General features: G+C 40.3%; 10 protein-coding genes across 13 annotated transcripts; 5 read left to right on the top strand and 5 right to left on the bottom strand.

Moving 5' to 3' along the window:
• Positions 1 to 7,167: 7,167 nt before the first annotated feature.
• On the bottom strand, positions 7,168 to 18,616 carry LOC124287893 (transcription factor E2F5-like). 2 transcript variants are annotated; one of them, XM_046724375.1, is made up of 9 exons: positions 18,473 to 18,616; positions 16,291 to 16,400; positions 14,971 to 15,132; positions 14,428 to 14,536; positions 13,962 to 14,143; positions 13,535 to 13,680; positions 11,655 to 11,753; positions 10,886 to 10,927; positions 7,168 to 10,425 (listed from the first exon to the last, which is right to left on the bottom strand). In XM_046724375.1, exons 1-9 carry the CDS (start codon positions 18,578 to 18,580, stop codon positions 10,310 to 10,312), a joined length of 1,074 nt encoding a protein of 357 aa, XP_046580331.1. In that variant the 5' UTR covers positions 18,581 to 18,616; the 3' UTR covers positions 7,168 to 10,309. The 2 variants fall into 2 exon arrangements, 1 of the variants encoding a protein (XP_046580331.1); XR_006901334.1 differs by having other exon boundaries at positions 10,326 to 10,425; positions 13,535 to 13,658; positions 13,936 to 14,143.
• A 28-nt stretch (positions 18,617 to 18,644) lies between these two features.
• Positions 18,645 to 21,665, top strand: LOC124287892 (BTB/POZ domain-containing protein 17-like). 2 transcript variants are annotated; one of them, XM_046724374.1, is made up of 3 exons: positions 18,645 to 18,705; positions 20,021 to 21,284; positions 21,322 to 21,665. In XM_046724374.1, exons 2-3 carry the CDS (start codon positions 20,063 to 20,065, stop codon positions 21,507 to 21,509), a joined length of 1,410 nt encoding a protein of 469 aa, XP_046580330.1. In that variant the 5' UTR covers positions 18,645 to 18,705; positions 20,021 to 20,062; the 3' UTR covers positions 21,510 to 21,665. The 2 variants fall into 2 exon arrangements, with proteins under 2 accessions (XP_046580330.1, XP_046580329.1); XM_046724373.1 differs by lacking the exon at positions 18,645 to 18,705 and adding an exon at positions 18,765 to 18,908 and having other exon boundaries at positions 20,021 to 21,665.
• Positions 21,666 to 23,295: 1,630 nt separating this feature from the next.
• LOC124287888 lies at positions 23,296 to 24,351 on the top strand. The gene is made up of 2 exons (XM_046724368.1): positions 23,296 to 23,655; positions 23,733 to 24,351. Exons 1-2 carry the CDS (start codon positions 23,296 to 23,298, stop codon positions 24,045 to 24,047), a joined length of 675 nt encoding a protein of 224 aa, XP_046580324.1. The 3' UTR covers positions 24,048 to 24,351.
• A 6,970-nt stretch (positions 24,352 to 31,321) lies between these two features.
• On the top strand, positions 31,322 to 66,764 carry LOC124287887. Its single transcript, XM_046724367.1, has 21 exons — positions 31,322 to 31,399; positions 33,470 to 33,555; positions 35,217 to 35,294; positions 37,754 to 37,895; positions 38,414 to 38,674; positions 39,482 to 39,690; positions 40,229 to 40,457; positions 41,114 to 41,799; positions 42,562 to 42,624; positions 43,528 to 43,777; positions 45,083 to 45,184; positions 47,731 to 47,914; positions 48,234 to 48,427; positions 49,550 to 49,667; positions 54,396 to 54,534; positions 54,852 to 54,978; positions 55,975 to 56,125; positions 57,872 to 58,001; positions 64,699 to 64,712; positions 65,520 to 65,674; positions 66,106 to 66,764. The coding sequence occupies exons 1-21, from the start codon at positions 31,378 to 31,380 to the stop codon at positions 66,567 to 66,569; spliced, it is 3,804 nt and encodes a 1,267-aa protein (XP_046580323.1). The 5' UTR covers positions 31,322 to 31,377; the 3' UTR covers positions 66,570 to 66,764.
• A 2,918-nt stretch (positions 66,765 to 69,682) lies between these two features.
• Positions 69,683 to 78,033, bottom strand: LOC124287886. The gene is made up of 4 exons (XM_046724366.1): positions 75,542 to 78,033; positions 74,189 to 74,314; positions 71,287 to 71,465; positions 69,683 to 70,857 (listed from the first exon to the last, which is right to left on the bottom strand). The coding sequence occupies exons 1-4, from the start codon at positions 78,031 to 78,033 to the stop codon at positions 69,683 to 69,685; spliced, it is 3,972 nt and encodes a 1,323-aa protein (XP_046580322.1).
• A 295-nt stretch (positions 78,034 to 78,328) lies between these two features.
• LOC124287915 (putative protein TPRXL) lies at positions 78,329 to 81,799 on the bottom strand. The gene is made up of 2 exons (XM_046724402.1): positions 81,581 to 81,799; positions 78,329 to 79,239 (listed from the first exon to the last, which is right to left on the bottom strand). Exons 1-2 carry the CDS (start codon positions 81,612 to 81,614, stop codon positions 78,335 to 78,337), a joined length of 939 nt encoding a protein of 312 aa, XP_046580358.1. The 5' UTR covers positions 81,615 to 81,799; the 3' UTR covers positions 78,329 to 78,334.
• A 6,018-nt stretch (positions 81,800 to 87,817) lies between these two features.
• On the top strand, positions 87,818 to 104,806 carry LOC124287895 (lysine--tRNA ligase-like). Its single transcript, XM_046724378.1, is given in 16 exon segments — positions 87,818 to 87,883; positions 92,170 to 92,305; positions 93,479 to 93,641; positions 95,196 to 95,289; positions 95,707 to 95,789; positions 96,432 to 96,535; positions 96,949 to 97,074; positions 97,513 to 97,632; positions 99,014 to 99,176; positions 100,591 to 100,608; positions 100,611 to 100,763; positions 101,719 to 101,804; positions 102,471 to 102,556; positions 102,978 to 103,104; positions 103,429 to 103,572; positions 104,227 to 104,806. Coding segments are annotated over 16 exon segments (1,725 nt in total). The 5' UTR covers positions 87,818 to 87,851; the 3' UTR covers positions 104,317 to 104,806.
• A 5,770-nt stretch (positions 104,807 to 110,576) lies between these two features.
• LOC124287896 (deubiquitinase OTUD6B-like) lies at positions 110,577 to 156,686 on the bottom strand. Of its 2 annotated transcripts, none has more exons than XM_046724380.1 (10): positions 156,552 to 156,686; positions 154,856 to 155,001; positions 153,698 to 153,817; positions 128,160 to 128,297; positions 126,980 to 126,999; positions 122,008 to 122,053; positions 121,439 to 121,547; positions 116,600 to 116,661; positions 114,267 to 114,376; positions 110,577 to 111,084 (listed from the first exon to the last, which is right to left on the bottom strand). In XM_046724380.1, the coding sequence occupies exons 1-10, from the start codon at positions 156,646 to 156,648 to the stop codon at positions 110,997 to 110,999; spliced, it is 936 nt and encodes a 311-aa protein (XP_046580336.1). In that variant the 5' UTR covers positions 156,649 to 156,686; the 3' UTR covers positions 110,577 to 110,996. The 2 variants fall into 2 exon arrangements, with proteins under 2 accessions (XP_046580336.1, XP_046580335.1); XM_046724379.1 differs by lacking the exon at positions 128,160 to 128,297 and adding an exon at positions 129,237 to 129,374 and having other exon boundaries at positions 156,552 to 156,685.
• A 15-nt stretch (positions 156,687 to 156,701) lies between these two features.
• LOC124287885 (geranylgeranyl transferase type-2 subunit alpha-like) lies at positions 156,702 to 179,841 on the top strand. The gene is made up of 13 exons (XM_046724365.1): positions 156,702 to 156,806; positions 159,910 to 160,020; positions 160,583 to 160,707; positions 162,443 to 162,630; positions 164,276 to 164,473; positions 165,357 to 165,440; positions 173,470 to 173,552; positions 174,877 to 174,955; positions 175,702 to 175,751; positions 176,252 to 176,342; positions 177,197 to 177,349; positions 177,768 to 178,043; positions 179,704 to 179,841. The coding sequence occupies exons 1-13, from the start codon at positions 156,804 to 156,806 to the stop codon at positions 179,790 to 179,792; spliced, it is 1,530 nt and encodes a 509-aa protein (XP_046580321.1). The 5' UTR covers positions 156,702 to 156,803; the 3' UTR covers positions 179,793 to 179,841.
• An 11,157-nt stretch (positions 179,842 to 190,998) lies between these two features.
• LOC124287884 (sorting nexin-16-like) lies at positions 190,999 to 206,987 on the bottom strand. The gene is made up of 8 exons (XM_046724363.1): positions 206,738 to 206,987; positions 206,459 to 206,697; positions 204,187 to 204,273; positions 202,434 to 202,582; positions 201,255 to 201,324; positions 199,807 to 199,943; positions 194,106 to 194,243; positions 190,999 to 192,303 (listed from the first exon to the last, which is right to left on the bottom strand). Exons 1-8 carry the CDS (start codon positions 206,985 to 206,987, stop codon positions 192,174 to 192,176), a joined length of 1,200 nt encoding a protein of 399 aa, XP_046580319.1. The 3' UTR covers positions 190,999 to 192,173.
• Between the last annotated feature and the right edge of the window lie 15,222 nt (positions 206,988 to 222,209).

Below are 222,209 nucleotides of genomic sequence, written 5' to 3'. Positions count from 1 at the left end.
ATTTGAGAATCTGGCAGTCTGTGTTGAAAATAACCCGTCCTGGGTGGTCGGGCAGCAGGTATTTCGAACACTGGATAAACCCATGCTTGTTGTACAGGTGACTAACAGGTTCAGACTTTGGTTGATGTTTTGTCATCGAATACCAATGAGTAGATAGATGTTTGTGACTTGATTGTTCACAGACCACTGTCATGGCTGCAATATTGCTGTACAGTGTTTAACAACAAATACACACCCACAGCCTGGTGATAAACTGTGTTGTAGTGGGATTAATAACAAAACCTTGTATTGTTTATAGGACAAAGTTGTACGAAACATGCTGGAAATGTTTCAATTTTGAATCTGCATTTATATTTAATGATATTGACCTCACCCCTCCTTATTGATTCGGAACAATTGGAATACATATCTCATGTTTATTTTGGTTTTTTGACATCCGTGCTATTGATGTACTGATAAATATTTGTATATTATTACAAGTCAAAATGGTTGTCCCAATCCCTCACCCTAGTCAAAATAAATGACAACCTGTATTAATTATTATACATATCATTATATGTATGAAATATTTCTGATACTTTTGACCCCGAATTTTTTCAGGTGAAAATATCCTGCTTGCATAATTTGACTGCTGAAAATATTTTCTAAAATCTTATGCAAAACAAATTCAATATTATTCTTATCATTATTATTTTTTATTATTATTACAGGATGTCCATTATCCATCAGTATATGATAATCACATGTTTATATGTGTATAACCCACAGACAGTGAGACACTACTGACTGGCCTGCCACAGTAGACAGGAAAGTATTTAAGCTTTAACTTTTTCTTCCGAAACAAAGATAAAATACAGTCATAGGTATAATTTTAACACTTCGGTTTACAAATTTTAATCTTATTATTTGAGATATGTATTTATTTATTCATTGTATTAACTTCACATATTTTTGTGATATTTTCTATATTGATTACATGATTGTTTTCTCTGTTACTCAAAGTTCATATCCATAGCTGAAAATTTGCTGATTTGACATAAACATATACTCACTCAAAGACAACTTGTTTCTGGTAGATAGTACAATCTGTACAAATGCGTCTTGCTGTCACGAAGCAACAAATATGTAAAAAGCTATTGTTATTCTTATCAGTTTTCAGCCAAGGTTGTATTAACAATCTTTGTACATAAAAATGAAACTGGTATTGGAAGATGACAGGAAACTTGAAAACCTATTTTCACCACTATGTTTCCGTATTTTGTAAATATGCTGACAAGGTGTTTTTTTGTTGTTTCATTAATGAACCAAATATGTGGTATATTCTTTCATTTAATACAATACAAATATTTCAGATTATTTTTTTCCGTCCCGTCACGGGAATTAAAACTGCTGTAATAAAGAAAATCCGATGCAAAAATCGTTATGTGAAGGGAGTTAACTCTTGTTAGGCAAAAATGCCTTGTTTTGTTTCAGAATATATTTCCCACACTTATCATGTTTCATGGTCTGAGCACAATATACTGGTAGTTTGTTAGTGTGGATGTTACGCTGTTGGTTAACACGTGTTTCAACTCAATCAGATCATTTCCGTCCATGTAATATATGTGTGCTTTACCTTCTATAATATTGATGGTCAAACTGACTGACTGACTGACTGAGTTTGTTTTTACGCCGCTTTTAGCAATATTCTAGCAACATCACGGCAGGGGGACACCAGAAATGGGCTTCACACATTGTACCCATGTGGGGTTTCGAACCCGGGTCTTCGGCGTGACGAGACAACGCTTTAACCACTAGGCTACTAACCCACCGTTTAGTTTTACGCCGCACTCAGCAATATTCCAGCTATATGGTGGCAGTCTGTAAATAATCGAGTCTGGACCAGACAATCCAGTGATCAACCGCATGAACACCATGTAAAACATTGGTAGTAGGAAGGCGTTTCCTATTCTTGCGGTACTTACGGATATCGGCTGAAAAAAATAACGCAAACAATTCTTATCGTATGAATGCTTGTTGTTTGTAGATGAAGGGCCTTTTCCTCTATCATCTACATCTATCAGCTGCCAGATCCATCAGGTGAATTACCACGCGTGAGCCCGGTGATAAACAATGCCATCTGCCACTGAAGAAACGAGGCTTCTCCCATTCTCGCGGTATTACCAGGAATTAACGTTATTGAGTGTATGTAAGAGCAATCTTGTGGAAGGGGCCGGAGAAAGTAATGATATGTCCAAGTTGGTATAAACTCCCCAATATTCGCGACACTGCAAGATTTTGATCACTCACAGACTTGGGCCACTTCCTAGTTACCAGTCGTTGATGTAAACAACTGCTAAGTGTCGCGCATCGGCGATTTCGACAGAAAACGTGTTTACCGCGAGAATAGGAAACCCGCAAGAATAGGAGACGGACCTATACTGAATACATATCTTCCTCGGTTATAAACCTGATACCCTTCAATGAACCTGGAATACTATGTCAAACACTGTACATACTCATTATGGCATTGCAGCACTTTTGACCATCAATATTGCTCTCAAGGGCTGGGACGAGTCAAATCCCCCATTTCTGCCTGATTACCAAATTCCCCATTTCTACCTGATTACCAAATCTCCCATTTCTACCTGATTAACAATTCTCCCATTTCTACCTGATTACCAAATCCCACATTACTACCTGATTAACAATTCACCAATTTCTACCTGATTACCAAATCCCCTATAACCCATCCTACCTCAATACCTGCTTCAGGTGTCAAAAATTATATACCAATGTCTATTCGAGAAAGTGCTGACAAAAACCGTAAAGAAACGTGAATATAACGATTTGATCTTGCCTACACTGAAGCTTAGTCTTTACCCAGTTATATATTTACTCAAGTCAGAGGAACGTGCACATAAGGAAAAACAAATGACCATTATACCATGTGACTTGTCCTACTCACGGTTAGTTCGATCCAAGTACCTCAGTGACCCGTCCCAACCCAACTGTACGCCCTGTTCTGTTTGTGCAATACATCACGTTTGTCGTCCACCACCTAATGCCAGTGTGCTGCTGTCAACCCAGTGTGTGAAGTCATACAGGTTATTTCCATATTGCAATACAGTGAAACCAGTTTGCCGTGTGATCCGTCAATGATGACCCTCTCGACTGTTGACTTGCTACGTACCTCGGACATTAGACTAAAGTGAAAAAATGTTATCTTATTTTAAACAAATATATCTACAAAATAAACAATATTATCCAAATGGACCAATGCTAAATTTCAGACAATCTAAACTTGCCAAATCATTTCAGACTTTAATATATTTAAGCTAACTCAAACATGAATGTAAAATCATTGTGACTTGTACTATAATCAGAAATTTGAAACTTTTCATTTATCTTTTCATATGTATTATTGCAATATTATTTGTATTGAAGATGTTGCTGTCTCTTTCCAAAAGTTGAAGTTTAAATTTTAAATTAAATTTTAGTTTAAAAATATTTGGTTCATAAAAATCATGCAGTGCGAGTTAGTTCAGGGAACGTTGTTACCTTTCCATCTGCAGATGACTGAAAGCTGTGATGTATTTTCACATTTTTAGATGGTGGCATAATTTAACAGAACAAAATAAAAATTTAATTTACTTATGCAAGCATTTTTCAAAGTACTTTTCTGCATGAACTACTGTCTGGAGAGGGTCAGCTCGGTAAATACTTATGCTGTTAAATCTGTGATACATGTACATTATAATATAGAAACTGGTTTCTGCTTACTGGAATGAATCTGGTAATAAATTCTTTTTCTTCTGTTGATTTTGTTTAGTGTTATGATTATGATGTACCGTATTTCCGCTAATGAGCACAGAGGGTAAAGCAGCTCACTAACAATTACAGTAATTAGACCAAGAAAGCGCAAAAGTGCCAGGCTCTAAAAAGTGCCGGGTCTGGTAGTCCGTTGAAAAAATAAGCCCTGTGCGCTTATTAGAGGAAATACGGTATACAGATTCTTGACATATGAGTGAAAGTTGTGGGATGTGATATGTACAGGTGTAGATAGTGACAAGCAACATGATGAAACAGCAAGTGCTGTATATAAATGTCTTTGTGAGCCAAACCAGACCACCATGAACAGAACTAAAAAGTGTCATTTAGAAAAAGCATCATCTGTTAGTATTGTTTTGTGTGTTGAACAGCACCGTAATCAGCAGTATCCCAGCTGTTGGACCACACAAACCAGTAGATTGATCAGAGCTGTTAGGAATGATGACAGCAAAACTTACCTTTACGATAAGACTGACTGAGTTTGGTTTTACGCCGCTTTTAGCAATATTCCAGCAATATCACGGCGGGGGACACCAGAAATGGGCTTCACACATTGTACCCATGTGGGGATTCGAACCCGGGTCTTTGGCGTGATGAGACAACGCTTTAACCACTAGGCTACCCCACCGCCCCTTTACGATAATATAAGCATGGATTGCTGAAGATCAATTCTTACTTTCATTGGTGTTAAGGGCAATGACATTTTTTAAACACAAAGCCATGGTATTTGACACCATTGCTTTGATCATATGTGTGAAATTAGTTTCATGGAAACAAGAAACATATCACAAGTTTAAAACATGGGCATACTGAGGGCAACAGAAGCATCGATAAACTTTTGTCCCAAAGGGGTGAAGCTGTATTTCAACAATCTCTACTTGACTGCATTGTGGGAGTAGCACCTCCCACGTGCTCAGAGTATTGGTGTTCCTTCTGTTTCTGTTTGTAGCACACAACAGCCAATGTTTCCAGCTGCATGATTGTGGTCAGCAAATAATTGAGTTTGGACCACACAATCCAGTGATTGACATCATGAGCCTTGACCTACACAATCAGGATATGATGACACGAGTCGACCAAGTCAGTGAGTCTTACCACCTGATGTTAGTTGGCTGACTTAACAAGCATGAGCAGTAGACCAATTCTAGCACAGATCTTCACAGGGTAGCGCGCTCCTTCATAGTCTTTGTGGAAGTTGGTTGGTTTGTTGTTCAACACCGCACTCAGCAATATTCCAGCTATATGACGGCAGTCTGTAAATAATCGAGTCTGGACGAGACAATTCAGTGATCAACAGCATGAGCATTGATCTATGCATTTGGGATATGATGACGTGTCAACCCAAGTCAGCGAGCCTGACTACCCGATGTAGGTCGCCTTTTATGACAAGCATGGGTTACTGAAGACCAATTCTAACCCGGATCTTCACGGGTTCTTTGTGGAAGTGAGCCATATTGACCATGCAGTTCTTCCCATGTTATCCCCTTGAAAAACTTCCAGGAATAATAAGTAATTGGTCACAAAAAGGAACAGTAACTTAATTTGTGTAGCTTGGTGCAAACACACGACAAAACAATACACTCACAACAGTTTGAAGTTATTTATTATATTTAAATATTTTACAACAAATTTAACAATGGTCTACAGTCTGATGCATGATTGTTCTAACATGTGTCTGATACATGTGAAAAGCAGGGTATATGCTGAACAGGGACGGTAACAGTCTGCACGACCTGTTGAAGAGACTGAATAGTGTATTAAGAGCCGTTTAAACTAATTTCCATAAGGTTCTTCTCTTAATCTAGGCCAGACAAAGTAACTTTAATTTTTTCTTGTTTTAGAACCAAATTGAAATTTGTGAAAAGTTAAAAAAAAAACAAAAAAAACCAATGAACCTTTTTCAAAATCTGTGTTAACATATGTACTATCTGAAAACATTAAAGAAAATATTTAACTAACATCAAACAATAATTTCTGGAAAACAAACAAAATTTTCAGGTTAGATATTTTACATTAACCTGTTTCTTTTACATTTACCCAAACAATTAAGCCCCTGGGCCAGCAAACTGTGAAAGCAACAAGAAAATATATCTGGCTGAAGTTTGTCAAGATGAGAAGATTAATGGGGTTTCCAAATTGAATACATTGGGGACATTAAAATCGGTTGAACATTATCCACCGATGGGTTGTTACTGTAGATGGAGAGAAACGTAAGAACTGGGACACTACATGAACAACAACAAAAAGATCTTTGTCCTGACGGAACTAGCCGGACCGGTCAGGGTTGTTGGAGAAGTGCCTTAGGCCTGGGAAGTCCTTTCTATACAAAGCAGGAAGTCATTAATGAGGTCTGAACAGCTATATCCCGTACAACACAAATAGACTTCCCCTTGGACTCCTAAGGATAAGCATAGAAACCCCTATCTCATTAAACGACCAATGGGCAATATATAAAAGAGGATACCTGTCCTAACTTGAGAACTAATTTATTCTGGCTTCAGGCAAAATCAGACATACATATTTCGGATATCTGGCTCGTATCTAGATTAAAGATGCAAAATTCCCACAGCAGAAAATATCCACTGGTTGCCATAAGGATGTAAGTGTGTATTTGGTAACAGTAGCAAAGTTTGAAAACAAGTGCATGTTGTTCATAGAAACTCAAAGCTCCAAAACTACATGGATCCTATGCCTACTGGAGTATGCAAGGCACAAGTGTTCATGATGGTTAAATATTTTAAGATAAAAAAAAACAAAAACACTCAATGGTCAATCTCTTATGATGGTCATGAAATATATCAAATACTTTCACACAGAATAAATGCAGCTGGTCAGTTCTGATCCTAGATTAGACTTGAACACAGGATTCTGACCGCATTCGTATCCTTTAAGTTAACAGCAGCTTTTCTATCTGCTGAGTTTGGTGCTTCCTCTAAATCATAGTGAGTGAGTGAATATGGTTTAACGTCTTTTTTAGCAATACTCCAGCAACATCACTGCTGGGAACACCAGAAATGGGCTTCATGCATCGTACCCATGTGGGGAATCAAACCTGGGTCTTCGGCATTACGAGCGAAAGCTTTAACCACTAGGCTACCCCACCAAACTCTTAATCATAGAAGAGTGCCTCGGTAGTGTAGTGGTTAGAGCGGAAGGTCGCGGGTTCGATCCCTGACTGCATCATACCAAGAGACGTTAAAATATGGTACTAGTTGGTCCCTGCCTGGTGCTCGGCATTAATGGGTACAACAAGGACTGGTCGGGTCGGTTCGGAGTCAGTATAATGTGTCTGAGTGGGGTATTCATGCTTCACTGCGGCATGGTATCTCAGTGAGCTAGCACTATAAAACCAGTTTAAGTCTGGGCTAATACAAGCAGCCGCGCATATGCATACACATACATACACATGCATGCACGTCGTCATATGAGCGAAATATTCTCCAGCACAACGTTAAACCCAAATTCACCGCCCCCTAAATCATAGAATCTTCCATCATGTCCATACCTGTTGGACCAAGCTACATCAAGGAAGGTGATTAATTCACAATGTTAGCAGTGAGTTGGTTTAAATGCCACAATGAACCATATTCAAGTTATATCATGGTGTGTGTCATCTGGGAGTAGAAAGCTGAAGAGTGAGTGAGTGAGTTTAGTTTTACGCCGCACTCAGCAATATTCCAGCTATATGGCGGCGGTCTGTAAATAATCGAGTCTGGACCAGACAATCCAGTGATCAACAGCATGAGCATCGATCTACGCAATTGGGAACCGATGACATGTGTGAGTAATGAGAGGATATTGATCATAACACTACATGCATGTAGAAACGGTATTGACAGTAAAGTGTGATCGGTGTCGGTAGAAAACGTACAAAATACGAAAATATACAACAATGAGTGGACGTACTTAAAACAAAGCATAGATGAACATCGCGTGAACGTGCCCGAGCTATATACAGGATATACAGTCACACGTCTACTGCTTGTTGTGCACAGTCAACCAGTGAGGACAGTCCCAGAACAAAACTGTTGATTACCATCATTCAACTACAGGTTAAAATACAAACAGGGCCAACTTGGAATATTTGATCGGTTTGGCATGTTTAGAAAGAGAAATAATGAACTGTCACATAATTTATCCTTGGAAAACCACAAATCTCCCCCAACATGCCTATGGCTCCTGATTCAGGCAGTGAGAAGCAAAACACAGATCTAGACAAACATTTGATAAAACAATGACAAATTTATTTTATTTATTTAAAGCCAAAAGATTGTGGTAAACATAAATGAAGTTATGAACATTATTTTTATTTTAAAGAAAAAGAAAACAAAATCCTCCGACTACAAATCAATTTTGAAAAATTGGTTATCAAAACTGTAATAATCTAAAGTACATTTCTCTATAAAATCATCTGTATTGTATAACATTACCTTTTCATTCTGGGACTATAGATTGGAATTTCATGATATACAAATATATACACCTTCCAGTTCCTCTAATGTGCCAACCATTATCATGATAATGATTATGATAGCAGATCGTTCAACCCTTCCTTTGGTAACACTAGGATTTTTATATCAAACAATGAGAATAAATATGGTCCCACTATCACGTTGATCCTAAAAACATGTAACCCCATAAATACAGCTTACACACATTATTGTGATTATCAAATTATGATATACACTCAATGACTATACACATGAATTTGGTTACCATGGCTACCCATTGATTAATAATATTTTCCTATGTTGAACAATCATTGACTACCATCAGCTGATAAGTGGCAATTACAAACTAATCTCAACTTTTTCCATTTGAATACAGACAATATGGGAAAACAAAAACAAAATTACATTATGAAAATCTCAGATCTTCAACATGTTCAACCCATTCAAGGGACAGGAATGTTATTAATATTCATGAGATTATTTCATGATCTTTCTTTCAATAGCTTCAACACTGAATAAACATTTTACTTAAATCTGACTTCGCAACTTATCATCTATTAAACTCTGAAATACAAAGAATGCAAAATCTTTGAGAATACAACTTCTATATAAACTATGTATCAATAGGGTAACATATATAATCTATCTTTGTATAATTCCGATTTCAAAACCTTTTTCCAGAAATAAGGCTTTAGGGACAGGTCATTAATTATAGGAGTGAGTGAGTGAGTTTGGTTTTACGACGCTTTTAGCAATATTCCAGCAATATCACGACAGGGGACACCAGAAATGGGCTTCACATATTGTACCCACGTGGGGAATCGAACCCGGTCTTCAGTGTGATGAGAGAACGCTTTAACAACTAGACTACCCCACCGCACATTAATTATAGGAAGTAGGTGGTAAGATGGGTCAGAAAGAGGACTGTATGTCATGGCTTACACATCCCCAAACCCCATTTAACATTTTTGTTCCGAAACTCCACAAAAACATTTCAAATAATTACAAGTTATTTGTTACAGGAACAAAATAGAGGTTAATCTCTCATGCTCCTGTGAAGTATGATATAGCTGTGATATTTTGCGCACACTTCGCCCATAATTTCACCCACCTTCCCTCATAATATGACCAGTCCCTGACATTTATGGCATGGTAACCCTCATTTCATGACATACAACCTTAATAACATCAATGTTATTCAACAAAACTGTACAGTTACAGAGTCTGATTTGGAAAGTGATTCATATGTAAGTTCTACATAAAAAACAGACAAGCAGAGAAATGGATCACATTTTGTTATGAGTTGACCTAACCTAATCATTCATCTGAACATAACAGGTAGGAGTGTATCGAAATAGTGTACACTAAACGATACCTTCTACTGATATTCTTGAGTTTAAGTTCTTAGCAATACAACTTCATTATATTCTAACCATGCCAGCTGCAATATGTCAAGGATAACATGACACAACTAAAGGTCATGTTAGTCAGTATACATGGTTTATAAAGAACAAAGAAGTTGTTTCATGATCTAATCAATGAACTAGTCGTGGTTATAATTCCACTGTTGGCCATGCCCTGTTACTGTGGCTGCCTGTGATGCACAGGATAATCTGGCCATGCCCATCTGTCATGTCGAGCTGCTGATGCTTGTAGAGTCAACTTGTGGCATATTTGCAAGGACGATGCCTGAGCAAGACCAAACCCATTTGTGTCTGCCTGCGACAAAGCTCAAGACATACCCACTTGTCCAGTTGCTTCTGATGGATTCACCTGGCCAAATCCACTTCAGTCTTCTACTTAGAGACCACACTATGTATGCGGCCACAGCTACTTGCTTTGGTTGTCAGCGACACTAGCTTGTCTATTGTAATTCCATGAGACAGACGGAAATGTGATGATCGTCCAGCCCAAAATGCACAAGACTGATTGGTCGAGTCATCAATGCACCAATCCAATTGGCTGACATGCACGAACACAATTGGTAAGCACTATTTGCATGAGGATCTTAAAGTCTTTGAAGAAGATAGTTGCTACTGCCGATATCTTCAAATCGATAATAGCGGCACATCGAAGAGATCACAGGCTCCCTCAGTGTCATCAAGGTTGAAGTAGTAATCCCGATCACTTGGTGGCGGACTCAGGCGGAGAAGGGGAGCAAATGCTGACAAACAAAAAACTACAGTAAGCATTGGGCAAATATTTGATAAATCATTCAGCTATGTTTTCAAACATAAAAGGTTGTGATTTTCTGTTACCTTGTGTTTGAATACAGAAACCCCTAAATCCGTCATTTTTTAACAAAGCGTTTGAAACAAGGAACTTATCTTGATGCATACTGTTGAACAAAGCAAAGCCAAATACCTATACATGTATTACAGTGAGTGAGTGAGTTTAGTTTTACGCCGCATTCAGCAATATTCCAGCTATATGGCGGTGACATGTATTACAGAGATACCATTGCATGTATACAAATTTTAAAGGATTTTACAGCTACTTGAATAGTAATTCAAGCAAGTGATATCCCAAATGACACCATGGACACAAATATCACAGTGTCCATTTTATATTTTAAAACAGGAAATACAGTGCAAGATCTGAGAAAGGACAAAAAGATATCATACCTTCTGAAGTAATGAGGTCATCAATGAAAGAGCCATCAACATCTGTAAAACATCAACAGAAATTGTAATTGTCAAGAAACACAGACTGTGTACATACACCAAATAATTTTAACACAGATGTTCATATTATAAGTGTATTTCAATTAAATCAAAGCAGTACTCAACGAGTTGTAGGTGAGATTGATGTTTATATCATTTTTAGCTCTCTGTGAGTGAGTGTTGTCAGATTAATTTTCTGCGCACGCAGAGAGAGTGAGCGATATGTTTTTCACAGCGACATTAGCCATAATCTGATAATCTTATCATAACAAATAAGGAGGCGGGATAAGATTCAAGATTATTATTACTACGAATTCACATACATGTGTGTGTGTTTGGCTATTTGTGGTAGTCTGTACCAATGCCAGTTTCACACTACTAGTTCAGGCTTCAGTATTAACATGGATACAATACTCAGACACACTATACTGACTTGGAGGCAGAGTATCAACAAGTACATCGATTGGCCTGATGTGACCCTATACTTTGGGGCAAACGCTATATGCACGAGACAACCGAGGTGGTGACATGATAGGCAGTAGAGTCTGGAAGAAACAAGCTCATCCATACCACCTGGACAAGGACATGCAATCGGCAAGGTTAAACATCACCATTGGCTGATCCACATATTGGTCGTCCCTGACAACGAACTTGAGGAAGTGGTGCCTATTCTGCATCAAGTCGTGAGAACATGTTTAACAAATCTGATGAAAGATCTGAGATGTCTCACCGTAGTCGCTCCGTGAGGGGTCAAAGAGCATATCAGATGGAAGAGAGTCAAGGCCACTTGGTGTTGTTGGGAAGCTGCTTGTGGAGGTAGATGTGGAAGCTGCGAATGAAGAACACATTTAATCATGTTACGATTATCTACTGAACAATAGTGTTGCTATTACTAATGTCAACAGTCTAAGGGCTCCACACATTTAATCATGTTACTATCACGATTATCTACTGAACAATAGTGTTGCTATTACTAATGTCAACAGTCTAAGGGCTCCACACATTTAATCATGTTACTATCACGATTATCTACTGAACAATAGTGTTGCTATTACTAATGTCAACAGTCTAAGGGCTCCACACATTTAATCATGTTACTATCAACGATTATCTACTGAACAATAGTGTTGCTATTACTAATGTCAACAGTCTAAGGGCTCCACACATTTAATCATGTTACTATCACGATTATCTACTAAACAATAGTGTTGCTATTACTAATGTCAACAATCTAAGGGCTCCACACATTTAATCATGCTACGATTATCTACTGAACAATAATGTTGCTATTACTAATGTCAACAGTCTAAGGGCTCCACACATTTAATCATGTTACGATTATCTACTGAACAATAGTGTTGCTATTACTAATGTCAACAGTCTAAGGGCTCCACACATTTAATCATGTTACTATCACGACATTATCTACTGAACAATAGTGTTGCTATTACTAATGTCAACAATCTAAGGGCTCCACACACATTTAATCATCACACATTATCTACTGAACAATAGTGTTGCTATTACTAATGTCAACAGTCTAAGGGCTCCACACATTTAATCATGTTACTATCACGATTATCTACTGAACAATAGTGTTGCTATTACTAATGTCAACAGTCTAAGGGCTCCACACATTTAATCATGTTACTATCACGATTATCTACTGAACAATAGTGTTGCTATTACTAATGTCAACAGTCTAAGAGCTCCACACATTTAATCATGTTACTATCACGATTATCTACTGAACAATAGTGTTGCTATTACTAATGTCAACAGTCTAAGAGCTCCACACATTTAATCATGTTACTATCACGATTATCTACTGAACAATAGTGTTGCTATTACTAATGTCAACAGTCTAAGAGCTCCACACATTTAATCATGTTACTATCACGATTATCTACTGAACAATAGTGTTGCTATTACTAATGTCAACAGTCTAAGAGCTCCACACATTTAATCATGTTACTATCACGATTATCTACTGAACAATAGTGTTGCTATTACTAATGTCAACAGTCTTAGGGCTGCACACATTTAATCATGTTACTATCACGATTATCTACTAAACAATAGTGTTGCTATTACTAATGTCAACAGTCTAAGAGCTCCACACATTTAATCATGTTACTATCATGATTATCTACTAAACAATAGTGTTGCTATTACTAATGTCAACAGTCTTAAGGGCTCCACACATATAATTAAAATCACAGTTACATATCTCCATAAATTACCACTATACACTTAGATGAGTGAGTTGGGTCTTTATATCAATTTGAACAATATTTTAAGGTATATATCACCTGACCAACTGTGGGAAGAAAGCTTAGAGTGAAGTGTGTCAGATGTTTGACACTTTCATGAATCAAATGAGTCATGATCAGCACGAAAGTAGGTTTCTAAACAACAAGGAACAGAATCTTGCAATGATTGCCAAGGGAGGCAACTCTGATACTCTGCACTTCTAAGAAGCCTGCCAAGAGTTGTAATCCTTGAACTTCTATGAAAATGAAGTGAATTGGAATCATGCCTGCCAATATCATAATAGGCCTTATTATATTAAAAAGACTTATCATGCACAAGAATCTGACATTGTCTTACCTTGTGGAATTTGCTCCTGTGAGTTTTTCCTTGGTGACGATCGTGTTGCCATTCTGGTAATGGGGGCTGTTGTCTCTAGACTGGCCTGCTGTGTCTGCTTTAGTGGCGACTTCACTGGAGACCGCTGAAAAATGGCAACAATCCCTCTATCATCCCACTCCATTCTTCCTCATTTCTAATTCAACACTTGGAAGCAACTGTACTCAACAAGGTTGCACCTATATGGAGGCAGTCTTTAACGGAACCAGTGTTTGATACCAACAAGATAACGAAGACATGCTCAAGCTCCTGCAAAACAACTTGTTAAACAGACAAAACCAGACTTATTTCTTTCATGGCCCAGTTCTAACAAAGAGTTGACAGCAAATCTTCATATCAACATTTCTTACTGTACGACTCACCTTTCCTTGTGACCTTTGACCTGTACGTCCCCTGTGTAGTAGGGTCCACGTTTTGATTGGATGGGTTTTCAGCAGAGTCATCTTTGGGTGGTGGCACTTGCACAACGACAGGACTTGTTGAATCAGCATCTTTGTTGACAAGTAGGACATTGATAGGACCTGCGTGGCTCTTTAGATGGATCTGGTAGTTCTTCTTATACCCTGGACCCTGGACCAATGAGAAGGGAAAGTCAAGATCTGCATCAACACATCTCATGCACAGTGCTCTGTTTTAACATGCATCCTCTCACTAACTTCTAGGCTAATCTGAAAGTAATCATTAGTAAGCACCCCCTCCCCTACCCCATCAATATTAAGCCTCAATATATATGCTATTCCTTGTTAGCTTCACAACAAGTTACCCCGATAAGATATCTATAAGCATGATAAGGAGATATGTAAAGTCATATTTAACATTATAATCAAAAGTAACTGTTTCATGTTTTAACTTACAATTTCTGGAATGGGAACTTCTAGCTGTGTTCCCGATGGTGCCTGGATGGCAAGAAGCGTGTCCCCCTTGAAACACTTACACGTGTCTTCATGTGTCACAAATGCCAATCTGAAAAACAAGAGGGGCATCAGTATTTAACTTCAAACAAAAGAGTGTATTTCATTTCTTTTGGTTAACTTGTTTAAATTTCAACATGAAAAAATATATGCAATTATAAATTTTGTAAATACACTGTCAGCAACTTCCACTGTCTTTAACAATGCACTGCATAAACTAAATAAAACTTAGCCAGAGAGTAAAGATATTCACTGTTCTTGATATTACAAGCATAAGGAAACAAACTTAGCAGAACCATGTATATACTGCTCAAAAGTTGGGAAAGAATGCCCTGTAGTGATTGAACTGGGTGTTCTTAACTTGTGTTTAGAGGTATACATCATCAGCATGGTTAGGATTAGTGATTTGTTATCAAACTAAATATTTGTCAGTTTCACATTAGCTCCTCTTTCGTATTATTTTCTTTGTACCTAGGAATTACTCACCTGGTATTTGTAACTTCGTCTGTGACATTCTTTATACTCTGCTGCACCCAAAGTTTGTGCTGGTCAAGTTCCCTCTCTTGACGTTCGAGGTCGTCAATATCATTCTGTAGTGTGACAAGTCTGTCTGAGATCTCCCTGGTGTTGCATCCTGGCCCAGCACCTCTGTAAATAGATGTATGACATGAGACAAATGTTAATGGTTGAGCAAGTACCATGTTAACTGATCTGTCAGCATGATCCGGGTAGCTAAAATATTACCAGTCAGAGATGTAACAGCCTACTGTCTCTTGTACCTAAGGCATGTGTGCTGTGGTGCTAATTAATTCAATTACCATAGGAAGCCTTGTAGCTAAGGCATGTGTGCTGTGGTGCCTGGGTCAATTCATGAACATGGGTTTCTAACATGGTAAGTGTGACTAAAGCATTCCATAAAATCTCCCAAGTGTGACGGTTATTGCCAGTCATAAATAATTGGGCCTCTTTGATCCCGCACAGAGCAGCTTCCTCATGCTCTAAAATGATTAAATATTACAAACCTTGTAATCTGCAAATCTATGTGTTAATTCAGCCTAACATTACTAAGATTGATCTGTGGTCAGACAAAACATAAAAAATCATCCTGAAACATTACTCACGCTGATTACCAAGGTGTTTAAATCATGAAACTGTTTAACTGTTTAAAGTGCAAGTTACTTGAAAATGAATTACAAATGTTTAGAATCTTATTTCTTTGAAACACTATCCTTATTCTGCCATTTCTGAACACATAAAATATATTCTACTAAGTAGGCAAGATCGGATGAACAACCATCATGTATGTACTGATGACAATTTAAATGAAGTCTGGTAAAGCCTTAACATTTGACATCTAAAACTCAATACCATGTATATGCCAGGGTAGAAACATTGTTCACGAAAAACATTTTTACTGCCAAATTTATGTTAGGTGAGTGAGCTTAGTATTACGCTACTTTTACTAGTTTTAGCAATATTCCAGCAATATCACAGAGGGGGGTCACCAGAAATAGGCCTCACACATTGTACTCGTGTGGGGAATCGAAACAGGGTCTTCAGAGTGATGAGCGAATACTTTAACCATTATCACATGATTATGCTACCCGTCGGTCCGCCAAATTTATGACTTACATAATCTTCTGATGTCTTTTTCGGACCCAATGGGGATCAAACCACTAACCTTGCACTCTACAGCCAGACCCCAACCACCACAACATGGAGGTGTTCAGTAAACATGGAACAGATAGACAGACTGAACAATGTTACCATTTTCCCACATGTTCCACATTTGTTTCAACAACTTACTTCCACTGAATGCTGTTCTTGGACTTCTTTTCAATTAGCCCGATGCCTTCCAAGACATTGGTGATGTCATATATCCTCCTCTTTTGACGTACAGCTAACTGATCTGCCGCCTGAAGATAGTAAGGGAATGTCTACACACAATACTTGGTGCAAGTTGACATACTAGGTAGCAGACTGTTACCATGGATACTGTTGTCAGTCATGAACATGAAAGTAAGCATGTCAAGATGACATCTGTGTGCAACAATAATCATGCAAATGTATGCCTTCAAACTGAAGTAACATAAATGATCATGCCAGTTCTGGCATTACAAAAAATATTTTTTTAACATACTAAATTTTCAAAACCAAGGCTTGCCAGTAATCATGTTATTAGCAAGTTGATAAACATTAACTAAGGTAGTATTTTAATTGCTTATCAGCAATAGGTCATGAAGATAACTTCTAAAGCTTACAATAAAATATCTGTGTATTAATATCCATGATATCACTATACTCAAATGAAAAACACAGAAATACTCATGACAGTGTTATTGCCTTATTATTTACACACAACGTTTCTGGACTAATACTTGCCCCTACATCAGGTGAATGAAGAGGCAAGTATTAGCCCAGAAATGTCGTGTGTAAATAATAAAGAAGTTGCACATCACATATCAAGTGTGTTGTATTACCCTACCAACTTCTAAATGTCTATCAAACACAAGTATTATTGCCTTCAGTCATGTCATTGTTAATTTCTGGCGCTCACTTATGACTACTGACATGTCTCTTCCCCCCAAAAACCCCAAACAAACAACAACAACAAAAACAACCCCAAAACAACCCAAACAAAAAAACAAACAACAAAAAAACACCAGACTGGTTGATTCAATGATTGACATGAACAATGATGAAAGCAATCAAGCATAATTTGGACCTTGGGGATTTTGTTTCAGAGTAGAACAGTATTTAGTGCAAATTATGATTTCTAGTTGTAACAGTCAGTATGGAAGTACATGTAGTCTACTCAAACACGGACAAGAAGATCAAAACAACACTATAATTTACTAGCCCTGCTGACAAACAGCAGATTTTCTCACTGCTATAAGTGCTACGACTAGTAAAAGTGGGAGGACATTAATGATCTCTAGTCAGTATGAATATGATTAACATGATTAAGCATTGCAAACAACTTGTGTGACATTTCATAACATTGTGATTGAAATCAAATGTATGAGGTAAGAATTGTAACGGTATAAGTACTTACTTATACCACAAAATGCTATAAACATAATCATAATAAGATATACATTATTATATATGATGAATATGATACTCTCTTCAAATTTAAATACAAATTTTGGTCACAACATTAAACATGTCAGATTGATTTGTTTATGGTGAATCAGGTAACAGAAACAAATGCCCTTGTCACTAGTGAACAGATGAATGTATTCTAATCATCCCTACCTCTGAATCCTACCATAGATCATGTAACTATCCATTACCTCTCCATCATGCTCAAATGTTAAAAATCTACTTATTTTCAACATGCTCAAAGATTGAATGGTTTGACTTCACAACATTAACAAATTGTCTTGGATACCTTTGCATTTAAACCACAATGTTCAAATCATTGCTCTAAAATAGTACACTGTACCTAAAGTGAGATGGCTACCATACAACAAACCTTGCTTATAACCAATGTTTTGGTGAAAATGACTTTTTCGGAAAATATGTAGCAACAAAATATATACTGATTGTGCTAATGAACCGCCACCAATATGCATTCAACCGCATTCAAAACGGTCCAAAATGAAAGCAACAGGTAGCAGGTGTTATCTATGATGCGTCTCCGGTTACCCCTTGACAGTGACAGGTGCACCACGTGATTGTATTTTGAGGTCAGTAGAGCGTGAACTTTTCAAAAAAGTGGAGCATCTTTATAAATAAATAATTATTAATCTTAGCCGTTCCTCAGTTGACGAATATGTTGCTCGTTTCCAAATTTAAAACCGATTATTGTTACATGCCAACAAAGCGTGACGATAAGGAATATCTAAATTTCCGAAAGAAAACAAACTTTTCGTTTTGAGTTTGGACGGAAACAATGCAGTCACTCGTGAGTTGACATCCGTCGATACAAAATTACAGGCAATCACTGAGTTTTGTTTCGGTTTTCATTCATGCTTTAACTTACGACTTTAAGATCCAATACTCCATCCTTTGCTTCTTGAAGAAGTGATACAAATTTAGTTGTTAGCAATCCTAAACTTTTCTCATGACGACTCGGAGTGTGGTCGGCCATCGTGCTTTCAAGCGTCGCATAGCATTATGGGAAATCTCATTCCACGATGAGATATTACGTTACATCCGGGCACTCATTACATGGCTGCCTCAATCAGCTGGTCCCCAGGGAAACAATAGTAGTTGGTAAATATTCATTTGATTTGGTAAAATAACTATCTGTTTGATGTACTGAAGTAACGATCAAATGCGCTATTATTCCAATATCCAGTGACACCAAAAGAGTGACATGACTTGCTGTGGATTCCCGTAAATCAGCTGTAGCGTGTGGCAACTGTCCCAGTGTAGACTTTGTGTACGTTGTAAAGATTCCCTGTGCTGAGTTGGAGGTACACGTATTCATCAATTGAATCTTTTCTTGGTGATGTTTCCGGCTGTTCACATATGCTAACTGGAATCCTGTGAGGAAATAAATGCTTTACCAATTACCGCGAATACTTTATCTGACAAAAAGCCCCAAAACAACACAAGAATACGTGGGTTATACCCATTGGGCCTAGACGAACATTATTTATTGAGGTTCAAACATTATTGCGGGCAGCGCGGATACCTTAGCCTAGATATACTTTTCAGTCAAAATAGTTAAGTTATTATCGTCAAACTGCCTACTTATCTGTTGTGTATTGTGCCCTTGAAACATAAAATAAAAGAAACAGGATAATTTATTCAATTATCAATATGTTCTTTTAAGTAATATTAACATCTAAGTTTATAATGCATGAATGTATATGAACTTAGATGTATTTTGATATTTTAGATGTAATATGATTGTATTTTGGGCCAGTGGCCTTTATACTGAATAAATATCACATTGACATGATCATTCACAATCCTATACTACACATTACTGTGACAACACATAAATACATTTGTCACATTCCTTCACATTATCACATATACATATAACTTTGACCCTCAAGAAGACAAAGTTGGTCCTTAGCAACAACTTAGCAGATATTTCTGTGCTTACCAATATTTTATTTTCAATTTAAGTTCTACCCTGTTGTAAAGAAATTGTTTGTAGCTGACTTTATGCTTCAGTAACATCAGATTGCCACTGCTGTTGTAAAATCTCACTGAATGAGTAAATCATCTTCAGTAAATACATAATGTATTTTGTTGATAAACTATTAATGGTGCCACTTTCCATCGCTATTTCCCTTATGCTAACTTGCAAATTCAAGCTGATGATGCTAACAGATAAATTCAAGCTGCAAATACGAGTGTCATGGATTCAGTTTCCTCTTAAATTATATAGATAAAATGTTGTACAGTCTATGAACCAGTAATAATAACTCTATAAATAGTTTTTATACATATATGAATGGTTGTTTTCATGTTCTTCAGTATTGTTCAGAAATTATGCTATTACAGTCCAAAGGATATATAATTGTCTAAAGCATTTCACTAATATCTATTTCATTTGTGCCATCTCTTTCAGAAAATATCCTGATTCATTACAAGAGGATGACATAAGAAAAAAATGGCAGATAGTTTCCTGAAGGGGCAACTTGTTAACAACTCTGAAAGCACTTTGAAACGTCTGTGGTCTCTCTATCGCAACTCAACTCTCAGCGATGTGCAGCTGGTTGTGGGTGGGGCCATTTTCTCCGCCCACAAGCTTATCCTCAGTATGTGCAGTGATGTGTTCAAAACCATGTTGACTGATTTCAAATGGCCCGAAGCATTCAAGGAGCAGATAACTCTAACTGAGGATCCTGAGTGTGTCGATGTGTTTGAGGACTTCCTGGAATACATGTACACTGGGCACATCCACCTTAGTAACCAAACAGTGCTGCCTGTAATTACACTCGCAGACAAGTACAATGTGAAGGATCTCTCGGAAACCTGCATCTCCTACATGTGTGATAATCTTGATGCCGTGGGCGATAACCTACAAGTAGTCTCATGGCTACAATATGCTCGATTATGCAACTACCGAACTTTAGAAGCTAAATGTATGCAGTACCTTGAATGGAACTTTCAGAAAGTTGTCCAAAGTAGAGACTTTCTATCAATGAATGGGTCCACCTTGTTTGAGTTTCTGTCCAGTTCTGAATTAGTGGTTCACAGTGAATACAGTCTCTTTCTTCATGTTAAACGATGGTTGTTAAACAATCAAGCTCACTGCAGAAAGTGTCCACATGCACGCAGGCTTATGGTGAAAAAAATGGCTGGGTGTATACGTTTCAATATGATGACCTCAGCCCAACTGGAACTTTTGTGTCAAGATACTTTTATCCATGCATATGCAGACATCTTTGAGGAAGGATTGATGCGGGCATTTCAGTATCACTCCGTACCAGCGGATGAATACTTTGCTAAACTCGATGAAAAAGAGGGAGTTGTCTCCAGCTCCTTGCCAGATAGTGACTCATCGGTTCCTGAGAAAGTCGCCACCTCATGTCAACCATCCAGCAGACCAAGGAACTACACATGTGAAGATTGGAGCTGCCAGTTCACCCTGGAGAACTTCTCCTGTCTGGACGACTTCACAACAAGAACATTTTTCTTCTCCACACCTGTGAGTAGCTCAGCTGCAGATGATCACGCATGTTGGGATTGGCAGGTGGATCTTTATCCCAAAGGTGTCCGTTTTCCCAAAGCCATCATGATCGGAATCCTGGAGAACTATGAGATTGACCAACACGAACATCACATCACACGACTTGGCGTCATGGCCAAGTCACTCCATGGTGAGATCCGCTAATGTGGAAGTGTCCATCCTAGCCATTGCTTCAGACATCAGTGGCTCAGAGTACATCAGGAATGTTGTGAAGAAGCAGTGTATTTTTGACTTTGATGGCTGTCTTCATAATCTAGACGATATTGTTCCCTTTAATGAACTGATGGCAGCAGGATCAGTGTATCTCACGGAAGAGGACTGCAACACGTTTAAAATTCTCATCATCATCAAGCCAGTTCGATGATGATGATCAACTGCATCTGCCCATGTTTGTATAATGAGCTGGAGGTGCTTTTCTAGAGTGCAGTGTGAACTTATTCATTTCTTCTCCCTGTTATCAGTAGGATTCAGCATTTTATTTTGTTATTGCTATAAAATGCACCGTATGTTTTCAATCACATACAGTGTTGTGAAAAATTGACAAGGTTTCAGCAATGTTCCTCTATATCTTCAGGGCAGTGGGGTAGTCTAGTGGTTAAAGCGTTTGCTTGTCATGCTGACTGACTGACTGACTGACTGAGTTTTGGATTTAGGCCGCTTTTAGCAATATTCCAGCAACATCATGGCGGGGACACCAGAAATGGGCTTCACACATTGTACCCATGTGGGGATTCGAACCCGGGTCTTCGGTGACGAGCCAACGCTTTAACCACTAGGCTACCCCACCGCCCCGCTTGTCATGCCAAAGGCCTGGATTCAATTCACCACACCACATGAGTACAATGTGTGAAGCCCATTTCTGGTGTCCCCACCATGATGATATTGCTGGAATATTGCTAAAAGCAAAGTAAAACTAAACTCACTCATCATATCTTCACACATGTTCCTACATGTCATGTCTCATCTGTAACCATGGTAACACCTGAAACTAATGCAAATAATAAACCACGTGATATTCTGTTACCATAGTGACCATGTATCGTTATTTCTATGATTACTAATAACATGTGAAAAGAACGTACATAAACTGAGTTTGAAAAGTAACAGGCTACAAACATATCAGTTTAATTCTCAGGCAATTCTTACCTGTTCTAATGATTTTGTCCGGAGTGCAGGATGAATCTTTTTCTTTTCAAAATATGTGGTGCTCAGATTTAAGAATTTACATTTTATGTCTCAGAAATGATCTTAAGTGTTTCTGACATGGTGGAAGTGTTGATAAGCAAGGCTTTATTTTTTTATGATTATTTTGCTGTATAAACAATGATAAAAGCTATCATTACATCAACATTATTAAAACTGTTACTAAAACGTTTTACCCCTTGAATTTTGTTAACAAATCGGAATGCTTTTGGACATTTTGTTCAATAATGCTACATTGTATTTAAATGTTTAAGGAGAGCAGAATGTTGTTCCATGTTTTAAAAAAACGGTTCATGTTCATTAGGGGAATATTCTTTTCACAGGCAACAATATTGAATATCCATTTCCAGAGGCCAAGATAAGATGCATTATCCGGGTAAAAACGCGATAGAAAATTTCCAATTACGCATTGAAAAATAATTGTTGCGTACCAATTACGCATTTAAAATGTTAGATACGCAAAAAGTTTAAAACAAATGCGTACGGAACATATTTATAAAAATCACTTGCGTAATGAAAAAGACATCGATTGCTATCAAGTTCTACCGTTAGTATAGGACTAGTGTTGTACTGTCAGTATAGGATGAGTGATTTTTTATGAAATCATTTCCATTATATTTAAGTTGGTTTTAATTAGGTATGACATAAGGCAATACATACCTGCTTAGTATACTTACTCAATGACATAATACTTAGGTGAGTAAAATGACTGAAATATGCACGTATCTGAAAGCAGTGGGTAACGGAAAATGAAATACCCACTCAATATTCATAATACCCACTCCAAAAAAATACAGTGGGTACAGTACCCACATGAGCTAAATCTTATCTGAGCTCTGTCATTTCACCTTGATATGATCTTGATGCTGTGGGTTATAACCTACAAGTAGTCTCATGGCTACAATATGCTCGATTATGCAACTACCGAACATTAGAAGCTAAAATGTATGCAGTACCTTGAATGGAACTTTCAGAAAGTTGTCCAAAGTAGAGACTTTCTATCAATGAATGGGTCCACCTTGTTTGAGTTTCTGTCCAGTTCTGAATTAGTGGTTCACAGTGAATATAGTCTCTTTCTTCATGTTAAACGATGGTTGTTAAACAATCAAGCTCACTGCAGAAAGTGTCCACATGCATGCAGGCTTATGGTGAAAAAAAATGTCTGGGTGTATCGTTTCAATATGATGACCTCAGCCCAACTGGAACTTTTGTGTCAAGATACTTTTATCCATGCATATGCAGACATCTTTGAGGAAGGATTGATGCGGGCATTTCAGTATCACTCCGTACCAGCGGATGAATACTTTGCTAAAACTCGATGAAAAGAGGGAGTTGTCTCCAGCTCCTTGCCAGATAGTGACTCATCGGTTCCTGAGAAAGTCAGCCACCTCATGTCAACCATCCAGCAGACCAAGGAACTGCCACATGTGAAGATTGGAGCTGCCAGTTCACCCTGGAGAACTTCTCCTGTCTGGACGACTTCACAACAAGAACATTTTTCTTCTCCACACCTGTGAGTAGCTCAGCTGCAGATGATCACGCATGTTGGGATTGGCAGGTGGATCTTTATCCCAAAGGTGTCCGTTTTCCCAAAGCCATCATGATCGGAATCCTGGAGAACTATGAGATTGACCAACACGAACATCACATCACACGACTTGGCGTCATGGCCAAGTCACTCCATGGTGAGATCCGCTAATGTGGAAGTGTCCATCCTAGCCATTGCTTCAGACATCAGTGGCTCAGAGTACATCAGGAATGTTGTGAAGAAGCAGTGTATTTTTGACTTTGATGGCTGTCTTCATAATCTAGACGATATTGTTCCCTTTAATGAACTGATGGCAGCAGGATCAGTGTATCTCACGGAAGAGGACTGCAACACGTTTAAAATTCTCATCATCATCAAGCCAGTTCGATGATGTTGATCAACTGCATCTGCCCATGTTTGTATAATGAGCTGGAGGTGCTTTTCTAGAGTGCAGTGTCAACTTATTCATTTCTTCTCCCTGTTATCAGTAGGATTCAGCATTTTATTTTGTTATTGCTATAAAATGAACCTTGTGTTTTCAATCACATACAGTGTTGTGAAAAATTGCCAAGGTTTCAGCAATGTTCCTCTATATCTTCAGGGCAGTGGGGTAGTCTAGTGGTTAAAGCGTTTGCTTGTCTGATGCTGACTGACTGACTGAGTTTTGGATTTAGGCGCTTTTAGCAATATTCCAGCAACATCATGGCGGGGGGACACCAGAAATGGGCTTCACACATTGTACCCATGTGGGGATTCGAACCCGGGTCTTCGGCATGACGAGCCAACGCTTTAACCACTAGGCTACCCCACCGGCCCGCTTGTCATGCCAAAGGCCTGGATTCAATTCACCACACCACATGAGTACAATGTGTGAAGCCCATTTCTGGTGTCCCCCCACGTGATATTGCTGGAGTATTGCTATTAGCGGTGTAAAACTAAACTCACTCATCATATCTTCACACATGTTCCTACATGTCATGTCTCATCTGTAACCATGGTAACACCTGAAACTAATGCAAATTATAAACCACGTGATATTCTGTTACCATAGTGACCATGTATCGTTATTTCTATGATTACTAATAACATGTGAAAAAACCGTACATAAACTGAGTTTGAAAAGTAACAGGCTACAAACATATCAGTTTAATTCTCAGGCAATTCTTACCTGTTCCAATGATTTTTCCGGAGTGCAGGATGAATCTTTTTCTTTTCAAAATATGTGGTGCTCAGATTTAAGAATTTACATTTTATGTTTCAGAAATGATCTTAAGTGTTTCTGACATGGTGGAAGTGTTGATAAGCAAGGCTTTATTTTTTTATGATTATTTTGCTGTATAAACAATGATAAAAGCTATCATTACATCAACATTATTAAAACTGTTACTAAAACGTTTTACCCCTTGAATTTTGTTAACAACTTGAATGCTTTTGGACATTTTGTTCAATAATGCTATTTAAATGTTTAAGGAGAGCAGAATGTTGTTCCATGTTTTAAAAAAACGGTTCATGTTCATTAGGGGAATATTCTTTTCACAGGCAACAATATTGAATATCCATTTCCAGAGGCCCAGATAAGATGCGTATCCGGGTAAAATACGCATAGAAAATTTCCAATTACGCATTGAAAAAATAATTGTTGCGTACCAATTACGCATTTAAAATGTTAGATACGCAAAAAGTTTAAAACAAATGCGTACGGAACATATTTATAAAAAATCGCTCGCGTAATGAAAAAGACATCGATTGCTATCAAGTTCTACTGTTAGTATAGGACTAGTGTTGTACTGTCAGTATAGGATGAGTGATTTTTTATGAAATCATTTCCATTATATTTAAGTTGGTTTTGATTAGGTATGACATAAGGCAATACATACCTGCTTAGTAAACTTACTCAATGACATAATACTTAGGTGAGTAAAATGACTGAAATATGCACATATCTGAAAGCAGTGGGTAACGGAAAATGAAATACCCACTCAATATTCATAATACCCACTCCATAAAAATACAGTGGGTACAGTACCCACATGAGCTAAATCTTATCTGGAGCTCTGTCATTTCACCTTGATATGATAGGCCAGAATATGTTTGTTATAAACAGTCCTTCAGACATTGTTAACCAAGTTAGCTTGGTAAATTAAAAACTCATAGAAATTGAATTAACTTGGGACTTAACTAAGAATAAGGTTAGAATGAGTTTGTCACACAATATGTAATCAATACTGTGGATGCCTACTTGTATATTATAAGTTGATATCCTTTCCTTCTGCAGTTGAATTACAAGTCTAACTGATTAGCCTTTAAACTTCAGGGATCTAGGATTATTGTAGGCAGAAACACAGCACTGAATATTATGCTGTGTATAGTCAACAGGGAAATACTACGAAATATTGTTGCTAAACAGTTTCATTAGCATGTTAAACCTGTTATGATTTACATGTCTTTACTCCAGATACAATGCTGTCTCCCTAATGACACCATGTGAGGTTACATATTAAAATTCATTTTTTAATAATAAGATACCAATTCCTACTAGAAAGGTTCCGCCAACAATTACCTTGCCATGTTTCCTATGCAAATTAGAAGTTAGAGATTTCTTTGCAATCTAGTAGCCTAGTGGTTAAACCATTTTGCTTGTCACACCGAAGGCCCAGGTTCGATTCCCCACATGGGTACAATGTTTGAAGCCCATTTCTTATGTCCCGCCGGGATATTGCTGGAATATTGCTGAGAGCAGCGTAAAACCAAACTCAGTCACTCACTACGCCTATTACACTCTAAAATTAGTGGTTGCTTTGAGTTTGTTACAACCACACTGTACTAAGTTAAGACAGTATACTACTAACACAAGTTAGGAACCACCATATTCTTTCATTTTACTGCAGTATGAAGTAACCGAGTTGAGGTTTTTAGCAGCATACTAAACAAAAGGCTGTTACAAGATAATATTTTTCCATCCCAATTGTTCAAAATGTGATAGGTATGTTATTTTTATTTTTTTACTTTTTAGCAAACCTTCAAGCATCTGTGTTCATTAAATGTATAGAGTTTGATTCGCATGAAGGCTAAATCCCACCATGCAATGAATTCGAAAGAAAAGGACACTGTGAATTTTTTGTCCTTAGATACTTATAGTCTGTTTGCAGTGAAAGCGTACCGATGAATTTCACTTTAAACAAAAAGGTAAATCAAATAAAGTGAAATTAAGATTGCAAATCCTCATAATTTTACCTTGCCAATTGAACTTTTAAATCTCAGAATTTTGTTCAACTTAGGATAAAAGTTGGTTAACAAACGATTATAGTTTCACATCGCTATTATTGGTTTGTATTACAACGGGCTATGCACATTAGTTGAAACAGTGAAACAAATGCACCTGCAGTGCGTAATGAGCGTTAACCATGTTAACTTAGACTACCGTAGAAACCAACCCTTCTTGTTTTCGGGGTTTCGTTTAATGTGCATACCCCCTTGTAATACACAATTTTTTCGTCCTTAGATACTTAGGGGCCACAGAGGGATATTGAGGCTGGTGGCGGCAAAGATGTCTTATTTATGATGATGTTTATGCCTGACCCTGGCTAGGCCCTTGTTATGTTTGACCCTGCTACCTACTTCTATGGTCTACCTTCACACCAATGGCAATGTCTGGGAGAAGCCATTTTGCCATCTGAAGCAATACTCAGAACACCCTTAACCATCCCATATTCTCAGATAACATGTCGGGTGTTTTAATCATCATTTCCTCTCAGTATTTGTTGACTTGCTCTTTTGATTGTTTATATGCTGATTTTGGAAATAAAATCTAATTTGATTATGTGTTCAGTTGAAGTTTGTGGAGATTTGTCATCCAACTAGTCATCTGGTGAAACAGGTGCAGTCCTACATCCAATAGATGAGTGAGTGAGTGAGTTTGCTTTTACGCCGCTTTTAGCAATATTCCAGCAATATCACGGTGGGGGACACCAGAAATGGGTTTCACATATTGTGCCCATGTGGGGATTCGAACCCAGGTCCCCAGCGTGACAAGCGAACGCCGTAACCACTAGGCTACCCCACCAGCCCTCCAATAGATGAGAATCTGTACTCTTGAGGGACTTGAGGGTTGATGATGATAAAGATATAGGACATGGTCAGAGGGCTACATTAATACGAGGTCAATGGATTAATGTTCACTGGATATTCATTCTCAACTCCCAGGGTAGTAAACTGGTGAAGATCCTGGTTAGAATTGGTCTTCAGCAACCCATGCCTGTCCTAAGAGGCGACCAACATGATCAGGCTCACTGACTTGGTTGACAGATTGCACCGTGTCCCAGTTGCATAGTTTGATGCTCATGCTGTTGATCACTGGATTGTCTGGTCCAGACTCGATTGTTTACAGACCACTACCATATAAGCTGGGCCCCGTCTCGCATATTGCAATATAGCTTTGGCGCAAGTTAGCGCGCGCAAAGGGAGCCGGGAACCAGCTTAACTGTCATATAGCTGGAATGAGTGTGGTGTTAAACAAAAACAAACCCTTGGGAGTATACAACCCAATCTCTCTGTGATACACAACAAGGTTAACATTCTCTCTATGCACTGCCACTGTCTGAGTTTGGTTTTCAGAACGCTGCTTTTACCAATATTACAGCAACATACCAAAAGACGTTAAAATATGGTAATTTGTTGGTGGTCCTGCCTGGCACTCGGCATTAATGGGTACATCAAGGACTGGTCGGGTGTCAGATATGCTTGCCATCTCTCACCTGGGTACCAATTCCCACGTATGCTCGTTTTGCCCCAGAAAACATGCTTCAGTTTAGAGCAAGACAGAAGCCAGAGAAGCTCTGCAAGCTGCACACAGCCTTTCACACATGGTATAAGAATATAAAATAGAATGTACTGGTAATAAAAATTATGTCAGGTTTAAAAATGAGATTAGGCAGTTTTGTAACTTGTAAACTGGTCAGTATTATTAAATATTATTCAACACATACAGTTGTGTATGGAAATTACTAGAACTGCCACCTAGACCATCAGGACCATCATAGGTGTTCTGAGTGATGTGTCGGTCAGCAGGCAGTGATGTCGCTGAAATAGTAAATCACAAACTTCCAAGTGTATGGGACTTTGTGTGTAGGGAACGTGAATATCGACAGAAAGGAACATAGTCCCTAAATATGTCTTCGACTCATATAGTTGTGTTACTAGAACTGCCACATATTGCAGTAGACCATCAGGGTCCACTTGCACAAAGCGATCTTAGCGCTAAGACCATACTTAGTCTGTGTTTAGAGTATGGGAGTTACGATAATCTAGCGCTAAGATCGTTTTGTGCAAGTGGGCCCTGATGGTCTACTGCAATATGTGGCAGTTCTAGTAACATAACTATACTGGACAAAATAAGTTAGGGATATTGGTATTTTAATGATTGATATTTTATCAGTGTGGCAATGAATAAATAGATCATTATTCATAATTTCGAAATTTACATATATCCCTAACTATTTTTGTCCAGTATATATGTGAATCAGCATGGTTCGGCTTGCTTAGATTGATTCCTCAAAATGTGAAGATGAGTTATCTCATTAGACCCAGTAGTTAGGTGATACCTGACAACTGAACAAACTGTGTTTCTGTTTTCTTTGTTTTTCAAGGAAATAATTGATGTGAAGTTGGAATGTTTTAACCGTGCCCCCGCCACTTTTCCGACTCATGATTACAACAGCTGGGGTCAAGATCCGACTTAATAAAATAATATATTCTTATCGCATAGCCATACATGGACAATATGCTTATACATCTTCGTTCGTTGTTCAGTGCTGCATTCAGGAATGTGCTAGTTGTATGACGGCTTTCTGTAAACAATTTTGTCTGGACCTAACAATCGATGCCGTCATCCAAGCGAACTACCGCCTCCGTGGTGTAGTGGTTAGAGCGTCCGCCTAGCGGATTCGGACGTTCGATCCCCGACATACCAAAAGACGTGGCAAAAATATGGTACTTGTTGGTCCCTGCTTGGCGCTCGGCAACGTTGGACTTACAACGACTGGTCGGCTCGGAGTCTCTGAGTGGGGTATTCTACCATTCACTAGTGTCATCCAGCTGCAGAGAGCGAGCCCGACCACTGGATCCTGCGATCCATGGATCCTGCTATAGTTGTCTTACCACAAGCATGGTGTGCTGAAGATCAATTTGAAGACCGGACTTTCACGGGTCAATACAGTTATAAATTAAATATTGCTAAGATCGCTATTGTGCAAGTGGGCCCAGGAGAAGAGGTTTGTTGATGATTTTAAGAGGGGTCACCCATTTTGTTCTGGTGAGGGGTCATCACTGACATTTTTGTGACTGATTTGGTTTTACGCCGCATGTATTTGAAGTAGAAATATTTAGCAGTATTCCAAAATCACGTAACACTGTGTTACAATTGCCTTATGTAAGGGGACACCAGAAATGAAGGCTTCACACAGGTTTTGTGCCCATGTGGGGATTCGAACCCGGGTCTTCGGCGTGACGATTTTAAACGCTTTAACCATTATAAAGGTTTATTGTTAATATTCCCACCTCCTGATCAAGATAACATCTTTGAGGGGTCATCAATATCAGTTGTTAAAATACTGTAAATCCTTAAGACCAGGACCTTGTGTTGAATGAGGTTTGTCTTTGGAAAGTTTTACAAATTACGTCTTGAGGTATTGTGATGTAATTTGTAAAGTTTGTGGTGCTGTATTCTAAAGATAACCCAGCAACAGTCTGACGTCACAGAGCAAAGTCAATCCAGTGATCTTGCGAGTTGATTAGTATACACCTTCATGATTTTATTGAGGTGTGGAGGTAACGTTCATTGACATTTCCAGCGTCCTTCATAGTTAACTGCTTGTTGTAACCGAAAAAAATCTTCAAATCATTTCAAATATTTATATAGCAAAACATACTAACAGCTTGACAGGAAACAAAGTGTAACAGCCAACATCGATCCTAACTCAACTTATTCCCTTGGAACTTTCTAAAACAGGTCATAAAAAAATCCCTTCCCCTTGAGAAGAATTATTACGATACGACTGCTCATCCTCTATTTGTATGTGCTCTATGCATTTCGCGATGGATAATGCAGTCTTTGGTCCAACAACTTCTGTTTTTATTAGCTTTTACATTGTCTTCTTCTTCGCCTTCTTCCCACAGTATAACTGGGCCGTTTCTCCCTCCACACGTCTGCTTTAGACGTTTTGATACCATGGAAACAAAATATCGCGAGATATTATGAGATTGATAATGGGCCGTTTCAGAAAACATTCTTTGCGCTTCAACTATGTTCGTTCAGTTTAAATGCTCTATCTTTAGGTTTAACTTTTCCTAGTCATTCTGTTTGTGACGTAAAGCCATTATGATGTTCTTTGCCTACCACGCATCCCTTGCTTCTTCACATTATGACGTCATAACATTTTCGATGACATCACTTAACTACAACCCATGCTACAACAAGATGGCGGATACATGACTTCTGACAAACATGTCACTTCCCGCTGATGAAGGTATGTATTGTTGGTTAGAATGAAAATTCGGTAAGACTACAGAATACCGGATACGTTCCGCCATCTTTGAAAGCACGCGAGTTTACTTTTGGTTTGGGTTAGGGTAAGGTTTAGGGTAAGGGTAAGGTTTAGGGTAAGGGTAAGGTTTAGCGTTAGGGTGACGTGACACTAAACAATATGGCTTGCAGGTATCCGGTATTCTGTAGGTGTACCGAAAACATTCAACTCAAAGATAAATAGAAAGGTTGATTGTGGATGACGGGTATGTCTTGGTCCAATTACCTGGATAACCTGACCAAAAATAGACCATTGTGTGTTTTGCAAGTTGCCAAAGACTTAGATCTACTTGTGGAGTGAATTATGTTAATTGTTATATAAACCTGACACCTTACCTACCTTACATACCGCAGCCTGTAAACAAACAAATAAATAAATAACTGGGAAAAATCGCCGCTTGCATTTGTATGGTTTAATATGATTAAACCTCATACTTGAATTTATGGCAATTCATGAACGTAAAAGTGTACATCAAGTTCCCCAATATCGTGGAGGCCGATAAATTGTTTTGAAGGACCTGTGCATTATCCTTATCAATATGGCGGAAGGTATTCGGTGTTCAAATTGCTGGATTTGAATACACTGATTTATCCTCGAACTAAAAGAAAACATCGAACCACCCACATAGCACATGTATTTCAATAGGTTTAACCTTTGCATTTGATATTTATATTGGCGAGGAAGCTTCGCTGGTCAGGTCTTATGTGAGATCGTTTGCATGGACTGTGTTGTTAGAAATGTACGTCTGATATATTATCCACGCCTTCTAATATGATACATACTCTAAATAATTAATATGATACAGGCTCTAAATAATTCCATATATTAGAAAAAGTAGAAAGTAGAGAAAATATAGAAATAAAACAAATTATGAAAGTTTATTTTCCTCTGTAGCAAACGTTCTTATTTACAGCGCAGTTATTATTGCAATATGTAATTTGCAACTATATTGACCAGTGAAGGTCCGGTCTTAGAATTGATCTTCAGCACATCATGCTTGTTGTAAGGGACAACTATAGCAGGATCCGGTGCTCAGGCTCGCCTACTTGGATGACACATGTCATTGTATCTCAGTTGCGTAGATCGATGTCAATCACTGGATTGTTAGGTCCAGACACATATTATTTACACACCACCGTCATATAGCTGGAACATTGCAGTGCAGCACTGAACAACGAACGAAGATGTATAAGCGTATTGTCCATGCATGGCTATGCGATAAGACTATTAACTCAGATCTCAACCCCAGCTGTTGTAATCGTGACTCGGAAAAGTGCGGGGGCACGGTTAAAACATTCCAACTTGACCTCAACTGTTTCTTCGAAAAATAAAGAAAACAGAAACACAGTTTGTTCATTTGTCAGGTAACGAACTAAACCATCTTCACATTTTGTGGTATCGATTTAAACCATTTTCACCTTGACACAACACCTTTTTGAGGTATCAAACCAATCGATCCTCTATTAAATACTTCACCTTTTGAGGTATGAAAGCAAGCCGAATCATGCTGACTCACCTGGTCCCACTCGCACAAAACGATCTTAGCGCTAGATGATCGTAACTCTCATGCTCTAACATAATACACTCGCAGAACCCTCTGCGACTGATGGCGAGCGAGTGCAAGTCGGGGGGATCGTTTCGGCGAGTATTGCGAGCTTCCTAAGACCAAACGACGATCTCAGTGCGAGTGAATGCGACCGAGAGGTCGCAGTGGGGTCGCAAGCTCGGTGTAACGGTGGTAATAGCCTTAAGACGGCCTTAGCGCTATGACTGGTTTGTGCAAGTGGGCTCTGACAGATTTGACGACAGATACAAGATATGTACAGTCAGCTCTCGTTAATCCGACAATCACGTTAATCCGACAAAAAATTAGGGAACCATTTAAAACTGTGATAATAACTCTCGTTAATCCGACATTCTATGCAGAATAGCCGACAAATAATCCTAAGCGAAGACTCCCTGTCCAGTGTCTGTTCTAGAAAGCTAAACAACTAATTCTGATTCTACTTCCAGCTGAGCTCCCGTCGCTAGATGAGTTTGACTTGCTGCTAGAAGACAAGGCCTTCGTTGACCACTTCAATGTGTTCCTGTCTCTACCTGTGAGTACCTGGATGTATCTGGACATGTCAATATAGTAGGGCTGCGCAATATAACCGGTTCACCGGTTCAGACATGAAAACGATACGTATTGCGATACGCTGATCGAAAACCGGCATTTTTACTTGCATTCGGAAAACTTCGTAACACTCGGAAATCTTCGGATATTTCCTTTTTTCATTTGTGCCAAATACTATTCACATTTTTATTTTTAAACCATGAATAAAAGTTGTTATTAAAGCTTAATCAAGCATAGTGATTTTGCTGTGTATTTGCTCTATAAATCAAGCATTACCTCGATTATATGTAGTTTTTTGTGTAAAAATACTTCACGCAATATATTGCAATACATATCGCAATACATGCTTTCGCATCGCATCGCAATATATCGCAATATGAAAATTCTCTGCAATACCCGCCCCTACCATATAGCCACTGGCCAGCGGACCAGGGATGAACGAGGCCCACATCACTCTAATGATCGTACATGCAGTAGAGAGTGTTAGGTTAGGTGGCTTGGTCGATTCCATGTCGTCTTACCCTGTGGGCGATGACGTTGTTCATGATATCAATCACTGGTTAGCCACGCCCATACTTGACTATAGGGCGTGGTCATGTAGTTTTTAACATGTGCCTGACCACGGTGTACAAGAGTAAACACATTTAATAACCCCACATATATTACAGAAGTTTCTACTGTGGGAATTTCCTCAGGTATACTCAATGTTGTTTGTTGAAACCCGGGGAACATGCGTCCCAGTTATACTCAATGTTTGTTTTAGTTGTTGTTTTTTTATATTGAGACCCCATTTGGAATCCGGGGGAGAGTAGGTTACAGAACCTCGTGACTGGCATAAGTCGACTGAATGGGGATGTGATGTCACAATGTGTGACGTCATTGTCATGTATACGTAACACTGCGCCGGGATAGATGGCACCTCATACTATCAACTCGATTACCTAATGACTGCTGTATTTGGAATACTGTTGATTGGTGGTAAGATCAACTCTTTTTTTTTTCTTTTCATGAAAGAATAAAGTCTTCCATCATAACATTCGTTACATAATGACACATACAAATACATGAATATGATCATCCAATATATCAGGCTGTGACACAGTTAAACCTCCGATATATAATGGTGTATAGGGTATTTTTGCGTGTAGTGCCACATCCAACATATCATGTTTTATCAACGTGCGCAGCATGCTGTATTCAGTGTTGTATATGGCCTCATATCAGACATAGCATTTTGTATATGGGTCACAACCAACATATGTTGTATATTGCGCAACTTCCAAAATAAGTTGTATATATAATGTCATATCGCCTGATATATCATAAGTATATAGTATTACATCCCATGTCATGTTGTAAATAGCATCATATATGAACATCAACTCTTGATTGTTTTATATTTTAGTAGAGAGAATGCGTAAAACAATCTACATGTACGTTTATGACGTACTACAATTAGCGGTCCCTTTGAGTTCGTTATAACCGCATAGTTTAACTTTTTTTCTCGGAATAAATGTTAGTTTGAGATAAATCTTGTGCACACAACATATTGTATACGTGGATGCAGGTATGATGCACTGTGTTGAGGTCTCATGTAATCGTTATATGTGAAAGTATCGATGGCTATAATTTGCTTCGCTGTAGGTGTTCGGGCAACAAGCCATCTACAGCTTCAGGGAAAAAGAGTTCGAGTTCGACCCCCCAATCCGCCGTCGTCGATACGTAAGTGATTAAAACGTGCTGTGTTGTTGTTGCTGGGTTTTTTTTGTCTTAACGGTCAAATGGGCCAGAATTCTGTCCCTTTCGCCGTGCCAGGATCCGCTAAGAATTTATTGCTTTAGTTTAAGAGCAATTATATTATGTAATTGCAATGGTAAATAGCTGAAAATTCAACCGTCTATAGATAAAGAGCAGCCTTTATTGGCCACCATTGGCAGCAACTACTGCTCGGCACTGAATTGTATAAGTCGACGAAGTCGCTCTTGCGGAATTCTTCCCCACTCTTCCTGCAATGCGATGGTCACTTGTGGAAGTGTCTGAGGCGTGTTTTGACGTTGACGTACACGTCGGTCGAGTTCATCCCATAGGTGTTCTATCGGGTTTAGATCTGGGTGCCGTTCCACTAACCGATCTTAGCCCTACGCCAATCGTAAACCCCTAAAATCACAATCTTAGCGTGACGTTACGATCGGCATAGCGTTCCACTAACCAATCTTACCTAAGTCAATCGTAAAGTTAAGATTCAAAGTCTAAGTTGCTCATGACCAACTTAGGATAGCTAAAATCAATCGTAGAAAAACAAAAATGGTGGCTTTCCTATTCTATGTGAAAAATAAGAGCGAGCATTTCACCGTGAGCGTCCCCTAAAACCCCCCATGAAATGAATTTGTATATTTCTGTGATGTAAACAAACACTGCACTGAAGCCTTACAAATGTCAGGCCAGTCTGACCACTGTCGTCATGGGAACACAACCGAGCGAGTCGGTGTAACACATTTGTACAACAATATTGCAACGTCATGGTTAAGAATAGGGACAGCCGTGAAGTGAACAATGTTCTGAAACAAAAAGATACAAATATGTTTGATTTCACATGCGCTTATTTGGTGGGGGATTCTAAAGGCAGGCCGCGTGTTCTTCAAGACCACTGACAGATTCTAGATACGTTATAGAGGATGCCTCGTCACGCCTTGTTTATTCTGATTGACAAGGTTCAGGCACATAATAAAAGCTCTGACACAATTGACATTTTTAAGTCCAGACTTAAAACCTGTTCTCAGTATATTACTTATAATCTCGGCTGTAAATGCTCTCGTGTAAATTATCTGTACATAGCGCTTTGAGCATGCCCCAGGATGTGGAATAGGCGCACTATAAATATGCATTATTATTATTATATTATGCCTGATACCCAGCGTTCACACACACTTGCACCTGAAACCAAGGTGCTCACTACCCTAATATTTTGCTCTAGGTTTTTTCTCCACGTTTACGCTTGGTTGGAAAAATACCCATGAAGGCCCGGATTAGAATATTGAACTTCAATAACCCATGCTTGTCGTAAGAGGCCACTAACGGGATCGGGTGGTCAGACTCGCTGACTTGGTTGACACATGTCATCGGTTCCCAACTGCGCAGATCGATCCTCATGCTGTTGATCACTGGATTGTCTGGTCCAGACTCGATTATTTATAGCTAAGATACATAGCGTTCACTAACATGAACGCTCATGTTAGTGAACGCTATGCATCTTAATTAGCTAGATTATTTACAGACCGCCGCGATATAGCTTGACTATTGCTGAGTGCGGCGTAAATCTAAACTCACTCACTCACTCAGTTGGTTCGTAAACTACTTCCATCATTTGCTAGACTATGCAAAGGGAAATAACTCGTGCCTCGCATTCCTCTATCTCTCTAACGAAAGAGTCTCGATCTAAGCTTGGATCGGATCGTAAGATCGGGACCGGCTACGATCGGCCTAAGATCGGTTAGTGGAACGGGTGTAACTTTTAGCTAAGACGATTGTAAACTTGGCGTAACTTGCTAAGATTGATCTTAGATAAGATCGGTTAGTGGAACGGCACCCTGGTGGTATAGGGAAGACCATGGCAAGACACTGACGTTAGAATTGGCAAGGTAGCGGACCGTGACGCGTGCTGTATGTTAAGTAGCGTTGTCATGCTGGAACAACTCCCTCTGTCGGTCCATAATCGGAAGCTTGTGACGTGCAAGGACGTCGTTGGTGTACCGATTTTCTGTCAAATTCCCCTTAACCACCACTAAATCAGATCTTTGTGTGCTGGATATCTCACCCCACACCATGACACTTTCTCCACCGAATCTGTCGACCTGCCGAATGCAATTATAGGCACAAAACGTGAATTTTGCTTGTTTTTCTTAGTGACGTTTTGGCGACTATATCTTCAAACGCTTCTAAAACAAGGGGAAAAGTTACAATTGCCGCGTTTTGGCGCTGAAGCTGGTTACAATCACACAAAGAAAACACTTTGGAAAGAAATAGTATTTTGCATCGCTATGGTCACAGCTACATGAGTCCAATATTCTCAAAATCACTTATGCGTTTCTTTTTTTGAAGAGTGTACTACCAGAGTTGATCAAATGCAAGTTGACTGAGTTGACATTCACAAATATCTAATGTTTTTCCTCTGTGGTCTCCAGTTCATCCACCGACGTTCCGTGATCAACTGGTTGCGAGAGGAGCGGTTCCCCTACTTCAGGAACACCCGTTTGTACGCGGAGTACCTGCTGTGTACACGACTCCGGGAGGTCGGCTTTCACGTGCAGGATGCATACGGAAAAGGTCGAGTAGGCCACACCTAACTGATGATTTGTTTGTTACATTGTTGGATAAAAAATTATTTTGGTCGTCAAACCCTGCATGATTTAGAGTGAGTGAGTATGGTTTTACGCCGTTTTTTCAGCAATAGTCCAGCAATATCACGGCGCTGCATGATTTAGAAATACAATAGCAATACCTTAGAAAAGGTTCTTTACAAAGGCTCTCGCAGTTGTTCGTGAAAATGAGATTTAAAATGTTTAAGAGAAAATGCTTCTTGAAAAAATATTAAAGCATTAATTGGACATATTTTAGACACATTTAAAACTTGTCTTCCACACTTGCATACTTTAAGCTAATAACAATTTTAATGGCAAGGGTGCGTCTAGAAATGGGCTTCACATATTGTTCCCACATGGGAAATCAAACCCGGGTTTTCGGCATGACGAGCGAACGCTTTAACCACTACTCTACCTTATCTCCCCCTTTTTAGAAGAAAATGTAATTCTGACGCTTTTTCTGAAAGACAATCTCACTTTCAGATCAGCCGGAGACACCCGAGGTCACGCGAGTGTTCACGGTTAACCTTCTGAGTCACGTGGCCGGCACGCAGCTCTTCCGCCAGTCGATGAGCGGCACCAATGGCGAGAGAGTCTACAACTGCTGGCTGGACATTGAAATCTTGAAGCGAACCACGGACCCCATTCGTCGACGACGACAGTTTCAACGAATCAATAGGTTGTACATCGCCGACGGTGGCTCGCAGGACCTAAATGGAAACAAGAAAAATCTCGTTCTTTACGGTACCAAGTGACCAAATTACTTAAAATCAAAATAATATTCCTTCGAGATTTTAAATATAATAATACGAAAATAATATTATTTGTACCCAATTTTTGAAACAGAACTTACCACACATGTATTTACATAAACAGGGCGGCAAAATGAACGATGTATCTCAGTTGACGTTATTAAACGTTTGATTTTCCTTGAAAATATCTCAAGTCAGTGATATTCTATAAAATAAATGAAAATGTACTGGCGCTTTGGCAGCTCTTCATGATTATTCGTACATGTTTTTGTTTTTTTCAGAAATTAAACTTTGATTTCATTTTTTTAAAATTATATAACAAACACAAAGAGTGACGGAAAAACACAGTCACCAAAAAGTCGTATACTACACAACTGCTGATGGGTATCTTACACATATTAACTTTGAAAATCAATAAAGAAACATTCGGCATACATTTCACCCATGGTGGGTGTTTTCCACCAGTCTTCATTGAATCAACGTATTTTTAAACAACATTACCCACCCACAGATAATATTTCTTTAAAAGCTGTTCTTTGAATGAGTGATGTCCAAAAAATAAATACATGTATAATGAACCTTTTGAAATTTAACAACAGTCCCCTCAAATTTAAATCGCAGGAAAAACTATGTCTGTAAACTTTCTTTTGCCCTTATCCACCGTGTTATTGCTGGAGTATTGCTAAAAGCGGCGTAAAATTAAACTCACTCGCCCTTTTGCCCTTCAGATTACAGGAATGTGTTTCATTAAGGTAACCAGGTATGTCATTTGGTTTTTTAAAACAATTACTTTTTTTAGGGAAACTCAATTTTGAAATTTTGGACAAGAACATTACTGAGCTCATGGGAACGTTGTCGAGGTTGCCGTTCTCTGACGATGTGTTTTCCATTGACGCTGAGGACGCCCTAGTGGCGCTCCAAGGGCACCTCCTGGATCTACTCAAAGGTTACTGGGTCCCTCGGCACGTGCTGCACGTGCTCAACACAACCAACGTGGAAGTCCTGAAGGTGAGCAATCTAATGTAAAGTGAATGAGTGAGTCAGCTGAGTTTAACTCAGCTTAGAACACTATTTGACCAGAGGAATAGTCAGGTCTCGCAGAAGATCCTGGTTCGATTAGTAGAATGGTGAGTGAGTTTAGTTTAACGCCGCTATTCCAGCAATATCACGGCGGGGGATACCAGGAATGTACTTCACACATTGTAACCATGTGGGGAATCGAACCCGGGTCTTCGACATGACGAGCGAACGCTTGAACCATAAGGCTATATATACGCTGAATATTACAATACAGTGCGAAACCCAACTGACTCTCAGACAGAAGTAAAGAGGAACGCAGGTTGTTTTCCACTCCTTGAAACCCACGATTATGGGTATGGTGTTGTCAATCCACAAATGCTAACCAGGGATTCGGAACCATGGTCATAGGATCTTGACACGTCTACGGGGCGTAACTCCGCATATCTGGACCGAGCCAACCAGCTCGTTTGATACTGTTAAATGATTCTGACCTAGCTCTGTAGAACTACACTTAATGTTTTTTCAGCCGCTCTTCAGCAGGTGTGAAGGCGAAGATCTGAGTTTTGACGAGGTGGACAGAATGGTCAGATGTCGCAGGATGTTCCCCAAGTTTGTCCTCGCTCAACCGGAAGCTGTTCCCACGGAGGTGTTCGCGTCAGTCACAGAATGGGACGACCCCCGCCTGCCGCCACCCTCTCCCGACTTGTCCGAGCCCAGGGAAGTAAGACCTGATGATCTACTAATGCTTTGGGGAGGTGAGCATATATCGGACATGGGGAGAGGCAGTCTAGCCTGCAAAGTGACGTTATCATTTTGGCTGAGGCGAAATGTGAGTTTAAGATTATTGCATTTCCATAGCTACGTACGTAAAAAGTCCTTATAGCTGTTCCTGTACGTTTTAGTATATTCTTCTGTGTTTTTTCAAGCAGGGGATTAAAATATATTCATAAATTTAAGTTATCTGGATCCCGATTCACAAAGCATTCGTAGCGTTACGACATCGTAACTGTATACTATATCATTGGCTTACAAATGACGTAGTGCTACGAGCGTTTTGTGGATAGGGTAATAGAATTCGAAAGCTTCAGAGCTGAGCTGAAAGAGTGGTCACCTGATGAAGACATGGTGGCATTAAGCTTTTGGATTACGTACGTCTGTGTCGAACCTACGGTTGTCTCGAGTGAGTGAGTTTAGTTTTACGCCGCACTCAGCAATATTCCAGCTATATGGCGGCGGTTGTCTCGAAGTAAAAATTTGGTCCGTGCGCAATCCTTATGTCATTATTTTGCGTTGTGTCAAACCTCCGAAAACTCGAAGTATCTACACAGGTCCCTTTAGCCTCCACACAAGGCTGTTTGACTATTGTTTGTACGGTGTTTGTATGTATATTAAGTATAATGTTTGTATACAGGAGCACCTATAAAACCTCCAGAAGAGACCACCACTGAAGTCGAGAGCTACTCCGTGTCCAGACCGTGGTCAGCGGTGTCCTGGGCAGATGACGACGACGGCACTGACACCCCAGATAGTCCATGCAGGGAGTGGAACTCACCGTCACGTGGAGACGACTTCGACAACAGCACCAGGACGCCGTCAGGGTCGTCGGTGTCGAATCTGTTGCGGGAAACATCGAGCATTGAAATGTCGGACAACAGTCTCAGCCGAATGGTTCTGTCCAGTATAAACCCCAAGAAGCTGGGGAACATGTCGCTTCTCCTTAAGACCTACGTTTTAGGGCGGAGGGATTACAGGACCAACGCTCCGCGAGTGAGTAAGCGCATCCTGTGCGCGCTTGTGTCAGACAACCTCGCTGGGTACCCGTTCTTGCAGTTTCTTCAGAGGAAGAACATGACCCTCGACATCAACTACCTCAACTTCTGGGACGACGTGAGGTGTTATTTGAGGACGGATGACAAGGTTGACAGCCACGGCAACAGCAGTAAGAGGGTGATGGCGAGGAAGCTGGCGGAACGATACCTCTTGTCGTCTGATGACGAGGCTATTTTCTCAGAGGGGCTGAAAATGGCGTTGTTGGACACGCTTTCGAGTGGAGATGACGAGTCACTGTTGTTTTCTGCGCATGACATCGTTTCAAGTGTAAGTATCTCTTGTATGACAAAATGGTTGTGTGCGACCCGTGAAATCTGGGTTAGAATTGGTCATCAACAACCTATGCCTGTTGTAACAGGCGACAAACTGGGTCGGGGGGACAGACTCGCTGAGTTGGTTGACACATGTCCATTGCGTAGATCGATGCTCATGCTGCTGATCACTGGATTGTCTGGTTCAGACTCGATTATTTACAGACCGCCGCCATATAGCTGGGATATTGCTGAGTTCGGCGTTAAACAATAAACCAAAACCAAAATAAAATGGTTGTTTTATAGGAAGATGATCTCTTTTTGCGCAATATGGTCGAACTGCCGAAAATTGTTTCCGTTGGCAGTTTACGGTAGTCGTGAAAATCCTTTGCCACTCTCTTTGAACATTATTTTAGTTAACTACTTAAAACTTAAAATGATGCCGTAAAAATTAAAACTAGCGAATTCAACAAAAACAGTTATGGTGCTGACAGACCTTAGATCATTCGGGATCGGAACGCACAATCTGTGGTCCCTGTTAACTAAACGAGGCAAGTCTTTACGGCTAATTGCAACGACACTTCTGGACCACCCGTGTTCCCTATTTACTCTCAATATATTTCTTTGAAACATGTCTTTAAAATGGCACCCTCTATGAAAGTAATCCTTAGTGGTCCTTGGCTTGTTAGCACCGTTAGTGACCCTCCGTCAGGTGCGCGTGATACCAGTGCTGGAGTAAATAGATCGATCTCCAATACACCTATCTACTGTCTTTCAGAGTCTCAATATCTCATGGAAGAAGTACGCTAAGATTGACAGACGGAAGTTCGTCAGAGCAGCGGTAAGTACGAGCAGACTATGAGACTGGTTCCGAAATTTGTGACGCATAAAAAATAACCTAATATTTCTGGGTATTAGACGGGAGAAATCTACATATTATTGTTATATGATGTCAATAATGTCTAAACCGAAAAAAAGGAAACCGCGAAAAATATATTTTGAATCCTTATTAAAAAATACTTATGTGTGTATAGATTTGTATGGATTTGTGACACTCATATTTGGAACTTGGACTAATACCAGTCTAGAATGGTGACTTATTGATACCGTATGTCCTCTAATAAGCGCCGGGTCCTGTCCCCCAGAACTTTCAAGTGGGCGTTACGTCAAAGGCTTCGAAGTAACGCTCACTAACAATAATTACACCCAGTAAGCGCAGTAAACACCGGGCCTCTAAATAAGCGCCGGGTATGGAAGTCCGTTGAAAAAATAAGCGTCTGGCCACGTATTAGAGGAACTACGGTATGCACATTTGATATATAGCTGGATTGTACCCGTGAAGACCTGAGTTAGAACTGATCTTCAACAACTCATGTATGTTAGGGGCGAGAAACGGGATCGGGAGTTCAGGCTCGCTGACTTGGTTGACACGTGTCCCAATTGCGTAGATCGATGCTCATGGCTTGTCTGGCCCAGATTACTTAAAGACCGCCGTCATAAAGCTGGAAAATTGCTGGGAGCAACGTTAAACGACAAAGATATGTTTGTTTGTTGTTTAACGCAGCACTCAGGAATATTAAAGCTAAATGTCGAGTCTGGACTAGACAATCGATCTATTGGATCAATTCGGCATGTGTCAACCAAGTCAGCGAGCCTGACCACCCGACAAGCATGGGTTGCGAAAGACCAGTTGTAACCCGGATCTTCACGGGTCTCAAACATTGTTGACGCCATTCTGTTCCAGTGCGGCAAACGGTTCATGCTGTTTGTCAACAGTCTACAATCACCTGTGCCACGAGTGAGGGTTCCAACTGGAGACACAGACCCCCTGTACTTTGGGGACGCACGTCAACGTGTTCACGGTAAAGTCGACAGCGAATGCAGCTCCGACTCATCGTCCCCCGTGCCACCGTACGACAACGTCTACGTGAAACCTCTCGGGGAGGAACACAGGACAAAGGCATTGGAACAAACGGTTCTTTCCTCAGAAGACGGTGAGCGATTATCAAGTGACGACTGTATTCTTCACACACTGCTTGAGGTTAATCTGCATGTTATAATTCCATGATCCCGTTTATAATCAAGAGGGGACGTCGCTTTCTCGCCTTCAATTACGGCAGCGTGAAATCGAGAAAGCGATAGAGGCAAGGAGCGTCTTGTTCGATCGCTTTTTCGTCTCGTGTTATGGCTTTCTTTTGTCCTCGCGGCCGTAATTGAAGACCAGAAAGCGATATGAGTGAGTGAGTTTAGTTTTACGCCGCACTCAGCAATATTCCAGCTATATGGTCTGTAAATAATCGAGTCTGGACCAGATAATCCAGGGATCAACAGCATGAACATCGATCTAGGCAACTGGAATACGATAACAGGTGTGAACGAAGTCAGTGAGCCTGACCACCCGCGATATCTTTAGTCGCCTCTTACAAGTATGGGTTAGTGAAGATCAATTCTAACCCGAATCTTCACAGGTATATAAATGATGTACATTAATGCAGAAAAAAAGTAAATTAATCGATTTTCAAAGATGAACTGCCCATGGGCAGTTGCATATTATATACGATTGAAACAATAGAATCACGTAAAAGTATTCCTTAAGTGCTAACTAAGCTTTTGGATTGGGATACGATGACATGTGTCAACCCAGTCAGCGAGCTTGACCACCCGATCCCGTTAGTCGCCTCTTACGACAAGCATGGGTTACTGAAGATCAATTCTAACCCGGATCTTCACAGGTAGAAAGCGATATCCCCTCTGGGACACCATACACAACCCGTAACAAGCAATCTGTGAAGATCCGGCTTAGAGTTCATCACCAAGAACTGCACCCCATTCAGTTCCACTTAGCCTGGCGCCCCAAGTATCGGCGTTACAAGCATGGGTTACTGAAGATCAATTCTAACCCGGATCTTCCCGGGTTGTGATATTTGAATCGGACTCAAAACCGAAGCTACCCGGATCTTCCCGGGTTGTGATATTTGAATCGGACTCAAAACCGAAGCTACGGCTTCTTGTCTGGACAAGACAAACAAGTGGTTGACAGCATGAGCACCGACCTAGGTAGTTGAGATACCTTGACACCTTTAAAGCGTTCGCCCGTCACGCTGAAGACCCGGGTTCGATTCCCCACATGGGTACAATGGATGAAGCCTATTTCTGGTGTCCCCCCGCCGTGATTTTGCTGGAATATTGCTAAAAGCGGCCTAAAACCATACTCAATCCCTCAGTCGAATAATTTGGTATTGAACATTTGTCTACATGGGAAATTACATTGTGAAAGTATTTCAATCCCTCCATCACAGGTTTCATGATGTATCCCATGTGCACGGTGGCAGATCTTGTACACACCGTCAACAGCAACTTCGGCAGCCTCGACCTCGGCCCAGCCGACATCGTCAGACAAGGTAGTACTGCACCTTCCTAGTTCTCTTGTGAAATGCTTAATCCAACGATTGCGTTTATACCAACGGATACGAACGGTATATATCTGGGAAAGACATGAGTGGGTGAGTGAGTGAGTGAGTAAGTTTGGTTTAACACTTCTTTGAACAGTTTCCAGTTAAGAGAGAACATCAAAACATTACCCATGGAAACCAAATGCAAGTAGGGTAAACTAGGGTTATAACGAAGTCAAAAGGACCACTGATTTTAATGCAAGTGGAGTAAATTAGGGTTATAACGAAGTCAAAAGGACCACTGATTTTAATGCAAGTAGAGTAAACTAGGGTTATAACGACGTCAAAAGGACCACTGACTTTAATGCAAGTAGAGTAAACTAGGGTTATAACGACGTCAAAAGGACCACTGATTTTAATGCAAGTAGAGTAAACTAGGGTTATAACGACGTCAATAGGACCACTGATTTTAATGCAAGTGGAGTATACTAGGGTTATAACGAAGTCAAAAAGACCACTGATTTTAATGCAAGTAGAGTAAACTAGGGTTATAACGACGTCAAAAGGACCACTGATTTTAATGCAAGTAGAGGAAACTAGGGTTATAACGACGTCAAAAGGACCACTGACTTTAATGCAAGTAGAGAAAACACCAGGGTTATAACGACGTCAATAGGACCACTGACTTTAATGCAAGTGGAGTATACTAGGGTTATAACGACGTCAATAGGACCACTGACTTTGTGCAAGTAGAGTAAACTAGGGTTATAACGACGTCAAAGGGACCACTGACTTTATGCAAGTAGAGTAAACTAGGGTTATAACGACGTCAAAAGGACCACTGATTTTGATGCAAGTAGAGTAAACCAGGGTTATAACGACGTCAATAGGACCACTGACTTTAATGCAAGTGGAGTATACTAAGGTTATAACGACGTCAATAGGACCACTGACTTTGTGCAAGTAGAGACCGACTGACTTTAATGCAAGTAGAGTAAACTAGGGTTATAACGACGTCAAAGGGACCACTGACTTTAATGCAAGTGGAGTATACTAGGGTTATAACGACGTCAATAGGACCACTGACTTTAATGCAAGTAGAGTAAACTAGGGTTATAACGACGTCAATAGGACCACTGACTTTAATGCAAGTAGAGTATACTAGGGTTATAACGACGTCAAAAAGACCACTGACTTTAATGCAAGTAGAGTAAACCAGGGTTATAACGACGTCAAAGGGACCACTGACTTTAATGCAAGTAGAGTAAACTAGGGTTATAACGACGTCAATAGGACCACTGACTTTAATGCAAGTAGAGTAAACCAGGGTTATAACGACGTCAATAGGACCACTGACTTTAATGCAAGTAGAGTATACTAGGGTTATAACGACGTCAAAGGGACCACTGACTTTAATGCAAGTAGGGTAAACTAGGGTTATAACGACGTCAAAAAGACCACTGACTTTAATGCAAGTAGAGTAAACTAGGGTTATAACGACGTCAAAAGGACCACTGACTTTAATGCAAGTAGAGTAAACTAGGGTTATAACGACGTCAAAAGGACCACTGACTTTAATGCAAGTAGAGTAAACCAGGGTTATAACGACGTCAAAAGGACCACTGATTTTAATGCAAGTAGAGTAAACCAGGGTTATAACGACGTCAATAGGACCACTGGCTTTAATGCAAGTAGAGTAAACTAGGGTTATAACGACGTCAAAAGGACCACTGACTTTAATGCAAGTAGAGTAAACTAGGGTTATAACGACGTCAATAGGACCACTGACTTTAATGCAAGTGGAGTATACTAGGGTTATAACGAAGTCGAAAAGACCACTGGTTTTAATGCAAATAGAGTAAACTATAACGACGTCAAAAAGACCACTGACTTTAATGCAAGTAGAGTAAACTAGGGTTATAACGACGTCAAAAGGACCACTGACTTTAATGCAAGTAGAGTAAACCAGGGTTATAACGACGTCAAAAGGACCACTGGCTTTAATGCAAGTAGAGTAAACTAGGGTTATAACGACGTCAAAAGGACCACTGACTTTAATGCATTATAACCGTAGTTACTTGTACGAATTTGAACTAACATAAACAAGAAGTAGCCGGGACAATAAATCACACTTCGTTATATCCGTCAGTTCGTTATAAACCTAGTTAACGGTAACCCCATTAGTTGGAGTAAGTCTCCTCTTAGACTCGTCATAGATAATTTACCCCTTAATTCCCATGTTAAACTGCTGCATAGAACATATATCTCAGTGTTACCGCACGCACGCACGCACGCACGCACGCACGCACGCACGCACGAACTCATATATGTTCAGTACGTCGCTATATTATCTTGTTTTGTCGCCGAGGGCATTTGTGTAGCCCAATGGTTAAAGCGTTCGCTCGTCACGCCAAAGACCCGGGTTCGATTCCCCACATGGATACAATGTGTGAACTTAAGTCCATTTCTGGTGTCCCCTGCCGTGATATTGCTGGAATATTGCTTAAAACGGCGTATAATAACCTCACTCACCTTACTTCACTATCCGTTATCAGACCACCTGAGGCGTCTACTGAGTCCGGGGAAGATCGACATCAGTACCATCCAAGTGTCCAGGAAAGTCTTACTGCCTGACATCTACATCCCGACGTCCGAGATGAATGTCCATAATGGCCCGAGGGGTAACAGACTGGTCATCAGGAGGAATGGTGTGATACTCAACACGCCATTTAAACCCAGGTACATTTTACTGACCAATCAAACTTTTTCCTTCTAAATCTAGGCATTTTGAACAAACTTCTGATCAAACAGATTGACAAAGTTTAAAATTCCAGAATATCTCAAACAACAAACAAACAAAGTCAGATCACACGGTTTCAGTATTAATCGACAGGGAGAAGAAACTAGGGACCAAGTGAACTCCCACCACGTTAACGTTCAAATGCAGTGGTTCTGGTGTCCCCCGCCGTGATATTGCTGGAATATTGCTAAAAGCGGCGTAAAACTAAACTCACTCACTCACTCAAATGCAGTGGCCATCTTCCTTCGACATTTCCAGATCGTTCTTGGAGGTTCTTACCAACAGCAACCATTATGAGTACTTCAAGCGGTTCCTGGCCGCTCGGAAGGTGACGGTTCCGCTGCAGTTCTGGCGCGCCGTGGAGGACCTGAAGGAAACGGGTAACTACAAAGCCAGACAAATGAAGACCAACCACATCTTCAGGAGGTTCTTTGGCAAGCAGGTCAAGTATGGTACGTATAGCGCGTATAGGTATAATTAAACCCCGCCTAATAATGTATTTGTGTGAGCGAGTGATCGCGGTGGGGTAGACTAGTTGCTAAAGCGTTCTCTCGTCACGCCGAAGACCCGGGTTCGATTCCAAATATGGGTACAGTGTGTAGAATCCGTTTCTGGTGTCCCCCGACTAGAAATTGCTGGAATATTGCGAAAGGCGTAAAAGCTCACCTACTCACTAAAGCGTCCTCGTAATTTAACTATAATAGTTCAGGGCAAAACTGTACTTTATTACTGATACATAGGGGTTAGAGCGAACTGTATTTCTTAACATACTGACGAAATAGTATTTTAATAATAAATATATCATTACTGAAGAAAAATATTCATGGTCACTAACCTTTTTGAGTGAGTGAGTGGGAATTATACGCTGATATTGGCAGAAGCATTGACAAGGCCGTGGGCATCTAGTCCATAGGCTTAGCATAAACCTGTGCACTTTGTACGAAATGTGGCACGCAATTGGTTTGTTGCAAAACATTTCAATTTAAGACAGGACCATTCTGCCCTATAGGGAATTTAGCCACATAATTATTAAGGAATTTGCTTTCAATGTCCTCGGATTCGTAACAGCTTGTTGCAACGTTTTATATATACTATATAGAGAATACTAAACGATGTCCCGTCTAATACCATATTTATGAAACGAGTGAATGGTTTGGTATCTAACGAGCGAAAGCTCGTTAGATACCAATACCATTCACGAGTTTCATAAATGTGGTATTAGACGGGACATAGTATAGTATTTTATTTATTACTCACCAAACAATAGCAAAATAATATAGAGCAAAGTAATTCTTTCCTAAGAATTCAACAAGTGTGATGACTCTCTATCAGCTTTCCGCCAGTCAAGCAAGGTCTAATACTATTGTGACAGAGGTATGAGCATTGTGACGTCATAACTGTAAACCACTTTGACGTTTAACGTACGGCATCACGTGATGTTATTACACAATGTGTAGTAACATTGTAAAATTATTAAACAGTGATATCTTCAACGGGTGAGTAATAAAAACGGATAAATATTTAGGCGGATGATCGAACAAATACGTTCACGTACTCATTTCGGTCTATCACAGGCTCGAACCTAGACTGCAGTGACGAGGTAATCAAACAGATCCCATATATAGAAAACGTCACAGCCGGCATGATGGTGTGCGCGCAGGCTAGCATCTTCAGGATGATGGAACGGAAGTGGTAAGTTGGGAGGAGGTCGATCTGGGCATTCGTAACTACTCGTGTCATTCAGGCAAGCCGGATGGCGTCACGGAAAGAGGCGAGTAGTTACGAATGCGATCTGGGCGGAGGAACTGTAAAACTGGGTCCCGATCCACAAAGCGCTCGTAGCGCTACGACATTCGTAAGCCTATAATAAACTATAGAGTTACGACACGAACACTTTGTGGATCATAACTTATGAGAATAGATCAAACAAGATGATCATGAGAAAGCATATCGATCATATTTTCATACGATACACAAATACGGAAACATGTTGATGTAAATGTTTTACACGTACAGTAAATTACGTTTCTAACGAACATGCTTATAACGTACCGACGGATATGACGAACTGTTTGGTTTTTTTATTCACGGACACTTGCTGTATATTTTAGTCGAAATGCGTTTAACTACGGTTATCTCGAACTTCAATTAGTGTAGTTCGTTTTAAACCATAGTTTGCTGTATAATCATATGGCTAGGCTAACATCTGGTCTCTGAAATGAATATATTTTGCGCAAAATTGTTTTAAATATATATTTATTAATATAATAAAAAGGAGCCCAGAAACTGTGGTAAACTATACATGCTACGTATTCTAGACGTGCATGGAATGTCATGGGTATATTTGTTTCAGGGTCTGCATAACAAACTATCATTTGGTAAGCTCTAAACGCTGATAACACATGGTAATGTTCACCTGACATGCCACCATGATACCCTTATGTCCTCAACGTGTATTATATTTGTGTTCAATACGACTTCCTTTTAGCCATGTAGAATACCAAACACCTAAACCAGGGACGGGTTCTCATATGTTCATCTGTCGAGCAAAACTATCACCTATATGCCCTTACATGAACGTAAACGATATATCTCCCTAAAACATGCAGGTATACTTTCTTATGATCGCATTGCAGTCATTTTTAAGTCTCATTTGGATGTGGATTTTAAACCTGAAGTGAACTATGTTACTTTTGAGCATCTTGAAGTAATTATCAAATCCCAAGCTGGCATTGTCAGATGTGCCTGTGTATATCGACCACCAATTTCGAAACAAAACAAAGTGCAGCTATCGAAATTCTATGATGAGTTTGAAATAATAAACCAGGAAAGCTTACTGTTTTTGGAGACATTAACTTTCACTTCGAGGACAAGAGCAATGCAAACACAAACAAACTTGTCAACATTTTGAACTCTCTGAATCTGGAACAACTTGTGAGTATACCAACACATAAACACGGACATATCTTAGATTTGGTTATATCAAGAAACAGTGAAGATACTATTCAAGTTCTCAACATTGAAGATCTTCAAATGTCTGACCATTTTCCAGTGTTTTACTGCATTAATGCACAGTTTGAAAAATGTAAACTAAAAAAACAGTGATACAGAATTTTTTAAAAACTGGACCGCGAACATTTCAGATGTGATGTTCTAGACTCAGCCCTGAAATCTATTGATCTTGAAGATTTGGAGACATCTGCAGACATGTACAACACTGTGCTACGCAATCTTTAGGATAAACACGCACCTATTCGTGAGAAATACATTGCTGATAAACTTCCATCTCCCTGGTATAATGAAGACATTAAGCAAGAGAAAAGTCAGCGACGTAAACTATAAAAAAGGAGGAAATCAAAACTTGAAATTGACCGCCAGAGTTAACTGTATGATCCGCACAGCAACGGTGGCTTTCTACAACCAGGAGATCTTACACACCGACACTGATTCTAAAAAGCTGTTTAGAATATCCTCAAATCTCGTGAACAAAACTAAATTTCAAATTCTACCAAATTGTGGAACGGATGCCGACATAGCAGCTATTTTTGGGAGACATTTTAAGGAAAAGGTGGATAACATTCGTGTGAATCTTGAGAAGGAAAGTCCTCAAGAAAACACATTGTTTGGTCAGAAAGACCATGATGTTATTGTTATACCTTTACATGTACTGTACATGTTCTCTGAGAATGAAATTCTTGATGTCATAAAAACTATGCCTGCCAAAACCTGTGTTCTGGATCCAATACCGACTGCTCTTGTTAAAGAGTGTATGGATGTTCTCCTCCCAACCATCACTGACATTGTCAACAAGTCCCTCAAAGAGGGTACAGTTCCTACAGCATTCAAACAAGCCGTTGTCAAGCCACTTCTCAAGAACGATAATCTTGATAAAAATGAACTAAAGAACTATAGGCCTGTTTCGAACCTGTCATTCATATCAAAGGTTCTTGAGGAATGTGTCTCTCTGAGGCTACGACAACATCAAATAACAACAGTTTATATGAAAAATTACAATCTGCCTACAGATGTGGGCACAGCACGGAGACGGCTTTGATCCGAGTTACGAATGACATCGTAACTGCTGTTGATGAAGGCAAGGTGGTAATCTTGGTGCTACTAGATCTCTCATCAGCCTTTGACACTGTGGATTATAACATTCTCTTAGGAATCCTTAAACACGACCTTGGCATTACAGAGATTGCACTTGCATGGTTCAAATCTTATCTAGCCGACCGAAAACAGTCAGTGGTTGTAAACAGCTCAACATCAGACTCGTGTGATCTTAACTGTGGAGTTCCACAAGGTTCTATATTAGGTCCTGTCTTGTTTACTCTGTATACTCGATCGCTCAACAAGATTGCAGACAAGCATGGTCTACAGCAACATCAGATTGCTGATGATAATCAGATATATATCGGATTCACGATTTGGAATGCAGATACAAGTGTGATCAAGGTTGAACCATGCTGCAGTGACATCAAGCAATGGACGCTGTGTCATCTACTAAAGCCCAATCAGGACAAGACAGAGTTCATGGCAATAGGCACAAAAAAGCATCTACAACAGTGCAACGGTATTCCCCGGCTTGTCATTGGAGATTCCGTCATCACCCCATCAGCAAAATTGAAGAACTTGGGTGTACTGTTTGACCAACAGCTGAGTATGAATCACCATGTTACTCGTGTGTGCCAGACTGCAAACTATCATCTCAGAAACATCGAGAAGATCCGTCCATACCTCACCAGACCTGCAGCACAAAAACTGACTGTTTCCCTTATTTTGTCCAGATTGGACTATTGTAATTGTCGACTTGTCAATACCGCTAAAGAACAGATCAAAAGACTTCAAACCCTTCAGAACACTGCTGCCAGAATCACATCCAGAGCGTCTAAGTTTGACCCCATTTCCCCAGTACTGAAGGAGCTCCATTGGTTGACAGTTTCTTTCCGCATTGACTATAAAATACTTTTGTATGCATACAAGTGTTTTCACAAAATTGCTCCACCGTACCTCACTGAACTACTCAACATCTATCGTCCTCCGAGACCTCTCAGATCACGAAAGCAAAAACTTTTCACCATTCCAAAAATTCAGACCTCAACTTTTGGCAAGAGAACATTCAAATATGCAGCTGCAGAAAAATGGAACTGTCTACCCGAAAATCTTAAATCTGTCTCTTCACTTGAATCTTTCACGACACAATGAAAGACTGTTAACTTCTCCCATGCTTTCCCTTGCTAGGCGCGCAGAGCATAGGACTGTGAATGATGCGCTATATAGATTCATGTATTATTATTATGATCGTCAGTCTAGTATTTTCGGTAATTAAAGGACCAACATGAAATAAGGGATGTTTGTTATAACCATGCGTGAATAGGTGAGGTTTACCATCGCTGATAACAGCGTGTCAACTTGAGGTGAGGTGAGGTGAAATTGGGTTTATCGTCGTGCTTGAGAATATTTCGCTCATATGACGACGTGCATGCGTGTGTATGTGTATGTGCGGCTGCTTGTGCTAGCCCAGACCTCAGCTGGTAAAATAGTGCTAGCCCACTGAGATACCATGCCGCAGTGAAGCATGAATACCCTACTCGGACACATTATACTGACTCCGAGCCGACCAGTCCTTGTTGTACCCATTAATGCCGAGCGCCAGGCAGGGACCAACAAGTACCATATTTTAACGTGATTTGGTATGACGCGGTCGGGGATCGAAACTGCGACCTTCCGCTCTCCGGGCGGACGCTCTAACCACTACACCACGGAGGCGGTTGTGTCAACTTGAATAGGGAGGGAAGCCCGATGTGACGTAATGAAGACGTTCACTGCGATGACGGCAGTCGTGAGCAAAAGTAAAAATATAATGAGGGCAAGTCTGGATTTCGAACCCACTGTGTCACCCTGTTTGTTTAGTCGGAATGTTTCGCGGCAAGAATAGGCCTCTATCACACAAATTCTTGTAAAAACAACTAACATACGAGTGTGTGTTTGTTGTTTAACGCCGCACTCAGCAATATTCCAGCTATATGGCGGCGGTCTGTAAATAATCGAGTCTGGACCAAACAATCCAATGATCAACAGCATAAGCATCGATCTACGCAATTGGGAACCGATGACATGTGTCAACCAAGTCATCGAGCCTGACCACCCGATCCCGTTAGTCGCCTCTTACGACAAGCATAGGTTACTGAAGACGAGTTCTAACGGGTTACGGGTAGTAACATACGGGGATTAGGACTCTAAATGGCCGCTGTTTATGACTGGATAATAGGAATGTTTATTTGTCCTCCAATGGATTGGTGCATACACTGCCGTTCACTAGAACCGGTGGCAAGTTATTTTTATCAAACTATTGCGAAACTTGTATAAACTAACATCTCTGGTATTTTATTTATTTTATGTATTATTTATTCATGAAAGGTTCCCGGGATATTTGGAAACGTTCCCAATAGATTCAGAGCTTCGGGATCTAGCGCCCTCTATGATCGAAGTCTCGCAGCATGACATCTCGCCAATGATGATGGAATGGAAGCCACGGAAGAAGCCCGTGAGGAAAACGGTAGGACAGGAGTCATCAGACAATAGCCACACAATACCGATTGGATATTTGCAGTGACTGTATGGGCAACGGGGCGGTGGGGTAGCCTAGTGGTAAAAGCGTTCGCTTGTCACGCCAAAGATCCGGCTTCGATTCCCCACATTGGTACAATGTGTGAAGCACATTTCTCATGTCCCACGCCGTGATATTGCTGAAATATTGCTAAAAACGACGTAAAACCATACTCACGCACTTCTTCCTTCTCATTTATAATCACGTGTCATGATCTACTTTTAATTTTTCTTTGAATAATAATTTTGAAATACTTTGTCTCCCAGTTTCATTTGTGGCTTGGCTTCGTGTCTGTTATCCGTGACTTCATGCGGAGTATGCGTAGCCAGGTAGAAGTCCAGCTATTCGAGATCTACTTGAAGAGAGAACTGGTCAGGCTTTCTTCAGCTGAGAGTGAGTATATCCCGACACGGTGCGAACAATACACGATCTGTACTGGCTACAAGTGTACGTGTGTGTGCATTCATTTATGTTTCACCAATTTTGTTCTGGGGAGGTAGGGGGGTCATCAATTTTGTACATGTGTACTAGGGGGGTCATCAATTTTGTACATAAAAATATTAAACAATTAGGCTTACAAAATATGGGAAGGGGTTGGGGGGTCATTGATTTTGTACATGATATGCAGAGGGGGGTCACTTACTTTGTACATAAATTTTAGGGGGGGTCAGTCACATTGTACATGCTTCTCCATAAAAATCATCATCACCCCCCTAGCCATAAATTATGAACGGTCCCTTAGTCTTCAGTAACCCATGCTTGTCGTAAGAGGCGACTGACGGGATCGGGGTGCCGTTGTACAAAGCAACCGTAGCGCTACGCCAGTCGTAAGTCTATGTTATGGTATGGGAGTTACGATCACCTTAGCGCTACGCCAGTCGTAAGTCTATGTTAAGGTATGGGAGTTACGATCACCTTAGCGCTACACCTGTCGTAAGTCTATGTTAAGGTATGGGAGTTACGATCACCTTAGCGCTACGCCAGTCGTAAGTCTATGTTAAGGTATGGGAGTCACGATCACCTTAGCGCAAGGATTGTTTTGTACAACGGCACCCTTGTGGTCAGGCTGGTTGACACATGTGATCGTATCCCACTTGCGTAGATCGATGCTGTTGATCACTGGATTGTCTGGTCCAGACTCGACTATTTACAAACCGCCGTCATATAGCGGGAATATTGCTGAGTGCGGCGTTAAACAACCAAATCAAACTCTTCATGCCAAACACTTGTAGGCATTGATAGTTTGATATGTCATTGCAGTGGACTTGACCCGCACATGACTGACCTGGATCTTCTGGATACGTTGTTTGACAATAGTGGAAGCAAAGTCCAACAAACAAAAAATGAATAAAACGTTAAATTTAATCTGTGGAATTCCCACTGTTGCAGAGCTAATGGAACCCCGTGAGCCAAATCCTCGAGGCCGTGACCTGAACTTCGACTCCCCCCTGTCCACCATGACACGGGTCGTCCTCCGCAACAAGGTGGTCGTCATCAACAAGCTGCCCAGAGACCTTTTGTTCTGGCTGGAGGTCAACCTGTACGTGGTTTCCATAGAAACCAATTTAGGTGGTTTTGGAATTCTTTCAAGAGATTTTAGTTCTCGTTTGTGGTGTTAGCATTGTTAGGTGACCTGTAGTCTGTTGGTTTCCACCTCCTTAAGGGGGAGGTGGGGTAGTCTAGTGGTTAAAGCGTTACGTCGCTCGTCATGCCGGACACCGGGTTCGATTACCCACATTCGCACAACTTGCGAAGCCTATTTCTGGTGTCCCCCGTCGTGATATTGCTGGAATATTGCTAAAGGCGGCGTAAAACTCCCTCACTCACCAAATTCAGTTCTTGCTGGAGATAAACAGGTAGTTAACGTATCCCTTCTTACCTTAGGTTTCCATGGAAACACCTGAGGGTGGTCAAAAGTTCTGGGCCTAGATTTTCGAAGCTCTCTTAGCGCTAAGATAGTCGTAAGTGCCATACATTAACATTAACTTACGACTATCTTAGCGCTAAGAGAGCTTCGAAAATCTACGCCCTGAACGTAGAAAGTAGAACGTTGGAAAACTGAAGTTAAAAGGTTCTCAAAGTACCGATTTCACATAGTGGATGGGCGGCGGGTGGCCCTGTCGTCTAAGGCGGGACAATTCGGGATGCAGAGTTGCGTCTCAAGGGTTTGAATCCCGATAATGTTTCTAGGTTTGTCAGCACCATGCCCATCGGTTTCAACAAAGGGGTGAACGTCTAAGACGTAGCCCAGTGGTTAAAGCGTCCGCTCGTCACGCTGAAGACATGGTTTCGAGTCCCCACATGGGTGCAATGTGTGAAGGGCCATTTCTGGTGTCCCCCGCCGTGATATTGCTGGAATGTTGCTAAAAGCGGCGTAAAACGATACTCACTCACAACCTGCATCACTTCCGGGTTTTTTCCCCTGCACCAAGCCGACATATCTGAATTGGGCGGTGGGGTAGCCTTGTGGTTAAAGCGTTCGCTCGTCACTCCGAAGTGTGAAGCCCATTTATGGTGTCCCCGCCGTGATATTGCTGGAATATTGCTAAAAGCGGCGTAAAACTAAACTCACTCACTCACATATCTGAATTACTGTTGGCGAAAACGTGAACTCGTAGTTAATCGTGTTATACCATTAAGGACAGGGTGTTAGTTAAGTCGTACCTGGTGTGTGTGTGTGTGTGCGTGTGTGTGTGTGTGCGAGCGCTCAGCGGACTCATTCCAGCCTAATAGAGCACGTTTCCCACTTCTCGTACAGTGATTTTCAGTCATGCTTTCGAACCATTTTTACCATTGTTTTGTCTTTTACGCCCAAAGGAATCGGTTTTGGGGCGTTAACGTTGTACATTATTTATTGTGCATGTTTAGACAGATGCCCGGATCTACCAACATTGGAGAGTAACGGTGTTTTCGGACAGATAATGATTATGAGTGTGCTCTGATAATCTGTTGGTAGAACATTGCATAGTAGATCAAGTGTTCGCCCGTTCCGCCGTAAAAAGCCCGGGTTCGATTCCCAACATGGGTGCAAAGTATGCAACCCCGATGATGGTGGGCTATTGCTGCCGATGACGCTAAACCCACCTCATTGGGACTGTGAGTGAGTGAGTTGGGTTTTACGCCACTTCTAGCAATATTCAAGGATTATCACGGCGGGGAACACCAGAAATGGGCTTCACACATTGTACCCATGTGGGGAATCGAACCCGGGTCTTCGGCTTGACGAGCGGGCGCTTTAACCACTAGGCTACCTCACCGCCCTCACTGTTACTGTACTCGTCCTCAGATTCCGGCAACAGGTCGACAGTGTCACCCAGTCCGGCACTTACTCCAAGGAGGACAACGACATGCTTCTAGAGAAGGTAGAAGCTATAGTCACCTGCTTCCTGGCGTCAGAAGTTCCTCCTCGCGTGCAGGTGGGGACCGGGCAGATGACTATAACTCATAACTTGCAATGTCAATCATTCTTCGAAATACCTTTTCTAGTTTGATAAACTAGGGGCGATAGGTAAAAGACACTTTTTTGTCTATATTTTCATGTTTCATTTAAAATTGTTGAAAATTTAGCGTTTTTATATATATCCAAAAACTTAGTTAGCACTTAAGGAATACTTTTACATGATTCTATTGTTTCAATTCGTATAAAATACGCAACTGCTGATGGGCAGTTCATCTTTGAAAATCGATTTATCGATTACCTTTTTTCCGGCATAAATGTACATCATTTCGGTACCCGTGAAGATCCGGTTAGAATTGATCTTGATTAATCCATGCTTGTCGTAAGAAGCGACTAAAGTTATCGGGTGGTCGGGCTCACTGACTTCGTTCACACCTGTTATCGTATCCCAGTTGCCTAGATCGATGCTCATTATGTTGATCACTGGTTTGTCTGGTCCAGACTCGATTATTTAGAGACCGCCGCCAAATAGCTGGGATAATTGCTGAGTGAGGCGTGAAATAACAAACAAAACACTGACTCGCTCACTCACTCACTCAGACTTCTTAAAGAACAAATAAACTTTGGACGCATTTTTGATTACTCTTTTAACTATTACATATGAAAGATTTGTGGTTAGACTTATGCGCCTGAACACCAAATTCATTCTTAAAAACTTTTGGTTAATTAATACAAATAAGCGATTAAAAGTTGCCATAAAAGTCGCCTGCTTCACTCTCGCCCGCCAACGAAACCACAGACAGGTTACGTAACTCTGTCGCCAGAGCACTGCAGTGACGTCATATGAGGAACGATTTTCAGTTAGTTGTATAGAAAGTGTGTAGCACGCTCATCATTTTGATGATTTCTCGACATCAACGACGACATGCCGAATCGTTGCTTTGTCGTCAATTGCTCCTAGGGGTCGGGCGATGGTGTCACCATGCACAGATTTCCACAGGAACCCGCAGTTCGTGCTAAATGGGTTATGTTTGTGAGTGCGAAGCGAGCGTTGTGGAAGCCTGAAACGATATCTTACTTGTGTTCAGATCGCTTCACGGAAGTTAAAGAATCAAAACTACTTACTAGTTGTAGTAAAATATGTATATGATTGATGACCATAAAGATTTTCCATGACACAACTTGTAACATAACGATTTCTTCCTCGGAAGCGAGGTTGTGGTCGAAGTAACAATAATATTGTAAGTAGTATTATATTGACACCCACCTCGCTGCCATGAGAGAAATTGTTATGTTATAAGCTATGTCATGCAAAATCCTATTGGCCATCAATCAAATACATATTTTACTACCAGTAGAAAGTAGTTTTGATTTTGTAACTCGGTGAAAACAAACCTAAATAGCATTTATCCTCAGACTGGCGGATGTTCGCGACAGGGCGCCGCCATTTTTGAAAATCGTAAAGTCACGGGCTAAAGTCTGTTAGAATTAATGAGATTATGGTTTGTTTTCATCAAGTTAGAAAATCAAAACTACTTTCTACTCGTAGTTAAATATGTATTGGAATCATAACCAAAAGGATTTTGCATGACACAACTTATAACATAACGATTTCTTCCACGGAAGCGAGGTGGGGGTCGAAGTCACAATACTGCGCGATAAATGTCTTGCTACATTCACATGGTTAACGTCCACTCACCAGTATGTAGATACTAGTCAATGTACGTCTATATATTTGGTCTTATAATCCTAATTAGTTTATTATCATAGTTGTATGCATTTTGAAACTTAATAAAAAGCAGACGATCTGCTGATACTTGTAGTGAATTTATAACAGAACTGTAATATCTAGACATTTTATAGTTTGCCAATGAGAATCATAATTCGCACACATTCCCTAGTGTATGTTGTCTGTCTCATTACACTTCACGGCGAAAACAATGATTCTGTTGAATGCTACGACAAATGAATAAAAACAAAATGCAAATATTAAAATTAAAACAGATTAAAGTTATAGGAACAATGTCAGGCTATTACCTTGTTCGAGGAATGTATCCATCAATATCCACAAAAACGAGTGATATGCCATTCATCTGCAGCTGTTCCAAGTGATGTGTCTTTTAACAGTTTAATATACGAAAAAGTGATAAATCTTTTCAGGTATTTCACATTGGTGTATAGTCTCATTGGTCACCCAAGATAGCACACCTGGCAACTAATTGCATAATGTCCGCCTTTCTTTAAAAACAGTAATTTAGTTAGCCAATAATGGGCAATCAATCAATGTATTGCCGGTTAATCCTTTGAAAGAAGGACGTTGTTTTTTACGCAGACACCGACACGACAGAGTGTATTCAGTATAGATTAGTAAATCTACATACATAAACACTACCTTTTTGACAAATCCGCTGTGTAAGATAAAAGTAATTAATCAATCAGCGTGTTATCGGTTAATCCTTTGATCGATGTTTATAATGTTGAATATTTACTCCAGACACAAGAAATGCCAAATGGGAACCTTTGTCGGGTAATCTAAGTGTGTTACCACTAATTATACCTGTTATAAATTCATTAACTGACCATCAAGTGAATGATGACAAATAACATGTGTAGGTTTATACCACCTAACACGGGTTACAACAAGGGAGTATTAATTGCTGTATTGCATGTGAAAACTTATGGGCCGACACTGTTTTGAGAATACAAACAGATTTTTACATGACATGATTAAATATCGAGGTAAAAACACAGAAATGGGATCAATTTGGATCAGTCATTATACAAATAAGGCCTAACGACACCAAGCGATTTTGACAGAATCGTCTATGAAAACAAGTTGTAACTCGGAAACTAGGCAAAGCAGGAGACAAAATTAAATGACAGTAGATTGTGAGAACATATAGCTTTCATTTTCCACAACAGTTGTCACGATTTCAGGTTTATACAAACCTGTAAACAAGATAATTTACCCCCTGAAATGTAGATGAATTCTGCATCGGCCCTCATATCTATTCCTCATATGACGTCACAGAGACGCCCCGCTCTGATTGGTTGAAATTTCGTTCGCGGGTGAGAATTGTGCACTGTTGTCAAAAAGGTCGATTTAAGTTAATTAAAGACCGAAGTGAGTAGTTTTAATGACGGGGTTTCATTTATAGCGATGCCAGTTAGTGATTTATGTATTTGTACCCCCTAGAGTATATGATCTTTGATCTTTAATGACTCATAATTCTTGTTTCAAATGATTGACTATATCTTTTCAATCCAAAATGAGAAAAAAATATACTCTTCAATGGTTTATTTGTAGATATAATGAAAAACGAAAGATTTGCGTTTTACCATTTTTTATGTAATTTTTGTCTTTTCTGTTTTGGCTAGACTTTCTTCAGAGTGGCTTGATATTATGCATTTCCTCTGTATGAGGAAGGTTTTCTTCAGAATGGCTTGACACAATACATTTTCTCTGTATAATGCAGGTTTTCTTCTGAATGGCTTGACACAATACATTTTCTCTGTATAATGCAGGTTTTCTTCAGAATGGCTTGACACAATACATTTTCTCTGTATAATGCAGGTTTTCTTCAGAAAGGCTTGACACAATACATTTTCTCTGTATAATGCAGGTTTTCTTCAGAACTTGACACAATACATTTTCCCTGTATAATGCAGGGTTTTCTTCAGAATGGCTTGACACAATACATTTTCTCTGTATGATGCAGGTTTCTTCTCAGAATGACACAAGTACATTTTCTCTGTATAATGCAGGTTTTTCTCAGAAAGGCTTGATACAACGCGTTTTTCCCTGTATAATGCGTTTTCTTTTTTTCAGAAAGGCTTGATACACGCGCTTTCCCTACGTTTTGACACAGTACGTTTTCTGTGTGATGCAGGTTTTCTTCAGAAAGGCTTGACACAATACATTTTCTCTGTGTGATGCAGGTTTTCTTCAGAATGGCTTGACACAATGCGCTTTCCCTGTATAATGCAGGTTTTGTTCAGAAAGGCTTGACACAGTACGTTTTCTCTGTGTGATGCAGGTCTTCCTCAGAATGGCTTGACACAATACGTTTTCTCTGTGTGATGCAGGTTTTCTTCAGAATGGCTTGACACAATACATTTTCTCTGTGTGATGCAGGTTTTCTTCAGAATGGCTTGACACAACGCGCTTTCTCTGTATAATGCAGGTTTTGTTCAGAAGGGCTTGACACAATATGTTTTCTCTGTGTGATGCAGGTTTTCTTCAGAATGGCTTGACACAATACATTTTCTCTGTGCGATGCAGGTTTTCTTCTGAATGGCTTGACACAATACATTTTCTCCGTGAGATGCAGATTTTCTTCAGAATGGCTTGACACAATACATTTTCTCTGTATAATGCAGGTTTTCTTCTGAATGGCTTGACACAATACATTTTCTCTGTGAGATGCAGATTTTCTTCAGAATGGCTTGACACAATACATTTTCTCTGTATAATGCAGATTTTCTTCAGAATGGCTTGACACAATACATTTTCTCTGTATAATGGAGGTTTTCTTCAGAAAGGCTTGACACAACGCGCTTTCCCTGTATAATGCAGGGTTTTTATTCATAAAGGCTTGACACAGTACGTTTTCTCTGTGTGATGCAGGTTTTCCTCAGAATGGCTTGATACAACGCGCTTTCCCTGTATAATGCAGGTTTTTTTCAGAAAGGCTTGACACAGTACGTTTTCTCTGTGTGATGCAGGTTTTCTTCAGAAAGGCTTGACACAATACATTTTCTCTGTGTGATGCAGGTTTTCTTCAGAATGGCTTGACACAATGCGCTTTCCCTGTATAATGCAGGGTTTTTTTCAGAAAGGCTTGACACAGTATGTTTTCTCTTTGTGATGCAGGTTTTCCTCAGAAAGGCTTGACACAATACATTTTCTCTGTGTGATGCAGGTTTTCTTCAGAATGGCTTGATACAACGCGCTTTCCCTGTATAATGCAGGGTTTTTTCCAGAAAGGCTTGACACAGTACGTTTTCTCTGTGTGATGCAGGTTTTCTTCAGAAAGGCTTGACACAATACATTTTCTCTGTGTGATGCAGGTTTTCTTCAGAATGGCTTGACACAATGCGCTTTCCCTGTATAATGCAGGGTTTTTTCAGAATGGCTTGACGCAATACGTTTTCTCTGTGTGATGGAGGTTTTCTTCAGAATGGCTCGACACAATACATTTTCTCTGTGTGATGCAGGTTTTCTTCTGAATGGCTTGACACAATACATTTTCTCTGTGTGATGCAGGTTTTCTTCAGAATGGCTTGACACAATACATTTTCTCTGTATAATGCAGGTTTTCTTCTGAATGGCTTGACACAATACATTTTCTCTGTGAGATGCAGATTTTCCTCAGAATGGCTTGATACAATGCGCTTTCCCTGTATAATGCAGGTTTTTTTCAGAAAGGCTTGACACAGTACGTTTTCTCTGTGTGATGCAGGTTTTCTTCAGAAAGGCTTGACACAATACATTTTCTCTGTGTGATGCAGGTTTTCTTCAGAATGGCTTGACACAACGCGCTTTCCCTGTATAATGCAGGTTTTTTTCAGAATGGCTTGACACAATACGTTTTCTCTGTGTGATGGAGGTTTTCTTCAGAATGGCTCGACACAATACATTTTCTCTGTGTGATGCAGGTTTTCTTCTGAATGGCTTGACACAATACATTTTCTCTGTGTGATGCAGGTTTTCTTCAGAATGGCTTGACACAATACATTTTCTCTGTATAATGCAGGTTTTCTTCTGAATGGCTTGACACAATACATTTTCTCTGTGTGATGCAGGTTTTCTTCAGAATGGCTTGACACAATACATTTTCTCTGTATAATGCAGGTTTTCTTCTGAATGGCTTGACACAATACATTTTCTCTGTGTGATGCAGGTTTTCTTCAGAATGGCTTGACAGAATACATTTTCTCTGTATAATGCAGGTTTTCTTCTGAATGGCTTGACACAATACATTTTCTCTGTGAGATGCAGATTGTCTTCAGAATGGCTTGACACAATACATTTTCTCTGTATAATGCAGGTTTTCTTCAGAATGGCTTGACAGAATACATTTTCTCTGTATAATGCAGGTTTTCTTCTGAATGGCTTGACACAATACATTTTCTCTGTGAGATGCAGATTTTCTTCAGAATGTATAATGCTTGAATGGCTTGACACAATACATTTTCTCTGTATAATGCAGATTTTCTTCTGAATGGCTTGACACAATCTCTGTATAATGCAGATTTTCTTCTGAATGGCTTGACACAATACATTTTGTCTGTGTGATGCAGATGCAGACTTTTCTTCAGAATGGCTTGACACAATACATTTTCTCTGTATAATGCAGATTTTCTTCTGAATGGCTTGACACAATACATTTTCTCTGTGTGATGCAGGTTTTCTTCAGAATGGCTTGACACAATACATTTTCTCTGTATAATGCAGGTTTTCTTCTGAATGGCTTGACACAATACATTTTCTCCGTGAGATGCAGATTTTCTTCAGAATGGCTTGACACAATACATTTTCTCTGTATAATGCAGGTGTTCTTTAGAATGGCTTGACACAACACATTTTCTCTGTATAATGCAGGTTTTTTTCAGAAAGGCTTGACACAATACATTTTCTCTGTATGATGCAGGTTTTCCTCAGAATGGCTTGATACAACGCGCTTTCCCTGTATAATGCAGGGGTTTTTTTTCAGAAAGGCTTGACACAGTACGTTTTCTCTGTGTGATGCAGGTTTTCTTCAGAAAGGCTTGACACAATACATTTTCTCTGTGTGATGCAGGTTTTCTTCAGAATGGCTTGACACAATGCGCTTTCCCTGTATAATGCAGGGTTTTTTCAGAAAGGCTTGACACAGTACGTTTTCTCTGTGTGATGCAGGTTTTCTTCTGAATGGCTTGACACAATACATTTTCTCTGTATAATGCAGGTTTTCTTCAGAATGGCTTGACACAATACATTTTCTCTGTATAATGCAGGTGTTCTTTAGAAAGGCTTGACACAACGCGCTTTCCCTGTATAATGCAGGGTTTTTTCAGAAAGGCTTGACACAGTACGTTTTCTCTGTGTGATGCAGGTTTTCCTCAGAATGGCTTGATACAACGCGCTTTCCCTGTATAATGCAGGGTTTTTCAGAAAGGCTTGACACAGTACGTTTTCTCTGTGTGATGCAGGTTTTCTTCAGAAAGGCTTGACACAATACGTTTTCTCTGTGTGATGGAGGTTTTCTTCAGAATGGCTTGACACAATGCGCTTTCCCTGTATGATGCAGGTTTTTTTCAGAATGGCTTGACACAGTACGCTTTCTCTGTATAATGCAGGTTTTGTTCAGAAGGGCTTGACACAATACGTTTTCTCTGTGTGATGCAGGTTTTCTTCAGAATGGCTTGACACAATACATTTTCTCTGTGTGATGGAGGTTTTCTTCAGAATGGCTCGACACAATACGTTTTCTCTGTGTGATGCAGGTTTTCTTCAGAAAGGCTTGGCACAATACGTTTTCTCTCTGTGATGCAGGTTTTCCTCAGAGTGGCTGGAAAAGTTTGACGCCCGTGAGATGTTGCGTCGCATTCTAGAAGAGGAGATGAGAGACGAATATTCCAGCCCCCACCACGGCCACGCCACCAAAATCGACTACACCAAAGCCACGGTAAAGGATTACAAAATACAAGGTGAGAGTCAATCGAAGTCCATGCGAGGTACCTATAAAGTATTTATTTGAGGCCTAGCATCCACTATCGTGGCCCAGCTTCAGGTAGATCTTCAGGCTGAATAGTAGTTCATCAACAGTTCCAGATCAAGGGATGTGGTTACAGCGTCCGCTTGTCACGCCAAAGAACCGGGTTCGTTTCCCCACATGGGTACAATATGTGAAGCCCATTTCTATTGTCCCTGTGGTATTGCTGGAATATTGCTAAAAGCAGTGTAAAACCATACCCACTCACTCACTCCAGATCAAGGTGTAATGCATGGTGGAATCGAACCCGTGTCTCGGCCTGACGAACCACTAGGCTACCCCACCGCCCAACGTTATTCAACAAACACACATTGTAAGATATGTGGCGTAATTTTTCATTCACTGTAGCTCACCTTGTTCTAACAGCTAACGATGACGAATCAATGAGGATCCACTTTTCCATTTCCCACGGAATTCGTGTTATGGTACCCAAACCAAAGGGACACTTTCGACCTGAACGCAAGTTCGAGGAGTCTCTCGCCTCCGTCTCTCCACAGAAGCTCGGCCAGTTTCCCAGCCACCACTCCGGAAGGAACCTCCACACGGAGACCAGTAAACGTCGCAGCTCGATTAGGGATACCGGCAGCGTTGAGAAGGAGAAGGAAGGCAGCATGTCGTCCGCCGAACGGGAATCTCCACGTGCCGATGTCGGAAAGATGAAAGCTCGGAGATTGAGTCTCCTGGTGGAGAGTCTGAACGTTCAGCATGGCCTGCCTACTAGTACCAGCCCTCCCCGGCTGTCGAGGTTTGGCAGACCCATGAAGACAATCCTTGATGTTGTAAATGTGGCACGGGCGTTAGGCCCAGAAGAGCAAGAGTCCTTCTTGTAGCTGAATACAGTGCAATATGATCATATATTCTGCCGAAATGTGCTAAATGTCAATGAAATATCAGTGTACTTTAATTAGTTACTTTAGAATTTTAAGAAAATCATTTCCAAGATTTTGGTAACTAGAAATTTTATACATTTTGTCGAAATGAACATATTTATAATAAACACGAAAAATAAATGTTTTGGGATTGTACTCTATTTCAATTTGATGTGGCGAAGTGGTCGTATATTGTTCCTGGGTCCCGTTCCACAAAGGGTCTTAGCGCAAAGTTGATCGGATCTTCAATGCTTTAACATAGGCTTACGATCATCGGAACTTGATCGTAACTTCCGTACCTTAAAAGACTTCGTAGAGATCGTAGTGCTAAGGTTGTTTACAGTTTACAGTCATACATAGATCATGAAGTCCAAAGCTTAGGGGGAAATACCCCTCAGGGAATTTATTTCGGGGGAGAAGGGATCCCCTCTGCACCATTGGCCACATTACACAGAGCGATCATAAGGTGATTTATGGAAAGTTACGACTGGCTTGTATAAGATACGAAGTGTTCTACATGTGTAGGTACAAACACGGTTGCGGTCCACAGAGTTGTTGTTACCTTTCCTTCTGAAGATTGTAGCTTTACTATAGTCGACTCCTTGCAGAACGCTAAGGTAACCTTAGTTAATGTGAAGGTTTAAGTTTGGTCTAACCCAACCATCGTATGGCTAAGTGGTGGTGGGGTAGCCTAGTGGTTAAAGCGTTTGCTCGTCACGCCGAAGACCCGGGTTCGAATCCCCACATGGGTACAATGTGTGAAGCCCATTTCTGGTGTCCCCCGCCGTGATGTTGCTGGAATATTGCTAAAAGCGGCGTAAAACCAAACTCAGTCAGTCGTATGGCTAAGGTTATTTCTTGATTTTCAACATCGTTACATTCTTGTTGCTGTGTGAGAAAACTGAGAGAGGGGTAAGAAAACAGCGTGACAGCACTGACTAGGAACTAACATGGTTAGATAGTCAAGCGAAACTATTTTTTGTCCAGTAGACAAAGTTCGTCCAATATTCAAAACACTAACACAGCAGTCCGATTCTATTAGAGTTGAATCTCAAGTTGACATTGACATCTTTAGCAAACTGGGAATTTCGGAATGAAACCGTGATTTGCATTTCCACAAGGAACTCTGACTCACCTACATAAACATATTTTCAACAGTCCTGCGATTGCTCTGCCCATTAGGGTCTAAGTAAGGCAGACTGACGCTACACTAAGCCTGACTAGTGTATTAGTGAGTATGGTTCTACGCCGTTTCCAGCAATATCACGGGGGACACGAGAAATGTACTGACCATAGGCGGATCGGAGGGTGGGTGGGTGGGGGTCTGCGCGCTCCCCCACCTTTTTAAAAAAAATTAAATGAACTGTGCACCCCTTTCTCAAAAAAGCTGTATTCACCCCTGCTGACTAGAAAACAATCTAAAAATGATTGCGGTTGTGCGTTCACTTTGTAAGGTTTCTAAAACAGGAATGCAGGGCCCCATTCACGTGTGCTTAGAGTGTGTGATTGAGTGACTGAGGTTTACGCCGCTTTGAGCAGTATTTAAGTATCGAGGCGTGTCAACCTGTGAGAGGACAGTTCGAACTCTTGTTCTTGTTGCTTAACGCCGCACACAGCAATATTCCACCTATATGGAGGCAGGTGGACCAGACAATCCAGTGATCAACAGCATGAGCATCGAGATGCGCAACTGGGATGCGATGACGTGTCAAACCACGTCAGCGAACCTGACCACCCGATCCCGTTCATCGCCTCTTACGACAAGCATGGGTTGCTGTACTCTCCCACCCAGAGTTCCATGCGGCCAGCCAGCATAGTATGCTAAGTCATCACTGCGCTGGAGTGTGGGGTTGGTGAAGACCAATTCTAACCCGGATATTCACGGGTTATGCAGAAGTATAACGTTTACCACTGTGGTGAAATCCACGATGTGGTGCTGAAAAACCTATAAAACATAATCGTGGAGAGAGAGAATGAAAAAAAATGAAGACTGTTCAAGGTGAGTTAGCTTTATAAACATGTCGACTAACTGAATTCAGCATGGTGAGGTATATACATATAACACACGACGTCAACATGTTTTATCGGTACATAAACACCAGCTATTTTCACACTAACCTAATGTCGCATGACTTATTCGTGTGGAAATCTTTATTCGCTATAATACTTTCAATTCTGGAAATGTTCACTGAGCTATTGGAAAATAGTCCTTGTAATTGATACAGCATTATTACGACAGAAAACAACAATTTTAGATGATTCGATCGCCCAAACCTTCGAGACGAAGATCGTTGTACATATACCTTACTGACTGAAGAACAGACTACTCCCTAAATAGTCATCAGCATGTACATAACACTTAGGTCGACATTGGACATTTATTTCATCGTTAGGATATATAGTGGTGAGGTTTTCAGATGAACATTGAAACAGACATCTTGTTATGTTATTGTGAAACGTCATCCTCTGACGTCAAACATGTATATCTTTTCAATAGTTTGCAAAATACGGAATATATAATTGAACTTAGATCCGTATCGTGGAGTTTCCGTAAAACGGAATGTTCTCATCATAGAACAGCCTCCCAGTATCTTGCGTGGCCATATACACTACAAGGCAACATAGATCTAGTCTCATACTGATCATGACAATACCTGCTTCACCCGTCACATTGCAGAGTATTGAGAAATGTCCACCCCAATCTATCCGAGGCGTCATGTGCACGTGAGATACTCATTGACATGCGCGTACCATCATCTTTGATATCGGTGTTAAATACATATCATCGAGAAAATATTTCTTGTTTTTCTCATTTTAGTCACCATCAAATATGAGTGAATCCTTTCTTTTGGTTTACTCCATGACGTCAGTCCGTGGTAACCTTGTGAGCAACAAGCCATGTAGACAAACACACTCGGTCGAGTCCATTTCACAATGGTCGGTGTTGTTTGTGTATGATCGTTGAAAGGCATCAATCCATAGTCTATTTCCTGACTTTATCGGCAACAAGCCATGTAGGCAAAACACAAGAGGGTGAGTCCATTTCACAACTTTGAAAGGCATCAATCCATAGTCTATTTCCTGACTTTATCGGCAACAAGCCATGTAGACAAAACACAAGAGGGTGAGTCCATTTCACAACAGGGGTCGGTGTTGCTTGCGTATGACCGTTGAAAGGCATCCCTAGCATCTGCGTACAGTACCTCTCTCACTGACTGATGACCGGAATGAACCCTTGGGGTGGTGGAGACGGAAGGACGACACCCAGACATCCAGGGTGTGGCTACACAGCGGTACTGGATCTGACCCGGTGCCCTCTGGAGGAGTGACCTTCCAACCGACGGAGCTCCGCACACCGGCATCCGGAACGGCGGTGGAAGGAAAACCGAGTCCAGAGTTCGTGGATGAAGTTGTGGAAAGATGGTGACACTCTTCAACTCATTCACTGTCCTGTTCATGAATTGTTCACTTACCGGCTTCTCAAACCACTCAGGTTCTTGTACAACTGGATGTTTCTGTAAAAGACTCACTGTATTCTTTTTATCAACACAAATCTTCGACACTACGGAATTCGTTGTCGTTTCTTTATTAGCATCAGCTTCATCTCTACCATTGCTGGTACCATCCTCAGGAACCGTTTCAGGATTTCCCAGATCAGTAGCATCCGGTGTTTCTTCTCTGAACATACACGAGTCCACTGTCTCGACAATCTCCTTGTACAGATTCGTAAAGCTGTTAGTCGGGATTGGATACCCTAGTACAGCAATGCTATCCCCGTATTCTAAGTCCTTCAGGTCCTGCAAGACCCCGGTCAGCCTCTTGGACCTACACCCCTTGATGAAGGAGCAAGGCTTTCCCTGAATAAGTCTGGTCACCAGGATGTAGAAGGCTAACTTCTGCAAATCCTTCAGTCGACGTTTACGCCGATGGTATTGGGCCATGACGTGACCTTTCAAACTATTCATCTTCACAAATAGCAGTTTCTTGTGACTGAAGATCTTGCTTGTGAGTCCTCTGGTTTTGTTGGGTTTATTCTGCGCTTCAGCCTCTAGGATTCCTTCTTTGACGTCTTCAATGAACTTCGCATAGTCTTGGCGGGATAAGACCTTTTGGAAGAAATGTAGCCATTTTGTTAGCAAATCCTTTTGTCGTTTTGTCTTGAGACGTGTGAATTGCTCAAGACTGGATTGTTCATCCTCTTCCTCTGTTGACTTCTGGCTGCTCCCTGACCTGCCAACTCGTTTTGTCTCTGTACAGATAGAGAAAAAAATCGAAGTATCACTGGGATTTGGGTTATGGAGTTTAATAATAATATTCCTATTGAATATATGTATTATAGATAACAGAAGAATGGCGACGGACAGAACTTATAACAGAACCAAAATTCCATTTTTCGTCATACATGTATATAACCAATAAAAATTATAAAAACCCAACTAATCTATCGGCAGCACCCGCCACTCACATTTTGTATAAAAATGTAAGTGACTTTTTGTTGTGTGGCGCCCGAAAAACGTTTAAGAAGTCCATCAGAGGCTCTCTCGAACGATGTGCTTAAATTAAGGCTAAATCGGTTTATCATCATGGTGAAATTTATGACTGAGTATAGTGCCTGGAGAAGGTGCGAATGCAAGTCTTGGTAAGCATATTTCGAGTTCCACATATTACTACAGGTTACCTCCTCTACTAATCCGCGGTTGATGTTTATCTTCATCTCTGACTGCATCACGCGCACGGATGAAGTACTTCATCTTCTCTTGTGGAGTCAGCTCCTGCGACCACTGTCGTCGAAGTAATTCATCTAAAGCTGCTGAAGATGCATCAGGATGAGACATCTGGAAGTGGCGACGATGCTCACTAAGAAGAGATGACAGAAGCATACGTCAACTTTGTTATACTGGTGAATGTAATTTCAATGCCATCGAGGTAGCGTACTCGTGTGTCTGTCAAATACAATGAGTAACATTAATACTGGCACTTAAAACACCACAGCAGTACACATATACAGGCATGTTTATATAAATAGAGGATACTAAACGACCTTCCGTGTAATACCATTTTTATTGAACGAGTTAATGATTTGGTATCAAACGAGCGAAAGCGAGTTTGATGCTAAATCTTTCACGAGTTTAATAAAAATGGTATTTCACGGAAGCGAGTTTAGTATTCTGTTTATTACTCTCCAAGATAAATTGATATAAACTGCCTACGTAGTTTGATGACTCTCAGCTTTCCACGAGTCAAGCAAGGTCTAATACCATTGTGACAGAGGTATTAATATTGTGACGTCGTAACTGTAAACCATTATGACGTCATACGTCTAGCGGTATTACACTGCAGTATCTTCCACGGGCGAGTAATAATATATGTTATTATATAGGTAGTATTTTTCCTGTACCACGATTGGTCAAAATACCGTCACATGATTGACTACAAAACACGATATTGACTTGAGTTTTCTGATAAATTATGATATTGACTTGGGTTACTAAAAATAGACAAGGAATCCCGTATGAAGGGGCTTCCCCCGCTTTTCAGCCAATCAGATCACTCGGATAGATGGCACAGTGTGTGCATTAAAAGTTTATGTTAAAACCCGTTTCTCTTTCATTATATAATAAAACAATTCTTGCGAGGTCGATATTGTTTTTCTCAGGTCAATAAAAACCGATATCGACCTCTACAGGAGTCTATAATTGTATATTATTACCTACGAGGGCGAAAATATCGGGGTTCATATTTTTCATACGATGCCCTAGGGCAAAATATCACTTTCTCATGGTGACGTGACGTCATGAACAATGCTATGACGTCTTGTTTCTTCTGTGACGTTGCGTTCTACATGAGGCGACGGCGGGTAGCCAGCCTGTTTGAAAGTAGATTTGGGTTTAATTTCAATTTGACGACTTCGGTAATAAACATAATATTATATTCGTGCCCACATCATGCTATGTTTACGATACTCGTGCCTAAATATCGGTATATCCCTCCTTCTCGCTCGGGAAATACCAACATTTAGGCACTCGTGTCGTAAACATAGTATGACATGGGCACTCATATAATATCCTCTATTTATCACAACAGTACATCTACCTTGACCACAGGACACAGTTATGTTTATATATCATCGAATATCACAGCGGTACACCTACCTTGACCACAGGACACAGTTATGTTTATATATCATCGAATATCACAGCAGTACACCTACCTTGACCACAGGACACAGTTATGTTTATATATCATCGAATATCACAGCAGTACACCTACCTTGACCACAGGACACAGTTATGTTTATATATCATCGAATATCACAGCAGTACACCTACCTTGACCACAGGACACAGTTATGTTTATATATCATCGAATATCACAGCGGTACACCTACCTTGACCACAGGACACAGTTATGTTTATATATCATCGAATATCACAGCAGTACACCTACCTTGACCACAGGACACAGTTATGTTTATATATCATCGAATATGACCACAGGACACAGCAGTAGTACACCTACCTTGACCACAGGACACAGTTATGTTTATATATCATCGAATATCACAGCAGTACACCTACCTTGACCACAGGACACAGTTATGTTTATATATCATCGAATATCACAGCAGTACACCTACCTTGACCACAGGACACAGTTATGTTTATATATCATCGAATATCACAGCAGTACACCTACCTTGACCACAGGACACAGTTATGTTTATATATCATCGAATATCACAGCAGTACACCTACCTTGACCACAGGACACAGTTATGTTTATATATCATCGAATATCACAGCAGTACACCTACCTTGACCACAGGACACAGTTATGTTTATATATCATCGAATATCACAGCAGTACACCTACCTTGACCACAGGACACAGTTATGTTTATATATCATCGAATATCACAGCAGTACACCTACCTTGACCACAGGACACAGTTATGTTTATATATCATCGAATATCACAGCAGTACACCTACCTTGACCACAGGACACAGTTATGTTTATATATCATCGAATATCACAGCAGTACACCTACCTTGACCACAGGACACAGTTATGTTTATATATCATCGAATATCACAGCAGTACACCTACCTTGACCACAGGACACAGTTATGTTTATATATCATCGAATATCACAGCAGTACACCTACCTTACCACAGGACACAGTTATGTTTATATATCATCGAATATCACAGCAGTACACCTACCTTGACCACAGGACACAGTTATGTTTATATATCATCGAATATCACAGCAGTACACCTACCTTGACCACAGGACACAGTTATGTTTATATATCATCGAATATCACAGCAGTACACCTACCTTGACCACAGGACACAGTTATGTTTATATATCATCGAATATCACAGCAGTACACCTACCTTGACCACAGGACACAGTTATGTTTATATATCATCGAATATCACAGCAGTACACCTACCTTGACCACAGGACACAGTTATGTGTATATATCATCGAATATCACAGCAGTACACCTACCTTGACCACAGGACACAGTTATGTTTATATATCATCGAATATCACAGCAGTACACCTACCTTGACCACAGGACACAGGCATGTTTATCTAACACAGGGTTGGCAAGCAATTCTTCATCTATGTTTGGACCCTTCTTTCTCCGTGGTGGTAGACATGACGGGATTTGCTGGAGCTCAGGTCTTTCCCTGAAAGAAACACAAAACATTGCCGAATTTTATCACTTCGATTTTGTGCAACTACATTAGCACAAAGACAAAAATCAGAAATCATATCCCAGATGAATCTATGATCCGAACCATCGAATATCGGATCCTCTCACTGATGAAGGCTGTTATTTAGTAGCCAACAAACATGAATGAATACTTCGATAAATATTTACTTTTTTAGGATAATTATGTTGCAGGACAAGGCATGCTTAACCTTATTGCAAAGACCTTGGCCCGGTTGTTCAAAAGCCTGTTAACTTTTAACGGACCGTTAACTAGTCCTTAACGGCCCGTTAACGTGAAGACAGCGAAAGCCTGTTGCTCAAAGCGCCGTTAACCTTTAACGGCCCCTTAAGACCACGTTAACTTAACGTAATGGGAGGGGGTACATTAGCTCACTAAAGTTACCATTAGCTTCAGTTCTAGGTCTAGCTCCATGGTGACAACATGGCGTTTATTGTCCAGCCTAATGTAGCATTCATGAACATTAGACCACAAAGAAAACCAAAGGAATGCAGCATTTTTTCTGTTTGAGCTTTTTGGGCCATGTTTCCCCATTTTTCTTTCACTTGATCCACAGTACGGCAGCAAACGCATTTGTTGTTTACACAATCTGTTATTTTCTGCCAGATTGCAGCCTTGGCCTTATTGGTAACCTCATTGCTGAATGTTTTATTAAGAATCTCAGCACTTTCCTGAAACATTGCCTGAATGACATTCAGCACTCTTTTCGGCACTGAAATGTTTTCTTCTTTTTCTTTTTTTACAGTCAGAGGTTACTGGGGTCATTTCAGTTGCTTCTGGTAGCGATGCCATTTTGACAGAGAATCATGGGACAGTGTGCAAGGAATTGTGGGTAATGGTTAGGTCCTTTACAGTCTGTTAACCTCTAATCATACCATTAGTTAACGGCGTGTTAAAAAGACCTTCCAGCAACCAAATGTTTAACGTACTGTTAACTAACTTTTCGTTAGCTATTTAACGGGTCGTTAGTGTTTAACGGTACGTTAAAATTAACGGCGTTTTGAACAACTGGGCCCTGGTGTCTTCACTGATTGTCAGTGGTCCATTCATAATAATTTCAAAGCTTATTGCCCGTTACACCAAACTGAACATAACCAAGACTGGATATTCGTTTGCATTGGTCTTTCACATTCCATTGCCTGGCAGTTAACACTACAATTAACATTACAAATTTGTACAAACCTTTGATCAAGAGTGGTTCCAGAACTTTTCTTCAGAGCCCCTTGTGTATTCTTGAGATTGCGCTTCACCTTTTTCTTCCATCTTGCTTTCAGGGGCAGGCCGTGGTTGCTGTCTGTCTGTACCACCTCTCTCCCCTCCCTCTCTAGCATCCTCAGTTGTCTTGGGCTCAAAACAGTCACGTCAATATCAGAAATGTTTCTGTCAGTAGACGGGCCTGCTCCTGCATCCTCTTCCCCCTGACAGTTATCAGAGCTGGACCTCCTCCTCCTGGATGGAGATGGGCTTTCTGTGGACGTCCTTGTTTTTGTCTTGTTATCGTCTCTTTTAAGCGGAGTATAGACAAAATCGTTACTCCTACCACATTGGCCGGATGCTGAGGAATCAACCTTTTTCATGAGTCGGGCACTCCTCTTAATTGGTGTCAGGGAAGTGGAACCGGATGCTGGACTTTCTGATGTAGCTGTAGATTCATCTGTCTCTGTCATCGATTGAGGCCTTTCTCCTCCATCATCTTTGGGTTGAGGAGAATGTCTTTCCTTGGCTCTTAAGCTACTTTCTTTACATTTCCGAAGAACAATTTTTGGAAACGAAATTTTTCGTTTGTCCTTCTTCTTACTCCAAAGCAAAAACTCACCAGAGGAGGAGGAGGAAGACTTGGGTTTTGATGCTTCACTACTGGTGGGTTGCATGACTTGCTCACCAGTCTCCTTTGCAGTGTCACTGTCAATATTGGCGCAGTCGGACCGTGTTACCATGAATCTGACAGGAGATTTCTGTTGATCACTGTCCTCCGTCAAAGAAACGCTAGTGTTTGTATCAGAAGATGTCACTGACTGAATATCATCTGTGAGGGTTGTCAGGTTGCTGTTTTTTACTTCAGCTGAAATGTCCAGCTGGCCATCAGTACCTTTTCTTTCCATCACCTCTTTGAAGACTCTACCGTCTACAGCATCACAACTGTTACTCAATGAATCATATTCATCCTTAGGTATACGGCAGCTCTCCAACCCTTGTTCGCTTTCTGTATGTAATGTGCCTAAATCCGAACTGTTACTATTGGTGGCAAGTGGACTTATAGCTAATGGGTCTGCAACTGGAGTAGCCCACCCTTCACTGTTGGCCTTATCACTCCACCACACGCTCTCTGGTCCAGATGGCATGGGTGTACCTGGATCACTACAAAATGTCAGTTGACCTGATGATCGACTTCCAGGCTTCATACTGAATGATCCTTCTGTACTATATTGCTGTTCATTTGGAGATGTAAATTCTCTGGATATGAATGTTGATGCACATGATGAAATGTCGCTAGAAAAGATGCTCTTTACGTTTGTATCGAGTTCAGAAAGACTGTTATTTGCAGCTGCTTCCAAGTCATAGTCCAGGACACGTTGAAGAGAAGATGCACCAGCTTCTTCTTCAGATGCACCTGCTTCTCCCTCAGATGTACCACACGTACTACATACTGGAGTTCCTTCCTCCAGGCTTGGAACCTCCTCAAAGCTCACATGACCTTGACAAGAGGACGATTCCGTATCTGTGAGAATAGAGTCAATCTCACTTATCAAACCAATTGTGGAACTGCTCGTTCGTTCCTGTAACGATTCATTAGATGATGAAGCTGGTTCAGATGAGGGATTATTTACATCTGGTACATCATCACCTGTGTTAGTGTCATATTTGCTCTCATTTTCATCTTTAAGCTTACTTGGGTGTTTTCTAAATGGTGTGACTGAAGGCAAACCTTCCCACAGCTCATCCTGTTGGGATTCGCTTCTTAGCCTCCGCCTTCTGATAACAAAATCGTTTAGATCGAACCCTAAATTTTTATCTTCATCTTGAGCACTTGTAGAGGATAGACTTGTTATGTTCGATGACTCCTGGGATGTGATAATACGTAGTGATGCGCTGTCTGTGTTTGAGATCTTCGTGTTTGATGTTCCTGGTTCACTCCCACCTACAATTCCAGACTCTTGTATTAGGACTGTTCTCTGTAAATCAATATTTCTCGCTGATATATTTTCTTCCAAAGACAGAGGCAACACTGTATCGCCTTTGAGCTCATGAGCACTGCTTTGGGAGTAATCATGTTCTGATGTCAAAATAGTTATTAATTTAGAGGGCTTTCTTTTGAGTGGTGCGTTAAGACCATCATCATCAACAGCAGCATCTCCAGATTTGCTTCTGCTTCTTGTCTGCCTGATGGGTGATGGAGTTATTGTCCTTAAGTTGCATCTATCCTGGTGTGTTGCTTGTCTATCTTCCGGACAAAACCCCTCAATCGATGTAGCATGGGAGGTGGTAGCCACAGCCCCATCTTGACTCCTGAGATGTTTAGGTGGTGTTTGATTTGATATCCTTGTAATATATGTCCTTAGTAACTCAGAATCGCCCGTGCTGGTTGATTCATTCGAGTGAGCTCCCAAAGCCTTTTCGACAGATTTCTTCCCTATGTCTTGGGGAGATCTGACGACTTTAGGGAATGGAGACATGGATGGGGATGATGATACGCGCTCCTTTGCCTTGCTACTGGATGACAGATGTCTTGTTCGTGGCCTACCAACACATCTTTTGATTGGAGTTGTACCACTCGTGTTGGACGAATTTGACTCATTCGCACTATCACTGTCTAAATATTTTGGACGTCCTCGGGTGTTAATCTTAGCGTCTGGCACATTCTGTTTGGTATCATAATCTGAGGACTGATTGGATAATGTTCGTGATCGCAGTTTCTTAGGGCTTTTTGTCTGGGTCGCCTTTGGGTCTTCATTTGAACTTGACGATGTCGGATATTTAGAGCCTTGTATTGCTGACGGGAAATTTGTTAATTTTTGATGGATATTTAGTCCCACTTGTCCCCGGTAGGTTTTGTTTGTCGACGGATGCCTGTGAGGAGTCTGACGTTCCTGATTCCCCTGATGTAGTGTATGACCCTGTTGAGGAGTATGTATACCCTGTAGTGGAGCTACCTGTTTCTCCTGAGGTGTATGATCCACTGTTGGAACTTAAAAACGAAGATGAATCAGTTTTGGACTTGGTGCTTGAATATAAAGAAGCGCTTGATCCAACACCGGAGCCAGAACTAGTACTGGAACTAGACGTCATGGTTTCAGCATCAGGGAATTGAATTTGCCGCCTACTTTTTTTGCTTGGTGTCCCCTGTTCGTCTCTATGTGACCTCGTCCTGAACGGGGATAGCTCAGACGACAAGGCATCATGCAAATTCTTTAGTTCCCGCTTGGTGTTGCTGGTAGTGGGTTTACTGCTGGCAGGTTTGTTGCTGGTAGAAGGTTTGTTGCTGGGAGAAGGTTTGCTGCTCGTAGAGGGTTTATTGCTGGTAGAAGGTATTTTGCTGGTAGTGGGGTTGTTGGTGGTTGGTTTACTGTTGGTAGTGGGGTTATTGCTGATAGCTAGTTTACTGTTGGTAGTGGGGCTATTGCTGATAGCTAGTTTACTGTTGGTAGTGGGGCTATTGCTGATAGTTGGTTTATTACTGGTAGTTGGTTTATTGCTGGGGACGCGGTTATTACTAGCAGTTGAAGTGTTACTTGTGGCTGGAGTACTATTAATAGTGACTGTGGCGGTTCTATTTGTTCGAATGGCGATGTTGCTGCTGTTGCTGCTACTGCTGCTGCTTGTACTGCTGCCGGTGGTAGACGCGCTGCGTCTCTCCCTGCCTGATGTCCGAGATGGGGGCTCTGTATAAAACAACATTGATTGGGAGTTTCCACTTTTCTGATATATAAATTTTAGAGCCCAATCAGACGAATCTAATATAACTCTAAACTGTCAAGCATACAAGTTAAACTTCTCATTGTGTGCCATTACCCCGGAACCGCATAGTATCAGCCCCTGGGTTGTTTGTTTGTTGTTTGTTTGAACATATTTTATTCAATGTTGAAAGGGATTGAGCACAAGTTATGTAACTTATTACCGCCCATTGCCATCAGAAACATGAACAATAATGAATGGACGTAATGAATGGACATAATGATATTAAGACATATTATTCATTAATCGAGGTGCTTACTTCGTACAATGTATTTATGCACATGACCAAAGATATTTTCATTAATAGTATTTGGCAAAGCAGGGTTGCCGTAAAGAATGGTATCAATGTCTAAGTGAACTTTTGATAGTTCAAAATCTTGGTTCAGATCAAAATGGCAGCTGACAAATTTTGGACATTTTAAAAAGAAATGGTTAGCATCTTCCACCGGAGAACCACAATTGCAAGCTTTAATCTCTGATAAATTAACACGAAAAAGATCCGCATGTAATGAACTACACGAATGTCTTAACTTCGTGAGTAGTATATTTGTCTTTCTTTCACCAAATAGAAAATAATTTTGAACTTTGTCATATATTTCAGATAACTTTGATTTAAACGATTATAATGAATTTGTACATTTTGTTGTAGAGGAGAGAGCATTCCATAAACTTGCAGAATCACATTGTGTCTGGCTTCTTGGTGTCTGGCCAAGACTCGAGTGCTTATGGAATGTTCCGATATATAAACAACAAAGACCTATGTATTACCTTGGTATTCTACACTCACACCGTTGCTATACATCACTTTCCAAACAGCCATCAGATAAAGCACCGCGGTAAGGTAAATTACTTTGAAGATAAATCTGTCGTATAGGTTCAGTGTTTCTTCTAATTAAAAGGCAATTGAAATTAATACACTGACCATTGTGATATCTCGTGACCAAGAGAACAACAAAAGCTCCAAACAACCCAGGTAAGATATTGCTAACGTACTGAATATTCGACCTAAAATACGAACACATCGACTTAACAACAAAGGAAGGTGTCGTTATTTATCTCATTCTCGATTAGAAATGCATTATATATGTAGGCATTAATTGTTGATAATTTTATACAAATAACTGAATAATCGACGTTGGATTCTACAGCATTGTCTCATTCCTCGTTTAATTCACGCGCGTGGGTCACAGTTGCTAGTATGTTTGTGAACAGCTACACAACATCAAGATATAGCAGGGCTTCGATAGTAATTAATTTTAAATGGTGATATAATACGCTCTTTTTATTAAAATTAATTATTCATAAACAGATAATGTTTATGTGAAGTTTACTCGATATAAGGCCTTTTCATTGGACGAGAGGTCGGTACGTGAGCTAAAACTGACGTTCATAGGTCTACTACATAATAATGTACTACAACAAGTCAGGAAAGGTGTTGTGACATTACTAAATACATGGCAAATACAATGGCAGATACAATTGTCATATCTAAGCAAGGAAGAGTGAACTATGTATCGATTTGGTAAGACTTCAGAATACCGGATACCTTCCGCCATCTTTGAAAGCACGCGAGTTTACTTAGGGTTAGGGTTGGGTAAGGTTTAGGGTTTAGGGTTAGCGTTAGGGTTAGGGTGACATGACACTAAACACTATGGCTGGTAGGTATCCTGTATTCCGTAGGTGTACCGCCAATATTCCAGCAATATCACGGCTAGGGGACACAAGAAATAGGCTCACATATTGTACCCATGTGGGGAATCGAACCCGGGTCTTCGGCGTGAAGAGCAAACGCTTTAACCACAAGGCTACCACCGCCATTGGAATCTTTGGAGAACTGACAAGCTTGAGGAACGTGCAGTACAACGGTTACTTATACTAATTCTTCATTGAACTATTCAAAGAGGGAGGGAATGGATAGAATATGAAACATATTTTCGAAAAAACATCATGACGAAATTTGATTATGTGTTAAAAAAATATGTTAAAATTATAGCGTAATATAAATTCTAAATTCCAAAAATATACTCTTGACGAAAGATACTTTGTGTTAAAATTATGTGTTTGAATTGCGTAGTTACGTCCGCCATCTTGGATTATTAAGAATACATAGTTACAGCGCTGTAGAGACCAAATTTGTGGGAGTCGAACACGAGTCTTCAGAGTGACGTGCACTTAATAACATACTCCACCACTCCTTCACCTCCGACAATATAAGGCTATATGCTGTCAAAAGTATAATGAAGACGTCACAAAATAAATTCAACCAACCTTTGAATCGGAATCTGTTCGAGCTTTCTTGCATTGAATGTTTTCTAAAGATGCGGGTCTTGATCCAGGGGCGCTGCTCCGGCCTTGAAGTGATGACCCACTTTCATCTTGAGATAGTTTCCTTTTTCTTCCACGCTCCATTGTCTTATGTTTTACATATAATTTCATAAGTAGGAAACGGCGATACAGTCAGTCATGTTTGCCAGTGTTTACATTTGCCATTGCTATGTGACGTCACGTTGCGATGACGTCACAATTGTGGACACATGACGTCACTATCCGTTCTTTGTGTCGGGAAAATGTTTCGTGTTTGCCTTCTTTGGTTGATCTACACCGTTCATCAAAACCATGAACATGAACAGAGACATAATATATTATCCTGGTATTATGGGTTTTCGGACACTTAAAGAACACCCGTTTGTGTCTCTGTTATCTCAAGAACAATTGTAAAACATGCCATTTGCTAATAAAAATAAGTTTATCCTAAACACAAGCCATCATTCAAGAATTTACAATGTCTGTGTGACGCAACACCCCACGTTATGTACAGAGCGAGTGAGCACTGCTGTCTGAATATGTATGACCTGATCCATCGACCCAACCTGTTCGAAGCCCACACTGGAGTTAATCAATGAAACAGTTGTAACAGATCTGACAAATCAAACCACAATCCAAGATGGTGTTATAAAATATTTTGTTTGTCCACTGAAAGCCTTTGTTTATTGTGAAATGCTAGGAACATTTAGCATTTAACCTCACAACACCTACCGCAAACCGATCAATGGGTGAAACGCGTTCACCTCCGTAACATTTATCACAGAAAGCCGCTTTCAAATCTCTGCACCCGGCAGTCTTGTGTTTTCAATATCTCGCGCCCCTTCCGCCATACCGGGCTTACTCATGGCAATGTACTTAAACGGACCTTATTCTCGAAACGTTCGTAGCCCTAAGAATTCTTAACTTTGATCGTAGCCAACGTTTTAAGAATGGGCTTAAGAAGTTCGTTGGGCTTCGAGAATAGCCAGCCAGCTTCAGAAATTTGCTGTAGAAAACGTACGTGTCATTTATATGTGCCGTCTGGATCTATATGTATCTACTTCTTCTCTATTGTATGTCACAACGTTTCTGGGCTTTTACTTCAACACCAACTTCTAAATGCCTCTCAAGAACCTCACTATTTATCTATATTTCAATTCGACAAATGCATAAACCCGAACCCGATGATATATCAATCCTATGTTAGAGTCCCATACAATATCCGTTTGGAGTTCCCGTACTCTCCAAAAGATCTAAAGCTGATCGGGTGTTAACATATCAGACGGAGATCGTCATGTGTCCTAAGCAGCTGACATCGTTTCTCGTGCCATCAAACACTGGATAATCTGATCGAGACTTGACAAAATCCAGGTCGGCGTCAGAAATCTGGATTACTTGTGACTGTGCCATATGACAACATTCACTTCCTAATTCACTCGCTGACTCTCACGAAACTGGAGAAATCGAAATATCCATAAATGACTGTGGAAAGAGCAGAGTAATCGCTGGCACATGTAACGTGAAGATTGACATTGTCTGTATCAACAAAGCTGGCAGGTAATATTTCATTACTAATTATTTCAAACCATACACCTCAACAAACTTGTACAAATATATGTACACGTACTAAATTATAAAAAAATGCTTCTAATGTAGAATATTTGATTTTTCTCGTCAAATAACACTTTCATCTTACCCATGTATATTCCAAAGTAATGTTTTATAAACTGACAACATGAATAATTGATGTAAAGTCAAACACCGTTGTATCGAAGTTGAACGGACCTTCGAAAATACTTCGAGTTGTCCGAGGTTTGCCACAACCGCAAACTGATGGCTAAATATAGAATACGCATATTCTACTGTTCCGAGAAAACCGCAATTTTGATTTTATTTTAATGTTTGGAGATGGCATGCTCAACCCAATCATCAAACATTCAATAAATCGTCTTGTAATGTGTAGAGAAAACACTATTGTATTTCGTGGGATGTCAACACGGGTGAAGAGACCGGACATCTAAGAATGGACTGACCGCTACACGTTAAAAGGGAACTGTTACATAGGTTTGCCTCCCAGTCCCTGATTCCCAATAGTTTCCCTGATATTTTAACTGAAGCAAGTCTAGATTTTCAACAGGTTCTGAATTTCCAATCTCACTAGTTCTCCTTTTCAATTTAAATAGAATTAATAGTTCACTGTTGAATTACTAGATAGGGCACATGCATGTGGAGCGCTTAGACTGACATTGCCCACAGAAATAAACTTACCTCATTTTAAAAAGATATATTGACAATTACATAAAAAATAACCCAAGAGGATTCCGGAACAACTCTAACTTTCAAAGCTGAGATAATCTAGACCTGCCCAGTCATTCTAAACATGAGTTGGGCGGTTTTAATACTTATTTTCTCGGGTCTGAAGAGACCAATGCTGGGTCGTCCATGTATCGACACGTGTGTTCCGATAGCCGGGTACAAATCACGTGTTCGGCCGTTCGGGGAGGAATGCAGGGTCTTTCATAGTGTTGTTAAGGTTGTATATAAAGCGTAGGCGTGGTATCCCAGCAACCAAACAATCCGCAGTTGACTTGAGGGATATTGAGTGACAGTCGGAATAATCATTCAGATCTTCCGCGGCGATAACGTTGTTAAGTTTCAACAAGAGTGTTGGCACTCGACCTGTATAGGTTGTTTTATCTACCGAATTGTTCCAGCACGTATAGTTTTGTGTATACAAACTGAAATTGATACTTTTATTTCGCCTTTTTCTTTCTTTCTTTATATTTATTTTTAATAATGATTTTGTTGTTGTTTAAACAAATTCCCGAACTTGCATAAATTATAATATATTTACACACATTTATATCTGGACAGAACACAGGGTCAGTTATGAGTTCTATTCACCACACGGGTACAACGTGCTATTGCTGGAATATTGCTTAAACCATACTAAGGGCCTATTCGATTATGCTAAACCGGTTTTGGTTTCGGGAAAACAATGCACTCGATTATGTCGAAACCTAAAACTGGGTTCTGAAACTTCGAAACAATCTCCGAGGCAGGTTTCGCAGTTTCAGTTTCGCGTTCTCTCACAACAAACATGGCGGAATGTTCAGCTGATCTTGGTGGCAAAATAGAGCAGCAGTTTTGGGAACCAAAATAATGATAAAAATCAACTGAGAACTAGGAAAATATTATTTAAAGCCCCAGTCTATTGAACATGACTATTTTATGTAACTTGTATATATATAATTACTTTTATCAGTATAATTACATATACGCAAATATTTACCTCCAAAAGCATCTCATCTCTTTATTATTTGTTAATTCACTGATAAAATGAAAAACATATGCTGTCATCCAATTCGTTCCACATATACAGTAGCTGAGACATTTTTTGGGTATCCATTTTGAACCGGATGGTGAAACCATCCACTCATTTATAAAACTAGAAATTAGTTTCACTTTGAAACCATGTATCCGAAACTAGACACTCGTTTATAACAGGAGAAACCAGTTTCAAAAACCAAAACCAGTTTCGCAATAATCGAACAGGCCCTAAGTCAGTTGTGAAGGAAAATATCTACGGAACTGACAAAGTACAATCAAACTGAAAAATCTATCACTCACTCACACTCACATTTGAAACGTACAACATACACCAGCTTATAATTCGGGACCGTTCATAATTTATGGCAAGGGGTGTGGGGTGAGGTGATGATGATTTTTATGGAGAAGCATGTACAATGTGAATGACACCCCCCACAGAATGTATGTACAAAGTAAGTGACCCCCTGCGTGACATGTACATAATCAATTACCCCTCTCCCCTTCCCAAATCTTTCAAGCATAATTTTAAAATATTTCTATGTACAAAACTTCTAACCCCTAGTACTTGTGTACAAATCATGTGATGACCCCCCCCCCCACCCCACCCCACACACACAGAACAAAATTAGGAACGGTCCCTTATACTTGGGCGCTGAGGTAGCCAATTGACGGTCAAGCTGAAGACTCGGATTCAATGTTCGACTCCTGTTTTGCATACAATGGGTGAAAAAAACATCGCAAAATGCCTGATACCAAAAACAATGTTTACAAACGTAAACCAGTGTTAATTATACCACCCAACAAAAGTTTAGACTCAGCTAATGTTACTCACTACATGTTATGTACAGATATGTAGTTACATCGAAGATGAATTTCTCCACTAACTTGGGGGAACCATCTGCAAACATTTTGCAGATGCATTGCACGAGAATCATACATCAAATAGCTGAAAAGCATGTGCAAATATCGCGCATGTGAACAGCTGCGTTTTGGTGAAAAGTTTTGTTAAGAATTCGCTAATTTTCACCGAGTTGAGGTTTTAAATAAAAAAATAAAAAAAATAGAGCTATTATAATTTCGCTATATACCTCTGATTTTCTGTTTACCTCCATTCTACCGTAACTGTGTTATTAAAATTTAAGAAAAATACATATTGTGATGGAAAACCAGATGTATATAACGTGATTATGTACCTCTGAATGACTTCATCGATCACAATCAAGTATTTACTGAAGTCGTGGTAGAAATGAGGTTGGAGAACTCAACGAATGGTCGTCTTCGGCAAAAAACATGTAAGTTACATAATCAATGTGTATTTGATTGCTTGAACTTGTTTTTGTTTTTTAATATGTGCACTATTTCAGAACCACAATTGTGTGACAATGGTATACAAAAATGTAGCTGTTCAAGCCAGGATAAAACATATATACATTCGTCTAACTGAATTTTGCACAAACATGTTTAGAGAAAACGGGGATTTTGCACACCACCAATAATTTGGGTACATTTTGTCCATTTAGTTCTATTCACTGATGAGGGGCGGTGGGGTAACCTAGTGGTTAAAGCGTTCGCTCGTCACGCCGAAGACCCGGGTTCGATTCCCCACATGGGCACAATGTGTTAAGCCCATTTCTGGTGTCCCCCGCCGTGATATTGCTGGAATATTGCTAAAAGCGGCGTAAAACTAAACTCAGTCAGTCAGTCAGTATTCACTGATGAATTGATTTGTCAAGTTAAAAATGGGAACGATGTGAAGAAGTGAGCTTAATCTGACCGTAGCCAACCAAAGTACATTTGGATGAATATGAAAACTAAGTTCATTAATCGGTTTTTGCTTGGCCTAAATGGCAACATTTAGAAGATTTATTGTACTTGTAAAATAAACACGGGGAAAATGTGAATGGAAACGAAAGTAAATTACAACAAGAATATTATAATTAGGGACCGTTCATAATTTATGGCTAGGGGTGGTGGTGATGATCTTTATGGAGAAGCATGCATAATGTGAATGACCCCAAAAAAAATGTACAAAATAGGTACCAAATAAGTGACCCCCCGCATGTCATGTACAAAATCAATGATCCCCCCTTCCATAATTTATAAGCATAATTTAAAACATATTTTTATGTACAAAATTGCTGACCCCACCCTAGTACGTGTGTACAAATTTGCTGACCCCCACGAACAAAATGGTGTGACCCCCACCCCACTCCGTTAAAATCATCACAACCCCTAGCCATAAATTATGAACGGTCCCTTACGTAAATACAACATAAAATCATTGTCATAAAGTGATAGTAACGACATAATTCTTTTAGAGCGATACTGCATTTGATATGATCAGATATTCTTTGTTCAAACAGGGAGACTATATAAGTTGTAGAGTATCCCTGGTTCAAAGTTCCACATTCAACGAGCCATGTTGTCAACTCTACAGTACCTATGAATGCAATGACCCGTTTTCATGTGGTATTTCAGCAAACTCGACGATCACAAATAACATAATAATAAACTATAGACAAACATTATTTTACCATTCTGTATGATTCCATCACACACAATACCCACGTTTCTGATAAAACATATATGATGTATCAGAGACCATATACCGGTATATGGTCTCTGGATGCATACAAGGATTAAACCTATTTACAGGTGATTTTATATAGACCCATATCCATCCATGTCCGGGAATGAAATACTTTATGTATAGATCTGTATGTCGTTGTACGAATGTAAATTTACAAAAATTGCAGTAATTATGAAGTAAATATAAACCAATAACTGGGAAAGTGACACATGAGTGATATTCCTCGTCACGTTTGACATGACAATGAAGAGTGTGATCCAAGGGAGACGACTCTATTTGCTTCCGCAAATCGGCCATTGGCGCACGTGTATCACAATGGCAGAGACGGGAGAGAAACTCAGCAAAAGGTTAGCGATGTTTGGACTCTAAAGATAAAGTCGTCATGTGATGTGTGGGTTTCATACAAACATGTAGAACGCAAACCGGATCGGCAGTGAACTTGCTGATTATTGGGTGTTTAACGTGAAACTCCTACTGTGATAACAACTGCTTGAGCAGTTGCCGCCTTGTTGCATCATCATAAATATTACTGTGTGACAGTGTCAGGACGTGTTTATTTCCGACGAAAACACTGTCCCCGGTTGTTAAACTTGGTCCCTACCTCGCTATATGGTTACATCGGGGCAGTGCGACTTGCCGGCTGCTCCAGCAATGTTCCGTAAACAAGCATTTTATGGTGCTTTAGTAGATTTGCATATAGGTTTGTCAACGTGTGTAATTTTTGACGATCGCTTTAGTGTATGATCAATAAATTCGAACTCATATTGACCAAAATACAGGCTTAGTATGTCATAGTCATATTACTTTATTCCAGATTGTTAGGTCAAACAATCATACACTTGCTGTACATACTTTCATTACAAATTCCACAACATGTATACTAGTATGGTGAACCAAAATACAACATGAACATATAACCATCACGCTGATGAAAACCCCTCACCTTAACTATCAGTATCATAACGGGGCGGTTGGGTAGCCTAGTGGTTAAAGCGTTCGCTCGTCACGCTGAAGACCCCGGTTCGATTCCCCACATGGGTACAATGTGTGAAGCCCATTTCTGGTGTCCCCCGCCGTGATATTGCTGGAATATTGCTGAAAGCGACGTAAAACTATACTCACTCACTCACTCATAACTTGTACTGTTTATGATACACTTATGAGACGTACGGGGCACTGATGACCCTTTGTGAATGACTGTCCTGGCACCTATGATATGGGACGTCACACGTCAGGCTGTTGGTGTCATTGTTACTCATGCTTTTGATCACTGGATTGTCTAGTCCAGACTCTATTATTTACAGTCTGCCGCCATATGGCTGGAATATTTCTGAGTGCTGAAGTCACGAATCAAGAATTTTATGAATCAATACGTATCACGATACCAATGTCACGATTCGACACGATCAATCACAATTTCGATACCTATTTTCGCGGCATTATTGCGTCCAAGATTTAGTTACATTTTGAACATTAATATTTCATATTTTATAATTGTCCATGAAAAGATCAACATTTTTTATTCTCAGAGATCAAAAAGTTCTAATTTCCCATCTTTGTGCATGAAAAATAATCATTTATAACTCTCATAACATCCAAAAAACATGATACAATTGCAAAATGTAAACGATACATAAACATATTTAAACCGATACTTTCAAAACTAAATATCGATGCAGTTTTTAATGTATCGATAATTGTGTCATCTTAGAAAAAGTGTTGATGCATTGATATATGGAAGTATCGTGGCATCCCTACTGAGTGCAGTGTTAAACAACTACCCAACCAATGACGGCAATGTTACCATGGTTACTGATGCAGTCAACCATCAGCCTGCCTAAGACTTAAATAGTACTGGTTGCCAGTTAACTGGTACCCTATAAAAGAAATTTTAAGTTCTGATATGTTTATATTAGAGTGAGTGAGCGAGTTTAGTTTTACACCGCACACAGCAATATTCCAGCTATATGGCGGCGGTCTGTAAATAATCGAGTCTGGACCAGACAATCCAGTGATCAACAGCATGAGCATCGACCTGCGCAATTGGGAACCGATGACTTGTGTCAACCAAGCCAGCGAGCCTGACAACCCGATCCCGTTAGTCGCCTCTTATGACAAAATGGGTTACTGTAGGTTCATTCTATTTTAGAAAGTTGGGATATTTTTCATGTTGAATCTAAGCATACACCAGTATATATAAAAGGAAATAGTAAACATTTGAGCATGCAATGGGAAAACAGATACATCTGGTAATAGAACAAGTGCAGGCAGGCAAAGTGTGATAAAATATGTTTTGAAAGTTGTTTTCTTCAAAGTTAGAAATTCTTAAACATATTTATGGACTTTTCTTTTATTCATGCGTATTCTAACATTGTACTTCGAGATTGCATCAATTTCATTTGTAAGCCTTTAGACATTTTTTGCTTCAAAGGGTTTGTTATCTGTGAAATTCAAGTCTACACAGCCAAGCAACATTAGTTGTGACCATAGTACCCTTATTAACATGAATTGGGAAATGAGTAATTAAAATTTTGGATTAACTGACATTTGCTGGCTGGCTGTGTAAACATCAAGCCCCAGAACAGGTGTAGATAAACCCTTGGAAAAACTGACGCTTAATGAGCTCACTAGATAACTTTGTCACTTTGCTCAATTTTACCAACACCAGCCCCATCATCTGAGACTGCAACATCGTGACATGATGCAGAGTCTGACGTCACTGCTCCGACAAGCCTCTTGGCAGTTTATGTCTGTCCAGCGGGTTACATCTCGACTCACATCGTCCCCCCTCCACACTGCATCCATGTTGGGTCCATGTAGTCGTCGGAGCCCTTCTCTTCAAATCCAGCCGCGAACCTTCTCAACTTCACCTTCTTTGAACAAATCACGGTAAATATACGTCAAGTCCCAATAGTGCAACCCTTTTGTTACCATAGTTACATAGACATTGAGATATTATATTTAAGTTTTCGGTACGGAAGATATTGACCTCTGAGAATGGTTGTGTTCAGATTTGAGAAACTTGATAAACACAATTGCAACGTTTTGAGAGTCAAGACAAATCAGTGTTGAATTATGCATTGCTTGGTTTGAAATGTAATGATACCAAAAGGGGTGGACTGTACATCATATTGGAAACTTTATCAACCTTTTTGATATGCATGAAAAGTACCAATTCCAACAGATATGGTTATAATGAAGATTATCCAGATTTACTCATTGTGTAGTTATAGCTGCCATCTATACATCGTTGTCAAAGTGCAACAAATCATGAAAATACAACTTCCTCAGCTTAATTAAAACAAATAGTATGCCACGCAAACAAAGACACAAAGTTGCTAGACAACAATTGAAGAAAGGGTAATTATTTGGAGTTAAACTTTCTGCTACATGTTTTTTATTGACTGGTATAAAGTGGGTGGGTGTATTTACAGTGTAACCCCTGTCTATCCGAGATAGTCCACACATATTACCCCAAATTGTCGTATTTGAAGAAGTAACAAAATTAGAAGTTTGGGAATCCTGTAGGTGTGCACGTTTCTACTTTGGTGACAAGACCAGATGAGGGTAACAAAATGCAAATTGTAATTTGTGAAAGTTGGCAGCTCTGCTAATGGCTTGTTAAGATGTTTAGAACTATTGAGGTACTATTTTCCTGGCAACATTTTGCATGGTCATCAGTTTCCCGCTGGTTGTTGTTTTGTTTAGCATTGTTTAGTCTTCGACTTCCTGTCTTGTTGAAACAGGATGAATGTATGCCAGATAAATGTTGTAAAGCCTCTAAGATAAACAAGTTACATAAACAAAATGTTCTCGTATTCATCTGAATAATGGTAAATATTTGCAGTTGTTGCACAAGACACTTCTACTTGGATAGTGAGACCGAGAGATTTAAATAGTAGTGTTATGTACACAATGTTCAAGGTAGGTATGAAATACAAGTGTGTATTTTCAGAAATAAGAAATACTGACGCACCTGTACATTTCCTGATAAAAGGGTTGCACTGATTGGCGAACTGATGTATTTTACCTTTTCTAAATGTTCTATCCAGGTTGTAATACTTCTATAACATAAACCGCCTCCGTGGTGTAGTGGTTAGAGCGTCTGCCCGGAGAGCGGAAGGTCGCGGGTTCGATCCCCGACTGCATCATACCAAAAGACGTTAAAATATGGTACTTGTTGGTCCCTGCCTGGCGCTTGGCATTAATGGGTACAAAAAGGACTGGTCGGCTCGGAGTCAGTATACTGTGTGTGAGTGGGGTATTCATGCTTCACTGCGGCATGGTATCTCAGTGGGCTAGCACTATAAAACCAGCTTAAGTCTGGGCTAGTACAAGCAGCCGCACATTACACACACACACACACGCATGCACGTCGTCATATGAGCGAAATATTCTCAAGCACGACGTTAAACCCAATTTCACCTCACCTCTATAACATAAACACCCACATCTGCTTGAAGATTTGTGTTATGATCCTTGCAACCATGTAACACCTACAGGATCCTTGGAGTGGAGCAGTGGTTGTGAGGTTGCACAGCGACGTGTATGAGTTACAGTGAACTATATGCTTCTTTCAGCAAACTGTGTGTCCCTACACTATCTGCTTCATTCGGCAAGTTGTGTGTTTCAGTGAGCTGAAGAGGCGGTTGAAGGCGGAAAAGAAGGCCGCTGAGAAAGCAGAGAAACAGGCAGCAGTGACAGCAGCTGAGTCAGTCAAGAAACCTACTGCGGAAAAGAAACAGGATGATGAAGACATTGACCCAAATGTGAGTCTGATATTTATATTTTGATGTGTGAATAATAATTTAAAGCAAAATTTTAAAATACTATAGATACCTTACCGATACTTTTCTTGTGTCAACAATTAAGTCATTTTAACAGCGTCTCATATTGTGTCAGTACTGTAGTGTGTACACCAGTCCAGATATGGGTTTGAACTAGTCTTCCTCTGCACATGCTTGTCGAAAGACGCAACGCCGAAGACCCGGGTTCGATTCCCCACATGGGTACAATGTGTGAAGCCCATTTCTGGTGTCCCCTGCCGTGATATAGCTGCAATATGGCTAAAAGCGGCGTAAAACCTCAACTCACTCACTCATTCATTATGTCAAGCACTGGATTTGTCAAACATATTAAATAGAGTCAACATCGCAAGGTTTTCATTAAATTGATAATTAAACATGTTTTTAAAAAGTCTTCAGCTAAACCTATCAGTGAACTATAATGTGATGAGGAAAAGGTGAGACTTACTAGTTACTTGTCTGTGATGGATTGACATTTTTTGACTTGTGACATCTCAGAGTTAACACTTGCTTTACAACTGGTCTACTTTGAACTTCATCTTGAACTCTTGATCAGGACTAAACTCACAACAAAATAAAATAAGTAGCACCTTCTCTGAGTACTGCCCTGGCCAGTTATCTCCCCTGAGTGTCACCAGAAAAAAATCAACATGGCTGAATTGTTAAGAAGCTTATCAAGATTACCAGGATTAATTTCCATTTAATTCTTGTCATGATTAGTTGTGCTGATAGTATTTTTTTTAAAACAAAGTAGGTGATTTACAAGTTACAACTTTTACATGATGATTGCATCAGCTTACTGTTGCCCGGTCCAGTGTCCATCCCAGGGTGTCCTTTATACAGGAATAGTACAAATTGCATCAGCTTTTGAAATCTGCAATGTTTCTATATATCAGTGAGTAGCTACAGGTGTCCTTCAGTTGAACTAAGTTGTGTCCCAAGTGATTTGCTCGGTTGTCACAAAGAGAGGTGTTATTCACTGACCAAAGTCGCTTTTCTTAGCAAGAAAACTTGTCAGATTTATTTGTCTTTTTGAGGTTAACACTATTTCTAGAGATAAGGATGTCAAGTTATCTCGAGGGAAAGGACAAAGACGGAACTGCAGCTGAAATTGGTGTTGATAATGTTTCTCCCCAGGAGTATTTCCGTTTGCGGTCTCGAGCGGTTGCTCAGTTGAAGGAGGAGAATGACCATCCCTACCCCCACAAGTACCACGTGGAGGTCTCACTGACGGAGTTCATAGCTCGGTACAATGGCGTGGCTGATGGAGAGATCCTTGATGATGTCGTCTCAGTTGCAGGTAGGACAGTTGTCTGGGGTTTACATTAGGAGAGGGACTTGATGTTGTAAAGGAAGGCTAATTTATTGGGCTTGATTTTGGCCGGTGCCAAATATTAGCGAAACCATGATTCTTTTTCCAGAAACAGATTCGGGTGATATCTATGACTTCATGATATTAACCACTTGATATATAAATAATTTCTCTTACGTCTATTATCATTTGGGGGTGGTAGGGTAGCCTAGTGGTTAAAGTGTTCACTCATCACACCGAAGACCAAGGTTCAATTCCCAAAATAGGTACAATGTGTGAAGCCCATTTGTGGTGTCCCCGTCGTGATATTGTTGGAATATAGCAAAAAGCGGCGTAAAACCAAACTGACTCACTAACTATTATCATTTGGAAAGATTCACACTTCAACAAATATTTATAGTTTCTTCTTAGAATTGGTCTTCAGCAAATTCAGGCTTGTAAGAGGCGACAAAGGGGATGGGTGGTCAGATTCTCTGACGCATGTCATTGTATCCCTGTTGCAAAGATCGATGCTTATGATATTAATCACTGGATTGTCTGGTCCTGATTATTTACAGACTGCCTTCATACAGCTTGAAAATTGCTGAGTGAGGATTTATACAACATGCAAACAATGCATCACAAAGTCATCGTACTGCTATGATAGTTGCAAGTCTGTGTTAAAGAGGCAGGTCTGTCATTTGTGGTCTTGCTTACAGCTCCACCGTATCCCAATTACGTAGACCGATGCTCATGCTGTTGATCACTGGATTGTCAGGTCCAGACTCGATTATTTACAGACCACCACCATATATCTTGAATATTACTGAGTGTCATTAAACAACAATAAAAATATATAACAAAATCATGGTCTAGTCTTTCCTGAGAGCGGCAGGATGGAGGTTAAACACATAGGCGGATCCAGAGAGGGGGTGCGCACCCCCCCTTTTGTCCAGAAAGTTTGTTATATGACCATTGAAACTCAGGTGGAAATGAAATGTGCACCCCCCCCTTTTCTCAATAGTGTGCACCCCCCTTTCTCAAAAAGCTGTATCCGCCCCTGAAACACTAGGCTGCATCATATGAAATGACATTAAGGATGATACGACGTGTTGTTAGTCGGGCTGGCCATTGACAGACACACCGGGCACTAAGAACTTTGGCCTAGTATGGAGACTGATGTGGTGGTGTGTGGTCCTGTGCATAGAGCCCAGGTTACAAATCAGATAAAGTTAAGGAACATTGGTATTGGAGAGTCCTTGGACCGTGTCTAGCAGCTAGACTCCTGAGAGTTATAGGACTTCAGTCCTGCCTCACTAAGCACACACGACACATGTGGTCTCAACCTTGGTAAATGAGTTTGTTCATAGATTGCCTCTGTTTATCCAGCTGTGAATGGGTACCTGGTGGGATGACTCATATGACTGTTAACCTTCTAGACCCAAAGGCAGCTTGGGTTATCTGGGGTAATAAGTGGTAATAATGAGCTAGCACAAGTGTGTGGAAACAGGCGCTTTATTAATAGCCATTGTTATTATTGAATAACACATGTTTGTGTTTCAGGTCGTATACACGCGAAGAGGTTGTCTGGTGCCAAGTTGATCTTCTATGATCTGCGGGGTGAAGATGTGAAGATCCAGGTCATGGCCAATGCCAAGTGAGTCCCACGTTCGTCAGGAAGGGATGTAGCCCAGTGGTTAAAGTGTTGGTTCATCACACCTAAGATTCGTGCTCAATTCTGTGCTCAATGTACGTAATGTTTGATGGTCGTTTGTGGTGTCCCTCTGCAGATATCGAAAGTGTACCTCTGAAACATGACTTCTTTTTGTGCTGTAGATGAAAGGTTTTTTAACATTCACGGGCGGCGATGTAGCCTTGTGGTTACAGTGATCATCACCCAAAATTCTGAGTTCAATTCCCAATGTGGGTTCAATGAAACCCACTAGGTGTCATTTGGTGTTATGTTGCTGGAATATTGGTCAAAGTATCACCATTAAATTTCTGTAAAACCATCCAAAGGTTAAGATGGTTTGCATGGCGTAGGTTGTTGAAGTGTAGCTGTGTTCATCTACAGGTACTACCAACCGGAGGCGGCCTTCGAGGGTGTCATGGACAAGGTGAAGAGAGGTGACATCATCGGTGTCCGCGGGCGACCAGGTGAGCTACAGTCATCCGTTGTTTGGGGCGGTGGGGTAGCCTATTGGTCACGCCGAAGACCCGGGTTCGAATCCCCACATGGCTACTATGTGTGAAGCCCATTTCCGGTGTCCCCTGCCGTGATGTTGCTGGAATATTGCTAAAAGCGGCGTAAAACCAAACTCAGTCAGTCAGTCATCCGTTGTTATGGGTGACAGCTAGAGCCAGTGATAATACATAAAACATTTTTCCCGTAACCTCCAATAACCTCCAATAACCCATGCTTGTCGTAAGTGGCAACTAACGGCTCACTGGCTTGGTTGACACATGTCATTGGTTCCCAATTGCGCAGATCAATGCTCATGCTGTTGATCACTGGATTGTCAGGTCCATTATTTACGGACCGCCGCCATATAACTGGAATATTGCTGAGTGCGATGTAAAACTAAACTCACTCACTCACTCACTTACTCGGAGGATGTGAGTTCGATACCTGGATGGGACTTAACACAACATCCGTACTAGAATCTTTACCACTTTCTAAATGGCTTTGTGTGTTCATGCTCGCCGGCCAGTAAACAACATTCACTCACTCACTCACTCACTCACTCACTCACTCACTCACTCACTCCTAATCACTTGCACTTTGTTTTATTTGTACAGGGAAGACGAAGAAGGGTGAGCTGAGCATCATACCCTCCGAGATCACCTTGCTGTCCCCCTGTCTACACCAGCTGCCTCATCTGTACTATGGGGTCAAGGATAAGGTGAGCTTCGGGATACCTTCATAAGGATCCTGGTTAAAAGTGATCCCCAACAACTGATGTAAATATGTTGAAATCATTCATTAGCTGCAATACTCATGTTTGATTTTCTGCTTGTGAAGACCTGGTTAGAATTCAGTGACCCATGCTTGTCATAAGCAACTAACGGGATCAGGTGGTCAGGCTTGCTGACTTGGTGGATGCATATTATGGTATTCCAAATGCGTAGATCGTTGCTCATGCTGTCAATCTGCCGTGATATTGCTGGAATATTGTTGGCATGATCAGTGGGATGTAATGTAAATATCGCAGTCAACTTCACTGTAATGATGTTCCTGCTGTGTTGGTAATATTTCAAATGGCAATAAAACAACATCCACGTTTTACAGCCTGTTTTTATCGTGTGTCATTCACAGGAAACAAGATTCAGACAGCGATATCTGGACTTGATTATTAATGAGCCTGTCAGAAGAAAGTTTGTCACTCGAGCCAAGATTATCAACTATGTACGCAGATTCCTGGATGATTTAGGATTCCTGGAGGTGAGTTGTTTGTACAATACATGGTCATCAAACTGCTAGTCTATGTAAAGGGATTTATTTTACTATTTATTTTACTGGAATTAGAATTCAGCATACTTTGAACGTAATTCGGACAATTCTGGTTTTGGTGCTTCCGAACAATTCAGTATGGCATTCATTGTGTAGCAGGGGCGGTGGGGTAGCCTAGTGGTTAAAGCGTTGGCTCGTCACGCCGAAGACCCGGGTTCGAATCCCCACATGGGTACAATGTGTGAAGCCCATTTCTGGTGTCCCCAGCCGTGATGTTGCTGGAATATTGCTAAAAGCGGCGTAAAACCAAACTCAGTCAGTCAGTCAGTCATTGTGTAGCAGAATTAAAATAATGAAAAAATTGCAAGTTACCCTCTCTTTTTTTGCAAACCAAGCAAATCTGATTTTTCTTTCTTTATCTGTGTGTAGGTGGAGACACCGATGATGAACATGATCCCAGGGGGTGCCACTGCCAAGCCGTTCATCACTCATCACAATGATCTGAAACTAGATCTGTTCATGAGGGTAGCGCCGGAGTTGTACCTCAAGGTAGGAGGGAGCATGTGGCCATGACGTCTAAGACTGTTTGGTTGTGATTTAGGGTTTGAATCCCATTTTGTCTCTGATATGTTTCTATGTTTGTCAACACCATACCCATTGCCTTGGCCCACTTGCAGAAAGGGATCTTAGCGCTATGACGATCTTTAGCCTATGTTGGAGAATGGGATCACTTTGTGCAAGTGGGCCCTGCTACAGTAGGGGCTTTTCTCAACCATTAAGCTGACTGTTCTGGAGGGTCCAGTCGATTAAAAGGGGATTTCATGTTTAGTTGATTATTGAAACGTTTAGTTGATTAAAAAGGATTTTCGCTTAGTTAATTGAAGGGGATTTCACGCTTAGTTGATTGAAGGATTTCACATTTAGTTGATTAAAAGGGGATTTCATGTTTAGTTGATTAAAGGGGATTTCACAGTTTTAAAAGGGGTTGATTGAAAAAGGGGATTTCACGTTTAGTTGATTAAAAGGGGATTTCACGTTTAGATTTCACTTAGTTTTAGTTGATTAAAAAGGATTTCACGTTTAGTTGATTGAAGGGGATTTCACGTTTAGTTGATTAAAAGGGGATTTCACATTTAGTTGATTAAAAGGATTTCACATTTAGTTGATTAAAGGGATTTCACGTTTAGTTGATTAAAAGGGATTTCACATTTAGTTGATTAAAAGGGATTTCACACGTTTAGTTGATTGAAAAGGATTTCCTTAATTTAGTTGATTCCGTTTAGTTGATTTAAAGGGATTTCGTTTAGTTGATTAAAAGGGATTTAGTTGATTAAAAGGATTTCACGTTTAGTTGATTGAAGGGGATTTCACGCTTAGGGAAGATTTCACATTTAGTTGATTAAAAGGGGGATTTCACGTTTAGTTGATTAAAAGGAGGGGAGTAAGTACATAAGGGTAGTTTTAGACTGGGCTTGGTGGAGGGGATTTCACGCGTTTAGTTGATTAAAAGGGGATTTCACATTTAGTTGATTGAAAGATAAGTCAAAATGTATGTAGTTTAGTTTAACTTCCACTGCAAAACATAGGTATTTTAGTTTTTATTTTCCACTGCGTACCACTGACACACAGTAATATAGCATTTGAACCAATTCATAACAGATTAACTAAAAAACATGAAATCATTGAGTGATCCTTAATTTCTTTTGAGAAGTATAGATAAATATCATCATTAGGAACCATTAGTGGTTCAGTTATTCATTCGTCACACCAAAGACCCGGGTTCGATTCCCCACATGGGTGAAATGTGTGAAGCCCATTTCTGGTGTCCCCTTCTGTGATATTGCTGGAATATTGCTAAAAGCAGCTGAAAATCATACTCACTCACTCATCATTTAAAACGAGTAAACATACACTGATGAAATCTCTTCAGATGTTGGTTGTGGGAGGCCTTGATCGGGTGTACGAGATTGGCAAGCAGTTCCGTAATGAGGGTATCGACATGACACACAACCCTGAGTTCACAACGTGCGAGTTCTATATGGCGTACGCCGACTATCAGGACCTAATGAAGATCACCGAGTCCATGGTCTCAGGTCAGTGTTGTCCACAGGGCTGTAGATATATTCCTTGCTGTCTTAGTGAAGGACGCTGGTAATAAATAGATTGATATGCTGAAAATCATCATAGTCAAACATGGAAATATATACGAATCATTTCAGCATAAGATGCATCAGTTTCCTTACTTTTGTTGACCTGTGAAGATACTGGTCTTCAGCAACCCATGCTTGTCGTAAGAGGCGACTAACGAGATCAGTTGGTCAGGCTCGATGACTAGGTTGACACATGTCATCGGTTCCCAATTGCTCAGATCGATGCTCATGATGCTGATCACTGGATTGTCTGTTCCAGACTGGATTATTTACAGACTGCTGCCAGAAAGCTGGAATATTGCTGAGTGCGACTTTAAACAACAAACCAACCAACCATACCTGTGCTTGTACACCTCATTGGCTTGGGGTCATTTCTTAATTACCTTTTAACAGCCATAAACTTTGCCACTACAGTAGTGCAGCTAATGTGTGAAAGACAAATTTCTGTTAGAAGTAATACTGTTGTCATTGCCCTATAAACATGATAAATCATTGAGCTTGTGTTAATGCGCACATTCTAGGAAGACACGTGGGGTAACCTAGTGGTTAAAGTGTTCGTTCATCACGCTGAAGACCTTAGTTCAATTCCCCGGATAGGTACAATGTGGGGATGACACGATCAGATGGTCAGATTCGTTAACTTGGTTCATGTCATTGTATCCCAATTGCGGTACATCAATGCTGTCAATCCCCCTATTGTCTGGTCCAGACTTGATGTTACAAAGTCTACCCAAGTTGTATATATCGGTGCTCATGATGTTAATCACTGGATTGTTTGGTGGAGATTCCATTATTTACGGGCAGTGGGGTAGCCTAGTGGTTAAAGCATTCGCTCGTCACTCCGAAGACCCGGGTTCGGTTCCCCGCATGGGTACAATGTGTGAAGCCCATTTCTGGTGTCCCCCGCCGTGTTATTGTTGGAATATTGCTTAAAGTGGCATGAAACTAAACTCACTCAGTCACTACTATTATTGAGAGAGATTTCAAAATGACATTACCTGATGAAGAGATTTTTAATGTTTTGGGATGGTAAATTCTGGGGAGAGAAGAGTGATGCTATTGTTTTGCTAAAACCTAACATTCTGTTCTTTTGCTACAATTGAAAATGGGGGAAATATTGCTGATACTCAACAGAGCTTCGAACGTTTTGGTTAGACTTAAAATAGTTAGCATAGCAAGAATATACATGGTATGTTGAAGCTTTGACTGTTTATGTTCAATACAGGATTTTTACCATTCCTAAATGTGTGATAACTTCTGTTTATCTTAATTTCATACCTTCTTGCTGCCTGTAGTGTAATATGCCACATTAACCTGACTATTTATCTGATTTTTACCTGTTTACCTGTGTGTACAGGTATGGTGAAGTATCTTTACGGGGTTACAAGGTCACGTTTCACCCTGATGGGCCAGATGGAGAAGGGGTGGAGATCGACTTCACACCACCCTTCAGGCGTATCAGTCTGTGTGAGGAGCTTGAGAAGATCCTCAAGGTGAAGTTCCCAGAACCAACAGCATTCAACACAGAAGGTGGGTAACATTGCAACATTGGTCATATAAGTGCTGTGACTACCTTTACCACAACCCATGTATCAGGAGTTTGTGTCAAAATTGCTCTCCAACTGTCCATGCATATTGTAAGAGTAAGAGGTGTCTGATGGGTAACTTGGCTGATTTGGTTTAATATTGTTGACTGTGGTAGGCTTGGTTGACTTGCTTTACTTTGGTTGGCTTGGTGTACTATCATTGATTTGGTTAACTGGGGTTGACTGTGGCTGCTTGGTTGTCTGTGGTGGCTTGGTTAACCGTTTGGATTGGTTGACTGTGGCTGCTTGGGGTTGTCTGTGGCTGCTTGGTTGACTGTGGTTGCTTGGTTGACTGTGGTTGCTTGGTTGACTTTTGCTTGGTTGACTGTGGTTGCTTGGTTGACTATTTTGCTTGGTTGACTGTGTTTGCTTGGTTGACTAGTTGCTTGGCTGACTAGTTGCTTGGTGGTCTGGTTGCTTGGCTGGCTGGCTGTTTGGCTTGGGTGACTGGTTGACTGGCAACTGGTTGATTTGATTGACTTGGTTGCCTTGGTTTACTGTGGTTGGTTTGGTTGATTTTGTTTACTGTGGTTGATTTGGTTGATTGGTTGACTGTGTTTTATTATTAATAATGTCAATTACTTGATCATTTGGCCACCACCTGATGATGTACAGTCTGTGTGGGTTTCTTGGCAATACTAACAAGGAATCAAACCTATGCCGTATTTCTATGTTTCCAAAGTTATATGAAAGTGAAACACAAATGAGTGACTTTATATACACAGGATGTCTTCATTTTATTTGATTTAGTTGTTTCTGATTATAGGTGGTTAGTAATGATAAACAAAGAAGGACTTATCATATTCTTTTGAGAATTTTATTTCTTTGAAACCATTTTTGTTATTTTGATTAAGTTAAGGTTGTGTTATGCTCCATTCAGTTTATGTTTGTGTCTGCAGGAGCCCGCAAGTTCTTTGATGATTTGTGTCGTAAGCTGGAGGTGGATTGTGCCGCCCCTCGGACACTCAGCCGTCTACTAGACAAGGTATAGTTACCATGGTTATAACAGTGACCTGTTAAATCCCAGTTGAAATCTGTCTTCAGCAACCTATATATGTCATAAGAGGCCCCAAACAGAATCAGGGCCCCGTTTCACAAAGAGCCTTCGTAGGGCTAAGATTTCGTAACTTTTCTCGTAGCATTCGTACCTCCTATACTGTAACGTTGATGTGCGATAGTCGTAGCGCTATGAAAACTTTGTGAAATGGGTCCTTGATGGTCAAGTCACAACACATGCTCATAGGATTGTCGCTGTATTGGTGCAATAATTTTGAGCGACATTAAACCTCATTCGCCTCGCCTCAATTCTGACTGTATATGTCTATTATTGGGAGGGTGGGGTAGTCCAGTGGTTAAAATGTTCACTCGTCACGCTGCAGACCCAAGTTCGATTCCCCACATGGGTACATTGTGTGAAGCCCATTTCTGGTGTCCCCTGCCTTGATGTTGCTGGAATATTGCTAAAAGCTGCTTAAAACCATACTCACTCACTCACTATGTCTATTACTTAGGAAGAACTACTAGCATGAGCAACTCTACTGAGGTTTATTTCTAATCCTGATCACTGTGCAACTTTAATGAAATTGACATTTTCTGTTATCTAAATCTCATCTTATGTTCGTCTTTGATATATTCTCTCGTCTTGTTTCAGCTGGTGGGTGAATATTTGGAGGAGAAAATCATCAACCCCGCTTTCATCATTGAACATCCTCAAGTGATGAGTCCACTAGCTAAATGGTCAGTTCTTGTCAGGAGATAGGGATGTTTTGACGATTCTAACCTGTGTGCCCTTGGCAAGAAAATTAGAGGAGTATATGATTTCGCCATTTGTGTTAATGAGTTCTATTTAGTTTGTGTTTGTCAGTCAGTCAATTACATCGTCCTGCTACTGACTTAAAAAACCATGGTAGCCCGTGAAGATTCTGGTTAGAATTTGTCTTCAGTAACCCATGCTTGTCATAAGAGGTGACTAACGGGATTGGGTGGTCAGGCTTGCTGACTTGGTTGACACGTCATCAGAATTACATAGATCGATGCTCATGCTGTTCTTTCCAGACTTGATTAGATAAATGTATAGACGGTTGCCATATGGTTGAAATATTGCGGAGTTCAAGAACAAACAGAACGTAACCGTGGTAACTCAAGTATCATGTTGCAGGCATCGGTCCAAGCCAGGTTTGACGGAACGGTTTGAGCTGTTTGTGATGAAGAAGGAGGTTGCCAATGCTTACACAGAGTTGAACGACCCTGTTGTGCAGAGAGATAGGTTTCAGCAGCAGGCCAAGGTATGTATGACACAATATTGCATGAGTGGGTGGAATGGACTAGTTTTGTGGTGGCCCATGGTCCTGTTTACAGTGTAGTTAGATAGGTGACCACATGACTCCTGAATATTTCTAACTCGGATTGTAACCCCTTCAAAATATGTACAGCAAACATTAGGTCTCCTAATGACTTCATTCAAAATGTCCCAGCAGTAGATGGGTAGCCAGTTCGATGAGATGGTATTGTGACTGATAGTCATGAAACACATCACAAGTCAGTCTGGGGACGTTAAACTGGCAGTGTTAATACCCATGTCTCTCACCATCTTGTTAATTCTGTTCCAGGACAAGGCAGCTGGTGATGATGAAGCCATGTTTGTGGATGAGAACTTTTGTACAGCACTGGAGTATGGGCTTCCTCCCACCGCAGGGTGGGGCATGGGGATCGACCGACTCACCATGTTCCTTACCGACTCCAACAACATCAAGGTAGGCAGATTAACCAGCTCTTAGGATTATCTGAGGCGAGGGAGTCCTAGGTGTGAATCCCAAAATCCATCCGACTCTTTGTGTCACCTGCTGTGGTATGGCTACAACAGTGCTTGAAGCTATTAAAACCTTACAGATTAGGATCACACAGGATTAAAGATTGTGGGTTTGATAGCCTGATTTTCATTTTGTTATTCTTGGTTGGTCAGCACCATATCCATGACTGCTTGTTTTAATTGGTTAATGTCTGGGATGACATTGCTTTCCCTTTCCAATGTGTATGTGCACAAATTGTGATTTGGGGCATGGGATCAGAAAGCTGAAATAATTTTAAAAACAGTTTGAAACTGAATTCTCACATAGTCTTGATGCTGTAAAGGTTCGTTCATTTACCCGGGACGTTCAACATATGTAATTCTGAGATCATTTTTCTGTGTTACTCATTTTCATTTTATGAAAGAGAAAAAACAATGACTATTCATGGTTTCACATGCATTACTTCAGACTTCCCTCCAACATTAAACGGACACATTTATCTAGAATATTGTTAAGGGCAGCATTTTAAACTCAACTCACTTATTTTTCTATGATGAATTACATATCATTATTGTATCAAGGACATCTCCATCCTAACCACAATGTTTTTGTCCACAGGAAGTACTCCTGTTCCCAGCAATGAAACCAGAAGACAACAACCCCAAGCCAGAAGACGCAGCAGACGCCAACCCGAAGGCAACGTCTTAACATCAGCTCCACACATCGCCTTCATGTCCGTGTCTACATGCCTTTCTAGGCATCACGCCATTGTTGGAACAGCCATTGTTAATCTTCGTTGTTTTATTTACCATGGCTCAGTTTCAAGACCAATGTCCACTATGTCGTCAGTAGCTACAGGGTAGGGTGAACGTGTCTATGTCAAAGATCAGTGAATCAAGGCTTGTAGAGTCCAGGATAGGATAAAGATGTCCATGAGTGATTAATTCTAAATGAATTGTACAGTTGTGTCAGTGTATCATTGATACCTCAAATGTTGAATCATATGGGAATTCAGTTTGAGTCGTATCGTCTCTCTGAAAGGACTATCATAAGATATGTTCCTGATTGAGAATCCATTTTGAGTCAGTATGCAATTTTGTCTGTGAAAGGAGCTTGAACGATTTCCTATGACCCGAACCCCCAGATTATATCTTCCATTTAACAAACAGAAAATGTACGATAAAACCTTGTTGACACTGAAATATTGTTGAAGACAAATTGTTTTTCTTGTTAAGGCAACAAGTTGACTTAGCCTGAAATTGGTGGTAGTGCTCTTTTCCTCGAGCAGAACTAAAAAAGCGCTTCACTATTTTCTTATTCATAGATCTGGTGGTGAACCCCATGGTCTAATAATGACTATATATGAAATTCGAACACCACAGTAGGTTGTTGAAAGTGGATCTGATGATGAAATTAAGGTCTCATCAACAATGTTTTCATTATCAGTTGTTCAAGTTTCATGTGAATTGTAACATATTCCATACAACTACTCACAACACTGTATCATGGCTGACATGTACTATACTGCTCAAAACAAGTTTGGGAACACTCCTCTTTCGTATGTTGTCACAATTAACACTACGACAGATTAAGAAGTCAGAAAAACACCTGTGATCTCTAATTTCTTTTGAGTAGTATATATTAGTTAAGAAACTGAGAGATTAATCTATTTTATTCATCATTATGTGTAAATTGTGTCATAATAGCTTGAGGTTTTATTACTTACAAAACCACTGATACTTGATACTTAGCGATATCAGATGGGAATGCAACCATATTACTGGTAACTAAGATGTGTTTAAGGTAAATATGTCATGGGTTTCTGTACAGTTGGCGCCATGATTCTTGTCAGTGGACTGTAACATAACCTGTGAATAATTTATTTGGAATATAAATTCTTTGACCAACGAGTGTCTTATTGATTGTGTTTGGGAGAGAAAGGTGGGTTATTTATTAACAGTAGTGTAAGAGGAATGGTGTAATTTTGTTCTTTTATATTCTTCAGATATAAATGAGGTGGGGTAACCTAGTGGTTAATGCGTTCACTTGTCATGCCGAGGGCCAGGTTCAATTCCCCACATGGGTACAATGTGCCCATTTCTGGTGTCCCCATTTTGTCAACTATACTCAGCAGCAAAAAAAACCGTCAGTACAAATTCAAAATTAGATAGGCACTGTGATCAAATCATTACAGAAATGGACATAATAAGCGGAACAAAAACATGTTTTGTGTACAATATCTTGACACATCAATGAATAACTCTGCACAATTTCAAGACATTACATGAACGTTTGCAGTCCATTCAGACTCTTGACTTCAGTATCTAGTGTGACCACCACGAGCGGCAATAACTGCAGCACAGCATCTATGCATGAAGTGCACCAATCCATTGATGAAGGCCATTGGCTACTGGACCCACACTCTGAGAAAGACCTGTCCCAATAAATCGGCTGTGTTCGGCGTTGGTATGACATTATTCAGTCCCCTCTGATTTTCATCCCAAAGATGTTCAATTGGGTTTAAATCAGGACTCAGGGCTGGCCACTGCATAATGTTGACACCGTTCTGCTGTAAGAAGTCCCGTTTAGCTCTAGCAGTATGGGCCCGTGTGTTATCATGCTGGAAAATGTTCCAGTGACGTGCGAAATGTGGTATGACATGGGGTCTGAGAGCTTGTTCTACCTGAAGTAGCGCCTCGCGAGAATTTATAAACCCTATATGCAAACAGTATTCTCAGTTGTGACAGTAAACCACCGATACCTAACCTTGAAGGATCAAACAACACATAGTAAACTGATCTGACAATGAGACAATTGATATTTTATTGAGATGGCATGCAATGGACACAATGGAAATGTGATAACAGTGATCGAGTGATACACAAATACACGTCATCAAATCTTGGATGTCACACACAATACTGGTAAACACACCTGATATATGCTACCCCAACCTATGAATATGAGTGGCACAGTCTGAAGTTAGGCTGTGGTCCGAGTGAATCTATCACCTGCAGCAGTATCACAGATACACATGGATACTGCTTCTTTCATGCACTGGATGCATGGTGTCTAATTTTCACAAATGTGTATCTACTAGTGTTGGGAATTGGTTAAAAGCTCACAATTGATGATTGGTTCATTACAACCGATCAATCATCGAAAAAAATTGGCTAGCGTATTTATCAAATTCTCCTGGTTATGTTTGTTAATGCACAAAAAATATAGAAAAAACATGTAGTTCTTTTGGTTGTTTTTTTTTGCAAATTGCACAAAATGCATTTACAAATTTCACATCTTTAAAGTATGACTAGTATGTTAGGAACATAAATTTCCTGGAATCTTTAAGATAAATTCAGTCAAAACTAGGAAAGAGCTTGTAGTACTTATGAAATGTAACAGACAAAACCAACCTTTTGAAAAATGTTGTTAATGCAAACAAGTGTTCCAAAATTGTTTGTGTTCGATTATGAGAAAACATGATCAGTTGCTTGGTCGTTTAGTCACTGCGACCAATCTTCGATTATTTCAATTAATCGGACCACCACTAGTATCTACATCATTAACGTATCTACCAATGGTTACTGTTGTGGTCCTCCAGTCATTACTATAATGAAATACCAGACCTTTGATAAACAGGTGACTACAGGGACTTGGCTAACTAGCAAGTACAAGGTTCCAACACCAAGAGTTGTATTGGATGCACCTGGAGTATTTGGCATTACAGTATCACATGAGAAGGGGTTCCTGATAGTGACAGCATTAGGGAGCATTTGGACATCATGTATACAATATATACCACAGTATGCAATACAGGTGGGTCGGTGTGCTACATTCTGGTGTGCAGTGTGGGAGGGGGGATAAGCTTGTATACAAGAGGGTCAACTTGTATACAATGTATACTAATATGTTCAATATATACCATGGTTTACTATAGGGGAAGGAAGGTGGGCTTGTATACAATATATACCATGGTGTGCAGTATCAACTGACTGACTGAGTTTGGTTTTACTTATGTACAATATATACCGTTTACTATAGGGAGGGAAGGTGGGCTTTTAGCAATATTCCAGCAACATCGAAGGTGGGGGGGACACCAGAAATAGGCTTCACACATTGTACCCATGTGGGGATACAATATATACCATGGTGGTCTTAGGCGTGACGAGCCAACGCTTTAACCACTAGGCTACCCCACCGCCCTTGTGCAATATTAAAGGGTGGGTGATCTTGTATAGCTTGTGCATAGGTTGTAAATTGTTAGGGTGGTAATGTTGTATACAATACATATCATGAAGAGCATGTATCCAATATATACCATGGTGTGCAATAGAGGAGTCAGTTTGTATACAATCTATTCCGCTATGTGTAATAACTCCCAGCTAGGTGAATGGTATAGACTTTTCAGCCTGTAGTCATGGAGATTACAGTTCCTTGTATTCCACTAAAGCTTTTTAATCATACCCTCTGATAATGATCAAGTCTAAAACGCCAAGATGGCTACACAGTTGTCTGTGACTAAATCTGACTTTGGGACAATAGAGACTAGAGACATTCTGAGGTAAGTTGTCTTGGATATGTGTGATAAATATGTCGTATCAGAGCAGGTGCAGGAAGCCTACATACATTACACATTTTTGTTGTTTAACACCTCACTCAGCAATATTGACAGTTGTCTGTAAATAGTCGAGTCTGGACCAGACAATCCTGTGACTGACCCTAGCCATTTAGCCACCAATCTTAATCTTGACCTCCACAGGGACAAATATGGTATGATGCTGCAACCAGGCCAGTAAATAGAAACGGTGACACCTTTATGAGTTTTCACATTACACACTAAAAAGAAAGGAGCCAAAATATATGATAAATTCTAATAAATATTTTAACATTTATTTTTATTTCACCAATTTCAGATGGATAAGAAAAATGAAGATTGACACCCCAAGAATCGTTAGAAAAATATACTTTTTGAATATTTGATAAAGTCCATTTTCTGCAGTAGCTGGCTGCTACAAACTTATAATACACACAATTGTCTGAGTGAGTGAGTGAGTGAGTTAAGATTGTCTGAGAAAATATCCATTTTGCTGTTGGAATATTAAGTATACTGTACTTCAAATTGTACTGTTATTTGCATCAATGGTTTTCCAAAAACTTCCCCAAACAACTTCTTAAATTAAAGAGAAATGTAATGAGCTACATCACGTATATATATATACTTTTCTCTTGCTATTTGGTTTTCAAATCAACACAATAAAATACACACAATAAACACACCATACTGATCATTGAATACATTCTTAACTACAATCAACAAATGTAAATGTTGTAGTTTCCTACAGCTAAATATCATCACATAGAATTTTTTGTACTTTTGAACGGGGAACACAATCCTTTGTTCAAACACCTTAAACTGTGCCCTTGGCTAAGTCAGTTTGAGACTTGCTGTTGTGTTCAACCTTCCTTCATGCACGTAGCAAGCCAATGTTTTCGTGTAAGCCTGATAGGTTGCAAAGCTGTATATCAAAATAGTATTGGGGCAGTGTATGAAATAAGGCCCGTCCAACTGCCCAAGACGGGCTAGATTTCTGTTGGACCGTCTAATTTTACAGCTAGCCAGCCCAATGGACGGGTGAAAAAAATATTCAGATAACGTGTCCATTGGCACTGTCATTTAGTATGTAAGAAGGACTGGTTAAATCTCTTCTGGGCTGGTAAGTTTTTGAAGTTACCAGCCTTGATGTCTGGCTGGGTTTTTGGCTTATTTCATACACTGATTGGGGGCTATTTAACAATCATGTGTAAGCCCGGGTTAGTTTTCATAAAGGTAGCTATGCCCCCCGTCCTTTAGATAATATCTTGATCTGCCACTGTAAATGATGTGTAGTCCTCAGATCTAACCTTCAACTATGGAGTAATTGATGGGATATTGCTGTTGCATTGTCAAAGTCTTTAAATGGTATTGAGAAGTGATACGTTCAGGAGAAATGTATGGATGTCAGGTTTTGTTGTATGAGGAACAGGACGTTTGGAGTCATCCTCGATAATCTCCAGGGTTTACTCAATCACTCACCAGCCAACAATTTCCGGCTTTTTTGATTTTGCGCCCCTTGTCAAGTTACAAATCAAAGCTACCGTTAAAAGTCACAATTAAAGTCGCATGACAGCCACTCAGATTTTGAAAACAAATTGAGCAAGTATACAAACCATTTTTCAGAGCCCAATTTTAATACAGTCACAGAATTTTACACAGCCTTGTAAAATGGCTCAACTTCCCAGCATAGGCCTGATGATGACACATCATGACATCATTCAGGTTGGTAATTTGGCTAAATGTTAGAGTCATGATTTGAAACAGAGTTCTTAATATCACACAAACATTTCTTGTTGTTGACAGGCCCAAATGACATGCTTGTTTGCCAGCCAACCCAGTAATAACTGCATTCAGCACTAGAAAGAAATACACAGCCTTGTAAAAGCATGATTATTGGATGGAGTGTAATCAGTAGTCATGACAGTAATATGACACATTGCAGCTTTGATATAGAAATGACTAGAAAAAAAAAAAAGTAAATTTGGTTTCATTTCATTCTTGAAAGTTTTGTACATTGGTTTACTTTGAACAGGTGTAGAGCACTGGTCAGTATATCAGTTCTCAGAATCTGAACCTACTCTCTGTGCCTCGGTTCAAACTGCAAACTTTGGAAGGAAATCCTTTGCCTGCTCTGCCCCTCTACTCTGGAACTCTCTCCCTATCACCATTAAATCAGCAGTTGACTTTAATTCCTTCAAACGACTTCTCAAGACTCATCTGTTTTCACTGCATTATGACTAGCTACTATAGTCCCTCATTGTATATATGTATATTATCCACTCACTTTGTTAGCGCTTTGAGCATGGGCCTTGTGCATGGAAAAGGCGCATTATAAGTTCACATTTATTATTATTATTATTATTATTATTATATTTTACAATATTGTAAATAGCCTGAATGTATATTTCCGTAGCGATTTCCCTTACGTCAAATGTTTTGAGTACCTCATGAAATTATTGCACCAGATACGCGGTAATTACACGTCAATTAAAACCCTGCAGCAAACAAAATGGCTGTCCCCTTGTGGTTGGGCAATACCACAGAATAAAACAGCTGGACATTTTCTAACCTACTCATGATATATATGATATATTACACGACCCGAGCATCAGGAAATATGTAATAACAAACAATCCAACACCATTATGCAACTGTTGTAAGAGTCCAGCCTTTCACACAATGACCCTGATTGGTCTTTGAGACGTTCCTCTTCACCTTTGGCTGATCAGGTGACCTTGACCCTGTTTGTCTTGTCATGTGACCTTGGAGATGTTTTTCCTATGTTATATCAGGGTTAGCTGAAGCCGTCCTCCTGCGTGTCTGGCTGCTTCTCCTTCACCGAGTTGTAATGCTCCCCGAGTCCAAATGCATGGCGGTGATACCTGAAAAAGGAACATAGTGAGTGAGTGAGGGAGTTTAGTTTTATGCTGCACTCAGCAATATTCCAGCTATATGGCGGCGGTCTGTAAATAATCAAGTCTGAGGAACCGATGACATGTGTCAACAAAACCAGCGAGCCTGACCACCCGATCCCGTTAGTTGCCTCTTACGACAAGAATGGGTTACTGAAGGCTCATTCTAACGTGGACCTTCAGGGGTACATAGTGAAGGACCAAATATTTGTGTAAAACAGGCCTACCAAAGAAAACTTTCCCACTGTGCAGAAAAACGCAGAAAAGCCCACATTAATCATGGAAATAGCAACATAAACATAATACCTCGCTACTGAAACAGTAAAAACCGCAACGAAAAACTATGAAACTGCAACATTTTACATCAGTGAATTTTGACCTCTACTGCGCATGCGCATTACGATCCGCACTTCATTCCAATTTCCGAGCAACCGTGAATCGCTTCTCGTAGAAAAAGTATTAAATATGTCGAAATAATTGCTGTCAATCGTTTCATACCGATGGAAAGTAAACTAAGCAAGTGTGCACACAAGTATCATGATGATAAATGCCAAATAACACAGCAGAAATACTTAAAAAGGAATGTAACTTTTGTCCAAGCTGGAAAATGTCAACATGCGGTCGGGACTTCCTCTTCCATAAAGCATAAGAGATACGCCAAAATCAAAGTTGCAGGCTCTTCGTTTTTTTATGCAGTTTTAGCGATTTAAAGTTGTTGTTTTTACTGTTTCAGTAGCGAGGTATTATGTTTATGTTGCTATTTCCACGATTAATGTGGGATTTTCTGCGTTTTTCTGCACAGTGGCAAAGTTTTCTTTGGTAGGCCTGTAAAAGGTGACTAATAGGATCAGGTAGTGGGGCTTGCTGACTTGGTTGATTCAAGTTACCATATTCCAGTTGTGTAGATCGGTGCTCATTCACCTGGTCCAGCATCATTCACCTGGTCCAGACTACCATTATATAGCTGGGATATTGCTGAGAGCAGCATTAAACAACAACAAAAAGGGGCTTGGCAAACGACTTAATATTTGGAGGGGCTAGGCAAACGACTTAATATTTGGAGGGGCTAGGCAAACGACTTAATATTTGGAGGGGCTAGACAAACGACTTAATATTTGGAGGGGCTAGACAAACGACTTAATATTTGGAGGGGCTAGACAAACGACTTAATATTTGGAGGGCTAGGCAAGCGACTTAATATTTGGAGGGCTAGACAAACGACTTAATATTTGGAGGGGCTAGGCAAAACGACTTAATATTTGGAGGGGCTAGGCAAACGACTTAATATTTGGAGGGGCTAGGCAAACGACTTAATATTTGGAGGGGCTAGGCAAACGACTTAATATTTGGAGGGGCTAGGCAAACGACTGAATATTTGGAGGGGCTAGACAAACGACTTAATATTTGGAGGGGCTAGACAAATGACTTAATATTTGGAGGGGCTAGGCAAACGACTTAATATTTGGAGGGCTAGGCAAGCGACTTAATATTTGGAGGGCTAGGCAAACCACTTAATATTTGGAGGGGCTAGGCAAAGCGACTTAATATTTGGAGGGGCTAGGCAAACCACTTAATATTTGGAGGGGCTAGCAAACTAACTTAATATTTGGAGGGCTAGGCAAAGCCACTTAATATTTGGAGGGCTAGGCAACGACTTAATATTTGGAGGGGCTAGGCAAACGAATTTAATATTTGGAGGGGCTTAGGCAAACGCACTTAATATTTGGAGGGCTAGGCAAACGACTTAATATTTGGAGGGGCTAGACAAACGACTTAATATTTGGAGGGGCTAGACAAACGACTTAATATTTGGAGGGGCTAGACAAACGACTTAATATTTGGAGGGGCTAGACAAACGACTTAATATTTGGAGGGGGCTAGACAAAGCGACTTAATATTTGGAGGGGCTAGACAAACGACTTCCATATTTGGAGGGGCTAGACAAACCTAACTTAATATTTGGAGGGGCTAGACAAACGACTTAATATTTGGAGGGGCTAGACAAACGACTTAATATTTGGAGGGGCTAGACAAACGACTTAATATTTGGAGGGGCTAGACAAACGACTTAATATTTGGAGGGGCTAGACAAACGACTCAATATTTGGAGGGGCTAGACTAATGACTTAATATTTGGAGAGGCTAGGGAGAAGCAGTGATTCAGACTTTTGTTTGAGAGAGAATATGTTTTCAGTCAGCGTTACAAAAACCTAATCTTTTCTCTGAATGGAGAAACCAGAAAATATTTCGGACCCACAATACTGTATTCAGAACATTCAACAAGTTCATAAACTATGAAAATTATAAAATTGCTGATCAAGTTGCAGTTTCACCAACATTTTGTCAAGAAAAGATTACCCAGCTGCCTTAGTGTACATGGTTGTTCATGTTCATAGAGACCGCCTCTTTGGTGTAGTGGTTAGAGCGTCCGCCCGGAGAGCGGAAGGTCGCGGGTTCGATCCCCGACCGCGTCAAACCAAAAGACGTTAAGATATGGTACTTGTTGGTCCCTGCCTGGCGCTTGGCATTAATGGGTACAACAAGGACTGGTCGGCGCGGAGTCAGTATAATGTGTCTGAGTGGGGTATTCATGCTTCACTGCGGCATGGTATCTCAGTGGGCTAGCACTATAAAACCAGCTTCAGTCTGGGCTAGTACAAGCAGCCGCATTATTACACGCATTTAACGCCGTGGCCATATGAGCAAAATATTCTCAAGTACGACGTTAAACCCAATTTCACCTCACCTCACCTCACATCACCTCATGTTCATAGAAATGAAACTTTTTCAAGAAACAAGACTGAGGAGTGAGTGCAAAAGTATGGATTCTTTCCGCTTTTAGCAATATTCCAGAAATATCACGGCGGGAGACACCAGAAATGGGCTGCATAAGTTGTACCCATATGAGGAATCGAACCTGGGTCTTTGGAGCAATGAATGACAGCTTCCACCACCAACTGCTCCAACACTGAAGAAGATACTGCTCTCAAGAGATGCAATCTGCAGAAATTCTGTGACCCTTGGAAGCTGTATCATTAACATTTCAAACTTGAGGATCACCTTTTCAACTTAATTTTAGTTTCACACTGAAAATTTTAATGTTTAAAACAATGTAGTTTTGTACAGAAAGAGACAAGAAAGATGGTACATACGTGAGAATGACTGGACTGCTGTCTGAATACTCCTCCCCGACCAAGATGGAGGGCCCCTCTGCCTGGATCACCTCAAGGGGGAGACGCAACACATGTGACAGAGCCCGTAGCTGAAACAGTTCATACATATTCTCAATATGATCATTTAGTCAAAACCAGTGAAGATCCGTGTTAGAATTGGTCTTCAGTAACCCATGCTTGTCTAAAGAGGAGACTAACGGGATCGGGTGGTCAGGCTCGCTGACTTGGCTGACACATGTCATCATATCCCACTTGTGTAGATCGATGCTCATGCTGTTGATCACTGGATTATCTGGTCCAGGCCTGGTTATTTACAGACCGCCATATAGCTGGAATATTGCTGAGTGCAGTGGAAAACTAAACCAGGGGCGTAGCTACCATTATACAAATAAGCTGGGCTTACACATGATTGTTGTTGAAAAGGTTGGGCAAGCCCTCAATACTATCTAAATATAAAGCTTTGCAACCTATCAGGCATACACACAAAAATTGGCTTGCCATGCACCTGTAAACTCACTCACTCATTTTATCAAACAATATTTGATCAAACAATATATGTCCTCCCTTATATGCTTGGATAAGTTTTGAATCCATACTCACAGCCAACTGAGCATTTCAGGTTTAAACATGTGATCAGTAGCCTGTGTTGGTAGTATGGAGAAACATAACTTGATGCTTAAAATCTCAAAGCACGTTTATAATGACAATAAAACAGTATGCGTAATCATTATCTAGATCTGCAGTTTGGCAGATATTGTTTTGTATATTTCTTCTCATGTAAATAGTGTTTTAATCATTACATGTTACTGTAGTGTTAATAGGGTTAATTCATTATTATGAAATAGATCTGCAATATGTATTGCAATATATTGTGAAAGTGTAACACATGGTTTAAGGTAATGAAATTACTGCTTCCTTTCTTTTGAAACAATGCCACTGGCCACTGTCAGGAGTTAGATAATGATTGTTCAGTTGAAAATGTTTCAAATTGAAGTAAATATTTTGGTTTGTACAACAAGTGCTTATCAATCTATATATTTTATTTATATGGTTTAAAAATCACACAAATGCAATTATATGACCAATAAACATTCTCAGAATACTAATGTTTAATAATATAAAGGAAATACAAATGTTAATATTAGTTTTGACAATAAGATGAACCGTTTGCTAAAAAATTGCACGGCAATATAGTTGAAGTTTGAACAATATGGTGTAGCATGATAACGATTTATAGTTGTTTACATTGGTGTAAATGTTTAGTTTAGGCTTTACAGTTTCTTGAAGTAGTTCAATGTTATGTTGGCCGTATCCATAATTACAACTTTGTAAACGTAAATGTTACTATACCTCATTTCTTTATATTAGCGATGTCAGTAAGTACGTTACGATGTAAATAATCAAGAGTTATGTCCCTTTGTGCAAAAACCAATGTTAACAAACCTTCATGGTTGGTAGTACGAAGAAACATAATATATCGGATTGTCCAACTCAATGATTAGGTTGATTGTATGTCATTGCGACCCGTGACATGGGGTGTTGCTCATAACATCAACCACTAGTTTGTCTGGTCCAACCATCGTAATGTTGTGGAGTATGGTTGGGCTTGGCAGACATCAACAAACATGACCTCAATACAGTCGCAGCTGGTTCAGTAATATACTCCCGATCAACAGTTTAAACTCACTAGTGTAAATGCAGCCACTTAAGTCAACTCTTCTGAACTAGATTTTGCAAAATTTTCCATACTGTTTAAAGGTACTGTTTACACATGAACTGATGTATTGTAAAACAAATTCGTAATGTTGAAAAGATTATTGTCATGGGTTAAAAGGATGAGTGAAAATTGGCAAATTTTTAACAAAATTTTACACCACAACACAGCTGTTCACATGCAGGATATTTGCACATGCTTTTTAGCAATTTAATGCATGATGATTGTGCAATTCATCTGCATAAAGTTTGCAGTTAGTTCCCCCAAGTTAGTGGAGAAATTCATCTTCAATGTAACCATACATATATGCATAACATACAGTGAGTGCTTTAAGTGAGTCTAAACTTTTGATGGGTAGTATAGTTCAGCTGGACAGGGAACATTTAAACTATCTACTCAGTATGTTACAAATATGCAGTTTATTATGTCATTTTAAATCATTGTATTACTGAACCTATTTATGTATATATCATCATAATATATACTGAAGTACATCTATTATTACATGACCTGGTGATATAGGCCCTTGTATAAATGCTAAATTTGTAGAAACTATGTATTAATTTTTATAACTATCTAAAGAGATTGTGACCCTCACCTCGAGGTGGCCTCCCCAGGCTGATGTTGATGCTATATCATTGCAGTAGTTCTGAAACTCCTCTGAAAGAAAAGTGTCACATATCATGATAATTATATTTACATACTCCCTGCATCAATAGGGTGAGTGAGTGAATGGGGAGGAGAGTGGTTGAGTGAGTGAGGTAGTGGGTGGTTGAGTGACTGGGTGGTTGAGTGAGTGGCTGAGTGAGTGGTTGAGTGAGTGGGTGGTTGAGTGAGAGGTTGAATAAGTGGTTGAGTGAGTGGTTGAGTGTGTGGTTGTGTTGGTGTTTGAGTGAGTGGTTGAGTGTGTGGTTGAGTGAGTGGTTGTGTTAGTGGTTGAGTGTGTGGTTGAGTGTGTGGTTCTGTGGGTGGTTGAGTGGGTGGTTGAGTGAGTGGTTGAGTGTGTGGTTGAGTGTGTGGTTGAGTGTGTGGTTGAGTGAGTGGTTGAGTGAGTGGTTGTGTGGGTGGTTGAGTGAGTGGTTAAGTGAAAGGTTGTGTGGGTGGTTGAGTGAGTGGTTGTGTGGGTGGTTGAGTGAGTGGTTGAGTGAGTGGTTAAGTGTGAGGCTGAGTGAGTGGTTGAGTGAGTGGTTAAGTGAATGGTTGTGTTAGTGGTTGAGTGAGTGGTAGAGTGAGTGGTTGAGTGTGTGGTTGAGTGGGCAGTTGAGTGAGCGGTTGAGTGTGTGGTTGTGTAGGTGGTTGAGTGAGTGCTTGAGTGTGTGGTTCTGTGGGTGGTTGAGTGGGTGTTTGTGTGGGTGGTTGAGTGAGTGGTTGAGTGAGTGGTTGAGTGTGTGGTTGAGTGAGTGATTGAGTGAGTGGTTGTGTGGGTGGTTGAGTGAGTGGTTGTGTTAGTGGTTGAGTGAGTGGTTGAGTGAGTGGTTAAGTGGGTGGAGTGAGTGGTTGTGTGGGTGGTTGAGTGAGTGGTTGAGTGAGTGGTTGAGTGAGTGGTTGAGTGTGTGGTTCTGTGGGTGGTTGAGTGGGTGGTTGAGTGAGTGGTTGAGTGTGTGGTTGAGTGTGTGGTTGAGTGAGTGGTTGAGTGAGTGGTTGTGTGGGTGGTTGAGTGAGTGGTTAAGTGAAAGGTTGTGTGGGTGGTTGAGTGAGTGGTTGTGTGGGTGGTTGAGTGAGTGGTTGAGTGAGTGGTTAAGTGTGAGGTTGAGTGAGTGGTTGAGTGAGTGGTTAAGTGAATGGTTGTGTTAGTGGTTGAGTGAGTGGTTGAGTGTGTGGTTGAGTGGGCAGTTGAGTGAGCGGTTGAGTGTGTGGTTGTGTAGGTGGTTGAGTGAGTGCTTGAGTTTGTGGTTCTGTGGGTGGTTGAGTGAGTGGTTGTGTTAGTGGTTGAGTGAGTGATTGAGAGAGTGGTTGTGTGGGTGGTTGAGTGAGTGGTTGAGTGAGTGGTTGAGTGAGTGGTTGTGTTAGTGGTTGAGTGAGTGGTAGAGTGAGTGGTTGAGTGTGTGGTTGAGTGGGCAGTTGAGTGAGCGGTTGAGTGTGTGGTTGTGTGGGTGGTTGAGTGAGTGGTTGAGTGTGTGGTTGAGTGTGTGGTTGAATGTGAGGTTGAGTGAGTGGTTGAGTGTGTAGTTCTGTGGGTGGTTGTGTGGGTGGTTGAGTGAGTGGTTGAGTGTGTAGTTCTGTGGGTGGTTGTGTGGGTGGTTGAGTGTGTAGTTCTGTGGGTGGTTGTGTGGGTGGTTGAGTGTGTAGTTCTGTGGGTGGTTGTGTGGGTGGTTGAGTGAGTGGTTGTGTGAGTGGTTGAGTGAGTGAGTGGTTGAGTGAGTGAGTGGTTGAGTGAGTGAGTGAGTATGGTTCGTGACAAACTAAAGAACAAAAAAGGAGTCAGTGATGGACTTAAATCCATATACAGTATATATTGTCATAACAAACACAAATGGACCACTTATTTATAAACGTCATAAACATAGTTGACTGAATGTCAGATCCTTGCATGAGTAGGTGATGCAACTTTGTGGATCATGACAGAGTGAATAATTGCCATTGGTTGTCAGTTAAATTAGGACATGTGGAAGGAAAGTTCAACGTGCCTAAAGTTGATAACAATTGTGATGGTGACATACAGAGGCTTATGACAAACATTGACAGACACTGTCCCTTTTCGACCCGTGAAGATCCGGGGTAGAATAGGTCTTCAGCAACCCATGCTTGCCACAAAAGGCGACTATGCATGTCATAAGAGGCGACTAACAGGATCGGGTGGTCAGGCTCGCTGACTTGTTGACACATGTCATCGGTTCCCAATTGAGCAGATCGATGCTCATGCTGTTGATCACTGGATTGTCTGGTCCAGACTCGATTATTTACAGACCGCCGCCATATAGCTGGAATATTGTTGAGTCGCGTAAAACTAAACACACTCACTCACTCACTGTCCCTTTTCACCAGGTTCCCAGATCTGATGCTCATGCTGTTGCCCAACCTCACTGGATTGTCTGCGACCCATTTGTCCAAAGCACCACATATTGCTGTGAGTTGTGTAATGACGCTATCAAAGGAACTATATTTGTGGTTCTAATCCCACATTGGCCTCATTATGCTTTCATGGTCTCTGACCAAGCTCACGGGTCTACAAAGGTAGGACATATCTGGAACCTACATAATTTCCAGCAGCTCTTCCACATCAGACTGTGACTTTCTTGAAATACTTGTAAAATCAGTGATACACCTGTCTCACTTAACCAATTAAAAATACATGAATCAGAGAAACATTCTCTGGAGTTGAGTGAGTTGGTTTGGTCTTATGACGCTTTTAGCAATATTCCAGCAATATCACGGCGGGGGACACTAGAAATGTTCTTCACACATTGTACCCATGTTGGGAATCGAACCCGGGTCATTCACTGTGTAAATCACACACTTCGTGTGGCTTCCTATACCTAACTTCACCTACTACAACTCACATAAATTATTCATACATCCACCTGATAACACTAAAAGTACAGATGGAATCATGTCAAGCCATGATTATTGATTGTTCCTTCCAACATAACCATTATATGTCCTTAGGAAAATGTCACCTCCTGTTGTCATCAGATCACTGGTTGCAATGGCAGCACAGACTCATGAATAAGTAAAATAAATACCCACTAGCTAGTTATATGTCTACCTTACTGTACAAGTGTGATGAGGTCAAAACTGACAATTGTGTGTGTGTTGATTTTACTTGACATATACAAAGTCACAGAGTGATTCCAGGTTTAAATCAACCTCTGCTGAAATACCCCATAGAGAACCTAGGTTAGAATGTGTCCTTAGCAACCTCTGCTGCTCAAAACAAGTGAGTTTACTTTTACGCCGCACTCAGCATTATTCCATCTATATGGCGGCGGTCTGTAATTAATCGAGTCTGGACAAGACAATCCAGTGATCAACAGCATGAGCATCGATCTACACAATTGGGATACGATAACATCTGTCAACCAAGTCAGCGAGCCTGACCACCCGATTCCATTAATCGCCTCTTACGACAAGCATGGGTTACTGAAGATTAATTCTAACCCAGATCCTCAAAAAGAAGTGACTTAATAGATAAGATTTTCAGACTCATCTTGTCACCATTGCTCAAACCATCAATGTCTAGATTGTCCAGTGTTCCAAACATTATTATGTAAAGGCAGCTGCCATCATGGTCATATAACTGGAAAAATGCTGATGGGGACATTACTCATTCACACACATAGATGATATAATATGAGAGCCCATGTCATACTATGTTTATGACCTAAGTGTCTGAATGTTGGTATTTCCCGAGCGTGAGTGAGGGATATACCGACATTTAGTCACTTGTGTCGTAAACATAGTATCATATGGGCACGAATATAATTTTCTGTTTATTACTGAAGTCGTCAAACTGAGGAAAATATACCCAAATCCACTTTCAAACATAGGCTGTGTACCCATTCATCGCCACACGTAGAACACAAAGTCACAGAAGCGTGATGTGGTCTACTGGTAACTTAATAAAACTCTAAAAGATAAAAGTAATTAACCTACTCAGATAAATGGCTTTAAAAGTAAACACTTTGTGTAGGTAACTTCATGATCATTTGAAAGAGAAATTAATTTACCTACTCAGATTTATGTGTTTGAAAAATCTAGCAATAACTGTTGTCACTATAATTAATCCAAATGTATTTATTAACCTTTGACTTCTCTTTCGGATCACCATTATGGCAGGCCTTCAACAAGTAGAATATGTCGCAAGTTCACGATAATCTTTTTCAGTATTTCAGTATCTATTGAAAACAATAAATGCTCTTCAGCGAACAATGTCTTCTGTGTTGATTAACTCTTCAGCAACAGGGCTGTTCCCACTTTCATCGTAGGGATTGGGAAGCACCACCCGTGTGCACTGAACCATCAATTAATGTGTCTCAAAACTGGGAGTTCTCACAAATGGGAGGACACCCATGATGTCATAGCATTGTTCATGACGTCATGTCACCATGACAAAGTGATATTTTGCCCTAGGGCATCGTATGAAAAATATGAACCCCGATATTTTCACCCTCGTAGGTAATAAATAACAGTCTTACATGCAAGCCTGCATGGACACAAGTGTACAACACACAACCATCACATCACTGTTTACCTGGTGAGTAGGGGTCTCCAGTGTCCAGCTTACATGTACACAAGCACACTGTACAACTAACAACCATCACACCACTGTTTACCTGGTGAGTAGGGGTCCCCAGTGTCCAGCTTACATGGACACAAGCCCACTGTACAACACACAACCATCACATCACTGTTTACCTGGTGAGTAGGGGTCCCCAGTGTCCAGCTTACATGTACACAAGCGCACTGTACAACTAACAACCATCACACCTCTGTTTACCTGGTGAGTAGGGGTCTCCAGTGTCCAGCTTGGTCAGAAATGGTAGAAAATCATCTTCATGACTCCGCATGAAGTCGGCTGTTTGTGTCCGTAGGATTTCATTGGAAGACTACAAAACAAACATTCCCATAATTCATTATTAGTTATTGACATTCGATAACCATGTCAACATTCCTCTCCATGTTTGTTGCATAAGTTTAAAAAAACACCTCCTCTTCATCTCTTATATATAAATAAATCAAACCATTGACAATATTCAGTATATATGGTTTAACAGAAAAATAAACACATTGTACTTCAATGTTTCAATTAAGATGAGTAGTAATTTCATGCAAACATGGTCAACTTTGAAATCTTATGTCATAGTTGTAAACTCATAGTGAATTGAGAAAATATATTGTTGTTGATCATTCTGAGATGCAATCATATTATTCATAAGGATATTGCATGAACTGTCATTATCAACAACACACTGGCTCAATGGAGATATGGACCTGAGTTCAGGTGGCAGATGGCAGATAGCAGATCCCTGAAACACTCATTGTGACTACAGTTATTTGTGGACGTACCTCCACCCCTCGAGGCACCAGCTGATGGGTGATGGCGTTGTACAGGCTGAAATAGAACAACACTGAATGAATGAATGAATGAAAAAGAGTGAGTGAGTGAATGAATGAGTGAAAAAGAGTGAGTGGATGAGAGTGAATGTGAGTGAATGAATGAATGGATGGATGGATGAATGGAGAAAGAGTGAGTGAGTGAATGTGAATGAATGAATGAATGAATGGATGGATGGATGGATGGATGAATTAATTAATGAGAAAGAGTGAGTTGGTGAGTGAATGAATGTGTGAATGAATGAATGAATAGATGGATGGATGGAAGAATGAATGAGATAGAGTGAGTCAGTGGGTGAATGAGTGGGTGAGTGAGTGAATATGTGAGTGAGTGAGGGTGTTTCTATATTTGTCAACACCATAACCAGGCCTATGGTGTTTCAAGGTATATTTCTAGGTAACTTCTTTGAGTAGCATTTTAGAAGTTGGGAATAAATTGCTGCTTGAAAACAGTACAAAAATCTGTATCGAACGTTGCACTCAACGAAATAAAAGAAGTTGTTATCCAGATGTTTGTGTATATTGTATATTTCCAGGTTTGTCAACATCATACGCACGCTTGTGGGTTTCACATGGGAGTGGTGAAGTTCATAGACAGGGATTTACCTTGAGTCCTGTATTTGAGGGTCCCTGGAACTCATACTCTTAATTTTCAGGGGTCCTGGACAACAAAATGGGGGTCCCAAACACTAAAATATTATTATTAATACTGTTATTGTATTGTGTATCATGATCATCACATTGTTACAGTAATTAAATTGTAAATAATACCATAACCCAGCTAGTAGCAAACTCTGTGATAAATTATTGTCACTTTATTTGGATCTTTTCTGAGTCCCTGTGGACGCGCTAATAAACTTTGTTGCGTCCATTGTCAATTTTTATGTGTATAGGATGTAGGAATTAGCGTCCTGTAAATCCCTGCATAGACCTGCATCATCAGGTGTTCCCTCCGCATCAAGCTGACTTTGTGAGATATCTCCGGTACACTGCTTACGGTGGTGCTAAACCAAAACACTACTTAAGTCAGACTGGTCATTCTCAGATTATTCTCAGGCAAGACTATTCTATTCCTTGTTTTCAAAACCATTATGTGAGGAAGCGAGTTGTGTTTTACTCCACTGTCAGTAACTGAGTGAGTGAGTTTAGATTTACGCCATTTTTAGCAATATTCCAGCAATATCGCGGCAGGGGACAAAAGAAATGGGCTTTACTCTCTATACCCATCTAGAGAATTGAACTCAATTCGGTGTGACAAGTGAAAGTTTTAACCACTAGGCCACTGTCCCTTAAAAAATCTTAACAAAAATATCTGTATGTATATCATTTTTATCAAGGTTTAGGTTTTACTGTCGTTATGGGGAGAGCTAAATGCATAAAAATTATATTTATGGAGTCAACATTACTGTCCATGTCAGCGCTTGGTTAAAATAAGAAAGGACTGCCATGGATCCAAAAGCTGTCATACAGTTTCAACAAGAAGACAAAGTCATTAATATCCCCCGCAATGGCAAAATACTCTTCATGATTATGTCTACGAGTTATGATTATGTCAAATATTTAGGTGTGTATATAGGAAAGTGGAAGGAGAGTATTGAAAGGTTTTTAAAGTTCTGCTCCAGAAAGGAGCACTACCTCCAATTTCAGTCTATGTCAAACTTGTTGCCATGGAAACGCAAAAAATATTTTATTCAGAATTCCCAAAACTACCAAAAGGCACCAGTACACCACCAGATCTATCTATGTGCCAAGTTTGGTGAAGAAATAGTGAGCGGTTTTAGAGTTCTGCTCCAGAAAAGACAAATGTGTCAAACGGACTGATGCCATGATTCAGAATTGACTACCAAAAGGGACGCGACAGATCTATCTATGACCAGTTTGAGTCCATTTTAATACCCATAAAGCGGCGTTGCGGGGGATAATTATGATGATAATGATTTGGAGATTTGTGCTTTCTGACATGATGTGTATTTCTCATGATCATTGAGTATAAACAACACCAGGGTTTGAACCCAGACCTTCTACTACCTTGGCAGACACTCTATCCATTACACCACAGAAGCCTGACTTGAGTTGAACTCAAGCAACAGTCATTTCCAGATCCGTTCAACAGATGGAGCTGTGGTTTTACGTAGTACGCTGTAGTCAGGAGTTACACAATAGACAGCTAGCTGTCACCATTCTGCCAGTGAATGCTACCTATTAACTTCTGGTCAGCCACCTGTGCCCCAGTCGATGAAAGTCCCCTAGTACAAGACATCAACACAAGCTGTGGCCACATATTTGGCCTTGACTAGGTGTCTCTGAATGTACTCAATTATAATACTGACTGACTGAGTTTGGATTTACGACGCTTTTAGCAATATTCCAGCAACATCACGGCTGCCAATTATAATACACTTGAATAGGATACATATGTGATGTATGAAGCAATTCTCGACTTGACATAGCTGGAATCAGTTTAGAAATGAGAAATAAATTAGTTATTAAAAAGTTCAAGTTAAGGAATATATATGTCCTTGTTCTATAACCTTTACACTGAAATCAACAACACGAACATATATCAATATCAATATCAATATCAATAACATCACCTTAAGGTACTTAGTTTGTTATCTTAAGACAGTTAATTACACTGTGGATATCTATTATGGTTTATGGAAGGCCACAGGATACACTAATTATTTTTAAACATCATCAGTATTCAAGATGATTCATAAACACATGCTCATGGTAGAGTTGGGATCGTACAACTTATTGAGATTGAATATGGAAAGGTTTTGTAACTTTTATTTACTTAGGACCAGACCAATTATATTTCTTGTTTTACGGATTTTTGTCCTCAGAGAACCTAAAGGCAGGAGGGAAAAAAATAAATACAATAAAATCACCAAAGTAATATTCTTTCTAAATACTCAAAGTATTTTACTTTTGGCAATTTATGAAATGTATATGGGGGAAAAAAAGCGAAGACAATCTAAAAAAACTTTTTCTGTAAGTTTACATTTTTGGCCTATAAAAACATTAGGATTTTATTTTTTGAGTGGGGAAATTATTTTTATATTTTTTTCTAATTCTTGAAAAAATAGGCTGATCAGGCTGATCAAGAAATAAAATTGTTCTGGCCAATAATAGAAAGTATGATTTTGACACAACTCATCCTCTTTATATCAAATAAAATAACGTTTGTATAATAATTGTTTCAATTTGGCTGCTTAGAGATGGAGGTGTGATTCTACTCTCAGTCGATTAACAAATCCTTTCTCTGTTTTTAATCTAACTGTTTGTTTGTCCATTTTGCCAATACTGAACTCACATTACACTCAGCTGTTTACTTATTTTCTGTATGTAAATACAAACATACCCAATCTGAATTATATAACTATCTGGTTGTTTGTTTGTTGAATATTTTCACGCAGCACTCTCTTGTCCCACTTTCTTGTGCTAGTGTCATGCGCAGTGAAGCATGAAAAAGCATCCAGGGCTCCAGATTAGGGCCATATTGGACGTATGTATGTATAAAAAAATATGCACGATACGGTAGGAAATAATTTTGAAAATGTAGCAGATGTGTACGGTCTAAGAATCATTTACAGAGGTATTTATCTGAAAAACTATTGTTTTATTGTTTATTGACCTGTTTACACAAGAGTAACAATGTTGTGGTGCATATATGAAATGAAACACAAGATTACTGATTACTAATTTCCATTCAGTACTCTAAATGTACTCTTAAGTTTTTCCAGTACTCCTATATTTGAAAAATAAGGAGTATGTACTCCTGATGTTGAAAAATTATCTGGAGCCCTGAGCATCAATTTTTTTTTCCAATTTTGTATTTTGTCATGCTGAGAACTACTATTAGATGAGGTATAAATGGAGCAATACAGCAACATTGTCTTTCTAAATGTCATCAAAGATATAAAATGAGTCATACTGTCAAACAAAACGTTTTACAGCTGATGACAAGACTAGGACTACATGAATAATTTGTGTCACCTGAATCATATTACACTCCGACAAACAGGAGAATGTAGTGATCTAATGGATTATTTACACATTTCTCTGTGACTGTACCTTGAGGATGTGGGTTAGTGTGTTTCAGTGAGAGTGAGTGAGTGAAAAGGGACTTGAAATGGGCTTGACATATTGTACCTATGTGGGGAATCAATCTAGAGCATTAGGTAGGAACATATCAACCACATCCACAACTGGTCGATGGATCAGGGTGCACTTGGTCCTCATTCTCAGATACTTGGGATGAGTGAGTGAGTGAGTGAGTGAGTGAGTGAGTGAGTGAGTGAGTGAGTGAGTGAGTGAGTGAGTGAGTGAGTGAGTGAGTGGGTGGTGGGTGGGTGGGTGGGTGGGTGGGTGGGTGGGTGGGTGAGTGAGTGAGAGTGAGTGAGTGAGTGAGAGTGAGAACATTACAACTGACACCATTATCATGGTTCTGGCAATCACAAAATATGTCAGCTTTATTCACTCCTAATTAGTGAGTGAGTGAGTGAATGAACGCCACACTCAGCAATATTCAAGCTACATGGGCGGTCTGTAAATAATCGAGTCTGGACCAGACAATCAAGTGATCAACAGCATAAGCATCGATCTGCACACTCCTAATTAGTAGCATTGAGAATTTTTCAGAATTGTCGCTCTGAAAAATACTACAAATCGATGAGGACGACTATCTTTGGACTTTTTATGTCACCAGAACTATATGTCATTATCAGGCTAGAGGACTAACATGAATTCTTTATCTTACATCTTCAGCTTATTTCAGAATCATGGTTTATGTAGGATAATCAGGATAAAACAATTAGCCTTCTAGATTTTACTAGTCTCTGACTAACAGGCTAGCGGTTGTGCTGATTCCTGCCTATGAACCCCATGCAGAGAGATGTTATACATTAAGAGATGAACTTACCAGTTTCCATCAGAGTAGATCTGGAAATCAAAGAAAACATGTTACCTGAGATTGATTGAGTTCATACATTCAGAGCCAGGGTATAGGGGCATGGGCACACAAACCAATTAGTGAACATTAAATTCTTAGTACATTAATTTTCTTAGTGCATGGAGTGAGTGAGTACGTGAATGTATTTTGGAGACACAGTCAGCAATATACAGGGTGTAACAAAAGCATGTTTTGTTTTGGTTGCTGTTTAATGCTGATATCAGCAGTTTTCCAGCTATAACGATCTGTAAATAATCAAGTGAGTGAGTTGAGTTTTATGCCACTTTAGCAATATTCCAGCAATATCACAGCAGGGGACACCAGAAATGGGCTTCACACATTGTACCCATGTGGGGACCTAACCGGTCGGGTGGACGAGCTTAATGCTTTAACCACTAGGCTTAATCGCCCGTAATTAATGGAATCTCCACCAAACAATCCAGTGATTAACATCAAGAGCACCGATATATGCAACTTGGGTAGATTTTTGTAACATCAAGTCTGGACCAGACAATAGGGTGATTGACAGCATTGATATACGCCAATTGGGATACAAATGACATGAACCAAGTTGATCTGACCATCCGATTCTGTTAGTAAGCCTCTTATAAGGTGGGGTTGCTAATGATCAGTACCCAGATCTTCATAGATAACAAGGCATGTGAATACCTGGGCCTTGACAAGTAAACCAACGATTGATAGCATGAGCACAGCCTGTACTGATAGGATCAGGTACAATGGTAACGGCATTGTGGCATATCAAAAGCATGGTATACATAACGTCAACCAAACTATTTGATTCTAATCAGTGGGTCATAGATGGTTTCCATTTCAGTCATTACCATGGGCATTGGTATTGACAAACCAACAACCTTAATATCCAAACAAATCGGGGAATCAAACCCATAATCATCGGATTCGGTACTCCAAAGGGACATAACTCTCGACAGCAAATGGGTCAACACAGACAACTAGGCAACCATTTCGAAACCTCGGACTTGTTCCATTGTGGTGATCGTAACTCGAATGTTTCAACATAGACCTATTACAGCTGTGGAGCTATGACTGCATTGTGGAATGGGCCTCTCATCTTCCGAGAAGTAAACCGAGCACATCTGTAGATGTTACTGTGTATTTTAGTATGGCCCACCTCATGTATCTGGAGGCCCCTCTTCTCCAGGAGGGACTTGATGGTACGGGTCTCCGTGTGCCGGGCGCCCGTCAGGCTTTCCACCGCCTGTTCCTTGATACGTTCTTCGCGTTCCCGAAACTGGTTCGCCTTCTTCTCCTAAAACAGATATATGAGTGAGTGAGTGAGTGAGTTTGGTTCTACACCGCTTTTAGCAATATTCCAGCAATATCACAGCTGGGGACACCAGAAATGGGCTTCACACATTGTACCCATGTAGGGACCACGACCCGGGTCTTCGAATTGTGGCGAATGCTTTAACCACTAGGCTACCCCACCGGCCCGTAAATAATGGAATCTCCACCAAACAATCCAGTGATTAACATCATGAGCACCGATATATGCAACTTGGGTAGACTTTGTAACATCAAGTCTGGACCAGACAATAGGGTGATTGACAGCATTGATGTACGCAATTGGGATACAAATGACATGAACCAAGTTAACGAATCTGACCATCCGATCGTGTTAGTGGCCTCTTATGAGGCGTGGGTTGCAAAAGACCAGTTCTAACCCGGATCTTCATAGATAACAAGGCATGTGAACATCTGGGCCTGGAGGAGGTAAACCAATGGTCGATAGCATGAGCACAGCCTGTACTGATAGGATACCATGGTACCAGCTGAACATCGTTGTGGTCACTCGTCAAAAGCATGGGATACATAACATCAACCAAACTATTTTATTTTTAATCAGAAGGTCATAGACAGTTTCCAATTCAGTGATCCCCATGGGCTTTGGTACTGACAAACCAACAACTTTAATATCCGAACAAATCGGGGATTCAAACCCATAATCATCGGATTCGGTACTCCAAAGGGACACCACTCTGCACAGCAAATGGGTCAACAAAGACAGCTGGGCAACCATTTTGAAACCTCGGACTTCGTTCCATTGTGGTGATCGTAACTCCAATGCTTCAACATAGGCCTATTACAGCTGTGGAGCTATGATTGCATTGTGGAATGGGCCTCTCATCTTCCGACAAGTAAACCTCGCACACCTGTAGATGTTACTGTGTATTTCAGTATGGTCTACCTCATGTATCTGGAGACCCCTCTTCTCCAGGAGGGACTTGATGGTACGGGTCTCCGTGTGCCGGGCGCCCGTCAGGCTTTCCACCGCCTGTTCCTTGATACGTTCTTCGCGTTCCCGAAACTGGTTTGCCTTCTTCTCCTAAAACAGATATATGAGTGAGTGAGTGAGTGAGTTTGGTTCTACACCGCTTTTAGCAATATTCCAGCAATATCACAGCGGGGGACACCAGAAATGGGCTTCACACATTGTACCCACAAGTGAAATCCAACCCCGGCTTTTGGTGTAATGAGCGAACACTTTAACCAGCAGGCTACCCCTCCGCCCTGGAAACTTTCAAGAACCAGTTTATGAAGATTCGTAAGATGTATGATCGTTACACATCTGTATTTCATTATTGACTCATTGATATTAAACTGAAGCAAATCAATAATGCATGACATTGATTGATTGGGGCATCCAGCCTTCCAACTTTCCAAACATTCATCCATCTATCTACTTGTCAACCTTTTATGAATATATTTCCACAGCTGACTTCAAATAAGTTTCGTGTTGCTCTTTAGCCAACTGGAAAAGTCAATTCTACAGTTATATGAATCTTTTACAATTATTGAACCCATGGATGTGATCTAGTACAGAAATATGGCTACAATTAGTGAAATGTTATTTCTATAACTTCAAGAGAGAACAAGTCTGTGACCTGAGGTGAATTTTCAACATAATTTATTTTTACAATCTTTATGAACTACATATCCAAATAAAATGATCTTGGCTTCAGGACTTGCCCCGAATTGACATGTGTGCTTCTGTCAAAAACCCATAACAACCACTAAAATAGAATTTTAACATGCCAATGAGTAGCATCTCCACATAGGTTATCGATAATAAAAACCATGTGAGTGTTGAAAAGTGCAAATTTGATTCCAAAATTTGCAATTCTAAAAAATCCATATGGAGCTGTGTCCTTGAGTTAAAGTGCATATCAATAGAAGGGCTGTTTAGATACAGTAAAGATGGATTCTGTAACTATATGCTTGGTATCAATCTTTCAAATGATTCCTTGAAAGTGCTTTCCATAACTGTTAATCCTGGTTTATTAAAAACTGAAACAAACAGCTGAAGCTTAATCATGTTTCTTGACTCAACTACTTTGATAATATTGTCACATGACAAATTACTAATTCACACTTTTGGAAGTAGCTGTTCACAACAGAACAAGTTCAGTTAATTCCAATCTACAAGACCGCCTCCGTGGTGTAGTGCTTAGAGGGTCCGCCCGGAGATCCCTGACCGCGTCATGCCAAAAGACGTAAAAATAATTTACTTGTTGGTCCCTGCCTGGCGCTTGGCATTAATGGGTACAACAAGGACTGGTCGGCTCGGAGTCAGTATAATGTGTCTGAGTGGGGTATTCATGCTTCACTGCGGCATGGTATCTCAGTGGGCTAGCACTATAAAACCAGCTTCAGTCTGGGCTAGTACAAGCAGTCGCACACATACACACACATGCACGTCGTCATATGAGCGACATATTCTCAAGCACGACGTTAAACCCAATTTCACCTCACCTCACCATTCTACCATTACCAGGCTAGGAGGTAGGCAGTATCTATACTACCCATCAAAAGTTTAGACTCACTTAAAGCACTCACTATATGTATATATATATGGTTACATCAAAGATTGATTTCTCCACTAACTTGGGAAACCAGCTGCAAACCTTATGCAGATGAATTGCACGGGGATCATGCATCAACTTACTGAAAAGCATGTGCAAATACAGTACATGTGAGCAGCTGCGTTTTGGAGTAAAGTTTTGTTGAGAATTCACCAGTTTTCTAGTTCTATCATGTATTGAACTCATAACAATGATCTTTTCAACATTATGAATTTGTTTTACAATACATCAGTTCATGTGTAAACAGTACCTTTAAACAGTATGGAATATTTTGCAAAATCTAGTTTAGAACAGTCGACTGAAGTAAGTGGCTACATTTACACTTGTGAGTCTAAACTTTTGATGGGTAGTATAAGTATACAATTACCAGACTAGGAGCTGGGCAGTATCTAGTATTATGTTTTCAAACTCTTATTCAAAAGGTTATTTTTAAAACTAAAGTATGTCAGTGTGAATCATTTACCTAGAGCTGGTGGTTTTATAGCACATTGTAGGCCTATTATTCTCTCCACAAGGCCTCATAAAATATATCTACAGTCAAATCCCGATGAGTCGAATGCCGGTGTCTCGAATATAATGCATAACACGAAGTACCTGTCGGTCCCGACCATTCCCTGCTGTTTTTGTCATCATTTGAGTTCCGGTGACACGAATTCGTCTCATAAATACACACGATGACTCGAAATGGAAATTTGGTCCCTTGAGATTCAAACAATAGTAATCTTGTATACATAAGCCGAAGTCAGTCAATGAGAAGTTAATTGGTGATCCAACTACATGTAACTGATCCAATTAACAAACCAGCGCGGCTCGCACCTTTCCGCTATTGTCGGGTGAGTTCAAAAGGCAGATTAGTGATTTTACGGAAGCGGAAGAATTAGCACATGACATTGAGTTAACTCAATCAAATCGGTTGTGTTATATAGCAGCTTTCATTCGGTTATTACTATTCATGATCTGTACATCATGGCGCGGAGTTACAATGTTCCCAGCAATCTGGGGGATAAACCGATCGGAAACATCAACTCCAAAACGGAAGCGCATTCTAAAAGTGCACACTATTGACAAGAAGTTTGCAGCGATCACTGCAGTGGAGGCAGGTACCAAATCCAAGAGTGAAATTGCGAGAGAGTTTGAAATTCCGCCTAACACTCTTTCTACTTGGTTGAAAATGGCAGATAAGATTAAAGAATCCATGTTACAGTCAGGTGCAAAACGTCGTAGGTTAAAGGAGGCTAAGTTTCCTGAACTTGAGGAAGCACTACTCAAATGGTTCAAGATAGCTCGGGACCAAAATGTCCCAATTAATGGTCCATTATCCATTATCTATGTCACCTAATGTATTGTTGTGCTATATTTAGATATGATGTGCGGAATAAAGGAATTGTTCAATATTGAATCATCTTTTTTTTCTACCCTCATAGACATCCCTATGTCTCGAATACATCGATAAGCCAAATCTTTTACTTGGTCCCCAGCGATTCGACTCATCGGGATTTGACTGTATTCTTATATCAGCTCTTGCAAGTAGATTAAATAGAAAATGTCTCACTAAATCATTACACATTACAATATAGCAACACGTGTAATCATGCTAGGTGGTTACTGGACAATATAGAACAAACTTTATGGATAACAACTTCTTTTTATTCGTGAGTGCGACGTTTTGATACAGATTATTGTACCGTTGTCAAGCATAGTTACTGGATAGCCTGGTGTATAATGAGCTGAGCAGAGTAGACACTTTACAATGTTGGCACTGGGTGGCATTTGATGTGTAATATTATAGTGTGTGTCTACACCATAATGAGATTTGTGAGTCCTTACTGTGAGTGAGTGAATGGGTGGGAAGGTGAGTGGGTGAATGAATGGATGGATGGATCATATAGATGGAGGGATGAATATGGGTGGGTGAGTTGATAGAAGTATTGGAGCATAGTTTTGTTTTAATATGTCAGATCTGAAATACCAAATCCGTTGAAACCTGTCATTATCTATTTAACCACACTCTGAAGAAGTGAGTGTGTGAGTGAGTGAGTGAGTGAGTGAGTGAGTGAGTGAGTGAGTGAGTGAGTGAGTGAGTGAGTGAGTGAGAGAGTGAGTGAGTGAGTGAGTGAGTGAGTGAGTTAGTGTACTTTTACACCGCACTCAGCAATATTCCAGCTATATGGCGGCAGTCTGTAAATAATCGAGTCTAGACCACACAATCCAGTGATCAACAGCATGAGCATCGATCTACGCAACTGGGAACATTTGTCATCCAAGTATGGGTTACTGAAGATCAATATTCTAACCCGGATCTTCACGGGTCAGAAGAAGAAGAAGAAGAAGATAATGAAAACATATGGTTTTAAAAATGTAACAGTATGAGTCCAGTGTGGTGTTTCTCACGAGCATCTGGTATACACACAATATCTTTAGGTAACTTTTATAAAATACGTATGATATAAACAGGGAAATTTAAAGATTTCATGATTTTGGAATTTCATGCTGTATGGAACTTTTTACTGCCTGTGAATCAAAGAAGAAACATACCAGTACTATTCCTTTAACTTCCTATGTTGACAATTTTACAAGTGCTTCCGGTGGTGCAAATTTTTAGCCACATGACAATCACCTGGTAGTTAATAAGAGAGAAAACACAGATTGGATTTCCTGTGGTAATTAAAAGCTCTTCATCAGGTATTCGAGCACTGGGTGCATTACACCAGCTACCTATACTGAATAACCTGCCCAACCCAGGCCCAAAACATCTCAGTCAGGCCATTATCTTCCCCGAGTAATTACACAATCAATTAACAAACAATGATAAACATCTCAGGCAATTATACTCCTCAAAATACACAACAACCCATTTATGGGCGCCTCTGTTTTGCAATACCATCACAGATTAACAATAGTTTGTTATAAATAATCTGACAGTCTTTAATATTTTTTAGTTCTAGTTTTTTAGAACTATCTATTTTTAATTCACTGGAGATGAACAGAATTTATGGATTGACAACGTCTTTGTAGATGCTAGCACTGCCATGCAGCAAGTGTCGTCTACACGGAATTGTCGCGTCTATTGTAGTAAAGAAGTTGTTAATCCATATACTGACCGCATGTAGAACGCAACGTCACAGAAGAAACGTGACGTCATAGCATTGTTCATGACGTCACGTCACCATGACAAAGTGATATTTGCCCTAAGGCATCGTATGAAAAATATGAACTCCGATATTTTTGCCCTCGTAAGTAATAAAAGATAATATGGGAACAGTTTTATTCCTGGAGTGCATGATCATTGGGTTTTTTTCTGTGGTAATATGGAGTCTCCAACTACAGGACCACTGTACTGTATTCATTATAGAGTGTTTATCTTCTGTTAGAGCTGTTGACATGACATCATCAGTATTGCAGTACAAATATACACACTATTGTCATTCTCCTGTATCTGTTCAGCCAAAACGTATATATACAGTGAACATAGTGTGGAAGACAGAGAGAGTTTGGTTTTACGCCGCTTTTAGCAATATTCCAGCAATATCAAGGCGGGGGACACCAGAAATGGGCTTCATTCATTGTACCCATGTGGGGAATCGAACCCGGGTCTTCGGCGTGACGAGCCAACGCTTTAACCACTAGACTACCCCACCGGCCCGTTAATCCATATAACTTTTCCTCTTCATCATACTAACTTCTGACATGCCTCTTGAAGAAGTTCAGTTCATTAGAGTGAGTGAGTGAGTTTAGTTTTACACCGCACTCAGCAATATTCCAGCTGTATGGCGGCGGTCTGTAAATAATCAAGTCTGGACCAGACAATCCAGTGATCAACAGCATGAACATCGATCTGCGTAATTGGGAACCGATGACATGTGTCAACCAAGTCAGCGAGCCTGACCAACCGATCCCGTTAGTCGCCTCTTACGACAAGCATAGTCGCCTTTTGTGGCAAGCATGGGTTGCTGAAGACCTATTCTACCCCGGATCTTCACGGGTCAGTTCATTTGACATCGTTGTATCAAAGAAGTAACTTTATAGGCAATTCATCAGCTCCTAAATATTCAAATAGACTAGTCTTATTATTAGATCGCATATACATGTTTTTGTCTAATTGTTTTACACATGTTGTACTGTTGACCTCATGGCCATCTATACGAAATAAATGATGATGATGATGATGATGATATTATTAGATCGGTTCTACAGGAAGCACATAATAAATTGTCATCATTACAAGATCATCTTATAGTTTTGGTCTTATGGTTATAAATAATAGCTGTATTGTGCATTAATGCATTAATGCATAACGAGTCAGGCTGCAGAACAGGAAAACCAATTACAGTCATCCCTCGCCTAATCCGTCGAATTTTGAACGGTCAGCAGTGCCGATCTGTCGAATCATGCTTGAGTGGTTCTGTGCTAATCGGTTGAATTTCTGTCCAACCGTGTTAACACACTGGGAGAGTCTAAGTTCATTAATGAAGGGGTCGGCTTGTACTGGATTAGACTACATGTTTTCTTTAATAGTTCAAGGGTTCTCAAATGTGGAGCATTTCACACTTTCGAAGTCCTGGCAACAAAAACTAAACTGAATAACAAAGAAATTACCATTTTAAATGTATACAGAAAACCATCCATTAAACTCACTATCCATGAATTAGATATATACTATCAAAATTCATAGGTCCCAACACCATTATACCTATGCTAATTCATATAAAAAATGGGCTCAAAATGGGGTTTCCTTATTAACGTAAAAACCCTGTGGGCATTTTATTCAAAACACAGCAAATGCAAAATTATACCCCCCCAAACTGCACCTAAATAACCAAGAAATAGAATTAAAAAGGAAGCTAAATCCTTAGGAGTAACTTTCGACCACCACATGACATGGACGACCCACATTCATAATTTGGTCAACTCATGCCAAAATGATTTAAACTTACAATGCCCATCGGATTAATGGGCTACATTGATTGTGTTGGACACTTGTTCAGAGTATGGTGATCGTGTGTAACATTCCTACAAACTGAAAATGTGTCAATGAAATAATGTTTCATTTTATTGAATGCAGATATAGATATAATGTCCTTGTATATATTTCTCCGTATGAATGCATTTTATTTAATGCATCAATTTCAATTTTGTACAAAAGTACAAAAATATAGAGAGTCAAAACATATATTTAATGCATCAATTTCTCATTGTATCATATGAGTAGGCAAAGATAAGTACAAAAGTACAAAAATAAAGAGTCAAACCATCCAACATCACTTGCATCTTTTTTTTGGTATGATCCAATGTTTTGATAACTAATTAATAGCTAAGATCACAGTGCTCATCCGTCGAATGCATTTTACTACTCTGAAATCAGAAATTTGACGGATCGGTATGCGACCGTCTTTGGGTCCATGGATGACACCGCCCCTCCCCCGCATTATTAGACACCTGCGTTATAGTAACTATTATAACGCGTAACAATGGCCAAGTAAAACTGTATTTTCCATGGACATAACAGAGCTGCTATTTCGTGTACTGTGCCCAGTCAAAACTAAATCGTATTGTTGGAGGCGAAAAAAAACAAACTTTGTAATTGAAAATAGAGATATGTACAAGAAACTTGCAATCAAACATCACTAGACATGATAATTCAATTGTTGTTCCTGTTATGCTACCTGTTATTCAACTAAGCCGGAAATAGCAATCAGTTGTGCACAGATGTTTGGGTCCAGTGTACAGGTGATTCAGTTAAAAACGATCCGAAAATATAACATGAAAGAATTTCTATTCCATTATCAGAATAATTGATATCTTAATCAGTTATTTTAACAGAGATATTATATATTACTATTGTATTAGTATTATGCATGTTTTCTACGAACATATTTAACATAATAATCAATATAGGCTTTAAGCACTTTGGGTTTACATAGGAGACATGGAGTGAGGAGTGAGTGAGTGAGTGGCTGGATAGTGAGTTTTGAGGAGACATGGAGTGAGTGAGTGAGTGAGTGAGTGAGTATGGTTTAACGCCGCTTTTAGCAATATTCCAGCAATATTATGGCGGAGGAGACATGGAGGACAAGTAATGTAGCTTACAAGTTAACAGGATATATTGAAAATAATCGAATAGTTATCAGCCAATTAAAATACCCCATTCCGTGTAAGGTAACATACACATTTTTTACAGCAGAGAATGTGGCTGTTGAATCATAGACAATTTTAAGACATATCAAATTTTATGGCTCTTTCAAGATGACCTCCCAGCTAAGTGTGGAGTATCAAATCAGAGTGAAAGATCTCAAGAGATTGGGAGATGAGCCAGAACAAATAAAAATATAGTTCCAAGCAATGATGAGGGCTCCTTGGCTTTAGTTCTATCGATTGTATCTGAGGGCTAGAAATCATCATCCAAAACGGAGCCAGAACACGTTTTTGACAGGCATGGATCTTCCAAATACAGCCGGGGTCGCGGGGGTCATGTACCTTTTAAGAAGTTCCGGAGAAGAAATAGTTCCCTCTTTAAAAGGCTGTACCTCAGTTGTTCTTGGGTCTACGGTCAAAACAATTAGTGTTGTGGAATCATCAAGACTTCATCTATCATACTGGCACTTTTGGGAGCAAACTACTCAGAAAACTGCTGAAAAACATGGCCATAAACTGAAAACAAAAATAACTGCCAAACGGTACATTTTAGCGACTTGACCCATCCAGGCAAAATTGTTGGGGATTCGATTGTGCATCTGTACAAGAGATTTGGAAGTGTTGGAACAATTAGTTCTTGAGATATTTGCTGCCAAACTTTGAAATTTTGGAATTAATTTTGAATTATCTTCCCCTTTGCTATTGGACCTAGAGCCTAGAGGATTTTTAAGGGGAATATCTTCACCTCGGTGGGCATCTGTGTGATTTCTTGTAAGCGACTCAGAGCATTGGTTTAGGAGGTATGTTTGGTACAAAAATCGGAATAATAAATAATAATAATAATAATAATAATAATCTGAACGATTACAATAGGTCTCCTGCCTAGATGAAAGGAGCCCTAATTAATCTGCAGACAATCTTTCAGACAAGTGGTTATGTGAAATAACTAGATTTGGAGAGAAAACAACAAACAAATCCCCGGCCCCCAAAAAATTTGAAAGAACAAATCATCTGACAGTTAATTAAAGTCTGACTTGATTCTTTGTTACTAAGTCGAAATTGTTTCCATGGAAATCATGAAAAATAAAAATGCCCAAAATCTCCAAATAGCAAAAGGCACCACTTTAAGATCTGTCTCATATACAGTATCTGCTAAGTTTTGTTGAAAGATAGTGAAAGGTTTTCGAGCTGTGGTCTGGAACGAAACCCACCCCTCCCTTTTGAGACTATGTCTAAACTGTTTCCATGGAAACCAAGAAAAATAAAAAGGCCACAAATCTGCAAATAGCAAAAGACATCACTTTAGGTTCTGTTTGATATTTCTACTAATTTTTGTTGAAAAATATCCAACATTTTTAGTTATGCTCCGGAAACAAAATGATTACGAACGGAACAGATAAATAGTAGTGGAGCTGTCTCAGGTTAGATCTTGGTGGTAGTAGCAAAGCTTCACAGATCATGAAATTTCAACACCCTTCAAGTAATGCATCTAGTCAGCCTGGCCATAAAACAAATAAAATGACTACACATATTTCAGCCATGAATAATTATTCCCACAAACACAAACCAGTTCCGATCTTCTTTCAGTTTTGATAATGACTGTTCAGAAAAATCCATCTGTCCACTGTCACAAGATAAATCTAATCTCCTTCATTTGTTTAGGTGGAAGTATTAGATGTCCCCTGAGCATCGAATACCATGCCTCGAGTCAACACACCTCACAAACATGAGTCCTTGTCATACACTGACCAGGCTAGACAAACATACCTTTATAATGACCATACTAATGTGACCACCATTGCTGGACTAGGATCTCAAGTTGGTCTAGTGAAGCACAAACAGATTTATCTGGGATTTGAAACTGCCAGCAACCAAATTACAAAAATATTTCGTTCAAAATTTGGATATTGACAAACTTTATGGATAATAACTTCTTTATTTGCGTGAGCAACAAGAAATGAATTTAAGACAAAAATTGGGGCGGTGGCCAAGTGGTTAAGGTGTTGGCTCGTTCGTTTTCAACAATATTCCAGCAATATCACAGCAATATTCCAGCAGCACAGCAATATTCCAGCAATATCACAGCAATATTCCAGCAGTATCACAGCAATATTCCAGCAATATCACAGCAATATTCCAGCAATATCACAGCAATATCACAGCAATATTCCAGCAGATATTCCAGCAATATCACAGCAATATTCCAGCAATATCACAGCAATATTCCAGCAATATCACAGCAATATTCCAGCAATATCACAGCAATATTCCAGCAATATCACAGCAATATTCAGCAATATCCAGCAATATCACAGCAATATTCCAGCAATATCACAGCAATATTCCAGCAATATCACAGCAATATTCCAGCAATATCACAGCAATATTCCAGCAGTATCACAGCAATATTCCAGCAATATCACAGCAATATTGCAGCAATATCACAGCAATATTCCAGCAATATCACAGCAATATTCCAGCAATATCAGCAATATTCCAGCAATATCACAGCAATATTCCAGCCAGCAATATCACAGCAATATTCCAGCAATATCACAGCAATATTCCAGCAATATCACAGCAATATTCCAGCAATATCACAGCAATATTCCAGCAATATCACAGCAATATTCCAGCAGTATCACAGCAATATTCCAGCAATATCACAGCAATATTCCAGCAATATTCCAGCAATATCACAGCAATATTCCAGCAATATCACAGCAATATTCCAGCAATATCACAGCAATATTCCAGCAGTATCACAGCAATATTCCAGCAATATCACAGCAATATTCCAGCAATATCACAGCAATATTCCAGCAGTATCACAGCAGCAATATCACAGCCAGCAATATCACAGCAATATTCCAGCAATATCACAGCAATATTCCAGCAATATCACAGCAAATATTCCAGCAATATCACAGCAATATTCCAGCAATATCACAGCAATATTCCAGCAATATCACAGCAATATTCCAGCACATATTCCAGCAATATTCCAGCAATATCACAGCAATATTCCAGCAATATCACAGCAATATTATTCCAGCAATATCACAGCAATATTCCAGCAATATCACAGCAATATTCCAGCAATATCACAGCAATATTCCAGCAATATTCCAGCAAGCAGTATCACAGCAATATTCCAGCAATATCACAGCAGCAATATCACAGCAATATTCCAGCAATATCACAGCAATATTCCAGCAAGCAGCAATATCACAGCAATATTCCAGCAATATCACAGCAATATTATCACAGCAATATTCCAGCAGTATCACAGCAATATTCCAGCAATATCACAGCAATATTCCAGCAGTATCACAGCAATATTCCAGCAGTATCACAGCAATATTCCAGCAATATCACAGCAATATTCCAGCAAGTATCACAGCAATATCACAGCAAATATTCCAGCAATACAGCAATATTCCAGCAGTATCACAGCAATATTCCAGCAGTATCACAGCAATATTCCAGCAGTATCACAGCAATATTCCAGCAGTATCACAGCAATATTCCAGCAGTATCACAGCAATATTCCAGCAGTATCACAGCAATATTCCAGCAATATCACAGCAATATTCCAGCAGTATTCAAGCAATATTCCAGCAATATCACAGCAATATTCCAGCAATATTCACAGCAATATCAGCAATATCACAGCAATATTCAGGAATGGGTTTCACACATTGTACCCATATTCCAGGGGAATCACAGCAATATTCCAGCAATAGCACAGACAGCAATAAGCAAACTCTGCAATAACGCTATTCTACCCTACTGCTCCCGGACTCTTAAGATAAACATTATGGACTTGATTCACCTCCTATCATCCATACACATTTTATAAAATGTTAGAAACACATTATCGGATGTAACTGGGGTTTGCTGAACTATTAGCAATTGTCCTGCATGCCAGATCAATATCTGTTTACAGATGGGCATAAATTTCGACAATGTGGCCATCGCATTACTTCGGTGAGAAGTAGCGTTACTTTATTTTTATTACATGAGAGCAGCACAGCTGGAGACCATGTGATCAATGCTCACGTTACAATGAAAAACTCACCAGTGTTAGCTAAACTGCTCGACAATCGCTATCCAGAGCTTCAAAGGTGCTGAGAATGTTTAAAATGTTAATTGAACGGTTGTTTACTGACTGTATTTTAGCTGTTGCAGGTGACTATAAAAAACTGGTCTATTTACTCTTACTTTACGTTTGGTTAATCAGTGAAAAGTGAATGATATTGACCTTGACCTTGACACTGGAAGATGTTCATAAAGAGGAGATTGTCATGATTTTATCAGGTGATAAAAGTGCAGATACCTTTGCCATTATTTACTAAAAAAGGAACATGGCGCCAGATTAACATCGGAAAACATAAAAAAATATTGATATTTTAACATTTCCAACAACTCCCCACACCAACCAATTCTTAACCTAACAGATACATTTAGCTCTTCAGGTTAAAAATATATATTAGAAATCATTCACTACATGTCGGATGTTCTGCAGGGTAACCATGGTAACACGCTGGATTTCAAAAAAAATATTTGGCTCTTTCTACAGAGAAAAAGATTTGTATGTCTTGCAGTGATTACTCAAATACTTTCCTGATGGCTATAAGTTTCTACATAACAAAAAAGCAATCATAAAGAAACAAGCAGGTAAATGGGGGAAAGGAGAGAGCTGGGATGATTTTGACAAAAATTAATCTGCTCAAAAAAGTGCAGGGAATTTTTGATCAAAAACAAAACAAAGCACATGTTCTAAACAATAATTTCTTGTGTCTTTTCTTTCTGGAGAAAAATATATTGTATTTTGTTAAAAATAACCCTACAAAACTATATCAAACTGAAGAAAATGACCAAATTTGGGCAGCTAAAAATGCAAATAGTCATAATCCAAAATACATGTACAAACTTCTAAATACATTCACCGAAATAGGTCTAACTTTCTTGTCACCTTCATGTACAGGTAAACTAAAAACACATCCAAGCTCATCTTCCAAGTTCTGCTATGCAAATTTTATTATCTGTTACCATGGCAACATGACTAATATGTATTAAAGTATTTTGAGGAAAGAGAAATGGCATGTCCAGCTACTTTCAGGAAATGAGCTGGTGAACCAATCCTACACTTCTTATATTTCAGCCACGCAAGATCACATTACACAGCTTGTTTCATTCCCAGTAATAAAGGTATACTGGTTGTAATTTTCAGATACGAAATAACATGCAAGAATCCAATAAATGAAAATAATGTAATGCATGACACCATTAATTCAACTAACAATCGAGTAATGTAAAGAAATGGATGAATTCCTTTGGCTGAGTCCCGCCTCTAACATTGCCAACACAATACACACACTTGTCATTACTACAGTGAATACTTTAATTCCCACCACTAGATCATTAAATATTACAATAGCCTTAGAGGAGGTTCTGACTGTGCTAGTCAGGGCTGTCTACTCCTCTCTTACATGTTGGCAGGAATTAAGTTGCAGTCTGGGATAGGAATTCAGCTGGAACAGGACAAGAATGGTTGGAAGGGTAATAGATGGAATAGATCATCATAAATATGATTGCAGCATCACAGAGAACCAAGAGAGAAATAAACCTGTAACACATCATCATCATCATCATCATCATTATCGTCAGTATCATCATCACCATCATCATGAATCATCATCATTATCGTCAGTATCATCATCACCATCATCATTCATCATCATCATCATTATCGTCAGTATCATCATCACCATCATCATTCATCATCATCATCATTATCGTCAGTATCATCATCACCATCATCATTCATCATCATCATCATTGCCACCACTATGATCACCATCACCATCATCATCATCGTCAGTATCATCATCACCATCATCATTCATCATCATCATCATTGCCACCACTATGATCACCATCACCATCATCATCATCGTCAGTATCATCATCACCATCATCATGAGTCATCATCATCATCATTGCCACCGCTATGATCACCATCACCATCATCATCACAATCATCATGAATCATCATCATCATCATCATCATCATCATTGCTGCAGACAGAATTAATCAGCTTATTTTTGACTCTGTTCATAAATACATGCTATTTTTAAATAGACTCAAATTATTCTAAACACTTATGTATGCAATTACTATGAACCATTGCATGTAATTTTGTAGATATTTTCCCATTAACATCCATTTCTTGCCTTTGTGGAATTAATTGTTCTGTACTTTGTTTGAATTCACTTAATGATGGTACTTTGTTATATTTAATGGAGCGGCACATTCATAAGCTGTTGGCTTGTTGTGCCAATCCATATTCATGTCATTTCTATTTCATGAATAAAATATGTTTATAAAAAAAATCATCAAATAGTCTGGTAATAAGGGCTTAGGCCAATGAAAGACTGATAACTCATAATATATGTCTCACAAGTATGAAGATAGGAGATTGAGCTCTGTACTCGAGGAGGGAAACATGGTGATAACACCAGGACAGACACAAAAAACTAATTTACAAGTAAGTCAGGGATATTTTTAACATGACTTAGTGAATTTGCTGGTGGCAGTTTCTGTATAGACCCTTGTGCAATTATGTATGGTGTGAACTCTCCACACAACATTCATTATACAACAATATTACAAAAACAAAACATATTTAAATAATTTCCAATAGTGCAAAATACAACAATAGCACAAAAACAAGAAGTATTTAAAACATTGCCAATGATACAATACAAATTAAAAGTACAAAATACATCAATAGTACGGAAACAAGAAATATTTGATAAATTTCTAAAAACTGCTGATTCCTGAAAATGAGAGTTTCAAATATTAAAACAAAGTGTGAAATATGATCATGTGTATTGATTCTCCGTGGAGCTGATCACATGTACAAGAGTCTCTCCTCACAGTTCTTCGCTACACTGTGTCGGCAGGAATCAAACCTGACACTGAAGCATTGTGTTTTAGACAATGGTGTTATAATGGGGGCAGCGGGGAAGCGTATCCTCACGAGGACCAGGCCGGAGGTAGCACACAATTGATCCCATGTCATGCAATACGTACCGTGGATTTAATGAGATTTAACGCTTGTGGATATACAGTGACCTGGTAATGGGGACATGTTGTACCTGTTGATGATATTCCAGCACCACGACACGCACTGGGATGGAGTTTACCGATCTCAAGTTCATATTACGGAAAATTGCCAAAAGTCTGGACAGGGAGTATGAGGAATGGGAGAAGGCACGGTGTCAGCATCAACACTCACAGCAGCAGCAGCATCAACAACATCAGGTACAACTTATTTGTTATTAGAAGTCCAGCTGAAACTTTTGCCAGATTATTTTGTTGTTGTATCCAAGGAAACGGGCATGATTTTCTGTCCCCATTAAGAGTAACAACATTAGTGCAAATGTTTGTAACTGCCAGTGCAAACATGAATAACAATGTTATGGTACTTATCTTTCCATATAAATCATTATCACATAAATCGAAATACATCTTTTGTATTGTTAAAAAGGTATCTGTTGATAGTTATGAAGGCTTATTTCATTATATAACGGGTTCTCGGTGACTTATTACAACCAATTTGAAATTAATTTACATATTACACAAGCTCTTGATATTTGTAGCAAGAGATAACATATTTCCTGTGAGAGTAGGCCATTATCTATAAATTTATCATTCCTTGAGTGAAATTAAATTTCCTGTGTATGTCACCCTGATTAAAAAAACAGGTTTATGAATCCTGAGTGCATTTAATATGATCACATGAGGATTCAACAGAGAAAATACTAATCTCGTTATTATCCATACTTCATAATTATCTGTAGTAAAGAACTAGTGTCTCCTTTAACAAAACCTTTGTCGAAAAGGTATCAGGGACAATATTTCAACAATAATAGGTAGGGGTGGGTATTGCAGGAAAGTTTCATATTGTGATATATTGCGATACGCGAAAGCATATATTGCGATATGTATTGCAATATATTGCAAGGAGTTTTTTTAAACTAAAAACTAATTATAATCGAGTTAATGCTTGATTTATACAGCAAAAACACAACAAAATCACTGTGCTTGATTAAGCTTTAATAAAAACTTGAAATAAAAATGTAAATAATATTTGGCACAAATGAAACAAGGAAATATCAGAATACATTATTGCAATATATTGCAAGGAGTTTTAACTCTAATTATAATCGAAGTTAATGCTTGAATGCATGTCAAAATACTGGCTTTTTTTGATCAGTAAATAATATTTGGCACAAATATCAGAAGATTTCCGAGTGTTACCTAAGTTTTCGAATGCATGTTTCATGTCTGAACCAGTAAATCGTTTTCATGTCTGAACCAGTAAATACCCGTAAGCCGGATATATTGCGCAGCCCTAATAATAGGTCATCATCATCATCATCATCATCATCATTGTTACTGTCATGATAATATTCATCATCATTATCACATCATCATCATCATCATCATCTCCATCATCATCATTGTTATTGTCATGACAATATTCATCATCATTATCACATCATCATCATCATCAACTGTGATGTTACAAAGTCTACCCCAGTTGCATAGATCGGTGCTCATGATGTTAATCACTGGATTGTCTGTTGGAGACTCCATTATTTACGGACCGTGGTATATAGCTGGTATATTGCTGAGTGTGACGTTAAACAACAAACAAACAAAACAAAGTCTAGTGTCAACAATGAATTCTGTAGCATATAAACAATGATATCTGCATTACGCCAACTGAGCCATTACTACACACGTGCTTTCTATTGATTTCTAGTAACCCACTTATGATGAACAATATGAATAATACACATCATGATCTATACAGGCCTAAAAGGCTTCATTTACAACATGTCGGAGTATATCAATGTTTGCATCTCGCTGTCTGCAAAGTGAAATAAGTGTGATCACTGCCAGAGATTGAGACCATGTTGTAGCACACAACATCCAGCAATTTTCAACACCCTGCATTATGTGACAGAACGAACATAATGCGAATTAAAAATGTGATGTAATACTGCTTCGTGCATTTAGATGGTTCATGTCTTAAGTGAAACATCCTTCCATGTTTTTGAAAATGGTTGGCCCTTTTGTTTTTTTTAACACCCCTTTTTAACTACCAAGAGAAATCTGGCAACATTTAACAGCACAATGTAGCCGCTTGATTGACAAAGTTGACGAATATTAATAGAATTATACACTAGGGATCATCATCATCATCATCATCATCATCAAACTATTTACTGCCTGACTGACCACTTCCAAACATAGTAAAGATCCATCTATACTCATGAGACTAATATTCAGCAGATATATTTGCCAGTGTAATATAGATTTATGAGATTTATGAAATGCTTAAGAATTACTTTATAGTTTGATAGTTCTGATATGAACACTCCAAAATATTTGGACTGAATGAATATATAAACTGCTCAGTATCACCAACATTCTGGTTTATACATACGAATTCAAAACCATGTCGATAAAACAAATATTTGTCCACTCAAATTTGCTTCTATCCACAATGGATAATAAATTATCAGAACATTTTTAAGGATATTTGTTCTCCTGTATTCTTAATAACCTCATTGCATACTTTATACAGTTAATATGTCAAGTAACCTGGGGGGGATATCTCCTACATTCCCCATGTGCTAATGCATCAGACGATCGACATGTTTATCCCATAGGAAAAACCAACTTACAAAATTTCCTCTGGACAGTTTCAATGCATTTTCTTTCTCCAAACCCCTAAATACTTGCCCTTGTCCACATTAGTTTGGGCATTTACCATTTCAACCCAGTTACTATTAAAAATGAATTTTTCAAAGTTTGAAACTGGCCCCCATTTGGAAAACTATAATATTGCTAAAAAAGTGGCGTAAAACCAAACTCAGTCAGTCAGTCAGTCAGTAGTAATCCACTCCATCTATCATAACCAGACATGAATTTTCTTGGATCCAAGCACTGACAGTACCGCATCCAAGGCCGTCAATCCGGACACGATCGCCCACACTTGACGCCATGTATGTTTACACTGTGAATGTAGTCCCTAAAATTTGCATATGACCTCTCTAATTTGCATCGATATCTGTAGATGACCCCAATGGATACCGAAAATATCGGTTGGCTTTATCCTGCCGAGAACACTATCCATTGTGTGATATATAAATAAATCTAAAGGACCCATTTATAAGAATCTTCAAATGAAACATCCACAGTCAGCAATAAATATCATATCATATCTTCAACGATATGTATCCAATCATCAGCAATAAATATCATATCATATCTTCAACGATATGTATCCAATCATCAGCAATAAATATCATATCATATCTTCAACGATATGTATCCAATCATCAGCAATAAATATCATATCATATCTTCATACGATATGTATCCAATCATCAGCAATAAATATCATATCATATCTTCGATATGTATCCAATCATCAACAATAAATATCCAATCATCAGCGATAATATCAATCATCAGCAATAAATATCAAATATCAGATCTTCAACGATATGTATCCAATCATCAGCAATAAATATCATATCATATCTTCAACGATATGTATCCAATCATCAGCAATAAATATCATATCATATCTTCAACGATATGTATCCAATCATCAGCAATAAATATCATATCATATCTTCAACGATATGTATCCAATCATCAAACGATATGTATCCAATCATCAGCAATAAATATCATATCATATCATCAACGATATGTATCCAATCATCAGCAATAAATATCATATCATATCATCAACGATATGTATCCAATCATCAGCAATAAATATCATATCATATCATCAACGATATGTATCCAATCATCAGCAATAAATATCATATCATCAACGATATGTATCCAATCATCAGCAATAAGTATCCAATCATCAGTAAGCAACAGAGCAATAATAAAATATTCAACAGTTGTTCAGAAATAATTACCCCATCACTAAACTGAATTTAGAGGAAACATACCACCTTGAAAGTTGCATTATAATGTACCTTTCTTATTATTCATCAACTTGTAAAATACCAATCAAACAGATCAGGATACTAGTTTGCTGATGAAATGAGAAAACAAGAGATGACTAAGAGTACACCCTTGTCTGACACTCCAAAGACTGTTAAAAGAGCCAGCTATACCCATATAACTTACTATTATTAGCTAATTAAAAGTGCCAATCAATCAGCCCATTTCACAAGTCAGGCAATGCAGTTATATACTTGAACTCAACTTGGTTCTGGTGGAGTTGATATTTTCGTTAAGCAATTGATTTTAGAAAGATTTACTTGTTTCCACAATACACATGAGGAAATTGCATGGTATAAATTTTGTGAAAATGTAACAGGTATGAATGCTTTCTCGACTGCTTGTTATCTTAGCCCAGTTGGATCATCGCATAAAAGAGATACTGACGAATATATTGAGACATTATCCAATCAAGTGTAAAAGTATCAGTTGTGGGTTTTGTTCAGATATGTGCAGATTTCAAAGCAAGAACAGGTAACCCAGAACACTTTGAAGGAAGTGTTGAGGTGGATTATAAAATAATCAATTATACACATATGAGAAGGATTAATAGTTATTTGTTTTGATCGATATTTTTGCATTTTGAATGGCCAAGACAGCATCACAAGTGACTTTACATGTATTAATCTGAATGGGCAATCTGTAGTGAGCTCTGTCTTAGTTGTATAACTATGTCCATGTGAGTGAGGGAGGTCAGCAGGGCTGTGTTCTGACTCCTACAGGGCAGTGGGGTAGCCTAGTGGTTAAAGCATCCGCTCATCACGCCGAAGATCCAGGTTTGATTCCCCACATGGGGACAATGTGTGAAGCCCATTTCTGGTGACCCCTGCCATGATATTGCTGGAATATTGCTAAAAGCTGCGTAAAACCAAACTCTCTCTGTCTGCCACACTATCTTCACTGTATACATACGTTTTGGCTGAACAGATACAGGAGAATGACAATAGTGTGTATATTTGTACTGCAATACTGATGATATCATGTCAACAGCTCTAACAGAAGATAAACACTCTATGATGAATACAGTACAGTGGTCCTGTAGTTGGAGACTCCATATTGCCACAGAAAAAACCCCAATGATGATGCACTTCAGGAATAAAACTGTTCCCATATTATCTTTTATTACCTACGAGGGCAAAAATATCGGAGTTCATATTTTTCATACGATGCCCTAGGGCAAAATATCACTTTGGCCATGGTGACGTGACGTCATGAACAATGCTATGACGTCACGTTTCTTCTGTGACGTTGCGTTCTACATGCAGCGACGGCGGGTAGCCAGCCTATGTTTGAAAGTAGATTTGGGTTTATTTTCTTCAATTTGACGACGGTAATAAACAGAATATTATATTCGTGTCCATATCATACTATGTTTACGACACTCGTGCCTAAATATCGGTATATTCCTCGCTCTCGCTCGGGAAATACCAACATTTAGGCACTCGTGTTGTAAACATAGTATGACATGGGCACTCATATAATATCCTCTATATAATTTCCAATGTTGTGATATTTAACTGGACTATATGAACTCACATGATATTTTGGGTTATGGGTCAAGGAATGCCTTAAAATGAAGTATACCATCACAGAAATATCTATAAGTGTGAACAGAGCTTTGTCAGTACTTAAAACGGAAAATTACCAATGTGGAGATATTGTATACATAGTTTATACAATATTACAAGATACCACTGTTGAGGCGATTCTTATGTATGTTGAGCTGTTACCGGAACTCAATTCTCATTGCTTTATCAACAAAAAAAATCTGTTTGAATGGTCAAAACAATGAAAGAAATCGTTTGACAACAGTGAAGTTGAAAAGTTGTGCTCAGAATTTAACATGCCAGATCTGTCATACACACCTAGATCTATCAGTAATGATATATGTAAAATTATAACAGACCTCATCAGCAATGAAGAAGAAACCTGTTTTAATGAAATTGTGTAAATGGGGTCATGTTACCAACATGTTGGAATAACTAGTAATCTGCTCACACAACAAGCCTGGGGTATAAGCTCATGTTACCAACATGTTGGAATAACTAGTAATCTGCTCCAACAACAAACCTGGGGTATAAGCTCATGTTACCAACATGTTAGAATAACTAGTAATAGGCTCCAACAACAAGCCTGGGGTATTAGTAACCTCTAGAGCTTTGGAATAATCTAGGCTCCAACAACAAGCCAATGTTACCAACATGGTGGAATAACTAGTAATAGGCTCCAACAACAAGCCTGGGGTATAAGCTCATGTTACCAACATGTTGGAATAACAAGCAATCTGCTCCAACAAGCGTAAGTACTAACTCTTGTTAGTAACCTCGAGCTTTAAATCTCCAATTGTCTGCCTTACAACCTCATAAAAGCAATGAATACATGGCCCGCAGGTAATTAACAACAAGGTCAAGATATTCATTTGAAAACTATAAATATGTTTTTACCTGGCTTTCACCTTTCAGGTGATTTCATATGCAGCACAATCACATATGCATGACTCAAATCATGATAAATATAAAAACCTGAGTTTTCCAACCTTGAAAAACAACAAAAAGCATTTAACACATGCAATATCAGCATACGCCATGCTTTAACTGACTTTCACATGGAATATCCATGAAACTCATCAGGTTTCTCACAGTCATCCATACACAGCAAGATTTTATATCAGTTTAATTATCTGAACAAAAAGGTCACAGCTCATGAATATTTTGGGGAATATTTTGTTTTTCAGGAAATTGTGTGCTCAGACATCACTACAATAAATATCCCCACAAAGATTCATGATCCCTAACCTTTCCTATATCTGACTGACTGACTGACTGAGTTTTAGTTTTACGCCGCTTTTAGCAATATTACAGCAATATCACGGCTGGGGACACCAGAAATGGGCTTAACACATTGTGCCCATGTGGGGAATCGAACCCGGGTCTTCGTGGACGAGCCAACGCTTTAACCACTTCCTTTCCTACATCATTCATAATACATTTAATGTCCTTGGTAAGTGATCTTCATGTCAATCTTTTATTTAATCTGCCCTGGAATACCAGTGTCTCAGCATACAGTGGACTATTGGTGAAGTGCCATGGCAATACAGTTTTGTATCATGATATGAGGTTCACAATACATAGATCTACAAATTATTCAGGAATGATGACAATTTTTATGGATATACAACTTCTTTTATTCTGTGAAAGGCGATGTTTCGACATAGATTCTAATGTCGTTGTCAAGCAAGCGACATTAGAATCTGTGTCGAAACGTCATCTTTCACAGAATAAAAGAAGTTGTATATCCATAAAAATTGTCATCATTCTTCATCACCTCAATTTCTAAAATGTCCATCAAAGAAATTATTCAGGGCTGTGAAATAAAAGTACTGCACTGGGATACAAATCATACTGCAGCAATATTATTGGGATAAGCATCATTGCCTAAATGTATTGTTACACCTCTCCTGCGGACAGACCGCCTCCGTGGTGTAGTGGTTAGAATGTCCGCCCGGAGAGCGGAAGGTCGCGGGTTCGATCCCCAACCGCGTCATACCAAAAGACGTTAAAATATGGTACTTGTTGGTCCCTGACTGGCACTCGGCATTAATGGGTACAACAAGGACTGGTCGGCTCGGAGTCAGTATAATGTGTCTGAGTGGGGTATTCATGCTTCACTGCGGCATGGTATCTCAGTGAGCTAGCACTATAAAACCAGCTTCAGTCTGGGCTAGTACAAGCAGCCGCACATACACATACACACGCATGCACGTCGTCCTATGAGCGAAATATTCTCAAGCACGACGTAAAACCCAATTTCACCTCACCTCACCTCCTGTGGACAGAGATAATCCTAATGCAATCGCCGTGTCCATCACTGTTATTAGTATAGGAGGCTGGAGGTTGTTCTCTTCTGTAATGTCAGTGTCAGTACGCACAGAAATCTCATCACAGAAATGATAAATCTACATCATTAGACTAAATCCAATCAAGTCCCATCAAGCAGCTGGTCATTTAACTTCCCTGAGTATGTTTTCATGTTGAGCTGAGGGTAATTCTTTGTTTGTTTTAGGGGTTTTAGAGAGATAGGGTAAGTGAATCAGCGAGAGAGCAGGCAACATGGTTTTATGACACAATGCTAATGTAATATCAAGGAAGAAGGAACATGTACATGTATGTCCATTCACTGTTTGGACATGTGGCAGCAAGTGGTGACAGGGCTCGATTTAAGAGATGTTAACCCACTTGCACAAGGTGCAACCTAAGATAAAAACCTAGTTGCACCAGTCAAATTCTAGTTGCACTGTTTTTATTGCAATATGTAACATCAGAAATAAGTTGCACTGTTTTTATTGCAATATGTAACATCAGAAATATGCTATTGAATTATTTAGATGTTTTATTCAGAAGTTTACCCACTAAAAAATTGACTTGCTACTGTAGTCTGTCTCACAGTACCTGAACCACATTATTTTCCCTACTGCCAAGCCCTCTCTGCAGTGCTAAAGCCCTAAATAAAGCAAGTCTAGATTTCCTCAGGTTCAGGTTCTGAATCTCTGGTCTCCCTGGGGCTCCTTTTCAATTTAAATGGGCTTGTTTGTTACTATCAAAATTATATATATTCAGAGACTAAGCATTGGTCTATTGCTACTGGTTCAAGTTAGACTAATAAATAGGTTGCACTTTGTAATATTAGGTTGCACCAGTGCAAGTAACAAAGCACTAAATTGGGCCCTGGGTGAGGTGAGGTGAGGTGGGCTGAATTGGGGTTTAACGTTGTACTTAAGAATATTTTGCATGCGTGTGTATGTGTGGCTACTTGTACTATCCCAGAGTTTTATAGAGCTCACTGAGATACCATGCTGCTATTAAGCATGAATACCCCACTGACACCAAGCTGACCCAAGTACTGACTCCAAGTCCTTGTACCCTGTAATGCTGAGCACGAGGCAGGGAACAACAAGTACCATCTTTTGGTATGACGCGGCTGGGGATCTAACCCGCAACTTTCCACTCTCCGGACAGACGCTCCAACCACTACACCCGGGAAGCAGCAAGCGGATGTGGATTATCTAACCCAAGATGGACGGTAACCATTAACAGCTAGTTACAGATATTTATTGTAATAATGAAAACACTTCCTTTCCACACATTCTAGTCAGTTGCAGCAAAGAAGCGGTGTCTAGAATGATGTCATTATCTTCTGTGATGCAATTACACAAAGTTGTACAGAGATGTTAGACTTACGGCAACATGACGTCTGCTTCATGTGACCACTGCAAGTCATGTGGAATGACTATACCAAGCACGACCATGATTTTACAAACATACTTATCTTTCCATGGATGGTTAAAACACAAACTCAAGAAAACTTCCTGAGGTACCAACTGGTTGTAACAAATATTTTACACATAAAGAGCTTGTGCTTCAGTTTCACTGACAACATATGAAACATTTAAATGTAGACTTGAAATCAGCACCTGGCAAATCAGGAAAGACTATAAGTAGAAGCTGAAATATTTTAAGGAACAATTTCAACATGACCTACCCTTCTCTTCTGGGCCTTGGATGCCTTCTTTTGCTTTGCTTCCGCATCTGTCTGGGCAGGAGTTGTCTCCCCCTGATCATTAGATTCCAGCTGTTCCAGCTTGTCAATAACTTCCTCTACCTGTACGAAGATGCACAGTCTTGGAAATATCTCAAACATTTAACAGGACACACAGGTATATAGCCCAACTTTATCAAGACTTTTCTACAAAAGTACCATGGGAGGCAAATCAGGAAAATCATTAAAATTATTATCTGTAGGTCAGCTTTTAGCAATATTCCAGCACCATAACGGTGGGGCAAATCAGAAATGGGCTTCACACATTGTACCCATGTGTTGAATCGAACCCGGGTCTTCAGCATGATTTGCACGAATGCTTTAACCACTAGGCTACTCAACCGTCCCGACACACAGAGATTAAGCTGGAATATTGTTCAGAACAGCATTAAACCAAGCTCACTCACTCTGCACATCGAACTGCAGTGCCACAAGTGGCTAGGCAACACATTCCCCTTTAATATTTGAAAATGGAACAAATCAGCAGCTGAGAGTATGAGTAGCCTTCTACACCTGGGAATGATGCATAAATCTAACCATGTATTGATGTAATCCCCAGCCTTGTTAATCCAGTGTACACTATCGCTAGTCCGTTGTCACCAGTACTCTCTACCAGCAATATTCTTGTCTGGGTTGTTTTAGAAATGAATATCATAGAGCTGTTCAATCAGACACTCATAAGGGTGAGGAATTCTGTTACTGATCAGAAATATGGTGAGTGAGTTATTGAGTTTAGTTTTACGCCGCACTCAGCGATATTCCAGCTACATGGCGGTGCTGTGTAAATAATCGAGTCTGGACCAGACAATCCAGTGAGCAACAGTATGAATATCATCTACGCAACCGGAATACGATGACATGTGTCAACCAAGTAAGCGGGTCTGATCACCCGATCCCGTTAGTCGCCTCTTAAGACAAGCATGGGTTACTGAAGATCAATTCTAACCTGGATCTTCACGGGTAAATATGCTTGAATAAATGCTGCACACACTCATACAGAGGAGCCTTGATGCCAACTCTCTGATTTCACAGAGTGGGGAATCGTATCAGAGTTAAAGATCTGATTGTAATGAGGGGTACATGAAGTTGATTGTACATTACCTTTGCACCATGTTTCTTAAACTCCTCCAGTTCAGTTTCATGTCTCTGTGTTAATTCTGCCTCCAGTGCTGCAACCTGCTCTGTCACCTCTTTCTTCTTCTTCTTGTCACCTTTCGGTACACTGTGCTTCAGCTTCTGAATCTGAGCTGAAAATTGAACAAAATATATTTTAAAATGCTGAAAAATGATGACCTTAATCTTCCTCTAGTAGTTTTGTAAATTCACAATTTTGAGAAATGGATGAGATGCTGATCTATATTTAATTGGCTTTTCCTGTAAGAAGTACTATCAACATTTTTTACCAGTTTCTAAATTTTTCAACCAGTCTCAAACTCCTGAATTCTTAAGTTACCATGGTTACTGGCTCAGATCGTGTTCACTGATAAACTGATACCTTCATCAAATACATTCATTGTAGTCTTTAGTAATGAATCAGGCAAGCATATGGGGATCTATTTATGATTTTTTTTTTTTCAAAATTGAAACATTTTATGCTGTTAAATTAAAAAAATTATTTTAAAGCTGTATTATAACGATGATTACACAATGCCATTTTAGAAAGTGGTCAAATGCAACATATGTTATATTTGGGATTACACTTTCTTAGTAAAGTACAAATTCTAGTACTTTTTGGGTGGAGTCCCATCCAGGATTCGAACCCACACCCTCAGAGTCAGGCACCAAATCGCCAGCACACAAAGTCAGCCGCCTAATCCGCTCAGCCACCACTTCCACACTTCGGACAACTGGTACAGAATGAAAGTCGGACAACTGGTTGTCTAGATTGGCACGGTTCCCACGGCTGAACATTGTATTCAATGCAATAATGCTGATCTTAGCCTCTTCTGCGATGTTGGTCCTGATGTCAATGAAATACATGATGTATTACATCACAAGGACGTAATGTGATAAAGATTATTCATGTTTTCACTATCATGTAAAGAAATGTCTCATTAAACATTGTAAAATCACAACATTACATTCTGTTGTAACCATCAGCGTAAACATGGTTGACTTTTTTCATCTTCTTGTTAATGTTATTAACACAAAAGTACACCTTGAGCCCTTAAACAGTTTGATTGTGATGTATTCTATGGCAGAGTTCAAATTTGTATGGTCCACTAAAAACACATTTCCCTGATGAAAATATCTTGATAACAGTTTAAGAATCTGAATCGAAACATCCCTCTTTGCAACAAAGAAAAAGATGTTAGCAGAAAGTATGCTTTGTTATTTTCGCACCAATTTCTAGAATGTTAATCAAACAACTGACGAACATAGATTTTATCAAAGAAAGCTGATGTACAATGGACGCTTTTTGACTGTGGCAGTGTAAACTGAATGTGGGGAATTTTTCCAACAAATTTTCAAAATGAATTAGCTTTATCTTTGAATCTTCATGAACTGCTGCATGTCAGTTTTCAGAACAATATATACCGTCAGACTTAGAACACCTTTGCTATGGTTGTAATGACATTGAAACGATGATAAGCATGATTTAAATGTTATCAAACATGTTGAAACTGTGATTACACTGTAATTTGTAAACATTGAGATTGTTGGTTGAACGAAGCGACAGTAAAAGGTGTAAAAGTTCTGCCGAAATGCACGGTCATCAAAAATTGATTTTCTACCTAAAAACTGAAACTCCGAATAGTGTAAAACAAAGAAGCATATGAAACAAGTATGGTTGTACCTAATAATTCTCTTCTCTCTTTCTTTTGTCGTTGTATAATGGCATCCTCTGACACTCCTCCTTCGCCATCCATAGTCGAACTGCCGAGAGTAGCCATGACACAGGAAGCACGTTGACTGGAATTCTTCTGCTTTGAAACACACGTTTGGACTAAATGCGGAAGTGATGTTGTGAACTAATAATAGATTCTTGGAGGTGTTCCCCAAACCATTAGCAGTGGGATCAGAGTTGCCGATCTTCTGGCGGCTGAAAATGGTATGCATGAGTGTACATATTGTAAATATCGCTCTCACATATGCCAAATTGTGTAATCTATATGGTAGGGTGTATTTCGTATCTGATCTCTCGGATACGTTTGTAGAATATGAATAATAATATGTAAAATCATTGATCATCAAGAAATGGTCAATGTTGTTGATATTCAATATAATTCATTACAAATACAATTATTATGTAACAATACTTATCGGGTATAAAGTAGCCAATGCATATTTCCTTTGTTTCATTTGACACATATATTTTTACATCATTTATCATGCTTTTGTGAGTGAGTGGGTAGATTTTAACACCACTTTGACCAATATCCCAAGCAAATTGTTGTACCTCACATGACTCAGCCACCATGACTCATGTGGCTATAATTAATGTTATATTAATGTATGGTTATATAATCACAATGTTGATCATAATTGTCTTTGTTGATTGTTTGATATTACAGGCATTTCTCAGTGTATCTTCTACAGATCTATTGATATATTAATAATAATATGTGTTCCATTAATTTTGTTGTTAAAATGGTAATTAAAAGAAATGAACTGGCTATTCCAGCAGTGATATAATTAAGTGATAAGTACCCTGCTCCAGTAAGAGCATTCTGACCAGCAGTCTGTCATACAGACCCTGAAACAAACACAGCCGCAAAAACCTCATGCAAGTGTAGATTATGTGGCAAGTCTAGATTTCCATACTTTCAGGAGAACATGAAGAATGTCTCTAGGCTCCTTTTCATTATATTTTATGATTTTAATTTAGGAACTGTTTCTTCTGTAAAATATGTTCATTTTAGTGACTAGATGTTGGTCTGCCTGACCAGCTACTAGACCAGTCTGTATGTAATCTTTACATGTCCCTGACAATTTTCTTGACAGTACATATATTCTTGTGGATATTAAATATTTGTTTTACAGAAAAACACAGCACAGAACAAACATTTATGAAAGTTGAACTTTGAAAACAGGGTTTATGCAAAGTTTTGATGTTTGAAAACAGGTGCCACAATCTATGGTGCATATGGGCTTGTTTGCATAAGCAGTCAATACCTGTATTTGCAGCAAATATGCCAGTACAACACAACTCTACTTTATGCTCCACAGGATCTGTGGGCTTGTATTGCATGTTATGTAGTTTAAAAGTAATATCATTCAAGTTTAGTGAAGTACTCTGACATCAAGCATAGGCATCTTCAGATCTCTGATTTTCATAATTTACCAGTACATACCGTGGAAGATTGTAATTTGTAGTGTAAGTCACATATCCTGTGTCTCGATCTCCGCAGACCGCCTCCATGGTGCAGTGGTCCGCCCGGAGAGTGGAAGGTCACAGGTTCGATCCACGACCGCGTCATACCAAAAGACGTTAAAATATGGTACTTGTTGGTCCCTGCCTGGCACTCGGCATTAATGGATACAACAAGGACTGGTCGGCTCGGAATCAGTATAATGTGTCTGAGTGGGGTATTCATGCTTCACTGCAGCATGGTATCTCAGTAGGCTAGCACTATAAAACCAGCTTAAGTCTGGGCTAGTACAAGCAGCCGCACATACACATACACATGCATGCACGTCGTCATATGAGCGAAATATTCTCAAGCACGACATTAAACCCAATTTCACTTCACCTCACCTCGATCTCCGCGTTCAGTTAGCATTGTAGGCTCTTCTCTTCAATGTCATGTGTATAAATCTGTATTTTAAGAGACATTAAAACTTATTTTATACAGAATGTGAAGTTCAAGACTGGCTTATATCTCATTAAGTTTGATAGGAGCATAGGTGACCTGCTTATTTGAGGCAGAAGGACGGTGGGGTAGTCTAGTGGTTAAAGTGTTTGCTCATAACACCGAAGACCCGGGTTCGATTCCCTTCATGGGTACAATGTGTGAAGCCCATTTCTGGTGTCCCCTGCAGTGATATTCCTGCAATATTGCTAAAAGCGGCATAAAAACAAACCTCACTCATTCACTGTGCAGAGTTGCCTCCCTTGGCCACACCAGGAACCTGTGATTGTGTGTTTGAATCCTGGTTGACATCAATTATGTTTCTATGTTTGTCCAACGTACCAGTCCTTGTGGGTTTCACCAAAGTGGAAAACGTCTGAGACCAGAATTACTTTGACTGAGACACTGTGATATGACTGGAATACTGTTCAAAGTGGCGTTACACTAATCTCACTCACACAGATGTGGACAAGGGGCGGTGGGGTAGCCTAGTGGTTAAAGCGTTCGCTCCTCACGCTGAAGACACAGGTTTGATTCCCCACGTGGGCACAATGTGAAAAGCCCATTTATGGTGTCCTCTGCCATGACGTTGCTGGAATATTGCTAAAAGGGGCGTAGAACCAAACTCACTCACTCTCACCCTTTGTCGACAACAAGAATTGGCATCTTTCATTTGTGGTAAATAATTTTTTAAATTGAAATAGAATCAGACAAAGGCACTAGACTGTGCATGACAAGCTCTGCTGAAAGTAACAGGTAAAGATTCATGCATGTAGTTTTTCAGCTTTCCCCTATGTAACATATGTTATGTTTGGGACTACACTTTCTCAGTAAAGTACAGATTCTAGTAAGTTTGTTGGGTTGAGTCCAGTGTTGTAAACTCCCCAAAATTTCGGCCAGACAACTGGTCTGGTAACTCTCAAAAGTTACCAGACCGGCTGGAAAGTTACCAGTCCAGAATTTTCAGGATTAAGATAAAATATAAAGGAGGTAAATAAGAGGAGGGAACTGTTTAAAGTCAGGTTATTGTCACAATAACACGTTTTTAAATGTTTTTCAGTCAAGGCTTTAGTCATTATATACATCACAAAATTACGCTGATTCAACAGCCAGACCATCGGGCGTGCAACTTTTTAAAACTGACCGTCCGGTCGCAAAACAGACCGTCCCGGATGGTCGGGCAGGCGGGAGTTTGCAACGCTGGTTGAGTCTAACACAAAAATACTAGAATCTGTACTTTACTGAAAATGTGTAATCTCAAATATTTCATGTTTCTGTTACCATGGTTACACATTTTACCGAACCATTTAATCAATAATCAGGCTAGGTTTCACACTTGTTACAGTTTGATCTTGGTTGCAGCACGGAAGACTGAAAGTGAAGACGACTGCAGAGCAGCAAGAAGCTAAGAGGAAGGAAAGAGAAAAGAAACTAAAGATTTACAATGCAGCCGTCCAAAAAATATCTGTAAAGGTGAGGCACATGTCAAATAATACCTGTGAAGACCTTTTGGAATTGGTCATCAGCATCCCATGTTTGCCATAAGACTGACTGACTGAGTTTGGCTTTACGCCGCTTTTATCAATATTCCAGCAACATCACGGTGGGGGACACCAGAAATGGGCTTCACACGTTGTACCCATGTGGGGATTCGAACCCGGGTCTTTGGCGTGACGAGCCAACGCTTTAACCACTAGACTACCCCACCGACCCTTTGCCATAAGAAGTGACTAACATGATCTGGTGCTCAGACTCCCTGATTTGATTGACACATGTCATCATATCCCAATTTTGTAGTTTGATGCTCATGATGTTGATCACTAGATTGTCTGGTCCAGATTCGATTAATTACAGACTGCAGCCATATAGGCTGAATATTGCAGAAAGTGGTGTTAAAGAACAAACAAATATCAAATGACATCAAATACACAGAGATTTTTAGCTGACTGTGTATGAGTGCACATTGTTCATATATTCTACAACATAATTACCTGCTTCACTTTTTGACACAAATTGTTATCTTTTTGTGTTGTAGCGCCAACAGCAGGAATACGATGAAGAAGCCCTCCACATTACTGCTGAAATTCTGACCTCCAATTCTGATTTCTACTCTCTGTGGAACTACAGGAAAGAAATCTTCAAACATTTCGGGGAAGAGAAGTAAGAAACACTGGGGTTTTCAATATCACATTTAGGAGATAAACATCATGTGTTGGCCAATTTCCGGGTGTTATTGAGTATTTGAAGCACGGGAATTCATTTGGAACCGACAGCGTTTATCGACATTGTAAACACAAAAGTAAACCAAAAGGTCCACACACGTTTTTGTGTCTGCACTCATTGACATCAAGTACGGGTACAGCAGTGAAATGTCATCAGCCGACCGTTTCAGCTGTCTCCCATGGTAGCATCTGGAACTGCTCATTTGTGACGTCATTCCGACTTTACGTCACAATATGATTTGAATGACGTCATCACAGCTGACGACATAACAATACAATGGTGTGAGCGATGTTTGAATGTATTAATACGCAGCAAATTTCTGGGAATCGAATACCATTTGATCATGTTTTCAACCAATCATATTAAAGAACACAGTGACTTTTGGTTTACAATCTGATATCAAATACCCTGTGTTAGAATTGGTCTTAAGCACCCATACTTGTCATAAAAGGTGACTAATGACATCAGGTGGTCAGGTTTGCTGACTTGGCTGACACAGGTCATCGTATACCAATTGCGTAGTTTGATGCTCATGCCATCAATCACTGGATTGTCTGGTCCTGACTCGATTATTTACAGACAGAGGCTATATAGCTGGAATATTGATGAGTGCAGAGTTAAACAACAACTCAAATCTTTTAGCTCATAAAACAGATGGTAACCATTTTCATCAGGCATGATCAGGATTCAAGAAGATTGGGGTTATATGGATTTAAGCAAATAGGAGGAGTCAGGATGAGGAACAAGAAGATTGGGGTTATATGGATTTAAGGAAATAAGAGGAGTCATGATGAGGAACAAGAAGATTGAGGTTATATGGATTTAAGCAAATAGGAGGAGTCAGGATGAGGAACAAGAAGATTGGGGTTATATGGATTTAAGCAAATAGGAGGAGTCAGGATGAGGAACAAGAAGATTGAGGTTATATGGATTTAAGCAAATAGGAGGAGTCAGGATGAGGAACAAGAAGATTGGGGTTATATGGATTTAAGGAAATAGGAGGAGTCAGGATGAGGAACAAGAAGATTGGGGTTATATGGATTTAAGGAAATAGGAGGAGTCAGGATGAGGAACAAGAAGATTGGGGTTATATGGATTTAAGGAAATAGGAGGAGTCAGGATGAGGAACAAGAAGATTGGGGTTATATGGATTTAAGGAAATAGGAGGAGTCAGGATGAGGAACAAGAAGATTGGGGTTATATGGATTTAAGCAAATAGGAGGAGTCAGGGGTTATATGGATTTAAGGACCAAGAACAAGATTGGGGTTATATGGATTTAAGGAAATAGGAGGAGTCAGGATAAGGAACAAGAAGATGTGGGTTATATGGATTTAAGGAAATAGGAGGAGTCAGGATGAGGAACAAGACATATTTATTAGAGTAAATATATTTGTTCATATTTATCCTGACTCATACACTAAATTCATGATTTGGAAATTACGAAAATGGAGAGAGTGATGAATCACCATGGTCACATGGGGAGTGAATATACATGCGCAGTAAAGGGATGCATTCGGGTGAGATGTTTTTACTGTTTTTTTAACAAAACACAATGTTTCCATTACATCACAAGTCAAGGGAGTCAGAAGCAAAAAGTATGAGTCAGGATAAGTATAAAATAATGAATATAATCTGAAAAATGTATGATTGACTCTATGTGTTGTGCCCCAGATCCGAGGAAGAGCTCCAGACACTATACCAGCAGGAGCTGTACTTCTTGGAGGCATGTCTAAAGGGCAACCCGAAATCGTACGGCACGTGGCATCATCGCTGCTTCGTCCTTGACAACATGCCGAAACCGGACTGGGAGCGGGAACTACAGCTCTGCAACCAGTTCTTAGAGTATGATGAGAGGAACTGTAAGTGTGATCCTAGAACTGACATTGTGGTTTAGATTTCTTAGTGATGACAACTTCTTTAGTATGATGACTGTATATTTACAAAGCAGGAAGTTGTTATCCATCCATTAAAACCCATGTGTTCATGTTCAAATTTTAAATTCTAATCCGTGTCAACTTTGGCACTGACAAATTTATGAAAGCATGCAAAAAAGCTTTAAATCTAAAGTGTAATGAAAAGTGTTTATTTTATGGAACCAGTACCTGTCGTTTGCTTTCTTAGTCTTTGAAGAATTTTGGTCAACTTTGGCACTGACAAATTTATGAAAGCATGCAAAAAAGCTTTAAATCTAAAGTGTAATGAAAAGTGTTTATTTTATGGAACCAGTACCTGTCGTTTGCTTTCTTAGTCTTTGAAGAATTTGGTTCATTATTTTAAAACATGACCCCCGGGCTCCAGATAATTTTTCAACATCAGGAGTACGTACTCCTTATTTTTGCAATATAAGAGTACTGGAAAAACAAAGAGTACATTTGGATTACTGAATGGAAATTTGCGGATGGGTAATCTTGTGTTTCGTTTCATATATGCACCACAACATTGCTACTCTTGTGTAAACAGGTCAATAAACAATAAAACAATACTTTTCCAGATAAATACGTCTGTAAATGATTCTAAGACAATGCAGTGGTGCGTATGTGCTACGTTTTCTAAATTATTTCCTACTGTATCATGCATATTTTTTATCCGTACATACGCCGATACGGCCTTTATCTGTACCCTTGCTGTACCCCTTGAATGTGTGATGACTGAGACTGTGTGAAGGTGTTACCTATTGGCTGTGGAACCCCTGTTCTCTTTGAAATGTTCATCCCATTGATGAGAGAGACAGACAATGATTGTGATGGAATCGGTCATACAGCCGATAACTGATCATTTGGAGGAGCTTTTTGAAGTTGCATTAGGCGGAAAACAACACCGTTATCAAGCTGACATAACAAGAAGGTGTTATCCATAAAGTTGTAACAGATGTCATCATATCCCAACAGCCTAGATCGATTCTCATGCTATTGATCACAGGATTGTCTGGTCCAGACTTGCTTTTATACAGACCGCCGCCATATAGCTGGAATATCTTCGATTATTTCAATTAATCGGACCACCACTATTTTGAGGTATTGTAGAGTTTTGGGGAATTTGCTGACTGCTGTATTAAACAACAAACTAACAAATAAGCCATAGACTTGTTTGTTTCTTTAGTGAGTGAGTGAGTGAGTGAGTGAGTGAGTGAGAGTGATTGTAGTTTTACGCCGCACTCAGCAATATTTCAGCTATATGGCGGCGGTCTGTAAATAATCGAGTCTGGACCAGACAATCCAGTGACCAACAGCATGAGCATAGATCTGCGCAATTGGGAACCAATGACATGTGTCCACCAAGCCAGTGAGCCTGACCACCCGATCCCGTTAGTCACCTCTTACGACAAGCATGGGTTACTGAAGGTTCATTCTAACCCGGACCTTCACGGGTGTTTTCTTTAATGAAATGTTCGTAGATGTTTACAGTAGCAAGAACAAAGATCTGTATTTAACATGTTCAATGAGAGTGAAACAGTCAGAACATGGAGGATGACATGTAACCATGGTAACCAATCTTCTCCCACAGTTCATTGCTGGGACTACCGAAGGTTTGTTGTGTCGAGGTCTAAAGTGTCACTGGAATCAGAGTTTGAATTCACAACAACCAAAATCAGCAGCAATTTTTCCAACTACTCGTCTTGGCATTACCGCAGCAAGTTACTACCGGCCATCTTCCCTGACCCAAACCAGCCCCGGCTAGTCCAGGAAAACCAGATGCTGCAAGGTACGTTCATTGTCATGTAGACTGAGTGAGTTGTCCCTGTGTCGTTACTGTCATCAGAAATATATCAGACTGATCATATTGGCTTGTGAGTAATAAATCATAGATATATACCACGAAACCTTATCAGGTCAGGTTTGTTGACTGACTTGATGCATGTCAGTGTATCCTGTTTGCATATATCGGCATTCATGTTGTCAGTCACTGGATATATTTGGTTATATAAGACCGCTCATATAGCTCAAATATTGCTGAGTGTGGCATTAAACCACAAATTAAATTCTATACAATGATACACCAGTCAGCAAGTTACCATGGTTACTGAATCTGAACCAAGCAAACCAGTGGTTGACAGCATGAATACAGCAGATGCAGTACAGTTGCATCCAATCAGTTGTTTCGACCATGGTGATACAGTCTTTAGAGATGATTATGCTCCACTCCATTCCACTCCAACCCGTGAAGATCCGGGTTAGAATTGGTCTTCAGTAACCCACGCTTGTTGGAAGAGGTGACTAACGGGATCGGGTGTTCAGGCTGGAAGAGGTGACTAACGGGATCGGGTGGACAGGCTCACTAACTTGGTTGAACACATGTCCCTCTTGCGTAGATCGATGCTCATGCTGTTGATAACTGGATTGTTTGGTTCAGACTCGATTATATACAGACCTTCCTCGTATTGCTTGAATATTGCTGGGCCAGGTGTTAAACGAAAAAAAAGAAAAACAAACACTCCCCATGACGTGATGTGATGTGACGTCATGTGACTTGGTGTGATGTCACTTGGCATAATCCTTGTGGTATAGGTTTATTACATTATGTTCTGTTTGTGTCATCTCTTGTCACCTGTACAACCTACATGAATCATTTAACACATTTTCCTCAGAACATGAAACAGTCCAGAATGCATTTTTCACCGACCCTGATGACCAGAGTGCATGGTTTTACCACAGGTGGCTGCTGGGAAGGGGTAAGGCTAAAATACTTGAACCCAATGTTCAGCTTCTGACTGCAGTAAATGCTTTACAGAAATTCTCACAGCTGTAGTCATGCCAGTTCTGCACTGTTATTGTTGACTGTAAATAGACAGTGATAATAAAAGTTATTTCAATCTCCATGAATTTTTGTAGATATGATATGTTCTTAACATATTATGAACAGTCTGAGTGTCCAGCTGGGTAAAGAATGTGACTGATAGCTGGGGGATGTTGTCATGTAAATATTAGTGGTGGTCCGATTAATTGAAATAATCGAAGATTGGTCGTAGTGACTAAACGACCAAGCAATCGATCACAATTTCTCATAATCGAACACAAACAATTCTGGAACACTTGTTTTCATTAACAATATTTTTCACATGGTTGGTTTTGTCTGTTACATTTTGTAAGCACTACAAGCTCGTTTCAAGTCATGATTGAATTTATCTTAAAGGCTCCAAGAAAGTTATGTTCCTAACATACTAGTCATCCTTTAAAGATGTGAAATTTTGTCAAAAAGCCCCAAAATAGCTACATGTTTTTTCCTTATTTTTATGTGCATTAACAAATTTCATAAATGACGCTTACCAATTATTTTCGATGATTGATCGGTTGTAATGAACCAATCATCAATTATGAGATTTTAACCAATTCCCAACACTAGTAAATATCATATGTCACTTAAACAAGATATATATTGGGGAATTCTGTCAAGCACACTCAAATATAGCGATCATTATCATGGAAAAATTGAACAGGCGGCCATAACACTCACCTGTCACTATACCGACCCAGTTTCGGGCTTCGCGAGAGGCATTATGGGAGGAACTGGACAGGGAGGATTTCATGCTCAAAGCATGACCTCATAATGAGACATTGCATTGCCGTGAATGTTCGAATATCAACGAAATCCGACCCACTAAGTGGCTTCTTTCGCATGAGAGCACGGTAAGAGGGAAAACAAAAATACTTGAACCCAATGTTCAATTCTGACTACAGTAAATGCTTGCTACAGAAATCCTCACAGCTGTGGTCATACCAGTTCTGCACTGTTATTGTTGACTGTAATAGACTGGTGATAATACAAAAGTTATTTCAGTCTCCATGAATTTTGCATAAGATATATTTATGTTCTGCTGTCTTCTGAACAGTCTGAGTGTCCAGCTGGGCTAGAATGTGACTGATAGCTGGGGATGTTGTCATGTAAATATTAGTGGTGGTCGATTAATTGAAATGTAATGAAGATTGGTCGTAGTGACTAGCGATAAGCAATAGATCTAATTTCTCATAATCGAACACAAACAATTCTGGAACACTTGTTTTCATTAACAATATTTTTTTCACATGGTTGGTTTTGTCTGTTACATTTTGTAAGCACTACAAGCTCGTTTCAAAGTCATGATTGAATTTACATCTTAAAGGCTCCAAGAAAGTTATGTTCCTAACATACTAGTCATCGCCTTTAAAGATGTGAAATTTTTATTCAAAAAGCCCCAAATAATACATGCTATGAACATATGACGCATGTGCATTAACAAATTTCATAAATGGTAACACCAATTATTTTTCGATGATTGATGGGTTTGTAATGAACCAATCATCAATTATGAAAATTTAACCAATTCCCAACACTAGTGAAATATCATATGTCCCTTATACAAGATATATATTTGTAAAATATGCGGAGGTTTTCAATTCTTTGAAGAATTAGATCCTTAGGGTACATATTAGCCATTTTCCGGCTGAAAAATGTCCTGTGACAGTTGTATCAATGTTTTTTGAATAAAAGATTTGTACAATAAATAAACTCTTTTATTTATCTAGGACCGGACACTACTATCGCGGAGTTACCCTCCCTTAGTAGCATGTATCCAACTGGAGTAGGCTCCCTAGACCCGATATCATCATTCCTTCTGCTGAATTCTTATCCAGTGAACAGAGAATTGCGGGGAGGTGGGAGAAGCTACTGCAAGGGCGACTCTCTCTTCAAGAATTAGAAAACCTCTGCAGGTTTGGTTAATTCTTTTCAGAAGAATCGTCCTTGGGGTACATATTATGCATAAACACAGACTCCCAAAGACCCGGAAGCCAGGGAGGAGGGAATTCTGTCCAAAAGCACACCTCAAAATATAGCGATCGTATCATGGAAAAAAATTGAACGAAGCAGCGCCTAACACTCACCTGTCACTCGACCCAGTTTAAAGCTTCGCGAGAAGGCATTATGGGAGGAACTGACAGGGAGGATTTGTGCTCAAAAGGCGACCTCTAGCATAATGAGACATTACTTGCGTGGTCAGAATATCAAGCAATCCGACCCACTAAGTGGCTTCTTTCATATGAGAGCACCGTGGGGAAAACAAAATACCACTCACTAACGATACAGGTAACTCCGTAGAAGAAATCGAAGAAGAGGGGTACGGGTTCTCTGGGTGAGCTCCACATTAGCAGACATGTCAATAATGGAATCTTATTGTACAGTAAGCGTCAAAACAAACCAATAAACCAAGACTCACTTTCGGTCAAGGGTGGCAGGACACTGTCCACTGGAGAGAACAATCCTGACTTAAAGTTTACTGCACGATTACGGGGAATGCGTATGTCGAGCTGATAATGGCGATATAAGCGTCTGGGCCGGCTCCAAATAGCGGCAGGGCAGATCTTTCTTCAATGGGGAAGTGCCGATGCGAAAAGCTTTAGCGGCACACGTGCTGCACCTGACAGTGGCCTTCAACCCCTCGGGGAGGCTTGCCCTTAGCCTGATAAAGCGGCACAAATACGATACTAGCCAGCGAGACAAAGTCTGCTTGCTGGCTGGCGAACCAGCCTTCCGCCACCGTAACAACAGAACAGCTGGGTACCCGTCTGGCGGATCCCCTGCGTTACGTTTGAGATAGACTTTGGCGTCTTCACAGGACATCCAGCGGGTGAGTGCTGGTGGGAGTGGTCCCGATGTGGAAGGCTGGGTAAGAGTAGGAAGTTCGATAGGAGCTGTCACATGGGAGAGCGTGATTGACCTTGATTGATGAAAGTATCTGGGAGAATACTGACGATCCGTGTGAAACACAGTCAGCGCCGAGGTCCGGACGACATAGCATGTAAATGTCGCCGTGCCGACCAGATGTTACAGCCACCAGAAAAGGCAACTTTCCCAGGTCAACAACTGAATGGAAATAGCCGATAGGTGTGAAAGTGGGACGGACAACCAATCCCGAACTGATCGACCAAATCCCAAGGTGGACTGGTTAGCCTGAGAGCAGGTCGAATCCGTTCAGCGGCGCTATGCGAGAGGGTGCTGCCCAGAAGCACCATCGACAGGGTGTGAAAAATGGAAATAGCGATTGGAGTAGCGGCGAATGGTCGAAGCCGCCAGGCCTTCTTCAAAAGCGAGCTTGCAAAACTCAATACCGGACTAAATCCGCTGAAAAGGGATCTGCAATCCCTTATCTGAACACCAGCGGCGCATAAGCGGGACCACCTATCCTCGTACTGAGCGTTTGTCCGAATCCAGCACCTGAAGCCAGAATTGTGTCTGCAACTGCTGCAGAATTCGGCGTGCCGCCGAGTTAGACCTGACAGAGGCCAAGCCACCCACTGAATCCATTAGATTTGGGTGGAAGCTCCGTTCTGGTGAGAATGTCTGGTGCATAAAGGTAATAGAACAGGAGGCTGAGCCAGAAACCTGAGAATTGCGGAAACCAGCTCTGTAATGGCAGTAGCGGTGCCAGTAGCACAAGTAGCCCGAGCTGGCTGGGTGGACAGCTGTGAAAGGACGAGGAATGAGTGGTAATGGTAGAGAGCCAGAAGCACTTTGCCCGTCAATCCAGCAGGAAAGCGTGCGGCAGCCGCGCCCTGGAGTCCGGTATCCGAGAGCAGAAACGGGTGTCTGATCGCGTCCCGCCCGGGCATAAACAGATCCACCTCGAGCGACCCGTACAACTGGGAGATTACTGTGAATATCTGCCTGTCGAGCATCACTTTCGTCGCGGGGCCAGGATCGGCGAAGGCGCATCTGCTGCGCCGTTCTCCAGCCCGGGAGATAAACAGGGAGTACCTGACAATGCGTACTGGAGTGGCTCCAGAGGAGAAAGTCCACGCTTCGGGCTAGGGACTACCGTGCCTCCCCTGCTTCAGGATGTCTGACATGGCGTCTGGTTGTCTAACTGAAGGGCCGGACTACCTGGCCCACCGGACATGCTCTCTGGCGGCTCGAATACCAACCGCACAGCTCTCAGTTCCAACTACGTTGATGTGAAGGTGAGCTTCGACTTCGGACCAGAAGTCGAAGCCGACAGACTGCAAACGCCCCCAGCCCGTGAGGGGCGCATCTATGTCTGAACTGTGAGCTGGCGTCCGGAGTTTCAAGGGGAACCCCCTGGTGAGATTCCCGACATTTGTCCACCACTGAAGGTGAGGTGTCAACCACTTGGGGACTGTGAGACTGCGCTCCAGATCCTCCGTGTGAGTCCACAGCCGAGCCAAAGCTTGCTGTATGGGGCGCATCCTCAGCAGCCGCCACACTACAGAGATCGTCGCCGCCATATGGCCCAGTAGGCGGAGCCAAGTCGTGCTGGTGCCTGGGGCTGGGGAGAGGAATGAAGAGACCATCTCCCGAACTCTGGTGACCTGGTGGGGCGACAGAAGCGAGATCCTTGTTACGTTTGGAATCGCTCAAGAAAAACCAAGTCCCTGGGTGGGTACCAGAGTACGGATTTCTTGAGGTTGATGATCCACCCAGTCGAGTTAGAATGTCTATCACTGTGTGAGTAGCATCTTGACTGCGCTGGCACGTGTTAGTGCTCCGAGCAACCAGTCGTCTAGGTAAAGAGTAACAAAGCGCCTTCCTTGCGGAAGCGAGCTAGGAGTAGCTGGGACTAACATGAGCTTAGTGAACACCTTGGGGCAGTCGATATGCCCGAAGGAGCACCTGAATTGGTAATACATCCACGTAAGTAGAGGAGCGAAGGTACTGCTTGAGCGAGGGATGTATGGAAGTACATGCGAATCGCATCCTTTAGGTCGATTGGCGTGAGCCAATCGCCGGGCTGAACAGATGAGATCACCGGCGCAGGTGTCTCCATCTTGAAGGATGGTACTTCTAGCATCGCGATTCAACCCTTGAGGTTGAGAATCGGGGCCGGAACCACGCCGTCTTTCTTCCGGGCGAGGAAGTACATGGAATAAAATCGCCTGTTCGCTCCCGGTGGAATGCGGCTCGATTGCGGACTTGCCAGCAAAGCCTGAACCGTCGGCGCAATATGTCGCCCTGGCTTGACATGGCGACGCAGTCGCGGCGTATGCGGTGAAGTCGAGCGGACCTCGCTTCAGTGGGGAGATGGCCTATGCTGACCCGTGGCCAGCACCAAAGCGTTGTTGGTAGCCTTCTCCCATTCCGGCAGGAATAGAGAAGGCGGCCTCCCACTGGGATATGGGGTAGGAAGCGTGCGTGGACCGAGTAAGCCGGAGCTGACTGGGCGTGACACTGCGGCTTGGCGGCAACCTGATGGGTTAACGGGAAGTGGGGCAGACCTCCCGGCGCCCGCTTGAAAGGCTGGGAGCTGGTCCGAGGGACTGCTCCTTGCCCCTACCCTTAGCGGACCTGTTCCTCCGCCTACCCACCAGCGGCGCGAAGCCAGCCGGCAGACTTCGGTGTAGGCTGCACCAGCCGGAGTGGAAGGGGGCGCGAGGCGAGACACCAGCGGGTGCTCAACAAGGCCTTAGAATCGCGCCGAAGGAGGTAGCTGCAGCGGCAGCCTCCATTATGACCTGCTGGGCTCGGGGAAGAATTCGGCTCCCAGGCGGAAAGGAGAGCCAGCAAGGTCTGCTGTGTTGCTGCCCAGTACCTAAGCGTCGACAGCCACAGCAGGCGCATCCCCATGACTGCGCTTTTATCACCGTCGGCGCAGCAGACCGCCAAGAAGTGTAGCGAGTGAGCCCCTGAACTTCAGCTGGCCGGATTAGCCGCGACATCGCGGCGACTGCGTTAGCCAGCATGCCCCCTCGCCTCCAGGGCCCGACCTCTGTATGTCGAGGAGAGGTAGGCCTCATGGAGACCACCACCGCACCTGCTGCGCTCAGCGGTCGGTGAACCTCCTCAAAGTAGGTCGATGCGGCGTGCGCGAAGCCAGCGAGGGCAAAGAGTGGGAGTTAAGCCCTTGCCGAGCAGCCGAGCTGCTCGGACTGGCCTCCCCCAGAGCGGCGGAAGTGAAAACACGTGCGTCAACAATTGGTACAACGAGCAGGGAATCCTCCCCAAGCTGGTAGCGCGCCGCGAGTTCAGGGTAAGTCAAACCGCACCGGGCACCAGACAAGGGGATCGACCACGTCGAGAATAGCGATGGCAGAATCAGGAGCTGCATCGGTGAGGGGCTGCAGGGGGCAACGCCTCGCCAGGCAAAGCCGGAACTCAGTCAGTCCACGCCAGCCAGCAGGCTGGCGGCCTGGGGTAAAGCCCTCGGCAATTCTCTGCGGACCTCCCGCCAGGCGAAGCAAAGCGGAAGCCGCCCGTCGCTCTCGACCTCCCAAGCTCCATTCACCCCGGCGTCGAGCCCGAGTCAGAGGCTGGGTCTCCTCCGTAAGAGGACCCTGGCCCGACCCGGTGGACTGCCTAAGCTAAGGACAGGAAGGAAGAACAGACTGCTCCCGTCCAGCGCCAGCGGCGTCGCGTGGACCCCGGTTCGAGGCGCTGGAGGCAGGCCAGGCAGAACTGGTGCCTCCCGCTCTCATGGGGCGGGGTGGCGCAGGACGAATACCAGGAATACTCCAGCGGCCCCTCGCAGCGAGCTCCTCGAAGGGGACTGGGAGCACCTCCTCTCCCGGGCCCGGCGTCGGATCAAGCAGAGGCAGCGGATCTACAGGCGCCTCAAGGCGAGGATCGAGCCGAGCCAGCGATCCCACCCGGACTCTCCGCCCCCGTCCGGAGTGGGTGAGGAACTCCTGCCGGGAGACCTCCAACCGACTCACGAGCGAAGGACTTCATCGTCGAGTCCATCTGCTGCAAAGAAGCATAGACTCCATCGGTGACATGTCAAAACCACACGAAGTGGCAGGAGAGGGAAGGGCCGCGGGATTTTTTCCTTTTTTGACTACGTTTTGGACTTAGGCGGGGAACCTGCGTCAGGTCCCCTCCGCCTCAACGCATTTAAGCGATAGAACAAGGTGTCGGCAACCCGCCTCTTCTGGGCCGGGGAAAAGGCCAGACAAATAGTGCAGGAGTCAGCCTCATGGCCTGTCTTCTCCAGACAGGCCGCGCAACTGGAATGACTGTCGGCCCGGGGATACTCCCCCACAGACCGAACAGCATGAAAAGGCCTGAAACAAACACGCCAAACATGTTAGTTAGCGGCTGGCCAGCAGCATATAAACCGCGTGAAAACATTGAAAAACTTCAGTGAAGGTTACCCGCGAGAAAGTAATAGTTGGTTTTATGCGCAATATGCGACCACATGGCATCGCTAAACTTCCCGCCATGGCAGAGCAACGCGTCGCGTAACCACAGGGGAAAGTTGGCGTATTTTTGTATTAATACAAAGTCACAATTATGAAACAACCAACTGTAAAGCTTTACTGTTCCTTGTTTTAGGCAAATAAAGACCATACATACAGGTGGTGTCTCAGACATAGCTCTTAGTAGCTTTCAAGCTGTCCGGCTCATGAAGTGCGTTCTATAAACCTGCCGTCTGTTCACGGCAGTGACAGCAGAAGGAATGATCACGAGGTCTAAAGGAGCCCAGTTAGTGCGCATGCTACTGGGAGGTAACTCCGTGAGGTAGAGGTCGTATATAATAAATAAAAGAGTTTATTTATTGTACAATCTTTTTATTCAAAAACATTGATACAACTGTCATGCGGAAGGACATTTTCAGCGGAAAATGCATGAAATGCTAATAATACCCCAAGGACGATCTCTCTGAAAAAGAATCTCTATCCTCAGATGCTCAGATGAAACACTCAGTTAATAATCTCTATATCCCTTGAGTAGTATATTGTACTGGCAACTCAACATGCTCTTCTTGTTGTACACGGGAGAGACGTCACAGCAGATATGTCAGATGTACGTCTCCAGAGAAGCCAGCCGGGTCATTGTCTCCCTCGCCAAACATATACAGGTAATAATATGTTGTGAGCTGTGTTTAATGTCACACTGGCAGTATATGAGAGACATGTACTCCACATTCATACAGTGCAAGTAGATTAAGACACAGGTGAAGCCATAGACAAGTGACCGCCTCCGTGGTGTAGTGGTTAGAGCGTCCGCCCGGAGAGCGGAAGGTCCTTGGGTTCGATCCCGACGCGTCATACCAAAAAAGGCGTTAAATATGGTACTTGTTGGTCCCTGCCTGGCACTCGGCATTAATGGGTACAACAAGGACTGGTCGGCTCGGAGTCAGTATAATGTGTCTGAGTGGGGTATTCATGCTTCACTGCGGCATGGTTTCTCAGTGAGCTAGCACTATAAAACCAGCTTAAGTCTGGGCTAGTACAAGCAGCTGCACATACACATACACATGCATGCACGTTGTCATATGAGCGAAATATTCTCAAGCACGACGTTAAACCCAATTTCACCTCACCTCACCATAGACAAGTGATTACAGCATTTGCTCTTCATGTCTAAGGTGGGTTTGATTCATCAGATGGAAACAGTATGCAAGCCCATTTCAGGTGTACATTGCTGTGATATTATTGGAAAGTTACTCAGAACAGTTTGAAAACAGTGTAAAACCGAACTCACTCACATATATTACTCAAGCTATGAATAAAACATCTCATTCTTTCATGCTACTGTTGTTACTATCAATCTGTGATGGACCATTGCAAACAACATGAGTTGTATTCTCCCAAGGGAGTTGAGAATGAAATATGAGTGCACCCTGATTCAAAGACTAGGGTGATAATAATGAAACACTGTGGACATTCACTTCCTAATTAGGATGGTACATGGTTAATAGTGATGTCACTGTTTTGAAGTTAAGTATTGATGTATCAATCCCTTATTGATTATTGGTTAAGATAATTGATTAATTGAAATCTAAGTATAAACTAGACTGATACATTTAAAACTGAATTTTCTGTATTTTAATTGTTCGTGTTAATTATTATAATCTTAAAGAATGTGGCTGTGAATTTGTCCTCTTCTTAATCGTCATTCTCAATCATCATTCTCACCATCATCATTATCATCATTTGTTCATCCTTGTCTTGTTCTTTTCTTTATTTTGTCATGTCTTCTTCCTCCATGATTTTCCTGGATATTGCCTAAAGCCTTCAGTCCAGTCTTCATCCAACATCATCTTATTCTTCCAGCCTTTTCCTCTTCTTCATCTTATTCTTCCCATCCTCTTCTTCATCTTCCCCTCTTCCTCCTGTTGTTATTCTTCTTCGGTCTTCACTATCTTATTATCATTACATATATGTTTGTTTGTCTTTAAGGTTGTTGAGTTAGAGACAACCTCATTCTGGATTGAGAGTGAATGGATCACTATCCCTGTAAGAGTAGAGCACATGGACTAGACCATGGACTAACCAGCAGAGGAAAAATACATTCTCCACACTCTGGATATCCTTCATACAAATTTAAATATTTGTTTTAAACACATGGAAACTGAAAGTAAAGTAATGTTACATCAAGATCTATTTGTACAGCATCCATTATTGGTGGTAACCACTAAACCACTAGTAAAAAAGCTGCAATAATGTAGCACTCTTTGTTTAAAATGCAATGAAACTTGTATGTGTATAAGCGGAAATATTTTGTTTTTGCTTTGTAATATTTCAAAATTTGATTTGACATTTGCAGTTTGATATTGATCAAAGTGGCATAAAACAATACTCGCTCACTTGCTCAAAGTGTTGCTACAGTTCCTTGTTCCACATACGTAATCTGGTAGTTCTGTATTAGAGTCTTAGAGTTGAGGTAATTCTGATAATTATAATGTTCTTCTGTGTAATGACAGTCACTCTGATATCTTCTAGATTTGGTCACTGTAAACATATATCAAGTGTTTTTTTAAGAGTACATCTTAGACCTGATGGTGCGACAGTCAACTCTGATATCTTCTAGATTTGGTCAGATGTGTAAAACATATGTAGAAGTGTTTTACCTTAACTATTATGTATATAGCTTTTTAAAATATTTCCATACCATGACTGGTGAGATCAAGGTAGTTTACAATGTACAGTCAAAGGTCAGTGTGGAAGAATACCTGATTCCCTCGTTTAGGTCATCATTTGAATAGAAATTGTTTCTTGATGAAGGTCAGATGAATCAAAGGACAAAATTTCCAGATTGTGTAGAAAGTGGTTTTCCGCCATTGAGGTGGGTATTAGTGTAACGGAAATTGTTATGTATACTTACTATTTTAAAAATATAATCTCAGGCAAGGAAAAGACAACATGCAACTATGTGTAAATATCGATAAGAATTTATTACTGAGTCCCCACAATGTATTGGGATTTGACTGTATATACTTCAGACCACAGAAAGCATACCATAGATGGCATGTTAAAAGGAAGGGAACAGGTCTGAACCAGTCAGCTGTGAGAGTTTGCTTTGTATGCAGTTCAATCAATCAGTACATGATGTTTTATCCATGTACAGTGCCTAATCACAGCATCTAGAACGGAATCGTTGATTAACAAGATCCATGGTGCAAAGTTCAACAGTGTCAGAACATGATAAACATATCATACACAGCATTAAAGATTTTATTAAAAGTTAGGTTGGTTTTTTCTGTCACTAATTATGAGTGATTTTATCGTGTTCATTTAGGTACGCTTTGTCATATGTTTGCATATCCCATGTTGCAGTTCGGAGCTGAGCTCTGCGACTAGTGACGTGATGAAGAGAGAGCTTGATGCTGTCAGGGAGCTGTACAGTCTCGAACCAGAGAATAAATGTAGGTCAAGGTCACACATTTAGGAAAACCAGGATTCTAAATCGTTACGTTGTTGTGACGAAGTCTCAGTTTTGATTCCTGGAATATTGCTAAAACAGTGTAAACCAACCACCACCCCTTCCACCCTTCCTAGGGCAGTGGGGCTGCCTAGTGGTGAAAGAGTTTCCCTCGTCATGCCGAAGGCCCTGGTTTGATTCCCCACATGGGCACAATGTATGAAGCCCATTTCTGGTGTCCCCTGCTGTGATGCTGCTGGAATATTGCTAATAGCAGTGTGAAACCATACTCACTCACTCACTCCAAACTTCCTTCCACCATCTCTCACTTGCAGGCTCACTCATTCCATCAGAACACTTTGGACAGAAAGTAAGACAGATCTGGTCAAAGCATGTGTGAAGGAGCAATGGGACTATTGGTTAGCTTATGTGTTAAAGGTTTCACCCATGGGTTCACCATGTGAAGCTCATTCTTGAAGCAACGAGTGAAGATCAGGGTTAGAATTGGTCTACGGTGCCCATAAACTGCCCATAGTTCCATTTCATGCTTGATATAAGAGGCAACTAGCAGGATCAGGTGGTCAGGCTCGCTGACTTGGTTGACACATTGTATCCCAATTGTGTAGATTGATGCTCATGCTGTTGATCACTGGATTGTCTGGTCCAGAATCGATTATTTACAGACCGCCGCAATATTGCTGGAATATTGCAGAGTGCTGCATTTAACAACAAACAAACCAAAACAACAAACATTTTTGAAGCCTTCCGTTGTTGTATTAGCTGTTGGTGACAGAACCTGAGTTTATGAAGGACGTTGTTACCTTGCATCTGATATGTATCAATATCTGTGTTTGACAGGGGTCCTCCTCACCATCGTCCTCCTGATGAAGTCTCTGTGTCCTGTCCTGTACAAGGACGAGATCCTGGAGCATCTGCAGCAACTACAGAACCTCGACAACAAACGGCGTAACTACTGGTATATCAACTGCTATTGTTGTCTCTCAGCCCTGAGTAAGTACTGGTATATCGACATTGCTATTGTTGTCTCTCATCCCTGAGTAAGTACTGGTATATCATCCTATTGTTGTCTCTCATCCCTGTGGGGAGTCTGGGATAGACTTATTGTCTGGCAGACTTGGTGGTTGCCAGGTGATTATGTGATCTGGTGGTCAGTATCAATGCCTGCATTTGAACAGCCTGTCCTAGCATTAGTTGTTCATAATATCAATCACTGGTTTGACTTGTTCAGAGTCGATTATTTACCTATTGACAGGTAGATTCCACTTTGGCTTAGTGCCTTGTTAAACAATAAACAAACAAAATCCCATTGTCTTCATAGTCAGAGCAAACGATGTCTCCATTGCAAATCATGCCTCAGGAGGGTTTCTCGAGGACACCGCTTGATCTAATCTATATCCTCTTTTTGCAGGGAGTAAGATGCTGATCGAGATAGCCATAGACACTATTAAAGGCAAGCTTGATGATGTTTTGGACTTGTCCAATCAAGGCCTGACAACACTCGTACATCTAGAGTTACTTCCCCTTATTCGGGAAGTGAAACTCTCCGACAACAGCTTAGACAGCTTTCACAACTTCCAGTATTTGCAGTGTTTAGAGAAGTTGAACATCAGCGGGAACCAGATAACATCTTGTGAGGGGCTCAACTTCCTGCCAGAGTTATCTGAACTTGACCTACGGAATAATAGTATCCTTTTATCTAAAATGTGAACTGGGGCGGTGGGGTTGCAAAATGGTTAACATATTGGCTTATCACTCTGAAGACCAGGGCCCCATTCCACAAACATATTAAGATGATCGTAACCATACTTTGAACACAGACTTAGGACTGTCGTAGCGCTAAGATGATTGTAACTCCTATACTTTAACACAGACTTACGACTGTCGTAGCGCTAAGATGATCGTAACTCCTATACTTTAACACAGACTTATGACTGTCGTGGCTAAGATGATTGTAACTCCTATAACTCCTATACTTTAACACAGACTTTACTGACTAAGATGATCGTAACTCCTATACTTTAAGATCGAAGGCTAAGATTCGTAACATACTTTAACACAGACTTATACTGTCGTGAGCGCTAAGATTTAACTCCTATACTTTAACACAGACTTACGACTGTCGTACGAGGCTAAGATGATTGTAACTCCTATACTTTAACACAGACTTACGACTGTCGTAGCGCTAAGATGATTGTAACTCCTATACTTTAACACAGACTTACGACTGTCGTAGCGCTAAGATGATTGTAACTCCTATACTTTAACACAGACTTCTGACTGTCGTGATTGCTAAGATGATTAAGATGACTTAACTCCTATACTTTAACACAGACTTAACACAGACTTACGACTGTCGAGGCTAAGATGATTGTAACTCCTATACTTTAACACAGACTTACAACTGTCGTAGCGCTAAGATGATCGTAACTCCCATACTTTAACACAGACTTACGACTGTCGCTAAGAGCGTAACTAAGATGATTGTAACTCCCATATACTTTAACACAGACTTTACTGTCGTGCTAAGATGATTGATGCTTTGCCACGACGCTTTGAGGAACAGGGCCCTGGGTTACAATGTGTAAAGCCCATTTCTGGTGTTCTGCACCATGATACTCACCATACTCACTCACTGACATACATCTTACTGTGTGAACAAATAACATCTGTCTCTGTCTTCCAGTAGATGTTTCTTAACATTTATATTTGATTAAACAAAATCTGATGCCAGGGGGCTTTCCTGAAAATGGTGCATAGGTGAGGCCAGATTGTTAAGTTTGTGAACTTTTGATTGTTGGCATTCCTATGTGCTTTTACACATTTGCAGCTAGCATCTTTCTTCTTAAGAAAATAGTTGAAATAAGTTTACTGACATAGTTTGTGATTTGTCATATCATGAGTTGGCCTTTCTGGTCTGAAGTTGCAAGATGAGAATATAGTATCAGGGATGAAACGAGGTTAATTTCCAACATATTAGCCAGATATAAACTTGTACTTATTAGGGCTTTTGGGGACCCTAAATGAGTTCGACACAACGGGAATGTGACACATCTAGTTCGAGACATCAGGGTAAAACTAACGATAAATATAAGGATATCGGCAGAGACCGAGAGATGAGGTCGACACAACCGAGAATTCGTCTCAACCAAGCTCGAGACATTGGGGTTCGCCTGAAGTATCAGGAATGAAACGAGGTTAATTTCCAACGTATTAGCCAGATATTCCCATGTTTTTTCTTCATGACTATTCAGTGTAATATATCTGACTTCTTTCCATTTTGAAATATGTCAGCTTACAAGGAAAGTTTAATCATCGTTGGTATGTTGCCTCCTTAACAGATACAGGTATTTCCTCCAAAGAGGCTCTTGAGGCGCTGCTGACATGCCCCAAGTTGAAGGTCGTCCACCTCTCAGGGAACCCGGTTCGCCCATGACGATGGCGCTATGAATGGTATCAGGGCCATGTTCCCATCAGTGACGCTCCACTCGTGAAACGATGCCGGAGAAAACATATGGACATTTACAAAACCACAGCTTCGCTGATATTTATCTGGCTTGAACAGATTCATTAGAGGTTGGATGTCGCAAGAAAGTGTGATGAAAGATTAGACGATATCAGAGAGTATCGGAGAGTGCTGATGTTGACTGAAGTGAGATTGAATTAAATCATACTTTATTGTCCTGAAGGGAATTCTTTTCACATGAGAGATTGCCACATTGCAAACAATTCACAAGGATATTGACATGGATTCACACATTAACATGCTAAGACACAAAAGTATCTACAAAGAGATTATTAAAAATAAGAGAGTAGTGTATTCATCATGTGTGTTGTGCTGAATATAATCTATGTCTGTAAATCATGATAGTAAATTGACTACCCATTCTATTTTGTCAATTATATTCAGTAAAGAAACTCCCTAAGAATTTGTACCAGGGACATGGCTGATAGCTTTTATGACCTACCAGACCCACTTAAAACCAGCCAGTCCTATCAATATTGTCTAAATGTTTTCTTTATTTATATAAAACAGAAGGAAAGATGTTTGATGAACTTTCTATAAATGCACAACTTCCATAAGCTGATAACCTATGACACCTTGGTCCCACATCAAGTTCACAAATAAACTCATGACAGTGTCACTGAGGGTAAAGTCTAGAGGTATAATTGTTCAAATATTAACCTGTCCGCTGGTTGAGAAACTTTTAATCCTTTTACGCCTGACCCGAAGTTTACCTGTCTTGGGCCTTCAGCAGACAGCTATTTGGAACATTGTTATATTACGTCTGCACTTCTTAGCAGTGCTCTACCCATACTCACTACTAGGCCTTATCTAGCCAACTCACTTCTAGTGCAACACGCACACATTTTGGAAATCGGAATGTTTGGCCAAGGCTATGGTAGATTTTATGACACTTCATGTGGTTTGGCGAGGAGCATGTGCAAGGGCTGTTAAGAGTTACCTGCACCGCTGTCAACATTATTTCAAATTATTTCAGTTGCATCATGACAGATTGTAGGAGGAAAGTGTGAAGTGATCGGGATGCTGCTGAGGATAATATTCAGGGTAACAAATATTTACGCACTTTGTACCGTCAGAGGAAGACAATGTTCACCCCTTGTTCTGTACTCTGCACAATCCTGAAAAACACCACCCCTCCCCCACAAACACCTTCTTATTGTCACACTCAGGCATTTTGTAGTTGAAAAAGGAGGGGGGTACATAGTCCCCCGTAACTTGGAGGGATGCGTGTATACCACAGTCACATGCCGCAACATGGACTTCACTATGGTACAACTGCAGTACATATAAACGGGCGGTGGGGTAGCCTAGTGGTTAAAGCGTTGGCTCGTCACGCCAAAGACCCGGGTTCGAATCCCCACATGGGTACAATGTGTGAAGCCCATTTCCGGTGTCCCCCGCCGTGATGTTGCTGGAATATTGCTAAAAGCGGCGTAAAACTAAACTCAGTCAGTCAGTCAGTCAGTACATATAAAAGAAGGCATGATAAGGTTTTGATGTAAAGTTATAAAGTGCAACGTCACATATTTTATAAGAGATGATATCAGCAAACAATAATGTTTGTGTTCTGATACTTGCAGGTATCATTCTCTGTTGAATATTATTTGAGGACATCTTTAGTACAAGAGCCTTGCCCTTTCTCAGCATGAATATCTTCAAACTACCATTACTTTTAGAGTTAGTCTTCATCTGGAAACGGTGTATAGATGTGTAAATGTCAGTTCCTGAATGTTTAGGGTGAACACATCTAATTATCTCCCTTCTTTCGACGTGAGTGAGTGTTACACACAAGAGTGAGTGTTTCCGCCATAACATGACTGAAAAATATTTTGGTGTAACATCTGTTTGAAAGTATTTCAGTTGTATCATGGGTCGTCAGCTTGATGTTGCACAACAGCCAGTAAGTGTATGTGTTCATGAGGTGAGGTGAGATGAGGTGAGGTGAAATTGGGTTTTACGTCGTGCCTGAGAATATTTTGCTCATATGACGACGTGCATGCGTGTGTATGTGTATGTGCGGCTGCTTGTACTAGCCCAGACTTAAGCTGGTTTTATAGTGCTAGCCCACTGAGATACCATGCCGCAGTGAAGCATGAATACCCCACTCAGACACATTATACTGACTCCCGAGCCGACCAGTCCTTGTTGTACCCATTAATGCCGAGCGCCAGGCAAGGACCAACAAGTACCATATTTTAACGTCTTTTGGTATGACGCGGTCGGGGATCGAACCCGCGACCTTCCGCTCCCCGAGCGGACGCTCTAACCACTACACCACGGAGGCGGTCGAACATTCATGAGACCCACAAGCTATGTAGACAGTCTAAGATGCTGTACTTTCTTGGATATAGTGATGTTTTCTGAAAAAGAGGCAAGGTAGAGGGGTGTTGCCCTTTGCAAACTTCAAAATATGATGTTATACCATGACTCCACTTGAAATGAGTTAATATTTGACTGCATAATACTTGCAAAACATCTTTTTCAATAATACTGCATCCCCCAGCGAGGATGTGACTAATGCATGGGTGTGGTCTGTACTCAAGAAACTACAGTCTGTATTGCTGTTGTGTTAAGGTCATGCGTCACCTGTGGGAATCCAGGTGAGAATACACATCCCCAGCAACCACTTCTTGTCATACAAGGTGACAAAATGGATTTGGCGGTCAGGCTCGTCGACATGGTTGACAGCATCTCACTGTATTACATCTGTGTGGATTGATGCTCATGTCAGGCACTGGATAGTGTAGATTTTATTATCTGCAGACCACCATCTGACTATGGCATTAAATAAACACTAACACGTGTGCATTGCTTATACTCTTGTCACTAGACCATAAATAGGGATGGTTGCAATAATTTAAACAGAAATGAATATGTTTTGTTGCGAGAGAGATTGTAATGTATAAGCGATACAAGTGGGCATTATGATTAGGCCATATATATATCTTTAAGATGGTTTTGAGACAGATTGAAATTAGTGAAAAAAAGTACGAGATTTTATCCCTGCTTTTGGGAAGAAATTGTGAATAATGTGTGTATAACATCTTTGTACTAACAAAAAAGCATTGTGTCTAGTGTGGTGTTTCAGGATACATGTACTTCTAATATGGTTCTCGTTACTGGGGAACGTACCAGTTCTTGGTTTATGTGGAGCAGTACTAATCTGAAAACTGTAACTCCTTTTATTTATTCCCGAAGCACAAAACATTTACTTTCAGGACAAAATGTTTGTAAACCAACTGAAAAAAGATAAGGCTTTAGTTTTGTTGAATGATGTACTTGTCGGTTTGTGCTATGCTGTAAAGTTGACTGATGTCCATTATACTGATTCTCCATCAATTCAGTGTTAGGGCTCTGTCTCTTCCCATATTCATTATGTTGATACATTCCACTGTTTCAAGTAGAGGAAGTGATTTGTGTGAAGCATCTGTGCTGAAAGTCTGTATGTGAATTAAAGTGTATCACAAAGTACAATGGCTGTGTCTTTTCTTGTTAATAAGCTGAAGTGAAATAAGCTTGAACTTTACACTGACAAATATTTCACTTGTTTATGTGTGAGTGAGTAAGTGAGTGAGTGAGTGACAAACCAAACTTCCCTTGTCAGGGGCGTCCGGGTGTAGTGGTTAGAGCGTCCGCCCGGAGAGCGGAAGGTCGCGGGTTCGATCCACGACCGCGTCATACCAAAAGACGTTAAAATATGGTACTTGTTGGTCCCTGCCTGGCGCTCGGCATTAATGGGTACAGCAATGACTGGTCGGCTCGGAGTCAGTATACTGTGTCTGAGTGGGGTATTCATGCTTCACTGCGGCATGGTATCTCAGTGGGCTAGCACTATAAAACCAGCTTCAGTCTGGGCTAGTACAAGCAGCCGCACATACATATACACATGCATGCACGTCGTCATATAAGCGAAATATTCTCAAGCACGGCGTTATTCCCAATTTCACCTCACCTCACCTGCCTTGTCAGGACAAAGATCTAAACCCCTGGCAATAATACCCACTTGAGATTGTGGGTTATGATATATATTTGTTGTTGTAACCTGTTGTCTGATGCGTGTATATTGTCCAGGAGCCTTGGACTGTTGTCTAACAACAGCACCCAGGCGAGAATATTTACAGTCAGCTGTCCTTTAAATAGAATATTATCGAATGCAGCATTAAATGGCAGACAAACAATATCAGGGATGGGTGATCAGGCAGACAGTGATGTGTCTGAACCAGACATGAATACTGGCAAGCGGAGATGTTTAGCCAAGACAACGTGGACTACTGCACAGGATATTCACTCAGTAGAACTCATTCTACCAAATCTAGATGCAGTAGAACTGGAAGAGAAACATTCTACCAAATCTTGAGTAAAGAGCTGATCTCGGAGTTCGATTCCCACATGGGCACAATGGTTCCACACTGGCATGAACAGTATTTCAATCAGTCAGTCAGTCAATTATGTCAGAGCATGTCCGTATACTTTGGGAGGAAAACAGAGGAACTTATGGTTTCTATTTGAAAGTAGATCATGTCACATTGTACAAGGCTTAAAAAATACTGTTGTAGTTCTGATTACACTCAAAATTTACAATTGTAGGTATACTTTTGAAAACTTCTTACTCCTCATGCAGCTTTGAAGGCTGTTCCAGTTATATCAAGATGTGTCAGTTAAATAGGTGAGGTGAGGTGAGGTGAGGTGAAATTGGGTTTAACGTCATGCTTGAGAATATTTTGCTCATATGACGATGTGCATGCGTGTAGTGCTAGTGTCACTGGCTGCTTGTACCAGCCCAGACTAAAGCTGGTTTTATAGTGCTAGCCCACTGAGATACCATGCCGCAGTGAAGCATGAATACCCCACTCAGACACATTATACTGACTCCGAGCCGACCAGTCTTTGTTGTACCCATTAATGCTGAGCGCCAAGCAGGGTCCAACAAGTATCATATTTTAACGTCTTTTGGTATGACGCGGTTGGGGATCGAACCCGCGATCTTCCGCTCTCTGGGCGGACGCTCTAACCACTACACCACGGAGGCGGTCTTAAATATGGAGGAAAACTGGAACTGTACCTGACTGCTTATACTGGTCTGAACTCATACTGGTTTTTAAGTCTTATCAAGATACAACACTACAGTTTAACATGAAATATTCAACTCAGACACATATATTCTGAGCAAACCCAGTCTTTATTTTATCCTTTTAATGCTGAGAGCCAGGCATGGAAACAACAAGTACCATATTTTAATTATTTCTTTTCTGTTTTGTGGCCTGGGTTTGAACCACTGACCTTGTGTTCTCCATGCAGATGATCTGTCCATGGAGGGAATTCAGGCAAGCAATAGTTACTTACAAACTCAATCCTGGTGAATTCTTACAAAACAACAGACAATGTCAAGATTTCATCATTTTTAATAATGAAAAAAATATGTATAGCATTTGAAAATATATGAAAACAATTGTACAGTAAAAGATTGGGGTTCTGTAACTGCAGCAACAACGTATTGCTTATTCGTTTAATATTCACCCCCAGTCGTGTTAAAAACTCAGGGATACAATTCCTCTTAAAATCATCAGGAAGTGGGCGTGTCACATTAGATGACATTCCAAGAACAGGCTCATCTCAACAACACTGGAGTACAGTCATTATGGAATACTTCAAGGCTGGTCATTTCTAACTGGGGTGTGAGGATTGTCATAGGCCTGATATATCAAGACATATCCAGGGATGGTTTTGCTGGTTGGTTAAGCAAGGGGTATAATTAGAGTCAGTATTTTTATCCATGACATTGAAACTGTGAGTTGAGGTTCTAACACCATGGAACAAAATAAGAACAAATCAGTGATTCAAACCCATGGTCATAGGTTCCTGGCACGCCTAAGGGAAGTAACTCTTCACAACAAAATGAAGAATTGGACAACCTGGACACTCATGCCCCCAAACCACACAAGGACAGGGCAAGCATTTGAGGAACCATGGTCACAGGTTCCTGGCATGCCAAAGGGAGGCAACTCTTTACAACAAATTGGTGCCTTTGACAACATGGCTACCCATGTGCCCAAACCACACTGACACAGGTATAGCATTTCAGGACACATGTGGGTATCCTGCTGCCGTTAATGACCAGTCCTTGAAGGGGACCGACAATATTCTACTGGTATTCCCATGGAGCCGATTACCGAGCATCCTAACTAGTGCTAGAACCAAACCTTACCAGTGGCAGTAGTAACATTACCAGTACTAAATTCAGCCTTACTAATGTACCAGCCTTAAAGTTGGTAGTACAAACCTTTTTTTACTACTGCTAAATACAGACCTTTTTGCACTAAATACAAGCCTTTCTAATGCTAAACGCAAGCTTCACTGGCTTGTACTAGCATCTCTTGTCCCTAATTCAAGCCTTGCTAGTGCTGAATGTAAGCTTTACTGGTGTTTAATTCAGGCTTAACTGTGCTCCCATGGGAATCCTGTTACTCCTTGCCTGATTTGGACACCAGAGAGAAGACAATGTTTGACATTATGAAGGTGCACCCATAATCTCTCTGTGTATAAAACAAGCTACCTGTGCTCTTCACAAAAAGCAACATTTTGTATAAAAATAATTCGGAAATAAGCACATGAAGCAACATGCCAATACATCTGTACAAATCTATGCGGAGTTGTGTACGTGACATCGGTAGAGTATAGACACCTGTTACAAGTCAACATTTTAATTTGTAAATCACCAATTTCTTTTGGTATATATCAAAAGATATATTTGCAGAATATATACATATGGAAAGCATGGCATGACAGAACTGGACACTTGTTATTATGCGTGACATCGGTAGAGTATAGACACCTGTTACAAGTCAACATTTTAATTTGTAAATCACCAATTTCTTTTGGTATATATCAAAAGATATATTTGCAGAATATATACATATGGAAAGCATGGCATGACAGAACTGGACACTTCTTAACCAACTTCAAGACAGTTGTACACATATTTATCAAAGCATCATCAATTATGTTTCTTGTTTAAAGGATAGTCTGGTAATCGTAAAAAGAGGTGAAACAAAATTGATGTAAAGTGATATTTCCTCAAACAACTCTTGAAACAACCTGCTAAAGCAGCCCTGAAGCAAATACTTGTGGCAAACAAATCAAGCAAAATAACAAAGGCATCAAAATAAAACTGAATGGATGCATTCCTAAATTAGAGCCCTGAACAGGTCATGGAAATAGTTCACACTGAAAGCACACTGTATTGACTAGACACTGACTATCTTGATGTATTCAGCTTGATGTATTGTAAACACCATCTTAGTGAGAATCTCACACAGTTCCAACACTAAACAATTAGCACCAGGATAGACATGATACAGTCAAGTCATGACATGCATCATGATATACGTTTTTAAAGTAACTTCTGTATTTTACGAGTGTCAAGTTTCCATGAGGTAATGGAGTGAAACAATTTAACCCCCATACGACACAATATGCCTAACAAAATATTTCAATTCAGTCCCCATCCACATCTTTTCCCTGTCTGACTTTTATATTTTTCAGATTCTAAAGCAAGAGCAGGTAACTCTAACCTGCTTACTCCCACAAAATAAAAGCTACAAGACTTTTTGGCATGTTTAGTGCATCTTTGACATCACTCAAACTAGATATGCACTAACGTTCATGAATTGTTGTGAAAAGGATAAAAGTAATAGTTATGGTAGCTATGTTCTGAAATAAGTTTGCCGAATTAAAATAAGAGTCAGAGGGGTAAAAAGGTTGCTTAGTGGCATCATTTAGGCAAACTGAAATGTTAAACATATGATGCTTGAAGATTATACACGAGTCAAACTGTGTATGTGTTTGTAAACTGAGTGAGATTTGCATTAAGGCTGAAACACACTGACATAGAATTTACCACAAGCCATGAATACTCCTCAAGAGAAGTTAAGAAGACCATTATCCATCAGTACTTTACATATGAAAGAATGAAGTGTTCCTTAACTTCTGTTGAGTAGTATATAGTGGCATCTACCTATGACTGGCTAAAACACAAACATTGTAGCTATTGTAGATTGTAGCTATTGTAGACTGTAGCTATTCACACTATCTTGGATAGTGAGTGAGTGAGTTTAGTTTTATGCCGCACTCAGCAATATTCCAGCCATATGGCGGCGTTCCTATCTTGGATAAATGGGGTCTACAATCAATGTTCAATATAATTTAGTAATCATTATTAGCAAAAATAACTCTATGGTTGTGATGAAAATAAATAATATTTTGCCAAAATAATCACTCGGAAATGTGTAAACCTTTTCACAACCTAAGAAAAATGATAACTTATTGGTTGTGCAATTGACAATGGCTGCCAGGAGGTCAAGAACTGAACAAACTCTCAAAGTATTGTTTGACAAAATTCATAATACCTTTCTCGTATTTGTTTTGGTGGAACTGGGTGGAAAATATTGTAATGAATGCTATAAAATTACAAAAAGAGTAAAGATATAAGTAATGATTGGCATATCAGAAACTGTCATCTGTACAAACAGAAATAAAAAAATAACTTCCAAGGGAGTCTTATTTTCTTATCTCTGTATTCTAGAATGGCTAAAAAATAATTTTAATTTATTGTTTAAATATGGTTGTTTGTTTAAAGCTCTGACATTCAAATACATTACATTCAGCTTTACTTGTTTCTGCAGTTGATGTAATTTGACTATTCATGAACACTGTGTAATTAAACCAACTAAGAAAAACGCAAACAATGCCCCAACACACCACATTAGGACAAAAGCCTTAACTGTCTCGACTATTGCACACACAAGACTAAAGCTAAGGTTGAAATAAGTGAAAAATGCAAAACAAAAATAAATAAAAACAATAAAAATAGGATTCCAAGTAGATACAGTTTTAGTTCATTATTTACAAAGAGAACTGATAGGGAAACAAGCCATTGGTGAGTGATGATCGTTTTACGCAGCTTTTGAAAATATTCCAACAATTTCACGACTAGGCCAACAAACATGAGCTTCACACATTGTGGGAATCAAACCAGGACTCGCAGCAGGATAAGCTACACATATAACCACAAGGTAACCAGCCTCCAAAGACTGAAGAGCTGTACAGTCTGTTTGAGTCAGAAACGGACTGATGAATTGCAAATTTTTTCATTGTACAAAACTGCCACAAAAATATAAATAGTACACATGTTTATCATTTACTAATACCCAACAGCTTTCTTATATTTGAAAATTTTCCGGACTCCACCAAAAAGTTGTTTAAGAAACTATCATTAAAATATTGACACAGTTCACTATTTGTTACGAGGGAGGAGTGCAGAGAAAGGGACAGCCAGGTGTTAGGAAGCATGTGCACAAGTGCCGACAAAGTTATTGATTCATTAACCTGTGCTGTGCCGCTCCATCCTTTCTCGCACACCCGGCTGTCCCTTTCTCAGCACTCCTCCCTCGTAACAAATAGTGAACTGTGTCGATATTTTAATGATAGTTTGTTTAACAACTTTTTATTTTTAGGACATCAATTCTGCAAACACCTCTCAGAGTTGGTGTGACGTTTTCATTATGATCAGTGTTCATTGAGTATTTTATGGTTATTAGTTTTCGAGTTAGATTGCAATTCATCGGTCCGCTTTTGAGCCAAACGGACTATATTATGTAGGTGTCATACATTTGAGTCATGCTGTAGGAAGTGAGTGAGAGAGTGAGTTGGGTTTTACACTGCTTTTAGCAATATTCCAGCAATATTACAGCACGGGACACCAGAAATCTGCTTCACACCTTGTACCCATGTTGGGAATCGAAACTGGGCCTTCTGCGTGATGAACTGAACACTTTAACCACTAGGCTACCCCACCACCCCATCACACAGTGGGAAGCTGTGACCGTGACTTATAAATCTCAAATTGTGGACACCCCAAATGTGCTAACATGCATGTATATGCTCTTGTGTTTGTCATTGGAAATGAGTGAGTGAGTGAGTTATTATTTAACGTCACATCGGCAATATTTCAGCCATATCGGGACGAGAACACTTGACATTGAAATAGAACATTGGAAATAACATCGTAATGAATTTGGAAAAGATTTACATACTCTTTCAGGATGAGTTTATGTTTGTCTGATCCGATTGTTTCATGACATAATGAGTGAGTGAGTTTAGTTTTATGCCGCTTTTAGCAATATTCCAGCAATATCACGGCAGGGGACACCAGAAATGGGTTTCATACATTGTACATACATGTGGGAAATCGAACCCGGGTCTTCGGTGTGATCAGTGAACATCACACAGTGTGGAGCTGTGACTGGTGAGTGATTGAGTGATTGATTGATTGAGGTTTTATGCCGCTTGCAGCAACACATTGCAGCATTATCATGACAGCGACACTATAAATGGGTTTCACACATTGTACCCACATGGATAATCGAATCTGCTTGAGGAGCCAAAGCTTGAACAGTTCTGTGGACAGGCTATCACTGTGAGGAGCTTGACGATCTATGATAAGTCATAATCCGCCAATGTCACCAGCTAATGCTCTGTCAGCCCTTAATACCAGCATGTTATTCTGAGGACTCTTTACTGGGTATACAAGATGATACCATAAATATCCTCACCGCTTGCGAAAGAAGTCGAAAAATCAAAACAATATTACAAATACTGATTTGAAGAAGAAAATCCAATAACAGCTTTGTTTCCCAGATAAAACAAAAATGGAAATAACTTATATTAAAATTCACTGGTTATATATATTCCCGTTTTAACAATTTTAAGGGGAGATTAAATATCTTTTTCCAAAGGAAACCATTAACTTAACAACACCTTTGGAATAATACTGTTTTCAACCAATCAACAAATATTTGTCCTAAAACCTTTTCTGAATTACCACTAAAAGAGATAAAATCATCAGGAAATCAGAATAATATTATAATACTGACTCAGATTTCGTTAAAACAGATAAAATTCATCGTGCAAATTTATCCACTTTCAACAATCAAAATCTTTACATTTGAACTAAAAAAAATAGGAACCTTACAATAATAAGTAATGGTATTCAAGGAAATAAAAAAATAGGACATTAAATTCAAAATTATAACAGTACAGGTCAGCTATATATTTTCAATTGCAAAGTTGAGATCAGAATTGTAATATCAAGTGACAAAACTACCTCTCATTGCTGCTGGAGTATATCTAAGCAAAGCATTTATCTCAATCTAAAGCAATGCTGAACACAAGATAAGTACTCTGGCATAGACTGTCAGTATCATCACACAGCTCTACAGCCCATAACTTTCTGTTATTTCAATGTAGTAAAAATATGTTCATTATTTTTGCGCAAACTTGAGACACAAATGGAGAAATACTCAATGTAAATGTAAATAATTTTAAACATTTTTCGGACTGACTTTGATATCCTGAACAATTTCAAATACTTCCTACTTGACAGTACACAGCTGAAATCATAGACCAAGGACTTTTGAAATACACAAACTGTTACCAGTAATCAAATCAAATTTGATCTCTACTAATACGTATTCATGGAAATGTATTCATGGCTGCTTAATACTTCAGTTATTAATTAATTGTGATGCTAAACATATGGAACTATTTTTTTCTAAATTGAAATAACATAGAAAGTGATGGTCTCTGCAGCCTGTAGGGAAACTCCATACAAATAAGTTATCATAAATGCGTTATATGTACAAGATTATCACCGAATTTGGGACGATGGTATTTATATACAATTCATCCAGTCATGATTGTTCTGTAGACAGAATTCCGGACATGCATTATCCCATTAGCATGTAATATGTACAGTGTGTATCTACATGAGCAATAAATATTCAAATTGTGAAAGTGCCAATATGCAGTCATTATCGTGTGAATATGAAATTAATTCAATTGATACAAAACAAAACATTCAAAAGGCACGTGTATAAAATGTCATCCACATTGTGAGAGAGAGTAGCACTTCAGAAAACAGGGTCGGACACCCAGAAATATCACCAGTGTCTTGTGAAGATACAACTATAAAGAATTATATTATTCCACACACTGTACTGTGACAATATGTGAACGTCACAGTTATTTATGAGCAAGGCTGTGCAGATCACATACATGCGGTATATATGCGATTTCGTGATTAATTCCAAATGGTAACTTGAGAATTTAGATAGTTTTCATTTCATGTTAGAGTTCTCGGGAGGTTAAATATTGACGAGCACCATGTATGCAGATTCCAACAGGTTTGTTCACACTTTTGGCCACGATAATGGAGCAGAAGGGAGGTAACTCCAACTATGTATTATCTTCTGCCTCGCTGTGCACCATGACTGGGACCACGTGGGATGTTTGGGGGCTCTTTCCGACAGCCGGATGATCCTTGTCTGGAATCGGTGTTGAAGTTTCCCGATTCCCATCCTCGAGTCTGCAAGGAAACCATGGTCTCCAGTCAGTGGAATGTGTAACAACAGCATAAAACTGAAGGCCTTAAAATAATGGAAGGGTTACATTGGAATTCTTACGAACTCAGGTTTCAGAGACAGTTTCAGGGGTGGAAATAACCCGACATCCGAGTCCAGTGTTTTTTTCTGTCGGGCAAGCAAATTTGTATATCACACTGTACCAGTGTCCAGTTGACTTTCCAATGTTATTTATGTTGTTTATTTAAAAAATCAGCAAGAAAACGGGCAGTATAGTGGAAAAAATTATCAGGGCAAGTGACTTTACATGTGCCACTGTACTGGAGTACACTATCAATTTTAAAGTTATTTCCACCCCTGAGTTTGTAAGCTGTGAAAGTCAGGAAGGGAGTAAGTTTGGGTATAAGCTGTTTATAGTATTCCAATGGTATCATGGCATGTCAGTTTAAATGTGTAAGGCAATCCCATAGTGATGCAAATCTCACACATTCATCACTCAGCACTGAGCATGGGTATTGAGCTGCAAACTTAGAAACAAAATCAGGGCACAGTGCCCTAGCCAGCTGGACCACCCATGCCACTGGGTACACTGACTGACATACAAATGGTGTCTAAATAACCCAACTATGACTGGTGCTGACTTTAAGGAGTGAGTGAGTTTAGTTTTATGCCACAATCAGCAATATTCCAGCTATATGACAGCAGGCTGTAAATAATCGAGTCTGGAATCAAGTCAGACAATCCAGTGATCAACAGCATGAGCATCGATCTACGCAATGGGATACGATGACGTGTCAACCAAGTCAGCGAGCCTGACCACCCGATCCCGTTAGTCACCCTCACAACAAGCATGGGTAATTGAGGACCAATTCTAACCCGGATCTTCATGGGTTTTTGACTTTTAGGAATATGCCTAACCTGGTGTTGTTTGACCAAACAAAATGGGATACACAAAGTTTTGACAGTATCTGACAATTAACCACATCAGACTAAAACTTCCTGAAACATTATATCAACATGTATAAATGCATTCTCTTCCCACAGGTTACTTGTCGTATCTTCCTATGAACCTCTGTTCTAAAAAGGCCTTAATTCGCGGTTCTCCTAAAATCCCCTAGCGGCTAAAAATCTCAACACGAATTATCTCCCTTCTCTCTATCCAATCAGAACACATGTTACATCGACTTAGATCCAACTAGACTAATACAAGCAAATGTGGGGCCACAAATATCCCTCCTCTGCCGGGGACTTGTGTTGATGTGACACACAAGGCATTTAATGGCTAGCTTGCCCGTTGTCAACAAGGGCGATGGAGGCGCCAGTGATCCGCTATTACATGACTGAGTTCTGTCTAGAAGAAATGTTTGTGCATCGTGCAGGGGAAGAGGTTCTAGTTTTCCCAAAGCATATGGAAATTACCGAGACCTTGCGAATGATCACTTTTGAAACAACATCGCTGATTGCACAACTAAATCTGATTGCAACCAATCACGAGGCCTGAAGACCTGCACCATGAAAAGGCCGTATTAGAACAGATGTTTGTAGGAAGATATGACAAGTAACCTCTGTGAGAAGAGAATGGTATAAATGGGAATGAAAGAGAAATATTAAAAATGACATCAAAACAGAAAAATAAAGATAAGAATAGTTTGGTCAAGTTTACAAAATAATCCATGCAATGAAATAGGCTTACCAAAATAATTTACTTCAGATGACTAATACCATTAAAAATTATTTTAAACAAAAATTATTCAGTTGAAATCTTGCATTCTATGTGTATGAGTACAATGAGAGTACAAGACCGTACCTGCTGTCACTAGAGGGCAGGGGATGAGACTGATCAGCTTCCGGCTCCAGGCTGACCTCCATGTCACATTCAGCCACGGAGAACTCGTTCGATATTGGCGACATCAGAGCCGACGTGTCCCTCACGCCTGACACCTCCCTGCAAAACAAACATGACCTCAGTTTGACCTCAAGACTTGGACACGAACATTTTCATATTTGTCTTTGAGTAGTTGGTTGTTGTTTAATGCCACACTCAGAGATGCCAACCCTAATTTAGCCCTATTGGTCAAAAACTGATGCCAAATGACTAATTTTTCTAATTTTTCCAAAGGGTTTTCATATTTGATAAAAAACATATAGATATTCTAAGAGCCTGTTATTAACAGTGTATTCGCCTAAATCAGTATTAAGTATCCACATAAAGCTTGATACTGAATAAAATGTGGTTGAAATTTATTGTGTATGGTATGTATGCTATTTGATAATTTGATTTAATGTATTTTATTAAAAAATTGTATATTTTTACTGCTATCGTGCTAGCGTATATTGTGTTGTTTTATTCATAATGAATACAATAAAATCGTATGGAATGGCATCTCTGCATACTCAGCAATATTCCACATATGATGTCGGTCTGCAAATAAGGAAGTCTGGACCAGACAATCCAGTGATGGACATATGAGCATCAATCTACTTCATTTGGATACTGATGACATGCAACCCGTAAAGATCTGGCTTAAAATTGATTTTCAGTAACCAATGCTTGTCATAAGAGGCGACTAACGGACCTTCTCGATGACTTGGCACATGTCATTGTAACCCTATTGCGTGGATTGATGCTCATGCTGTTGATCACTGGATTACCTGGTCAAGACTCGATTATTTACAAACTGCTGCCATATAACTGGAATACTGCTGAGTGCGGCGTAAAACTACACTCACTCACTGACGATGACATGCACAGACCAAGTCGGCAAACCTGACCACATGATGATGTAAGTTTTTGAGTAGAAAAAGAGATACTGTTTCCATCATGACAAAGCTTCACTGTTGTAGATATTGGCATCAAGGCACTGGCAACCACCTAGAAATTCTAGAACAATGTACTCAAAATATGATAGAGAACACCATACAATACACCCACAACTGGAAGGTTGCTTAATGGAAATTATTACCGAGGGCGAAAATATTGGGGGTCATATTTTTCATACGATGCCCCAGGGCGAAATATCACTTTGACACAAACAATGCTATGATGTCATGTTTATTGACATTGCGTTCCAAGGTGGGTAGCCAGCCTAAGTTTGAAAGTAGATTTGGTTTATTTTCCTCAACTTGACGACTTCGGTAATAAATAGAGCTTTATATTCGTGCCTATATCATTGGTCTCTATTCTGTAGTAGGCTGTATGCTAGACATACCATCATATCTCTTGTCTGCAGTAGACTATGCTTGACACACCACCAGGTCTCTTGACAGAGGGTCCAAACTCCAGCAGCCACCACGGAGGATCCAAGCTCCACCAGCCACTGAGGGTCCAAACTCCACCAGCCACTGAGGGTCCAAACTCCAGCAGCCACTGAGGATCCCAGCAGCCACTGAGGGTCCAAACTCCACCAGCCACTGAGGATCAAAACTCCACCAGCCACTGAGGGTCCAAACTCCAGCAGCCACTGAGGATCCAAACTTAACCAGCCACTGAGGATCCAAACTTCACGAGCCACTGAGGGTCCAAACTCCACCAGCCACTGAGGGTCCAAACTTCACCAGTGAATGCTGATCTTAACTCCTCGAGACACAGCTGGTCCAAACTCTACCAGCCACTGAGGATCCAAACTCCACCAGCCACAGAGGATCCAAACTCCACCAGCCACTGAAGGTCCAAACTCCAGCAGCCACTGAGGATCCAAACTCCACCAGCCACTGAGGGTCCAAACTCCAGCAGCCACTGAGGGTCCAAACTCCTCCAGCAGCCACTGAGGATCCAAACTCCACCAGCTCCAAACTCCAGCAGCCACTGAGGGTCCAAACTCCAGCAGCCACAGAGGATCCAAACTCCACCAGCCACTGAGGGTCCAAACTCCAGCAGCCACTGACTGAGGTCCAAACTCCACCAGCCACTGAGGATCCAAACTCCATCAGCCACTGAGGGTCCAAACTCCACCAGCCACTGAGGATCCAAACTCCACCAGCCACTGAGGGTCCAAACTCCACCAGCCACTGAGGGTCCAAACTCCACCAGCCACTGAGAGGATCCAAACTCCATCAGCCACTGAGGGTCCAAACTCCACCAGCCACTGAGGATCCAAACTCCACCAGCCACTGAGGGTCCAAACTCCACCAGCCACTGAGGATCCAAACTCCACCAGCCACAGAGGATCCACACTCCACCAGCCACTGAAGGTCCAAACTCCACCAGCCACTGAGGATCCAAACTCCACCAGCCACTGAGGGTCCAAACTCCACCAGCCACTGAGGATCCAAACTCCACCAGCCACTGAGGGTCCAAACTCCACCAGCCACTGAGGGTCCAAACTCCACCAGCCACGGAGGATCCAAACTCCACCAGCCACTGAAGGTTCAAACTCCACCAGCCACTGAAGGTCCAAACTCCACCAGCCACTGAGGATCCAAACTCCACCAGCCACTGAGGGTCCAAACTCCACCAGCCACTGAGGGTCCAAACTCCACCAGCCACTGAGGATCCAAACTCCACCAGCCACTGAAGGTTCAAACTCCAGCAGCCACAGAGGATCCCAACTCCACCAGCCACGAGGAGGAATTCAAACTTCACAAGCCACTGAGGGTCCAAACTCCACCAGCCACTGAGGGTCCAAACTTCACCAGTGAATGCTGATCTTAACTCCTCGAGACACAGCTGGTCCAAACTCTACCAGCCACTGAGGATCCAAACTCCACCAGCCACAGAGGATCCACACTCCACCAGCCACTGAAGGTCCAAACTCCAGCAGCCACAGAGGATCCAAACTCCATCAGGCACTGAGGGTCCAAACTCCAGCAGCCACTGAGGATCCCAACTCCACCAGCCACCAGGGTCCAACTCCACAAGCCAGGGTCCAAACTCCACAGCCACTGAGGATCCAAACTCCCACCAGCCACTGAGGGTGAGGATCCACCAGCCACTCCACCTCCACCAGCCACTGAGGGTCCAAGCTCCACCAGCCACTGAGGGTCCAAACTGAGGATCCAAACTCCACCAGCCACAGCAGGATCCTAAACTCCACCAGAGATTCAAACTCCACCAGCCACTGAGGATCCAAACTCCACCAGCCACTGAGGGTCCAAACTCCAGCAGCCACTGAGGAGGGTCCAAACTCCAGGGTCCCACTCTGGAGGAACCAAGCTCCACCAGCCTCTGAGGGTCCAAGCTCCACCAGCCACTGAGGAGGGTCCAAGCTCCAACAGCCACTGAGGGTCCAAAAACTCCAGCCTCAGCCACGGAGGATCCAAGCTTCACCAGCCACTGAGGGTCCAAACTCCACCAGCCACTGAGGATCAAAACTCCATCTGCCACTGAAGGTCCAAACTCCAGCAGCCACTGACGATCCAAACTTAACCAGCCACTGAGGATCCAAACTTCACGAGCCACTGAGGGTCCAAACTCCACCAGCCACTGAGGGTCCAAACTCCACCAGTGAATGCTGATCTTAACTCCTCGAGACACAGCTGGTCCAAACTCCAGCAGCCACTGAGGATCCAAACTCCAGCAGCCACTGAGGATCCAAACTCCAGCAGCCACTGAGGGTCCAAACTCCACCAGCCACTGAGGATCCAAACTCCACCAGCCACTGAGGGTCCAAACTCCACCAGCCACTGAGGATCCAAACTCCACCAGCCACTGAGGGTCCAAACTCCACCAGCCACTGAGGGTCCAAACTCCAGCAGCCACTGAGGATCCAAACTCCACCAGCCACTGAGGGTCCAAACTCCACCAGGCACTGAGGATCCAAACTCCACCAGCCACTGAAGGTACAAACTCCACCAGCCACTGAAGGTTCAAACTCCACCAGCCACTGAGGGTCCAAACTCCACCAGCCACTGAAGGTTCAAACTCCATCAGCCACGGAGGATCCCACCTCCACCAGCCACGGAGGATTCAAACTCCACCAGCCACTGAGGATCCTAACTCCACCAGCCACTGAGGGTCCAAACTTCACCAGCCACTGAGGAGCCGAACTCCAGCAGCCACGGAGGGTCCAAACTCCGACAGCAACTGAAGGTCCAAACTCCAGCAGCCACTGAGGGTCCAAACTCCACCAGCCACTGAAGGTCCAAACTCCATCAGACACTGTGGATCAAAACTCCACAACACAACAGTTGATCAAAATTCCAGAAGCTGTGAATCTAGTATCCTCAAGCTGACTGGTTCTGGTTCTGCTTCAGCACACATAACACACGTGACTCCACCGACCCAGTGAGTCATCGTGGATACCGAGATCTTTCCATCATTGTGACAACTAAGCTGTTATATCTTGGAGTTTGCTTGGATGTGGTCGGTGTATGTCTTCTAGAAGGATTTTTCAAATTCATGTACTTCTGTCGTGTAGATGTATGATTCGTCCAAGTGTTGATCCTGAAACAATCCCGCCAGCTGCAGATAACATCCATCAGATAAACACAAAATACCCATTTCTGTCTGGCATTTCAAATGTGGAAATCAAAATGCATTAAGTCTCATTATTGTGTATTTTTCTCACAAGAAATTGGAGATAAAGTGCGCACACCTGCTAAGACTCAGTTGAGAAAGTACAGTCATCGTAATCCCTGTTGATAAACAAGAAGATAAAATGCAATAATACAACAGAGAAAGCTGCACAAACAGGATATCCCTTGACTAATGATATCCCTTGACTAATGATATCCCATGTCTAATGATATCCCTTGACTAATGATATCCCTTGACTAATGATATCCCTTGACTGATGATATCCCTTGACTGATGATATCCCTTGACTGATGATCCCTGTCTAATGATATCCCTTGACTAATGATATCCCTTGACTAATGATATCCCTTGACTGATGATACCCCTTGACTGATGATATCCCATGACTAATGATATCCCTTGACTGATGATATCCCTTGACTGATGATATCCCTTGAAAGCTGATATCCCTAGACTGATGATACCCCTTGACTGATGATATCCCATGACTAATGATATCCCTTGACTGATGATATCCCTTGACTAATGATATCCCTTGACTGATGATATCCCTGACTGATTATATCCTTGACTGATGATATCCCTTGACTGATGATATCCCTGACTGATGATATCCCTGACTGATGATATCCCTTGACTGATGATATCGTGAGTAAACAAGGAGGCAAATTACTGTGTTTTCAGTCACCATTCAGAAACACACCATGACAGAATCATCAACCACATGTAAGAAACATGTAGATAGTTCCTTTCCTTACCAACATGAGTGTTGTGAAATTGCAGATAGTATAACAAATCACATCTTCCAAACCTGACAATTATACAGCATGAATTCATGCAGAGACATCATTGAACAAATCCATGTTGACCTTGACATGACCTTTTGGAGATGTTTTGACAGCACGGTGACCTGTAACCTTTGACCTATGACCTATGACCTTTATGACAATATTACAGCAGGTGCGTACTCTGGGACATCCCCAACAGACTGCCATAGATATTGTTTGATTTCATCACAGAGGCTTTGACCTACCGGAGACGTTTCGACAGCATGGCGACCTGAGACTTGTATAGGTCCAACTCCTCCCTCAGCAATAGGATCTCCCGGTCTCTGTCGTCCAGTACCTGTCGGAGATGGTACGTTGTCTCTTCCAGGTTCTCACATAGAGCCTGAAAGATACACAGGATTTGTTTTCATTCAAGGACCTCAACAACATGCAAGGATGTTGAAACGATTCTGGCGTATGGGCAAAACAAATGTCCTACTAGTGGAGTCTTTCTCTTTTGCAGATCAAGGTTTTTATATTCCTTTATGGCATGTAACACAAAATGCTCTTCTGGTTTCATGCATAATACTGACAGATGTATATGCAAGTATATGCATGTACTTCATGAATGGTAGAAGAATTGAAGAATGAACATAATGACGATGATGATTATCATCAGAACTGCTTATCATATGGAGTGCTAAGAGCATCACAATGGCTTTGCTGTTTAGCACCTCTCCCGGCAACATACCAGCTGCATGATGGCTACATGTATGGACCAGGCAATCCAGTGTTTGATATAATGAGAAAAGATTCCCAGATGTGAGGATTACCGCAGATTTTGTCAAGTCTCACGGCCAGCATCAGTTGCTGAATAACTGTTCTAACCCCTAATCCTCACATGGTACATCACAATGATACAAGGCCGATTGCAAACAATATCAGCAACCATAAAAGATGCTATTCAGTGGCAGGTGCTCCTGATATGATCTTTTTAAAATTGGTCTCTGGTCTTCAGCAACCCATCCTTGTCATAACAGGTGACAAATTGGATCTGGGTGCTGTTGTACAAAACGATCTTAGCGCTAAGGTGACCGAAACTCCCACACCTTAACATTGACTTAAGGTAGCCTTAGCGCTAAGGTTGTTTTGTACAACGGCACCCAGGTGGTCAGAAAGGCTGCAATGATTCAACCAGACCTTGATTCGATTCGATTCTCGATATTGGACCCTCGATTCGATTCTTCATACATGTAAAAAGATCAGATTTCATTTAACTCTCCGACTCGGCTTTTTTTAGCGTGAAACCCATCATCAACTTGCCGATGCCTACTAACAACAATTCTCATTGGATAATTTGCCCAGTGTCAACCAATCATGTTTCGCCTTATTTCAGCATTCGAAACTGCTCGAGTTGGAATCAAAATTGTGTTCTGGCTGTGTGGAAATAATGTAAATGAGTATTCAAATATTGAATCGAAATAGTGATAATAGTTATCGAAAATCGAAACTAAGGTGTCAGATTTGATTTTTGATGAAGCCCTAGTGGTCGGACTCACAGACTCGGTTGATGCATGTCATCGTATCCCAGCTGGGGAGATCGATGCTCATGATGTTAACCACTGGATTGATTCAGAGTTACTTTTTTAGAGATCATTGTCATGTAGTTTAAATATTGTTGAGCAAAGTGTTACTATGGCAGCAGGAAACTTACCCGACTCTCTTCAAGACTGTCATGAGGCCCGGGAGGATCATCGAAACAGAAAAACTCCCGAACTGGCTTGCTGCAAGTAATGAAGGAAGGAGTGTTATCTTCATCTATTATAGAGGGAGTATGATACTCTCTTTTATCAAAAGTAGGAGCTGAGCTAGGTAACATGAAATTGGATTTAACATAGTGAGTGAGTGAGTGGCGTGAGTGAGTGAGTGAGAGTGAGTGAGTGAGTGAGTGAGTGAGTGAGTGAGTGAGTGAGTGAGTGAGTGCGTGAGTGAGTGAGTGAGTGAGTGAGTGAGTGAGAGACTCCATTTTTTAACAGTATTCTCGTCATATCATAACATGTGAACTGAAAGTGGAAGGAAAGCCTGAAGCGATACAGATATCACACATTTACTACTTTGGTGAAACCCATGAGCATGGAGCTGATATAGGATTCGGACCACGATCAGGGGTTCCTTGCATGCCCAAGGGAGGCAACTCTGCACAGTGATTTACAGTGTATTATCTGATTGTACCACCTATACCCTAGTGTAATGACTATTTGGGCATGAAATGGACAGTGGGTACTACCAGCAGTCTTCCACATCCCAGGTAGTCCTTGTAGTGAGTCTAGTTTTATCCATGGTTATGTCACGATCGCCTCCGTGGTGTAGTGGTTAGAGCGTCCGCCCGGAGAGATGAAGGTCACGGGTTCGATCCCCAAAAGACGTTAAAATATGGTACTTGTTGGTCCCTGTCTGGCGCTCGGCATTAATGGGTACAACAAGGACTGGTCTGCTCGGAGTCAGTATAATGTGTCTGAGTGGGGTATTCATGCTTCACTGCGGCATGGTATCTCAGTGGGCTAGCACTATAAAACCAGCTTCAGTCTGGGCTAGTACAAGCAGCCGCACATACACATACACATGCATGCACGTCGTCATATGAGCAAAATATTCTCAAGCACGACGTTCAACCCAATTTCACCTCACCTCACCTCCATGGTTATGTCAAACATTGGTAACCATGGTAACAGGTATCAAGGGAATACTTTAATTAGTGTGACAAGCAGTTTGGGTTTCCAACATGGTTGTTACATGGCTAGGATTCTACAGTAGAGAAGAACCGATTTGAAAGCAAACAACTGGATAATAGCTGATCACACAAAAGTAAAATGGGATTGCATATTGACCCAACCTGTTGCAGATGTCACTGTGCCCTGTGACGTTGTTGAGGAAAGCCTGCAAGCCTTGCAACCGATCATCCAGGAACTCCCGCTCATAGTTACTACGAAACCAGCGTTTAGGTGGAAGAGAAAGTCTGATGCCTGGGAACATGCTCAGCAACTAAATTGAAAAAAAGAAAAAGATAAGTACCTTAGGTACACAAGTTTTCCTTTATCTAGTACTGATAAAAAAAAGTTATCAGTTACGTAACGGATGGAACTCGGGTACACAGGACAGACAGGCCCTGTGTAGGAACCCATGGTTAGTCACAAGATATATTGTTGAATAATAATAATAATGTTAATTTTTGCGCCTAGAATCCAACACGATGCTGTTATCTGGGCGTTACATTATTACCCTGACGGAATTGTACTTTCAAAGCTGCTACTAAGCGCTAAGCGCAACCGTATAGGTCCGTACATCCGCTTTTCAGGTACCCATTTTAAACAGCTGGGTGGACTGAGTGCAATGTGGACGAAGTGCCTTGCCCAAGGACACAACATAGTATGAGACCCAGGTCACAAATTTTGGTGTCTCCACCGGGATTTGAACCCAGGCCTTTGGCATCAGAGGCCAGCATGCTAACCACTACACCACTGTGCTCCACACACAATAGCCACAACAATATAATAACTGGCTACCATGTAGCTACACTACAAGTTGCAGAAGTTCATGTTTCTAACTGATTTCCACCTGTGAAGATCCAGGTTAGAATTGGTGTTGTGCAACCCAATGCTTGTAGCAAGAGGCAACAAACAGGATCAACAAGCATGGGTTACTGAAGATCGATATTCTAGCCCGGACCTTTGCGGGTATCAGGTATTAAGCTATTAGGTACCAAGGCAGAAAATCTGAACTAGTCCCAATCTATTCTAAGGATCCTAACAGATATTAATACTCCCCAGAAATGTCTGCTCAACAATTTTCTCTGGTGATTATCTAACTCCATCAAAGACTAGTATCAACATACACTCCAGCACATGACCACAGCTCCTAGATGTAGAATCAGTGAGAGACTAAATGCACCATTAACTTGGAGGAAGTTCACATTTCATTTTGACATATATATTTGAGTAAAGATATAGGTAATTGTTGGTTAGGTAACCGGGAAGCAAAAACTCATCGCAGCCCTCTTCTAAACAATCATCAACCCTGTTTGGATACGCCAGTCTGTAATCCTATCTTCACCAATTAGCTCTACTGACTGAATTTGGTTTTACGACACTTTTAGCAATATTCCAGCAACATCACGGCGGGGGACACCGGAAATGGGCCAATTAGCTCTAATAACAAGACCTGTGAAGGTCCGGGTTAGAATTGGTGTTGTGCAACCCATGCTTGTCATAAGAGGCAACTAACGGGATCAGGTGATCAGGCTCGCTGACTTGGTTCACACGTCATCGTATCCCATCAATGTACATGCTGCTGATCACTGGATTATCTGGCCCAGACTTGATTATTTACAGACCACCATCACATAGCTTTAGTTAAACAGGGGTGATTTACACATCAGTAATACCAAGATTGAGTGAATAAGCATGGTTTCGCGCTGCCAGCACTATCACCATGGTGGAAACCAGAAATAGGCTTCACACATTGTATCCATGTGTGAATCCCAGTTTTCTGTATGGCAGGCGAACGCTTTAACCCTTTAACAAATAGGCTACCCTATTGTCCTTAATACCACAAATACTATGGCAATAGCATGTATAGTATGAACATACTTTTTCATTCAGATGACTGAAATCTGTATAACGGCGGAAGACAAACCAGGATTCATGATCTGACTTTTCAACCTGTATCTTGTAGACCTACAAAGAAAAATATAAACATGGTAAAATGATGCTCTTATCTTGCTTATATATATTTACCCAAACCTCTCAATACATACTAATACTCCTGAATAATGCAGGTGATGGAGCCAATACTGATGAATAATACAAATGAATAATACTGGTGATGGAGCCACAGGGTTCAAAATCCCATCGCCCGACGCCCGGGACAAGTCATTTTCATTTCGGACAATCAAATAATGGTATCTTACTTGTCCGTGGGCTACTAGTACTAGGTAATGTCCACTTACGGTTTCAAGCTGCAAATAAACTTGGTTTTAATTTCATATCTGCTCAAAATGTAGCTATTAAATTTAGTAAAGTAGAGTTATCTTTCTTTGCTATTTATCACTTTTCAATAAATAATCCAGTAAACATTAACATCAAATACCATGTTGATTTATTCTTTCATTATTACATCATCATGATTATGTCATAAAATCAGGGCAAGGGGAAAATTAGTCAGGACAAGTTACTTTCTTAAAGTCACTTAATGTGGCTTTTAAAAAAAAATTGAGCCCCTGAGCCAATACTGGAGAATATTACTGAAGAATAATACTTGTGATGGAGCCATTACTGATGAATAAACCTGGTGATGGAGCCAATACTGATGAATATTACTGAAGAATAATACTGGTGATGGAGCCAATACTGATGAATAATACTGGTGATGGAGCCAATACTGATGAATATTACTGAAGAATAATACTAGTTATAGAGCCAATACTGATGAATATTACTGAAAAATAATACTGGTGATGGAGCCAATACTGATGAATATTACTGAAGAATAATACTGGTGATAGAGCCAATACTGATGAATAATACTGGTGATGGAGCCAAAACTGATGAATATTACTGAAGAATAATACTGGTGATGGAGCCAATACTGATGAATAATACTGGTGATGGAGCCAATACTGATGAATATTACTGAAGAATAATACTGGTGATAGAGACTGATGAATAATACTGGTGATGGAGCCAATACTGATGAATATGATTACTGATGAAGACCTGGTGATGGAGCCAATACTGATGAATATTACTGAAGAATAATACTGGTGATAGAGCCAATACTGATGAATAATACTGGTGATGGAGCCAATACTGATGAATATTACTGAAGAATAATACTGGTGATGGAGCCAATACTGATGAATAATACTGGTGATGGAGCCAATACTGATGAATATTACTGAAGAATAATACTGGTGATAGAGCCAATACTGATGAATAATACTGGTGATGACCGATGAATATTACTGAAGAATAATACTGGTGATGGAGCCAATACTGATGAATAATACTGGTGATGGAGCCAATACTGATGAATATTACTGAAGAATAATACTGGTGATAGAGCCAATACTGATGAATAATACTGGTGATGGAGCCAATACTGATGAATATTACTGAAGAATAATACTGGTGATGCCAATAAGAATAATACTGGTGATGGATAATACTGATGAATATTACTGAAGAATAATACTGGTGATAGAGCCAATACTGATGAATAATACTGGTGATGGAGCCAATACTGATGAATATTACTGAAGAATAATACTGGTGATGGAGCCAATACTGAAGAATAATACTGAAGAATAATACTGGTGATAGAGCCAATACTGATGAATAATACTGGTGATGGAGCCAATACTGATGAATATTACTGAAGAATAATACTGGTGATGGAGCCAATACTGATGAATATTACTAAAGAATAATACTGGTGATGGAGCCAATACTGGAGAATAACACAGGTGATGGAGCCAATACTGAAGAATAATACTAAAGAATAATTCTGGTGATGGAGCCAATACTGATGAATATTACTGTGATGGAGCTAATACTAAAGAATAATTCTGGTGATGGAGCTAATACTGAAGAATGATACTTTAATGGAGCCAATACTGAAGAATGATACTGTGATAGAGACAATACTGAAGAATAATATGGTTTTACGGCGCATTTAGCAATATTCAATCAATATTACGGCGGGGGACACCAGAAATGGGCTTCACACATTGTACCCATGTTGGGATTCAAACCTGGGGGTCTTCGACTTGACGAGAAAACACTTTAACCATTTGGCTACCCCATGGCTCAAAAGATTATCTGGAGCTCTGACTTTTCAAATTCATTTTCTAAAATGACTCACAGTGAACTTGGCTCTCTCTTCCATGACCTCATATCCCTGGATGGGCACCCTGATGTCTTCTGGGTAAAGTGTCTCCGGTTCCGCCTCCACCCGAATCTCGGGAATGGTACTTGGGTCAACAGGGCAGGTCTGCTTCAACACCCGGATGTTCAGAGCGAGGTGGGGACATCGCTGGAGATGATCCTTCAGACGTGTCCAGCAACGTAGGTGAGCCTGGTGGGTCACTACATTCCTCGAAACTCAAGGTCGTGTTCACATCATCGTCCCCGTCTCCAACACTGATGGTAGATATGGCCGACGGCGCTTCCGATGGCTTCAGAGAGGCATAAGTCGTCATGGACATGTCGAGACTCATTGGCTTGGACACAGTCCGTCCTGGCGTGGAGGTCTTGTGATCATGAGCCAGAAAGGAGGATTTCCGGTCAAACTGAACCGATAACACTGCGGTTCCGTCATTGTGGAAACTTTCAGTGGCACTGATCCCAACACTTCCACTGTCCAGGTTGCTAAGGTTACCTGAGGAATTCATCTTGATGCGGTGACGATCACAACTTAGTGAATATGCAGCCTCTGAGAGATCAACAGAATGGAGTCTTTCGTGGTTAGACACATATTCATTTCTTCTTTTCAAGCTGTGACAGTTGAATCATGTTCTGCAAAACATAAAACAATGATGTTAAGACAAGGGTAAGATATTTATTCACTGCAGGCATTGATTCAAGATACCACAAGTACAACTTCATTTTCCATATTGCATCCAATCACTGACGTAGCCTTTGAAAATAATTCTTGTTTGAAGGTGATAAATTGTGCTGAGGATAAGTAAGATGAACATTCTCAGTGACTAGTAGCATATTATTGCTGCTGTTGCAAGTATTTCACTATCTGATAAACTATTGGAACAAGCACAATACAGTGGACCTTTCCAACCTAGCAACAAGATCAATTATTAGAAAACCTGATCAATACATCGACCCTGACGCCTGTTAAACAGTGACTGAGTTTACCTTTAAGCCGCTTTTAGCAATATTCCAGCAATATTCCAGCAATATCATGGCAGGGAACACCAGAAATGGGCTTCACACATTGTACCCATGTGGGGAATCGAACATTTTAACCACAAGGCTACCCCACTGCCCCCTGTTGAGCTGATGTGGATCAGAACAAGAAGTAAACATACAAGATCATACTGCTACAGGGTTTAAAAACTAACGTAACTTTGAAACTTTTAAGACACCAGTTACCATGACTACTACATCAGCAGTATTGTCATCACAATGATTCAGTTTCAAAAGCTAAAAACCTACCATATTTTTAATCATCAGACATCATCTATATTATTCTAGGACAGGAGTCAGTATTCTGAGACAAGTGAAAATCTTGAGGGACTGTTGTGGTTTCTCCAAAAATCTAGTTACTCTGCATAAACAAATAATCCAAAATGGACTTTAATGACTAATTAAATTTTAAAAATGTTGTCTAATAATGTCTTTGAATGGCATGTACAAGTCGCAGTGATGAACAAGGGGAGAGTTCTATGGATATACAACTTCTTTATTGTTAACATGAGCGACCTGGACAGCGGAAGGCCGCGGGTTCGATCCCCGACCACGTCATACCAAAAGACGTTAAAATATGGTACTTGTTGGTCCCTGTCTGGCGCTCGGCATTAATAGGTACAACAAGGACTGGTTGGCTCGGAGTCAGTATAATGTGTCTGAGTGGGGTATTCATGCTTCACTGCACCTCACCTAACATGAGCGACATTTTGGTGTAGCTACTAACACTGTTATCAAGCACAAAACGTTGCTCACATTAATAACAAAGCAGCTGCATATCCATAGAACTCTCCCATTGTTCAATGTTGTCTAATAAAGCAGTTGCATATCAATAGAACTCAATTGTTCAATGTTGTCTAATCAATGTTGTTTGATAATGATTTACAATATAATGTCATTTAATGGTATTTTAAGAGAGGCGCATCAGACATGTGAGGAAAGAAAATACATTCAACATCTGGCAAGTATACTATCTGCTTTTACCAAGGGAATACACAATGGACTTATCTTACCACTTGACAAGTATAGATGTGCACTTCATTCTGCATCTGCATGTAAATCCTTAACCTTGAATGGAATAGTGCTGCACTGTTATCGTCTATACTACCACTTGCATGATCAGCGTACTAAGATTTGTTCTAAAAAGAGTAGACATCAACTGTCCTTCCATATAATGCCAAAAGTTCATGCTCAACACTGAATATATGGAAATATCCAGACTGGTTAATTACTGCTGAGACAGCAAAAATATTTTCCCTTGCCAGTTGTCAGTACCATCAACAAAGTATGCCCAGCTTTCTTAACCGTCTTTAAATCAAACAGTTAAGCTACTGTAAATCCAAGCCTTGTTGTTACTACAGAACTGAACTAAATTAAGTGTTAATTAATGAAGCAGACATGTGCTTGTGTGTTGCTGTTGAAATGATGCTTTCAGATAAACAAACACGATGGAGTAGATTGTTGTTGTACCAGATTAGTAAGTCACACAGAAACAAACTGTCACAATAACCTCCCATTAGTAATCAAGGCTTTCTCCAAACCTGCCATACCCTTGAAACAACCAAGGCTATAATTGACTTACTGTCTAGTTTCATGTCCGTTATATATTTGTACATACATTGATTGCTGACAGTGAAGACTTGGAAAAACACCAACAAGCTTTGTTTGGATAGTTTAGTGCTTTAAAGACACAACAGTCTGCTGGGCCAGATTTACTCCAGCCATTGACTGCATCCTTTAATAACATAGAGCCAAAATACGCCCATGCTAAATCTCCAAATCATCATCATCAACAGAGTGGCTACCGGACTCAGCAATCATGGTTGGACTTTGACCACATATAATGACATGTTGGCCTTTGCTGATTACATTATTATGATTATAAACATGATAAATTATATGTCATTGATAAATGGATGAAGGTTTCCTATCTCATCAATTGTTTCTTGTTTACAGTGATGAACACTGACATGAAAGGACCAGCTGATCTCCATGTCACAACTGGGGACTACGGGTGAAGGTTTCGATAATTCTTGAATGTAGAAAAGTGCAATTTCCACATCACAGAATGGTAACACTGACTGACTGAGTTTGTTTTTACGCCGCTTTTAGCAATATTCCAGCAACATCACGGCGGGGGACACCAGAAATTGGCTTCACACATTGTACCCATGTGGGGATTCGAACCCGGGTCTTCGGCGTGACGAGACAACGCTTTAACCACTAGGCTACCCCACCGGCCCCAGAATGGTAACAATAACTAAACACTAAATATTCAAATTATTAAACATCACTTTCCAAAACACATTCTAAGTATATCAGGGTAGATATTGCAAGTACATATTATCATGATTATATGGTATTCCACCTTTAATATTAATTATCAAGTTCTAAAATGACAATGAAACTGATCAGTATTGAACATTTACAGCAAATAGCGGGATTTCTGAATGAAAATTATGGATGACATCCTGTTAGAAATCAACAGTTAAATCAGAGGCAAAAGCTTTAATTCCTCTCCCATTTTCCAAAACCTGTTGTGAAGACATTACTTTCCTAACCACCTTCTGGGTTTTACCTTGAAATACAAAATTAGGAATCCAAGGATACAAAATTAAAGGAAATAAGACAGTCCTGTAGAGTGATGAAATGGTGTAGTGTACTGCATTGTAAGAATAAATAAGCACTTTAATAACAGGAGCTTTATATTTCTTGAGTTTGGTACAATGAATATTATTGTGTATTGCTTGGGACAATACATATTTTTGTGTGTCAGTTCCATACATTTGTGCATACTGTATACATGTACACACATCTGCATCACATAAAACTCTGCAATTTACAAAAATATATAACAAGATATATATTCAACCTTGTTTGTTTCATATGAACATAATGAATGGCATACTCATATCTTTATTTGAAGTAGATTTATAAGTGGTCATTGGAGAAATCACCCCCTCATATTTGAGTACAATTACTGCACATTGACCTGTCTGTCATTACATGACTAACAGGTCAGACTCTGGTGACCTGGCCAGTAATCATCTGGCCATCTGACTAACCTACCACGAACTATAATAAGGTAAATAGTTTAGGGTGAGTCGTGACTCATTTTCACAGCCACTGGTTGATTCAATCCCGCAGTAAATATTCAAGATTCTGCAGACATAGTATGATGATTCAGAGCAAGAACAAAAGCCAAATTATGGAAGTTTTATCACTTCCTCATTAACCACCATTGATTGAACGAGTCTGACTTGCGCAAAGGAATGACGAATCTATCCCGATTTGCTTTCAGAAAGTTTTCGGTTTTTACCTGGACAGTGTGTCCCGCTTCTGAAACAAAACATGGTATTCAGAGTAATCATTTTGGAACCTTTGATCGGAATAGTTAAATCAATTAAAAAACCCACCACCGTCGATCAGATAAAACTTCCCTTTCATTAACAGGTGAGAAACACTTGTTATGATATTTTCACGTGATTTTAGCGGAAGTGATACAGCGACACCTATCGGGTAACTTGACAGGCACTGTATTGCCTTCACAGGACGCTCGGTGAAAAGAATCAGGATCGAATCGCACTTGTCTATGTTTTTATTTTCAAACTTTGTCACTACTAAAACGAATTTTATGTCATTCAGCAGGGAGACTATAGTATCCCTGCATTCAGGTACGATCCAAAAGTGAATGTTACCTGAAACGATCTATTTTATGGTATTTGACGTTACTCAGTCGACCTTAAACCAGAGAATTCCAACTTTTTCAAGCTGAATATCTGTACCGGTGTTTGAACTATTGAGGTTAGGATAATATTAGAACGCCAGCCAAACTATTATCCTTATGGGTTATATGAATATTATCCATATGGGTGTATATGATTTAATATTTTCAAATTTAAAAAAATATCTTGAGTTTTGGTTGAAGTACAATGATTTCACGCGCTCTACAGCATTGTTGACTGGAAGTTAAAATACCACTGTTGAAAATAATACAAGCAACACTGTTGACGCCATGCAGACAACATTGTTTATTACTCGACCGTGGAAGATACTACAGTGTAATATTTTTACGGCAATCGCTAGTCGTGTGATGTCATAATGGTTTATAGTTATTAGACCTTGCTTGACTCGTGGAAAGCTTAGAGTCATCACACTGTAGGCAGTTTCTATCAATTTATGGTGGAGAGTAATAAACAGAATACTAAACTCGTTTCCATGAAATACCAGTTTTATTAACTCGTGAAAGATTTAGTATCAAACTCGCTTTCGCTCGTTAGATACCAAATCATCAACTCGTTTAATATAAAAACTGTATTACACGGAAGCGAGTTTAGTATCCTCTATATACGTCATGCTGAATTACATCACAATTGCAATGACGTCACAAGGAATAACGTTGTAAATGTCAGGTTCACCCTGTTCACTCAACGATGCCACGCAGCCTGAGTTCATAACAACATAATTTGTGGATAATATCGAGATCATTAGGAAATCAATAATTTCGCTAGATTATTGCAGTCACGTGTGTATCCTGAATGTACTTATATCACATACATATATCACCAGGTGTGTCAACAAGATTCTACTCTACAGTCGCCTGAAGATCAGTAAAATCACACGTCAAATCGCTAAGCATAAAAAGCTCACGACATGTTCTTGACTCACTGACTGACTGAGTTTAGTTTTACGCCGCTTTTAGCAATATTCCAGCAATATCACGGCGGGGGACACCAGAAATGGGCTTAACACATTGTACCCATGTGGGGAATCGAACCCGGGTCTTCGGCGTGACGAGCCAACGCTTTAACCTCTATGCTACCCCACCGCCCCTTCTTGACTCACAGTGAGTGGGGAAGAATATACTCTTGTCTTGTCTAGTTTTATGTAGTAAAGAGGACTAGGCTGTTGTTTTATTTTTTACAGACCAGATACAGTTCCACATAACGCCGTTCATTTTGTTTTGTCATTGGCATCTTTTGTGATTCCTGCCATTACAACATACCCATGCATGTTGTTTCACGCTGCACTCAGCAATATTCCAGCTCTGTGGCGGCGGTCTATACATAATCGAGTCTGGACCAGACAATCCAGTGATCGATAGCATGAGCATCTACGCAAGTGGGATACAATGACTTGTGTCAACCAAGTCAGCGAGCCTGACCACCCGATTCCGTTAGTCGCCTCTTACGACAAGCATGGGTTACTGAAGAGCATTTCTAACCCGGATCTTCACGGGTTTTAAAGCACAGCTTTGTGGATCCAATGATTCAAGAACGACGCTGAACATGATCACTAGATACAGTAATCAAAATGTATACATCCCAATAGTGAGACTATATATGGCTACTGGAGATTCTGGTTAGAGAGTCCGCCCAGAGAGCGGAAGGTCGCGGGTTCGATCCCCGACCGCGTCATACCAAAAGACGTTAAAATATGGTACTTGTTGGTCCCTGCCTGGCGCTCGGCATTAGTGGGTACAACAAGGACTGGTCGGCTCGGAGTCAGTATAATGTGTCTGAGTGGGGTATTCGTGCTTCACTGCGGCATGGTATCTCAGTGGGCTAGCACTATAAAACCAGCTTAAGTCTGGGCTAGTACAATCAGCCGCACATACACATACACACGCATGCTCGTCGTCATATGAGCGAAATATTCTCAAGCACGACGTAAAACCCAATTTCACCTCACCTCACTGGATATTCTGGAGATTTTTCAGCTGTAACAGCAAAACCAGACATGTTATAATTAAAACATGTGAGCCTAAAGCAACATCAACACAAAAACTTCTACATAAAAATCAAATACAATATCGAGGTCAATTAGGAATGGAATACCACGATAATCTTTAAAAGAATGAATGTAGCACGAAGATTCATACGACAATATAACATATTCACTCTTTGTCTCGCCCAAACAATTCGAATTACTCGGATGTAAATTTGTTTGTTCTACTTCACCAATAACAGGAATTACCATGATTCAATCCTGTTTATATTCATACTACCGTTTCTAAATTCTACTTAAAGATATCCCGTGGAATAAGAATAATCTTATGTAAAATAACAAAAGGCACGGGTTTGCTTGAATATAGTCGTTTTCTATTCACTTATGTGATTGTGTACACAGGCACGAATTTGTACGATAACAAATTCGTTAAATATATACAGTATATAATGCTACATATCTACAGTATTATTAAAAGAATTATAAGCAACAAGCACATATATACACAAACCAATGTATGAACCTTAACTGTCGGGAAGAATATATACAGATTAAAATATTAACCTGGTTTGTACAGTGTCTTCATGATTAATTAACAGAGATGGATGGATCTAATTCAGCGAATTAATTAGCGTTAGCGAATTCGACCGATTCGGTGGAGGAAATTTCTCGGTGTGGGGAACTATCCCTGATAGACGAAGAAGAGATCGTGTTCACTTCCAATGCAATGTAACAAAGCCATTTTCTATCATGATAATGTCGGTCACTCCTCACCGGGTGTATTTACTTATTCTTTTGAGCCCAGGCCCCGATTTCTCGAAACAAACAAAGTCTGAGTTTTGACCTAAGTCAGAGTTTTTACTCAAATTTGAGAAAACACAGGAAAATGCATTTCCCAGAATAAACTGAAATCAATATTAAACTGAAAAATAGTAGACAATTTGACTTTGGTGGATAGATTACTTAAGTTGTTTGGGATTTTTTTATTTAAAAGATGCAGTCGAGTTAAAAATTCAGCTGTTTCAAATTGTCAAACTCAGTTTGAAATTTGAGTAAAACCTAAGTTTGTTTCGAGAAATCAGGGCCAGATCTCACAACATAAAACGTTCTGCAGTGGTCATTAAGGTCAACGGATATCGAATCATGTGAGCATTGTCATTCTACATATTAGGTGTTCTGCGTTTTGGGAGTTCTGCGTTATGGATGTGAACCCATGTGTGGGATTAGCTTGGCAGAGGCTGATATGAACACCCACAAAATCTGCATCGATCACATCATATCACTCATAAGCATAACCAGAACCTGGCATTGTGAAGAAACCAACATATGGTCATCAAATCAATATATTGGTGTAGTCACACTCCAGAAATGGTCACACACCAGAGTGGCCTGCGACAAGGATGTATCCTGACACCATTACTTTTTAACCTTTATATAAACTATATTCATGTAATCAGCTCTGCAGTAAGGGGAGTAAGTCTGATCCTGAATGTAAGCATTTTGGCCAATGGAAATGACACTCATATTATAGTAGAAAACGAACAGGATCTTAATCTGCTTAAAGATCACTTTGGACAGGAGGTGTGAAATTTACATGACTGTGAATGAGGAGGTAAAACAGAGCGTTATTAAGTCACCGTTCAAAGGCCATTTTTGGAGTGGCCTGGAGTTAAGCTCAAACATACTTAACCCCAATAGTTTAATTTGAAGTACTAACCGTGTTAACATCATGTTAAAATGAATTATACATCTCAGTAACACAAAGTGCTTAAGGATCTGAGCGGAAACAACCATCGTAAACGTTGTGTTCATAACTTGTGTCCACACAACTTGGATTGTGTCAAGACATATGATATTCTGTCCATACGCATCAAGTGGTCAGTAAGATGTACCCTTCTCTTTAACACACACGCCTACTGAATGGGTGGCTGTAAATATTGACATGGCCATTGATATTAATGTCTTTGTATAAATAGTTCATAGTTCAACAACATTCAGATTGCATATTTGTGTCTAAAGATATCTCGATATTTCGAAAAAACTATATTTTGGACAAGTACTTTCTTTGGAGAAATATATTATCACTGCTTTGGGGGCATATATTAATACTTTTATATAAATTGTGAGTGAGTGAGTTTGGTTTTACGCCGCTTGTAGCAATATTCCAGAAAAATCACGGCGGGGCACACCAGAAATGGGCTTCACACATTTTCACCCACGTGGAGAATCGAACCCGGGCCTTCGGCGTGACGAGCGAACGCTTTAACCATTAGGCTACCCCACCACCCCTACATACATTGCTCGTAATAGCAAGTATATATGCCTATGCACATCGTCGTCCATGTCGTTGGGGGGACGGCGGGGGTAGCCTATTGGTTAAAGCGTTCGCTCGTCACGCCGAAGAGACAATTTGATTCCCCACATGGGAATAATGTGTGTCGTCCGCCGTGATCTTCCTGGAATATTACTTAAAGTGGCGTAAAACCATACTCATTCACTCCCAAGAATTGTACAAAAATTATGTACCACGCCATCTACCATATTGTCCAGTTTTATTCTGATAGGTTCATACAAAAGTAGCAATTTTCATTTTCATTGTATAATTATGAGTAGAAATAGCCACATAATAGTGAAGAAGAAAAGTGCCATCCTGACAAAATAGTCGCATGTTTCGAAATATAGTTTTTCTTATTTACAGTGAAACCTGTCCAAACCGGCACCCCACGGAACAGAAATAAAATAACGGTTTAGACATTGTGCCGGATTAGACAATGACGATCATTTTCCAACATGGCTGCCATTTACACTTCTTTATCTCTATAATGCGTTTGATCTTTTGTAATTGTGCAACAAATTAAAACAATGTTGATGACAGATAATTATTCTATATTCAGCAATGTTCTAGCGTGCCTGGAGGAGTTAGACAGGTGCCGGTGTTGGCAGGGTTCACTGTGCGTTAGACTGATGCCAAACAGGTGTGCGTGTTGTCCACATTAAGTGTGAGTGAGTTTAGTTTTACGCCGCACTCAGCAATATTCAGCTGTATGGCGGCGGTCTGTAAATAATCGGATAGATGGGGCAAACAAATAATGTAGTGACGTTTAGAGAGACTACCCTCCTATCATTTCATCAGTAAACACGTAATTCAGAGAAAAACATAACTGAAACTTTTATCGATAACATTATCCCCTTTCCAGTCAGATAAACATCTTCATCCTAAATCTGACAACGCAGAAGATTTAAATGCAAAAAGATTAATATTTGTATCAGTTAAAACACCATCTGGAGCTTGAGGTAGCATGTGCGTGGTAACGTACACGTATGGCCACCTAGAAGTGATCGTGTCTCACTAAATGGAATCAAGTATCTCCTCTGCGTCACCCATGCTTCTACTGTAACAAATAAAAGGACACAGAAATCGCCTCGTAAATCGTAACGGAACCTTGGATGTAAGGGGTCTTGCAATCGAGGAGACATATATCGCCTTGAATCACGTAAATCACCGAACAATAAGATATTCAATTTGTTTGACGTAGGAGACATGTAATGTAGCGTTTTCTATATTAACTTACGTATTAATAGATAATGTCAGGAGGTGAACTGAAAAATCGTTGAACAGGTGATATCGTTAACTCTTTACAATAGCTGGACGCCTAAATTTCGACCTGTTTTGTGTTAATATCTCATCCAAAACTGCGTACCAAATGAAAGAATACATCCATGGGATAACGGAGTGGTTTAAGCGTTCGCTCGTCCCGCCGGAGACCCCAGTTCGATTCCCCACAATCTGTGAAGCCCTTTTCTGATATTGCTGGAATATTGCTAAAAGTATGGTAATGCCATTCTCACTTCAATATAAATAAGCATGCACGTATGACGTGTTACTGGATCGGATATTTGCAACCCTATTCAGCTCTAATTGGTGTAGTCGATAAGGTTGAAAATAAAAAGACATCGCCATAGTGGTCCGCCTTGTTACAACCGATCAGTTAACCTGTGTACAAAAAGGGTGACCATCCTTGACTAATCTGTCTCTGTGTTCAAAAAGGGTGACCATCCTTGACTAAATGTGTCTCACAGTCATTGAACCACATTATTTTCCCTTCCATCCAACCTTTTCTGCAAAAGCCCTAATGAAGCAGGACTATTCTCTGAGTTCACTGTGGCTCATTGTCAATGTAAATCGAGTTTTTTGTTTCTCAAAATATTATTTAATTCAGGGATTAATAGTGAGTCAATCCTTGTCGGTGTCACCCACAAGCTTAATGATGAAACAGGAATTCTGTGGTAATCAAGTTATAAAACCATAATTATAAGCCTGAATATTTTCTCTATGTTCTAAAAAATATATATAATCATAGACCATCCGTGATGTCACACAGCAAATGGCAGATTCTACTCTGCTTTATAGAGGAATTTATCCAAGCACGCGAGTGGTTTACAACAGAATGAAGGTGATCTTTACGGGTAATAGGGTGAGTTGGATTTTACACTGCTGAAAGAAATATTCCAGCAATATCATTTGACGCCGGAAATTGGTGAGTGAGTGAGTGAGTCTGATCACCCGATCCCTTTAGTCGCCTCTTACGACAAACATGGGGTACTGATGATCAATTCTAGTCCATATTGCCCACATTAAGATTCACGGTCAAACTATCTAATTGTTTATCTATTCAAGACATTATTCAATTGTTTTAATCAATCATTTCACGTTCTGTCAAAACAGGGTCAACTTTTGTCGACAAACCGTGATTTTAGGCTAATCGCAACTTACGACAAGCATGGGTTACTGAAGATCAATTCTAACCCGGATCTTAACGGGTACGAGGCTATACGAGAGGGTGATGCTTGCTGTAATTGCTTGGTTTTTAGTAAGAAAAGGTGCACGTTAATTTTTTTGCATGGCAGTAGTGTCTACTGCGTCTATATACACTCTACAGCAGAGTGAGTGAGTGCGTTTGGTTTAATGCAACTGGGGCATACCGTATTTCACAGTTTCTCAGGTTGCAGTTTGAGGATAGCCGGAAGTGACAGAGTGTATAGACATTTACCTCTAGACGGGCATGGTGCTGACAGACCTACAAGCATATTCACAGCGAGTCCGGGATTCGAACCCATAAACACAGGTTTCGGGGACGTAAGAACCGGAACTACGCCCTGCAAATTCTGGCTCCTCCCTACCGGTTCCACCTCTCTCTAAACATATGGCTTTCTCCCTCTGATCAGCTGATTGCATTTTTGTCTAATTATCAGCCATTTAGTGTGAAATACATTGCCTGGGGGTGATTAGAATGATTTGCACCCATGCATGTTGTTTTTTTATATGAAATTGCAAACGATCGGAAACCTTATCTGGGCTGTATATAGAACGTTATTCAAAGAGGTATCTGTTCGGTGTATGGAGCAAATGAAGAGCAGTTCCGGCTTGATGCCCTCATTTGCATATTTATCGAATTGTGGAGTTTATGGTGTTTACCAGCAATATTACAGCTATATGGTGTGGTCTGTAATTAATCGAGCCTGGGCCAGACAATCCAGTGATCAACAGCATGAGCATCGATCTACGCAGTTGGGATACGATGACATGTGTCAACCAAGTGGGCGAGTCTGACAACCCGATCCCGTTAGTCACCTCGTACGACAAGCGTGGGGTGCTGAAGAAGCAAAGAGCATCTGAATCGTGCCTCTCTGCGATGTGATGAACTTTCTGCAAACCTGCCATTATTGAGCAGTACAGACATTTTGGAAAACCTGAGTTGAGAAGTCTGTCTCAAATTTTTTTATCTCATTTTTTATTGATCAATTACTCACACTATCAACTATATGCACAAGAAGACTCTTAATATCATGTGGGTAGATCAATTAAAAGGAATTAAACTTTAATAGTCAAGGCTGACCTATGGGAGTTTGATCTTATTGTGCAAGAGATAGGCCATTTAGGCCTATTTAGGACTGTTCCATTATCAATGTAGGTGAGCGCTTGGTCCACCCCAACTCTACTGTGTAACTTGTGGGGTGTCTGACTATTGATCACCGGGAAATGCCTATACTTTCTTGACATCTCAAATCTTACTCCATCCATTGCTAGGGCAGAAATGAACTATTATCAATATTTACTACCACTTTGCTTAAAGAACTTAAAGTTCGTATGAACGCACATCAAATTGCACACCCTAGCAAATTGCACACCCTATGTAGATTTACTCATGTATGCAAATTTGCACATGTGTATATTTTCGCCGTGTAAACAGGCCTTTAGACGTGTGAAATGGTTTCCATGACTTTGTTAAATTAAACCTATTGACCAGCAACGTGCGTTAATACTCGTTAAATCTGCATTGATTCGTATAAATGCCATTTCCTCATTATCATAACCAACACTATAGTGAATGTTTCTAAACTAAATCAGTGTACACATCTTTACCACTTCCTCTTCTGAATATGTTGAGTGAGTGAGTGAGTGAGTGAACTGAATAGTATTTCAGTTCCACCAGGGCGTGTCAGCTTGATGTTACAGGAAGTCCCTAAATGCTGCAGGTCTCACTTTGGTGGAACCCACAGACATTGTACGGTAATGACGTAACTAGACTGACTGACTGAGTTTGGTTTTACGCCGCTTTTAGCAATATTCCAGCAACATCACGGCGGGGGACACCAGAAATGGGCTTCACACATTGTACCCATGTGGGGAGACGTAACTAGAAGCGTAACCGGAGATCTAGGATTCGAACCCATGATGATAAGTTTCAGTGACGTCTATATATATATATATATTATAACTGTGCATCGAATTGTGACGTCATAGGCGACAGGGCCACAATGACTGCGTCCTCTTCATTTGACCACTTCCTCCATGAACCGATTTATGCTTCAAAAGTGGGTGATTCACTGCCGACCTACTTCGAATCCAAAAATGGCCTCGTTCAGTCATTAGGTAATTCATGGTCCCTTGTGTCATTCCGGGGCAAGCAGAATGATGATGGGGCGGTGGGGTAGCCTAATGGTTAAAGCGTTGGCTCGTCACGCCGAAGACCCGGGTTCGATTACCCACATGGGTACAATGTGTGAAGCCCATTTCTGGTGTCCCCCGCCGTGATGTTGCTGGAATATTGCTAAAACCGGCGTAAAACCAAACAAAGTCAGTCAGTCAAAATGATGATTGTCTTCTTGTAGGAAAAGGGCAATTTCAATGTCTGTGTTTATACAGGGAAACTATCAGGAAAAAGAGGCATTTATTAAACTGTTCACACCTGGATTTAACAATTGATTTCATAACATTTTGGGAGGTGTGAACGAAAACCAGTGTTTAGACAGTGTTGATCCGCAAAGTGTGCACATCGGTGGTTATGTTGATCACTCCACGAACGCATGACCATGTTGAAAGCAACAGCATTATTCTTAAAAAATGCAAAAATCACCAAAACATAATTCACAGGGTGCTTCTTAAAAAACTGATAGATACAAAACGGTGTAAAACTAAACAACACTAGTAGCATCGCTCTCATTGTCCACGGGCCTAGCTGTGGGGTAGCCTAGTGGTTAAAGCGTTCGCTTGTCACGCCGAAGACCCGGGTTCTATTCCCCACATGGGTACAATGTGTGAAGCCCATTTTTAGTGTGCCCCGCCGTGATATTGCTAGAAGCGGCATAAGAAAAGATGCGAACCTATCTTAGAAATGAGCACAAAGAATGTTCGGAGTCTCAAAAAGTCTAATCAATAACTTGATTTCCATTAAGATGCTAAGTTTATTTACCGCCAGATATGTGAAGATGTACAAAATAATCTCTTTGAACTTAGTAATAAATGGGAAATAAAATTGAATATGCCTGTAGCTGAAGATAATCTTTCCAGCTCCTTTAAAATTAATCAGTTATGTACTGCAGAAAACAAACTACGACATTTCCAATCTAAACTTTTAAGTTGAATTTTAACAACCAATTCTTTCCTGTTTAGAATTGGTCACACAGATAATGATTTTTGCAGTTTTTGCACGTGAACTGAACGTGAAACAATAGAACATATTTTCTTTTTTTGGGTCATAAATTGACTGCACTTTTGACTAGCTTCACTAACTGGTATAATTCTAGTACAAATAAAGACATCAATATCTCTGACAGGGCGATTATTCTTGGAGACCCCGATAAGAATATTCTTATCAATCATCTCTTTCTGATAATTAATAAAAGAATATATTTATATAAGTAAGTGTCGAGAAAGTTCAATGTAAAAGCGTGGCCACTATATTCTATCTCGTAAAAAAAAAAGCGACATAAGACCAAAATCACAAAATCACTCACTCTTATTGTTTCGTAAATAAACGTCGAGCGGCACTTTGGGCCTTTCTCCCAACTCCGGACTCGTTCTGATTCAAATGGGTGACGGGATAGCCTAGTGTTAGAAGCCGCCGACTCTGGTTCGATTCCCCAAATAGGTGAGGTGAGGTGAAATTGGGTTTAACGTCGTGCTTGAGAATATTTCGCTCATATGACGACGTGCATGCGTGTGTATGTGTATGTGCGGCTGCTTGTACTAGCCCAGACGTAAGCTGGTTTTATAGTGCTAGCTCACTGAGATACCATGCCGCAGTGAAGCATGAATACCCCACTCAGACACATTATACTGACTCCGAGCCGACCAGTCCTTGTTGTACCCATTAATGCCGAGCGCCAGGCAGGGACCAACAAGTACCCTATTTTAACGTCTTTTGGTATGACGCGGTCGGGGATCGAACCCGCGACCTTCCGCTCTCTGGGCGGACGCTCTAACAACTACACCACGGAGGCGGTCGATTCCCCAAATAGGTACAATGTATGTAACATAGTTCTGGTGTCCCCCACCCCTTCGTGATATTGCTTAATTATTGCTAAAAGCGGCGTAAAACCATAGTCACTCACTATGATTCAACTAAACTACCGTTATTTAAACGGGTTAACAAACCCTTTGACATATTCGGACATAATTTAAC

This window comes from Haliotis rubra, unplaced genomic scaffold, assembly GCF_003918875.1.
Source record: "Haliotis rubra isolate DU_JTF1 unplaced genomic scaffold, ASM391887v1 Scf408, whole genome shotgun sequence".
Classification (NCBI taxonomy): Eukaryota; Metazoa; Mollusca; class Gastropoda; order Lepetellida; family Haliotidae; genus Haliotis; species Haliotis rubra.
The sequence above is the reverse complement of the archived record's forward strand: the minus strand, read 5'-3'. Positions and strand labels throughout refer to the sequence as shown.

What these genes read in the sequence shown, in the direction of transcription:
- LOC124287893 (XM_046724375.1), bottom strand. Translation starts at nt 18,580, where the DNA reads ATGGCCGACCACACTCCGAGTCGTCATGAGAAAAGTTTAGGATTGCTA. An exon ending in AAGTTCCCATTCCAGAAATT is followed by an intron (nt 14,144 to 14,427) that starts GTAAGTTAAAAC and finishes TCATTGGTCCAG; the next exon opens with GGTCCAGGGTATAAGAAGAA. An exon ending in ACAGGAGCAAATTCCACAAG is followed by an intron (nt 11,754 to 13,534) that starts GTAAGACAATGT and finishes CTTCATTCGCAG; the next exon opens with CTTCCACATCTACCTCCACA.
- LOC124287892 (XM_046724374.1), top strand. Translation starts at nt 20,063, where the DNA reads ATGGCAGATAGTTTCCTGAAGGGGCAACTTGTTAACAACTCTGAAAGC. An exon ending in GTCACTCCATGGTGAGATCC is followed by an intron (nt 21,285 to 21,321) that starts GCTAATGTGGAA and finishes CCATTGCTTCAG; the next exon opens with ACATCAGTGGCTCAGAGTAC.
- LOC124287888 (XM_046724368.1), top strand. Translation starts at nt 23,296, where the DNA reads ATGCAGTACCTTGAATGGAACTTTCAGAAAGTTGTCCAAAGTAGAGAC. An exon ending in TACCAGCGGATGAATACTTT is followed by an intron (nt 23,656 to 23,732) that starts GCTAAAACTCGA and finishes TGAGAAAGTCAG; the next exon opens with CCACCTCATGTCAACCATCC.
- LOC124287887 (XM_046724367.1), top strand. Translation starts at nt 31,378, where the DNA reads ATGTCACTTCCCGCTGATGAAG. An exon ending in CGCATGACATCGTTTCAAGT is followed by an intron (nt 41,800 to 42,561) that starts GTAAGTATCTCT and finishes ACTGTCTTTCAG; the next exon opens with AGTCTCAATATCTCATGGAA. An exon ending in AGAAGCCCGTGAGGAAAACG is followed by an intron (nt 54,535 to 54,851) that starts GTAGGACAGGAG and finishes TTTGTCTCCCAG; the next exon opens with TTTCATTTGTGGCTTGGCTT.
- LOC124287886 (XM_046724366.1), bottom strand. Translation starts at nt 78,033, where the DNA reads ATGTCTCCATTCCCTAAAGTCGTCAGATCTCCCCAAGACATAGGGAAG. An exon ending in GGAACCACTCTTGATCAAAG is followed by an intron (nt 74,315 to 75,541) that starts GTTTGTACAAAT and finishes TGTTTCTTTCAG; the next exon opens with GGAAAGACCTGAGCTCCAGC. An exon ending in GCCTGTGTCCTGTGGTCAAG is followed by an intron (nt 71,466 to 74,188) that starts GTAGGTGTACTG and finishes ATCTCTTCTTAG; the next exon opens with TGAGCATCGTCGCCACTTCC.
- LOC124287915 (XM_046724402.1), bottom strand. Translation starts at nt 81,614, where the DNA reads ATGCAAGAAAGCTCGAACAGATTCCGATTCAAAG. An exon ending in GAACAGATTCCGATTCAAAG is followed by an intron (nt 79,240 to 81,580) that starts GTTGGTTGAATT and finishes TGTTTTATACAG; the next exon opens with AGCCCCCATCTCGGACATCA.
- LOC124287896 (XM_046724380.1), bottom strand. Translation starts at nt 156,648, where the DNA reads ATGGCTACTCTCGGCAGTTCGACTATGGATGGCGAAGGAGGAGTGTCA. An exon ending in CCAAGGCCCAGAAGAGAAGG is followed by an intron (nt 128,298 to 153,697) that starts GTAGGTCATGTT and finishes TATCTGTTTTAG; the next exon opens with GAGAAGAAGGCGAACCAGTT. An exon ending in TGGAGACCCCTACTCACCAG is followed by an intron (nt 116,662 to 121,438) that starts GTAAACAGAGGT and finishes CTTTTCTTTCAG; the next exon opens with AGGAGTTTCAGAACTACTGC.
- LOC124287885 (XM_046724365.1), top strand. An exon ending in CAGGTGGCTGCTGGGAAGGG is followed by an intron (nt 165,441 to 173,469) that starts GTAAGGCTAAAA and finishes TGTTGTACACGG; the next exon opens with GAGAGACGTCACAGCAGATA. An exon ending in TCTCGAACCAGAGAATAAAT is followed by an intron (nt 176,343 to 177,196) that starts GTAGGTCAAGGT and finishes TGTGTTTGACAG; the next exon opens with GGGTCCTCCTCACCATCGTC.
- LOC124287884 (XM_046724363.1), bottom strand. Translation starts at nt 206,987, where the DNA reads ATGAATTCCTCAGGTAACCTTAGCAACCTGGACAGTGGAAGTGTTGGG. An exon ending in ACAGTCTTGAAGAGAGTCGG is followed by an intron (nt 199,944 to 201,254) that starts GTAAGTTTCCTG and finishes TGTATCTTTCAG; the next exon opens with GCTCTATGTGAGAACCTGGA. An exon ending in ATGCTGTCGAAACGTCTCCG is followed by an intron (nt 194,244 to 199,806) that starts GTAGGTCAAAGC and finishes TTTGTTTTGCAG; the next exon opens with GGAGGTGTCAGGCGTGAGGG.